Here is a 245,996-nt window from a genome sequence, read left to right as displayed (position 1 = left end):
GAAGAAGAGGCAGAAGGAAAAAAGTTAATTTTAGTACTTTTTGTGATACAATGTTACATTTTATATCCAAACAACATTTTGTGCATCAACTCCCATGTGATTCCCCCCTCCCGACCGAGCGAGGTGATGCAGTGGTTAAACACTGGACTCACATTCGGGAGGACGACGGTTCAATCCCGCGTCCGGCCATCCTGATTTAGGTTTTCCGTGATTTCCCTAAATTGCTCCAGGCAAATGCCAGGATGGTTCCTTTCAAAGGGCACGGCCGACTTCCTTCCCTGTCCTTCATTAATCCGAAGACCTCGCTGTCTGGTCTCCTTCCCCAAAACAACCCAACCCAACCCAACCCAACCCCCCCCCCCCCCCCCTCTCTCTCTCTCTCTCTCTCTCTGTGTGCAGAAATAAGAAATAAATATTCTGTTCCGTCATGTGTGCTTGATTTTCTATACTTACCTCTGATACTCCTCACCTACAAATTCCTCATAACTGGTGAATGGTGTTATGTCTGTCTTTATGTAAAAATGTGTTTTGTACAAGTAAAAACTTAACCCGTGTCAACACGAATGTACGGCATGGCAAAACTTACCTATAGCTAAAAGTCAACATATTAAACAAAATACAGTAAAAACTTGAATTAACAAACACACTTTTAATGAATATTTCTGTCAATCCCCGAAAAATTCTCATAAGAACCATGTTATTCACCCCACATTTAATGAACTTCACTTTGAGAAGAAGTCCGCTTTTAAGGAATAAACACAAAATATTTTGCAAATTTTAATAACGGTTTTCTAATGTGTTCAAATGAGTTTCTAATTTCTTTTCATTTCACATAGCATAGGTTGTCATTTTTGTTGTGTGACACAGTAAATGATAACTGATTCAAGCGGTCAAAACATCCAAAGATTGTAGGCAGTGACTAATATTTCTGAATGTGCAGCATTCCAGGACACTGTTGTTGTGATGACGATGTCCTGGGTTCCAAGTCTGACACTGGTACAAATGTAATGCTTATGAATGGATATAGCTAGGAGCTGGTGGTGAGAATGATGAATAAGAATAACAGGAGGAGGGTGTTGCATCAAGTTTCACTGCTGCTGAACAAAAAATTTATACTATCAAGAATTTATTTTACTTCTTTTGATGTAGATGAATCAATTCTAACTATGGTCAACCAGCTGTAGTGACAGCTTTCACTACAATATACTGGAAGGACAAAAGAAACAAGACTAACTAATTTTTTTTAAAAAAAAGGATACGTACAGTGAAAAGTGTAACAATTATATATTTCTGCGTTTTAAATTTGTAGCACAGGATACTGGTAATTTTTTAATTAAATGACACTTATATCACCTAAACGTGCTTGAATTATGATTCTGGGTCAGTCCTTCCATGTATTCTGGCAAAACCCCCATTTAAGGAAAAAAATATTTGGGTCCCCAGAGATTCGTTAAATAGGAGTTTTACTGTAATGGTAAGAGCAAAGATTTTAGAAACAGCATACACAAAAAACAGTCAACACTGCTATGAAATTTCAACACATACTTGACTGTTATACTTTTAGTTCAAGTATTGAGTACATTGTTGGTTACAGGCTATTCATCATAAGCCTTCATTTTCCAAATATTTGTTAAGAAAGTTTTGCTTAGTCATCAGCTGAAAGGAGTCTTACAACCCATCAATTTTTGTTCAAAGAGTAGCACCCAACTAAGAAATTCCACTCAGTATTATGACTAAAAGAGACTAAATTTAAAATTTTACACCTCAATATATCAAGTTTGGAAAGTATGAGATGAGGTACCGATGGAAGTAAGGCTGCGAGGTTAGGTCATGAGTTTTGCTTGGTTAGCTTAGTCAGTAGAGTACTTCCCTGTGAAAGGTGACAGTCCTGAGTTTGAGTCTCAGTCCAGCACACAGTTTTAATCTGCCAGGAAGTTTGTTGATAGATCAAATGTTCATATTATGTTTTACCAGGATATAAATAAGAAATCCAAGTACAAACCCCAGTCATGTGATGATGCGGTCCCATACTCCAATGAGTGTAGGAGACAATGCAGGAGACCCGTACTGCTGGACTAGGCCAGGTCCTAGCGGAGGTAGTTTGCCATTGCCTTTCTCTGACCGTAATGGGGATGAATGATGATGATGATGATGATGATGACACAACAGCACCCAGTCATGTAAACAATTTAAATGTGGAGCTTGCAGTATTACAATGTTCAAATGTGTGTGAATTCGTAAGGGACCAATTGCTGAGGTTATCAGTCACTAGACTTACACACTACTTACACTAACTTATGCTAACAACACACACACACACACACACACACACACACACACACACACACACACACACACCCATGCCCGAGTGAGGACTCTAACCTCTGGCTCAAAACTACCAAAAAATGAGTGCAATTTTTTTTTTTTACATAACTATCAGCACAATCTGGCTTTCTCCCTTAACTTTAAATAAGGGAATTAAAGTAGCAGTAAGTACCAGGCTATTATTTTGTAGATATGTATAGCGAACAATAAAATATTTTTGTGCGTTTTTATTAAACATTATATATACTGAAGAACTTCATTTAACAGATTTCCTGTGAGCAGTAAACGTGGTTCTTTACATGTTAACTGACAAATAAATACAGATTGAAAGCAATAAACCCTGTACATTGCTCATCAAAGTAGAAATGCAAGTATAAAAAATTCAAAAATAAGTTTTTGTAAGAGATCTCACTATACATGTTTAAAAGACACGTTCGCCACAGTCTGATTAATAGCTGTGTTACACTTCACAAAATGTATTCTGATGTAATAAATTAACACACATCAATAGGAACTCATTCCAAATTAAAACGTGTCAGAAAGCATTTGTAACACAAAGATCCACTTCACAGGTCGCTTAAATCTACCAAATCTTCATCACCTTCAACGTTTACATTATCAATGGTGGATGTATTTTGCTTCATTTTCACTTCAGTATCTGATCCATCATCTTCCACATCTTCAGGCAATGGGAAATGGAGCTTTGACCAAGATCCTGGGCCTCCTTTGTACAACTTTATTTCACATTTTGTAGGCATCATACTAACAGAACTCCTGGACACATTGACTACCTGAAATGTTAATTTATCTTGTTAAAGCATGGACAAGTGTTTGGTACCATTAACAGGCACAACAAAAAAAAGGTCTAATGCTTGAAGTTAAGATGATGATGAAGCATGGACAAATCAGTAGTTTCTAAGTAGTTCCAAGTAAGATGCAATAATGGAGAATTAAGATTAACAGAAACTTCTGCTTAAGTTGCCTTTCATATGCATATGACGCCACACTACCCACGAAGAATGGAGATTACATCTACATCTACATCTACATGACTACTCTGCAATTCACATTTAAGTGCTTGGCAGAGGGTTCATCGAACCACAATCATACTATCTCTCTACTATTCCACTCCCGAACAGCGAGCGGGAAAAACGAACACCTAAACCTTTCTGTTCGAGCTCTGATTTCTCTTATTTTATTTTCATGATCATTCCTACCTATGTAGGTTGGGCTCAACAAAATATTTTCGCATTCGGAAGAGAAAGTTGGTGACTGAAATTTCGTAAAAAGGTCTCGCCGCGACGAAAAACGTCTATGCTGTAATGACTTCCATCCCAACTCGTGTATCATATCTGCCACACTCTCTCCCCTATAACGCGATAATACAAAACGAGCTGCCCTTCTTTGCACCCTCTCGATGTCCTCCGTCAATCCCACCTGGTAAGGATCCCACACCGCGCAGCAATATTCTAACAGAGGACGAACGAGTGTAGTGTAAGCTGTCTCTTTAGTGGACTTGTTGCATCTTCTAAGTGTCCTGCCAATGAAACGCAACCTTTGGCTCGCCTTCCCGACAATATTATCTATGTGGTCCTTCCAACAGAAGTTGTTTGTAATTTTAACACCCAGGTACTTAGTTGAATTGGCAGCCTTGAGAATTGTACTATTTATCGAGTAATCGAATTCCAACGGATTTCTTTTGGAACTCATGTGGATCATCTCACACTTTTCGTTATTTAGCGTCAACTGCCACCTGACACACCATACAGCAATCTTTTCTAAATCGCTTTGCAGCTGATACTGGTCTTCGGATGACCTTACTAGACGGTAAATTACAGCATCATCTGCGAACAACCTAAGAGAACTGCTCAGATTGTCACCCAGGTCATTTATATAGATCAGGAACAGTAGAGGTCCCAGGACGCTTCCCTGGGGAACACCTGATATCACTTCAGTTTTACTCGATGATTTGCCGTCTATTACTACGAACTGCGACCTTCCTGACAGGAAATCACGAATCCAGTCGCACAACTGAGACGATACCCCATAGCTCCGCAGCTTGATTAGAAGTCGCTTGTGAGGAACGGTGTCAAAAGCTTTCCGGAAATCTAGAAATACGGAATCAACTTGAGATCCCCTGTCGATAGCGGCCATTACTTTGTGCGAATAAAGAGCTAAGGGAAATATATTTATTGACTAATATATGTGAAGAGTACAATTTGATGAACTCAGAAAAAAGACAAAATCAATGGCTTTTAAAAGGAACATCCTGTAAAGGCGAAAACTGTGATTAACAATAAAACAGGTCAAACATTTTAACTATTTGTGTGTGGAGACAGACTACAATATGAGAGTTGACACTGTTAAGATTATTGATGTTCTACATGGTCCTTCAGTGTTTCACAGTAGTTGTATTGTTTCTGCATTGATTGTGGTTGATATTTAAGTTGGTGAAGCGTGGGAAACTATCACTATTGTTTGTGTTGATTCTGCATTATTTTCACTAGCCCCTAGTTTGGAAAGTTTTAAACCCCAAGATCTGACTAAAAATCAAACTTCTATGGCCACACAATATGAAGTTTCGACAAGGACTGATACTTCAGATGACTTTTTTTCACTGTTAAATCTACGTGTGTTCATATTTGTCACGTTTGTTTTTCTTAGAGATTGTGGAATTTCAAACATATTCAAATTTGTTGCTGATGTGACTGCATATAATATTATTTAATCAGTCTCTGGCGGCTGAAGCCAGACTACAAGCAGCAGCACATGATGGGAGAGGCAAACGGGTGGGGGTAAGGAGGGGGCTGGGGTGGGGGGTGAGAGGGATAGCAGGGTAGGTGTAGGGGACAGTAAAGTGCTGTTAGTGGAACAGATCAGGGACGAGGTGGAAAGAGGGTAGGGCAGCTAGGTGCAGTCAAGAGGTTAGACGGAGGGTGGGAGGGGACAGGAAGGATGGTGGAAAAGGAGATAAGTAAAAATGACTGGGTGTGTTGGTGGTATAGTGGGTGGTGCAGTGCTGGAATGGGAACAGGGAAGGGGCTAGATGGGTAAGGTCAATGACTAATGAAGGTTAATGCCAGGAAGATTACGGGGAAGTAGGATATATTGCAGGAGAGTTTCACCAGTACCATTAAGAAAAGCTGGTATTGTTGGGAAGGACCCAGATGGCAAAGGCTGTGAAGCAGTCAAGGCATAAGGCTGTGAAGCAGGCATTGAAATGAACAATGTCCACTTCTGTTGGAACCCTCCGTCCAATAGGCACTGCTCGTGCACGGTTGTTTACATCTTTGGGCGGGTTTAGTGACACCTCTGAACAGTCAAAGGGCCTGTGTCTGTGATACAATATCCACAGTCAATGTCTACCTTCAGAAGTTGTCGGAACTGGGGTGGTGCGAAACTTTTTTTGATGTGTGTAGTTCATACCAAGATACTATTTGCTGAAATTTTCTTTATTTTTGTGTTACAATAAAAATGACACTCATTAAAGACTGAAACCACATGTTCACTGCTAACTAAATGAGGGTAGGAACATAGAATGAGAACCCATGTTATCAATTTTGATCTAAATAACTGCTAGGCTTTTTGGCTAGATTCCAGATAGCGTTTTATAGAGTTGTCTAGCATACATGCACAGAACAGTATCACGTTTAACAACAGTTTGAACGAAAACCTTTGGGGCTTATTTTAGTGTTCAACAACAGTTAACAACAATCACTACAACAAACAATATTGAACCAATAGCAAATATAATACAAAGTAATAATGGACTTTCACACAATTAAGTTTAAAATATGCACTCACCCCTTTCAATTCAATATCTAAATCAAATGCATTATCTTCTTCTGGAAAATATAAATGGATTCTAAGACGGATTGGATTTAGCTCTACTGTAGACATCTTTGGATCATATTTCTTTGCAAATATGGATACAACAACATAATTCGAAGTTTGATGCCAATCATATCGACATTTAACTTTTTTGTTGTTGCTTTTCTGTAACATAAAAAGATAAAACTGTAATAAGTAAACTGTAATTCTCTTCAGCTTCATACTCAAGCACTAAACAAATGTTTGTAATCATTGTACACATTGTCATGAAGTTCCAATAACTTTATATTTGTGTGTACTATCAGACAACAACTATAACAACTGCATGAAATAGCACAGGTTGCTACTCACCACACTGAGGAGGCATTGAAGGGTAGACATGTACACCAAAAGAAGACTATTAGATATTATTGGCTGTCTGATAAAGTAATTCTTCAGATGCGCGCGCGCACGTGCGCTCTCTCACACACACACACACACACACACACACACACACACACACACACACACACACACACACACACACGTAGTCACTGTTGCCTCAGGGCACTAAGGCCTGGCTGCATTTTCTGTTATCTGAACTAGCGAGATGAGAACAGTATACAAGATGCTACAATACTTAAAAATGCAGCTTTTAAAGACAGAATGAATCTTTCATTCTGCAGTGGTGCATGAACTGTTTTAAAATTTCTAGCAGATTAGACCTCAACCTAAAAACTGCGCCTTTCGCAGGCAATGCTGTTACCATATGACCACTGCCCATCACAAGCAGGGTTCCAGGTTCAAGATCCAACCTGGCACACAGTTTTGATCTAGCAAAGCATTCCAGATTCTGAAGAGTATGAACAGTGTAAATTTCAGTACGAGGTGCAATCCAAAATTTGCGGGACTGGTGTTGCCATCTGTTGAAAACCTTACCTTTGGACTAACGGTTACCATCACCCTCAAAGTAGTTCCCATCTAACGCAAGCACCGGTCCCAGCACTTCTGCCACAGGTCAAATGTTTTCTGGAAATCCTGTGTTTATCACCGCCAGCGATGCACCTTGAAGCCTCTCTAGAGTGTCAAACCGATGGCCTTTCAACTTAAGTTTCAGTTTTGGGCGTAGCGCTAAGTTGCAAGGTGCCAAATCTAGCGAGTACAGTGGGTGGGGTACGACCGCCATGTCGTTTTTTACCAAAAAGGCCCTGGTGAGCAAGGACGTGTGACAGGGCGCGTTGTCGTGATGCAGCAGCCAGTTCCCTTGACGCCAAAGTTTGGGCCGTCGTTACCGCATGTTTTCACGGAGCCGTTGCAAAACATCACAGTAGTACGTGGAATTCACTGTTTGGTTGGGTGGTACGAATTCTTTGTGCACAATTCCCTTGGTATCAAAGAAAACGATGATCATGCTCTTTAATTGTCTTGCTTTTTTGGGTCTTGGGAGGGCCCAAGCGCTTCCACTGGAACGACTGTTGCTTTGTCTCTTGGTCATAACCGTATATACAGCTCTCATCGCCAGTGATAACCCATTACAATAAGGGTGGATCATCAGATGGGGTCTGACACACTGTTCTGTTCGCGGATCCATCATAAAATCGCCACACGCCAAACACAAAGTATTACAGAAATCACTGTGGACATGCAACACGCCCTCCCAGTTGAATGCCACTCTGCAGCTGACTTATCAGATATGCAGCTCTTGCCACCTAGTGGTGCAAAGATCAACTACTATTACTTTCCAGATGGCAGCACCAAACCTGAAAATTTTGGATTCTACCTCATATGTGGATGTGCACTGGGGAAAAAAAAAAAACTTTCTATAATCTCCCATTTGAAATTGCCTACTTCAACTTCTTACAAAGCACATCAGCATAAAATACACTGGTTACTGGTGACCCCTTTTCCAGGTAACGTTTCAGAATTAGCTTGTCAAAATCTCTGTAGTAGACATCACTTTCCTAGAACTGGCTGGACTCCTGAATTTCTTTTTGGCTGGAAATTTAGGGTGTTTCTAATCCATGTTATGGTGTCTGTTCTCTGATACAAAGTGATGAACCCATATTTCATTTCCAATAATATTTGTTTGAAAAGTGTTATTTTTGTTAGCACAATGGTCCAGTGATACCAACAGATTTCCAAATGATTGCTCGTGCTCTGCACTGTGTTGTTTTGCGAGTCATCTTACAAACAGTTTATAAAAGTTGATCCTGCTACTGATGTTTCATATGCCAAAACATGACTTGAAACACAGGTGGTTTGCCACTTCACCAATCTACTAAAGAGACTGCCCACACAATGCTTGTCTGCTCTCGTTTGGAGTACTGCTTTGCATTGTGGAATCCTTACCAGATAGGATCAACAGAGCACATTTAGAAAGTTAAAAGAAGGTCAGTATGCCTTGTATTATTGAGAAATAAGGGAGTGAGTATCATGGGCATGATAAAGAATTTAGGGTGGAAATCATTAAAACAAATGTGCTTTTTGTTGTAGCAGGATCTTCTCATGAAAACTTCCATCACCAACTTTCTCCTCTGAATCCAAAAATATATTGTTGACACTGACCTACATAGGAAAACATGATCATCATCATAAAATATGGGAAATCAGTGCTCACACAGAAAGATATGGGTGTTCATGTTTTCCACACGCTGTTCAAGAATAAATAATAGAAAATTAGTGTGAAGGTGGTTACTCAGTTGGTTATCTACTCTGACAACGTCTCTGTGCCATTACCAACTTAACCATATGCCTCCCGATGACTGGATGCCTATGCTTTCAGAAAATACAATTTTCATTTTATCACTTTTTTGACTCCTGTAGAGGATGCACCGCATACTGCACTCCCACCCCCACCCCCCTCCCGCCTATTTACACATTTCCCTGTATCATCTCTGCAGCACTCTTATTCTGATAGTCTGCCTGGGGGATATTGTCCATGTTACTGTTGGTGCTTATACAGCAGTTCACATTTTGATTTTTGGGCAAATGTTCAGTGTTTTCAGTGTTACCAAAATCTAAAAAACTTAAGTGGCAGTTGTTTTGCTTTCATTCTTTTTAGATCATAAATTTTAGCAGTATAGTTTTGCTTCTCCTGAAGTGCTACGCTCACTTAATTTAACCTCTTATTGCTGTATGCCCATGTCAGTCACAGATGGCTTGGGTCAGTACAGCCATTCTTATTATTAAAGAGAACAGCATAGTGGTTAAAGGATAGGGACCGTGTTGCTTTTGTGTGGATGCTAGATAAATTGGTGGCTGCCTAGAAACAGCTAGAAGCTACATTGGCCACAGTCAACAGTATTTATGCTGCTATTCTTGGCTGGATCTTGATAGTTCCACCTACAGTGAAAGTTGTGGTAAGTCTGACGCCTCTGAAATCCTTGACAACACTGTGCCTGCTGCTATGAGTAACTTGGTCAGTTCATTGTCTCCAGAGAGTGAATGGAGGGCTGTGTTGGTTTTACAAATCTTGAAGAGAATGGCAAATAGGTAAGGCTTGCACTACACAACAGAAACAGTTATCTGGGCAGCACAATTCTCTAAGGCTCACTGATGGTTTACTTGTTGTAACCTAAGAAATGAGTAATATAGTCACATTACTCACACATATCATTAATCCTTGCACATCAGAAAGAGACAATAATGATTTTGTGGTATTATTTAAAGTGCCTGTGGTAGGATTACATAATTATTCTCACTTATTAATGCCAATTATATCCAAATGACACGGGAAACAGAAACCTAGCTGAAACCAGGTTTGAATACAAGAAAATCTTAAATGCCAACTGGAAAAATTTGCAAGAATACATCAGGTGTTAATAGAAGAGAGGTATTTATTGCCATAAAAACAGTAAAATATCTATTAACTTAAATAAGTACAGCTGTGTTCAATTCAAAAGTTGGTTTGAACATCACAGTATATAACTAGTCATGGTCCTGTTCAAGGTTGTATCCATTTGTCTGCCTCCATCTTTCGAAACTGACTAACCCAGTCAGTTCTGGAGCTGTATAGCAGACAGCTTCATGGAAAAGTTGGGTAATACTACAGGTAAATTTTCTGATCATGCTCGCCCGCTACAGAAAAAGAGAATGAATTGGTTAAAAAGTCTGCCAGGGACAAAGATTTGTGGAAAATTGTTCTGAGCATCTTTTATGAAAATTACTTTTAGAAGAAAATTACTTTTGGAAGAATCCTAAGGAAATGCAATCCGACAACAAAGGAAGTAGGTTACAGTACGCTTGTTCGCCCACTACTTGAATACTGCTCAGCAGTGTGGGATCCGCACCAGATAGGGTTGATAGAAGAGATAGAGAAGATCCAACGGAGAGCAGCGCGCTTCGTTACAGGATCATTTAGTAATCGCGAAAGCGTTACGGAGATGATAGATAAACTCCAGTGGAAGACTGCAGGAGAGACGCTCAGTAGCTCGGTACGGGCTTTTGTTAAAGTTTCGAGAACATACCTTCACTGAAGAGTTAAGCAGTATATTGCTCCATCCTACGTATATCTCGCGAAGAGACCATGAGGATAAAATCAGAGAGATTAGAGCCCACACAGAAGCATGCCGACAGTCCTCCTTTCCACGTACAATACGAGACTGGAATAGAAGGGAGAACCGATAGAGGTACTCGGGGTGCCCTCCGGCACACGCCATCGGGTGGCTTGCGGAGTATGGATGTAGATGTAGAAGGTATTTTGAATACTGACCCCTGAAAGCAAGGTTTTAGATAGGCTAGTGACGACTGCAACTGATCTTTTCAATTCAGTCCTTGTAGTACACGCAGTCACTGACCATAAGACTGTTGTAGCATCAGTAACTATAGGAGCTTAAATGGATGCTAAAAAAGACTTAGGAAAATATTTTTACTTATCAAGTGTGTCAGGAAACAGATTGAAGATTACCTGAGGAGATAACATCAAACGGTAATCTTTTGGTGCAAATATGAAGGGTGAAACTGTTATGTAACACACTACTATCAACTCATCACTGGAAGCAGTAAACTTGTAAGATATCTGGGAGTAGCAATCCAGAGACTTAAATTACAATGAGAACAGAAAACTAGTTGTACAAAAAACAGATACTAGTCAGAGATTTGTTGGAAAAATCCTAAAAAAATGTAATTCACTGATGAACAAGGTATCTTAAAAAAAAAAAATTGTTCACCTGATTCATCAGCCTGGGATCCTTGCCACATTGGCTTAATACAAAAGATGAGTAGATCTGAATAAGTGTGGCGTATTGCGTCAAGCGTTCAGATAGTAAGCAAGAGAGCATTATAGAGAAGCCCATCAAATTTCCTTTCATGTTAATAAGAGAGGTTTCGGCATCACACCCAGGTTTTCTGTCAAAATTCCCAAGATTGAACCATCAAGGAAGATTAATATAACATATTACTTGCTCTCACACATGACACAGTCTGTGTACACATTGTAAGGTCTATATTAGAACTACAAACAGAAGTATGAATACATATCTGAAGAAAAATAAAGGTCTTTCCTGACTCGGGAAAACAGAAAAATCAGCGGCAGCACAACACACTCTTCAGTAAGGAAACCACGAAATAAAGTTTTCCAAACAAAATATTTTATCCACAACAACTAACTACTATCCAAGGCTACACACAGAAAAGCCATCAAAATATATAAATATGGGGATAATTTCAACAGAAAAGAAGAAGCCATGATGCTCAGTGATATATGAACAGTGACTGCAGAATCCATAGATATGTTTTATCCTTGATATACAGTTCGATATCTAATTTTTATCTCTGATGAGGATTATCTCCGTCGATCACATGTAAACTCCTACCACGTCCCTCTTTTTAATAGCGTTTATGTTGCTCTATGATGTCCAACCTGTCAATCGGTGTGATATAGTAGAACCAAGAGCACATCTGAAGATGTACAAAATGCCAAGAAGAAAAGAGTTTTATGGACCACGACCAAGAAAATTCAAAAGCACCTAAGACAGCCAGTCTTGAAAGCCTTCATTGTATAAAACACAGAATTCTAGGACAAGAGAATCAAAAATAGAAGTTAAACAATTACAGGGAACAAAATGTAGATTCAAGGACACTATACGTGTTCTCTTTCTTTTTAATGACATTAAATGTATCTTTCGACCTCAGAATCCTAGTGACTTGTACTTCCTTTAACTCATTTATGCTTTACTTTTTTATTTTCTTCTTTGGATTTTCACATTCTGAGCCAATATTCACAGTGAAACAACATCCCATAGTGTATCTGCCGGCCTTAAAATGATCTATTCAGTAATTTCATTCTTCCTATTTCATATGACAAAAACAGGTCATATTATTTAACAAATAAAAATTCCAATGTGATCAAAATAAAAAGTTTACAATCATCGTACACAAGCCTTGAAATATGGCAGTGAGACCAGTACTTCTAGAGAAAAAACCGAGAGTTGGTCCTTGAGCAATAGCGATACGAGTGGTTAGAATTACTGTAAAATATAGGAAAACAAACAAATGGATCATGTAACATATTGGGATGGTAGATGTAATTATAAATGGAGGTAGATACAATGCACAGCTGTACAAAAGGATGGTAAAGGAAGTTATTTGCTGAGAAACAAGAAGACAAAGCATCCTACTGGAAGATGAGTAAATGCCATTAAAAACAAGCAGGAGTAACATGATGTTTACTGCTGAAGAGTTTTAATACATGGAATAATTGGGGAGGGAGGGGGGAGGATTACCTTTATCTGGTTTGGATGTCAAGAGTATATGATGATAATTTATACATAAAGTGTCACAGAAGGGATGCAATACTAAACAATAAATTGTTGTGCAAAACTTAAAGACAAAAGTAACTTTCACATAATGTCTCACTGCCAAATAACATAGCTTAATGAAACTTGGACTATACATAGAAAGAGCTGCTACAGTGTAGTACAGAAGGTACCTTAAAGAACTTGTAATGAGATGAACACAAATGACACTTGTATTCAAAGACAATAATTACATTGAACTCACCATGATTTATGATGGTCTCCAGGACATTACAAAAGGCGAGACATGGTTCTTAATAGGGCGTCTCATCACCACACACAGCAATGCACACTCTGCAATCTGCTTCCACGCTCGTCACAACTTTGGTAGGGAGTTCTTGTGGTAGGGCAATCCATTCCTCCACCAGTGTGGTTGGCAACTGATTGATGGTCATTGGTGCACATAGCTGTGTTACAATATGTCTCCCCAACACAGCTGACAGGTGCTCAATAGGACTGAAGTTGGGAGAATGGGCAGGTCAGTCCATTTGACAAATATTCTCTTGTTCCGAGAGATCCTCAACCTACAATATTTGATGCAGTCGTGCACTGACATCATAAAATTGAAGTCAGGGCTGAATTCACCCCTGAAAAGACACACATGGGGAAGTATTACGGAGTCACAGTAACGGTTACCAATGAGTGTAGTGTGTTAGAAGTTTTGGAGATCAATATGTCCACATGACATTATGCCTCTCCATACCATAACACTTGAACCACCAAAATGATCATGTTTGACTACGTTCCTGGGTGCATTGTGTGTTCCCATCTCTCACTGTATGAGGATACACCCACAGTCACTAGTGAGATTGAATCTGCTCTCATCCAATAAGACTACGCGGCCCCCCATGGTTCAGAACGCTCCTCATGAAACTATGCTGTGAGCAATACCAAACTCCTGGGGTACACTCATACTTTGACTTCTCCCAGTTTCCCTACTATTCTTCCCCATGTAAAGTAATCCAAATCTTGTCTCCAGGCCATGTTGTAATGAAGAATCCCACCACAGTGTACAATAACTGCTCACTGACGCATACTGTCTTTTTCCCTTTCCTTCAACTGTCTCATGTTGTGGGGGCAGCCCCATTTGGCGCTACAGCCAAGCTAACCTGATGCCGTGTGACATCCGGCTTTCTGTGCATTAATGGGAGACTTCTGGTAACACGCTCCTGCACTTTCATTCATGTCCACTGATTAGTTAATGTTATGTTGCTTCAGCGTTAAGTTTTACAGGGCACATACAAGGTATAATATGAAATACATCCAGAACGCAAATTCCATTTCTATTTCTTTCCATGGCAGTGGTTCAATCGTCATTCAGTGCAAGCGTGGAGATGCTTTCAGACAAAGAGAATGAGATGACACAATTCTGAGTTCTCTGTGTGTTGTTTATGCTGTACAGTGCTTGTTCAGAATGGCAAACTTACCTAAAAATCCTGCCCCTTGTAAGATTAGATTTGCAATTAATTTTCTGAATGCAAAGAACCACTAAAACGGGCAACGTTTGTTGACAGATCTGCAAAGCTTATGGGTCTGACAGTTCAACGATGGACATGATCAAGTGCATAGTGATGAACAAAATGGGCATCCACGTTTGGTTAATGAAGAACTGATTTATGAAATTGAAGAATTCATGAAGAAAAACTGTAAGTTTACAGCATCCAGTCTTTCTAAGAATTTTCCAAAAATTTTAGGATCACTATTTAACAAAATTGTTTCTGAAAAACTGAATTTTTGGAAACTATGTGCTTGCTGGATGCCAACACCTCTTACACAGCAACACAAAAACAGCATCTGGACAGTGCACTTGAATTTTAGATAAATTACAACAAAGATGGTGGTGATTTTCTGACCAAAACAGTGACCAGAGATAAGATTTGTGTCGCTTGTGTCCCCCAGTCAAAACGACAACTGATGGAATGGAGATGCAGTGTGCCCTTAGCAAAGGCTAGAGCCAAGCAAATCCTGACAACTCAAAAAGTCATACGGTCTGTCTTTTGGGATGAACATGGCATTCAGTGCAAATGTTTACTGTGAGATGTTCATACACTGCTTTGCGCAATAATGAATAAACACCACAGAAAGTTCACAAATGGTAATGTTTTAAATCACTGCATGCTCGATCTCACACTGCAAACAAGGTAAGAAAACTATTAGATGTGGTTCACACTGAGATGATACAATATGTGATATGGCATGATGCAATAAAGGTCGTGCCACACGACACATCTCGGTGCAGGTGCGACACTCGTGTTGCCACTGGCATGATACAATATGCAATACAATATAACATGAAACACGACTTGCTACGTGACAAGCAACAAGACAGCACGAATCACATTTCTGTTTCAGTTTCAATCATGAGCTCTTCTGAAGAGAACATTATTGTGACTTATCATCATTTAAAGCTCAAAAAAGTGAAAAAGAAAAGAAAGTACTGGGTGCAGCTCATGAGCTCTCCCAATACAAAACACAAATTCTACAGAATGAGTCTGCACAGTTTATACTTTCTACACATCTACTATCAGCTAATCTGCAAAGTACGAGATAAATATTTGGCTAGCATTTTCTACTGATGAGCTACTCATTACAATAAGGTAAACTGCTACAAGTGTTTGAGCGGCATTATGAGTGTCACTATGAAAATTTTATTTTTAGTGAGGCCACCAAATGTGGTACTTCATTCAATGTGATACATATACAAATAATGGCCCCAAATTAAGATAGGACAGTTTTTCTACAACTGCTAAAATCCACAATGTAGCACACGACTCAGTTTGAGGAATATTCAGAAGAAACAATGCTGGATCTGAAGAGAGATCAGTCACCATCTAAAGTGAAGCAGTGACTGACCTCTGCATAGGGGCAGATAATTTATTTGAAAAAAATGGAAGGATGCCATGATGATCTGAAAAATGCTGACATTTCCTTCTAGGCTTCATCCAGCTGCTCATTCAGAAGTAACAAGAATTCTGCTTTCAGAGCTCATGTACGACTGTCACAAAGTCTCCTGATACCGGCTAACACTTAAAAAAACATCTGATTAGCAATTTCAGCTGATGAGCACCCGTGTCTTTTCCTTTCAATAAGCTTTTTCATTTCCAGCTTCGGCTAGTACTGGCAGCATATGAAAAAGAGAAACACGAGGCAACTCTTTGACCATGAATATTAGCAGACTAAGCATGACATAATTTTCTTGACACCAACATCTCTACAGCCGTACCACAGGACCACTGGCAAAACAGTGATGGTGTCGTTTTGTGCTTATCATTGTACAAAGCATTTCGTGAAGGGCAGTAACATTAAATTTTTCATTTAAGTTTATTAGTTTAATCTAGTGGCATTTCATGAAAACTGATAAACTATTCTTTGTATCACCTTTATAACCAAACAGACGTTGTCATTTAAATCATCGGTTTAAAGTGATGTGTGTGTTTCCAGGTGCACTTTACAATCTCAAATATTTCTTGGAAAATTAAATCACAATGGGGCTTTTTTTTCCCTTCCCTATACATTCCCTAAGCACGAAGGATGCAGGCAGCTATGGGCACACACACATTGACACAAAAAAAATTTTAAGCCAACTGCACACACTTGCATCTGTTCAAAACTTTTCACCAAAAATTAATTTGACAGAGCAAATAATGGAGGGTATTGGTTTTGCAGCAGTCCTGTACCAACTAAATTAAATATTCTTTTTCTGAGGACCTTCAGGTGAAGCTTCATAAACCTATGACTAACAGAGATTCATTAGACAAAAGATTTGCTGAAACTTCTCATGATTCTTGTAAGCTCGGATATTTTTAAGGGAAGATTGGAAAGTGACGCACAATAATTTTAGTACAAAAGAAGAAGTAGAAGAGAAAAATGTGTTGGGCGGCCAGGAGTTTCTCCATGGGACCAAACAGATGAAAATCCAATGGTACAGGGTCCAGTATGCACAGTGGACACTGGAAAGCTTCCCACCAAAATTTCACTGGCCCTTGTGGTTGCCTGTCATGTTCTTAGGCAACCAGTCAGCACTAACTTTACGAAATTTCAACATGTCATGATTAATATTGTACATTGTACCATTGGAAATGTCAAACTGCAGCAATAAGGTTTACACTTGCTAGCACCAGTCATCCAAAATTGCTGCCTTAATGGCTCCAACATTCTGAAGGGTTGCAGCTGTTACCAGTGGCAAATCACTAAGGTTAACATAGTCCTCTTAGAAGAATACCCACCACCTGGAGACATTGCTACGCTCCATACAGAAGTCCCTATACACACCACTCACATCCCTGTGAATTTCACTCAGTTTATGTCCTTTGGCCTACAAACATCCGACTACACTTCACTGCTCTTTTCACTTTAACGACAGTAACAAGTGCTTCGTAGTTCAGGCTTCTCTCCCTAGAGCAGCAATAGCTGTAAAAACGTAACTGCAGCAATGTAGTTTTTTAAGTAATATTGTTGAATGAAATGATAATTAAATGGACACCCTAGCTGCAAAGAGGCGTTGATATACTTCATTGGGAGCATGTTGAAAAAAATGTGTGCACCCAGGGACTCGAACCCGGGATCTCCTGCTTACACAGCAGATACTCCACCCATCTGAGCCACCGAGGGCACAGAGGATAGTGCGCCTTCAGGGACTTATCCCTTGCACGGTCCCCATGAGACCCACATTCTCAACATGTACACACCATTACATTCGTAGTGCGCCTAGTAGATGTTTGCTCATCATACTCATTACTCATGGCAGGTTGATCTACCAAGTCCCGTAAGAGTTTTGGCATAGCGTGTGCGTTCGCACAAGAGGGTCAATGGCCAGGAAGTCATATTTTAATTATATATGAAGGTAGTATCTGTTCCCGAAACAACAGTTACCGTTGATTACCATGCAACTTTCGCTGGAATGAAATGATAATGAAATGGACACCCTAGGTGCAAAGAGGTGTTGATATACTTCATTGGGGGCTTGTTGAAAAAATGTGTGCCCCGACCGGGACTCGAATCCGGGATCTCTTGCTCACATGGCAGACGCTCTACCGATCTGAGCCACCGAGGACACAGAGGATAGTGCGCCTGCAGGGACTTGTCCCTTGCACGCTCCCCGTGGGACCCACATTCTCAACATGTTCACACCACTACATTCGTAGTGCGCCTAACAGATGTAGTGGTGTGCAAGGGATAAGTCGCTGCAGGCACACTATCCTCAGTGCCCTCGGTGGCTCAGATGGACAGAGCGTCTGCCATATAAGCAGGAGATCCCGGGTTCGAGTCCTGGTAGGGGCACACATTTTTTCAACATGTCCCCAATGAAGTATATCAATACCTCTTTGCAGTTAGGGTGTCCATTTAATTATCATTTCATTCTAGCGAAAGCTACATGGTCATCAACGGTAACTCTTCTTTCGGGAACAGATACTACCTTCATATATAATATTGTTGAAATATGTTTTAGGCTAGGAGTAGAAATCCTGTGACAATGGAAACTCCAGGTTGGAATATCAACAGTGTTAGGAAAAGGGTAGATTTCCACTCACTGTAAATATGAACTGCTGAGTGCAGTCAGAAACAATAAAACAATAAAGATACTGTTAATAGAACATTCTTTTCTTTGTGCCTGTCTGCAACTCAATGGGTCATCTTTACAGGAGTAGCAATCTATCCTTTTACTAACACTGAGGAAAATCTTTCATATACATTTTTGTTTAGTGGACTGGTGCAGCAGATAAATAGTTTGCTTTGTTTTCACTTCCAATTCTTAGATTTTGAAGTGAATGCTGCAACAACAAATTGTTTTAGATACATAGGAGGTTTCACTATAAAATTCTTTGCATTTTGTGGCAGAAAAAACAGCTGAATTGATTACATGCAATGAGAACAAGTATATTTACATTTATGTTTCTTTGTTTATGGCAATCTGTATCGCGATGGAATATAAATATTTTTTAGGAATTTATTATGAACATTTTCTCTGAGCAAGACGTTATTCATATATATATATATATATATATATATATATATATATATATATATATATATATATATATATATATATATATATTAAAAATAAAGATTCCAAGACTTACCAAGCGGGAAAGCGCCGGCAGACAGGCACATGAACAAAACACACAAACACACACACAGAATTACAAGCTTTCGCAACTGGCAGTTGCTTCGTCAGGAAGGAAGGAAGGAGAGGGAAAAATGAAAGGGTGTGGGTTTTAAGGGAGAGGGTAAGGAGTCATTCCAATCCCGGGAGCGGAAAGACTTCCCTTAGGGGAAAAAAAAGGACAGGTATACACTCGCACACACACACACACATATCCATCCACACATACACAGACACAAGCTTGGGCTTGTGTCTGTGTATGTGCGGATGGATATGTGTGTGTGTGTGTGCGAGTGTATACCTGTCCTTTTTTTTCCCCTAAGGGAAGTCTTTCCGCTCCCGGGATTGGAATGACTCCTTACCCTCTCCCTTAAAACCCACACCCTTTCATTTTTCCCTCTCCTTCCTTCCTTCCTGACGAAGCAACTGCCAGTTGCGAAAGCTTGTAATTCTGTGTGTGTGTTTGTGTGTTTTGTTCATGTGCCTGTCTGCCGGCGCTTTCCCGCTTGGTAAGTCTTGGAATCTTTATTTTTAATATATTTTTCCCATGTGGAAGTTTCTTTCTGTTTTATTTACATCGTCATATATATATATATATATATATATATATATATATATATATATATATATATATATATATATATATATATATATTTTATACCGAGAACAATAGGTATCCTTAATGGAGTATGCATCTCAAAATTAGTGATACAGAAATATTCACAGAAAATATATTGTTGGCTTCTTTATTAAAGAAATAAGATCTAGCTGAACATCGAATGTGCTTCAGCAGTTCGCAATGCTCATTAAGAAGTAACTGCTGTAAAACTAAATTTCTACGATTTACCACTAGTATATTCTGATATAAACTAGCTCGTAATTGATGTTTAAGGTCCAAAGTGGCAGCACTGTTAGATCAAGTAGTGTCTGCAGGCAGCCGCCACAGTACGGTACACGATACAGATTTCTATAGTACCTCTTAGCATGTCACAAATCTGTTTTTAATATTAATGAGAGCAAGAGAAGCATTAATTTTTTTGAGTTTTTGAAACATATTTTCTCATTCATAAACAGTTTCAAACATATCATGCCACAACTCAAACTATTATTCCCCCCCGCCAACCTGTCAACTGCATGAGTCCAGGTAGATGCCATTTTCCTTGACGTCCAGAAGGCATTCAATATAGTTACACACTGCTCCCTAATGAACAAAATAAAAGCATACACAATATCAGACCAACTGTGTGATTGGATTAAAAAGTTTCTAGAAAGTGAACATAGCATGTCATTCTGAATGGAGAAGAGTTATAGGGATGTTATTTGTCACAATATATAAGGAGAGTCGGAAGGAAAGGTACGTAGTTTTGACAGATGATAGTATTAGTGATTCTGAACACAAAACTTCAGACGGACACATGCCTTATTCGGATTAATTTTCAAGATAGAACATATTTAATATAATTTTTGTCCATATTTCTTGAACAACTCGAAAACCGCAACCTCCAGCAAAAATGTATCACAGTAGAAAAGTAAAGTACATCAAATTTACTATGAGAAAGGTTTGAGTGATTTCATCTTTAGGACTAATAGTGTCTCAGTAGAAAAGTAGATGCAATTAAGTTTCCTACGAAAAAGGTTCGATTGATTTCTTCTTGAGGACTAGTAGTGTGGGCAAATAGAGCACAAGCATACTGAAAATCTCATGTGATGCACACATATTGTAGCTTAGGTAGTTTTTATATGCCAATCTGAGGTAGTTTCTCCACTTGATAGACCACAAATGTTCTGCATCAAATTGTTCATCTCTACTTCCTCTACATTACTGCAGCAATCTGTAAGCAACGGCAATGTTTGAATAACACAGGAAACAATGTACACTAAACAGGTTCTATCTTTGAAACCATTCAGAACAGGGCATATGTCCACAGAAGTTTTTTGTTCAGAATTACTAATAACATCACCCCTTAAATCACGTAACTTTCCTTCTAACTCACCCCCTCTATAAATGACTTAGATAACGTCATAACTTCCACGAGGCTTTTCGTGGACGGTACTGTTGCATACGGAGAAGCTGTGGTGCTAGAAAATTGTAGCAAAATGCAGGGAGACCAGTTGAGGACCAATGCTTGGTGCAGGGAGTGGCAATTGATCCATGTCATATATAAATGTAACGTACTGTGAATGCATAGATTGCCAGGCCCCTTATTGTATGATTACACAGCTGCAGAACAATCAATGGAAGCAGTTTCTTCCATAAAATATCTAAGGATGTGCATGTAGATTGATTTGAAAGGGAAAATTAGTCATGAGTAAAGCAGATTCTCAACTGACATTCATTGGAAGTACCCTCAGAAAATGTAGTTCTCAAGACTTTTCTCGTGCTCTTTGAAAGTTGCTTTCCTTTAGAACGTTCAAAACAGGGTACTAGCACAAACAGGCAGCCTGGGTGGCTGACTAGAGGGATAAGAATATCTTGTAGAACAGAGTGGCAATTATATCAAAACGTTAGAAACAGCAGCCTATTACAAACAGTATTGTAAGGTGCTTAAAAATGTTATTAGGAAGGCAAAAAAAAATATATGTGGTATGCAGATAGAATAGCTAAGTCTCAGGATAAAATTAAAACCATATGGTCATAAAATAGAAAGAAACATCCACATGGGAAAAATATATTAAAAACAAAGATTCCAAGACTTACCAAGCGGGAAAGCGCCGGTAGACAGACACAATAAAATAACACACGAACACACACACAAAATTTCTAGCTTTCGCAACCAACGGTTGCTTCTTCAGGAAAGAGGGAAGGAGAGGGAAAGACGAAAGGATGTGGGTTTTAATGGATAGGGTAAGGAGTCATTCCAATCCTGGGAGCGGAAAGACTTACCTTAGGGGGGAAAAGGATAGGTATATACATCCAAATGTGTAATTGTAATCCCTAAGAATTTAGTTGAATTTACAGCCTTCAGATTTGTGTGACTTATCGTGTAATCGAAATTTAGTGGATTTCTCTTAGTACTCATGTGAATAACTTCACACTTTACTTTATTCAGGGTCAATTGCCACTTTTCGCACTACACAATATCTTATCTAAATCATTTTGCTATTTGTTTTGGTCATCTGATGACTTTACAAGACAGTAAATGACAGCATAATCTACAAATAATCTAAGATAGCTACTCAGATTGTCTCCTATGTCGTTAACATAGATCAGTTACAATAGAGGGCCTTAACACTTCCTTGGGGAACAACGGATATTACTTCGTTTTACTCGATGACTTCCTGTTTATTACTACAAACTGTAACCTTTCTGACAGAGTAATAGACTAATTACAAGAATAGTATTTCTTATCCAACATTACACACTACTAAGATATACATGTGGGGAAAAAAGTCATTGGTTTCTAGACATATCAAGCAGTTCAAGCTTTATAAGGTGCTTCCTGACTAATGACCAAAACCAATCGAGTGCTGCATGGTTGATGGTGTCATGCTTAACGTTACCAGTTCTCATGACACTCATGCTCAGTCTTTCATATACACAGTCTCCCTCCCCAATGTATCCTCTGCTACCCCACAATGGCTTGACTCTTACTTACTAGATGGGATACAATATTTCACTTTCTACAGCTTCTATTATCTGCAACTGATCAGTGGTTAAGGCCCTGGAATTGCATTTGGGACAACCAGGGTTCAAATTCCTGTTTGGCCAGTCATAAATTAAGACAAATGAAGGGAACTGTTCCTTAGAATCAGACACAGCCATATTACTTGCTGTTCTTATTTGCCTATCTCTAATTACTAGGATGTCAATGGGACATAAAACATGAATCTTTCTCCTAAAAAAGGTACACCAGGGACCTCTTTCATGATATATTAGTGATACACTAACACAGGAACCAAAATCCATTATTTTTTACTGTGGAGGACTGTTTGATATAAGGTTTTCATTTTAGTGCTGTTCAGCAGGTGTACTTACCATTATTAACACACAATGGCAAACTTTAAACCGTGCCATAGTGCAACTTACTTAATAGCTCGCATTACCTGGGCTTTAGTCCATGCATGTGATCCTGTTGTGCAACCTTCCTGCTCCAGAAATGTATTGAAATCCGTTGTGCGGCGTTTACAACAGGACCAATATTTTAGACCTTCATGAAAAACTGGTTGACCTGGATGAAAACTGCACCTTGTGTCAGAGCTGTCTTGTCCCTGATACACCTAAAGAAAACAGAAAAAAACTGTCAACCATTATTATGCCTAAGAATTTGGAGCATTTATTTACAGGATACAAACATCCAGAGAGGTTGCTGAATGCAAAATGAAAAGCAATGAAGAACTGTGGATCACATCTGAGAAATTTAATGTAAATGGATATTGATGTTTTGTGAGTGTATGTAATTAGTATAGATACAGCCTCATGCATACAGTTTTTGAGAGAAAATCATGGAATACTATCTTAAAAATAAAGGCAACAAATTTTTCACATTTTTAAAAATCTGTATTCAATATCTTTTAAACTGAATGAGATCTAATTACTGTCACTGGCAAGTTATCTCAGGTGTTCAAAGCAACAACAGTGTTGAAGCTGCCTAATTTCCATGCCAACTACAGTTGTCTTTTTAACTGGAGTGTTGTACTATGAAAAGGATAAATTGCTACCCACCACATAGTGAAGATGTTGAGTCAGAGACAAGCACAACAAAGAGATGCATAAGCTTTTGGCAAAAGACTTCTCAATTAGACAACATTTTACACACATTCAGGCAAACGTAACTCACACATGATTGGGTGCTGAGGCCAGACTGCGAGCAACAGCGTATGATGGGAGAAGCAATCTAGTGGTGGGGGATAGGAGGAAGATGGGATGGAAAGGGAGAGGCACAGCAGGGTAGTGGCAAGGCGCAGTCAAGTGTTGCTTGTGGGAGCATACAGGGACGAGGTGGGGAGAGGGTAGGGCAGTTAAATGCAGTCAGGAGGTTATACAGAGAGCGGGGAATTGGGAAGGAGGAGGGAAAGGACAGAAGTAAAATGACTGTGGGTGTGTTCATACGACAGAAGACTGCGTGGAGCTGGAATGGGAACAGGGAAGGGGATAGGTGGGTCAAGGACAGTGGCTAACAAAAGTTGATGCCAGGAGGGTTAAAGGAATGTAGGATACATTGCCAGGAGAGTTCCCACCTAAACAATTCAGAAATGATGGTGTTTGTAGAAGTGATAGAGATGGCACAGGCTGTGAAGCAGTCACTGAAATGAAAAACGTTGTGTTGGGCATCCTGCTCAGCAGCTAGGTGATCCAGCTGTTTCTTAGTCACAGTTTGTCAGTGGACATACATGCAAATAGACAGCTTGTGATGGTGGTGGGAGGATGTATGGGAGAGATCTTGCACCTATGTCTATAACAACAGGCAATGGGTTGGGAGCAGGAGTCAAGCAGGGATGGTCGAAGATATTGTGTGGATTTGGTATGCGGCATAACACCACTGTGGGAGGGATGATAAGGATAGGGAGTAGGACATACCTCATTTCAGGGCATGACGAGAGGTAGTTGATTCTCAGGAGGAGAATGTGATTCAGTTGCTCCTGAGTGATACTGAGTCGCGAGGGGAATGGCCATCTGTGGCTGGATGGTGGGACTTCTGGAAGAGGTGGGTGACTGGAGGTCTGTTTCTGCACAGTTGGGAGACTAAATACAATCTGTGAAGGCCTCAGAGAGGCCCTTGGTCTATTTTGAGAGAGTCTATTCATCACTACAGATCTGACAGCCGCAGGTGGCTAGGTTACATGGAAGGGACTTTTTGGTATTGAATGGATGGCACCTATTGAAGTGGAGGTCGACATCGAAGAAGGTGGCATATTGGGTTGGAGGACGACCAGGTGAAACAAATGATGATGTTCAGATTAACTGGAGGAATGTGAATCGGGTGGCCTCACCCTTGATCCATATCATGATGACGTCGCCAATGAATCTGAACCAGGCAAAGGGTTTGGGATTCTCGGTGGTTAGAAAGGATTTGTCAACAAAACCCATGAATAGATTGGCATAGGATGGTGCCATTTGGGTTTTCATAGCTGTACTCATGATTGTTTGTAAATAATGCCTTTAAAGGGAGAAGTAATAATGGTTGAGGATATGAATGGTCATGGTGACCAGGAACGAGGTTGTAGGCTTGGAAACCATAGGGCGTTGGGAAAGTTGGTGTTCAAAAGCGGCAAGGCCATGGGCATTAGGGAAGTTAGTGTAAAGAGAGGTGACATCAGTAACAATGAGCAAGGCATTGCGTGGTAAAGGAACAGAAACTATGGAGAGTCGATGGAGGAAGTGGTTGGTATCTTTTATATACGAGTGTACTTTACAGGAAATAGGTTGAAGGTGTTGGTCTGCAAGAGCAGGGATTCTCTCAGTGTTGCACAGTAACCGGCCACAATGGGGCATCCTGGGTGGTTGAGATTATGGACTTCAGGAAGGTTGTAGAAGGTAGGAGTGTGGGGAGTGGTAGGGGCGAGGAAAGATATAGACACCAGGAAGAGGTTCTGGGTGAGCCTAAGGACTTGAGAAGAGACTGGAGGTCCTGCTGAATTTCTGGAATGGGGTTACTATGGCAGAGTTTGTAGGTGGACAAATCTGACAGCTGGTGGCGGACTCTTTCTGCCAGGTAATCCTTGTGGTTCAAAACCACAGTGGTGGAGCCTTATTCAGCAAGTAGGATTATAAGGTCAGGATCAGTTTTTAGATGGTGGATTGCAGTTCTTTATGAGGATGTATGGTTAGACTGCATGTTGAGGGATTTGGGGAAAGATGGTAAGGCAAGGTTTGAGGTTAAGAAATTCCATAAAGTAGGGTGTGATTTGGGGGCAGTGGGGATGGATCACAGTTCGGTGGAGAAGAAAAATGAGTCCACCAGGATTCTACATTGGTTTTTGATTGAGTATGTTTGGTAGGGTTGCTGGTGAAAAGGGTTTCCACTATGGGTGACAGGGAGGAGGGGAGAGATTGCTACATGTTCTTGTGACACAGGAAGGTATGGAAAATAATGTGTGAAAATACGTGAGAGTAACACAGGAAAAGTGATCAATTTGAAGGTCTACGATTAATTACATCCCTCGGAAGTAATGTGGGACATGAGATGCTGCACCAACAATCAGTGTGGTCATGTAGCTGTTTGTTGTGACGGACGAGACGATTGATATAGTGTAGCTCGTAAGTCAAAGCATGTGGTGTCGTTTGGAATGCAACACTCATTCTACCAATCCCTCCCCACCCGTCACTCTTTCTCCTCTTTTATTCCGGTTTACACATACTAACCTCACCTAATCTAGTCACATCTGCTGTCTCCCTTCTTCATACATATCTGCGTACCAATCTGTAAACCACATTACAGACTTGTTTGTTTATTTTTATCTTTGATCTCATTGTGTTTTCACATCGATTTCAGTTCGTTTGTGTCTTTCACTAGCAGCCTACTGCCTTAAGTTTCCTCTGTTTTCCGCCCCCTTTGTAGACCTCCCCATGTATTATGGCATTTTTGGCAATTTTTTTCACGTATAGTTCTACATTATTTACATATTTTTGTATATTTTTATCCTTCACCATAGATCCTTGCTCCTTCCATTTGTGCCAATACAGAAAAGTTTCCTTATCCTTCGCCAGAACCCAATCCCCCGTACTGTTCCTGTGTTGTTGTCTGGCTCATGGAATCCCCCCCCAAATGGACTCACCATTAAATTAACTATCTCATGCTGAGATCTCTCCTTCCACAATGACCTCCATCTGTTCAGATTACTCCAATCCTTAATGCTCAACAACACTGTCCTGCAAAACCACGTAAATCAGGCCCAAACCTCCATGCAATACCTCCTCTCCATCCATAAAATTCTCCGGCTGTGCAATCCTGAACAGCTGTATCCCATCTCACTCAATGAAACTCTTGCCTCCCAGAAACTAGAGCTGCACGCACAATGTCATCTCCAAAAACTATCCCACCTGTTCATCTCCTACTCCCACCTTGGATTACCCCTATCCACCACCCCTACAACAGCCTCCAAACCGCCCCCACATTCTTCCAAGGCTGGCAAACACTGTCTCACAGACCTTCTACATTTTCTCCGCCCTCACAAACATCCTCCCTCTACCATACAGAATCAAGAACCTTAACAGACCCCAAACACAGTTATGAACTTTTCTCCAAAATCCTTACTCCCACAGAACTATCAGTGCTTTCCAAAGGTCTTATCTTTTGCCCCATTCACAAATTCAATCATGCTGGACTTGTTAAAAGGCCTTCTGTCCTCTCGGTCCTTACAGTGTAAACTCTTTTTCACCACCAACCCTACCAAACGCACTCAAACAAAGATCAACATTGAACCCTGCCTGGCTCAGTCCACTCCTCCATCCAAATGTGATCCACCTTCACTGTCCCCAAATCACACCATGTTAACTTTACAGAATTTCTTAACCTCAAACCTTACCTCACTATCGCTCGTCAAATCCCTCAACATGCAAACTAACCATACATCCACATAAAGAACTGCAATCCACCACCTAAAAATTGACGCTGACCTTATAATAATACTACTTGCTGACAAAGGCTCCACCACTGTGGTTTTGAACCACAAGGATTACCTGGCAGAAAGAGTCCGCCACCAGCTGTCAGATTTGTCCACCTACAAACTCTGCCATAGTAACCCCATTCCAGAAATTCAGCAGGATCTCCAGTCTCTTTTCAGATCCTTAGGCCCATCCAGAACCTCTTCTTGGCACCTATCTCTCTCCTCACTCCTACTGCTCCCCACACTCTTACGTGCTTCCTAAAGTCCATAAACCCAAGCACCCAGAATGCCCCATTGTGGCCTGTTACTGCATTCCCACCAAGAGAATATCTGCTCTTGCAGACCAACATCTTCAACCTATTACCTGTGACCTAACCTGCTATATAAAAGATACCTCCTTTATAAAAGCTATCTTCCTAAATGTTGACCTCCACCTCAAAGATTGCTACATAAGTACCTCTGTCCACATCAAACCTATCAACCACCAGACATACCTCCCTTTCGACAGCTGCAATCCATTTTATATTAAGAAATACCTTCCATATAGCTTAACCACCCATGGCCACCTTATCTTTAGTGACAAGTAATCCCTCTTGGAATACACCAAGGGTCTCACTGAGGCCTTCACAGACCATAATTAGGCCTTGTCTCTCCAGTCACTCACTACCTCCTAAAGTTCCACCATCTGGCCACAGAGGGGCATTCCCCTCATGACTCAATACCACCCTGGAGCAATTGAATTACACTCTCCTCCCAGGTATCTAACTACCTATTGTCATGCCACGAAATGAGGTATGTCCTACCCCCTATACTTCACATCTCTCCCACAGCGGTATTCCACTGCTCACCAAACCTACATAATGCCTTCATTCCAACCAAACCCTGCTCCCAACCCCTTGGCTCATAGCTCATGTCCTTGTAATAGACCTAGGTGCAAGAACTGCCCCATACATCTTCCCACTATTACTCACTTCAGTCTTGTCATGAGTATGTCCTATCCCATCAAAGGCACGGCTACATGTGAAACCATCAAAGGCAGGGCTACCTGTGAAAACAGGCATGTGATCTACAAGCTAAATTGCAACCACTCTGTTCTACATGGGCATGACAGTCAATATGCTGTCTGTCTGCATGAACGGCCACCGACAAACAGTGACCAAGAAACAGCTGGACCACCCACTTGCTGACCACACTGCCAAACACGAAGTTCTTCATTTCAATACCTGCTTCACAGCTTGTGCCATCTGGATCTTTCTTGCAATATATACTACATTACTGTAACCCTCCAGGCCTCAACCTTAGTTAGTGACTGTCCTTCACCCACCTATCCCCTTCCTGGTTGGTTGGTTGGTTTGTGGGATTGAAGGGACCAGACTGCTATGGTCATCAGTCCCTTTTTCCAAAAGCTTCAAACATCCACGCAGAATAAAAACGAACAATGGAGATGACAAGAGACGACACAGGACCCATGAAAGACTCAGACACAGACCAGACAAAAGGAATTAAAATCACACAGAGTGTGACAGTGGTTGGCCGACCATATAGACAAAAACAGTCTAAAATTGTAGGCCAAAGGCCAGACTCAACACAAAAAAACCACTAACACTGAGATTGAGTGATAAAAGCCTCCTTCCCGAATAAAATGCAAAACTAAGCCTGCCATACCAGTGTCATATATTGAAAGGGCGGGGAGCGTATCAGGCAGTGCAAACGTCTGCCTGAGCACAGTTAAAAGGGGACGGGCCAACAAAATGTGGGCAACCGTCAAAGCCGACCCGCAGCGACATAGAGGCGGGTCCTCACGCCGCAGTAAACAGTTGTGTGTCAAGCGGGTGTGGCCAATGCAGAGCCGGCAAAGGTCAATGGAGTCCCTGCGAGTGGCTTGCATGGATGACCATGACCACCACACATTCGTCGACTCCTTGATAGGACGGAGTTTGTTTGGTGTGGTCAGGTTGTGCCATTCAAATCTCAAAAACTTTGCAGCGTAAGATTGCTCGCAAATCAGTCTCCGGGAGGTCAATGTCCAGAGACGGTTTACTGGTGGCCCGTTTGGTCAGGCAGTCAACATGTTCATTGCTCGGTATCCCAACATGGCCTGGTGTCCAAATGAAGGTCACTGAGTGTCCACTCCTGTAGAGGCCATAAAGAGACTCCTGGATTAACAATACCTAGAGATGCCTAGGGAAACACTGGTCAAGGGCTTGCAGGCTGCATAAAGAGTCACTACAAATGACGTATGACTCACCAGAGCAGGAGCGGATATGTTCAAGAGCGTGATAGATTGCAACCAGCTCTGCAGTGAATACACTGCAGCCAACCAACAAGGAGCATTGTTCTGTATCGTCAACGGGAGCGTAAGCAAAGCCAACAAGACCGTCAACCAGGGAGCCATCAGTGTAGATGTCTGAGCCCCCAAACTCGCCAAGAACAGAGAAAAAGTTCTGGCGATGGACCTCAGGTGGGACTGAGCCTTTGGGGCCAAGCAATAGGTCCAGCCGAAGTTGCGGCCAAGGTATTGTCCATGAAAGGGTATGGAAACAAGTCTGCAAGAAAGGTGGTAGGGAGGAAGTGTCAAGATCATGAAGAAGTGACTGGACACAGAGAGCTAAGGAATTTCCAATTCTGGGCCACTGTTGCGGGAGATGGACCGCCGTGGTGGGGAAAAGAAGACGGTAATTTGGGTGGTGAGGTGAACTATGGACATTTGCGGCATAGTTTGCGAGCATAGTTGCCGCCGGAGCCACAATGGAGGAACGTCCACTTCTACAAGGAGACTGTTCACAGGATTAGAGCGATAGGCTCCCGAAGGGAGGCGAACTCCACAGTGGTGGATAGGGTCTAGTACATGCAGTACAGAAAGGGCAGCTGAACCATACACCACGCCTCCGTAATCAACACAGGACTGCACAATCACTTGGTACAGCCGCAGTAGTGTACAACGATCCGCACCCCATTCGGTGTGTCTCAGGCACCGAAGGAGATTGAGATGCCGCCAGCACTTGTCTTTAAGCTGACGAATATGGGGAAGCCAACTTAAGCAGGCCTCGAAGACCAGTCCCAGGAAGCAGTAAGTCTCCACTTCGTCTAGTAGTTGGTCATCAAGGTAAAGTTCGGGATGGGGGTGGACGGTACGGCAGCGACAGAACTACATCACACAAGTTTTGGCGGCCGAAAACCGGAAGGTGTGGTGAGAGTGCATGACTCGCCTTCCATATAGCTCCCTGCAGACGGCGTTCAGCTACAACAGTAGAAGAGGAGCAGAAAGAAATACAAAAATCATCAGCATAGAGGAGGAGAGAGATTGACGATCCTTCTGAGAGCGCAAGACCATTGATGGCAATTAGAAAGAGTGGGACACTCAGGACAGAGCCTTGTGGGACCCCATTCTCTTGTGTATGGGGAGCGCTATGGGAAGCACTAACATGAACTCTGAAAGCGCAGTAGGATAAAAAGTTCTGTGTAAAAATCAGGAGTGATCCCCAAAGATCCCACTCATGAAGAGTAGCGAGAATGTGGTGTCGCCAAGTCATATTGTAGGCCTTCGTGAGATCGAAAAAGATGGCGATGAGGTGTTGTCGCCAGGAAAAGGCTGACTGAGTGGCAGACTCCAGGTCAATGGTGGAGCGTTCTTGGAGAAAACTGCTCTGGGACGGAGCCAGAAGGTCCCCGAGACTCAAGGAGCCAACTCAACTGTCGGCTCACCATGCATTGGAGCAACTTGCAAAGAATGTTGGTGAGGTTAATAGTGTGGTAGCTGTCTACCTCCAGTGGGTTTTTGCCAGGTTTCATAACAGTGATTACGATGCTTTCCCATCATTGTGACGGAAACTCACCCTCAACCCAGATACGGTTGTAAAGGCCAAGGAGGTGGCGCTGGCTATCCACTGAGAGGTGTTTGAGCATCTGACAGTGGATGCGATCGGGCCTGGGAGCTGTATCAGGACAAACGGCTAGGACACTTTGGAATTCCCACTCATTGAATGGAACATTGTACAATTCAGGGTTGTGTGTGTGAAAGGAAAGGCTTCAACATTCCAAATGCTCTTTCAAGGAGCAAAAGGCCAGTGGGTAATTCACAGAATCGGAACTCTGTGCAAAATGCTCTGCTAAGTGGTTTGCAATGGTGTCGGATTCAGTACAGACTGCTCCATTCAGTGAAAGCGCAGGGACACTGATGGGCGTCCGATAGCATTAGAGTCGCCTAATCTTGGCCCAAACCTGCGATGGAGAGGTACGGAGGCCAATGGTGGAGAGATGCCTTTCCCAGCACTCCTGTTTGTGTTGGCGAATGATGCGGCGGGCCAGTGCATGGAGCCATTTAAAGGCGATGAGGTGTTCTAATGAGGGACGCTGCTTGTGACGCTGGAGCGCCCGCCTGCGATCTTTAATCACTCCAGCGATCTCAGGTGACCACCGAGGCACAGTCCTCCACCGAGGGGACCCAGAAGAACAGGGAATGGCAGATTCTGCGGCACTAACAATGCCGGTGGTGCCCGAGGGAACCACCGCACCAATGACGTCATTGGAAAGAGGCACAATAGTGGCAATGGAGGAGAACAGTCGCAATCAGCCTTATTCATAGCCCATCTGCAGGGGCGCCCAGAAGAGAGATGCTGTGGCAGTGACAGAAAGATCGGAAAGTAGTCAATACCGTACAAGTCGTCGTGCACACTCCATTGAATAGACGTTAAAGAGGCTAGGGCTGCAGATCGAAAAGTCGATGGCCGAGTACGTGCCATGCGCCACACTGAAACGTGTGAAAGCACCATCATTTAAAAGAGAAAGGTTGAGCTGGGCCAATTCATGCTCAATGGCACTGCCTCGGCCTGTTGTCACTGGTCCTCCCCACCGGTTCCTATAATAACCCCGGTAGCCACAGAGGGCGGGGGTTCACATCACCGGAAACGAAGTTTCTTGAAGAGCGATGCAGAAGAAAGGGTGAAGGATGAGAAGGTGTCGGAGATCAGCAAGATGGTGGAAAAAACTGCTGCAGTTCCACTGGAGGATGACATTATGCATGGTCGAGAAAGGGATGAAGGTACTAGGGAGGCATATTACGCCTCCTCGTCAGCTGCTGCCACCGATTGAGTCCCTGTGAAAGTGCTAGCCACTGCGTCTGAGGGATCGCCGAGATCCAGGTCCTCAGTGGACGCCAGTATCTCCACCTCATCCTCAGACACAGAGCTTGAAGGTTGCGGTGGGGTGGGTACCACTGCCAGTTCCTTGGTCTTAGAGGTCTTCTCCTTGGATTTCTCATGCAGCTCCCTGTGTTTCACTGGCCGGGAGGGCTTCACCGATTTAGTCTCCGGGACAGAGGAGGATTGTGAAGCCCTACGACCAGCTGCTTGTGGGCACTTATGCCACTGTCGGGTGTCGTCCTTCCTGCTCGTGGAAACCTGGGAAGGAAGGGACCTAAGGGAACCCTTGTGAGCGAGAGGAGCCGAAGAAGTTGGATGCTTCTCCGGCTTAGAAGCGGGGACAGACATCCCCGATGGGTGCAGGGTGCTGCTCCTGAGGTAGGTGGCGCAGGAGCAACAGGGGGGGATAGTACAGTTCAGCGATCGGACTGGAAGTCGCGGAACAGATGGGGCTAACACAGTTGTCGTTGCAGCAGCTTATGAGGAAGTCATCCGCACAGAACATAGTCATTCATATTACCTCTTAGCCTCAGTATAGGTCAGTCGGTCCAGGGTCTTATATTCCATGATTTTGCTCTCTTTCTGTAAGATCCTGCAGTCTGGCGAGCAATGTGAATGATGCTCTCTGCAGTTGACAAAGATGGGAGGCGGGGCACATGGAGTATTGGGATGTGATGGGTGTCCGCAATCTTGACATGTGAGGCTGGAAGTACAGCGGGAAGACATATGGCCAAACTTCCAGCACTTACAGCAACGCATCGGGGGAGGGATATAGGGCTTGAAAATCATAGCGGCAGACCATCACCTTGACCTTCTCTGGTAATGTATCACCCTCAAAGGCCAATATGAAGGCACCGGTACCAACCTGATTATCCTTTGGACCCCGTTGAACGCAGCAGACGAAATGAACACCTCAACGCTATAAATTGGCACACAGCTCGTCATCAGACTGCAACAGTAGGTCCCTATGGAAAATAATACCCTGGACCATATTTATACTCTTATGTGGTGTGATGGTAACGTTAACATCCCCCAACTTGTCACAAGCAAGTAACCTTCGTGACTAGGCACAGGATGCCGTTTCTATCAAAACTGACCCAGTGCGCATTTTGGACAAGCCCTCCACCTCCCCAAACTTGTCCTCTAAATGCTCTACGAAGAACTGAGGCTTTGTTGACATGAATAACTCCTCATCAGCTCTCGTACAAACTAGGAACCGGGGCGAATAAGTGTCACTGCCATCCTGAGCCTTACGCCCCTCCCAAGGTGTGGCCAGGGAGCGGAATGTTTTGGGATCGTATTTCTGAGCGTTAAATTGAGCCCGAGAACGCTTGGAGACTGCTGGCGGCTGGCCACCAGCACGCTTCATTGCGGGTCATCTGCCCTGATGCCACCCACTCCGACCAAGGGCCCTCCCCACGGGCGCCATTCAGCCTCAGCATGGGCCACCTGGCAGGATGGCCATTTGCCGGGAGTCCCAATACCCCAGGGAGATAGGCATCTACTCCTTGGCATACATGGGGAGTTAACAGCGCAGGCATCAGCAGAGCGTTCCCCGTGTTGTCAGGGGGCTACAATCAACAGAGTACAATAGCGGCCCCACCACAACGGGCTGGCTACTGTGCTGGATATTAGGTGCAAAGATGTCCAAGGTCGTCGTCTCTGCAAAAAGCAACACTGCACAGTGCATAGTGGCGATCGCACCCAGGAACGTATCCTCTCCCGAGAGATGGAAAACGAGCGGAACAGCATTGCGACGACGAGAAAGCCGGCTAAATGTCTCAATGCACGACGGATACAATGCACCATGTAAGGCGCCCTTCCTCAATTGGCTCGCACTTCGGAAGAATTTGGAAAAAAAAGATGGAGGTCAAACCCGAGAGGGGACCATCACATAAGGCCGAAACTTTTGAGACTCCTTTTAGTCGCCTCTTATGACAGGTAGGAATACCGTGGGCCTATTCTTACCCCTGAACCCGCAGGGGATCCCTTCCTGTTCCCACTCCAGCACTACACAGCCTTCTATTACACCAACATATCCAAAGTCTTTCTCCTTCTCTCTTTTTCGGCTTCCAACACCCCTTCGCTCCATATAAACTCCAGATTGCATCTAGCTGCCCTCCCCTCCCCCCACTGCTTCCCTACCAGCACTACCCTACAAACCCTTCCCCTCCCCACCCCAGCCTCCTCCTTACCCCCACATCGTCCAGACTGCTTTTTCCATCATGTACTGTTGCTCGCAGTCTGGCATTGGCAGCCAGAGACAATGGTCATGTGTTTGGGGGTGAGTTGCATTTGCACTTTGTGTGTGTGTGTGTGTGTGTGTGTGTGTGTGTGTGTGTTGTCTAATTGAAAATGCCTTCTGGCCAAAAGCTTACTTGTTTAAAATGCCTATCTGTAACTCAGCATCCAGCATCTCCGCTATATGGTGAGTAGCAATCTATCGTTTCCCTAATACTGTCAATATTCCATCCTGGATTTTCCATTATCTGGAGTGATCATTTCATATGACGCTTTGATACTTTCTCATGCTTTGATAGTTTCTCTTTGTTGGTAAGTTTCGTGTTTCGAAATAAAAGTCACAAGATGTTTGGACCAGAGATCATGATGTGTTCTTCATACCACCTTTTTGATAACTCAATCACACAGGTGGAGTGCACCACAGTACATCCCAACATTTTGAAGTACTGAAATGGAGTACAATTTTATGCAGATAAAGCTGCTTCCGTCTACACAGCTCTCAAACAGCAAAGAAAAGCATGCCTTCAATGGCGAATGAACAAATGAACCTGTATTGTGACTTAATGCAACAAACATGAACCCTCATAAGATTCATTTTCTTGTCTATATAAATTTGGCAATTTACAGGTACTCAGTACACACAACTGAGGCAGTTTAGAGTATGGTCCTGTTTGTAATGCATCTCATCAGATCAGAAATTCAACTGGAAACTTCTCAACCTCAAAAATCATGCCTTCAAACAATTTGTTGTACTGAAGCATTCAATCTGGATTGCCATTGTTCATATGTTACTGTGTACACGATTAGGTTAGTATAAAAAACTTCCTGGAAGATTAAAACTGTGTGCCCGGCCAAGACTCGAACTCGGGACCTTTGCCTTTGGCTAAGCCATGTCTCCGCAATATCCTTTCTTTCAGGAGTGCTAGTTCTGCAAGGTTCGCAGGAGAACTTCTGTAAAGTTTGGAAGGTAGGAGATGAAATACTGGCAGAAGTAAAGCTGTGAGTACCGGGCGTGAGTCGTGCTTCGGTAGCTCAGATGGTAGAGCACTTGCCCGCGAAGGCAAAGGTCTCGAGTTCGAGTCTCTGTCAGTCACACAGTTTTAATCTGCCAGGAAGTTTCATATCAGCGCACACTCCGCTGCAGAGTGAAAATCTCATTCTTCAGCTTAGTATACTTTCACAGATTTATAGGATGATAATCTGATGTGTAACAACATGGCATCATTGACCTAGAAACTATTTACTGTTAACAGTTCGACAGATATTTGTGTGTGTCAAGAACAGTGTCGTGACTTTTCAGTTTTTCCCAAATATGAGTAATTGTTAGATGTATTTCATTCTGTCATTTTCATGCCATTAAACGTGACACCCCACCCCCATACTTCCAGATGTCAGTCTCTAACTGCTCGAAGAAAAACCTACTGTTTGCAGCACACATGTAAGTCAATTTACCTTTACCACCCATTAAGAAGTAGACAGTTTTACCGATCACATACATAACATTTTTGCAAACTAATTGGGAAACAGAATACATGTGAAGTGGAGACTGAGGCTCCTCATGGTAGTTGACACACCTCTGTGTCACTCAGTGTACACACACACACAAAATTTGCTAATTGATAGCAAAATCAAAGTTTATTTTTAATGTCACTTAAAGGTTTATTAGTGAGTATGAATCTTACCTAAACTACCAAAACTTATGCTAGAAGTCTTACCTTTTTGCATCCATGATTCTGGCATGGAGTCCCAATAGGCACACCTGCGGATGACTCGACTACTTCATCATTTACAGTCACTACTTTCGAACAAACCTGCTGTTCTAAAGCTGGTGATACTTGTGGTGCCATTAAGACCTATTGGAGAAAAAGTTTTCGACTGTGAGTGCCAGTATGTAGTAGAATGTAATTTGATAAAATTGGAAGATATAAAAACAACAATCATTTGCAGTAAGGTTTTTTTTTTCAGCCACTCAAGCATAGAAGAGTTACTAACTAGCAGCTAAGCATCATCATCATCAGGAACAACAGCTGGTTGGGTCTGTTTACCACATAAACCTTTCCATTTCCCTTCATCCACCATCACTCTGTTTCATTTCTCTCCTCTCTTCAAAATATTCTTCTCCTCTCCACAAAATATTCTTCTCCTCTCCTCAAAATATTCTTCTCCTCTCCTCAAAATATTCTTCTCCTCTCCTTTTAGCCAACTGTCTTCTTGGTTTCTGATATTGATCGTCATCTAATTATTTACGAGATCTGCTTATAATCAGAATTCATACAACAGGAACTTCAGCAATCATTCAATAAAGACAATGCAGAGGAGAGATTTCTGTGTTGCAAGCTCATTCTTAAAACATCATTAAATAATGTGGGCAGTGCTCTGCAGCATTCTTTTTCAGTAGGAGGTAAGACTTTTTATGGAAAACTGCAGATTTTCAAACTCAAGTTTCTATCTTTGCTCTTAGTTAGGACCTACAATTCAATGCAGGAATATTTTAGAAATATTTAATAGTGTTATTTGTTCATACATCAATATTTAAGCCCAGCTCGAATGTAGCCCAAGGATGGGACAATGTAGTTGACTGAGATGATGTAGTTGTGCTTGTGTATCCTTTTTTAATCAAAACTAAAGTAACAAAATTAGTAGCCTCTGAAGGAGGACACTATCCAAAAGCTCAGCAACATTTTCAACCTTGTTTGAGTATCCCTCAGGCAATTAATGAATCAACAATATTGATGGCAGTTACATTCACTCCCTCCACTATTAATACTTTAGGCTTACTTTATTGCATCACAGAAATTGTATAACACTGAAATTAATTGAAACGTGGTAAAAATCTGTCTACATATGCAGGATTCAAATGTGTAACCCAACAATTCTGATTTGAATTTTCTGTTGTTTTTCCATACTATTCCAAGGGAATAGCAGTCATCTTCCACATTCTTCCCTATTATGTAGCTCAGCAGAACGTTCTTTTTAAGCTGAACGATTATGATTTTTCCTTTGAAAGTGTGCTGGATTTGTGATAGTAATAACAAATTCCATGAACAGGCATCACTGACACATCATCCATTTGACATCCACTGCTGGATAGATGTCTTCCCTCAACGTTTCCATGCATTAAGTTCTTCAGAAATACACATTCAATATGCAATCTGCACTATCTATTGAACATAAGTATCTAAATAATTTATTTACATTCTACCAGAACTTGCTACTATATTAATACCAAGGTAAGTTCCTGTTTTTTTTCTTCAATTGCTAATTATTTTTAAATGGTTTCCTTATAATATTTTACTTTCCATTTTCATAGTTGAAGTGGACATGACTTGTTTCTTGAAGACTGTAAGAATAAACTGGCCTAAGTCTTATCCAAGATAGTGTTTCACAGTGTATACAAAACTATGAAATACCATGGGGAAGAAATAACCCAAAGCTTATCTGAGTGTTCATCATGTAATAACGAGTATGATAAGGGTCAGTCAGATATTTTGAGTGGAACTCAGTCTGGTCCTTCGTCACATTTACATCACAGCAGGACCAAATCTAATCTACGCTTACGAATTTCAACAATGTGCCACCATTAAAAAGAGAGATGGAAGGGCTTACAATACAGTTTTCTGGGCACTAATTAGTCACTGTCATCCTATACAAGAGAAATTAAAGTATTTCCATACAACAAGTTTTGCAATTGTTTCAGTGCAAATAAGATACTGTATATGAAAACTGAGAAACCAATAAAAAAAATTTAAAATTTTTTTTAAAAAAAAAGAACCAGCAGCGTCTTACCAAAGGTGTGTCAAAAGAAGGTCTTTCAAGGACAGGTGGTGCGACTGCTTTTGGAGCATTGTATACCACTACTTCATCAGCTTTGCTTTTGTCTACAATTGGCTTTTCAGGTTCAGGAGGTTTTACATTGTTATGGAAAGATCTTGTGCAGCCCTGTAACAGACAGTTCAGTATAAACACACAAATTTTGCAATAATTGCTACAACACAAGGGTATAAGCTAAATAAATAGTAGTTGAAAAATAAAAATAAGACAAACAGAGTAGCATTTGAGGTGGAAGGGGAACGCACAGCTACCAACCACTAGAACAGGAGCAACAGAAGAAAGACCACATAGTGATTTTTTAAAAAGAGGATGACTATTACAAACATCATATTGCAGATATTTCAGAGATTTGAGATTTATCCACTAGCAGGAAGAGTGATGAATGAAATAGGGAAAACTAATGCATAAATTTGTACGAAGATGTTGGATGAGGAGACACGCAAAAAGAAGTCAGAAATAATATACTACTTCTGATATTCGAAACATGGTTCAGTAGCAACACTGAGAGTTGAATCTCGGCAAATGAAATGGTGTTATTGCTGGTTCCTTTACTGATAAAATCTGTAAATCTTACACCTATAATCCTTTTTTCCCCTCTTCTATTTGATAAGGCATTTTTTAAAATAAAAACAAAAACAACATTCCACAATTTTTAATTTCCAAGCATCTGTCCCCTTTCTCCCCACCCCTACAAATAATCTGCTTAGTGGCTGGTACATTGACTCATTTCTCTTGTCCCAAATATTGTCACCATTCACATAAAGTACAAGTTTCACTTGGGGAGAAAAATCAACTATGTAATTCTCAAAGCATCCCAGCATCTGCCTTGAGCCATTTAGGAAACCATACAAAACCCGAAATTGCATGACAGGGCACAAATTCAAACAGCTGGCCTCCTGAATGCGAGTCCAATCTTTTACCACATTGCCATTTCACTCAGCCCCGACTACTTTTCAACTGAATTCTGAATTACAGGTCTTTCAAAAATAATGTTATTATATCCCTGAACACTGATACAGAAAACACAGACATTTAAATTTAGCACACCAGTGCAATTTTTTAATATTCCTGTCACACTTTGGATTGAAAATAACACAACAACAATGAGATTAATTCTATGGCATTACAATTTCTCCTCATTCTTTTTCTTCATCTTCTGCTGTAGCAGCTTTTCTCATTATGACACAATGTTGTCTTACAACCTGAATGCTCCGCTACCTGACTGATCTTTCACCTACAAACCATGCCACAATGACCCCATTCCAGATATGCGGCAGGATCTACAATCTCTTCTCAAATCTTTAGGCCCACCCAGAACCTCTTCCAGAGTCCCTCTCTCTCCTCAGTCCACCACTCCCCACACTCCTACTTTTTAAATGCTTCCATAAATCCAACCACCCAGGATGCCCCATGGTGGCTAGTTACTGTGTTCCCGTTGAAGGAATCTCTGCTCTCGTACACCAACACCTTTAGCCTATTACCTGCAACTTACTCTCGTATATAAAAGATACCACCCATTTCCTCCATCGACTCTCCACAGTTCCTGTTCCTTTACCACATGTGCCCTGCTCATAACTATTGATCCCACCTTCCTTTACACTAACATCCCTAATGCCCATGGCCATGTTGCAACTGAACACTACCTTTCCCAGTGCCCGAAGGATTCCGAACCTACAACCCCCTTCCTAGTCCCACTGACCAACTATATTCTCACCCTCAATTACTTCTCCTGGGAAGGCGTCACCTACCAACAAATCCGGGGCAGGCTTGTGGGCACCCGCATGGCACCATCCTATGCCAACCTATTCATGGGCCATCTAGAGGAAGCCTTTCTAAGGTTCCCCCCCCCCCCCCCCCCCCCTCCCCAGAATCCCAGACCTCTCTTCATTGATGACATCTTCATGATCTGGACTGAGGGTGAGGACACCCTTTCTACATTCCTGCACATCCTCAACACTTTCTTACCCATTGCTTCATCTGGTCCTCTACAACCCAACAAGCCACATTCCTCAACTTTGACCTCCACCTCAAAGATAGTTACACCAATACCACCAACCAATCACCAGCAATACCTCCACTTCAACAGGCGCCATTCATTCCATACTGCCTAATCACCTGTGGCCATCACACCTGTAGTTACAAACAGTCCCTAATCACCCACTCAACTTCCTAAAAAAATAAAAAAAGTCTCCTGTGCCTTATCTCCCCAGTCGCCCATCACCTCACAAAGTCCCACCCTCCAGCCATAGAGCAGCATTCCCCTCTTGGCTCAATACCACCCATTACTGGGGCAACTGCATCACATTCTCCACCAGGATTTCGACTACTACTCATCATGTACTGAAATGAGGAATGTCCTACCCACTGTGTTTCCCATCCCTCCCACATTGGTATTCTATCACCCACCACACGTACACAATATCCTTGCCCATCGCTACAAAACCCCTGCTCCCAAACACTTGCCTCATATCCCGACAACAGACCTAGACACAAAACCTGTCCCATACATCCTCCCACCTTATCTACTCCAGTCCGGTCACAAACATCACCTACCCCATCAAAGGCAGTGCTACCTGTGAAACCAGTCACATGATTTACAAGATAAGCTGCAACCACTGTGCTGCAGTCTATGTAGACATGACAATCAACAAGCTGTCTGTCTACATGAATGACCACCAACAAACTGTGGCAAAGAAACAACTGGACCACCCTGTTGCTGAGCACACTGCCCAACAAGACCTTCATTTCAATGACTGCTTCAAAGCCTGTGCCAGCTGGAGCCTTCCCATCAACACCAGCTTTTCTGAATTGTGTAGGTGGGAACTCTCCCTGCATTATATCCCACATTCCAGTAACCCTCCTGGCTTCAGCCTTGTTAGTTATTGTCCTTAACCACTTAGCCCCTTCCCTGTTCCGATTCCAGCACTACACAGTCTTCAATTCCACCAATGCACCCAGTCTTTTTACTTCTCTCCTTTTTCCTCTACTCTCCCCCTCCCTGCCCCCCCCCCCCCCCAAATCTCTCCCCCGGCATTCGTCTAGATCCCGATTGCACCCAGCAGCCGTACCTTCTCTCCACGTCGTCCCTGCACACTCCCAGTACCAGCACTTCACACCGTCACCCACCCCTAGCCTGCTACACCTCCCCCTCCCCACCCCAGCCTACTCCATACCACCATCCAATTGCCTTTCCCAAGATCCGCTGCTGCTCGCAGTCTGGCTTCAGCTGCCAGAGATTGTGGTCGTGTGTGTTAGTTGTGTTTGCATTGGTGTTTGTATGTGTATCTGTGTGTGTGATTTGTCTATTATAATGAAGGCCTGTTTGGTCAAAAGCTTCATTTGACAGTGTTTTTGTCATACCTATCTGCGATTCAGCATCTCTGCTGTAAGGTTAGCAGCAACTACACTTTTCATGATACTGTCATTATCCCATCATGGATTTTCCACTGCTTGACAGCAACTTTGGTCAACAGCATCCAATTGTAACAAATTAACATCTTTTATGTTCCGGCAAATAGAAAAACTGAGTAGTTTTCCATTCATCATGCAGTCTCTGTTAACATCTTTCTGTATTTTAATATTCTGTTTATTGAGTGCAAGGAGTAAATACAGTCATTTAATAATATCTGAAAGCAGGACATACATACAACCATTACGGTTGCATATACATCCTGTAATTAAATAGTGTATGGTTGCTGGATGACATCTAATCAAATGTTTAAAATATCTGAAAGTTTAATAATGTGAAAACCATTTGTTGTTGACGTGGTGCATATGTTTCACAGGGGACACACAAGGTTGATAAAATTACTGACTGTGCAACAAATGACATTTCAGTAGACAAAACGTAACAATTGTTTATGAAACAAAACACTACCTTCCACTGCAAATGCTTTCTTAAAATAAAAAGCCATCAATACAAAGATTAGACTGAACAGCTCAGTACTTCACTAGGCACTGTCCTCTTACAACTGCTTATGTTGTAGCCTTCCTTCTCTGTCTGAACTGACTGACCCAGCAAATTGTGGGGGGCAGGAACTTAAGTTCATGGATTCTGAACAAAGAATAATATGGAAGGAAAATATACTGACACTTTCTGATTTACCTCTGTTCATGCCACATGGCAAAACAGCGTCATGTTATGGATCAAAGCCAACATCTGGTATTTGTAGGTTCAACTGACCTTTTGACTCTTCACAGGTGATTCCTCACATCCATTAATTACTAAAAATCCAGTGTTATCTTGGCTGTGGGGACTTTCTACAGTTTATTTACTGAGCTCTGTAATTTTGACTCCAAGACTTATTTTGGTCACTTAATATGGTATAGCAATTTATTAATCCAGCAATCATTTTTTGATGCAGTATTAGTTGGAGGCAAATTCAATCTGACAAGCACAAATGGATTCACTGCAGATGCTACAGCCATGTCAGTATAGATACAGGGACTAGCAACAATGATATCATAGCAATCAAGTTAATAAATCAATCAAGAAAGCTATGAGAATATTTCCGATCAGACAGACCATGAATTGACATCATTTGGTTACACCTGGATTGGCATAAGAGAATTATTGGCACAGTTTCAACTGATAGTAAATCTGGAGAAGTATGAGCCAATTTCATGGATTAAAGATGTAATAGTCCCACCTTGTTTTAACAATGAAATTCAAAACATGCTGAGGAAGCAAACCCTGTTGCACTCTCGTTTAAAAGGAGAACATGCAAATGACATTAGGCAAAAATTAGTAGAAATTCGCGCGTCTTTAAAATGATGGGCATGTGAAGCTTACAACAGCTGCCACTGTCATATCTTAGCAAAAGACCTTGCCAAGAATCAGAGAAAATTCTGGTCCTTCATAAAATTGCTGATCTACAGCTTCTATCCAGTCATTCATTGACCTGTCTGGTACGGCAGTAGAAGATGGCTAAAGTAAAGCCGAAGTTTTAAATTTCACATTTCAGAAATATTTCCTGCAGGAGAATCGTTCAATCGTACCATGATTTGACTCCCGTATGGAGGACACAGTAGTAAGCATCCCTGGCATGATACTGAAAGAGTTTAAAGTGGATAAGATGCCAGGTCCTGATGGAATCTCAATTCGGTTTTACAAAGAGTACTCCACAGCGTCAGCCCCTTGCTTAGCTCACATTTATGTTGTGTGGCAAAAGGCCACACAACTGGAAAAATGTGCAGGTGACTCCCATATACAAGAAGAATAAAAGAATGGACCCACAAAATTACAGACTAACATCCTTAGCATCAATTTGCTGCAGAATCCTTTCATGTAGTCTCTGTTCAAATACAATAAATTTCCTTGACACAGAAAATCTTCCGTCCACAAATCAGCAGTTTTAGAAAGCATCGCCCGTGTGTTCTCAGCTTGTCTTTTTCTCATATGCTATCCCAAAAACTATGGATGAATGGCAACAGGCAGATTATACACTCCTGGAAATTGAAATAAGAACACCGTGAATTCATTGTCCCAGGAAGGGGAAACTTTATTGACACATTCCTGGGGTCAGATACATCACATGATCACACTGACAGAACCACAGGCACATAGACACAGGCAACAGAGCATGCACAATGTCGGCAGTAGTACATTGTATATCCAAGTTTCGCAGCAATGCAGGCTGCTATTCTCCCATGGAGACGATCGTAGAGATGCTGGATGTAGTCCTGTGGAACGGCTTGCCATGCCATTTCCACCTGGCGCCTCAGTTGGACCAGCGTTCGTGCTGGACGTGCAGACCACGTGAGACGACGCTTCATCCAGTCCCAAACATGCTCAATGGGGGACAGATCCGGAGATCTTGGTGGCCAGGGTAGTTGACTTACAACTTCTAGAGCACGTTGGGTGGCACGGGATACATGCGGACGTGCATTGTCTGTTGGAACAGCAAGTTCCCTTGCCGGTCTAGGAATGGTAGAACGATGGGTTCGATGACAGTTTGGATGTACCGTGCACTATTCAGTGTCCCCTCGACGATCACCAGAGGTGTACGGCCAGTGCAGGAGATCGCTCCCCACACCATGATGCCGGGTGTTGGCCCTGTGTGCCTCGGTCGTATGCAGTCCTGATTGTGGCGCTCACCTGCACGGCGCCAAACACGCATACGACCATCATTGGCACTCAGGCAGAAGCGACTCTCATCGCTGAAGACGACATGTCTCCATTCGTCCCTCCATTCACGCCTGTCGCGAAACCACTGGAGGCGGGCTGCACGATGTTGGGGCGTGAGCGGAAGACGGCCTAACAGTGTGCGGGACCGTAGCCCAGCTTCATGGAGATGGTTGCGAATGGTCCTCGCCGATACCCCAGGAGCAACAGTGTCCCTAATTTGCTGGGAAGTGGCGATGCGGTCCCCTACGGCACTGCGTAGGATCCTACGGTCTTGGCGTCCATCCGTGCATCGCTGCGGTCCGGTCCCAGGTCGACGGGCATGTGCACCTTCCGCCGACCACTGGCGACAACATCGATGTACTGTGGAGACCTCACGCCCCACGTGTCGAGCAATTCGGTGGAACGTCCACCCGGCCTCCCGCATGCCCACTATACGCCCTCGCTCAAAGTCCATCAACTGCACATACGATTCACGTCCACGCTGTCGCGGCATGCTACCAGTGTTAAAGACTGCGATGGAGCTCCGTATGCCACGAAAAACTGGCTGACACTGACGGCGTCGGTGCACAAATGCTCCACAGCTAGCGCCATTCGACGGCCAACACTGCGGTTCCTGGTGTGTCCGCTGTGCCGTGCGTGTGATCATTGCTTGTACAGCCCTCTCGCAGTGTCCGGAGCAAGTATGGTGGGTCTGACACACCGGTGTCAATGTGTTCTTTTTTCCATTTCCAGGAGTGTATATTAATACATTTCCACAGAGCAATTGACATGGTGCCACACTGCTGACTGTTAACATAGGTGCAAGCATATGGAATAGTTTCTCAGATATGTGAGTGGCTAGAAGACGTCTTACATAACAGAATCCTGTATGTTGTCCTTGATGGCAAGTCTTCATCAGAAACAAAGGGTATCATCAGGTGTGTCCCAGGGAAGTGTGATAGGATTGTTGTTATTTGCTATATACATAAATAATTTGGTGGATAGGATGGACAGCAATCTGCAATTGTTTGCTGATGATTCTGAGATGTATGGGGAGGTGCCAGCATTGAGTAACTGTCACAGCAGACAAGATCACTTAGATACAATTTCTAGCTGTTGTGACGAATTACAGCTATCCCCAAATGAAGAAAAATGTAAGTTAATGCACAAGATTTGGAAAAACAAACCCACAATGTTCAAATACAGCATTAGTAGTGCACTGCTTGATAGTCATTTTGATTACATGTCTAGGCACAATGTTGCAAAGTGCTGTGAAATGGAATGGGCACGTAAGGATTGTAGCAAGGAAAGTGAGTTGTTGGCTTTGGTTCATTGGCAGAATTTTGAGAAAAAGTGGTTCATCAGTAAAGGAGACCACATACAGGATGCTAGTGCGACCTATTCTTGATTACTGCTCGAGCGGTTGGGATCTACAACATGTCAGATTAAAAGAAGACATCGCAGCAATTCAGAGACGGGCTGCAATATTCATTACCGGTAGGTTCGAATGACACACAAATGTTACAGAGATGCTTTCGGAACTCAAATGGGAATCCATGGAGGCAAGGCAATGTTCTTTTCAAGGAGCACTATTGAGAAAATTCAGAGAACCGACATTTGAGGCTGGCTGTAGAACGATTCTATTGCTGGCAACATACATTTTGCATGAGGGCCACAAAGATAAGATTACAGAGAATAGGGCTCATACGGAAGCATATAGATAGTCGTTTTTGCCACGCTCAACCTGCGAGTGAAACAGGAAAGGAAATGACTAGAAGTCATGGCCTGAGGAGTATGTATGTAGATGTGCATGCAGGCATAATCTCAAGATTGTAGATCTTTTGAAATGATAGATCTTAGTCATCACATTCGAACTCGGTTCACAGTAATGCCTGGTAGACAGAGACGCCGTTTTTCTTGAGGGCCCATAATGATCAACATGAAAGCTTCAGTGGTTGCCATTGATGTTCAACTGAACATTGCAGAAGGGACACTGTTATCTCTCCAGTGAGGTTGACAGAATAGGAGTACTTTTTTCCAGTGTAGCAATGACACTGTGCCATTGTCTAGTTTTAAAACCCAGGAGGTGCCTGCTATGGAAACCCACTCTGAAGCAGCTGCTGGTTGCAATCAGATGTACAGTTTACCGAAAGACTGACACATGCAAATCAGCAGCCATTCTAGTATTTATATGTTCTGGACATGTCAGCAGAGGTGTTCAGTGAATGAGCTCATAGAATCTGATTGTATTTTCCAATTCTACACACCAGGATTGTGAGTGCAGCTATGATACATGCTCGTTTACAAATCTGCAGGTGACGGTAAGTGACACGTGTGTTCTTGTTACCTTGTCTATGACCACATAGGCTTGGTCGTGGGTAAAGCAGGTGGTACACTACAGTTTATTGGTAGAATACTGGTGAAGTGCAATCAGTCTACAAAGAATATTGTTTAAAAATCACTCATGCAACCCATTCTAGGATATTGCTCAATGTGTGGGACCTGTACCAAATAGGTCTAACAGGGGATATTGAAAGTATACAGAAAAGGACAGTATGAATGGTCACATGTTTGTTTGTTTGGTTGGTTGAGGGAGGAGACCAAACAGTGAGGTCATCAGTCTCATCGGATTAGGGAAGGAAGTCGGCCGTGCCCTTTCAAAGGAACCATCCCAGCATTTGCGTGGAGCAATTTAGGAAAATCACGGAAAACCTAAATCAGGATGGCCGGACGTGGGATTAAACCGTTGTCCTCCCAAATGCGAGTCCAGTGTGCTAGCCACTGCGCTGTTTGTTTGGCCTGTGGGAGTATGTTACTGTGATGCTGAAGAAACTGAAATTGAAGACTATCGGAGAGATGTAAACGGTGACTCTAACCTATGTATCACACAGGGCACAGAGGACAAGATTAAAATAATTACAACATGCATAGACGCATTCAATCAATCATTCTTCCTGCACTCCATACATGAATGGAATGGGAAGAAACCCTAATAACTGTTTCAATGGGATGTATCCTTTGCCATGCACTTTGTGGCAGTTTGCAGAGTATGGTTGTAGATGTACAAATTAGATATAGAAACCTCTCTCATGGCTCATTGTTTATGTGTATATCTCCTCTTGATTGGTTTCCTCTAACTACTCCATTTATTTTTCACGAAAGGCTGGATGAACTCATCCTATTATTTACTTCTGTAATTCACGTATGAATTTTCTGTGTATAGGTTGATGGGGTCATTTGCAGTCCAAAATTGTGGATACTTGGCTATTCTCATATTGTGAAGATTTTTTTAAAATCCTGTAGCAAGATACTGACTTGAAACCAATTCACAGTATTACTTTTGTAGCCCTTCCCCTGTCCCTAAACAATCTTCAATCTCGCTCCAACTGAAACACCTTTTTCATTTGTGATATGATACTAATGTTCATGGTTACAGGATGTTTTTGAGTTTGGATCCAATTCAGCTGAGAAATAACAGGAAGAGATAGCCGAGGTGCAAGCACATTTTGAATCAGTGGTACTCCACCTTTTCTCTTAAATAATCTTGAAATGAAAAGCGACAAATCCCTCCAAGGTGTCACAACCTAGATCTTCGCACACATTTACCACTGCTGAACAGGCACTACACAATAAGTAGTCGAAATCCTGGCCGAAGACACAGTTAAGCTGTTCCAATGTGGGGTGACAATGGACCATGATGGGATGGCACCGGATATTCACATTTGGGATGTAATAACTGTATGCGGAGACTGATCTTCAGCACACTGGACACGGGAATGCTCATCACTACAAGTGTATCATCCACAGACAGTCAGTCTATATGGGAGGGACTGTAAATTTGGAAGGGATGGCAACTACCATAATGCAGGCATTGTTGATAGTTAGTGGGCTTGATATCAATGGAGATTCACACTGAGGATGAGGGAGATGAAGGTAAACATTTAGAATGACAAAATGAATAGGAGGGAAGACTTTGAGGCTGTGATGGAATGAGGGTCGAATGTTTTTAGCCCAGGATTCGGATCAAGTAGACGTCATCAATGAACCTGAGCAGGCAGTGGGTTAGAGATTTTGGGTGGCCAGAAAGGTTTTGGGCCATACCACCAAAAGTGAAACCCTGATTATTGAACATAAATTTGTTGTAGGAGAATTAAAAACTGTATAGACCTACACTGCATAAAATACACACCTGCACACTGTAATGACTTTGTAGCTGTCACCCCTCCTAGATATCTGCTAATACGACAACACACACTGGAACAATAGCTTCAAAAGACAAGTTTTCTGTGGTATGTTGTGATTACATTTCTGTATTTGTGTTTTTATAAATTCTTTAGTACTTTTATTACTAATTTGCAAAATTTAGTTGTTGTTCTCTAATACAAAAATACCTTTTAATGTAATCAAAAAATGTATGTTTTATTGTCCTATTATGTCACACTAAAACATAAAATTTATATTTTAGAAAGACTAATGATATCTTCCATTTATATATGTTTTACAAGTAAGAAATACTAGGGAAAATTTTGTCATGTGCAAATAACCACCAATTTCATTTCCAAATTAAAATAATGCTTTGGAATACACCATGCAGGACAGGGAATATTTCAGGCTAGTGATCAGCACTGCAATATTTCCTATCCAGCAACCACAATATAGGAGAGTGACGTCAAATGAACAGAGGCAAGCCATTAGCCAATGCATTAAGTAGTTCTGGAAAAATAGGAAGAAAAAAGATTGATCACAGTCTTATGTTCTAAGTGGTGTGAAATTGGTCACATTCTACACTAAAAAAATGAAAATCACCAACTTTAAACATTAAATTCAAAATTACTTAACCCATTCTGTCACAGCTTAAAAGACTAGTCTGAAGACACCCTGAAAAAGATTAATTATGCCTTACCTTGTCCTTCAAGGTTCTATTTTAGTAAACTTAAATACACACACACACACACCTCATTGTACTGGCTGGACACACAATGCTGGGATTGCATTTTAGCAGGTGGACTGGGGTGGAGGTTGTGTCAGGTGAGGTGGGTTGAGGGACAGAGAGGCGAGAAACCACAGGAGGGGTTGGGGTGGGTATATTATGGCCCGGAGGAAGGTAGCAGGTGTGCAGGCTCGACATGTGACACACTTACTAGAACCAGTGATGTGTCACACACAATGAACATGACACGCAGGTGTGAGGTGGGAGGGATGACAGGACAAAGAAAGGGGAAACTGTTGGGTGGATGGTGTAGAGTTAGGTTAGTGGAGACTGAGGTCAGGAAACTTACAGGATCAAAGGATCTGCAAACTTCAGAAAAGCTGTTGCAAGAGGGAAGGATCCACATGGCATGGGTTGTAAGGCAGTTCTGCAGTATGTTGGATAGTCAACTAGGTTCTTGGTTACAGTTTGATGGTGGCCACTCATTCTGGTGAACAGCTGGTAGGTGATCATGCCCATGTAAAATGCTGTGAAGCGATTGTATCACAGTGCTGCTTTCATAGGTGGCTCTACCTCTAGTGGGATATCATGAGCCTTTCACAGGAGTGGAGTACAATGGCAAGGGGTTGGGAGAACAAGTGGCACAGGGATGGGCCAGGATGAGGTACAGGTTGGATAGGCAATGAAATACCACTTTAGAAGAGCTGGGCAGGACCTTGGGTAGCATGTCCCTCATTTTCAGGCATAATGATGTATAGTCGGAGCCCTGGAAAAGGATATGGTTCAGTTACTCCAATCTGGGGTGATACTCAGTGATGAGAGGAGTGTTGATTTGCAGGTGATTCTTGGGGATGGAGGGAGAATAAGGGATGTGTGAACATATGGCACTGAAAATCTGTTTGACAACTAAATTGGAAGGGGGCGGTTGGTTGGTTTAAGAGGGAGGGTGGTTGGTTTAAGGGGGGGACCAAACTGCAGGGTCATCGGTCCCTTGTTCCTATAAAACATGTCCACAAGGGGTAGAATAAAACAAAAGACACGTACAGCACAATACCGAGAGTGAGAGAGGGTGAAAAAAAACACAAGAAAAGGCATCAAACACTAAAACGAACAAAAGATGACAAGGAAACAACACAGATACCCAAGAAACAATTAGAAAAGAGTAAAACAAGAAAGTGGTTGACCGACAACAAGAGTAAAAAGGCGAAGTCAGCCACTCTGCAACACATTAAAACTTCCACTCTAAAAGCACTAGGGTGGAGGACACAGACAGACAAAGGACATGTACTAAAACTCAGATCAAATGATAAAACCCACCCTCATGAATAAAACGTAAAACTGAAGCCTCTGTTGAAGCATTGTCACCCACAACCAAAGGTAGGGTGCTGGGAAAGTTAAAAGTTCACCGCAGAGCGGCTAAGCTGGGCAGTCCAGCAAGACGTGGACGATCGTCATTTGGGAGCCACAGCAACACTGAGGTGGGTCCTCGCAACAGAGGTGTCTGAGCAGAGTCGACTAAGGAAAACTGATTCCCTGCAAGAAGCCTGCAGGGAAGACTTCCACACATTCACTTCCACTGTTATGCCACTCCACCTCCGAAAGCCGAGAAACCTTGCGGTGTAAGACGGAACACAAGTCAGTTTCGGAGAGGCCCATCTCCAGAAGCGGTTTCTGCGTAGCCCTGTTTGACCTGCCCGTCAGCAAGTTCATTGCCTGGGATGTCGACGTGTCCTGGGGTCCAGACAAACACTACGGAACAACTGGAACGGTCCACGGCATAGATGGACTCCTGGATGGTTGCTACCAGGATGGCGAGGGTAGCACTGGCCGATAGCTTGTAACTTGCTCAGGGAGTCAGTACAGAGGAGAAGCGACTCGCCAGAGCATGAACGGATGTACTCAAGTGCACAAGATAGGGCCACCAGCTCTGCAGTAAATACACTGCAGCCATCGGGTAAGGAATGCTGTTCAATATGGCCGCTGTGAACATAGGCGAATCCAACGTGACCGTCAGCCATTAAGCCTTTGGTGTAAACCACTTCAGAGCACCGGAACACTTCAAGAATCGAGAGGAAGTGACAGCGGAGAGCCGCAGGGTTAACGGGATCCTTAGGGCCACGCAAAAGGCCCAGGTGAAGCTTCAGCTTACAACTACACCATGGAGGTGTACGTGAATGGACCTCGAGAAGAGGTGGTGAAAGCAAAAACCCCAGTTCAGACAGAAGTGATCGCACACAAATCATTAGCATTCATTACCCCTGACTTTGGCCGTCTTTGCGGGAGGTGAACCGCCTTGGGTGGGAAAAGATGACGGTAATTAGGATGTTCAGGAGAGCTATGAATGCGTGCAACATAACCGGTGGGCAGTTGTGCACATCTGATCTTCAATGGAGTGACTCCACCAGTACGCTGGTCATTGGACTCATCCTAAAAGCTCCTGTCACTAGTCAAACTCTGGGGGGTCGAGCAATCGCAATGCTGAGGGCGCAACAAAATCATAAATCACACTTCCATAGTCAAGGCAGGATTGAACAAGGGTTCTATAGAGAAGTAGCAGCGTGGATCGATCTGCACCCTAGTTGGTGTTGCTCAGGCAGCAGAGGGCATTGAGGTGCTGCCAGCACTTCCGCTTAAGCTGAAGGAGGTGAGGAAGCCAAGTCAAACAAGTGTCAAAAAACAGACCTAAGAATCAATATGTCTCCACGACAGTTAGTGGATTGTCATTAAGGTGATGTGCTGGTTCCAGATGAACTGTACTACACTGACAGACATACATGACACACGTCTTCACCGCTGAAAACTGGAAGCCTTGGGATAGAGCCCACGACTGCGCCTTGTGGCTGGCTCCCTGTAGGTGCCGCTCAGTAACACCAGTACTGGTGGAGCAGTATGAAATGCAGAAGTCGTCTGCATAAAAAGAGGGTGAGGCAGAATTGATTGTTGTAGTCATTGCTCAATCATCACATTGATGTTACTATGTGGGGGAGATTCACCGGTTGCAGAAGTGGTGAAAGTTTCCCAGGCCGCCTTGTTTAACGCCCGTCTGGGCAGGCGTCCGCGGGCACGATGCCGGGGCAGTGACAGGAAGATGGGGAAATGGTTACTACCAAACAGGTCGTCATGTGCTCTCTAGTGGACAGATGGGAGAAGTCCTGGACTGCAAAGTGATAAATCAATGGCCGAGTAACTGCCATGACCCACACTGAAGTTTGTGGCGGCCCCAGTGTTTAAGAGGCAGAGGTCGAACTGAGACAGTAAAGTTTCATCACTCTGCCTGGGCCAGTAAGCATAGTGCCACACCACAAGGGGTTATGAGCATTAAAATCCCCTGAAAGTAGGAAGGGTTTAGGGAGTTGAGTAATCAGTGCAGTCAATGCATTCTCAGGTACTGCGCCATCTGGAGGAAGATATACATTGTAGTTATTTCCTGCAGCATCCTTAACCTAACAGCAACAACTTCAAGAGGGGTTTGAAAGAGCACCATATCACTACAGACTGAATTTAGGACATGAACGCAAACTTCGCCTGACACTCGATTACAGTTGCTACGGTTTCTGTAATATCCCTTATAGCCGTGGAGGGCAGGGGTCTTCATTTCCGAGAACCAGGCTTCCTTGAGGGCAATGTTGAAAGCAGGTATAAAGCTTAACAGTTGCCGTAACTCAGCCAGGCGGTGGAAAAAAAACTCTGCAATTCCACTGGAGTATGACGTCTTCAAGAGACTGGGAAGGCATGGAACATTCAATGAGGCAGTTTACATCTCAGGGTCACCTGCTGCCACCGACTTTTTGCCTGAGTAGTCTATATCCATTGTGTCTGAGGGTCTGGCGTTATCTAGGTCCTCAGCGGACGCCAGACCTCATCCTCAGACGCAGAGCTTGTAGGTAGCGGTGGTGTGGGTGCCACTGCAATTTCCTTGTTCTTAGGGGTCTTTTTATTCGATTTCTTGCACTGTTCCTTGGGTTTCTCTAGCTGGGAGGGCTTCTTTGATTCAGTCTGAGGAGGACCATGAAGCCCTACAACCAGCTACCTGTGGCTGTGTCAGCCACTAGTGGATGTCCACTTTGCCACTGGTAGGAACCTGGGAAGGGAGTGACCCAAGAGACCCCCTTCCTAGCGAGATGAGCCAAAGACGACTTACGCCTCTCCACCTTAGAAGAGGGGACTGATGTCCCCGATGGTTGTGGGTGTGCTGTTCCTGAAGTAGGTCGTGCGGGAGCAAAAGGAAAGGAATTGACCCCCACCATCAAGGGGGCAGGTGTAGTCTTACGGCTCAGAGCTGACTGGAATTGGTGCAACAGATGGGGCTGTAACAGCAGTTATAGCGGTGGCATAAGATGTTGTCATGCGCATGGGATGGAGCCTTTCAAATTTCCTTTTAGCTTCAGTGTAGCTCAGGCTCTCCAGGGTCTTATATTCCATTATTTTCCTTTCCATCTGCAGAATTCTACAGTACGGCGAGCAAGGGGAATGGTACTCCCTGCCATTGACACAGATGGGAGGCGGGGCACATGGAGTATTGGGATGGGGTGGACGACCACAATCTAAACATATGAGGCTGGAAGTACTGCGGGAAGACATATGGCCGAACTTCCAGCACTTAAAGCACCACATTGGGGGAGGGATATATGGCTTGTCATCATAGCAGTAGACCATCACCTTCACCTTCTCAGGTAATGTGTCATCCTCAAAAGTCAAGATGAAGGCCACAGTGGCAACCTGATTATCCCTCGGACCCTGGTGGATGCGCCAGACGAAACAGACACCTCGTCGCTCTAAGATGGCGCGCAGCTCGTTAATGGACTGTAAAAGAAGATAATACCCTGGACCATATTTATGCTCTTATGGGGTGTGATAGTAACAAAAACATCCTCCAGCTTGTCACAAGCGAGTAATGCCCGTGACTGCGCAGAGGAGGCTGTTTTTATCAAGACTGACCCAGACTGAATTTTGGTCAAGCCCTCTACCTCCCCAAACTTGACCTTTAAATGCTCTACAAAGAACTGAGGCTTCATGGACAAAAAAGATTCCCCATCAGCTCGCGTGCATACTAGGTACTGGAGAGAATAAGATTTGCTGCCATCCTTAGCCTGGCGTCGCTCCCATGGTGCAGCCAGGGAGGGTAACAATTTGGGGTCGCACTTCTGTGCATTGAATTGAGCCTGTGAACGCTTAGAGACTGCTGGTGTTTGATGACCAGCAAGGGATGATGTACTATGCTTGAATATGTGTCATCCACCTTGATGCCACCCACTCCGACCAAGGGACCTCTCCATGGGCGCCACCCAGACGCACTAAAGGCCACCTGGTAGGATGGCCTTTGCCGGGAGTCCCAATGTCCCAGGGGGAGGGCATCTAACCCTTGGCACATGTGGGAAGTTAATGGCACAGGCATCAGTAGAGTGATCCCTGTGTGGTCAGGGAGCTACAACAAATAGGGTACATGGCGGCCCCACCACAATGGACTGACTACCGCGCAGGATACGATGTGCAAACAAGTCCATGGTCTTCGTTGGCGCAGAAAGCAAAAGTGCGTAGTGCATGGTGGAAAACGCACCCAAGAAGGTGTCCTCACCAAAGAGATGGAGAATGAGTGGGACTGCAATGCAACAACAACGAGAAAGTGGGCTAAAGATCTCAATGCACGATGGACACTATGCACCATGTAAGGCACCCTTCCCCAACTGGCTCGCTCTTCGGGAAAATTTAGAACATGGAGGTCAAACCCTACAGGGGACCATCACTTAAAGACTTAAAAATGAGAGACTCCTCTTACAACAGGAAGGAATACCTCGAGCTTAATCTAACCCCCGAACCCAGAGGGGTGGGGAGGTGGGAGGTGGGGAGGGGGGGTGTGTACAGGCTGCCTGTGATGCTCTTTGCGAGATTTTTAGCATACTGGACAAGGAAATTCTTGCTACTGCAGATGTGCCTGCCACAGATGAACAAGCTATAAGGGAGCAATATTTTTGCACAGAAGGGGTGACAGCTGCCAAAAGACAGGTACTGTTTGTCATCAGGGTTTAATATTGACAGAGATGCTGATGGAGCCAACAGAGATGTGGATGTCGACATCCAGGAAGGTTGCACGTTGGGTGGCTAAGCACCAGGTGATTGGTTGGTTTGAGGGGGTTAAAGGGACCAGACTACTACGGTCATCGGTCCCTTTTTCAAAATACTAAAATCACCCACAGAGGATAAAAACGATCAACAGACGATAAGACAGACGACACAGAACAAGAGAAACATAGACAAAGACCAGACAAGACGAACTAAAATCACACAGAGTGTGACGGTGGTTGGCCGACCATACAAACAAAAGGGGAAAAGCCAACCACCGAGAAACACATGAAAAAAAATCAGACAAATCGTAGGCCATAGGACAGAATCAACACAAAAACACACACTTACATTAAGCGATAAAATGCCCCTGCCCGAATAAAACGCAGAACTATGTCCGCTATGGAAGAGTCGTCAGATAAAAGCGCAGAGAGCGTATCAGGCAGCGCAAAAGTCTGCCTGAACACAGTTAAAAGGGCGCACTCCAACAGAATATGGACCACCATCAAGGACGCCCCACAACGACAAAGAGGGGGATCCTCACGACACAGTAAATAACTGTGCGTGAGTCGGGTGTGGCCAATGCGGAGCCGACAAAGGACGACTGATTCCCTGTGGTTGGCTCGCATGGATGACCGCCACACAGTAGTCGTCTCCTTGATACGGCGGAGTTTTTTTGGCACGGGCAGGTTGCACCAATCAGTGTCCCATAAATCAAAAACTTTGCGGCGTAATAGTGCCCGCAAATCAGTCGCCGGGAGGCCAATCTCCAGAGATGGTGCACTAGTAGCCTCTTTCGCCAGGCGGTCAACAGTTTCATTTCCCAGTATCCCAACATGGCCCGGGGTCCAAACGAAGACCACAGATCTGCCCCAACGGGCAAGAGCATGCAGGGACTCCTGGATAGCCATCACCAGACGAGGGAAACACTGGTCGAGAGCTCGTAAACCGCTCAGGGAATCGCTACAGATAACGAAGGACTCACCTGAGCAGGAGCGGATATACTCTAGGGCACGAAAGATGGCGACCAGCTCAGCAGTGTAACCACTGCAGCCAGCCGGCAACGAACGTTGTTCAGAATGGTCCCCTAGAGTTAGTGCATAACCGACACGACCAGCAACCATCGAACCGTCGGTACAGACAACGCTAGAGCCGTGATACGTGGCCAGGATGGAATAAAAGCGGCGTCGGAAGGGCACCGGAGGGACTGAGTCCTTCAGGCCCTATGCCAAGTCGAGCCGAAGGCAAGGGCGAGGCACACACCATGGGGGTGTATGCACAGGGGCCCGGAAAGGAGGTGGTACAGGGAAACACTCAAGCCCGTAGATAAGCTGTTTGACGCATACGGCGATCGGACAACCCAACCGGGGCAGACGTTCTGGCAGACGGACGACTGACTGCGGGAACAGGACACGATAATTTGGATGCCCGGGCGAGCTAAAAACATGGGCTGAATAAGCAGCCAGTAATTGTTGGCGTCGTAACCGCACTGGAGGGACACCTGCCTCCACAAGTATGTTGTCCACAGGGCTGGTCCGAAAGGCACCAGTGGCAAGGCGTATCCCGCTGTGGAGGATTGGGTCCAGCAGCCACAACGCAGATGGGGATGCTGAGCCATAAGCCAGACTCCCATAGTCCAGACGGGACTGGACTAACGCCTGGTAAAGCCGTAGGAGAGTAGATCGGTCGGCGCCCCACCCGGTGTGGCTCAGGCATCGCATAGCGTTTAGATGCCACCAACACGCCTGTTTAAGCTGTCGAATATGAGGCAGCCAAGTCAATCGGGCAATAAAAAACACCCCCAAAAACCTATGGGACTCCACCACTGAAAGAAGCTCGCCGTCAAGATAAAGCCGCGGCTCCGGGTGAACAGTGCGTCGCCGGCAGAAATGCATAACGCAGGTCTTGGCTGCCGAAAACTGAAAACCATGCGCTACAGCCCAAGACTGTGCCTTGCGGATTGCGCCCTGTAGCTGACGTTCAGCAGCTGCAATGCCAATAGAGCTGTAGTAAAGGCAGAAGTCGGCGCCGGCTCACCATCCGTTCAAGCAACTTGCAAAGAACGTTGGTGAGGCTAATGGGACGGTGGCTGTCCACCTCCAAAGGGTTCTTCCCCAGTTTCAGAATAGGGACAAAAAGACTTTCCCGCCATTGCGACGGAAACTCACCCTCGACCCAAATGCGGTTGTAAAGGTCGAGGAGGCGTCGCTGGCAGTCCACTGCAAGGTGTTTCAGCATCTGAGTGTGGATGCTATCTGGCCCAGGAGCGGTATCAGGACAAGCGGCGAGGGCACTGCGGAATTCCCACTTACTGAATGGAACATTGTACAATTCAGGATGGTGGGTGCGAAAAGAAAGACTCCGACGTTCTATCAGCTCTTTAATGGAGCGGAAGCCCAAGGGGTAGTTGGCAGAAGCGGAATTCAGAGCAAAGTGCTCTGCCAAGCGGTTTGCAATGACGTCGGAGTCAGTACAAACTGCTCCATTCAGTGAGAGCGCAGGGACACTGACAGGGGTCCGATAGCCATAGAGGCAGCGAATCTTGGCCCAGACCTGGGATGGAGTGACATGGAGGCCAATGGTGGACACATACCGCTCCCAGCACTCCTGCTTGCATTGGAGGATAATGCGGCGGGCTCGCGCACGCAGCCGTTTGAAGGCGATAAGGTGTTCGATTAAGGGATGTCGCTTGTAACGCTGGAGCGCCCGCCGGTGAGCTTTAATCGCTTCAGTGATCTCAGGCGACCACCAAGGCACAGTTCGCCGCCGAGGGGACCCAGAAGAAAGGGGAATGGCAAATTGGGCGGCAGTAACGATGCCGGTGGTGACCGATTGAACCACTGCATCAATGTCGTCATTAGAGAGAGGCTCAATAGCGGCAGTGGAGGAGAACAAGTCCCAGTCATCCTTATTCAGAGCCCATCTGCTAGGGCGCCCAGAAGACTGACGCTGTGGTAGTGATAGAAAAATCGGAAAGTGGTCACTACCACAAAGGTCTTCATGCACTCTCCATTGGACAGGCGGTAAGAGGCTAGGGCTACAGATCGAAAGGTCAATGGCGGAGTATGTGCCATGCGCCACACTGAAGTGTGTGAAGGCACCATCATTTAATATCGAGAGATCGAGCTGCGCCAATAAATGGGCCTCGACCTATTGCCACCGACCCACCCCACAGATGGTTATGTTCGTTAAAGTCGCCCAGTAACAAGAAAGGTGGCGGCAATTGGGCTATCAGAGCAGCCAGGACATGCTGTGCGACATCACCATCCGGTGGAAGGTAAAGACTGCTGATGGTAACAGCCCGTGGCGTCCACACACAAACAGCGACAGCCTCTAAAGGTGTTTGGAGAGGTACAGACTCGCTGTGAAGAGAGTTCAGGACATAGATGGAGACGCCACCAGACACCCTTTCATAAGCTGCCCGGTTCTTATAAGAACCCCGGGAGCCACGGAGGGCGGGGTTCGCATTGCCGGAAACCAAGTTTCCTGCAGAGCAATGCAGAGGAAAGGGTGTAGGCTGATAAGTTGGCGGAGCTCAGCTAGATGGTGGAAGAAACCGCTGCAGTTCCACTGGAGGATGGTGTTGTCCATGGCTGAGAAAGGCATGACGGGACTGGGAAGGAAGATTATGCCGCTGGGTCACCTGCTGCCACCGCGAGTTCCTTGGGCTGAGAGCTCTTCTTGGGTTTCTCACACCGTTCCTTGGGTCGCACTGACTGGGAGGGCTTCACCGATTCAGTCTCCGGGACGGAGGAGGATCGTGAAGCCCTACGACCAGCTGATTGCGGGTACTTACGCCACTGTCGGTCGTCAGCCTTCTCGCTGGCAGAAACCTGGGAAGGGAGGGACCCAAGGGACCCCTTGCGAGCGTGAGAAGCCGAAGAAGTTGGACACTTCTCCGGCTTAGAAGTGGGGACGGACGTCCCCGATGGGTGGGATGGTGTTGCTCCTGAGGTAGGTGGCACAGGAGCAACCCGGTGGGTAGAGCCCCCCACTGGCGAGGGGGCAGGAGGAGTTGTACTACTCGTCGATCCGGCCACAATTTGAGAAACAGACGGGGCTAGCACAGGTGTTGTAGCAGCAGCGTAGGAAGGTGTCAGTCTCACAGGATGGAGTCGGTCGTATTTCCTTTTGGCCTCGGTATAGGTTAGTCGGTCCAGGGTCTTGTATTCCATGATTTTACGCTCTTTCTGGAAAATGCGGCAGTCTGGCGAGCAAGGTGAATGGTGCTCCCCGCAGCTGACACAGATGGGAGGCGGGGCACATGGAGAATTGGGATGTGATGGGCGTCCACAATCTCGAAATGTGAGGCAGGAAGTGCAGCGAGAAGACATATGGCCTAACTTCCAGCACTTAAAGCATCGCATCGGGGGAGGGATATAGGGCTTAACATCACATCGGTAGACCATCACCTTGACCTTTTCCGGTAAGGTATCCCCTTCGAAGGCCAAGATGAAGGCACCGGTAGCAATCTGATTTTCCTTCGGACCCCGATGAACGCGCCGGACGAAATGTACATCTCGACGCTCTAAATTGGCGCGCAGCTCTTCATCAGACTGCAAAAGAAAATCCCAATGGTAAATAACTCCCTGGACCATATTTAAACTCTTATGGGGTGTGATCGTAACGGCAACATCCCCCAACTTGTCACAAGCGAGTAACCGTCGTGACTGGGCAGAGGATGCCGTTTGTATCAGGACTGACCCAGAGCGCATTTTTGACAAGCCCTCCACCTCCCCAAACTTGTCCTCTAAATGCTCGATGAAGAACTGAGGCTTTGTGGAGAGAAAAGACTCCCCATCAGCCCTCGTACAAACTAAGAAGCGGGGCGAATAACTGCTACTGCCATCCTGAGACTTACGTTCCTCCCACGGTGTGGCCAGAGAGGGGAACGTTTTTGGATCGTACTTCTGAGCGTTAAACTGAGCCCAAGAACGCTTAGAGACTGCTGGCGGCTGGCCACCTGAGAGAGACGATGTACCATGCTTCATTGCGGGTCATCCGCCCTGATGCCACTTACTCCGACAAAGCGCCCTCCCCACGGGCACCACCCAGCCACGGCAAGAGCCACCTGGCAGGATGGCCGTTGCTGGGAGTCCCGATACCCCAGGAGGATAGGCATCTACTCCTTGGCATACGTGGGGAGTTAACGGCGCAGGCATCAGTAGAGCGATTCCTGTGTTGTCACGGGGCTACAACCTACAGGGTACATGGTAGCCCCACCACAACGGACTGGCTACCGTGCTGGATGTTAGGTAACATGTGGTCCATGGTCGCCGTTGGTGCAGAAAGAGGCACTGCACAGTGCAAGGTATAATCTGCACGCAGAAACGAAGTCATGCCCAAGAGATGGAGAGCGGACAGGACTGCAATTCAACGGTGTATAAGCTGGCGAAAAGTCTTATCGTAAGATGGACACAATGCACTAAGGAAGGCGCCCTTCCCCAATCGGCAAGCTCTTCGGAAAATTTTGAGGGATGGAGGAATACCGCGGGCCTATTCGAACCCCCGAACCCGCAGGGGGATAGCACCGGGTGAAGCGGATTGGAGAGAAGGTGTTGAAATTGTGGAGGAATGAGGTTAGGCCATCTTGGCCATTAGCCCAGATCATTAAGACATCAGCAATGAGCCTCAAACAGACAAGGGGGTTTGGGGTTTACTGAGACTACAAAGGCTTCCTCTAGGTGGCCTATAAACGAATTGGCATAGGATGGTATCATGTGGGTATCCACGGCTGTTCCGCAGATTTGTTTGTATACCTTTCCCTCAAAGGAGCTGTAGTTGTGATAATTCATGAAACTCTTAAAGGATCAAGGTGTGGGTTTCTGAACCAGAAGGACACTGGGAGAGGTGATGTCTGATAGTGGCAAAGCCATGGGCATGATGGATGTTGGTGCATAAGTAATTGTTTGAATTCAGCACAAGAAGGACAAATGATTTTCACTACCTTTCACTCAGCCTCTTTGTGGCACAGAAAGGAACGGGGTATTCAGGCATAAAAAAACTTTGGCCAGTTACACAGTCTGTAGATAATGTTACGTGATTACAATTGATTGAAGACTTCTTTTATGCAATTCCAGACAAATATAACTGAGTTACAGGTACCAGAAGTAGAGATCATTGGGCATACATTGGATGAAGCATGAAGCCCTAAGTGTGAAATTCCTTGCCACACCATAGATAACAAACTGAAATGGCTCTAGCATGAGGATAAGTCAACCAAAAAGGTAAGTTTTGTCTGATTCGCACTTAAAAATCTCTCTCTGTACCTTACAACTGAGTTAAATCTGACTCATGGGACAAAAAACAAAAATTAATTGTTACTTTCATTGGGCAAAATTAACCTTACTGGAAAAAATTATTCAAAGCTGAACATTAAGGCTCTATACTAGACCCAACTGTAAGTGAATGATTTACCAGCTCCCCACACATTTCATTTACACACAATAATTTGTTGAAAATCAGAGTTCCTGAATTAGTCATCAGTAATCTCAGACACTCAGATACTTTGTTTCAGTTAAATGGGTCAAATCTGAATACATATAAAATTCACACGATGCATTTCATAATAAGCCCACATGTAACCAGATCAAGATCATTCACAACAACTGAGAAACCGAAGAAACTGGCTACACAAAAAACATGCACATGCACGCACATTCATCCACTCCCTACAGTGTAGCATAGTGCAACTAGCTCTGCTTTGGATCTAATATTAGGCACAGTTTTCTTTTTTGCAGAAACTTGGTTAACATGGGGTGGATACTAAAGTAACAGAAGAGGACATCATTCTGAATATGTGTACTGTATTCTCTCATCCCTATTATTATAGTCAATGGTGTTCTTTTGACTCAATGCAATAATTATTTGAGGAAAATCATTTTATTCATACCTATGACATATGAAACAAAGAAAAATTCCTGCTTCCTACCCACGGGATCAAATGGTTTGCCCAGACTCCTTAGTACAAGGGAACACATGTTTATAATAAAATGGGTTCATATGCATTAAGTTAAATCCCCCGAAAACAAAATTTATACACACACATATAGAAGTGCTCTTATTCAATCGACGATTTCATGCAAGGCAAATTGGTAATGTGAGCTGAATAACACTTGGTACATTCCCTCTATGTAGATATAATGATCAATAGAAACATCATTTTAGTGTTATATTATTTTTCATTAATGTAATTTTTTATATTAGTAATTTTTTATATTTACTTACTTATTTATTTACCTTTATCCATCCAAGTATAATCTCCCAATGACATGGGGTTTGTCAAGATAATACAATGTCAATCAATAGGGCAAAATATATCACACAGCATACAAAAAATCCTTTAAGAGAATAGGACAGGTAGCCTATGGGGATAGGGCAAGTGGTCGGCCAAGGCCTCGAATAAGAAACCATCCCAGCATTTGCCTTATCATAGAAAACCCAAGTCGGGGTGCCCAGACAGTGCAACTCCGTCCTCCCGAAAATGAGGTCAGTGTCCTAACAGCTGCACTTCCTCATTCGGTAATTCTCTATTGTATTATGTTCCTTCATAAAAGCAAATTTCTGACACGACTCTTGGACAAAACTGAAAGTTCTGATTCCAGTCATCTGCTTTCACCCACAGTGTCTTCAAGGTTACAGACATACCAGTGATACAATTTGGTGACCAGGTTGTCACTCATTACACCAGTAAACAACATGGAAACCCAGAGCCACAAATTTCACTTGACCTATATTTAACTCATATGAATCCCTGAATACCATGAACTCTCACACAATTACAAAACCAAATACCCCACATTTCACTTTCCCTATTAGGCAGTGAAAACAAAGCTGCAGCACCAAAAACCAATAAACATAAATCGTCAAATCTATTATCCAAACCTCCACTTATTCTATCTAAAACAGTGTCCACAGTAGAACAAACCAAAGCTCATTCCCATAACTAATCAAATATGTAAACCAACCAACAATGGTAAACCAATATCCACAATATCTATCAATTGCAATCAAATGCAATTAACAAACATAAACAAGAAAAACCCTAAAATTGATCAAAAATTGCACCTCCACCCAACTTTGATAACCACAAACAATTAGAAACAAAACAAAACTGCCCACACTCAGTCCAAATTCCTGTAAGCATGATCCACATAACTTAAGGCAGGAGGGTTACCTTCATAGTCTCAGATGTTATTGATTTTAGAATACGTTAAAATTCAGGAGTAAGTAAGAAAAGCACTTTTTTTTGTTTTCTCCAAAAAAATTCCTGCCCCCGGGGTACAGGCCTCCAAAGATGACACTGCGAACACTATTTTGAAGATGCGAGTTTTGGAAACATTTTTAAAACGCTGTATCTGTGGAATTGTTCTACATATTTTATTGATTTTATATTTTTTTATTTGAAAGATAACTGCTTTATGATTACAAAGAAATTCTCCATTTGCACTTATCTGTCAAAGTTCTTTTACTATAGCATTCTGAACTGTTTTAAGTAATTTATGGAAAAAATTTTCTTTTTCAAAATCGTCAATCTATAAATTTTGATTTTTTTTCTGTTTATTAGTACCATACAGTTCTACTTCCCTGAAAAGGAGAGTTTCCACTTTTAAGTCGGACAGATTTTTTTTTTTTTTTTAGACGTCTTCACTGAAGATGTTTCTTACTAATTTCTTTGTTACAATGCTTATTTCTATTGTCTTGGTTGCAGTTATTTCTTATCTCTTTCTTTGTTGCAGTTCTTTCTTTTCATTTTCATTGTTGCAGATATTTCTTGCACTTTGTTGTAGTTTCTTGTCAGTTTCTTTGTCTTGGTTGTTCATTGCAGGTTTCTTTATCGTAGCTGTTCAGTGCTAATTTGTTTACCGAAGAGGTTTCTAAGAACTCTGAGACCATTCAGTGAATTCTGTATTTTCATGAGGGATTTGCCAGTTGACATAGTTGCAGTGTATTTCGTGAAAAGGACTGTTTGAAATGTTTTCTGGCTGGGGCCACAGGAGGGTGAAGTGCGCCGGCTATTTGCATAACCTTAAAAGAGTGATATATAACACAAACAAAAAAAACAGACTTTGTGCATGTTGGGAGAAAGTGTTCTTATACGAAGACTCTGTTTCAAAGATCTAGAAGATAACTAGGACTGTTTCTTTAATACTGCAAGTCATGTACTCCTCTCTTTTCACAACTTTTTGACCTCAACTGTTACAGTTATACTGTCATTTTTGTTGGCACTCTGGTAAGAACAGTCCCATTTATCTTGCAGATAAAATGACTCCACTATTCGAACTTGAGCTGCTCCTACAGGATGACAATAATAGGGTTCTGGTCTTCTAAAGACTCCTTTTACAGACCTCACATCTCTTGATTTGCCTACCATGTACTTTGATACTGATGGAACGTGGTTCAAAATTGTTTTCTTTGAAAATGTCTCTGAAATAATAGTTAAAACTTGCACCTTCACACTGTAGGATGCACAATATTCAACAGCTGAATAGGTGTTTGTGAAAAATTCCAGGTAAGAGATGCAAGAGAGCTTTGGTTCATTTGCTTCTGAAGATGGGACTACTACTTTGAAGAGAGTGGTCAGTTCTGCTGTCTGTCCACCGATTCTTAACAGGACTAACACCTACCTCTGTAGTTGACAGATTCAGGGTATTTAATACTTCCTCTATTGATGCAAAAGCTGCACCATCTGCTCCATTGGAGGTTTCACCTTGTTCAGATAATTGGAGGTTTCACCTTGTTCAGATAGTATCATTGTTGTTATTCTGTCAAAGCATTTAGAACACAAAAAGTTGTCACTTTGGAATAGTCTTCAAATGAGAAACACACTGCAACTGTGTCAACTGGCAAATTCCTCACAAAAACACAGAACTCACTGAATGGTCTCAAATTTCTTAGAAGCCTCTTCAGTAAACAAATTAGTACTGAACAACTACAATACAGAAACCTGCAATGAACAACCACAACAAAGTGTAAGAAATAACTACAACAAAGACAATAGAAATAAACATTGTAACAAAGAAATTAGCATGGAACAACTTCAGTGAAGACATACATTACCCTAGAAAGTAAAAAAAAAGTAGTATTTTTTAAAATATAAAACTTGTTCAACTTAAAAGTGGAAGCTCTCCTTTACAGAGAGTATAGTACTACATGATACTAATCAACAGAAAAAAATCTAACTTTTCTGGATCGGCATCTTAAAAAAATAAATAAATAAAAATCTGCAAAGATTCAGAGGGTGACAGTAAAAGAAATTTGACAGATATGTCCAAATGGAGGACACCGTTGCAATCATAAAGCAACTACCTTTCAAATAAAAAAACTCTTAACAGCATATCTAGAAGTGTTACAGATATACAGCATTTCAAAAAAAAAAAAAAAATCCGAAATAGCATCTTCAAAATGGTGTTCACAGTGCCATCTTTGGAGGCCTGTATCTCGTGGCATGAATCTTTTTGAAGAAAACAAAAATATATGACTTTATTACTTACTCCTGAATTTTAACAAATGCTAAATTCAATAACATCCGAGACTATGAAGGTAACCCCCTTGCCTAAAGTGATACGGATTATGTCTTTAATTTCTGGCCGTAATTAGAGGAAAAAGAGAAGTTTGTGAGAAGATCATCACGTTTAGCCACAGGGTCATTTAGTAAGAATGAAAGTGTACAGAGATGATCAACCAACTCCAGTGGCAGATGCTGCAAGAGAGGCGTTCTGCATCATGGTGTGGTTTATTGTTAAAGTTCCATGAGTGTAAGTTCTTAGAAGAGTCAACATATCTTACAAAAACATTATTAGAATAAAATAAGAGACAGTGAAGCCCACACACAAGATTTCCAGCAATCCTTCTTCCCATAAACATTTGTGACTGGAACAGGAAAAGGGAAGGGAAATGCGCGGGGGGGGGGGGGGGGTGACAGTGGTACCACACGAAGTACACTCTACCACATACTGCAAAGAAGCTTGTGGAGTGTAGATGTAAGAAACATACAGCCCTAGTAATTCCAAACACAAACACAAATTCATCAGCCACAATATGCAAAATCAAAGTAGCTCACTAGGAAACCAACAGAAGCTCTTCCAATAACACATACTCAACACAGAACATCAAATAACTACCTAAGTAACATAGCTAACAAATAATTTCTGAACATAATCACTACAAACATGACCTGACTCAAAAACATCATGCCACCATGACTTCACACAACCCTACACAGTTATGTCTGGGACAAAGCAGACAAATGAAATCGCCTAATTTCGGTTGACCCTACTCTTGAATGCAAACCAAATGGTTTAAAAATGTAGACCATGGGATGAGTACAATGGAGCTCACAGTTCTAACTTCATTGTACTACAGATTGGACTGCTAGCATGCATTCTCTTAATACTGCTCTATTGAAATGATCTTGAGCAATGTAGGTGAATTTGAAAAAGTATCTATTCTAAAGAAGTGTGCAGTACGAACACCACACAGAAAGTTGGTAACTGTACATCCTACAAAAGCCACTGCCTCGGAATTCATTCAACTTACATACAAATACATTTATTACACAATGGCATTCCTGAACAATAAGAAGTGTGGGTTTAAGGTGAAACATGAACTTCACAATGACAATACTAGAAGTAAAAATAATTCTATAAGGACTACATGACTTTGTCTAGAATTCATACCAGAGTTTCATAGTATATTAAAAAAGAACTTGAAATTTGTAAATCAATAACAACTTCGCGTTCAATGTGACATTCATTGATGCATTCACACTTTGTGTCATAAATCCCACAACAAATAAGTGTCTTCAGGGAAATGGAACGAGATGAAGGCAGCCTTTGTACAGTATATTAAAAATAATTTATGCTGCTTATAGATTGTATTCAATGCAAGAATTAGTCAAACACAAAATATATTTGGTAAAACAGGCTACACTGTGTTACTGAGAAATGTAGTTGTGGTAAAATTAAAAGCAACATTGGTTCATGCTATAGTCAAATGGTTACAATGGCTCTGACCACTATGGGACTTAACATCTGAGGTATCGGTACCCTAGACTTAGAACTACTTAAGCCTAACTAACCTAAGGACATCACACACATCAATGCCCGAGGCAGGATTCAAACCTGGGACCACAGCGGTCACGTGGTTCCAGACTGAAGCGCCTAGAACCGCTCGGCCACTCCGGCCAGCACTAATGCTATAGTGAGATGGTGAAAATGAATGGGTTGTGTAGGACTGACTGTATCATATAACACTTGCATAGCTTCAGAAAAATGGGAGGCCAATCAGTTACTCTATGTATGGAAGACCAAGAATGGACTGCTGCACCCACGAAGAAGCAATGATGCAGATAAAGAATGGTTCAAAAGAGGGATTAAAATTCAGGATGAAAAGCTATTAATAGGTAAAGGCGCACAATTACGGTGTTAGCATGTCTATGCTTACACTGTAATTGCACTTTAAGCTTGATAAGAATCACTGATGGCATTGCTAATCCTCTGTGAAAGTGAGGAAAAATTGCAGGGCTTGTTGAATGTAATGAAGTGTCTAATGAGTCCATACTATGGATATAGAGAAAACCGAAGAAAGACAAAAATAATGAGTAGTAGTAGAACTGATATTAATGATGAACTTATCAAAATTGGTGACAAAAGAATACATGAAGTGAAGGAACTCTGTTACCATAAAAGCAACGCAACACACAACAGATGAAGCAAGGATGGACACAAAAAGCAAGACTAGTGCGTTCTGGGCAAAAAGAAGGCTACTAGTACCAAACACAAGGGCTAATCAGAGGAAGAAATTTCTGTAAATGTATTTTTGGAGTGTAGCATTGTACAGATGTAAAACTCTAAGTTAAAACCAGAAAAGTAATAAATCTGTGTGTGTGAGATGGGATGGTACAGGATGATGTTGAAAATTAAGTGGACTGAGAAGAAATGAGAAGGTGCTCTACAGAATCAGTCAGGAGAGATACATACAGAAAACACTGTCAAGGTGGAAAGAATGATACATGGGTTACATGTTACATCATATTTGGGAGTACTGTACAGAGTAAAAACTGTAAGGGAACACACAGATTGAATATATTCCATAAATAATTGAGGACGTTGGGTACTACTCTCAAATGTACAGGTTGACACATGACAGGAGTTTGTGGTGGTAGTTGTATCTTTTATTCATTAAGGAAATGTTATGTGCATATACTAGATAATGCTACCACATAGTGCAGAAAACACACTGTAATAACAATAATTTCTTGATGGAATTTTCCACTCATAAACAGAATGCTCACAACAAGAATAACAACAGCTCACTCACTTTAATGTTCAGAAATTCGGTGAAGTCCGTGCATTTTTTATTACAGCATGACCAACCTTTATAGGCGTCGTGGAAGAAAGGTGGCCCTGGGTGAAACGTACAAGAATCTGCAACAGCCCAGAAACCTAGCATTACTACTGTTAATTTTTAATTTCATATGATTTGTTTGGAAGAACATTCTAGAATTAGTATTAAAAGGCCTTTTTAAATGTATCTGTAAGAACCTTCGGTATTTTTAGATGGATCAAACTTCTGCCCACAGCCCTTGTTGTAGCACTGTTGAAGATTTTCACTAGTCATAATTAAATCAGCATCAGCTGAATAACAGAGTCAAAACACCACAACAAAGTTCGAGTGACTCGCACACGCTTACAATTATTGACACCAAAGATAGCAATCCTGATAGCCATGTGCTCTGAAAGCTACTACATATTTTAGAACCAAGATCTCTGACTTTTAAGTGGACCCGGTATTGAGAGTACCTGGGTGTTTTAAACAGTATTCTGCGTGTACACATTCCCGAGCAATATGGTGTTGGGTGTTTACGAGTATTTGGTTGTTTGTATGATTTTGAGTGTAGGCAGTGCGTTAACAGAAGATTCGTGTCATACTTATGGCGGTGGAGATGTGTATCCCCAAGAAATTGGAAATACTGTAGACCATAAACTACAATGGACTAAAGCTGTCAGTAAGTTGGGAGTTATATTTCTTTGATGCAGCTGTTTGGTCCATTGTTGATCAAAATCTGCACGCCACTTAACAGTCTAAGAAAGTACCCTACAGTTCAGTCCAGTGATGCTGTGAGCACATTTTATTATAGATTCACTTTTTTATTGTTTTTTACGAAGCCACGTATTCAGTAAGTGCGACACTTGTTCTCAGTTGTTCAAGTTGGAAAGTTTTTAAGATTGTAAATAAAGTAACTAATTGTGTCTTGGAGTATTAAATATCCATTTAATTAGCAAGTGGCTAGTAGAAAATTAATTTAGAAGCGCGATGTAACTACTGCCAGTAAAATACCTGACGAGTCATTATTGTATATTGCAATTGCTAAAAGATGCCCAGAGTACCAGACAGATCTCCGCTTGGAATAAGTCACGTGATCAAAAGCGTCGTATACAGTCTCATTTTTGTATAGCACCAGTATTTAATTTCACTAGCTTTATGACTGCGCAGAATCGGCTTATAGTCGTCTCAAACAGTCTTAACTCCTGGACACAGTTTAAGACAGTTTCGGAATTGCACACTATTAGTAAAAGTACTAGTTGTCATTCACGAAAGGCAGGTGCTACAGGCGACAAATGAGTTACATTAAACTTATACGTCTGAAGGCTAAGTAAATATTCCAGTGTGCTAATGCTCACTTAATATACAGTACATAGTGAAAGCTTCATTACGGTATCAATACATGGCTGACTAATCCATTCTTACTGTGGTGCAAGTATCAAGGAGAGCCCTTACAGATATTCAGTGCTACTGCTGGTAGAACTTTGAGACTTCTTCAGATGACTCAGTTGGTAGTGTTTCTAGAGCAATGCAAGTATGTTGGTTGTTGTCTGTAACTGGCTCTGTTTTAATTGTTGACATTGCGTATGAAAAATAATCAAGCATGTTATTTTTGTAGAAATAAGTGGAGTTATTTTATGTTGATTGTGTGGTGAGTAGTGCCTGTAGATGTAAACTACAGTTGGTGCCATTTAATGGTAACACATTTCCCACAACAGTCTAACATTGTAAGAGAAAATGGAAGCAAATGGTATAACACACACAGACAAATATACTCACTAAGAGGAAGATAACTGTAATTTGTTGTCTTCATTAAGAATTTGAATTATGCTGCAAATATTTCTCATAAAGTGAAAATATTAAACCTGCCCAAAATACCAAAATTTGTCTAAAACTGTGTAACCTGTATGTGTCAGAGATACAATAAGCCCCAAGAATAAATCAGTACCATTGTGAAATGCTATTTCACAGGGGAAAAACTACAATGGTTGATTTGTGTACTTTATAACATCATCAATACAGACTGAATTGAATTTAAATAGATACAAAACTTTCCATATGCAGTGGAGGTCATTTTGAATTGAAATTGTATTACACTGGAATTATAAATTGCATATTGAACTTACTTTCTCAGACTATGCTCCATCACCAGATGCATCTGCACACATTTCGTAGATTATTCCAAGTTTACTGACCTTACTGATTATTTTCCAAACTCTGCTTAGGCTTTCCTGCTTATCTTGCTAACTAGCAACCACGGGAGACTCAAAACAATGGAAAATCCAGGATGGAATTTAATAATATAATGTAAAGGATAGTTGATGCTAACCGCATAGCAAAGGGGCTGAGTAGCAGAAAGGCACGACAGAAAGACTGTCAGAAAGATAGCTTTCGACTAACAGAGCCTTTGTGAAAAGTGGACAACATACACACATGCTAGTGTGGTTTCAGCTGCCACAGACTGTGGTCATATGAGTTTTGAGTTGCATTTGCTTGAGTATGCATGTATGTATGTTGTCTACCTTGGACAAATCCCTTGTCGGCTGAAAGCTGACAGACAGTCTTTTTGTTGTGCCTTTCTGCGACTTAGCATTTCTGCTATATAGCGAGTATCACTATTGTTTTCATTATATTGTTACAGCCATGAGAGGAAATATATGGTGGTTAGGCCATACTTTAGGAGAGTGTTGGTTACATTGATAGCCAGTTTCTGCATTCATTATAATGCCACTGTACTTGCCTCAACTTCTGTACCCTCCATACTTAAAATTTATCACATTTCTCATAACCACCTATTGCCGCTGCCTATTTTTCATTACTTAATGCCCAGTAGTTGTTGATTTTCAAAATTAGCAGAAATGTTCTCTTCTTCAGAAGAATCACCTTACTTTGAGAGTCTTTCTGGTAGCCTTTTTAACCTGAGTGAATATCTTCATCCATAATCTGCAAACCATGGCATGGGACACATCTCATACAAGTCATTAGAGCCGCTTCTTGTTTCATTCACATATGGATCCCGGGAAGAATGACTGCATGTCTCTGTGTATATGCTGTAATTAATCTAGTCTTGTCCTCACAATCCTTTATACTGTAATAGATCTAGTTTTGTCCTCACGATCTCTATGGGAGTGATATGCTGAGGGTTGATTCCTTGGGTTGTCATTTGAAGTCAGTTCATGAAACTTTATAAGTAAGCTTTCTTAGAGTAGTTTAGTGTCTGTCTTCAGGTGTTGCCCAGTTCAGTTTCTCCAGCATCACCAAGACACTCTCCCATGGATCGAACAAACCTATGACTATTTGTGCTGCCCTTCTTTGTACATGTTCAGCATATGCCATTTGATTTGGGTCTCACACACTGGATGTTTTGCATACAGTGTCCTTTATAGACTGATTACATTTCCACAGTATTCTACTCATAAACTGAAGTCTGCCGCCTGCTTTCTGTACAGCAGAGCCTATGTGATTTTCCATTTCATACCCTTCAGTGAGATACACCAAAGTATTTGTTTGAGTTGACATATTCCAGCTGTGGGTAGTTGATACTGAAGTTATAACATAAGTTCTTTACTTGCTGTAGCGCACAATTTTATATTTTTGAACACTCAAAGTGAATTGCCAAACTTTGCACCACTTTGAAATCTTATCAAGGTGTGGCTGAATATTTTTACTTCATTATAGACAATGACATCAGCTTTGAAAAGTCAGGTGTTACTTTTAATAGCTCGTGCAAGATCATTTTTGTACAACATGAACGGCAAGTGGACCAACACATGTCCTTGAGAGGACACACCTGAAGTCATCTCTACATCTTTTGATTACTCTCCATCCAAGGTAATGTGATATGTCCGCCTAAGAAAGAAATCCTCAGTCCAGTCCCAAATCTCACTTGATACCCCATATAATCACATTTTTGATAACAAGCATACATGGGGTGCTGAGTCAAATGGCTTGTGGAAGTCAAGAAATACTACATTTATCTGAGTGCCTAAATTCACGGCTTTCGGTATGTCAGATGAGAAAAGTGAAGTTGGGTTTCATATGATCGATGTTTCCAGAATCCATGCTAGATGATATGGAGAAGGTAATTCTGTTCAGGGCACCTCAGGATATAGACGAATGTTCGATAGGAGTTTTCTTCTTTGACCAGTGATGTAGGAAACATGCAACAAATGCCATAAGCAATATGGCAATTATAACATGATGTTATTGGACATATTTTTTCAAATGGGTTAAGCTACAGATCAGCCTGTCAATGGGGCTAAGCTGCAGACCATGTGTCATTATAACCATTGTTTTTATGCTTTTGCATTCATTGGCAACTAACAAAAAAAAACGACTATATGCATTAAGGAGGTGATGTGAACACAGACATTATCGTTATGTCATTGGCCAAAGCTGACGACTCGTATCAAACATTCCTCTTGACCTGGCGCCTTATTATATTTGGGCCCAGAATATGTTCTTAAGATTCTACAACAAATGGATGTCAAGGACATTGAGCGATAGTTTTGTGCATCCCTTCTGCTGCTCGTTTTGTAGGCGGATGTGATCTGTGCTTTCTTCCAACTGCTGGGCACAGCTTTTTATTTGAGGCATCTTCAGTGCATTGTGGTTAAATGAGGAGTAACACAGCTGCAAATTAAGTATAGATTCTGATAAGGATTTCATGAGGACCTGGAACTTTGTTCAGTTTTAACGTCAGATGTTTCTCACCTCATCTTCCTCCTCCTCCATGTGGGGAGCCCGTGCAACTCGACTGCCTAACCATGTAAACTGTTCTTGTCTACATACTCCCAACTTATCGGAGTGTCCAGTGTACACAAAGAAAAAATAATCCCAAGAAATAAAGGTCCTTGACTGTCTCTGCTACTTTGAGGCCCGGTCCCCCCTCCTCTTTACACCCATCTTGCTCCCTTCCTCCCCCTCCCCCGTTGACTCCTGTTGTTTCCCTTCAAGGGAAGAGAAGAAAGCTGCTTTTCTGGCTCCTGCTAGGGGTGGGGCTCCCTCTTGAACACAGCTCCCTGGTGTTCTCAAGGTAGGAAGCCTGCAACCTCGGGTCCGTTGAGGGACCCACGCTCATATGGCCCAAAAGCCACTCGCTGTCTGTCCAATCCAGACATCACTGTTACCTATTCCCTTACAAATAACACCCCTCCCCCCCTCTGAGGGAGAAGCAGCAACACCACAAGTCCAAGAGCAAAGCTTCCCTGGCATCCTGGGGGGCTTCGCCCCGTCCTCCTCACTCCAAATCAGACCCAATTGTTATGGATGTCACCCCATCCGCGTCGGTGACAACCACCGACCCGGTGCCATGACCTTCCCTCGCCTTCTTTATGTCTAACCTGGACTCTAGCCACATGATAATCCACTGGAATTGCAACACATATTAGCTAACCTACCAGGAATACACAATTTGTTCACTCATATTCTGCTTTCTGTGTTTCTCTTCAAGAAACCTATTTCTCTGATGACCACTCTCCAACGTTTCATGGTTATCAGGTGTTCTGTCAGAACCGTGACCTTCTCCTCCAGGGCTTCAATGCACGCCATGCCCTGTGGGAGAGTGCCACTTTGACAGGTAGGGGGCTTGTAATTGACCAAGTTATTACAGACTTTTATCTGTGTTTCCTCAATGATTTTTCTCCTAAACAATTCAGTGGCACTCAAGGAACGTTTTCTGCCATCGATCTCACGATCACTTCCCCTGGTGCAGTGGCTTCACTACACTGGTCACCCCATGATGTCTTTGTGACAGTGGCTGCTTTCTGGTGATTCTGTGGTTCCCCTGCCACTGACAGGCAAACAGGTCCCCCACGTTGAGCATTTGGCAGAGCCAGTTGACGTTCATATATGTCTGCTGTGTACTTCGACATGTCTCCGTGGATTGCTTTAATGTGGTTGTGCAAGATGTCGGACACTGTTCTTCATGCCGCTGGCACTGCTATCCACCAGTCCCCCTTGTTGTTGACTGTTACCATAGTGGACAAGGACGTAGCAGTTGCTATCCAGGACCACCAACAGGCGCTGCAACAATATAAACAACATTCTTCCCAGGCTAACCTTATTGATTTTAAGCCTCTCTGCCCGAAAGCTCGCTCTTGTTACGATGAGTTCCTGGGGATGTATGCATCTTCATTCCAGGATTGGTCCAAGCTCCGTAGCCTTCTGGGCCGCCATCGACAATCAGCGGTCCAGGATCTTATCACTCGGATGCCCAGACTTTGCCTGCCCCCTTGAACACCCGGAGGGGTCATTTTTATCCCTACCATTTAATTATTTTAAATAATAATAAATATTATTTCACAATTTTAAGCATTTATTATATTATAATATTTACAAGATTTATAGCCGTTTCGGATACAGAAGTGTGAATAAAAAGAACAGACACAAATTATATTATTTATTGGCATATAAACAAATTTCACTGAACCTGGTAACACCCAAACAAGTGTAAGCAAGTGACAGGCTTTTCTTTGTTCTAAATTCATAAAAAATTGAACTTTTCATGTGTACAGAAATACCCAGTGTGTAGTTCATCTGCAAGCTGCCGAATATGTCTTCTTTTGATTTTCTTCAAGTAACAGCCATAAATACTACATATGCATTTATTCCTGCTACGTCAAGGATATTGTAGAAGGAGTGCACTGGTCGTATTCTTGAGGAAGCCTCGACAATACTGCCTCGCCATCTTGTCTACTATGTCAACACCAAATTTTGTTTTGTTGTAATAATATACAGTTTGTGGAGTTTTCTTCTCATTTGCATTTATGGTAACACTAGGATGAAGGGAAGACATTACTACTTTAGTAGATTTTTTGCTTTTTTTTTTTCCTTGATAAATTGTTGAGGAAATACCATGTTTTAAAACTTTTGTGGAGTACAGAGGACTCTTCAAGGCTTCAGAGCATGTTGTATTTCTCTTCTTGCTCTGTTTACTGTTCCTACAATGGTGGTTGATTTTTCTTTCAATTTTTTGCCTAGTTTGAGGGGATTGAAGTAATTGTGTGTAATGATGTTTCTGCCTTTGCCCAGAAATGGTTCCATAAGACTCATCACTACATAATCTGAAATCCTTTCATCTTGGTATCATGCAGTATCCTTACCGAGATAAGAGAAACCATTGAGTATATACTTTATTTCAACATCTACAGCTAACCAGTATTTTTGCCTAGACTTGTCAGGCTTTGAAGCCATGAATTGTATGAACGGGCACCTAGTTTTACTTGGGAGGAGCTGCTCGTCTATTGTTATGTCATTCTGTAAGGGTCATTCCATGTCAAGTCATTCAGGCCATGACACCCATTATCTAGTTGTGAACTGAGATTTTATTTACTGCTTTTGTATCTAATATTATGACCTTTTACCAGTTTTTATTGCTTTATATACATTCTGTTGGTAGCAATTGCTGAAAGTTTGATGCAATGCGTTACTTCAAAACAAACTGTAAAAATTTGGAAATTGGATGCAGATTTTAAACAAAAAATGGGGTCATTGCACGTCAAAGGGACCAATATTGAAAAGTGTGCCCACTCAACCAACAGATCCTTTATGGCGCTTGAAGGGATCACAGCAAATTTTCTTATGTAGAGAGAATTTGTGGAGGTGCCTGTCTTTGCTTGTTTAACACACACACACACACACACACACACACACACAAAAAACACTTAAATCACAGTATTAATGACTATTGCTTCAGTGTAATAAAAGTTCTTGTTCTTCACTGGTAAGTTCATTCACAGAAATCAGTGCATTATCACATATATCTTGCAGATACTGTCCAGGAAAACATTGCCTAATTGTTCTTTCCATACTGCTTCAGTCATAAAACCAATATTTGCCATAAATAATTTAAAAGGTGATTGGTGTGACCTAAAAAGTAATTAAATAATGAAAAATCATTCTATCCCATTGTTGCTTTACAAAAGTATTTCACATTTTTATTGTAACATTAGGAGATTTACTTTTGTTTTGGAATGAATAGTTAAAAACTGCAAAAATTGAATTTTTAACCAATAATTCACCCTGAGTACAACTCAGTAAAACTCAGAGTGCATGTTCCGTGAAGACATGACTCAAAACAGAGGAACTGGATGATGCAATGCACGTAGTGGCAATAAAACATTGTTCTCAGATATGATTTGGTGCTAGGGAAATCCATTGTAGCCATCTTCAGCAATTTAGTGGTGACATGGTAGCCATGAATTAGCAACTTCAATATTTCTTTTACAATAACATTGTTTTACACACTTCTCATTATTTCTACAAACTGATTCTTTTTGTGTGACATAATGGAATATTTATAATAATATTGTAAATTTTTCAAAGATATCTATGAAGGGGCAATACCTTAAAAATTATAGTGTCCATGCATTGATTTTGTTTAAAAGAAATTGTGCATATTTTTTTCTGAGATGTAGATGATGGCTATTCACAACTGGAAGCACACTAAAATAATTCCAGCTTCCACTGCAGAAACTGTAGGAACTACTGCATTTTTAAATTATAGAGGAGCTTGTCTATGAAAGCCTGAATTCCTGAATCTATACAACTTCTTTTTATTATAAGTGAAAAAGTAATTGACCTGCAACATTTACATTTTGGAAATGTGAATGTATCTAGGTAAACTTCCACTACCCAAAATTTAGAGGATTTTCATGATGATGGGTGTCGTTTCCTAAAATTTCTGGATAATTTGACGTGGAATGACCCATAATCATACAGAGCGTGTAGACTTCTCGTCGAACCTCAGGAATCTCATAATCTCACAGAATCTATTTCTACTCGTGCTTTCCGCTCTCAATGGTAGGCCCCAGGAGTCTGACCATAAGCAGTGAAGGTCTGTACTTCGGAAATCATTCACACCACGAGCATGAATAATTGAAATAAATGCTTCTGTAGTCATTGACCAGCTGTCATTTTGTAGTACTCTGTGTGCCTTTGTTGTAGTACATTTCAAGATAGATTTGACTATATAATTGTCTATGAACAAGTACCAAGCACTCGATAAAAGTTCATCACTTACATTTCTTTTTAGATGTGGTGTAAGTCCAGGAGACTCTCTCAAAGTATTGTGACTAGGAAGATGCCCACCTTGTGAACTAGACACTGATTCTATACAGACTGTTCCATTAGGACCAACTTCTTTATGTCTTTGATCAGATGATGAAGTAAGCAGTCACTTGTTCTACATTGCAAGGTACAGGATTATCTCCTCTCCTGTTACATGATTCTTCTTGATCTATAGAGTACGAATAGTAGTAGTAGTAGTAATAATAATAATAATAATAATAATAATAATAATATGCTTACTTGACTGTAAGCTTCCATTATCTGTGCCCCATGCGGGTACGGGGGTCAGAATAGGCCCGCGGTATTCCTGCCTGTCGTAAGAGGCAACTAAAAGGAGTCTCAACCTTTTCGGCCTTATATGATGGTCCCCTTTCGGATTTGACCTCCATCTTTCTAAATTGTTCCGAAGAGCGAGCCAATTGGGGAAGGGCGCCTTACATGGTGCACTGTATCTGTCGTGCATTGAGACCTTTAGCCGGCTTTCTCGTCGTTGCAACGGTGTCCCGCTCGTTCTCCATCTCTTGGGCGAGGATACATCCCTGCGTGCAATTACCTCACTGCACTGTGCAGTGTTGCTTTTCGCTGTGACGACGACCTTATACATTTTTGCACCTAAGATCCAGCACGGTAGTCAGTTAGTTGTGGTGGGGCCGCCATGTACCCTGTTGGTTGTAGTCCCCTCACAACACAGGAATCGCTCTGCTGATGCTTGCGCCGTTTACTCCCCTTGTATGCCAAGGAGTAGATGCCCATCTCCCTGGGGCAGCAGGACTCCCGGCAATGGCCATCCTGCCAGGTGGCTCTTGCTGTGGCTGGGTGGCGCCCATGGGGAGGGCCCTCGGTCGGAGCAGGTGGCATCAGGGCGGATGTCCTGCAATGAAGCGCGGTACATCATCTCTTGCTGGTGGCCAGCCACCAGCAGTCTCTAAGCATTCAAGGGCTCATTTTAAAGCTAACGTTTATGACCCCAAATCGTTCCCATCCCTGGCCACACCATGGGAGGAACGAAAGGCAATGAATGATAGTGACATGTATTCGCCCAGGTATCTCGTCTGTACCAGAGCTGATGGGGAATCCTTTGTATCCATGAAGCCTCAGTTCTTTGTAGAGCATTTGGAGGACAAGTTTGGAGAGGTGGAGGGCTTGTCTAAAATGTGCTCTGGGTCAGTTTTGATAAAAACAGCATCCTCCGCCCAATCACGCAGGTTGCTTGCTTGTGACAAGTTGGTGGATGTTAACGTTACCATCACCCCACATAAGAGTTCAAATATGGTCCAGGGTGTTATTTTCCATAGGGTCCTACTTCTGCAGTCTGATGACGAGCTGCGCGCCAACTTAGAGCGTAGAGGTGTTCATTTCGACCGGCGGGTTCATCGGTGTCCGAGGAGTGCCATCATCTTGGCCTTCGAGGGTGATACATTACCGGAGAATTTCAAGGTGATGGTCTACAGTTGTGACGTCAAGCCCTATATCCCTCCCCCGATGCGGTGCTGTAAGTGCTGGAAGTTCGTCCATATGTCTTGCCGCTGTACTTCCAGCCTCACATGTCGAGATTGTAGACGCCCATCTCATCCTGATACTCCATGTGTTCTGCCTCCCATCTGTGTCAACTGTGGAGAGCCTCATTCACCTTGCTCGCCAGACTGCAGGATCTTACAGAAAGAACGCAAAATCATGGAATATAAGACCCTGGACCGACTGTCTTACACTGAGGCTAAGCAGAAATTTGAACGGCTACATCCCGTGCACATGATGTCGTCTTATGCCTCCACTGTCACTCCTGCTCCAGCTCCTTTAGCTGCTCCACAGACAGTTAGCTCTCAGCGTCAAGAGGACCTCACCTGCCCCCTTGACGATGGGGTCCCCTTCTCTTGCTCTTGCTCCCACACCATCTACCTCGGGAGCAGCACCCACTAAACCACCGGGGACACCAGTCCCCACTTCTAAGCCGGAGAAGCCTAAGTTTTCTTCGGCTTCTCTCGCTCGGAAGGGATCTCTTGGTCCGTTCCCAGGTTACTACCAGCGGCACAGCAGACGCCAACCAGTAGCTGAAGAAGCCACAGGTCGCTGGTCGTTGAGCTTCGCGATCATCTTCGGTTCCGGAGACTGACACCAATCAGCCCTCTCAACGACGGCAACCGAAGGAACAGCGAGAGAAAACGACCAAGGCACCTGCGGTGGCTCCTACTCAACCGCTACCTACAAGCTCTGCGTCTGAGGATGAGGTGGAGATTCTTGCGTCCGCTGAGGACCTCGATCTTGCCGGTCACTCAGACTCAATGGATAGAATTTGCACAGGTGCTCCATCAGAGGCAGCAGGTGACCCAGCATTTTAATCTGCCTTCTCAGTCCCGTCACGCCTTTCTTAGACATGGACAACTCCATCCTCCAGTGGAACTGCAGCGTTTTCTTCCACCATGTAGCTGAGCTCCGCCAACTTATCAGCCTACACCCTTTCCTCTGCATTGCTCTGCAGGAAACTTGGTTTCCGGCAATGCGAACCCCTGCCCTCCGTGGCTACTGGGGTTATTATAAGAACCGGGCCGCTTATGAAGGGGTGTCTGGTGGCGTCTGCATATATGTCCTGAACTCTCTTCACAGCGAGTCTGTACCTCTCCAAACTCCTTTAGAGGCTGTCGCTGTTCGGGTGTGGACGCCACAGGCTGTTACCGTCTGCAGTCATTACCTTCCACCGGATGGTGATGTTGCGCAGCATGTCCTGGCTGCTCTGACAGCCCAATTGCCGCCACCTTTCTTGTTACTGGGTGACTTTAACGCCCATAACCCTCTGTGGGGTGGGTCAGTGGCAACAGGTCGAGGCGCCATCGTTGAGCATTTATTGGCGCAGCTCGATCTTAAGTGATGGTGCCTTCACACACTTCAGTGTGGCGCATGGCACATACTCCTCCATTCACCTTTACATCTGTAGTCCTAGCCTCTTACCGTCTGTTCAATGGAGAGTGCATGACGACCTGTGTGGTAGTGACCACTTTCCGATCTTTCTGTCACTGCCACAGTGTCAATCTTCTGGGTGCCCTAGCAGATGGGCTCTGAATAAGGCTGACTGGGACTTGTTCTCTTCCACTGCCGCTATTGCGCCTCTTTCTAACAATGACATTGATGCAGTGGTTCAATCGGTCACCACCGACATCATTACTGCCGCCGAATCTGCCATTCACCGTTCTTCTGGGTCCCCTCGGTGGCAGACTGTGCCTTGGTGATCGCCTGAGATCGCTGAAGCGATTAATGCTCGCTGGCGAGCGCTCCAGCGTCACAAGCGCCATCCCTCCATAGAGCACCTTATCACCGTGGTACAACAACCGAGTTAGAAAACTGCTGCGGAAGCAAAGGGAACTTCACAGCAAACATAAACATAGCCAAAGCCTTGCACACAAACAAAAATTACGCGAAGCGAAATGTAGTGTGAGGAGGGCTATGCGAGAGGCTTTCAATGAATTCGAAAGTAACGTTCTATGTACTGACTTGGCAGAAAATCCTAAGAAATTTTGGTCCTATGTCAAAGCGGTAGGTGGATCAAAACAAAATGTCCAGACACTCTGTGACCAAAATGGTACTGAAACAGAGGATGACAGACTAAAGGCCGAATTACTAAATGTCTTCTTCCAAAGCTGTTTCACAGAGGAAGACTGCACTGTGCTTCCTTCTCTAGATTGTCGCACAGTTGACAAAATGGTAGATATCGAAGTAGACGACAGAGGGATAGAGAAACAATTAAAATCGCTCAAAAGAGGAAAGGCCGCTGGTCCTGATGGGATACCAGTTCGATTTTACACAGAGTACGCGAAGGAACTTGCCCCCCTTCTTGCAGCAGTGTACCGTAGGTCTCTAGAAGAGCGAAGCGTTCCAAAGGATTGGAAAAGGGCACAGGTCATCCCCGTTCTCAAGAAGGGACGTCGAACAGATGTGCAGAACTATAGACCTATATCTCTAACGTCGATCAGTTGTAGAATTTTGGAACACGTATTATGTTCGAGTATAATGTCTTTTCTGGAGACTAGAAATCTACTCTGTAGGAATCAGCATGGGTTTCGAAAAAGACGATCGTGTGAAACCCAGCTCGCGCTATTCGTCCACGAGACTCAGAGGGCCTTAGACACGGGTTCACAGGTAGATGCCGTGTTTCTTGACTTCCGCAAGGCGTTTGACACAGTTCCCCATAGTCGTTTAATGAACAAAGTAAGAGCATACGGACTATCAGATCAATTGTGTGATTGGATTGAGGAGTTCCTAGATAACAGAACGCAGCACGTCATTCTCAATGGAGAGAAGTCTTCCGAAGTAAGAGTGATTTCAGGTGTGCCGCAGGGGAGTGTCATAGGACCGTTGCTATTCACAATATACATAAATGACCTGGTGGATGACATCGGAAGTTCACTGAGGCTTTTTGCAGATGATGCTGTGGTGTATCGAGAGGTTGCAACAATGGAAAATTGTACTGAAATGCAGGAGGATCTGCAGCGAATTGACGCATGGTGCACGGAATGGCAATTGAATCTCAATGTAGCGAAGTGTAATGTGATGCGAATACATAGAAAGATAGGTCCCTTATCATTTAGCTACAAAATAGCAGGTCAGCAACTGGAAGCAGTTAATTCCATAAATTATCTGGGAGTACGCATTAGGAGTGATTTAAAATGGAATGATCATATAAAGTTGATCGTCGGTAAAGCAGATGCCAGACTGAGATTCATTGGAAGAATCCTAAGGAAATGCAATCCGACAACAAAGGAAGTAGGTTACAGTACGCTTGTTCGCCCAATGCTTGAATACTGCTCAGCAGTGTGGGATCCGCACCGGGTAGGGTTGATAGAAGAGATAGAGAAGATCCAACGGAGAGCAGCGCGCTTCGTTACAGGATCATTTAGTAATTGCGAAAGCGTTACGGAGATGATAGATAAACTCCAGTGGAAGACTCTGCAGGAGAGACGCTCAGTAGCTCGGTACGGGCTTTTGTTGAAGTTTCGAGAACATACCTTCACCGAAGAGTCAAGCAGTATATTGCTCCCTCCTACGTATATCTCGCGAAGAGACCATGAGGATAAAATCAGAGAGATTAGAGCCCACACAGAAGCATACCGACAATCCTTCTTTCCACGTACAATACGAGACTGGAATAGAAGGGAGAACCGATAGAGGTACTCAGGGTACCCTCCGCCACACACCGTCAGGTGGCTTGCGGAGTACGGATGTAGATGTAGATATAGATCATCTTCAAACGGCTGCACGCGCGAGCCCGCCGCATTATCCGCCAATGCAAGCAGGAGTGCTGGGAACGGTATGTGTCCACCATTGGCCTCCATGTCACTCCATCGCAGGTCTGGGCCAAGATTCGACGCCTCTATGGCTATCGGACCCCTGTCAGCATCCCTGCGCTCTCACTGAATGGAGCAGTTTGTACTGACTCCGACGTCATTGCAAACCGCTTGGCAGAGCACTTTGCCCTGAATTCCACTTCTGCCAACTACCCCTTGGGCTTCCGCTCCATTAAAGAGCAGATAGAATGTCAGAGTCTTTCTTTTCGCACCCACTATCCTGAATTGTACAATGTTCCATTCAGTGAATGGGAATTTCGCAGCGCCCTCGCCGCTTGTCCTGATACCGCTCCTGGGCCAGATAGCATCCACTCTCAGATGCTGAAACACCTTTCAGTGGCCTGCCAGCGACGCCTCCTCGACCTTTACAACCGCATTTGGGTCGAGGGTGAGTTTCCGTCGCAATGGCGGGAAATTCTTGTTGTCCCTATTCTGAAGCTGGGAAAGAACCTTTTAGAAGTGGACAGCTACCGTCCCATTAGCCTCACCAACGTTCTTTGCAAGTTGCTTGAACGGATGGTGAGCCGGCGCCGACTTCTACCTTTACTACAGCTCCATTGGCATTGCAGCTGCCGAACGTCGGCTACTGGCGCAATCCGCAAGGTGCAGTCTTGGGCTGTAGCGCATGGTTTTCAGTTTTCGGCAGCCAAGACCTGCATTATGCATTTGTGCCGGCGACGCACTGTTCACCCGGAGCCGCGGCTTTATCTAGATGGCAAGCTTCTTCCAGCGGTATAGTCACATAGGTTTCTGGGGGTGGTTTTTGATGCCCGGTTGACTTGGCTGTCTCATATTCGGCAGCTTAAACAGGCGTGTTGGCGGCATCTAAATGCTATGCGATGCCTGAGCCACACCGGGTGGGGCGCCGACCAATCTACTCTCCTTCGGCTTTACCAGGCATTAGTCCAGTCCCGTCTGGACTATGGGAGTCTGGCTTATGGCTCAGCATCCCCATCTGCGTTGCGGGTGCTGGACGCAATCCTCCACAGCGGGATACGACTTGCCACTGGTGCCTTCCGGACCAGCCCTGTGGACAGCATCCTAGTGGAGGCAGGTGTCCCTCCCCTGCGGTTACGACACCAACGTTTGCTGGCCGCTTATGCTGCCCACGTTTTTAGCTTGCCTGGGCATCCCAACTATCGTCTCCTGTTCCCGCACTCAGTCGTCCATCTGCCAGAACGTCGGCATCGGTCAGGTTGTACGATTGCGGTCCGAGTCAAAGAGCTTCTTTCCGGGCTTAGGGTTCTCACTGTTGCACCACCTTTCTGGGCCACATTGCGTACACCCCCATGGTGTGTTCCTCGCCCTTGCCTTCGGCTCGACTTGGCACAGGACCCTAAGGACTCAGTCCCTCCAGAGGCCTTCCGACGCCGCTTTTATTCCATCCTGGCCACGTATCAGGGCTGTGGCGTTGTCTACACCGACGGTTCGATGGTTGCTGGTCTTGTCGGTTATGCACTAACTCTAGGGGACCATTCTGAACAACGTTCATTGCCGGCTGGCTGCAGTGTTTATACTGCTGAGCTGGTCGCCATCTTTCGTGCCCTAGAGTATATCCGCTCCTGCTCAGGTGAGTCCTTCGTTGTCTGTAGCGATTCCCTGAGCGGTTTACGAGCTCTCGACCAGTGTTTCCCTCGTTCTCGTCTGGTGATGGCTATCCAGGAGTCCCTGCATACTCCTGCGCGTTGCGGCCGCTCTGTGGTCTTCGTGTGGACCCCAGGCCATGTTGGTATACCCGGCAATGAGAATGTTGACCGCCTGGCGAAAGAGGCCACCAGTATACCATCTCTGGACATTGGGCTCCCGGAGACAGATTTGCGAGCATTCCTACGCAGCAAAATTCTGGACCTTTGGGACACTGAATGGCGCACCCTGCCTTCACGAAACAAACTTCGGGCCATCAAGGAGGCTACCGGTATGTGGCGCTCCTCCTTGCGGACCTCTCGCAAGGAGTCTGTTGTCCTCTGCCAGCTGCGCATTGGGCACACATGGCTGACGCACGGCCACCTATTGCGACGTGAGGACCCACCTTTATGCCGCTGCGGCTTCGTTTTGACAGTGGTCCACATTTTATTGGAGTGCCCACTTTTAGCTGTGCTCAGGCAGTCATCTGCACTGCCTGACACACTCCCTGCGCTTTTAACAGATGACTCTGCTATGGCTGACTTAGTTTTACGTTTTATTCGGTCAGGGGGTTTCTGTTTCGTTTTATTGTATTGTGTTGATTCTGGCTATTGGCCTACGATTTTAAACTGAGTTTTTAATGTGTTCTCGGTGGTTGGCTTTTCCTTTTTTATCCCTATGGTTGGCCAACCACCGCCACACTCTGTGTGGTTTTACTTTGTTTTGTCTGTTCTTTGTGTGAGTATTTCTTGTCCTGTGTCGTCTGCCGTCTTTCCTGTTGTTCGTTTTCCTTCTCTTTAGGAGGTTTAAGTTTTTTTTTTTTTTTTTTTGGAAAAAGGGACCGATGACTAGCAGTCTGGTCCCTTTAACCACCCACAAACCAACCAATCCATTATCTGTATCTGAAGAATCAGAATCATTAGTATTAGATGATTCATCTTCTCCCAGTGTCTGCGGAAAAATTCTTTCTCTGAATCATCAAAAAAAAAGTTTGCCGCCACCTGAACTCTGTAACTCTGCAAGAAAAATACTCTTTCTGATTCATTTCAATCTTCATCCATAATCACCTTTGAAAAACTGCTTCTTACAAGGAATGAAGAACAGTGGCGAACCGAGCCCATTGTCATTTCATACGGCAATAATATGAACTAAAGTAAATCATTGCAATACAGAGTAAAGTAGCTGAGGCTTGAGAACGCACAAGATGAATGTATGACATAACTATAAGCAAAATCATAGCTTTTTTCTCAAGGGGTCAATATGACTCCTCTGGGCATTAAAGATAAAACTGGAAAAAGTGATGATCAATTAGGCGAAATGCGCTGTTTTTTAATATAATGAAAGGACATGCCAAATAAATAAATGTCACAAAAGTAAATGTCATTCTTCAAACCACAGTTTGCACTTAAAGAGTAATTTTGACCCCTCTGGCCATTAGAGTGTTATCCTACAGGAAGCTCTGTGTACTGATCCATCAGTCCTTGCAGAACACCTTGTGACAAACTTTGTGACAGCATCAGCACCATCTTACTATCCAACTACGTACATACCTGGCAGAAACAAGTTGAAGAAAACCCCATCTGTTTCAAACCCCTCCAAGCTGAAGCCTATAATGAACCCTTCACTGAATGGGAATGCTTGCAGGCTCTCACCTCTTCACATGACTCGACTCCAGGCCTGGATTCCATCAAAAACCAGATGATCCAACTCTTGGATGAGCTTTTGGTCACAGCTTTCATCAGTAAGAGGGACACACACACACAAAACACACCCCACACTCACGACTGCCAACTCCAGCATCTCAGGCCGGAAACCAACTATCACATGGGATACAAGCAGCAATGTGAAGGTGGCGGGGAAGGGGGAGGTATAGTAGTGTATTGGTGGAAAAGAGATGATTACTGTCTGGTGGAGTGTGCAGGGACTGCACTGCCAACAGGGAACTATCAGAAGGTTGTGGGGCAGGGAGGAGGTGAAAAAAGGAAAGAGCCAGGAAAAGAAGGGCAGATGCATTGGAAGAGTGCTGCAAATAAACATGATGGAAGATGAGAGTGGGGTGGAGATGATAGGACAGCAGGGGTGGAAACCGTTGGGTGGAGGGTGTGGGGACAGTATGTTACCACAGGTTGAGGCGGGGGTGATAGGAAAGCAGGGGTGGAAACCATTGAGTGGAGGGTGTGGGGACAGAATGTTACCATAGGTTGAGGCCGGGATGATTAAGGAAGTGGAGAATGTGTTGTAAGGATAATTCCCATCTGCATAGTTCAGAAAAGCTGGTGGTAGAGGAATGGACCCAGATGGCTCAGGTAGTGAAGCAGCAATTGAAATCAAGTGTGTTATGTTCAGCTGTATGTTGTGACACAGGGTGGTCTACTTTGCTCTTGGCCACAGTTTGGCAGTGGTCGTTCATCCTGGTGGTCAACTAGCCGGTAGTCAAGCCAGTATAAAAGGCTGTGCAGTGATTGCAGCAGAGCTGGTAAATGACATGGCTGCTTTCACAGGTAGCCCGGCCCCTGATAGGATTTGATCCTTGTGGTAAGGGATTGGGATTGGGAGTGTCATAAGGATGGACTAGGATGTTGTGGAGGTTGGGTGGGTGATGGGACACCACTTTAGGAAGGGTGGGAAGTATCTCAGTAGAATGTCCCTCATTTCGGGGCATGATAGATAATGAAAGCCCTGGCAAAGGGTGTCGTTGATTTGTTCCATTCCAGGGTGGTACTGGGTGATGAAGAGGACATTCCTTTATGGCTGGTTTTTGGGGGTGGTGGGATGATTGGGAGTGTGAGGGGTTGCAACAGTAACATGAATACTTTGTTAGTGTTTTGGATCAGTTGGATGCTTTGGCACTAAGAATATCAAGAAAACTGAAGTGTGAATTATTGAGAATCCTTCCTGTTTAGCACCCTCTTGACTTCTGCCTCATCCCACATCAAACAGATTCTGCAGCTGGAGTCCAGAAAAGTTATAGCAGCCATAGATGGATGTTCTGTGGACCTTCCACAGTCACACTTTAGCAATGAAATCTAAAAATCGTTGAATAAAATGCACTGCCCCAAGAGAAATAAATTGTTTTTAAGCTAAAGAAACTGATTCTTTATCCACTACAACAAAAACTTTATACCTCTGAACTCATTTAGACAATTGTTTACCCACAGATTCACCACAGTAAGTGCTTACAAGAATAGCTTAAGTCAGGCTTACATGTGCATAAAATGTCCATGTTTCCTTTCAACAACCTTTAAATCAATCGCACAGTGTAGTGCATAAATTAAATCAAATGTGTTAAAAATCTCAATATTTCAAACTCACTCATTCTGCTTTCATTGCCAGCTGCACTTCTATCACATCACTCAGTTTAGATAGAATAAGGAACTATAGACAAGGGTGATTCAACCAAAGGTAATGACATTTTTTTCTGGTGTATGTGTTAACGGTGGTGACACTATAATCAGAACTGATAAACAGGAATAACTGGAAGTGTGTGAGAGCTGTATATATTTCAGTGAATACAAACAACTCTTACTAGCCAATACCAATAATATTATGAAAAGTAAAGTTGCTACTCACCGTATAACGAAGATACTGATTCGCAGATAGGCACAACAACAAAAATGTCAGGTAAGTAAGCTTTCAGCCAGAAATGCCTTCATCAGACGTAGAGCATACACTCAAACAAAAAACACAACTCACACACACAATGACAACGGTCTCTGGCTGCCCAGGCCAGAGTCGCGTGTGTGTGTGTGTGTGTGTGTGTGTGTGTGTGTGTGTGGTGTTTAATTCTGATGAAAGCCTTTTTAGACAAAAGCTTCATTGTTTGACAGCATTTTTGTTGTGCCTATCTGCAACTCAGCATCTCCACTATATGGTGAGTAGCCACTATCCTTTTCATAATAGTGTCGTAATTCCATGTTGGATTTTCCATTGATTGACATTCAGAAAGTAAGTGTACTAGATTTTTATATTTTCAGAAAAAGTGTACCCGGGTAGGGAGCAGAGGAATTTACAGGATACTGTTGCTGCACTTGTTGGCTATCTTTCCGCATAATCGCCATCCTGTTCAATGCATGTGTTGAGCCGTGGCACAAGCTTCTTTACGCCCTCCTCGAACTACTCCCCAGCCAGCTCCTTGCCCCACTTCAGGACCTCTTCCTGTGCCTGCTCATCGGTTGAAAATTTTAATTCTACTCCTGTGTGTCTTCGGGGAAGTGAAAAAGATGATAATCTGAAGGTGCCAAGTCAGAGGAATATGGGGAGCGCCTTGATGGCTGAGGCAGTGTAAGTATGGGCATTGCCATGCAGCAAGAACATACCTGTCATCCGCATTCTCTTCCTTTTGTTTTGAATACTCCTTTCGAGTTGGTCTCTCTCTCTCTCTCTCTCTCTCTCTCTCTCTCTCTCTCTCTGGTTTTTTTTTTTTTTTTTTTTTTTTTTTTTTTTTTTTTTTTTTTTTTTTTTTGCGTAATGGTCTACCAAGGGCAGAAATTTGACCAAAATTATGCCTTTTTGGCCCCAAAACACTGAGGCCACAATTTTTTTTGTTAAAAATTGTGATTTTGAATTTTTTGTCTGATGGGGAATTGGTGTGACACCACTGAGACGAATGTATTTTTGTCTCTGGCGTGTAATGAAACTCCCATGTTTCATCTAGTCACAGTAGAGCTCAGAAAATCCTCACCTTCCAATTAAAGTTGCTCAAGAACTCAGGCGGGACACTACTGACTTGATTATTCTTGTGCTGCTCTGTCAGCTGTTTTGTGACCCATCTCGTGCAGTCTCTGATATCCCAGCATTCCTGTCAGTATCTCGTATAATCGAATTCTGGAGAGTTGTGGAAACATTGGAGAAATTTCATCCAGAGTCAATTGGTCATCCTCACAAACAGTTTCCTCGATTTTTTTTTTCTGCCAACTCATCCGTCAAAATGTAAGGTCTTCCACTCCTCTGTTCATCGTGAACATTTGTTCTGCTGCAGCTAAATTCCCTACAATACTTAAACACACACCCTCATTATAAACCATTTTTGTTTGTAAAAAACTTTCAATAGATGTTAAGCTTTCTGCAAGTAGGAAGATTACAGGATGTGGCTGACACTCAGCAGGATTTACGTACGGGTCCCTGTGATGCTTGCTCTGGTCAGGGAATCCCCCTCTACCACTTAGTGTTTTTTTTTTTTAAATAAAAAAACAGCCTATTATGGTCACAGTACAATGATTTTTCTTAATATTTCCTGTATTTTGGGAAAGCCAAAGAGCAATAATCAATAATTAATTAATGGTAGTAACTTTTCTGTACATGCAGACATGCATGTTGATTGAAAAAGATGTTCTTATCTGACAGTGTCATAATAATTATGTAAGGAAATGGCTGTAGGTGGGAGGATTACGTATACAATCACATGCGAAACAACACAGATTCTTCAGTCAAGTTTTCTAGGCTATGACCCAACAGCGGGAGAGGAGAATACGAATGGCACAGGAAATAACTGTCTGCAATGTATATCTTCCTCCAGATGGTGCAGTACCCCTAAATGTATTAGCTGCACTGATTGATCAATTCTCTAAACCTTTCCTACTTTTGAGAGATTTTAATGCCCATAACCCCTTGTCGGGTGACACCGTTCTTACTGGCAGAGGCAGAGATGTCGAAACTTTATTGTCTCAGTTCGACATCTGCCTTTTAAGTACTGGAGCCGCCACACATTTCAGTGTGGCTCAAGATAGTTACTCGGCCATTGATTTATCAACTTGCAGCCCAGGACTTCTCCTATCTATCATCCACTGGAGAGTATATGACGCCCTGTGTGGTAGTGACCACTGCCCCGGCGTCAGGCCCACAGACACCTGCATAGATGGACTTTAAATAAGGTGGTCTGGGAAACTTTAACCTCTGATGTCACCATTGACTCTCCCCCACATGGTAACATCGATGTGATGGTTGAGCAGGTGACAACTGCAATCATTCCTGTGACAGAAAACGCGATCCCTCACTTTTTATGGTGCCCCCAGCAAAAGAAAGTCGCTTGGTGGTTGCCGGAAGTCGCTGAGGCAATTACAGAGCGTCGGCTAGCTCTACAGCAACATAAGCGGCAGCCTTCCCTAGAGCATCTGATAGCCTTTAAGCAGCTCCGTACCTGTGTACACCAGCCTATAAAGCGATGGAGTATTGTGAGAGGTACATGTCGACCATTGGGTGCCATACGTCACCTTCCCAAGTCTTGGCAAAGATTAATGTCTTTTAGGGTACCAGACCCCAACAGGTGTCCCTTTGCGTTAACATCAATGACATGCTATGTTCCCACGCAAACACAATTGCCGAGCACTATGTTCGAGCCATTGCATCAGAGAACTACCCCCCAGCCTTTCGCATCCTCAAATGGCAGATGGAAAGAAAAGTACTCTCATTCACTACCCACCACAGTAAACCCTATAATGCCCCATTTACGGAGTGGGAGCTCCTCAGTGCACTTGCACATTGCCCAACACAACCCTGGACAGGATTGAATCCACAGTCACCTCAAACACGGTAAAATCCTGCTTGATGTGGGTAGCTATCCGCCCATCAGCCTCACCAACATTCTTTGTAAGCTGCTTGAACATATGGTGTGTTGGCGGTTGGGTTGGGTCTGGGAGTCAACGTGGCCTACTGGCTCCATTTCAGGGTGGTTTCCACCTGGGGCACTCTGCCAACTCCTTGTTGCCATCATTTTTTATCTACACAAAACGTATGACACCACCTGGCTACATCATATCCTTGCCACATTATATGGGTGGGGTCTCCAAGGCCTGCTCTCTATTTTTATCCAAAATTTCCTGTCACTCTGTACTTTCCGTGTCCAAGTTGGTGCCTCCCATAGTTCCCCCATATCCAGGAGAATGGGGTCCTGCAAAGCTCTGTTATTTATTTATTTATTTACACGTCAAGTACTGTAGGACCAAATTGAGGAGCAAATCTCCAAGTTCATGGAACTTGTCAGTACATGAAATTACAACATAAAAGTAATAACAGATAAAAATAAATATTTATGAACCCAAAAAAGTCACTCCATAAGTTTAAGTAAACGCAATCAACAATACCATAAGAATTAGCATAATTTTTCAAGGAACTCCTCGACAGAATAGGAGTGACCCATGAGGAAACTCTTCAGTTTCGATTTGAAAGTGCATGGATTACTGCTAAGATTCTTGAATTTGAGTGGTAGGTTATTGAAAATGGATGCAGCAGTGTACTGCACACCTTCTTGCACAAGAGTTAAGTAAGTCCGATTCAAATGCAGGTTTTATGTCTGCCGAGTATTAACCGAGTAAAAGCTGCTTATTCTTGGGAATAAGCTAATATTGTCAACAAGAAATGACAGCAAGGAATATATATATTGAGAGACCAATGTCCAAATACCCAGACTCGTGAACAGGGATCAACAAGAGGTTCGTGAACTTACACCACTTATTGTCTGATCGCCCGTTTCTGAGCCAAAAATATCCTTTTAGAATGGGAAGAGTTACCCCAAAATATAATACCATGACGTAAGCAAATGAAAAGTAGACTAATTTTTGTGTCGAAAAATCACTCACATCAGATACCATTCGAATAGTAAAAGTGGCAGCATTGAGTCTTTGAACAAGATCCTGAAGGTGGGCTTTCCATGAGAGTTTAATATCCATCTGAACACCTAGTAATTTGAACAGTTCAGTTTCAGTAATCATAGGTCCTTCCCGTGAAATTAAAACATCAGGTTTTGTTGAATTGTGTGTTAGAAACTGTAATAACTGAGTCTTACTGTGATTTAGCGTTAGTTTATTTTCTACAAGCCATGAACTTAGGACATGTACTGCACTATTTGAAACTGAGCCAGTATTGCACACAACATCCTTTACTACTAAACTAATGTCATCAGTAGACTGAAATATTTTAGAGTTACCCATAATGCTAGAGGGCACATCATTTATGTAAATAAGGAACAGGTGTGGTCATTATGAATAATGACCTTTTGCTGCCTGTTGCTAAAGTGAGGTGAACCATTTGTGAGCTACTCCCCGTATTCCATAATGGTCCAAGTTTTGGAGCAATATTTTGCGATCAACACAATCAAATGCCTTAGTTAAATCAAAAAATATACCAAGCATTCGAAACTTTTTGTTTAGCCCATCCAGTACCTCACAGAGGAAAGAGAATATAGCACTTTCAATTGTTAAACAACTTCTAAAGCTGAACTGTGCATTTGATAGCAAATTTTGTGATATGAAATGATCAATTATCCTTAAATACACAGCCTTTTCAATAACATTTGGAAACACTGATGGCATGGAAATATGTCTAAAATTATCTACATTATCCCTTTCTCCCTTTTTTATAAAGTGGCTTTACTACTGTGTTCTGCTAAACCCCCCATTATAACCATGAGAGTCCTTAGTCTTCAGTGATTTAATTATTGACTCAATCTTCCTCTTGTCTGTATCACAGAGGAATATTTCAGACATCAATATCAAAAAGGCATTTGCCAAGAAAGTTATATGCTTTCCTATAGAAACTAAATTTTTATTAGTGGCCATTAACAGTCTAGCAGCAGCTGTAGGGCCATCCGTCTCACCCTCTCTGTATGCAGATGACTTCTGCATTTCGTACTGCTCCACCAGTACTGGTGTTGCTGAGCAGCGCCTACAGGGAGCCATCCACAAGGCACAGTGATGGGTTCTTTCTCACGGCTTCCAGTTTCCAGCCACTAAGTTGTGTGTCATGTACTTCTGTCAGTATCGTACCATTCATCCGGAACCAGAACTTTACATTCATGATGATCCACTCACTGTCGTGGGGACATATTGATTCTTAGGACTGGTTTTCAATGCCCAATTGACTTGGCTACCTCACCTTCATCAGCTTAAGTGGAAGTACTGGCAGCACCTCAATGCCCTCCGCTGCATGAGCAACACCAACTGGGGTGCAGATTGCTCTATGCCGCTGCAGCTCTACAAAGCCCTTGTTCAATCCTGCCTTGACTATGGGAGTGTGGTTTATGGTTCGGCGGCACCCTCAGAGTTGCATGTACTCAACCCAGTGCACCACTGTGGCGTTAGCCTAGTGACGGGAGCTTTTAGAATGAGTATGGTGACCGGTGGCCCGGAGGAGGCTGGAGTTCCTCCATTGAAGGTTAGGCATGCACAGCTGCTCGCCAGTTACGTTACACACATTCGTAGTTCTCCTGAACATCCAAATTACCGTTTCCTTTTTCCACCCGCAGCAATTCATCTCCCGCATTGGCGTCCCAGGTGAGGGCTAACAATTGCAGTTCATGTGCGATCCGTTCTGTCTGAACTGGAGTCCTTCCCTTTACCATTTCCCATCCAGGTCCATCTGCATACACCTCTATGGTGTACACCTAGGCCGCAGATCGTCTGAACCTTTCGCATGACCCTAAGGACTCAGTTACTCCTGCCGCTCTCTGCTGTCACTTCCTTTCAATTCTTAATGTGTTCCGGGGCTGTGAAGTGGTTTACACTGACGGCTCAATGGCTGATCGTTGTGTTGGCTTCACCTACGACAACAGGGGCCATTTTGAACAGCATTTCTTGCCCGATGGCTGCAGTGTATTCACTGCAGAGCTGGTGGCCATCTCCCGTGCACTTCAGTGTATCAGTTCATGCCCCGGGGAATCGTTTCTTCTGTGTACTAACTCCTTGAGCAGACTACAAGCTATCCACCTGTGCTACCCTCGCCATCCTTTGGTAGCGTCCATCCAGGAGTCCACCTATGCTCTGGACCAGTCCTGTCGTACAGTGGTGTTTGTGTGGTCCCTAGGACAATTCGCCATCCCTGCCGATAGGCAGGCGAAACAGGCTACGTGGGAACTGCTTCTGGAGATGAGCATCTCTGAACCTGAACTGCGTTCTGACTTACGCCATAGGGTTTTTCAGCATTGGGAGACAGAATGGCATAACAGTACACACAACAAACTGTATGTCATTAAGGAGACTTTGAATGCGTGGAAGTCTTCCATGTGGGCCTTCTCGCAGTTCCCCTTAGATTAGGCAAGTCTCCATCCAAACCACATAGCGATAATTGTAGAAGACGCAGAAGTGTTGCTGTAAGATACAACAAAAGGCACCCAAAGGAGATAGTATTAATTCCTGGTGGTTAAATGTCGAAGTTTTCACAACAAAGTGGCAGAGTTTGAAGCATGACTAAGAAGCAATGAAGCATACAACACCAGATACAGAATGCTGGTTAAAACCCAAAATTGTCAGTATAGATTTTTAAGGAAATTTAGGCATATATGAAAAGGATATTGCCACAGTAGACAAGAAACTCCTAAGACAGAAATCGTTGAATGCGAGATTTATTGCAAAAAACAATATCTGGGGTGAGGTGTTGTAATGGGATTCATTTACTGACCACCATTCACCCCAAAAACTTTAGAGAAAACTTTAAGTTTGCTAGTATGTGAGTTCCCCAATTGTGCAGCAATCTTCAGAGGAGATTTTAATCACCCAACAACCTACTGGAATAATTACAGTTTTGTTAGTAGTGAATCCTGCAAAACATTACTAAATGCATTCTCTGGAAACTACATACAACAGATAGTTCAGATTACTGCATATGATAGAAATATATCTGATTTAATGACAACAGGCTTGACCACTTTGAGGATGTCCACATTGACACTGGTATCAGTGAACATGAGGTAGTTGCAACATTGATTACCAAGCAACGAAGAGCAACTAAAAAGAAGAAGAAAGATTTATACATTCAGTATGAATTTTTAGCTCAGAACAGCATCATGCAGAGGAACTAGGGCTCACATTCAAAAGATATGTACATAGTACAATAGTTAATGGTGAGGGACCCAGCAGTCACTGCAAAGAAACCTGAAGAAACAGAGACTACTGCATATGCACAGAAATGTTTGTAACTTTAGCTGCTACATGTATGGTGGTGCTAGTGCCTTCCATTATACACATTAACACACTGACGAGCAGTGTGGCCCTGCGCAGCAAGGCGGTTGAAGGGATATTGTCCGCTGCTTCCTGGTATGAAGTGATTGTCTTCGCCATGGGCTTCCATTGTTACTAGTTGGAACTTTTTACCTTTTCCTGTTTTCTTAGTTTGCTCTTTTCATGGACATAACTGCACTTCTAACGTATCAGTTTTTTGACCAGTCAGTTTGAGCTATGGTGCCCTGCATCTTGTGGGTAACTATTTTATTTTGAGACCAGTAAGTCTCCCTCCTTCCCACATCAGGCCTTCAATGTTTTACTGATGTGAGAGTATTCTGTACTGCTTGTCACAGAGTACATGTTATTAAGATAGGCAACTGTTTTTGTACCATAATGTCAGTTGCACATTTCCAATCTTGTAAATGTACACCTGTAGGTGCAATTTGACATCATGAAACTAATTGTGTTCCTGTAAAACTTTGTGTACAGCTGAAAACAGGTTATTTCAGAAACATGGACAACTTCAGCAGCAGCTGCCCTCAACAGAAACTATCTGTACTGCATAGTAGGTGTGAAAGCGCCCGTGCAGGGATAATAAATCGACAGACAGACACACACACACACACAGAGAGAGAGAGAGAGAGAGAGAGAGAGAGAGAGAGAGAGAATAATAGGTCTCTGCAAGGGGACTGGTCAAGGGTGCCAACCCAGAAAATACGAGGCAGTCTCCAACCACAACCCTGCTGCCCCTGTCTCGAGGAGTAGAGCAAAACCACTCTCACGTAGAAAACTGAGGACCAGTTAACCATCTGTGAATCATCTGTTAATATTAAAGACTAGAAACGTGGAAGGCTACACTTAGTATGAAAGGCCAAAAGAAGGGGACATTCAACCAATATAGGGGATACCATCAGTCTGGGTCTGCAGTCACACTGTGGGGCTGGCTCCTTAAGCAAGAGAAAACAATGGGCAAGCCTAGTATGACTGATGCATAGCTGGCATAAGACGGTGGACTCCTTCCAAGAGGAGCAGAAGGAAAAGTGTTGAGCAGAAGTGCACCAAGGGTCATTCCACTTTTGGTCAAAGAGAGACATGATGCGTATCTGCATGTCTGCACCTGAACTCGTGAAAGGGAACGGCGGACAAGTATCTGCCCCTCTACCCAAACGGTCAGCCAGTTCATTCACTGGTACGTCCAAATGACTTGGGTCCCAGAGAAAGACAATGGGGCAGGTGGCACAGCCAAGGGGAGAGAGGAGGTCATGGATATCAGAGACAAAAAGGTGACACGAGTAGCATCCATCTGTAGTCTGTAGTCTGTGCATATTAAAACAACAAAATGGAGGGCGCTGTTAAGGCAACTTGCCAGTGAATGGCTTGGAAAACAGTAAGAATTTTCATAAAGTTTATGAGGGTCTAACTACATAATGTGAACTCTGAGTACAAAGAAATTTTAGGACAATGAAAGTGTTTTAAGGATGAAGATTTTGGTGTAAGAATAATCAGAATAGCTATGATATAAACTTTATTATAAAACATTTATGTCGGTCAGTAATTTAAAATTTTCCCTCCCAGTCTATGTTTAAAGTCTCTAGACTTATTAAGTACTTTTCTTAGATGCTTAAAACTTTGTGCACACTTTTATGACATTGTTATCGAAAAAAAGACTACAATCAAATGATTTCAATCAATAGTTTTATACTGTTGTTGTTGTCTTCAGTCCTGAGACTGGTTTGATGCAGCTCTCCATGCTACTCTATCCTGTGCAAGCTGCTTCATCTCCCAGTACCTACTGCAACCTACATCCTTCTGAATCTGCTTAGTGTACTCATCTCTCGGTCTCCCTCTACGATTTTTACCCTCCACGCTGCCCTCCAATGCTAAATTTGTGATCCCTTGATGCCTCAAAACATGTCCTACCAACCGATCCCTTCTTCTAGTCAAGTTGTGCCACAAACTTCTCTTCTCCCCAATCCTATTCAATACCTCCTCATTAGTTACGTGATCTATCCACCTTATCTTCAGTATTCTTCTGTAGCACCATTTTCGAAAGCTTCTATTCTCTTCTTGTCCAAACTAGTTATCGTCCATGTTTCACTTCCATACATGGCTACACTCCAAACAAATACTTTCAGAAACGACTTCCTGATACATAAATCTATATTCGATGTTAACAAATTTCTCTTCTTCAGAAACGCTTTCCTTACCATTGACAGTCTACATTTTATATCCTCTGTACTTCGACCATCATCAGTTATTTTACTTCCTAAATAGCAAAACTCCTTTACTACTTTAAGTGTCTCATTTCCTAATCTAATTCCCTCACCATCACCCGATTTAATTTGACTACATTCCATTATCCTCGTTTTGCTTGTGTTAATGTTCATCTTATATCCTCCTTTCAAGACACTGTCCATTCCGTTCAACTGCTCTTCCAAGTCCTTTGCTGTCTCTGACAGAATTACAATGTCATCGGCGAACCTCAAAGTTTTTACTTCGTCTCCATGAATTTTAATACCTACTCCAAATTTTTCTTTTGTTTCCTTTACTGCTTGCTCAATATACAGATTGAATAACATCGGGGAGAGGCAACAACCCTGTCTCACTCCTTTCCCAACCACTGCTTCCCTTTCATGCCCCTCGACTCTTATGACTGCCATCTGGTTTCTGTACAAATTATAAATAGCCTTTCGCTCCCTGTATTTTACCCCTGCCACCTTTAGAATTTGAAAAAGGGTATTCCAGTCAACATTGTCAAAAGCTTTCTCTAAGTCTACAAATGCTAGAGACGTAGGTTTGGCTTTTCTTAATCTTTCTTCTAAGACAAGTCGTAAGGTCAGTATTGCCTCACGTGTTCCAACATTTTGACGGAATCCAAACTGATCCTCCCCGAGGTCTGCATCTACCAGTTTCTCCATTCGTCTGTAAAGAATTCGCGTTAGTATTTTGCAGCCGTGGCTTATTAAACTGATAGTTCGGTAATTTTCACATCTGTCAGCACCTGCTTTCTTTGGGATTGGAATTATTATATTCTTCTTGAAGTCTGAGGGTATTTCGCCTGTCTCATACATCTTGCTCACCAGCTGGTAGAGTTTTGTCAGGACTGGTTGTCCCAAGGCCGTCAGTAGTTCTAATGGAATGTTGTCTACTCCGGGGGCCTTGTTTCGACTCAGGTCTTTCAGTGCTCTGTCAAACTCTTCACGCAGTATCGTATCTCCCATTTCGTCTTCATCTACATCCTCTTCCATTTCCATAATATTGTCCTCAAGTTCATCGCCCTTGTATAAACCTTCTATATACTCCTTCCACCTTTCTGCCTTCCCTTCTTTGCTTAGAACTGGGCTGCCATCTGAGCTCTTGATATTCATACACGTGGTTGTCTTCTCTCCAAAGGTCTCTTTAATTTTCCTGTAGGCAGTATCTATCTTACCCCTAGTGAGATAAGCTTCTACATCCTTACATTTGTCCTCTAGCCATCCCTGTTTAGCCATTTTGCACTTCCTGTCGATCTCATTTTTGAGACGTTTGTATTCCTTTTTGCCTGCTTCATTTACTGCATTTTTATATTTTCTCCTTTCATCAATTAAATTCAATATTTCTTCTGTTACCCAAGGATTTCTAGCAGCCCTCGTCTTTGTACCTACTTTATCCTCTGCTGCCTTCACTACTACATCCCTCAGAGCTACCCATTCTTCTTCTACTGTATTTCTTTCCCCTATTCCTGTCAATTGTTCCCTTATGCTCTCTCTGAAACTCTGTACAACCTCTGGTTCTTTCAGTTTATCCAGGTCCCATCTCCTTAATTTCCCACATTTTTGCAGTTTCTTCAGTTTTAATCTACAGGTCATAACCAATAGATTGTGGTCAGAGTTCACATCTGCCCCTGGAAATGTCTTACAACTTAAAACCTGGCTCCTAAATCTCTGTCTTACCATTATATAATCTATCTGATACCTTTTAGTATCTCCAGGGTTCTTCCACGTATACAACCTTCTTTCATGATTCTTAAACCAAGTGTTAGCTATGACTAAGTTGTGCTCTGTACAAAATTCTACTAGGCGGCTTCCTCTTTCATTTCTTAGCCCTAATCCATATTCACCTACTATGTTTCCTTCTCTCCCTTTTCCTACACTCGAATTCCAGTCACCCATTACTATTAAATTTTCGTCTCCCTTCACTATCTGAATAATTTCTTTTATTTCATCGTACATTTCTTCAATTTCTTCATCATCTGCAGAGCTAGTTGGCATATAAAGTTGTACTACTGTAGTAGGTGTGGGCTTCGTATCTATCTTGGCCACAATAATGCGTTCACTATGCTGTTTGTAGTAGCTTACCCGCATTCCTATTTTCCTATTCATTATTAAACCTACTCCTGCATTACCCCTATTTGATTTTGTGTTTATAACCCTGTAGTCACCTGACCAGAAGTCTTGTTCCTCCTGCCACCGAACTTCACTAATTCCCACTATATCTAACTTTAACCTATCCATTTCCCTTTTTAAATTTTCTAACCTACCTGCCCGATTAAGGGATCTGACATTCCACGCTCCGATCCGTAGAACGCCAGTTTTCTTTCTCCTGATAACGACATCCTCCTGAGTAGTCCCCGCCCGGAGATCCGAATGGGGGACTATTTTACCTCCGGAATATTTTACCCAAGAGGATGCCATCATCATTTAATCATACAGTAAAGCTGCATGTCCTCGGGAAAAATTACGGCTGTAGTTTCCCCTTGCTTTCAGCCATTCGCAGTACCAGCACAGCAAGGCCGTTTTGGTTAATGTTGCAAGGCCAGATCAGTCAATCATCCAGACTGTTGCCCCTGCAACTACTGAAAAGGCTGCTGCCCCTCTTCAGGAACCACACGTTTGTCTGGCCTCTCAACAGATACCCCTCCGTTGTGGTTGCACCTACGGTACGGCCATCTGTATCGCTGAGGCACGCAAGCCTCCCCACCAACGGCAAGGTCCATGGTTCATGGGGGGAGGAGTTTTATACTATAAATACCTAAATTAGACAATCAAAATTAAGCTATTTTTTTAATAATTAATAAGGGTATATTTTTCCTCCTGGTGATTTAAGCTGGTGTATGCAGTCTACTTTTCTCCAAATGGTAACTTAAAATACCACAAAAAATTTCAGACCTCTAGCTCAAATAGTTTTATTTATTTATTTTCATAAAATAAACATGTCAGAAAATTTGATTCTTGGGAAATTCAGTTTAAAGGTACATTTAATCTGTTACTCACTTCTGTTGTTCTTAAAACTCTCCAGTTGCCTAATGTTCTTGGTTTGTGTGTTCCTCATCTTCTCTCTTGCTTTTATTGCTCCTCTTTGCTATTTTGGCCTCTTTAGTTGCCTCAAGAACCCATTTTTCGCCTTTGGCCACTCTCAAGGAATAAATTGCCATCAGTGCTTGTTGCATATTGAAACCAAGATGTTGTTGTTGTTGTTGTTGTTGTTGTTGTGGTCTTCAGTCCTGAGACTGGTTTGATGCAGCTCTCCATGCTACTCTATCCTGTGCAAGCTTCTTCATTCCCAGTACCTACTGCAACCTACATCCTTCTGAATCTGCTTAGTGTATTCATCTCTTGGTCTCCCTCTACGATTTTTACCCTCCACGCTGCCCTCCGATACCAAATTGGTGATCCCTTGATACCTCAGAACATGTCCTACCAACCGATCCCTTCTTCTGGTCAAGTTGTGCCACAAACTCCTCCCCAATTCTATTCAATACCTCCTCATTAGTTATGTGATCTACCCACCTAATCTTCAGCATTCTTCTGTAGCACCACATTTCAAAAGCTTCTATTCTCTTCTTGTCCAAACTATTTATCGTCCATGTTTCACTTCCATACATGGCTACATTCAATACAAATACGTTCAGAAACGACTTCCTGATACTTAAATCTATACTCGATGTTAACAAATTTCTCTTCTTAAGAAACGCATTCCTTACCATTGCCAGTCTACATTTTATATCCTCTCTACTTCGACAATCATCAGTTATTTTGCTCCCCAAATAGGAAAACTCCTTTACTAATTTAAGTGTCTCATTTCCTAATCTAATTCCCTCAGCATCACCCGACTTAATTTGCCTACATTCCATTATCCTCGTTTTGCTTTTGTTGATGTTCATCTTATATCCTCCTTTCTGCTTTAACCATTAACAAAGTTTACACCTCCAGTGGGAGGATCCACCACTCTGTGAAGTTTGTGGTGCACCGCTGTTGGTTAGCATGTTTTGACTCGGAGATCTGCTCACCTCGCTCACTGACACCGACACCAGTGTAACACCCGTGTTGAAATTTTGTGAACTGTTGGGTGTCTTCCTTAGTCAGCATGCTCTGAACAGATACCCCTCCCAAAGTGAATGCCATGTTGACAGTTCATAAGGCCACAAGTGACCATGCTGTCGAGTGCCCAATATCCAACATCATCATCATCGTCATCATCTACTTTAGGATTGTAATGCTGCAATCATAAGCTTCCCCATGCATGTACCCAATACTGGTTTCCAGTCACACCATTGGTAAATCCTAGAATGTGAAAGGCATCTGAAACCACTCAAGTTGTTTACCAATTGATATGCCAAGAGAAAAAGTGACCCTTTTAATGACACATTTCACCCTTCCAGGACATCGCCAGAAAAATTTTAATATACTGCGAAATTTGCATTCATCAATTCTGTAGGGACCATTATATGTACAAAGGGTAGTAGGAAAGTTTTGCAATACAACGCAACAGTAAGTTGCAGGAGATTGTTTGTTCCTGTATTCTGAGAATACTTCATACTTGCATTGTAGCCACTGTGCCATGTTTGTGGATGCAGTCTTTCACTAGGGAGTTAGTTTGAAGTGCTTGCTATGGCACCGTGGTCAAATTGGGGCAGTTTTGCAGTACAACCTGGGGCATGGTTTAAATGTAGACCAAAGCTTTGAAGAAATGGCTCTTGCACTTGGTGATGTATGTCCACATTGTACAACTATATTCAGGTGGTACAGAGAATTTCAAAGAGGAAATTTCACACTGGAGGACACTGAGAGGGCGAGAAGGCCATGTTCATCAGTTCTGGAGGAAAACAGTGATGCTGTGAGGAAAATACTAGACAAAGACAGGTGAGTGACCTATAAGCAGATAGAGGATACCCTAGGACTAAATGCACCAGTAATTTGTTTGATTCTGCTTGATTATTTGCAAGTAAAGAAACTTTGTCATTTCTGGGTGCCGCATAGACTCACAGGAGAGCAGATGACACGATGTGCGACTTGGTGCAGGGATGTGTTAAAGAAGTTTTGTAAGGGACCGTCTCAGTACGTGAATAAAATTGTGACAGGTGATGAGACTTGGCTGTACTATTATTGTGTGCCGTAGAGTCAAAACAAAGTTTGGGCCTTTGAAGCTGATGACACATTCTTAGCTGTCAGAAAATCCCGATGAGTAAAGATGAAAGTGATAGCTATTCTTTTCAAATTCAGTGGAATTGTGGAGCTTGTTGTTTTGAACACAGAGAAGACAGTAGCAGCTAAGTGGTACACTGAACAGTGCCTTCCTGAACTCATCCAGTCTGTTAAGAACTTATGAGCGAAGTCAAGAATGGACGCTTGCTTTCTCCACCACAATAATGCGGCAGCGCCAGCTCACCGCACCAAAGCATGCACCAAATATTTGCTGCGTACAGGACTGAAAAGTCTTGAGCAGCCTCCTTGTAGTCCAGGTTTCTCCTTTTCAAGTGATGAGGATCCCGTGAGGGCTTGTGACAACAGGTGTGCCTTACTCCCTACAGAAAGTTGGGAGAACTGGTTTAGGGATTGGTTTCAGAGGGCGAGGTGTATTCAGTGTGGCGGAAATTCCTTTAAAAAAATTAAATGAATGCCCCTGTACTGCAAAACTTTCCTATTACCCTTTTTACCTTACGCACACCAGAGACAGTCAGATTTAGAAGTTCATATACAATAAAAGACTATACACTTCCAGTATCTAGGACTAGTACATTCTACCTAAAGTCATCCTGTTGCCGGTTCTACGAATTGTGCCTCCTGATAGTAAGTACTGGCCAGCCCTTCTGTCTCTCTGTGACTTCAACAACTGTACATAAGATTATTTCATGATCTGTGAAATTAGCCCCCAATTCTTGGTGTCTTGTCTTCTTGTTCAGAACTATGCGTCATATACCAGAGTTAAAGATTAACAGTGCGAAATTTCATATCGTTTTTATTCCATCCTAGATTTTCCAGTGCTGAAGTAAAATTTGTACTGAATGATAAAACTGGACCAATAACCAAATAAAAACAAAAGAGTCAACAGACTTTTGACAAAACAGAGGATCCACTCCTTTCTTGTTTGATGTTCAGAAATCAGTAGGTTTCTGTGTCAGAATCAGTACATTATGGAATTCCCTAACAATGTAATTAATAATTCCAGAAAATTTCAGGCAAACTGCCAGTTGTTCGCAACTTGCTGTCATATTTAGCAGTATTTAAGTATTGCCCTTCATATGTCCAGAAGACTCTGCTCTGAAATATCGTGGCAATAAATTGAAAACATCCAGCAGTTTGCCCAAAATTTTATGAAACAGTCTGTACACCGGGAAAGTTTCAAATCTTACATGTAATTACTTACTTATGCCCCAATGTGCTTTCAAAGTGAACGTTGTTAATATTTTATTTCAGTTTCCAAACCTGCACCTGAGTGGGAAGGAACAGCAGTGATAAATGGAGAATTTAAAGCATTAAAACTTTCTGACTTTAAGGGGAAGTACCTTGTATTTTTCTTTTACCCATTAGACTTGTAAGTACAACAAAATTTTATTTTGAATTGTATGTAGAAGGTAAGGAATAACCATTCAGTGACACAATTTTGTCTTTGCAGTACATTTGTATGTCCTACAGAAATCTTAGCATTCAATGACAATATTGAGGAGTTTCGAAAATTAAATGCAGAGGTTGTAGCCTGCTCGGTGGATTCCCCATACACACATCTTGCTTGGATGAACCTTCCTAGAAAAGAAGGTGGTTTAGGAAAACTGAAAATACCATTACTGTCAGATTTGACTCACAAGATTGCAAGAGACTATGGCGTGTACCTGGAAGATTTAGGGCATGCTTTAAGGTACTATTTTCTTTTGTACACTATAGTTTTGCTCTAGTATAAATGTGCATGTTTAGTTAAGTAATCATGAATGAAGATCAATGAAGTATGTCGGTAGCATAAGACTGCAATCAGTTGAATATATGTAGGTTAATATATTATTTGGGTTCAACAGTCTCTTTTCTCTCTCTGTAACAAAGATGAATAACTGAAATGAAATCTAAAGTATGAGAGCAGATGAGGGGAAATAATCAATCATTTGGGGAGTCATAGTCAATAACAACACTGATCACTTGTGTTAGAACTGACTAAATTTGGATGATAATGTTCGTATTGGGGGGAAATGTACTACAGTAGTGCAGAAGGTAGCGGACGTTGCTAATAGAAATGAAGAGCAATAAAATAACCAGTTGCAGAAATGACAGAAAAATAGAGATTAAACTGTATCATCAGTAATTGGCAGAAGCCAGTTCTCTGTTTGAGACCTAACATCCCTGTTACGGTCTGAGCTGTTATTGTTAGAAAGATATTTTCAGATGTTTTTGATGTAGGGGCACCTACCCATTATCATACATGTGTAGGTGGCTTGATAATTGCTGTAAATGTGCCGTTATAGTTTCAGTGGATGAAATTGACATTGTTATTAGGGATGAGGCATATAGAATGTAGAAAGTACAAGCTCTCACAAGGATGTTGGATAGATGGTGGACATACCAAGTGTGCAATGTGATCTTGTGCTTTGTCTCATTTATGGAATTTTGTGTGGGATGGAATGAGCAACAAGGATCATGCTGACATGTGCTGGGAAACAGCGGTGAGGATTATTTATTTTGTCCTTATGACAATGGCATATGGAGGACTATACACATGTTCTTGTTGATATTTAGTCATGGTTTGTGTTGTCTTTAAAGCTTCCTTTCATCTTTATACAGATTTTTTTATTCGTGTTTTGTTTAAATTTCATAAATTGTAAGTATTCAAATTCTGTATGAGGAGTTCTGCTCCAATATTAACTGAAAGTTGGGAATATTTTTAACTCTTTTACTCCCTCTTATTTTAAGGGGCCTGTTCATTGTTGATCCTAAAGGAATTCTCAGGCAAATAACGATGAATGATCTCCCAGTGGGACGAAGTGTAGAGGAAGCCCTTAGACTGGTTCAAGCATTCCAGTATACAGACAAACATGGAGAGGTTTGTCCAGCTGGCTGGAAACCTGGAGGAGACACGGTAACATTACTCCTCTACTGTTGCATAAGCTTGTTATTTGTGAAGCTTTGAAGTTATTTTTTTATTCCTCTGTTGCAGATTGTGCCAGATCCTGTACAAAAGGCAAAGTTCTTTAACAAACAGTATAAGACTGACTTTTAAATACAGCTAAAAGGTTCCATTGAAGGATGCATAAGTTGCTTGGAACTGTTAGATTTAAGATGATATAATTGAGATAAAGAGATAAGATAAATGCCTTCACTATCTTATCTTTTGACAAGTTAAACATTTCACATAATTGAAAATTTTGTAATTCGGAATCTTATTCCAATAAATAACATCACATGACATGACAAGACTGAGTGACAATTTGGTTTATCTCTTAAGAATTTTTAGTATTGATTTTGGCTACTGCTCATGTCTTTGCCATAACAGTAATGAGACACTGCAGTTATACATAGTCTGATCATTCTTTATTATCAAAGGGATGGGAAAATGAATAGACGCAACAAACAAATTTGGATATGAAATTTAATTGTGGAAATAAGTAACTGGTTAGTTTTGTTTTTCTAGTATTGTTTATTAAATGTTCCATATTTTATATTAGTTAATTTTTCCACCTAGTGGATTGACATAGATATGGTATTATACCAGGTGACTAAGTTAAAAAGGTGCTGTGCAGTTTTTATCTGTACTCTTTATGTATTACATACAAACAAGTTGTGTGTGTACTTGTGTATATGTGAAATATTGTTCATTTTCATTATCTGTACATTGTAACCATGACATTACTGACTTGCTGCAAAGAAAAGTCCTCATTCAATCATCTCAATTTCCCTCCAAAAATAAATAAAAGAATTATTAAGAGTTCCTTGTGTGTGTGTGTGTGTGTCTCCCTCTCTCTCTCTCTCTCTGTGTGTGTGTTCATAATTCCTCAATGCAGAATAAGTTGTTATTGTTTCTTTTGCAGAAAATATAAATGTTAAAAACACAGATGTGACATTTTTTATCATGTCACACAAGACTGAGGCAGTATTTATTATATTTACTGTCGTTACTGGAATAGGGTATCACTCATTTTCAAGGTGGTAAATGTTACATTACCAGAACTTACTTTAGAATAAGATTACTTCATAATGTTAAAATTCTAGAGCCGCGTTCTCCATAACTTAGTGTCAATCATAAGTCAAAGAAATATTTTCACTCTGTTACGTGCGCGTGGTTTCAGTGGTAAACATATCATGAGAACATTTTAGTCTATTACTACTCTGCATCAGCTTTGGCTTGCATGTTTAGTAAACTGAATATTATCCTAGGTGGCTTCTTTACTGGTAAATCCATTGTCTTATTGTTCAGCTTATTATGAGCCTGAAGATTTAAAAAATGGACAGGTGAATTCAAGTCAAGAAACAGAATTTTACTCGAGTTATTCATGCATTTATCGTTATGTAAAGTGATTTTATTCTCTAACAGTATAGAATGGTGTGCTTGTTGAGCAGATATTCACAATCCCATTTCATCAAGTCAGAAATAGTTGTTTCTCATTTCTCAAAACTGTGGAAAGTGTAAGTTACAAAGTATGGTCTGCATTACGGAAAAGAATACTGTCTTATAATATTTTGATATTAGGGGAATTGTATTTAATGGAGCATACAGTTTTCCAGTGATAACTATGTGACCAACATAGGTGCTCGAAAGTAGGAATCTATTTTCTCTTTATGGAGAATGAAGAAATTTCTTTATAATGAGATAGGAACCTGAATAAATCTGCTGAGTTTGAAACTATCTGTTATTTGAAGTAGTTTGTGATGTGGTGCTATAGTGTTGCCACATTGGCTATCATCCGGGCTTCCGTTAATCCTTTTGGGACGGAGTGCGTTACCCAAAGTCAAGCAATTTGGCAGCGGCATGCGGGTTCCATATCTTTTAGGTTTCTTTCATTGCTTATAAAATCTATAGTTTTTGACTTATCTGTGTAATTTTTTTTGTAAATGAAGCTTAAAACCTGACCTTTACTGGCATACTATTTTCATTATTCTATATTGTGCACTTTTTGACTTGGCAGTGGTGTTAAAATAGAAAAAATGAATTTTTATTGTTTTTAAAGTTGAGAGGTGATGCATTGAATTAGACATACTGAAATTAGTTGTATCTTATTCTTTAAAGTCTTAGCTTCAAAACGACATATAAAATACAATTTTATCTCTTATGGGATGTCCGTGGGAAGAAAAATAAAAAGTTCATTTTGAGAGATGAAAAATCTGATTTATGTCAGTAAACTACAAAATTTCATAAAATTTGCTTCAAACAAACTTTACAACTTTAGCATATCGATTTTTTGATAGGCAACCATATTTTACAAGTCCTTTCGGTACTTTGCTACTTTGTGATACCTGCTTTGCACTCAGGAACATGAAGAGAAGTTTTGGACGGACAAGTTTTGCAAAAAAAAATGGGGGGGGGGGGGCGTTTTCACCCTCCTGGCAAATAGCGATCACTTTAAAAGACACAAAAATAGCATGGTACAGGCTGTCCATCCCGTGTAGGTCACCGAGCTCAGAGCGTGACCTCTTCCTCGATGGAGTCGGTTGAGCCCTGACGTCACCCACAAGCTCCTTGAGGAGACTCTTCCGAAACTGCAGATGACTCTTTGGTGTCTCTCCTCTTTTCTTTCCTATGATGACATAAAGCAAGTAAGCGTTGATGATCCTCACCTGAAATTAGCCAGAACAATTACTCTTTTGTCAAAATAAAACATTTTGAAGTAGGCCAAGGACTATTGGAAAAGTGAATGTCGTGCCTCGACTAACAAGAAGAAAATTTTCCTCCACCATTTGAGGGATTTTGTGGCAAAGTGGTACAAAGCACAGTAGTGACTGGCTCTGTTTACGGCTCCCATATTTGCTGTGTAGTCACAAATCATTGATGGCTTCTGACGCGACAACAGGCCACGTATACAGGCCTCGCGTCCCGAAAGGGTTAAGACTCGGATAACAGGGAACAGACGCCTAACAGGTGTGGAATGTGTTTTCTTAACCATGGCTGTTGATAGTTACTTGAGTTTGTAAATGTCAGACTCCATACATAGACCGCACTACTTAAATACTGCAAGTGAACTGACACTTTGTTGTGGTGGACAACATAACACTCCAAGTGGGGAAATAAATGCCTAAGTGTTGACATTGAACAAATGTAGTTTGTCAAACAGTGTCATTAGTTACGCAGCATTTACACTCGTAAGAATATCTTGGTATGGATATTTCCAAGTTGACCCATAAAGTTTCTTTTGAGTTTTACATATCTGTGTGAATCTTAACCTAAATCTGTTCATATGGGTTAGATGAAGAATGACATACTGTTTTGCATGTCTAATCTGACAATGTTAATAAATATACCTTATATTATTCTAAAAGCTTTCGGCAGATGGAGGTAGTGGCTGAATGAATGGTCAAACTGATTTTTAATTTACTTACGTTCATGGCTGATAACACTTTCAGGCTCCCACCCTGTTTCCGGTATATTGGTTACTGCAGCAGCAAAAGTACATAGTTAAAGAATGATAAAGGTAATACAGAAAGGTACACGCTTGCCAGACACAAATCGAAAACAGTAAAAATGCTGTCTTTCAGAAGTGTTCCGCAGAAGAGTTTAAAGCTGACGAAACCATTATTCAGAAACTTAAAAGTCATGGGAGATACAATAGGTCAGGAGTAGAGGCAAGTTAACAATAGTGCCAATACAACAGTCTCTTATGTGATGTTTAAATCTTTCCCGGCGTGCTGATTGTTCCATAAAAACACGGAAGAACTGCCGGATATCAGTAACGCCCTGCCACGATATTTCGGCGCCATCTTCAGGTGAGTGCCACTGTAGTAGTACTGGCGAGTACGCTCTGAGCTCCGCTATTTAAAGCTGTACTGAGGTGACATTGCACATGCGCTGCTCAGCGCGCACGTTCGTAACGGCTCCGTGCGCTGCGCCTCGCGCCCTCCACGGTGAAAGCCTGGCGTATCAATATCAGGTCAATTTCTATCTTTATGCAGATAACTATGTCGACTACAAAGTTTCTCTATAACAGGATTCCAAGCAGAGTTCAGCTGATAACCGTTATATCGATTGATATTGAGACGCGGCAAGGCAGGAGTAGGCAAAATGCAACAAGGAATAACAATATTAATGTGCTAATAGTAAACTGCAGGAGCGTCTATAGAAAGGTCCCAAAACTGCTCTCATTAATAAACGGTCACAACGCCCATATAGTACTAGGAACAGAAAGTTGGCTGAAACCAGACGTAAACAGTAATGAAATCCTAAACTCTGATTGGAATGTATACCGCAGAGATAGGCTGGACAGTGAAGGGGGAGGCGTGTTTATAGCGATAAGAAGTGCAATAGTATCGAAGGAAATTGACGGAGATTCGAATTGTGAAATGATTTGGGTGAAGGTCACGGTTAAAGCAGGCTCAGACCAGGTAATTGGATGTCTCTATAGGCCCCCGGGCTCAGCAGCTGTTGTGGCTCAGCACCTGAAGAATAATTTGGAAAATATTTCGAGTAGATTTCCCCACCATGTTATAGTTCTGGGTGGAGATTTTAATTTGCCGGATATAGACTGGGAGACTCAAACGTTCATAACGGGTGGCAGGGACAAAGAATCCAGTGAAATATTTTTAAGTGCTTTATCTGAAAACTACCTTGAGCAGTTAAACAGAAAACCGACTCGTGGCGATAATATAATAGACCTTCTGGTGACAAACAGACCCAAACTATTTGAACCAGTTAATGCAGAATAGGGAATCAGCGATCATAAAGCGGTTACTGCATCGATGATTTCAGCCGTAAATAGAAATATTAAAAAAGGTAGGAAGATTTTTCTGTTTAGCAAAAGTGGCAAAAAGCAGATTACAGAGTACCTGACGGCTCAACACAAAAGTTTTGTCTCAAGTGCAGATAGTGTTGAGGATCAGTGGACAAAGTTCAAAACCATGGTACAATATGCGTTAGATGAGTATGTGCCCAGCAAGATCGTAAGAGATGGGAAAGAGCCACCGTGGTACAACAACCGAGTTAGAAAACTGCTGCGGAAGCAAAGGGAACTTCACAGCAAACATAAACATAGCCAAAGCCTTGCAGACAAACAAAAATTACGCGAAGTGAAACGTAGTGTGAGGAGGGCTATGAGCGAGAGGCTTTCAATGAATTCGAAAGTAAAGTTCTATGTACTGACTTGGCAGAAAATCCTAAGAAATTTTGGTCCTATGTCAAAGCGGTAGGTGGATCAAAACAAAATGTCCAGACACTCTGTGACCAAAATGGTACTGAAACAGAGGATGACAGACTAAAGGCCGAAATACTAAATGTCTTCTTCCAAAGCTGTTTCACAGAGGAAGACTGCACTGTGCTTCCTTCTCTAGATTGTCGCACAGTTGACAAAATGGTAGATATCGAAGTAGACGACAGAGGGATAGAGAAACAATTAAAATCGCTCAAAAGAGAAAAGGCCGCTGGTCCTGGTGGGATACCAGTTCGATTTTACACAGAGTACGCGAAGGAACTTGCCCCCTTCTTGCAGCGGTGTACCATAGGTCTCTAGAAGAGCGAAGCGTTCCAAAGGATTGGAAAAGGGCACAGGTCATCCCCGTTCTCAAGAAGGGACGTCGAACAGATGTGCAGAACTATAGACCTATATCTCTAACGTCGATCAGTTGTAGAATTTTGGAACACGTATTATGTTAGAGTATAATGTCTTTTCTGGAGACTAGAAATCTACTCTGTAGGAATCAGCATGGGTTTCGAAAAAGACGATCGTGTGAAACCCAGCTCGCGCTATTCGTCCACGAGACTCAGAGGGCATTAGACACGGGTTCACAGGTAGATGCCGTGTTTCTTGACTTCCGCAAGGCGTTTGACACAGTTCCCCACAGTCGTTTAATGAACAAAGTAAGAGCATACGGACTATCAGATCAATTGTGTGATTGGATTGAGGAGTTCCTAGATAACAGAATGCAGCACGTCATTCTCAATGGAGAGAAGTCTTCCGAAGTAAGAGTGATTTCAGGTGTGCCGCAGGGGAGTGTCATAGGACCGTTGCTATTCACAATATACATAAATAACCTGGTGGATGACATCGGGAGTTCACGGAGGCTTTTTGCAGATGATGCTGTGGTGTATCGAGAGGTTGCAACAATGGAAAATTGTACTGAAATGCAGGAGGATCTGCAGCGAATTGACGCATGGTGCACGGAATGGCAATTGAATCTCAATCTAGCGAAGTGTAATGTGATGCGAATACATAGAAAGATAGGTCCCTTATCATTTAGCTACAAAATAGCAGGTCAGCAACTGGAAGCAGTTAATTCCATAAATTATCTGGGAGTACGCATTAGGAGTGATTCAAAATGGAATGATCATATAAAGTTGATCGTCGGTAAAGCAGATGCCAGACAGATTCATTGGAAGAATCCTAAGGAAATGCAATCCGACAACAAAGGAAGTAGGTTACAGTACGCTTGTTCGCCCAATGCTTGAATACTGCTCAGCAGTGTGGGATCCGCATCAGGTAGGGTTGATAGAAGAGATAGAGAAGATCCAACGGAGAGCAGCGCGCTTCGTTACAGGATCATTTAGTAATTGCGAAAGCGTTACGGAGATGATAGATAAACTCCAGTGGAAGACTCTGCAGGAGAGATGCTCAGTAGCTCGGTACGGGCTTTTGTTTCGAGAATATACCTTCACCGAAGAGTCAGGCAGTATATTGCTCCCTCCTACGTATATCTCGTGAAGAGACCATGAGGATAAAATCAGAGAGATTAGAGCCCACACAGAAGCATACCGACAATCCTTCTTTCCACGTACAATACGAGACTGGAATAGAAGGGAGAACCGATAGAGGTACTCAGGGTACCCTCCGCCACACACCGTCAGGTGGCTTGCGGAGTACGGATGTAGATGTAGATGTAGATGATGAGAGTCTCGTCAGACAATCTTATTTGCACAGATTCATTGATAATCAAGCTCAAAAAGTTTGATGTATGGGCCAAAATTTTTGTGTTGTAATTTAGACCATTCCATGAATTACCACGACACAAAAATTTTGGCCCATACATCAAACTTTTTGAGCTCGATTATCAATGAATCTGTGGAAATAAGATTGTCTGACAACAAGACTCTCGTCAGTCGAGATAACGGTTATCAGCTAAACTCTGCTTGGAATCCTGTTATAGAGAAACTTCGTAGTCGACGTAGTTATCTGCATAAAGATGGAAATTCACCTGATATTGTTACGCCAGGCTTTCACCGTGGAGGGCGCGAGGCGCAGCACATGGAGCCATTATGAACGCACACGCTGAGCAGCGCATGCGCAATGTCACCTAAGTACGGCTTTAAATAGCAGAGCTCAGCGCGTACTTGCCAGTACTACTACAGTGGCATTCACCTGAAGACGGCCAGAAGACTCTGCGCCGAAATATCGTGGCAAGACGTTACTGATATCTGGCAGTTCTCCCATGTTTTTATGGAACAGGATATGAATTTCTTTACGCAAGAGAATATTCAAAAAATATCCTAATTCTCAAGTTCATCTAAAGACGGAACTGCCCCAAGAGTTATATTTCTCAATACTGGACCACAGAATTTGAATAATCAAGTCACATTTGCAATATTTCCCACACAGAGATAAATTATGACAGTCAATGTTTTTGGAACTGTTGATATCAACTGGTGTTTTTCGAAGAGGTAGAAATCGGTCATAAGACTGCACTTTGAAATGCCACATAGTTCCATGTAGTGGAAGCAGTTTGGGGACATGGCTTCTACAGAGTGCAGCTCTTGGGTTCTGTTCATTTTGCCTGAAGCCGCCCCTCATTTCACGGCACATCCTCAGACATCCCCATGCCTCCCATCATCCCCCAAGAATCAACTACAGCTTGTACAAAGGAAGACAAGGTGTATGTATCTCTCTACATAATTCAATGGAACAGTTATTTGTCATCCTCTGCAGGTTCATGGGTTAGAATACGCCCGCCGTATTCCTGCCTGTCGTAAGAGGCGACCAAAAAGGAGTCTCAAATTTTTCGGCCTTATGTGATGGTCCCCTGTTGGGTTTGACCTCCATCTCTCAAAATTTTCCGAAGAGTGAGCCGATTGCGGAAGGGTGCCTTACTTGGTGCATTGTGTCCATCTTGCGATCAGACCTTTTGCCAGCTTATCCGCTGTTGAATTGAAGTCCTGCTCGCTCCCCATCTCTTGTGCCTGACTACGTTTCTGCGTGCAGATTACACCTTGCTCTGTAGATTGCCTCTTTCTGCACCGACGGCGACCATGGACAACATGTCACCTAACATCCAGCACGGTAGCCAGTCTGTTGTGGTGGGGCCGTCATGTACCCTGTTGGTTGTAGTCCTCTGACAACACAGGGATCGCTCTACTGATGCCTGCGCCGTTAACTCCCCACGTATGGCAAGGAGTAGATGCCTATCCTCCTGGGGTATCGGGACTCCCAGCAACGGCCATCTTGCCAGGTGGCTCTTGCCGTGGCTGGGTGCCGCTCGTGGGGAGGGCCCTTGGTCGGAGTAGGTGCCATCAGGGCGGATGACCCGCAATGAAGCTTGTACATCGTCTCTCGCTGGTGGCCAGCCGCCAGCAGTCTCTAAGCGTTCTCGGGCTCAGTTTAACGCTCAGAAGTACGATCCGAAAACGTTCCCCTCCCTGGCCACACCGTGGGAGGAACGTAAGTCTCAGGATGGCAGTAGCAGTTATTTGCCCCGATTCTCAGTTTGTACGAGAGCTGATGGGGAGTCTTTTCACTAAGTCTCAGTTCTTCGTCGAGTATTTAGAGGACAAGTTTGGGGAGGTGGAGGGCTTGTCAAAAATGCACTCTGGGTCAGTCCTGATACAAACGGCATCCTCTGCCCAGTCACGACGGTTACTCGCTTGTGACAAGTTGGGGGATGTTGCCGTTACAATCACACCCCATAAGAGTTTAAATATGGTCCAGGGCGTTATTTACCATAGGGATATTCCTTTGCAGTCTGATGACGAGCTGCGCGCCAATTTAGAGCGCCGAGGTGTACATTTTGTCTGGCGCGTTCATCGGGGTCCGAAGGAAAATCGCATTGCTACCGGTGCCTACATCTTGGCCTTCGAAGGGGATACATTACCGGAAAAGGTCAAGATGATGATCTACCGATGTGTCGTTAAGCCTTATATCCCTCCCCCGATGCGTTGCTTTAAGTGCTGGAAGTTCGGCCATGTCTTCTCACTGCACTTCCAGCCTCACATGCCGAGATTGCGGACTCCCATCACATCCATGTGCCCCGCCTCCCATCTGTGTCAACTGCGGGGAGCACCATTCACCTTGCTCGCCAGTCTGCCCAATCTTCCAGAAAGAGCATAAAATCATGGACTACAAGACCCTGAACCGACTGACCTATACTGAGGCCAAAAGGAAATACGACCGACTCCATCCTGTGAGAATGACATCTTCCTACGCTGCTGCTACAACACCTGTGCTAGCCGTGCCCATTTCTCGAATTGCAGCCGGATCGACAAGTAGTACAACTCCTCCTGCCCCCTCGCCAGTGGGGGGCTCTACCCACCGGGTTGCTCCTGCGCCACCTACCTCAGGAGCAACACCATCCCACCCATCGGGAATGTCCGTCCCCACTTCTAAGCCGGAGAAGTGTCCAACTTCTTTGGCTTCTCATGCTCGCAAGGGGTCCCTTGGGTCCCTCCTTTCTCAGGTTTCCACCAGCGGGAAGGCTGACTACCGACAGTGGCGTAAGTGCCCACAATCAGCTGGTCGTAGGGCTTCACGATCCTCCTCTGTTCCGGAGACTGAATTGGTGAAGCCCTCCCAGCCAGTGCGACCCATGGAACGGCGTGAGAAACCCAAGAAGAAGAGCTCTAAGCCAAAGGAACACGCGGTGGCAGCCATCTCAGCGCACCCTGCCAGCTCTGCGTCTGAGGACGAGGTGGAGATTCTGGCATTCTCACCGGTCCCTCAGACGCCACGGAAAGCACTAGCCAAGGTGCTCAATCGGAGGCAGCAGGTGACCCAGCGGTATAATCTTCCTTCCCAGTCCCGTCATGCCTTTCTCAGCCATGGACACCACCATCCTCCAGTGGAACTGCAGCGGTTTAATCCACCATCTAGCTGAGCTTCGCCAACTTATCAGCCTTCACCCTTTCCTCTGCATTGCTCTGCAGGAAACTTGGTTGCCGGCAATGCGAACCCCCGCCCTCCGTGGCTATCGGGGTTATTTTAAGAACCGGGCAGCTTATGAAAGGATGTCTGTTGGCGTCTGCATATATGTCCTGATCTCTCTTCACAGTGAGTTTGTCCCTCTACAAACACCTTTAGAGGCTGTTGCTGTTCGGGTGTGGACGCCACAGGCTGTTACCGTCTGCAGTCTTTACCTTCCACCGGATGGTGATGTCGCGCAGCATGTCCTGGCTGCTCTGACAGCCCAATTGCCACCACCTTTCTTGTTACTGGGCGACTTTTAACGCCCATAACCCTCTGTGGGGTGGGTTAGTGGCAACAGGTCGAGGCGACACCGTTGAGCATTTATTGGCGCAGCTCGATCTCTCGATATTAAATGATGGTGCCTTCACACACTTCAGTGTGGCGCATGGCACGTACTCCGCCATTGACCTTTCGATTTGTAGCCCTAGCCTCTTACCGTCTGTCCAATGGAGAGTGCATGACGACCTGTGTGGTAGCGACCACTTTCCGATCTTTCTGTCACTGCCACAGCATCAGTCTTCAGGGCGCCCTAGCAGATGGGCTCTGAATAAGGCTGACTGGGTCTTGTTCTCCACTGCCACTATTGAGCCTCTCTCTAACGATGACATTGATGCAGTGGTTCAATCGGTCACCACCGGCATCGTTACTGCTGCCGAATCTGCCATTCTCCGTTATTTTGGGTCCCCTCGGCGGCGGACTGTGCCTTGGTCGCCTGCGATCGCTGAAGCGATTAAAGCTTGCCGGCGGGCGCTCCAGCGTCACAAGCGCCATCCCTCCATAGAGCACCTTATCAACTTCAAACGGCTGCGTGCACGAGCCCGCCTCCTTATTTGCCAAAGCAAGCTGGAGTGATGACCCACGGCCACTTATTGTGCCGTGTGGACCCCCCCCCCTCTATGCCACTACGGCTTGGAATTGACAGTGGTCCACATTTAGTTGGACTGTCCATTTTTATCGGTGCTCAGGCAGACGTTTGGGCTGCCTGACATGCTCTCTGCTCTTTTATTAGATGACGCTGCCATGGTGGACTTGGCTTTGTGTTTTATTCGGGCAGGGTTTTTTTATCATTTAATCTGAGTGTTTGTTTTTTTAGTGTTGATTCTGGCTTTTAGCCTCTGATTTTAAACTGAGTTTTAATGTGTTCTTGGTGGTTGGCTTTTCCTCTTTTTTTTTCCCTATGGTTGGCCAACCACCGTCACACTGTGTGTTTTAATTTGTTTTTCTGGTCTCTGTCAGAGTATTTATTGTCCTGTTTCGTCTGCTGTCTTTCCTGTTGTTCGTTTTTTATGCTCTTTGCGTGGTTTTAGTTTTTTTTTTTTTTTGAAAAAGGGACCGATGACCATAGTAGTCTGGTCCCTTTAATCCCACAAACCAACCAGTTATTTGGCACAGTGTCCATTGAGGCCATGACCTTTTCTCTTTTTCTCCTTGTCTTCTAACCACCATCAAAGGCTGCCGCCAACGAATGAGGAGCCCCACCAGCAGCTGAAAATGCACATTTGCCATCTTGCATTGTGGAAGTGACGGTTTAAAAGCATTCTTCCATCAGCAAATATTGTAATATCTCCCACAGTGGGACATCCTGTCACTTATTTACTACTAAACATGATGGAAAAAACTTCGTCATCATTAAAGTTTGGAAATGGGACGTGCTGTCATAAAAACGCCATGTCACAATTCATATCTCCCCACTAAAACTTTATTTTCCAGAATCAGTCAAAGCTGTGTACTCCACATCAACTGCTTTATCTTAAAGGTACCTTCCACTTTACCTTGTCTTTTTATATGCATGATACATCACTGTGTAACTGACTATTTTTCTTATCAAACTCTTAACATGTCTGCAATTTTGTGACGAGGTGACAAAAGTCATGGGATAGCAATATGCACATACACAGGTGGCAGTAATATCGCGTACACTAGACATAAAAGGGCGTGCATTGGCAGAGCTTTCATATTTACTCAGGTGATTCATGTGAAAAGGTTTTTGATGTGATTATGGCTGCACAATGGGAATTAATTAGTTAGTTAGTTATATTACTTGTTCCATGGATCATGAACACAATTCTTTCGTAATGATGTGGAACGTGTCAAAGTACACAAGATTCATTTATTCCAAATAATCATTGTTAGTCTTATATACGGTACAATTGTTAATGCTTACTGTATTTCTTTGGCCTATGTCTTAAAATTCATCTATGGAGTAGGAGGAGTTGTCATTCAGGAATTCCCTTAACTTACTTTTGAATGCCGATTGGTTGTCTGTCAGACTTTTGATATTGTTTGGCAATTGACCAAAAATCTTTGTGGCAGTATAATTCACCCCCTTTTGTGCCAATGTCAAATTCAATGAACGGTAGTAAAGGTCACCCTGTCTCCTAGTATTGTAGCTCTGGACTGTGCTATTAATTCTGAAGTGATCTGGGTTACTAACAACAAATTTCATTAGGCTGTATATATATTGTGAAGCTACTGGCAATATCCCTAATTCTTTAAATAATTGTCTACAAGATGATCTTGGATGAGCCCCAGACATTATTCTGATAACGTTTTTGTGTAATAAATACCTTCTTTCTTAGTGATGAATTGCCCCAAAAGATGATTCCGTAAGAAAGCAACGAATGAAAATATGCTTGGGAAGATAACTTACTGATGTGCTTGTCTCCAAAATTTGCAATGACACTAATAGCATAGGTAGCTGAGCTCAATCGTTTCAGTAGATTGTCAATGTGTGTCTTCCAGTTTAAATTCTAATCAATACAGACACCCAGAAATTTTGAACAATCTGCTTTAGCTAAAGATTTTCCCCCCACACTCTATATTTATTTCCGGTGTTATGCCTTTCCCTGTACTGAACTGTGTGTACAGTGTTTTTTCAAAGTTCAATGAAAGTCCATATGCGGAAAACCACCTAATAACTCTTTGAAAAACATTATTTGCATTTTCCTCAGCTGATTCTTGCTTTTTAGGCTTGATTACAATACTTGTGTCGTCTGCAAAGACAACCAAGTTTGCATCTTCATGAATATAATCAGGCAAGTCATTAACATATATTAAAAACAATAAAGGCCCCGAGACAGAACCCTGTGGTACCCGATTCTTGATACATCCCCAGTCTGAATAATCTTATGCCCTTTGTGTGCTATGTGGGTTTACTGTTTCAACCTTCTGCATTCTACCAGTTAAATATGAAGTGAACCATCTGTGTACTGAACCATTCATTCCATAGTACTTTAGCTTATCTAAGAGGATTTCATGATCCACACAATCAAAAGCCTTAGAGAGATCACAGAAAATCCCAGTTGGTGATGTTCTACTATCCAGAGCATTTAAAATTTGATCAGACTTTGAATGTGGAATGATAGTTGGAGTTATATGTAAGGGACATTCAGTTTTGGATGAACATATCCACTACGGCAATGCAGTGAAATCTGGTATTAATGGGCTATAGTAGCAGACGACCAGCGTGAGTGCCTGTACTAACAGCACAACAGTGCTCGCAGCGCCTCTCCTAGGCTCATGACCATGTCAGTTGGACTCTAGATGACTGGAAAGTTGTGGTCCAGTCAGATGTGTCCCAATTTCAATTGGTTAGATCTGATGGTAAAGTTACGGTGTGACGCAGACTCCACAAAGCCTTGGTCCCAAGTTCTCAACAAGGCGCTGTCAAGCTGGTGATGGCTCCATAATGGCATGGGTCCAGTTGAACCAATCACTGACTGGAAAATGTTGTGTTCAGCTACTTATGATGATGATGATGATTGGTTTTTGGGCTCTCAACTGCGCAGTTATCAGCGCCCGTAAAAATTCCCAACCTTTTCTCAGTCCAATCTCGGCACGTGCAAGAATGACAATGAAATGACAAGGACAACACAAAACACCCAGTCATCTCGAGGCAGGTGAAAATCCCTGATCCCGCCAGGAATTGAACCCGGGACCCCGTGCTTGGGAAGCACGAATGTGACCGTGAGACCATGAGCTGCGGACTTCAGCTACTTAGAGACCAATGCCTTTCGCAGGCAAATGCTCTACTGACTGAGCTATCCAAGCACAACTCATGACCCGTCCTCACAGCTTTACTTCCACCAGTACCTCATCTCCTACCTTCCAAACTTCTCAGAAACTCTCCTGTGAACATTGCAGTACTAGCACTCCTGAAAGAAAGGATATTGTGGAGACATGGCATAGTCATAGCATGGGGGGTGTTTCCAGAATGAAATTTTCACTCTGTAGCAGAGTGTGCACAGGTGACGGATTAAAACTGTGTGCCGGACCGAGATGCGAGTTCTGGAATTTAGCCTTTTGCGTGCAAATGTTCTCAGTCTGGTACATAGTTTTAATCTGCCAGCAAGTTTCATATCAGCGCACGCTCCCCTGCAAAGTGAAAATTTCATTCTACTGGGAGACCATTTGCAGCCATTCATGAATTTATTGTTTCCCAAGCAACGATGGAGTTTTTATGTATGACAGTGCATCATGCCATTACAATTTTGTCTTAGCCAAAAGGCCGAGACTGGCCACAATTGTTTGAAGAACATTCTGGGCAATTCAAGCAAATGATTTGGCCACCCAGATCGCCTGACGTGAATCCCTTCTAACATTTATGGGACATAAACAAGAGATCATTTCACGTATAAAATCCTCCATTGGTAACACTTTTGCAATTATGGATGGCTATAGAGGCAGTGGCTCAATATTTCTTTTATGCTAGAGATAAGCACTGCTACTTCACTGTAACTCACTGAATGCTTAAGAATATGCTAGTTACATTCCTTCTTTGTGCACCCAAGGAGCTACATGATGATCTGTAAATTCAGCACGCTTTTATTGCAAATCTCGGAAATTTATAAAATCAAACATGCACAGATAGGTTCTGTCTTTATTTGACACTAACCAGGTAAGTCTCTCTACATTTAACCAGGTAAGTCTCGTTACATTGTAATACTTTGGAGAACCTTGTATGAATGGAAACATCAATTATTTGCTTCTACGTAACCTTCTGTGAGCAGAAACTTCTTAATTACTTTTCCATTTAAGTTACCAATGTCCCTTAACAAATCTATTTCTCCCAATTCAGTTCAGGTAATTCCTTCTGTGTATTCACTTGACCTAGGCATAAGCCATCTCCTCCATGGGTCGATGTACTCTTCAAGCTACAACATGTTTATTACATGTGGTCCACTGCATCACAAACACACACTAATGTGCGAAGCAGCCTACCCTTCTCCCTTATTATGAAGACACTGTTTCTTAATCTATCAAACATTCCTGGTCACTACACACTTAGGTTCTAACACTACTCTAATTTTGCATTCATAATTATTTTTGTTTGGTGTCGCAGTGCTGATATTGCATATAGTTTATTTTTGTATTAGCATATTGCAGACCACTGATCATTTTAGTAGTGTATGGTAAAGTCTGTAACATCTACAGGGAATCATATAACTTTCTTGGCAAATGCCTTTCCACGATTGATGTAGGAAATAATTCTCTGTGATACAGACAAGGGCGAGATTGAGTCATTAATTAAATCACTGAAGACTAAGGACTCTCATGGATATGATGGGGTGCCTAGCAGAATATTAAAGTACTGTGCTGTGCATGTTAGCCCTGTATTTATCCATATTTGTAATTTGTCCTTTAGGGATAGTCAGTTTCCTGAATGATTAAGGTACTCAGTAGAAAAGCCGCTCTATAGAAAGGGAGAAAAGGATAATTTAAACAATTTTAGACCTATTTCTAATGTCATCAGTGTTTGCTAAAGTTATTGAAAAGGCTGTGTATGTAAGGATAATTGGTCACTTTATATCTCACGATTTGTTATCAAATGTATAGTTCGGCTTTAGAAGTCGTTTAATAACTGAAAATGCTGTATTTTCTTTTATCTGTTAGGTACTGGATCAGTTAACAACAGGTTTCGAATGCTAGGCATATGTTTTTATTTAACTAAGGCGTTTGATTGTGTTGATCACAAAATATTGCTCCAGAAGTTGGACCGTTATGGAATACAGGTAGTAGCTCACAATTAGTTCACCTGTCACTTTAGCAACAGACAGCAAAAGGTTATTATTCACAATGTTGAGAATGGCTGTGATGTGGGGTCTGAGTGGGGTAGAGTCAAGTGGGGGGTGCCCCAGGGATCAGTGTCGGGGCCACTCCTGTTCCTTATTTATATAAATAATATGCCCTCTAGTATTACGAGTAACTCTAAAATATTTCTGTTTGCTGATTACACTAGCTTGGTAGTAAAGGATGTTGCGTGCAAATAGTGGACCGAGCAAGGTGGCGCAGTGGCTAGCACACTGGACTTGCATTCGGGAGGACAATGGCTCAATTCCGCGTCCGGCCATCCTGATTTAAGTTTTGAAAGGGCATGGCCGACTTCCTTCCCTAATCCGATGACCTCGCTGTCTGGTCTCCTCCCGCAAACAGGCCAACCCCAACTCAAATAGTGGAGTTCATGACCTATGTTCGTGGCTTGTAGAAAATAAACTAACGCTAAATCACAATAAAACTCAGTGTTTACAGTTTGTAACACACAATTCAACAAAACCTGATGTTTTAATTTCACGGAAAGGGCATATGATTACTGAAACTGAACTGTTCAAATTTCTAGGTGTTCAGATAGATAGTAAACTCTCATAAAAAGCCCACCTTCAGGATCTTGTTCAAAGACTCAATGCTGCCACTTTTACTATTCGAATGGTATCTGACGTGAGTGATTTTTCGACACAAAAATTAGTCTACTTTTCATTTGCTTACGTCATGGTATTATATTTTGGGGTAACTCTTCCCATTCTAAAAGGATATTTTTGGTTCAGAAATGGGCTGTTTGGGCAATAAGTTGTGTAAATTCATGAACCTCTTGTGGTCCCCTGTTCACGAGTCCGGGTATTTTGACATTGGCCTCTCAATATATATATATACTCCTTCTGCTCATTTCTTGTTAACACTATTACCTTGTTCCCAAGAAATAAAACCTATATTTGGATCGGACTTCCTTAACTCTTGTGCAGAAAGGCAAGCGTATACTGCTGCATCCATTTTCATTAAGCTACCGCTTGACTTCTAAAATCTTAGCAGTAATCCATGTGCTTTCAAATCGAAACTGGAGAGTTTCCACATGGGTCACTCTTTCTGTCTGCCGAGGAGTTCCGTGAAAAATTAAGCTAATTCTTGTTGTATTGTTGATTTGCTCCTCAGTTTGGTCCTACAGAACTTGATGTATAAATAAATAAATAAATAAAAATCTTCATTACTACATGCTAATTTAAAATATTGTAGCCCTTATTTTAAGTTATCTCAGCACAAATGTTTTCTTTTTAAAACTTAACGGAATACACAATTACAAAGTTACGGTCCTCACTTACATGTTAGCATATTACAACCTTCTTTTGGGCATGGTTTCGCTTCCTCTACCCCTCGTTTATTTGATAACGCTAACATCTTTTTAAAACAGTTGTGTAATTCATAGTACGTAAAAAATGCTATCTGTATCTAATACATATTATACTGCTTTTGAAATATTTCATCTTTGTCATAAGGACTACCGTACTTAACTGATAGTAGCTAATCTCCGCCATAAAAGAGATAAGAAACCCAGGCACTAATTATATGCGGGAAAGAAACGGTAGAAAATGCCACATAAAAACAGATGACAGCCTCTTTTTGATATATTAAGAAAGTGTTCCAAATAAATTTCTATGTTCTATAGTTTTTGTGTGTGCCTACGCACTGCTATTAAATCTATATAAAAGAACAAGTGTTCATTATGTTCCAATATGTTTTTGAACAGTCATATCATTTTCCATTTTAATTAATCTAAAATATTGCAGTGAGAAATAAAGTCAGTTGAAAGACAATAGCAAAGGGAAGAAACTGCTTCAAGGAAAGCTTGGTAAACCCAATGTACTTCAAACAACTAAACCTGCTTAGAGTGCAGGTTCCCCTGGGAACTTTATTTTCTTTGCCATATTGATATTGTATTAAACCTTTTCCTTGCCATATGCCTACTTTTGATAATATGTTACAGCATCAGGATCATATAATTAAACTACTCATAATAATTATACATTCATAGTGTTTCATCAGCATCCAGCAATAAATCAGCACTCCCCCTCCAGAGATTGTCTCCAAATTGCTTAATCTAACAGCTGAAGGCACTGCACGTTTTGTTATTCACGTTGTTCAAAAAGTCTCTGCTTTAGCTCCAACCAACCATTAAACAAATAGGTAATAAGGCTATAGAGCCGCAGGTAAGTTAAGAAAAATAAATAAAATTTTAAAAATAAAGCCCTAGGCCTTCACTAGTTTTATGACTGGTTTATGAGGTTCATTGTCTCTGGTGTCACATCAAACCAAGTGTGAGTATACTCCCGATTCAGTAAGTTGTTGATTCAGCTCACAAAAGCTACAAACTTTCCAATCGACAGTTCTTGCAGCCCACCCCCGTCACAATTACAAACTTGGACAAGACCATTTGTACCCAAACAGGAAGGTATTTGATTTACTATTATGGAGAACATTTTTGTGCAGTAGCAGATGTATGAAGAATTTGAACAATTTACATTGGTGATCTGCAGTCTTGACCAACGTGCTTCTTCGGTGGTGTTAGACATTAATTTACAACTCCCCTCCACAGCGAGCCTACAGCACCCCCAAGATGGCGTTAAGGTCTCACTGCAAAAAACCAACAGACGAGCAACTAACTCAACTATTAACTGACTAAGAGAGAACATCGTTTACAGGTAGTATGCAAAAACCAGTTATAGCTTTTGGCCACTGATGCATTGTGTACACTGATGGTGTTAACCCCCTCAGCATTTGCTAAACGCTGAAGATCGTACACTGAACTATTGAAACTGGTAGCCATACAATAAATGACACCATAAGGACAGCAGTAGTGTTTCATTTTATTATATAAGTGAACAGCCAAAGTCCCCCAGACCTCTAATCACAAGGATGGACTTGTAAAAATGTTGTCACACTTCACCAAACATTCTGAGCTGTCTGTTTCGTTTCAGGTGCTGCAACTTGTCAGCTCCATCAAGGCGTTTGAAAAGATTTTATCGTTATCTGATCCACTTGGTTAGGAAAGCAGGACAATTTCTGCAAAAGGAACCCATCCTTTCAAACTTACATAGTAGTTAATCACATTCAATTTTTATTCTGTAGACCTTTGAACACTGAACACAGGTCTGTCTATGGTATCCGATAAATTGTACAAGAGTATTTTTTGGTAGATTGTGTGTTTAAGAGGGTGTCAATATGTTAGTGACTCTTAATGATGTCAAATTGTGGGAGGACGTGTTAGGATATGATAAAGATGGAAAATGCTGGAAGATATGGAAGACATTTTAAACACATAACAAGTGACACATTGCCTCAACAACATTGAAGCCATCCTTAATTGGCAAGATGTATACCAAATCTGACGTTGGAGTGGGTGCTAAACAGAGCACTGCCTCTAGGAATTCACTGCAAAGACTGGAACTCATACAGGAAAGACCCGAACTCACACTTATCTGAAGTCCTGACTTCAACAAGGAATCCAGTGGATGCTGTGGAAATGACAGACAAAGTGAAGTCTACCATTATGACCTCGTACTTAGACAACATTCCTGTCACCGAGACTGCACGAACAGGATTGTACATTGGTGAACAATAATCTGGAAGTTAACCCTACAAGAAGAGAAGCAAAATAGGCAGAATATCAAGCAATCTTTGCTGTTCAGCAAATGAAAGAATTGTACTGCAAGCTATTCTGTGTGGAGGTGGAAGGTACAGGTGTGTGTCCCAGAGTTCATAAAATCCACACTAGTTTCCATCAACCAATCCAGGGGGCACTCTAAGGAAGAGGTATGGTGGGTATACAAGGACAGTGCTGAAGATGCTTGATGTACTCGATACTCGCTTCCCTCAGTGCAGTTTGGCAGGTAGCGAAGACCAAGATTCGGTTCGTAATAGTTATGGTTTACAGGAAGCAAAAGGGAGAACTGAGAATGTGCCAGAAAATGCACTGACTCAAAAAAATAAATAAATAAAATCCAGTAGCAAGTAGGAATATTTCAACTGTTCAAGTCACTAGGCCCTGACAAACTTTCCAACTCTACTGCAACAAGCAGGAGAGGGACTAATTAGATTCCTATGCAGACTAGAGTCAGCCTAGCTGCAGAAGTCATTCCCAATGCTTGGAGTACAGGAAAGGACATTTTCATTAGGTAGCCACAGAGAATTGATCATACCAATGGTAAGGATATGAAACTGGTTAGTCTGTCCTCCTCCCCCCTCCTGAAGACATTAGAAAAACTGGTTAATGTGCATGTTAAAGAAGGTTGCTCTACATGTAAAACTACACCAGTTTCTATAGAAAGTGGAAAAAGCACCACAATTTCAGTAAATTATTCTCTGCATCTTCTTGGACACTGAAGAGGCTTTTGGCAATAAAATTGTGGGAAATGGGTACCAGCAGAATGATAGAATAGTGACAGAGCATAGAGATAAGATTTCCACATTATTTATTAGTAAGCACATAAGCGTAACACATGTAAGCATTATAAGCGCACAGATTATTCTCACGGTGCAGCGATCCTCATTTACAAAATCAGAGATGTTAAATTGCCACAAAGGACACCCCCACCACCATAGTGCTGAGCACGTGAGGAGAGGCTGCAGCAAGGCATCGTCTCTCTGCAGTGGAGTAGGCGGCTGTGTGATGGAAGACACGTTGCAGTCAGTGGGGGCATAGGGCATGCCCAGAGTGCAACATCAGCTAACAGAATGCCAGCAGTGGCATTGCAGATAAGGAAGTAGTCTTTAATTGTTGCTTGCTCAGTGGCAGCATTTGAAGATAGCGGCATGTTGGCAGCGTTGCCTTGGATTATTGCTTCCACGTGCAGTGTTTGCAGGCCTGGAGATGGTATAAACTGGGGTGGTGATTGTGAGTGTATCGTCTATTCAAAACTAGGAGGGGAGTCCTTCTGTGTTGTCTTTTGGTGGAACAGGAGTGGTGTACACAAAACTGTGTGACGCCTATCCATGTAGGTAGCAATAATCACAAGGTAATTGATTGATATATCACCAAGCAGAAAACTGAAGATTCACACAAACTTGGAAATTGACAAACGGGTGCGTAGGAGGGTACGCAGTGTCTGTTGTGACAGTCCACACTTTTTAATCTGGCTCACCAACACTGTTTGTTTTCCAGCAATTACAATATTGAAAGTGTCTGTATTGCATTTCAACACTCAGTATGGTCCTGTAAATGGTAGCTGTAGGACTGATTTCACGGTGTCTGTACATAGCATCACATAAGAACCTGTGGCCCAGTCTTTATGAATAAAAATTCGTTGTGTCACTTGATGCAAGTGGGTGGTACATGGATTTTGTACATATGTGCACATGCATGCGACTAACTCTGGTAAGTCTTTGGGACCATTTCATGCCCTACGTATTCAGTAGTAGAGTGAGGGGCTCACTGTACAGCGTTTTGGCAAGTGACATGTCGAAGATCATGTGTATGTGCCATGCGAATGCCCAGGAGAACCCACAGAAGGGCCTCCTCCCACCCACCCCCACCCCCACCCCCATGATTCTGAGTGGCCTCTGAGAGCAGCTTTCATTGTCTGAAGCCACCGTTCTACAAGGTCTTGGACTGAGATTGATAGGTGATTGTGTGGTACTGGTGGCATCTGCATAGGTAGCATAAATGATTGAATAGTTGGAATTCAAACTGGCGAACGTGGTCCGACATTGAGGAGGCAAGGCAGAGCCGAATCAGGCAATTAAAATGTTGACGAAAAGGTTTTGCTACTGTCCCTGCTGATATCAGAAATGGATGTGGAATCCACCCATCATGTCACACTACCATTGACAGAAAGTAACAGTAAACGTGGGATTTGAGAGGCCGACCTGCGATGTCAATAAAGGACATGCTGAAACCACCTCTTTGGAATTGGGAATTTATGAGGGGGGGGGGGGGGGGTTGTCTGTGTGTGGCAGCCAGTTTGTGCCTTTTGGGGTAAAATGCAAGTCCAGGTCCACAGTGTCACAAATTGTTTTCAATGTTAGGCCAGACAAACCATTCTGTGATGAGGTGTACAGTAGGGCACACCCAGATGTGCAATGTTGTGGAGAAGGTCAAAAATTTTCATGTGATATCGTTTAGAAAGACTGGTTGGACATCACACCAGGTAGTGTGCATTGTTGCAATTTGAGTCCGGTGTCTGGTTTGCTAAACAAGCTGTGGAGATAGGCACCTGTCACATGTGCATATGATATTCTGTCAAAAGTCCAAGTGGACGGAGGTAGCTGTGATGCGGTAAAAAATGTACGCCACAATATTATCGGCACCTTTGATGTATCACACATTGTTAGTGAACTGTGCTATAAAAACAAGGTGGCGGAATCTTCTGGGTGCAGAATCCACTGACAGCCAAATTTTTATCCCGTGGAAATCGTGCAAGTTCAGAAGGGATAGCTGTCAATAATTGTAGGGGGCATTGAGTTAGTGGTAGTTGTCACATAGGCGTTAAGTACTGTACTTTTTAGGAACTAGTTTAATTGGGAACACTCAAGCACTGTCTGATGGCCTGGCTATAAGCAATCACCATCCGAACAGGCCTTAAAGACCCAACAGTACCAACCGGCCACCATATCACCCTCAGCTCTTAGGCGTCATCAGATGCAACTGCGGAGGGGCAGCTGTTGTCAGTTTTTGTGACTGGGATGACCTGACTATGACAGTCCACAAAAGTTCATCCACAGCAACTGTAGCCACTGTAAGTTTATAGGGAGCTAGACGAGGGGAGCAGTCACAGACAGGGGGACCCGGTGTGGTTGTGATATGTTGGACTGTACCATCACACACAGCACAGATTGTATGTTAGCATGGTTCCCTTTGATGATCCACAGAGCGTTTTATGTCGTCGTGTTGCTCTTTGACGGTGTTCACCTTGATCTACACTTCCTGATAATAAATTATGAGATGTAAAATCTCTTCCCTGTGCTTGGACCTCTTCCTCCTGGCCTTGTCGTCAAGAGGAGGTAATTTTAACTAGACTCCGGATAGGGCACTGTCTTTTTAGCCATCAACATCTTTTAAGTGGTGATCCTTCCCCACTTTGTCCCCACAGCTCTTAACTGTGGACGGTGAGACACCTTTTACTTCAGTGCCCATATTTTAATCCACTACACGCTAATTTATAGTTGTCGCGTGATATCTCTTCTCTTTTAGCAGATGACACGCACTCAGCCGATCACATCCTTGAGTTTATCAGTGTCAGTGAGATGACATCGGTCATCTGAAGCCCTTTTTTGGGAAATACAACCTCCCTCCCCCCCTTCAATAGTAGTTTTCTAAGATTTCCTTCCATTTTTAGTTTCCCTCCTTGAGTTTCTCTCCCGTTGCTGCTGATTTAACATTCGGTTTTTTACCCTTCCCTAAGCTACAAAAGGGGCACTTATGACTGTAGCCGTTTTGACCTCGAAAACCATAATGAAAAAGAAGAAGAAGATTGTCTGTGGCCCAATGGAGGAGCATGGAAGAAGTCCAGGGTTGCAACATGATTCAACGCCACTGTTAACATCACATGGCATTGTCCCAGGAGCGCACTTGAGTGGGGGTTGACTTTTCAGTGAGCTGAGATATGCTGGCAGTAGTGGCGCCACAGTAGTGATTGGTGTCAAGATGACAAAGGTCAATGAGCTGCTGTTGAGTTGTGCATGTAGTGATGTGGTGGCATGCACAAATCATCTCCATAATTGTTCATCAGGGAGACATGACCTCTTCGTCATGATATAATGTTCAGTACCCAGCTGCCTTTAAATGTAGCTAATTGAAAAGTGCTTCACTTTTTAGCTTCAGGTCGAGCAGTGGCAGTGTGACTAAGGGTGTTACAATGCTGGCAGGTAGTGTATTGCTGACCACACCACAAACTGAATGCTGGCCATCCCATTGTAATAGAAGGACACAATTTAAATCTGGCGGTAGTTGGTCGTGCTGGAAGATGTCAGCTCCCAAGACTGGTTCAACTGTATACCACAAGGAATGTCCAAGGTATTTGTGTATCTGTGCAAGGTCGAGTGTGACATGTGCATTCCAGCAACTGCGATTACAGTGTCATTGGCCATGGGCAGTTGCAGCAGCGACAATGTAGCAGGCGTAAGAGAAGGTGTTAGATTGTTCTCATCAGGCCCAGTATCAACAAGGAAATGCAAGTGCAGGCTTTGTCATGGACGATTAGTCAGAGACCATCTGCTTGTTGGAAATGCTGCATTGGTGCTGTTTTGTTGTGGTGCGCAGAGGGAACTTGTTAATGAAAACTGGCCTGGTGCACCTACATCAGGTTGCCGTACTAGTTTGGGTAGGTGCAGGGCTGTCTGCCAGAACCATGAAAGACACTCGGAATGGTAGAGGCAGGGGGCACGGCCCAGTTCTGGCTGGTCTGTCCATTGTTGAGCAGTCTGCAGCTGTGCGGAATATCATGGCAGCTCAGCCAGTATTGTGCAAAAAAGCTTTCAGTACAGATGTACTGGGCGCCAACTGCAGCATAGTGCTGTTTGTTGTTGATTAGAATGCTGTGTTGTGATAATGCCTGCATTTTGTCAGCGAGTTAAAGTTTAAACTCCAGTGGTGCCGCCTCATATGCTAGCATAGATGTTTGTCTATTCTCTGGCAGTTTTAGAAACGAAAATATCCATAGCATGCAGTCAGGCAGGAGTGTTGGGTCAATTAGAACTCACAAGCAGTGCCAGATCAAAGATGGCATGCTGTTGTCCAAAGTAGTCTCGTTGATGGCGAGATGAAGGTGCTGCATAGTTATGCGTGTTAGTCGTCGTAGCAGTAGTGTCTTGGCAGTTTTATATCTGTGAGAGGCTGGAACGTCCAAATGCAAGTCCCTGATAAGGTCCGCACTGTCCCTAAGCTGGTTAAGAAGAGTGGTGAACTTCTCGTCATCCCCGTCTTGCCACTGCCTGGCAACAAACACTCACTGAGGGCAAACAACATTGCGGGAGAATCCATGTGGAATGACAGTAGTTTCGGACGTTGGTAGATAGTCTGATTGCCATCAGTGGTTTGTTTGTAAGGCATCATTGCGAGGTGTAAGTGGCACATCGCAGAAGCCTCAGTATGTGAGATGGGCAGGAAATGCGGCTTGATCAAGGGTGGTGCATGATAAGGTGGGCTATATCATGGTGCGGGTGGCATCAGCATCATGCAGCGATTTGTCTAGAATTTGGGACACAAGCATACCGACAATCCTTCTTTCCATGAACAAAATGAGACTGGAATATAAGGGACAACCGATAGAGGTACTCAGGGTACCCTCCGCCACACACCGTCAGGTGGCTTGCGGAGTATGGATGTAGATGTAGATGTAGATGTAGATAAAGATAAAGATAAAGCATGTCTGGGATTCGCTAAAGAGATGGGCTGCATCACATCAATTTCCACCAACCACACTCCAAGACTTGTGAGGAGCTCTGCAGGAAGATTGAACATTATCAACATGAGGTTCATGACTTTATTCACAGCATACCCCAACGTTTCAGGCCTGTATTGATGCTAGAGGTGGTCACACTGCATCCTGAACACATTAGCCAATTTTTGGAATGTGTGGGGAAATCTGGGAAGTTGGAAAAAACGAGGAAATTTTTGTTTAGCATTATGCATGTTACAGATGGTCATGTTCTATATTCTTTACATTGTTTGTACTTTACTATCACCTGTTTATAGTGTTTTGTGGCAAAAGAAAAACAAACTTGCAAAATTTTTGTTTGTTCCTTTAATTTTGGTCACTAGGGTATTTGTAAGACTGGCGTGGAACTGGTTTTTACTCATCAACTGGATGCTTTCACACGTGTGTGTTGTGTGTGTGTGTGTGTGTGTGTGTGTGTGTGTGTGTGTGTGTGTGTGTGTGTGTGTGTGTGTGTGCATCTCCCACATGCTCTGTCCTACGTGCTTCACTGTGTCTTTACATTTACGTGATTGAGAGTGACATGCGCAGAATTGTTTGCGCAATGTAAAATGATTCTTTTATCGAACTGTCGATGCTAACTGGTACATCCAGAAACTGTTAAATCCACATGTGGATGTAATCGTAGAAAATTATGAACTATACGGATATTTTCAGCAAGATAGAGCAACAAACAGCAGACACCACCTTTCCTTGACAACCTTGTCACAAGTATATTAGGTGACCAGTCAGGAGACAACAATCAGCAGAGTCAATGCAATGTCCTAGGAACCTGTGACCCTTGATCTTACTCACTGTGATTTTTACCTGTGGAGCTAATTGATGGATCAGGTGTACTTAAATAATCTTTACACACTGGAAGAGCTACTGCAGAACATTGAAAATGCTATTGCTGTCATCACTCAGGCAGAGCTGCTGCAACTGTCTCACAGTTTGATAAATGAGCACAGCACTTCATTGCTGTCAAATGTCCTTCATAAGGTCTTCACCACTATTAAATTATCATTCAGAATGAATGGCACCACAGTAAAAACATTAAAATTCTACTGCTGAGCAAACTTAATAGCTGTGACTCTTGCTTCACTATTCAGGTCATTTCTGTTCAGTTTCTTAGAACAAGTTTGATTCTGATCACCTGTGGTGCAAAGTCTTTCCCTGACATGCTTGGCTCTCATCAGTCATTTCAATAAGTTTCTATTACCACTACTTTGGAGATTATGAACCCACTGGTTAAATCCAGTAGCTCCTTACTCTTACATTTAACCGGAAATTTACTGTCCAACATCTACAGTTCCTTCTTCAACAGTATTACAACACATTACACAAGTCAGTGATATAGTAAGAAAACAGCCTGAATACTCACTTCAAGGGATTGCACTTTTCACATTTAATTTATGCAGATTGTAGCATAAAAATCGATTGTTTTGCAATTACAACATGAAATCTTACTGGAGGATTGGTGTGAAGAAAAAATGGTAATTTCCAAGAATGATTGCTTATCGAGGTCACAGGGTCCAAACGATACATATCGAACGTGCGATCCTGGTGGTGGGCATTATGATCAGTTATTTGTCATAGTAGTTTTTATCTGTTTTCCGTCGTTCCCTTAGTTGATCTAAATTACATACTTCCGCAAATTATTTGTGAGTTGGTAGGGAGACTCAGACGATTTACAGTATGTCAGTAGTGAGTGGGATGTCTGGTGTTCCTGATGTTTCTTCGGCAGATTCTCTCACGTGGAAAAATCTAATTGCATGCTCATCCAGAGTGGAACTTGTTTGACTTTTTGTCGCAAATATGGAGTACTACCGGATGGGGAAAGGACTGTGTAGGCTGTGGTGGTGCGAAGTGTGTAAAACTTCATAAGAAGAGTTTCGATGCTGAAACACCATTACAATTTCATTGTGGACTGTGGAAAATGAGTAACTATCAGGAGGAATACATGGTTCGACTCTTCCAAATTATCCATCCAGACCAGTAATTCTTCTGTCTTGCTGGATTCGAGACTACGCCTTGCAAGCAACAACATCGGAATCTGACTTACCTGCTAATACAGTGTGTGACTATTTCGGGTTTTAGAGAGAAGTGTATTACGTGGTACTGTCAAACAACAGTGTACCAATTGATGGATCAAGTGAAGTTGTTGAAGTGGACAAATCTCACTTAGCAGGAAGGAAGAACCAGAGAGGAGGACCTCCAAAGAGTGAAGTCGATCATATTTGGGTATTCGGTGGAATAGAACGAGAGTCCCGGAAGTGTTTCGTTGTCAGAGTATTGTCCAGAGACAAGGTCACTTTAGTGCATCTGATGAAGCACTTCATACTGCCTGGTAGTAAAATCCTTACATACGGGTTTCAGTCCTACAAGACACTCAAAGCAGAAGGATTCGACCACAAGTTCGTCAACTACTCTGTAGAGTTGGTGTCTTTGGATGACCCCAGTGTCCACATGTAGAACATCAAGCAGCTATGTGAATCTGTAAAGCCTGCCATTAAAAGAGAAGGGCATTCAAAACAGAAAGACAAACTTACTTGTTCCAGTACCTCTACTTCCACAGCTTGCATTTGCAGGGAAAAGTTAACGCATTTAACACTCTATCCATATTCTTGCATGATATTGACAGGTTACAGCAAAAAGGGAATTGTTCTTGTATCATACACATCACATGGACTTTCACATGACAACAACACCGACGACTAGTAAGGTAAGTCATCTCCTTTGTAATTACACGTACTTTTGTAATACTCTTCTTTTGTCGTTGCTGTAGTGACCACCGTAAACATACTCATAATGCCCACAACCACTGTCGCATGATTGATTTAGGATCGTACGTCCAATATGTATCTTGTTGACCCCATGACTTTGATAGGAATTGTTCTTGGAAATTAAAAAAAAAAGAAGAAAAAGGCATTGATCATTGTGAGAATAACTGGAAAGAATAAAAATAGTGGACAAACTTTTACAAGCTATATGCAAAAGGAACATTAAACTAGTCCTGGTTACGTTCATTTAAATTAATTCAACAGCCAAACCAAATGAGGTGGTGCAATAGTAAAACAATGAATTACTCAGGAGGTAGGCAGTTCAAATTCCCCTATCCCACTCTCCAGCTTTGAAGGTAAAATGCCAGGATGGTTCCTCTGAAAGGGCACAACCTAGTCCTATCCCTGGTCTATGCTTCTGCTCTAATTACCTCATTGTCAACAGGATGGGCAATAGTAGAATCATAAGCATTATTTACAGTAGTAGGAGAAACAATGTTGCATTTCTCCAAATATCTGAGTATTAATCCTTTCGCGTGTGCTAGGGCCAAGCATCCTGCCTGCCTGACAAGCGAAATAAGTTGAACATATAGCGTACCTAGTCGAGCGGCCACTGTCTGCTAGTCGCAGATTGAAGAGCACATAGAACCACTCTACAATAACACTCTTTGTAAAATTAGTACCACACTACAGAGTAACAGTGGTTGCAGATTCTGACAACCACAAAACAGAACTTCAACACTAATCCCAGCTTTCTGTTATAAGTTAATTCTCAGCTGAGAAAAAGCTGAGGTGTATACATGGACAAGGAAAAAAAAAATTTTCCGGGTTTTTCCCGGTTAAAAATACACTTTATTCCGGGTGATTTAAGTGGCATTGTACTTTCCCTCGGAACGGTAGAACATATCAACCCTTTGAATGGTTTTGGTTTTATACACAGGTGTAGAATTTCCCGGCACCTTAGAAAATGAAACTCATGGGAAAAAAACACATTTTGAAAAGATCTTTGATGTGCAGTAACATGTAAGCTGCATACTTTGATACTATGAAAGTTATAAATTTCAATTCCACCAAACACCGCATGTTACCTTCCAAAGCATTGAAATCAAGCTTGCGATGCGCTTTTGTAAGCCAGTCATAGCTCATGTCACGTGATCTCGCCAGCTGATGACAGCGGATATTCAGAGCATAGGCCACATGATGTAGTCAGCCAATAGCACCATCTTTTAAGTAGTTTGAACACACAAACAGCAAAAGTTAATGGTTTAAATTAATATACATTGTGTTGCTACAAGAAAAGCACAGTTTTCACATATAATACTGATCTCTAAGATTAATACACTGCAAAGCAAAGCTTTCACATATAATGATCTTTTTTGCGCGTGTTACACTTTAACATATATCACACAAGTGCGCCAGTAAAATTTTTAATAACGACATAAACATCTGGTCTTCTGGGCTCGAAATTCTTCTAAATGGCTCATCATCAAAGAGTTATTTTTTAAATGAGATTAAGAAATTCGTCGTACATTCTCGCGCATAGTTCATTTTGCTTAAAAGGAAGTATACTTCGTTAGTGACGCTTTCAAAACTGCCATTCCAAATATTTTCCAGTGACCTGTTAGCAATAGTTTCGTTTCAGCAGTTGCCAGAGAGCGCCAGAGGATACTCCAAGGGCATCGGAATTTTGTGAACCATTCTAAAACGCATTCTTGTATGTCCAGATTCCCAATGAAATAGGCGTCGAACTGATTTTAAGTTTTTCAGTGTGGTTTTTTGCATGTAAATTCTCTTGGAGTGCCAGTGCTGTATTATCTCATGTTTGGTTCTTTATTGTGGCATAATGCCATACATACTAGAAGATGAAAAAGTGCACTTGAAATGCAGCGAACAGTTGAAACTAGCCAATAGTGTGAAATTAAACCCTTCGTTTCAAATAAATTGACTGCTTCAGTGGAAAAGATTAATAAAAGTCAAATTTCTTTAGCAAACTGACAAAAATAGCTTCAGTGTTCTACAAGGCGATTAATGCTTGACTGCCCGCCCCAGGTAGCTAAGTAGTGAGCACGACAGAATGTCAATCCTAAGGGCCCGGGTTCGATTCACGGCTCAGTCGGAGATTCTCTGTACGCAGGGACAGGGTTTTGTGATTGTCCTAATCATCATCATTTCATCCCCATCGTCGCACAAGTCGCCGAAGTGCTGTCAAATTGAAAGACTTGCACCAGGTGAACGGTCTACCCGACGGGAGGCCCTTGTCACACGACATTACATTTTTAATGCTTGACTATCAGAAAGGTGGAAATGAAATAAAATCTGAAACTAATAACGTATATTAATCTTACATAATTACGTTAAAGTATTTTAATTCACTTGACGGCTCCCAGCCACAGAAATCCGTTATGTTTTTATTTGAAGTGAGAGCAATAAACTGAGAGAAAACAGCAAAATCACTAATTGTAAACACGGGTCACATGGACACTACCACATCCCCATTATAACTCAGACTGCTCTGCACATCAGTCCCAGATCTATGATATTGGCAAACTGGGGCAATACTAGATAGTGGCGGCCCCCCTCCCACCCTCGAGCATTTGAGGTGGGACGTTAAAAATGTACAAAATTCGAGTTTCCAAATATATGTTTGTTATGTAGCGTACATCTTTCTGAAGATTCTGATACATAAAGCTACATTTTCGAGGAAATGTACAACATGTTATTTGGTTTTAAAAGTGCAAAAAGCAGTGACAGTGGAAATTAAAATGTCCTGTGATGCCTCTCCTGCTCCTAGTCCACCTGTTTGACCTCCTGCCCCTCTTTTTTTTTTATATATATATAAAAAAAATTAAAAAAACAACTCTCAATTAATACTGACTGGGTGGGATTATTTGTAACTGGGAGAACAAGAACTCTTAAGAAAATTTGCACTCTTTATTGCCTATTAGCTAATACCTTGCTGATTTGTGTAACATAAAATTAAATATAGAATACATAAAACCAGTAAAGACGAGAGAGACGCAAGACAGTACACATTTCTTCAATTTTTAGGTCCTAGTATTTTTTCTCTCTATATATCTTGCTACAACTTTACATGGACAGCTTGCCTTTCCGCGAAAGAATTATAACCTCAACAAAGTTCGTCAACAAGTTTAGCTATATGAAAAATCGAAATGTCGTCGTCTAACTGTGCTAATAATTAAAAAGCTGTTAATACAAATAGTACAATAGTACCCAAGACTGGTGCGGTTTCTCAATCTGATTACGTGTTTTGTCACACTTGTCTGCTAGATAAAACAAAATAGGCCTTTCTAATATTGCAGCAACTGTAACACATACTAAATAAGCGAGACTGTCATGGTCATTTTTATAACACACCAGAATATAATTCACGAAGTACCAATATGAAATGCGTATTTGGCTTACTACAAGCATTTCATGCATACACTCCAGGTTCTCAAGCATGAGATCCAAAAGTGGTAGATTGAAATTTTTGTATAAATTTGGAATCGTCATATTCTTCCTTAATTTGTGTGATGTCCCCGTTTATTCTCCTCCCTTGTTCCAAGAATCAATCTTGTCATAACTAATTCTGTAACTTCTTGGCACTGTCAAAACTTATTCTCCAGTCGACTTCACAAACCCTGCCAGAATCACCGGTTTAGTTATCCCGCGATTATTCTCTGGTTAGGCGTTATTACTTGTATGCACAATGCGTTTTCCACACTACTGCCAGAATAGAGCTTAAGCGGCTGCTAGCCGGGGACTGTACAACTGTCTCCTACTAGTGTAGCGACCTGGCCAAAAATTTTCTGTCAACGTTTCACTGACTTAGGTACAAAGAGAAGGTAGTACGAAATCTTTCTTACCTGTTAATCGTTTATTTCCACTCTGGTAGTCTGAATCTATGGATTTTGCTAGTAATTATAACAATGCTGATCATCCACAAACTCTGTCAACCACATAGACAAACAGCGATTGGCATTCATCCATTTGGTTTTATTCCACTCAGCTCGTATAGCCCCACCTCCCTTTGTGGGCAGGAAAGTTTATTTCTAGATGCGACGAGAATTCCCCTGGCAGAGACATCAAGTAAACTATGCACGCATTCAAAAATAAACTTAGAATCATTCAGAAATCAATTTAGAATGTGTTCAAAAATATTTAAAAACCAACAGGGATGCGTTTAAAATCATATGAATAATCAATAGACCAATGTGCGCTGGGTGCTAGGCACTTTGTGAAACAAGATTTTTTGCCCTCCAGGATTTGAATTATTAAATACTGTACATATATGCGACCTGTCAGTAACACGGACATTTCCACTACGCACTGATTCTATATTCTCGACCTGTGTCTGCAGACCAGCCAATTCCTTTACGACTGACCACATGGTTTTAATTCTATCCTGAGACTTAGCTATTCTATCTGCATACCACATACTTTTTGCCTTCCTAATAACATTTTTAAGCACTTTACAATACTGTTTGTAATGGGCTGCTGCATTTAGATTTTGACTGTTTCTAACGTTTTGATACAATTGCCACTTTGTTCTACAAGATATTCTTATCCTTCTAGTCAGCCACCCAGGCTGCCTGTTTGTGCTAGTACCCTGTTTTGAACGTTCTAACAGAAAGAAACTTTCAAAGAGCACAAGAAAAGTCTTGAGGAAAGCATTATATTTATCGTCTACTGTATCAGCACTGTAAACATCTTGCCACTCTTGTTCCTTGATAAGGTTTACAAAGATCTCTACAGTAACTGGATCAGCTTTCCTAAACAGTTGATAACTATATTTAACATGTGTTGCAGCACAAAAATCTTTTAGAGTTAAAATTTGTGCATCATGATCTGAAAGGCCGTTCACCTTTTTCCTAACAGAATGCCCTTCTAGTAACGAGGAATGAACAAAAATGTTATCTATGGTTGTTCTACTGTTCCCTTGCACTCTTGTTGAAAAGATATTCTCTAGAGACTTGTCTCCACTGCCTGCCGCTGGTTCTGTTTGAAGCAGCTTGACACTAGCCTTCTGTTTGGGTTTTCAATTTATTTTATGCCAAGTTAGTACTACACTAGCAAGTTGCTCCATTTTCCTGGCTGAATTCTTGTCTGATACTACTCCCTCTCACATGTAATTTTACTGCTTGCAAATGCATATTGTGCATTTGTCCAACCAAGAGGAGGACTTGAGATCCGTGGCTTCTGATGCTCCCTCTAAGGCTAAAGCAGATGAATTATTGGTCACGATGTCTGTGCAAAGAAAGCTAAGTGCCTTAAAATGGGACGTAATGTCCCAAGAGGGTGAGGGGAGTGGCCCAGTAGATAATCATCCAGGGGAAACTCGCAGTCCTGTTAACCGAAATACAAGTAATGAGGTAGCATGTTTTGCCAAACTTCCCAATCCGTTTCTTAGTGCGATTATGGGCATAGATCACCTTCCCATGGATACCGTAAACCACTTTGTGAAATTTTTGTGCTTCTCTCCAAACTTAGAAAGACAAGCCATGGTATTTAAGGTTATTTGGGACATGGGTTTCAAATCATTTACCCTGTGTGTAAGGGTTCTTTAGCATGAACGGAGAGCGCTGTCCTGGCCCGTACAGATAATAAGCATGAGCTACGCTCCAGTATCATTAAGCAAATACTTTCTGCTAGGGTCAGGAAAGATTTAATTAACAAATTTCTGTTTTGCATACAGAAGGTTGGGAGACCCATTACTGATTACATGTGGAAATTGCGTACTACCACCCTCGTGTTCACCAAAAAACCATTCGGATGCAGTAGTAGCTACCATTATGCACGGCATCAATCCAGAGGTTTACTCCCAGGCTTTGTTTTTGGAAAGGCTGCTCCCAGGCTTTTGTTTTTAGAAAGGCCTACCACATATCAGTATTTAGAGAATCTGTTTTCTGTCATTGGGGCTGCGCAAGCTGAAGCTAGACGTGAGCATGTTAGGGAAGCTGGGCGTCCTCCGGGCCATAGGACTATTGTTACTAATAACGTCACTCACAGTAAGGGACGGTATTCCCATTGGATGAGCCCACGCATTTTGCACGCTCTTGTTACTGAAAATCTAAATCAGCGCAAAAAAATCCGGCACCAGGGTACAAACAGACGCCTAGGCGCACACTAATTTTCGTGTTTCTTATCACCTAAGTGCGGCTAGGTTGTATCCCCCACCCCCCCCTTATGCTTGTGAGAGTATTAATCACAAACCTTTGTGCGGTCTTCTTTACTCTAGTGGCTCGGTGTCTTTCTTGAGCTACAACTGGTACCTCAGACATCAGACTATTTGTACACAGTAATGGCCCGTGATTACCAGATGGCGTTTGGTTAGCAGGCAGCATCTTGTGAACTGTGGCTCGTGCATTTGTTGCGGGGCAGGCGATTTTTCCTCGCCCCCCTATAGTAGTGGTTATTAAAGGTCTAAGTGTTGATTTCCTGCTAGGCTGTGATTTTATTACTACGACCGGACTTATCTTGGACTATGGTCAAGTTGACATCCTCCATAAGATTTGCCTTTTGTCAGTGCGCTCACATGTCATGTATTCATTTGGTGGCAGCTGCATACGGGAAGTACATTTACAACCATCTGTCAGTTAAGGAGGCTTAGCAACTGTGTGTGATGTTGCAGCAATTTCCTCATGTACTTACTGATAAATTAAATTTGATGATCAGAGTTGAATATCAGATCCAAATGACAGATCGCATTCCTTTTAGGCAATCTCCCTACCGCCTGGCACCACTGAAAATGGAGGTATTGCACCAGGAGTTAGAGGGAAATGTTGGCTCAAGGCATTATCTGATGATGATGATCATCATCATCTAAGACTGATTATGCCTTTCAGCGTTCAGTCTGGAGCATAGTCCCCTTATAAAAGTCCTCCTACTCCATGCTAACATTGGTGCCTCTTCTGATGTTAAGCCTATTACTTCAAAATCAGGTACCTTCTCTTCGTCTGCCCTGACTCCTCCTACCCTCTACTGCTGAACCCATGAGTCTCTTGGGTAACCTTGCTTCTCCCATGCGTGTAACATGACCCCACCATCTAAGCCTGTTCGCCCTGACTGCTACATCTATAGAGTTCATTCCCAGTTTTTCTTTGATTTCCTCATTGTGGACACCCTCCTGCCATTGTTCCCACCTACTAGTACCTGCAATCATCCTAGTTACTTTCACATCCGTAACCTCAACCTTATTGATAAGGTAACCTGAATCCACCCAGCTTTCGCTCCCATACAACAAAGTTGGTCGAAAGATTGAGCGGTGCACAGATAACTTAGTCTTGGTACTGACTTCCTTATTGCAGAAGAGAGTAGATTGTAGCTGAGCACTCACTGCATTAGCTTTGCTACACCTCGCTTCCACTTCCACCTAACAGAAATTTTCTGGTGAAAAGTGTAATGCAGGAAGAGTTAGACCTGTTGTTGATTATTGTCTTAAATAGCAAGGCGATACTTGAATTGCCTCCTGTCCTTCCGCACCTTTTTACACAGTTTGCTGGAGTCCATTATTTCGTTGTACTCTACCTTAACCAAGCCTATTATCAAATTCTCTTGTCAGAGGAATTGGAAACTGATGGCATTTGTTACGGATTGGGACTTGTATTAATTTAACCAAGTTCATTTCATGTTGTCCACTGGAGCAGTGGTCCTTTCATGTTTGCTCAGTTCTGTTTTAGTTGATATCCAATTCCAATTTGTTTATAATTACTTGGATGACATTATCATTTACAGCAAGATTTTTGCTGACCATCTGGAGCACCTCCGCCAGGTGCTGCTAGGTTGGAGGCAGGCGGACCTAACTGTGAATCCCTCTAAAGTTAATTTAGTGTTGTCCGAGATCTCTTTTTTGACTTAACTTCGGCTGATGAAGTTTACGTAGACCATCGCAGACATGGGCTACTGACAATTTTTGTCGTCCTACATCCAAAAAGGGAATAGCTCAGTTTATCATGATAATTTTTTTTTTTTTTTTTTTTTTTTTGGCGAGTTCATTTCAGAGTTTGCCTAATTGATGGCTCCACTGAACTTGGTGTGCAAGGCAGGAAAAAGTTCAAATGGACCAAAAGTCTAGCCTTTAATATCGTAAGGCACAAAGCTGCCTTTAATACCGTAAGGCACGAAGCTCATCAAGCTGTACTGGCATCCTTAATGTGCGCCCACTCTGTACATTCACCACTGTCCAATTTGTGGGAAATAACAATACTTGCATCCTGATCACATCCATTCCTCAGGTTTTTCAGCATTATTGGCAGAGGATGAAAGCAAACATTAGGGCCCATAAAAGGAAAGCAACACATTACAACTGTGGATGCTGGAATGCCAGTTTCAGTGTAGGCGAGATGGCGTATGTTTGCAACCTCAGAGGTTGTGACAAAGGGGGCAAGGTCTTCAGTAAGTTAATGCCACGTTTTGTGGGTCTGTGGCACATCCTGGAGGTCCCCAATCTGGTCAAGCTGCGAGTGAAGGACGAGGCATCCGACCATGTGTGAAGGGTACACAAGTCAATTTAAACATGCTAATATCGCCTGATTTGCTTTTGTTTCCCTTACTGACATCCCTCTCCATGAGTTCAGTTTAACTAGACGAGGCTGAGCCATGTTCTGAGTTTGACAGCTCGGGCCCGGAGAATTGAGCAGGGTGTTTGCTGATTAGACGTCTTTGGTTTTCTCTCTGGAGGAAGAGGGCTGTGCAAAAAGGAAGAGGGCAGTTATGGTGGATGACGTGTCCACTAGAATATAAGGGCTTCCTGCAGATTACTTTGTCAGCATTGCCAGCTCAGCAGTCATGACCCCCTCTGGATGAGATGACTGGAATGCCTTCACCAGGGGTTTTTGCCAGGCACTGAGTCAATGCATTCTTCATGTTCTTAGGCTGAGGGAAGAGCCTGGTTCTGCTTCCTTATGTTTATTGTGAGTGACATCTGTATGTTCTCAGAGACCCGTCTCCACTGCCTGCTGTTGGTTCTGTTTGAAGTAGCTTGGTGCTGGCCTTCTGCTTGGTTTTTCAATTTATATTGAGATACGAGCCCACACCTACTACAGTAGTACAAGTTCATATGCCAACTAGCTCTGCAGATGAGGAAGAAATGGAAGAAATTGAAGAAATGTATGATGAAATAAAAGAAATTATTCAGACAGTGAAGGGAAACGAAAATTTGATAGTCATGGGTGACTGGAATTCGGTAGTAGGAAAAGGGAGAGAAAGAAACGTTGTAGGTGAATATGGATTGGGGCTAAGAAATGAAAGAGGAAGCCGCCTGGTAGAATTTTGCACAGAGCACAACTTAATCATAGCTAACACTTGGTTCAAGAATCATAAAAGAAGGCTATATACATGGAAGAAGCCTGGAGATACTGACAGGTTTCAGATAGATTATATAATGGTAAGACAGAGATTTAGGAACCAAGTTTTAAATTGTAAAACATATCCAGGACCACAATCTATTGGTTATGACCTGTAGATTAAAACTGCAAAAAGGTGTGAATTTAAGGAGATGGGACCTGGATAAACTGAAAGAACCAGAGGTTGTACAGAGTTTCAGGGAGAGCATAAGGGAACAATTGACAGGAATTGGAGAAAGAAATACAGTAGAAGAAGAATGGGTAGCTTTGAGGGATGAAGTAGTGAAGGCAGCAGAGGATCAAGTAGGTAAAAAGACGAGGGCAAGTAGAAATCCTTGCGTAACAGAAGAAATATTGAATTTAATTGATGAAAAGAGAAAATATAAAAATGCAGTCAATGAAGCAGGCAAAAAGGAATAAAATGTCTCAAAAATGAGATCAACAGGAAGTGCAAAATGGCTAAGCAGGGATGGCTAGAGGACAAATGTAAGGATGTAGAGGCTTATCTATCTAGGGGTAAGATAGATACTGCCTACAGGAAAATTAAAGAGACCTTTGGAGAGAAGAGACCCACGTGTATGAATATCAAGAGCTCAGATGGCAGCCCAGTTCTAAGCAAAGAAGGGAAGGCAGAAAGGTGGAAGGAGTATATAGAAGGTTTATACAAGGGCGATGAACTTGAGGACAATATTATGGAAATGGAAGAGGATGTAGATGAAGATGAAATGGGAGATACGATACTGCGTGAAGAGTTTGACAGAGCACAGAAAGACCTGAGTCGAAACAAGGCCCCCAGAGTAGACAAAATTCCATTGGAACTACTGACGGCCTTGGGAGAGCCAATCCTGACAAAACTCTACCATCTGGTGAGCAAGATGTATGAGACAGGCGAAATACCATCAGACTTCAAGAAGAATATAATAATTCCAATCCCAAAGAAAGCAGGTGTTGACAGATGTGAAAATTACCGAACTATCAGTTTAAAAAGTCACAGCTGCAAAATACTAACGCGAATTCTTTACAGACGAATGGAAAAACTGGTAGAAGCCGACCTCGGGGAAGATCAGTTTGGATTCCGTAGAAATATTGGAACACGTGAGGCAATACTGACCCTACGACTTATCTTAGAAGCTAGATTAAGGAAGGGCAAACCTACGTTTCTAGCATTTGTAGACTTAGAGAAAGCTTTTGACAATGTTGACTGGAATACTCTCTTTCAAATTCTGAAGGTGGCAGGGGTAAAATACAGGGAGCGAAAGGCTATTTACAATTTGTACAGAAACCAGATGGCAGCTATAAGAGTCGAGGGACATGAAAGGGAAGCAGTGGTTAGGAAGGGAGTGAGACAGGGTTGTAATCTCTCCCCGATGTTATTCAATATGTATATTGAGCAAGCAGTGAAGGAAACAAAAGAAAAATTTGGAGTAGGTATTAAAATCCATGGAGAAGAAATAAAAACTTTGAGGTTTGCCGATGACATTGTAATTCTGTCAGAGACAGAAAAGGACTTGGAAGAGAAGTTAAACGGAATGGATAGGGTCTTGAAAGGAGGATATAAGATGAACATCAACAAAAGCAAAACGAGGATGATGGAATGTAGTCGAATTAAGTCGGGTGATGCTGAGGGAATTAGATTAGGAAATGAGACACTTAAAGTAGTAAAGGAGTTTTGCTATTTGGGGAGCAAAATAACTGATGATGGTCGAAGTAGAGAGGATATAAAATGTAGACTGGCAATGGCAAGGAAAGCGTTTCTGAAGAAGAGAAATTTGTTAACATCGAATATAGATTTATGTAACAGGAAGTCGTTTCTGAAAGTATTTGTATGGAGTGTAGCCATGTATGGAAGTGAAACATGGGCGATAAATAGTTTGGACAAGAAGAGAATAGAAGCTTTCGAAATGTGGTGCTACAGAAGAATGCTGAAGATTAGATGGGTAGATCACATAACTAATGAGGAAGTATTGAATAGGATTGGGGAGAAGAGAAGTTTGTGGCACAACTTGACCAGAAGAAGGGACATTTTGGTAGGACATGTTCTGAGGCATCAAGGGATCACCAATTTAGTATCGGAGGGCAGTGTGGAGGGTAAAAATCGTAGAGGGAGATCAAGAGATGAATACACTAAGCAGATTCAGAAGGATGTAGGTTGCAGTAGGTACTGGGAGATGAAGAAGCTTGCACAGGATAGAGTAGCATGGAGAGTTGCATCAAACCAGTCTCAGGACTGAAGACCACAACAACAACATTGCGCTGAATTTTCGTTTAATGTAATTTTGAAAGGTCTTTCAGCATGTTCTCGACTCTCCAATGAGGAAATTGGCTTACATTCTGAGTAAGTGTTTTTAAATTTTTTGTTGTTGTTCAATTTAAAGTGGAGACTTATTTTGGTGATTTAATTTTAGGGCTTACACGCCTGTGCCTAATTCTAAGTCACATCTTGGCCTTTAGAAAGAGAGAGCCATTTTATTTAGTGGCACTAACTTGTTTCTTGCAGCTAGTTGGCTTTTTCATTCCCCTTGGATACTACAACAGCTTCTACAAAAAAAAGTAGAATTTTTTATATGATACTTGCCTCTGTTAAATATTATGTAAACTGTGCTACAAACAATTCCATGAGAACAACTGTAAAGTTCATAAGAACCTGCAATTTTATCATTAAGCTAATAACAGGCAATTGGTACATCTTATGCTGTGGATCTAGTTTAAGGCTGCTTCTGTCATCATTAAGATTGTGCTGATACTGGTTCTGCATTTAAGATACTAGTAATTTTGATCCTTTACCAGTAGTAATTCTGGTTAAAAGAGAGTCTGAACCTGTTAACTTTAACCAGCACCATAAATCAAGATTCAGTGGCACTATATTGAAATATTTGTTATTGGATTACTTTTACAGTCGGGGCAAAAGCTTTAGTTTTAATTAAGATGTTCACTACTTAAGAGAGATTTTTGTATATGTTGTAGTCCACTGCCTTTCCCTTTCTAGGGGGTGGTGGCAGGTCTCGATGAGTAATGACTATGGGTGTGGCATCTGTTGTGCCATCTCCAGGTTCGTGCCCTGACCTTATGTGGGGCTGCCCTATTACTTTATTCTGATTTTCAGGTTATAGTGTGCCTCAGAATGACTTTCAATGTAAATTATTAACATTTAATGGTTTGATGAGTTTTAATTTTTTTTAAAAAGGACATTAAAGAATATCTAAATTGTTTTACTTTTGGTGTTCAATATTTAATGATTTTGTAAGGATGAAACCTCAAGTTTAATTTTTTTAGTTGAACCTTCCATTGCTGTTGGTTAAAAAACTGTTTTAAAGAGTACTTGGTAAGAAATGATGTTCAATAGTTTTTCCCTATCCTTTCTCTAGGACGTGATGGTTTGTGTCGCTCTAAGATACTGTCTCTTGTTGCCTTTGTCCGTCAGTTCATTAGGATGATTATTACCTTTCAGGTTATATATGTTTTTTTATTTGCCTTGTGTACGTTAAGAAATCAAATTGTATCTAATATAGCGAATCTTAATAAGAAAGGAACCAGGAGCCATGACGTTACAAAGAGCAGGCAATGACGATTGGCAGCAATGCTGGAATCCGGACAACAGTGAGTCGCCATTCTATTGTGCATTTTCATCTTCTCCAGTGCCCAGGTGTGCAAGAATGCCCTCAACCGCCAGACCTTCTGCCTGCTGGGCATACGTGTATGCCTGTAGCCTTTAGCAGAAGGGTTAACAGTGGTCATTAAATGTACATATCTGATGAAAAAAGAACACCCTGACTCCAAATACTGTTTTATATTTTTTGCGATATTTTTATTACCTATTTCTAAAAATTTCTGTCATCGTACGTGGATGCTCCATAAGAAGCATTCGTTTATACATTTCTCTTATTAAATTATTAACATCTTCAATCAATGTCTTTAGTTACAAAATCTGCCATTAATAAAATATATTTTTAAGAAATGTTGAACACTTTATTTATGGCTAAGTAAACTCTAAGTTCTCTCAACAGCTGATGTATTTTAAGCACAGCATATCAAGGTGTGTTATAGTTAGAAGAGTCTTAATACTGAAGCTAAATAAATACATCATTTGATTCATTCCTTTCCATCAAATGAAATAATTCAATTATAGGACAGCCAGAAATTTTCAAAATGTTAAGATATAATAATGGCACATTCTCACACTGTAAGAAAAGATAAATTACATTTATATCTTTTCAGCTAAGGACAACGCAGTACTGCAGTGAATAGTAGTCATGATTATATAGTATAGTCGCTTCTAAATAATATATTGTAATAACTATTACAAAAGGTATTTATACAAGGTAGGGAAGTCCAACATAAAATAGTTGCATAAAAGTCTGAGAAAACTATACCTAGCAGGTAGCTAAAGACTGACAGACACACAAAGGTAGAAGACAACAGAATTTCCAGAGAGTGTCTCTCCAGCTGATGAAAGCAAAAAGGATATACAAGAAGAGAAAGAAACTGTCACTTACATGAATTTGTGTTTCTACCGTGTGTATGTCAATTAACTATCTGCTATATAGATGCCTTTTCTATCTTCAAACTAGTTTAACCATGATAAATAGAATGGTTTTATTAAATATACAATTTCTGCACCACACAAATAACTAGAGAGTAAAAAGCAGAGCATTAACACACAATCAGTTTCTGCATCTTATGTTACTGTATAAGCTTCTTCCTTATCTTAGGGCTTGACAGAGTGATGAGCTGGACCCGCCTAGGTGTACGTCTGTTCTGATCATTGCCTGGAGTTAAATTGCATGGGGTAGTAGCAGGGGGTGGTGGAGAATGAGCCTGAAGTGCTTCTGTTTTCCCATCTTCTAGCTGCTCTTTCTTCTTGTGTGTGACACTTTTTTCAGCTGTACCATCACCACTTTTTTCAGTTCGTTCATTGTCCACAACACACATTTTCTCTGTCGAACTTCCAGATTCATTTTTTACTTCATGTATTACTGCACTCTCAACTGAGCTGCATGCCCTATCATTTTTACTGGAAGCACTTTGGTCAGTGTCACTTTGTGAAGCATCTTTATTTTCTTTCTCTGAAATGGTGTTTATTTGGTTAGTGTCAACCTCCATGCAACTGGATTCCACTTCCTTACCTTGAACTATGCCCTGTCTCAAAGTACTGGATTCCTTTGTTCTATTACAGAGCACACTCTCATCAGCACTTACATTACTCTCTCCGTGTGCGTCACAAAGAAGTTCAGAATTACTGGAACTGTTTTCTTTTGACACAGTTTTACACTCAGCCTTCAATGTTTTTGAACTATCACCCGATTGACACTCGACACTCTTACCATCAGCACTTCTATTTGACGTCGCTGTGGTACCTTGCCTTCTTTCTGTAGGCTCCTCTATTTTACAACTTTCTTTTCCTTTCTGAACACTTGAAAGCAAACTACTGTTCTCACCAATCTTTTCAGTTGCACTATTCTGTTTATCAGTAACATCACAGTCACTACTTTTTGCTTCACTTGGTCGATAAACTTCACCAAGCTCCCCAGGTGAAAATGTTATAACAGAACAATAACCATCAGTGCTTGATACAACGAGAATTTGACCGTCTTCTGACCTAAAGCATAAAAAATAAAAATGTGAGTATAAGGAAAGACTGACTAAATTTGTTTTATGTTATTTAGCAGAACATTTCAAACATTTTTTCAAAGGATACTATATGCAGACATGACAATGTACTTTGAGAGTATTCATTGTAGGAAGATAGTTCTTTCTGTTTAATGTATTAATAGTTAGTTATACTTCAAACTTTGATATCTTACCATGATACATCTGTAAGTCTTGTATAATGTATATTGGAAATGAGAGCAAATGGTTCAGCCTGCTGCGTATCATAAAGCATCACAGAACTCTGTGTTGCAACTGCTATTACTATCCTGTACGGGAGTGCAAAAACAGAATCTCCTTCATGAAGCTGAAATAACACAGGGCAGCATCTGACTGCAATAGTGTACTGGTCAGGTGAAGGCAAGTATAACACTGGCCTGTAAAGAAGATAAAATATGTAAGCCTTCACAAAAATAAAGAAAATATTACAACAGAAACTACATGACTAAACAAGATCAATGAAATTAAGAACATATGCTCAAGAAATATTACCCCTCCCTTTTGCATGGTCTCTTTTACAAGAACATTTACTGAACTGCAGTTTAAGAGACCATACAGAAGCTAATGCATCCCAGAAGCTAATGTAAAGTTGCCATCAACCCGTGATGTTGGTGTGAAAACCACAGTGCTTTACTGCACATGGTCTTTGCTTACCTCCCTACAACATTTGGACTGAGTTACGCAACTAGTTCTAGGAGGTCCTACAATTTAATGTAGATTCCAAAATGTAATGCAATACAGTACATACACAAATCGTTAACAGAGAGGAAAGAAACAATAATGACAGAAATTATCATAGGACTGGCTGTGCACTCAACTCTGACATTTCGATTTGTAAGCTGCTGATTTACTTTGCTAAAGTCCTGGAACTTGTCCCATTGTAATAAATAATGTTGTAGTGAAAATCTTTATTTATATTTAACATAATAAGACTAAAAAATTACAAAAATGAGAAGTTTTTTTGTATATTTTCAATATTCTTCTGAGACCTATCTAACAAACGTCTTATATGTCAAATTCCAGTTGGCTTTATGGGAACTTTGATAATACTGATAGATTTAATCCCGAGTTCACACATAATAGTGATGACACAGGCAGTAAGTTACTTAACAATGAACTAGCGTGAGTTGGACAATTCTGCACAAATTACAATTTCAGTTTCAGACAAAAGCTTGAAGGGACATTAACTCTGCAGAGTTGCTGTACATGCAGTTCAATGTAAAGTGGCAAACTCCAAAACCTGCTTCAAGACCATTATCACCTGGATTCTCCTCCCAACAATGGCATTTCTGAACTGCACAGATGAGAAACCTCCCTGGAACATTCCTTCTCTCCCTCAATCTCTCTCAGTTTAAACGCCATTAGTCCCTGTCTTACACCGCATCTGTCCCTGCTTGCTCCTGTTACGTAGCATTTCACCTGAATGCCACCCCACACAACCTAATATTACCTTGTGTTGTTCTACTCCAGCTTTGAACACTGCAACACAGTACCTCATATTTTTAACCTTTCATCTTCACATTTTTTTTATAATAATTTTAGATTATAAATGCACATGTTCTGTCAATTTATTGTCAATATAATTATTTGAAATTTTTTAATGTAAATTTATTGTAAATAAAAAATATTGTTTTAAAGAAATTTAGTAGACACATTGGCAAAAATCAGGATTTATGCTATGTAAAACAACAGTTTCTGTTCAGAGATAAGCTTCGCATGGCACTAACATCTTTGGTACGTGGGAGTGCAGACAAAGGAGTTTGAAGTTGACGGTGAGAAAAACCAGACATGGGTAATGGCGAAAGCACATGGAAACCTCAAGTCTATGAACTTTGTGGTAATAAAATGTTGGGCAAGGAATTATAGAAATTATGAGCAATAGTATGTCAATGGTCCTGCCACAATGGTAACACTGGTTCCCGTCAGATCACTGAAGTTAAGTGCTGTCAGGATGCACTAGCACTTTGATGGGTGACCATCCGGTCCGCCAAGTGCTGTTGGCACGTGGGGTACATTCAGCCCTTGTGAGGCAAACTGAGGAGCTACTCGATTGAGAAGTAGTGGCTCCAGTCTTGTTAACGGACATATATGGCCAGGAGAGCAGTGTGCTGACCACACGCCCCTCCATAACAGCATCCAGTGAAGCCTTTGGGCTGAGGATGACACGGCAGCCACTCTGTATCTTTGGGCCTTCCTGGGCTGTTCAGGAGGAGTTTAGTTTAGTTTATGAGCAATAGTACGGGCCACAGTACAATAATTATTATTTGAGAAAGTTTCAAGAGTATTAAATGTGTTTCTGTTGTACTCACGATATTAATAAAGCATGTGTAATTGTTTTCCATGATATTAGAGTTTCATTCAGTACACTTCCTGAACGAAGATCTACAGCTTCAAATTTTGTCACTGTTAATATTTATCCCTCGTAATCACTACTGACAGTAGTACCCCATTCCCATCATTGTAATAATGTGGTGTCACCTAAATGAAAAAAAAAAAAAAAAAAAAAAAACTTGCAGTTTAGCAAGATGCCGAGCTGCAGATAGGCACAGAATTGTGTGAGTCCGTTTGCTGTGCTTATCTGCAACTCAGCATCTCCACTATCTGGTGAACGGCAGCTTTCCTCCTCATCATACTGTTACATTCCATCCTGGATTTTCCACTGCTTGATAGCTGCAGTTTAGATTTATGAAAGAGGCAGACAGCAAATCTTGAATTTTGATACACCAGTGAAAAGTTTACAATTTAACTGACAATGGTGATTAGCTTTTGCAAGTTTAACTACTTTCGTTACCTTTTAGGCAAAACAATTTATTTGTCTGGCAAAATAATTGTAGATAATTTATTTCAACAGTGTCATGTAAATTTATGTTTTTTTGTACGTTGTCTGATTCTTGGCTTTTGTACATTCGGAACTGCCTGTTTCTACTGCTACTAATTATGACTTATTAAATGAAACACGATAAATGAATACTGAATGAGTTTTTTTTTTTTTTTTGGAAAGAAATGGTTAGTAACACTTACAAACAGTGAGCATTATAGTGAAGTGACATTTCCCTATCATTATTTTTACTTTGAACAAAATTTGTGCACTGCAGGATATTTTGAAGACTAATTAGAGTCATAACATGGACTTCATAAAAACTGAAGCTCATTTGGGCGGAATTTACACTATTTCATCACTGAAAAGTGATTTAACATATTTGTTATTGAACACAAAGTCTGTATATGAATTACTGACCATATTGGCATTTTATTAATTTCAGACTTTTGCCAGCATCAAATTTCTTAAAAGAAATCTGTAAAGAGTGCTGATGGGTTGGGTCGTAAAACAGGGGGGGGGGGGGGGGGGGGGGGCAGGATTGCAGATCAGCTGGTGAACGGGGTGGGGGAGGGGGGGGGGGTAGCACCTATGTGCTTGTCAAAAACTTAGTGCTTCTGCTATTCGGTGAGTGGTCTCCTTTAATCCAAAGTCTTTCACTTAATATATTACAAACGTAACATGGATATGCCCATGAAATACCATTAGGAGCATTCTGATACAAATATCAATGTCAAATGATTTGAGAGACTGGTTGAACCTGGAGGGAACTAAGCCAATTTCACATTTGATAATGTTACTTTCGGGTGGCAGGTTGCATTGCTTAGGAAAAGCAGAACTTGATTATATCCTATTTTCATTTTGGCAATGAAAGAGCTCAGATATTCTTTCGTAAGACCATTCACCATCCACGCCTTTTTATTGCTTCGCCATGTGACTGAAAGCTTACTGTTGACTATCTTTTTGAAACAACATGGTTTTTGCCACCTTTCCCATTACCAGAGGCTTCTCCATTTCACCTATGTAGCAGCACAGTGAATCTTTCCTTGAAAATTTTTCTGCTGGTGAACTTTTCACTTCAAATTGCTCACGATTTTGAAGGCAGCGCGCAATAACAGTCCTGTTTCATCGGCATTGAACACTCCTTTTGGGTGATAATTCGCAATTAAGTTGGGACAGTATTGTCTTCCATTCTCTTGCTACAATTTCCTGCACATCCTTAGCTTCTCCACACCCTTCATTCCACATGACTGTGTGTGTAGCTTTGAACCTGTCCAGCCATCCTGCGAATGCCTTAAAACTCTATAATTCCAAGCTCTTTCATGACTTTCAGAGACTCATTCAGCAACATGGATCTAGATAAAGGTAAGTTTCTTGCCTGTGCACTTATGAAGAATCCACACAATTTAATTTTTTTTTTTTTCATTTCTGGTCTTCTTCGCCTTTCTTTTCATCTGCCTGTTACCTTTCATCCATTCGTCCCAAATCTTATCCTTGTTTCTTGAAGTCTCACACATTTGTGTTTTACCGCATTTGAAATGCAACATAATTTCGCGCACAGATAGTTTGTGTTTCTCACTTGCCTTGATTACATTAATCTTTTCGTTAAGTGTTAACGACACATATCATTCATTTAACATCAAGTTAATGACCTTGCTGGGTAAAACCATTATTTAACGGAACAATACCCATCTCTTTTACTGGGCACATTGCAGCAGACCTTTGGTAGATGCGCAACAATGTTCCTGTAAGTGCCGGCGTGCATTAATAATGAGGAAACTGAGAAAGCTGACAGAGTGCTGACGAACGAACCGTTTCCTGAGCCTAACTTTTACATTGTTGCGGAGAGCAGCATGGTTTTAGATCCACACCTGCAGCACCACACTGGGCTGGATCTATTTTCTTGGTTTTGCACCAATTAACAGAGGCATTAAAAGTAACATTCTTGTAGAGTCATGAATAACTAATGAGCCATAATATAGTACTACTGTATGGGCTCTTTTCCGCATTATACAATGAATTAGCATATAATGGTGCACTGAAAGCATCAGGACTGAAATACTTGTACGGTTTGGGCAGACTTCCGAATTATACACGTGCTGATTTGATCAAGTTTTACTGTATTTACATAAAATCGAATATTATAGTGTATACTGTTGTAAAACTAATACAAAAGTATCAGAACCTCCGAGAAAATGTGAATGTTAGTAAAAAAAAAAATGTTTGATCCAGTGAGACGTAATCCAGGAACACATCACCTGATATCTAATAATTCTATGAGCACTCATCATTGCACTATAACTGACCGTGATTGATTTACCACCATATTTTGCCTCTTACCACCTGTTAAAAGCTTTAATCATAGGTATGTTATTACCTGACATTTAATTATAACAAATTGTACCACGTACAGTGAATTTTTGGTGGATTCTCAATGTGCAATTGCCACAACACAGCAAATTTTCATAATAAGCAAGTTACATTAAGTCTTTAGCTGCCAATATGACATTTCACATCTTTCTATTACAACACATCACACAATTAACAACGGGGTTTTGAGAGATCCTCAATTTAGTGGTGTTTAAAAAGCACATACAATCACAAGTGATTTCAACTGAAAACCTATATGGCATCTTGGGACTCTGTAGCAAAGAGAGATGGCACGCCTGTCGTACAAGTTGCTTTCTTCCATCTCACTGGCCTACCTTTAAATGCAGATCAAGAATATCTGACATGCTAGATATTGCTCAGCACGTTCAGAAACACTCCACAAAGTGCTTTTTCCATACTATGGGATCAGAAACTCTGCACATTAAATGCTTGAATGCATGGTCTATGTGCCAACACCTTAAAGAAAAATACATAGAGTTCTCCAACATCCGCCATGCCACAAAACCAAAGTAAGTAATAAAGCAATTATTATCAAGTTTCAAGAACATAAAATCTGATACTATAACATCAGTGGTGAGAGTGGGTTAGCTTCTTTTTTAACTAGCATATGATGTCATAAGAATTTCTTTGGAGAAACCCTGGCAGTGGCATTATGTTCCATTGACAGTTTGTGTGAATCTCCTCATAAGAAATAAATCACGGAATATTTTGACATTCCACGACATCCAGTGAGAAATGGCCTTCCACTGATAAAGACTGTCTCCAATTTGACACAATCACACTCTTCACTTATTGCATTAAAGATAGTTTGCTACTTTCATAATCAGTATGAATCTGGTATAGGGCTGTGAGAAAGTTGAATGCCTGCTGGAACAAATGGATCTCCATGGGCGATAGAGGGTAATGTCTTTGCAGTGAATACACTGGCCGACAGTGTCCCTTGAAGCCGGCATAAATATCATTGCACCTCAAGCGCTCAGTCAGTCGTGTACTTAGTCTGATAGCATTCGTTGCTACCTCCACTCTACTACTGACTACTCTTCTATGACTTCGTTTTGGTATTGGTTTTCCTCTTCGGTCTCCATCTGGATTGTGGCTTGTACTTGACCTGTTGACAGTGCAGCCGTGCTCTCGTTGTGCCGGTCCGCCATTCAGCCAGCCCAGTTACACTACTTCAGTGTGGGTTTGAATCCCATCCACAGGCAGTCTTCCCGCCTTGTGTCATCACTGTTTCTCTCCGTGTTTCTGATGTGTGCACCGGTATCTGGACACTAGCAGACGTTGCAATGCAAGCCAACCCAGCCTGGATCTCATCGAATGAAACATCAAAATATTTCCAGCATTCACACAAACCATAAATAGATTCGAACAGAATGGGACAAAAGTGAACATCACTGTCAATCATTCTTGGGCAAAAGTTTTGCAACTGATGTTACAACAGTGGATTTTTGTTTATTCCTAATCTTTGTTTTATTGTTTGATTTGTTTTGTTTTCAAGACAAGCAGTGAAGGTTTGAACATTTGGATGTATTCCTCCAAATTTTCTACAAAATAAAAAAAGTGAAATATCTTAAAGAAAAAGCCTACACTTCTTATGATTATGAATATAAAAAGATGAAATACTTCTTTAACAAGACTCATTATATTGAATGAGAAAAATAGAGTTTTCTCATTATTTGGTATTTGGAAAGAAAGCAGGACAAAAGTATAAAGGCTCTACGTATAGCTTACTTGAAATTTTATGTCTATGTGGATGGGTATATTTTCTCAAGCAAATACACTCAATGCTTGAATTGTTTGGAATCCCCTGTTCCTATTTGTTTTTAGCTGTGTGGAAAATTTAGCATATGACCTTTGTTAAAAACATTTGTTAAGAATTTTACTTTGGCAATTAATAGACTTTATCACTGCCAGTTCCTTAATGCTAACCCTATATTCCAACTTTTTGTAAGAGTGACAGTATCTCATAACATTTAATATTTGGCTAAGTGACATTACTTTAAATCCATTGGTGTGTATTGTGAATTGACCTTTATGTGCAAACAGCATGAAGGTCTGTCCACACCTAATGTGACGAGAAAGATCCATCAATGTGGTCAGTTTCCCAGTATCATCACAATCAGATAAACATGTACACAAGTGTAGGGTCCATTTACTCAGGAAGCAAACTTGCCAACATCATCAAAGCCTATTTTTTCCCCATTAGTCTAGACTCATATAATCTACCATTATGTCTAAAACACCACTTCTTTAGAGGGGCAATTCAATGTATTTTCTACAAACCAGTGTTTGAAATTGTGGTGGATAAGAAAACATGTCACATAATTCTTGACAGACTGTCATTCTGATAGCTAATCTCAGAGCTGGATAACACCTTTGTTAAAATTTCTATTTCTGCACTACAATCCCCTGTTTTGTCTATATTTTTATGTGAAGACAGTTAATGAGTTATATATTATGCTCTATTCAAATGTTTCTTTTTTTTCCTATTAGTCTAACCATGTAACATCTTGTAAATAAAATAGAAAGAAACTTCCACATGGGAAAAATATATTAAAAACAAAGATTCCAAGACTTACCAAGCGGCAAAGTGCCGGCAGACAGGCACAATGAACAAAACACACACACACAGAATTACTAGCTTTTGCAACCGATGGTTGCTTCTTCAGGAAGGAGAGGGAAAGGCGAAAGGATGTGGGTTTTAAGGGAGAGGGTAAGGAGTCATTCCAATCCCGGGAGCGGAAAGACTTCCCTTAGGGGGAAAAAAGGACACGTGTGTGTGTGTGTGTGTGTGTGTGTGTGTGTACACCTGTCCTTTTTTCCCCCTAAGGGAAGTCTTTCCACTCCCAGGATTGGAACGACTCCTTACCCTCTCCCTTAAAAACCACATCCTTTCGTCTTTCCCTCTCCTTCCTGAAGAAGCAACCATCGGTTGCGAAAGCTAGTAATTCTGTGTGTGTGTTTGTGTGTTTTGTTCATTGTGCCTGTCTGCCGGCACTTTCCCGCTTGGTAAGTCTTGGAATCTTTGTTTTTAATACATGTAACATCTTGGGATTATAAAAATACGAGGCCTTAATTTTCTGTCTAAAATGTGATCAGATAAACTTTTTATTCTCTCTTTCTATGAATTTCTTCCATTGCTTTAATCATTTTGGATACAATAGGAGTGTGTCCTATTTGTAGCTAGCAACTAGGACAAAAAATCTATTGCATTCTGAAAACACTTTTTAAAAAGACATCACACTGAAATTTTATTAGATCTTCAGCAACTCTGCCGATTGCTAGGCCCAGAGCTACTATCTATGGTATTTAATGTACGAAAGAGGATCTGTAGGTTGATTGCACCTGGGATCTCAGGTAACATTAACTGTGATAATTAGAAAGGCGCAACATTACCAACAGGTCCCCATGTCATCTGCAACCTTAAGGTGTGACTGGATGTGTGGATGTGGATACAGAGGGGGATGTGACCAGCACACTGCTCTCCCAGCTGTTGTCAATTTCCGTGACTGATGTCACTCCTCCTCAATAAAGTAGCTCCTCAATTGGCCTCACAAGGGCTGAGTGCACTCCGCTTGCCAACAGCACTCAACAGACTCGGACAGTGAAACATCCAAGTGCTGGCAAGCCTGAAAATGCTTAACTTTGGTGATCTGATGGGAACCAGTGTTACCACTACGGCAAGGCTGTCTGTCGAGGTTTGAAAAATGGTAAGGTAGAAAAAATCATCTTGTGTTATCATCAGTTTCATCTGAAGTCATCTATCCCTCATTACACAATGTATAAAGAAGTACTACGTACTGTTTTTTTTTTTTTTTTTTTTTTTTTTTTTTTTATCAGTGAGGCTGCACACAAACTTTTAAATGGAAAATTACTCAACAACCTCATTGTTGTTACTATATGTCAACAACCCATTCAATTCAAATTATTAAAAGCAAACTACACATTAACCTGAAACTTTGTTCTGCAGAGTAATAAGAATTTTACTTTTATGCATAATGTCACAAACTGAACTGTGATGCCAGTTTAAAAATTTACCATTTATATACCAGGCCTTTCAGTTAGCGAATTATTAAAACACAACTGGTAATGTAGCAGGGAGAGTGGTTCCTGGCCAAAGCTGAAAAGTGCAGATAAAGCAGTAACTGGTGTTTGTATGTCTCTTGAAACTGGTTTCAAAGTTTCTCACCTTGTCTACTCTACAGTAGAATATTAACCGAAATCCACAGCACAATTTACAGATGTACACTTACTTCCAAATAGTTCTAAAGCTGCAGTTCTTATGTGACTACATTTAATAAGCAGGATTACTACTTTTGTGTACAAAATGGTAAAAAAGAAATTAAACCATGTAAATTTTTAGATTAAAAAAAAATGAAAGATTTACCTGTTAAGTGAGCACCTTGTAAAAATGTAAGTAGCATTGAAATGTTTATCGGTGTCTGGTATTTCAACAAAACCAGAAGGAACTATCAAAAGTTCTCCATCAGGTGAAAAGCACAGCCTCCGGAAGAAAGATTTCAAAGTGTCATCATGAAAAAGTCGAACTGTCTTTCCCTCGAGTTCAGATCCGTCTGGAGCAGGCAGAATTGCCTTGTTTATATGGTACATTACTTTCTTTGAGTTCAAGTTGTATATCCTACATGATCTGCAGACAAAAGGACAGCAACTGTAGCATGAACACAATTATACAATCACTTTCATATTAATGGAGCCATGAACAAAACTGAACACTAAATGAAAAAAAGTGAGGCAACAGAAAGATAAAGAACTAAAAAACAAAGCTATTACTAATTACATTGTTTAGTATTTTAAGCACACCTGAGTGATCCCCAGGTGTGCTCTTAAAAATTACAAGATTCCAGCAGTATGTGGGAACATTGCGACAACAAAGAACATCACTGGCGATTGAGTGAGATCACATGTGAGCGATCTTGGACTGTCACTTCGCTTAATGACTTCCGAGTGTGCAGACCTATTGTGCCTAGTAAAACTAAAAGGTGTGCTCACTAAGATTCTGGTCGTGTTATTATACATCCTAAATCTCATCCATAGTGAAGCACCACATTGGAGACCCAATGTGATATGAACACACAATTCTCTGATGGCTTGTTGAGATGGGACTTGAAAACACTGCTCAAACATGGCAGTGCTTTACTGATGGCATACACTTCAAGTTTCTGTTCTGTTATACTTGCAACTTTGAGCATGCAACACTGACCTCATGGGACCAATTCCCTTTTCTGACGGCTATTTCTACATCCTCTCACTGATTGACCACATCACTCATTGGGTAAAAACAGTACTGCTTAAAGATACAAGAGCTGAGTCCACTGCCAAAGCCTTTGGTGACACATGCATTTCGTGCATCAGTTGTCCCATGTCTATAACAACCAACCAAGGTGAGCAGTCTGAATCTGCCCTCTTCCTGTAACTTCCATGGTAGGCACCCGTCAATTTCAAATGCCAGCCTATCACTCACAGAGTGACGGACTCATCGAACAGTGGCACTGCGTCTTAAAGGCAGCTCTCATGTGCCACGGAGGATTTTGGACAGAGGCATTACCACAAGCACTACTGGGGGCACATATGGACTACAAATGCAACCTTGGAGCTTTACTCACTGTACTTTTGTATGAAGTACTACTTAGCCTGTGTACTTTCTGTTCCAACAACATTTGACTATGTCTCCAGATATCTGCCGGACCTGGTATCAAGAGTTAAATGACATCATTCACCCCTGCATACGTCCCCCTATTCTGCACTTGGTGCCTGAAGGTTCTAACAAATTGTAAATCTATGATGGATGCGCAATCATGAATGGCTGACATATCCTGGAGTTAAGCCTTTGTATAAGACAGGAGATAAAGAAATATTAGCAAACTTACATCCAATTTCGCTTTTGCCTGCATTCTCAAAAATTTTAGTGAAGATATTCTACAGTTGTCACCTTAACCATCTGGCCACAAATGAAATTTTATCCAAGTCACAATTCTGATTTCTGGCAGGTTCCGGGATTCATTAGACAATAAATTACAGGCTACTGGTATATTTCATGATCTGTCAAAGGCATTTGACTATCAGTCATAACATCATTTTAAGTAAATTATAATACTGCAGTGTAACAGGAAATGCTGCAAACTGGTTCAAATCCCAATATCTGACAGAAAGCAAAGGATGTCAATAGGAAAGAGACGTGTATTAAGATATCAGGCATCATCCAACAGGGAACCAATAACATGTGTTGTTACCTAAGGTTTCATTTTAGGGCCATTACTTTGTTCATGTACATATCAACGACCTTTCATCAATAACATTATGAGATGCCAAGTTTGTTTCATTTCCACATTATGCAAACATTGAAATAAATAGTTAAGATCAGCTAACGAAATTTTCGTTGACACTAATAAATGGTTTCTACCCAATCACTAAACCTTGGGAAAAAAAACTCTATGCACAAAAGAATTTGTAAAAGATTCTCTGCCAGTATATGCCTAAAATATGACGACAAGCAGGTTGAAGAAATTGACAGCGTTAAAATTCTCTCAGCTCGATAACAAATTTAATTGGGAAGAGCATACTGCAGAAGTGCCTAAACAAATCTTTATTTGCTATGTGAATGTTGTCAGACATAGGTGATCTAAAAATAAAAAAGCTAATATACTATGCTTACTTTCATTCCATAATGCCACAAAGGATTATTTTCTGGAGTAACTCATCAAGCCAAGCTACAGCTTTCCAATCCCAAAAAACGCGCAATATAAATTATTTGTGGTGTAAACTCAAGAACATCTTGCAGAGAGGTGTTTAAGAACTTTCTTTCGAATACATTTATTCCTCAATGCAATTTATCGTTAAAATATTTCTTTTTTTTCCCAAACCAACAACTTAGTTCATGGAATCAATACTAGAAATAAGACTACCTTTCATAAAGATTTAAAGTTACTTATTTAGATTCAGAAAGGTCTCCACTATTTAGCAATACAAATTTTCAATAACATGCCAGCAGCCATAAAAAGTTTAACAATAAAGTTCAGTTTGAGAAGAGTCTACAGCATTTGTTAGTGGCCAGCTTCTCTGACTCCACTAATTAATTTCTTAATAGAACCAACTGATCCGTTTACATTATAATAATCACATAATGTGAATATTGCATACAGTCTGACATCTGTACCAAATTTGTGCGGTAATAGAATCATTTTAAATAAGTGCTGTAAAATATTTTAATTTTATTTGATGATGCATGGCTACAATAGCCTAAGAATTATCAAATGTACTTACGCGTATTGTACATTTAATATTTGGTGACAAGTTTTATATCCTTTTAAATGTAAATATGCTTAATTGTTGGGTTATTTTTTTTTTTAAAAAAAAACCTATTCCACATCCACAAAGACAATTTCATTTGGCATCTGTAGACGATACATTAGCATATCTGTTCTTATTTTGTAAAAATTTATCATGTATTCTTGTTTTCTGACATGTTCCACATTCCAAAGGATCTTCTTACTAGGGATCAATTGGAACCAAAATTACATCTAATCTAATCACACAATACAAACAGCCTCGCAACCCCCATACTTGGGTACCCCACAAGGTACTCCGACAGGAAAACTGTACCTACGAAATATTATGATGGACCCTCCCCCCCCCCCCCCCCCCTCTAAACCAACCAACCAACGTATGATGATATGGGAAACCAGTGACAGCGTCCATTAATTGTCTTAAGCTGCCATGGATCCAGCAACAAGCTTTACTTGATAATGTTCCCTCCCAAGCTTTCCTCTACCTCTGGACACCCTCCCACTGCCAGTGACGAACCCCAGCGTTTGAGTTCCCCCTTAATGTCCATGAATTTCTCCTGGAAGACCAAGTTCATCATTAACGACGTCTTCATTGGGGGACAGAAATCTAGGCCGTAGACAGCTCTACTGCCTATCACTTCAAGAAAACAGTTAAGATACCACAAAATGTTGATACCGCCACTCATCTGCCACTTCTGTACAGGTGGTACCCTTGCCATCACGGCTCCACACCTGCACCCTCCCAATCATCCATCTTCACCGACACCATCCGGTCTTTGTGAATTCTCTGCCACCTCTCCAACCTCTGACACTACCACTCATACATTTTGGCAACCCCTACTGTGTGGCGGCGCACTTTCACAACTAGCAACTGTACGCCGACCCTGCAGGTAATGTGCCTGCTGGATCCATACAGCACCCGGACGACCTCTCCATCTACACTTTGCCTCATTGCTCCCACCCTCCATGCATCTCCCCTCACAGTACTGCTCACTATGGAGGGGAGGTGCGGGGGCCTCTGTGGGAACTCCGTAACAACGAAGAATGTCACTGACGGTCAAACTTGCGAAATTACAGACCAATATCCTTAACGTCGGTTTGCTGCAGAATTCTTGAACATATTGTCATTTTAAGTATAATAATTTTCCTTGAGACTGGAAAGCTTCTGTCCACAAATCACCATGAATTTAGAAATCATTGTATGTGCAAAATTCAGTTTGCCATTTTCTCGCAATATCCTGTGAACCATGTACGAAGTGCAACAGGTGCTCTCTCAGATTTCCGGAAATCATTTGACATGGTGTCCCACTGCAGACTGTTAATGAAGGTCTGAGCTTATGGAATAGGGTCCCAAACTTGCGAGTGGCTCAAAGGCTTCTTTTTTAAAAGAACCCAGTATGTTGATCTGATGGACACTGCGAGCAGTAATCTGGCTGTTTGCCAATGACACTATGGTGCACAGGAAGGTTATCACTGAGTGACTGTAGGAGGATACAAGGTGACTTACACAAAATTTCTAGTTCATGTGATGAATGGCAGCTTGCATTAAATGTAAAAAAGTAAATTAATGCACATGAACAGGAAAAACAATTCTGTAATGTTCAAATAAAGCATCTGTAGTGTGCTATTTTGAAAGTTAAGTCAAATATCTATGCATAATATTAGAAAGCTATTTGAAATGGATTGAGCATGCACGGACATTAGAACGGACGGCAAAGGCTTGACTGATTTATTGGTAGAATTTTAAGAGGGTAGCTCATCTAGAATGGCGATCACACGCAGACCACTAGTGCAACCCATTACCGAGTACTTCTGGAGTGTTTGGAATATCAACCATGTTTAATTAAAGGAAAGGATAACAGAGGCTAACAAAACTTTTATTGAAAAACTTGTTTTACTTTGATAGCTGATATTTATAGATTTTTATGAGCTGAATCCAAATCTAGCCTTAGTTTTTTTGTATCACCCATAAGTTTCAAGTAATATGCTTTTTATTTTATATCATATGCGACATGGTAAAAGGGGAAATTAATGAAATGCTTTCTTACAACATAACCATTAATGAAAATAAATATAATTAAATGGACACCCTAGCTGCAAGCAGGCGTTGATATACTTCATTGGGGACATGTTTAAAATCTTTGCCCCGACCGGGACTCGAACCTGGGATCTCCTGCTTACATGGCGGACGCTCTATCCGTCTGAGCCACCGAAGGCACAGATAATAGTGCGCCTGCAGGGACTTATCCCTTGCACGCTCCCCGTGGGAGACACATTCCCAACATGTCCACACCACTACATTTGCAGTGTGCCTAATAGAGGTTTGCCCGTCATACTCATTACTCGTGGAAGATTAATCTACCAAGTCCCGTACGAAATTGGGCATAGCGTGTGCGTTCGCACAAGAAGGTCAATGGCCGGAAAGCCATATTTTAACTATATATGACAGTGTGAAAGCACACTCTATGCCTGAACTCGTACGGACTTGGTAGATTAATCTGCCACGAGTAATGAGTATGACAGGCAAACATCTATTAGGCGCACTACGAATGTAGTGGTGTGGACATGTTGGGAATGTGCGTCTCACGGGGAGCGTGCAAGGGATAAGTCCCTGCAGGCGCACTATTCTCTGTGCCCTCGGTGGCTCAGATGGATAGAGGGTCTGTCATGTAAGCAGGAAATCCCAGGTCCAAGTCCCGGTTGGGGCACACATTTTCAACATGTCCCCAATGAAGTATTTCAACACCTGGCTGCAGCAAAGCTGCATGGTCATCTACGGTAACTGTTCTTTCAGGAACAGATACTACTGTCATATACAATTAATGAAATGCTTTCTTACAACATAAACATGGTTTGTATTTATAGTAAACTACTTAAAACAATGGCATGAGTTTGAGAGTTTCACTTTTCAGCTGAAATTTGTTTGTATTTTCTTTTTCTTTTTTCTTTGAAGCTTCTTGTGTAGGTTTTTCTTTGATGAGTTGCTTGCTGAACTTCTCGGTGAAATGCTCAACAGTAGTCCCCATCATACTGGTGTTCCAGCGGCCTTGGTAGTGTTTTTCATCACTTTAATGTCCTGGTGAAAATGCTCTCCTTGCTCCTCACTAAAATCTCCCATATTGGTTGGTTGGTTTGTGGGGGTTAAAGGGACCAGACTGCTACGGTCATCGGTCCCTTTTTTTCCAAATACTAAAAACACCCACAGAGGATAAAAACGATCAACAGACGACACAGAACAAGAGAAACATAGACAAAGACCAGGCAAGACGAATAATCACATAGAGTGTGACGGTGGTTGGCCGACCATACAAACAAAAGGGGAAAAGCCAACCACCGAGAAACACATGAAAAAAAAAAATCAGACAAATCATAGGCCAGAATCAACACAAAAACGCACACTTACATTAAGCGATAAAATCCCCCTGCTCGAATAAAACGCAGAACTATGTCCACTATGGAAGAGTCGTCAGATAAAAGCACAGAGAGCGTATCAGGCAGCGCAAAAGTCCGCCTGAGCAAAGTTAAAAGGGCGCACTCCAACAGAATATGGACCACCGTCAAGGACGCCCCACAACGACAAAGAGGTGGATCCTCACGACACAGTAAATAACTGTGCGCGAGTCGGGTGTGGCCAATGCGGAGCCGACAAAGGATGACTGAGTCCCTGCGGTTGGCTCGCATGGATGACCGCAACACAGTAGTCGTCTCCTTGATACGGCGGAGTTTGTTTGGCACGGGCAGGTTGCGCCAATCAGTGTCCCATAAATCGAAATCTTTGCGGCGTAATAGTGCCTGCAAATCAGTCGCCGGGAGGCCAATCTCCAGAGATGGTGCACTAGTGGCCTCTTTCGCCAGGCGGTCAACAGTTTCATTTCCGAGTATCCCAACATGGCCCGGGGTCCAAACGAAGACCACAGATCTGCCGCAACGGGCAAGAGTATGCAGGGACTCCTGGATAGCCATCACCAGACGAGAACGAGGGAAACACTGGTCGAGAGCTCGTAAACCGCTCAGGGAATCGCTACAGATAACGAAGGACTCACCTGAGCAGGAGCGGATATACTCTAGGGCACGAAAGATGGCGACCAGCTCAGCAGTGAAAACACTGCAGCCAGCCGGCAACGAACGTTGTACAGAATGGTCCCCTAGAGTTAGTGCATAACCGACACGACCAGCAACCATTGAACCATCGGTATAGACAACGCCAGAGCCCTGGTACATGGCCAGGATGGAGTAAAAGCGGCATCGGAAGGCCACTGGAGAGACTGAGTCCTTCGGGCCCTGTGCCAAGTCAAGCCGAAGGCAAGGGCGAGGCACACACCATGGGGGTGTACGCAGAGGGGCCCAGAAAGGAGGTGGTACAGGGAAACACTCAAGCCCGTAGAGAAGCTGTTTGACGCGTACGGCGATCGGACAACCCGACCGGGGCCGACGTTCTGGCAGACGGACGACTGACTGCGGGAACAGGACACGATAATTTGGATGCCCGGGCGAGCTAAAAACATGGGCACAATAAGCAGCCAGTAATTGTTGGCGTCGTAACCGCAGTGGAGGGACACTTGCCTCCACAAGTATGCTGTCCACAGGGCTGGTCCGGAAGGCACCAGTGGCAAGGCGTATCCCGCTGTGAAGAATTGGGTCCAGCAGCCACAACGCAGATGGGGATGCTGAGCCATAAGCCAGACTCCCATAGTCCAGACGGGACTGGATCAACGCCTGGTAAAGCCGTAGGAGAGTAGATCGGTCGGCGCCCCACCCAGTGTGGCTCAGGCATCGCATAGCGTTTAGATGCCGCCAACACGCCTGTTTAAGCTGCCGAATATGAGGCAGCCAAGTCAACCGGGCATAAAAAACCACCCCCAAAAACCTATGGGACTCCACCGCTGGAAGAAGCTCGCCGTCAAGAAAGCCGCGGCTCCGGGTGAACAGTGCGTCGCCGGCAAAATGCATAACGCAGGTCTTGGCTGCCGAAAACTGAAAACCATGCGCTACAGCCCAAGACTGCGCCTTGCGGATTGCGCCCTGTAGCTGACGTTCAGCAGCTGCAATGCCAATAGAGCTGTAGTAAAGGCAGAAGTCGTCAGCATACAGCGAAGCGGAGACAGAATTTCCCACGGCCGCAGCGAACCCGTTAATGGCTATTAAAAACAGACAGACACTTAGAACAGAACCCTGTGGCACATCGTTCTCCTGGACTTGGAAGGAACTATATGAGGCCACGACGTGCAAGTGGAAGGTACGATACAACAGAAAATTGCGGATATTGATAGGCAGAGGGCCCCGAAGGCCCCATCCATGAAGCATAGAAAGGATGAGATGACGCCATGTCGTATCATACGTCTTCCACATGTCGAAAAAGACAGCGACCAGATGCTGACGGTGGGCAAAGGCAGTACGGATGGCCGACTTCAGGCTCACCAGATTGTCGGCGGCGGAGCGGCCTTTACGGAACCCACCCTGAGACGGAGCCAGAAGGCCCCGAGACTCCAGTACCCAATTCAAACCCGGCTCACCATCCGTTCAAGCAACTTGCAAAGAACGTTGGTGAGGCTAATGGGATGGTAGCTGTCCACCTCCAAAGGGTTCTTCCCCGGTTTCAGAATGGGGACAACAAGACTTTCCTGTCATTGCGACGGAAACTCACCCTCGACCCAAATGCGGTTGTAAAGGTCGAGGAGGCGTCGCTGGCAGTCCACTGAAAGGTGTTTCAGCATCTGAGAGCGGATGCTATCTGGGCCAGGAGCGGTATCAGGACAAGCGGCGAGGGCACTGCGGAATTCCCACTCACTAAATGGAACATTGTACAATTCAGGATGGTGGGTGCGAAAAGAAAGACTCCGACGTTCTATCAGCTCTTTAATGGAGCGGAAGCCCAAGGGGTAGTTGGCAGAAGCGGAATTCAGAGCAAAGTGCTCTGCCAAACGGTTTGCAATGACGTCGGAGTCAGTACAAACTGCTCCATTCAGTGACAGCGCAGGGACGCTGACAGGGGTCCGATAGCCATAGAGGCAGCGAATCTTGGCCCAGACCTGCGATGGAGTGACATGGAGGCCAGTCAGCCTTATTCAGAGCCCATCTGCTAGGGCACCCAGAAGACTGACGCTGTGGTAGTGACAGAAAAATCGGAAAGTGGTCACTACCACAAAGGTCGTCATGCACTCTCCATTGGACAGACGGTAAGAGGCTAGGGCTACAAATCGAAAGGTCAATGGCGGAGTATGTGCCATGCGCCACACTGAAGTGTGTGAAGGCACCATCATTTAATATCAAGAGATGGAGCTGCGCCAATAAATGCTCAACGATGGCGCCTCGACCTGTTGCCACCGACCCACTCCACAGATGGTTATGTTCGTTAAAGTCGCCCAGTAACAAGAAAGGTGGCGGCAATTGGGCTATCAGAGCAGCCAGGACATGCTGTGCGACATCACCATCCGGTGGAAGGTAAAGACTGCAGACGGTAACAGCCTGTGGCGTCCACATCCGAACAGCGACAGCCTCTAAAGGAGTTTGGAGAGGTACAGACTCGCTGTGAAGAGAGTTCAGGACATATATGCAGACGCCACCAGACACCCTTTCATAAGCTGCCCGGTTCTTATAATAACCCCGGTAGCCACGGAGGGCGGGGCACTGCAGAGGAAAGGGTGAAGGCTGATAAGTTGGCGGAGCTCAGCTAGATGGTGGAAGAAACCGCTGCAGTTCCACTGGAGGATGGTGTGGCCCTAATAGCTGAGAAAGGCGTGATGGGACTGGGAAGGGAGATTACGCTGCTGTGTCACCTGCTGCCTCCGATTTAGCACCTGTGATAGTGCTTTCGATGGCGTCTGATGGACCGGCGAGATCGAGGTCCTCAGCAGACGCCAGAATCTCCACAGCATCCTCAGACGCAGAGCTGGAAGGTTGCGGTGGGATGGCTGCCACCCCGAGTTCCTTGGGCTGAGAGCTCTTCTTGGGTTTCTCACGCCGTTCCTTGGGTCGCACTGACTGGGAGGGCTTCACCGATTCAGTCTCCGGGACGGAGGAGGATCGTGAAGCCCTACGACCAGCTGATTGCAGGCACTTACGCCACTGTCGGTCGTCAGCCTTCTCGCTGGCGGAAACCTGGGAAGGGAGGGATCCAAGGGACCCCTTGCGAGCGTGAGAAGCCGAAGAAGTTGGACACTTCTCCGGCTTAGAAGTGGGGACGGACGTCCCCGATGGGTGGGATGGTGTTGCTCCTGAGGTAGGTGGCGCAGGAGGAGTTGTACTACTTGTCGATCCGGCCACAATTTGAGAAACAGACGGGGCTAGCACAGGTGTTGTTGCAGCAGCGTAGGAAGATGTCATTCTCACAGGATGGAGTCGGTCGTATTTCCTTTTGGCCTCAGTATAGGTTAGTCGGTCCAGGGTCTTTTATTCCATGATTTTACGCTCTTTCTGGAAAATTCGGCAGTCTGGCGAGCAAGGTGAATGGTGCTCCCCGCAGTTGACACAGATGGGAGGCGGGGCACATGGAGTATTGGGATGTGATGGGCATCCGCAATCTCGACATGTGAGGCTGGAAGTGCAGCGAGAAGACATATGGCCGAACTTCCAGCACTTAAAGCACCGCATCGGGGGAGGGATATAGGGCTTAACATCACATCGGTAGACCATCACCTTGACCTTTTCCGGTAAGGTATCCCCTTCGAAGGCCAAGATGAAGGCACCGGTAGCAATCTGATTTTCCTTCGGACCCCGATGAACGCGCCGGACGAAATGTACATCTCGACGCTCTAAATTGGCGCGCAGCTCTTCATCAGACTACAAAAGAAAATCCCAATGGTAAATAACTCCCTGGACCATATTTAAACTCTTATGGGGTGTGATCGTAACGGCAACATCCCCCAACTTGTCACAAGCGAGTAACCGTCGTGACTGGGCAGAGGATGCCGTTTGTATCAGGACTGACCCAGAGCGCATTTTTGACAAGCCCTCCACCTCCCCAAACTTGTCCTCTAAATGCTCGATGAAGAACTGAGGCTTTGTGGAGAGAAAAGACTCCCCATCAGCCCTCGTACAAACTAAGAAGCGGGGCGAATAACTGCTACTGCCATCCTGAGACTTACGTTCCTCCCACGGTGTGGCCAGAGAGGGGAACGTTTTTGGATCGTACTTCTGAGCGTTAAACTGAGCCCAAGAACGCTTAGAGACTGCTGGCGGCTGGCCACCTGAGAGAGACGATGTACCACGCTTCATTGCGGGTCATCCGCCCTGATGCCACCTACTCCAACCAAGGGCCCTCCCCACGGGCGCCACCCAGCCACGGCAAGAGCCATCTGGCAGGATGGCCGTTGCCGGGAGTCCCGATACCCCAGGAGGATAGGCATCTACTCCTTGGCATACGTGGGGAGTTAACGGCGCAGGCATCAGTAGAGCGATCCCTGTGTTGTCAGGGGGCTACAACCAACAGGGTACATGGCGGCCCCACCACAACGGACTGGCTACCGTGCTGGTTGTTAGGTAACATGTGGTCCACAGTCGCCGTCGGTGCAGAAAGAGGCACTGCACAGTGCAAGGTGTTATCTGCACGCAGAAGAAGAGTCATGACCAAGAGATGGAGAGCGGACAGGACTGCAGTTCAACGATGTATAAGCTGGCGGAAGGTCTGATCGCAAGATGGACACAATGCACCAAGTAAGGCGCCCTTCCGCAATCGGCTCGCTCTTCGGAAAATTTTGAGAGATGCGGAGGTCAAACCCAACAGGGGACCATCATATAAGCTCAAAAAGTTTGAGACTCCTTTTAGTCGCCTCTTACGACAGGCAGGAATACCGCGGGACTATTCTAACCCCCGAACCCGCAGGGAGGATATCCCACATTGTCCGGGAAGTAGTCAAGGTGACTTATCAAAAAGTGAATTTTCAGGGTCATTAAACATCGTAAAGTTTTAAACTTCTTTAAAATTGTAGCTATAATAGAAACATATTCTGGGTCTTTTTCATGGCCTAAGAACTTTGTAACGACTTGCTTGACTGATACCTATGCTTCTTTTGTCATTTAAGGTCAGTGTGGATTCAAAGTTAACGTCAAACATCAATTTTCTAACGTCAGGTCTGAAAAAGACACCTCCTTTTAGAGTAGCTTCTGAAAGGTGTGGAAACTTTTAGGCAAAGTCTTTACAAACTGTTTCATTAGGCCTAACTTTATATGTAGAGGCGGTAGGAGTATGTTTTTTGGATCTACAAGGTTTTTGCGTAGAACGTTCTTCTCACCAGGTTTTAAAGACTCCCTCACAGGGCAGTTCTTTCTCCCTCCATATGCCAGGAACAGCAAATCTATAGGCTTTTTTCATCTTTTTGCAGAATTTTCTCAGATCTTCAACACACACATAACATACCTTACGCGGCATCCAAGATTTATCTTTATCACCAAGTTTAGATCCAAAGTATGATAGATAAACATTTTTCACGAAGTCTGTAATGTTTCTTTGGTGTTTTTTAATCACAAATTCACCACAAATATAACAAAAACGGTCAGCAGAGTTTTTACAACCACGATTAGACATTGTACTGAGCTAATGTACAGAAACAGGAAAGTGAGGTTGACAGTAAACAAAACAATATGTTAACACAAATACAGAATCGACCTGTTTTCTTGCCAGCAAATGTTTTTCAGCAGTGCTACCAACGTCATCTACATTCATTTCACCTCGTTTTTAAATTATTTTAAATATATAAAAGCTATTAAATTCTTTAAAAAATCTTAATACAATAAATTTAACTGTAAACTGTGAAGAAACTTTGTGTGATACAGTTTAAGTATCATATTTGGATTTCCCACCCTAAAAACATAAGAATAAGTTATTTTCAGCCTGTAATTTGATGCCACCACTGTACATTTCGCATAAGAACTGTGAAGATAAGAGAAATTAGCACTTTTACTCAGACACAGACACTCGTTTTTCCTTTGCTTCATTTGGAAGAGGAACAGGAAATGGAATGACTAATGGTGGTGCAACGTACCCTCTGCCATGTATTATGCAACGGCTAGTGGAGTATGTATGCAGATGTAAAAGTGTATGTAGATGCAAATGTAGATGCAGATACTTGTTGTCAAAGTTCCAGCTGACTACATCTGATGACGAGGTTGACTGGTTGGTTGGGGTAAGGGAATAAACAATGAGGTCCTCTGTATCTGAGACATGGGTTTGTCCACCCAGAAGGACTACTAATGTCAGAGTTGAAAAACAATATACGGTGACTTGAAAGTAAATGGCGAAGAATTGGTAAGTGGCTTAGAAAAGACAAGTGGTCCCCTGGGCTTGGCCTCAACAAGAGAAAGCTCTTGCACATCTGACCCTGTCTAAGGGCAAAGACAGCTACAGAGTAAAGAATGGCTTTTAGTAAAGAGATCTGGAACATCAAAAGTAAAAAAGCTACAAAAGTAATGGACATCAGTTAGACCACCAATAATAAAACAATATGAAAGTAATATTAAGGGCCACACATGCGCATCAGCTGGGGCTCTGCAGGCAAAGGGGGCAGGCCCTCCCACAGCTGCCCCATTCCCAATCTATCATAGGGCAAAGCATTAGAGAGGAGATTAGCACTCTCTAATCAACAGTGTGCTACTCCTAAAATGGGAAAAAGATTGCAGCAGAAAAAGAGAGAAACCACCTAAGATCAATCAAAACAGAGGAAAGAAGGGATGGCAGAGGCAGTAGGCACAGGAGGCAGAGTCCAGGGTCCCCTGACCCAGCATGTAACAGGAGATCCCTGCAACCCCGAAGGTAATTTAAAAAGTTACTTCTCTCTTTGATAGTGTGGAGTTCATTAGAGGGTGCAGTAGCTCACCGGATGACAAATCACTCATTGAGCAGAGGCCTTAGTTGCACCTGTAAATCTGTTCCAACAAAGATGGTTTCAAAAGTTCTTTGAATCACCACGAAAGGTCACCACTTGCGCAATGAGTTGTTCATGTGATATTCATTGGACTGTTGCCTGTAAACACATGCCACGTCAGTGCTCTCAGAAGAGAGTTGTGGCAGTGACATGGCTCTGTTGTTGCTCCCGCGTAGTGATTTGCGAAGATGGGAGTTGGGGGGGGGGGGGGGGGGGGTAACGAGATCCAAGCAGTATTACGTACTTTGTAAAGAAAGGTATGAAAGAAAAGCACATTCATGCCAATTTCCAGAATACACTGGGGACTCTGCTCCTTCATATTCATCTGCTGCCAAGTGGACAAATGACTTTAAATTTGGTCGGGGATCACCGATTGATAATGTGTGAAATTGCTCACGCTTGCCAGATGTCATCTACAATGGTATATCGCTTTTTAACTGAAGAATCAGAAATGAAATAATTATCTCCAAGATGCTTTGTGACCACAGATGAAACTTAGGTGAGAAACAAAACAACAATCAAAACAGTGGAAACATCATGATTCTCCGCCAGCAAAGAAAGCAAAGACAATTTCTTCAGCGGGAAAGGTAGTGGCATCAATGTTCTGGTTTTGTTTTGCTTTAGGGTGCAAAAAACAACTGGGGTCATACACACCCAAGTCAAAACTATAGAACACGAAGACAGAGGTAAGTCAAAAAACGACTGTGTGTCAGTCCCGATTGACATAATAGAAGACAGCTGAAGACAGGCACTTGGAAAAAGGGCTAAAAATGACACCATACAAGAGATCCGAAACTAAAAATTAAATGGCCTTCACCACATTGCTTTGGCAGATAAAAAGTAAAATGCCATCGACAGCCCGCACGTCATTTGCTAAAGTAACCGATAATTCAGATGGCAAACCCAAGTAGGAACCTAAGCAAATAAAAAAAAATGGGCAATCGCTCATGAAGTGGCAGACAGTTAAAACTTGGGCGCCATGTGTACAAAGTGGTGGGGTAGTGCCACTTATGAAATGACGATGGCTAAAAAGGCAGTGGCCAATATGCTGCCTTCTTAAAATGACCTCCTCCTGGTCAGAGGACTGTGAGGAGGTCCTGGGTGAGGCGTAATAAGCCGGTGCTTATTCCTGTGAAGCAAGGACCATAGGCGATGCACAGGAACGCCACCTCCTGACAGACGGCAGCACAGAGATCATCAAAGGGAATATAGGAACTTGTGTGCTGAGGTACGAGGACTGCAGCCTTGGCAGCAGTCTCGTTTCCTGGCAGACCGACATAACTGGGAACATACAGAAACATCACACTGGCTCCACCAAGAGTGAGCAAGTGACAGTTTTCCTGGACTCGCTGCACTAAGGAATGGGTGGTGTACAGCGCACATAGACTTAAGGGCGCTAAGTCAGACTGAGCAGAGGACAGAATAGAAAAGGCCGTGTCGCCGGATGTGCTTTGTGTACTGATACTGGGTGAATAGCTCGGTTGTAAATACTGAGCAGTGTGCCGGAAGCCCATATTGAAAGACACAGGTGCCAATGACGAAGGCACAACCAATCCCACGGTCAGTCCAAGAGCCATAAGTGTATACAAAGGTACTACGCAAAGTTCCATGCAAAGGTTGTGAAACTGAAGGGGATAGACCCGAGGCTGGACTAGTGTCCTTAGGACGCGAATGAAGGCCAAGGTTAACACGGACCGCTTCACGAAGTCAAGGAAAGATGCAGATAGTGTGAAGTTATCCTGCCGTAGCTAGTGTCAAAAGTGGACTCCAGGAGGTAACAGAAGAGGAACGCGTCCCATAGTGGTGATCAAAAGAATCGCCAAAGGAGGCGGCATAGGCTAGGTTGCCACGATGGCAGACAAACGGCAAGCATACCTGTTGAGAAGAATGTCACAGTGGTACGACAGCGGTAGTTCAGCAGCTTCAGCATACACTCTCAATTCGGCTAACGTAATAGGCGCCTGTGGCCAAACGGATGCCACGTTGGTCAATAGTGTTGAGATGGCATAAGATGAATCGATGTGCAGACGAGAAACAAAGCATTCATAGTCAAGTTTTGAATGGACAAAGGACTGGTACAAATGGAGGAGGGTGGTTCCATTGGCATCCCAGGAAGTACCATTGAGGATACGTAGGACACTGAGGAACCGCATACAGCAGGTTGCCAGCTAAGACACATGGGAGGAGGATGAGCCCCAGGAATTTTGTAGTTTCAATTAATGGAAGGGCAACAGAACCAAGATGTAAAAATTGTGGGAGAAACCAACTGCGTCCCCAGAAATTCATAAAGACGGTTCCGTCAGTGGAAAAACAGAAGCCACTGTCACTGCTGCAGGAGTAAAGACGAGCACAACATCACTGAAGACACTGTTCAGTGAGACAGGTCTGTGAAGCACTACAAGAGATGGCAAAATCGTCAACAAAAAGGGAACCAGAGATGCCCGATGGGAGACAGGCCATTACAGGGTTTAGAGCGATAGCAAAGAGGACGACGCTCAGGAAGTAACCCTGAGGCACACTGACTATACCATCTTGACTGATGGTCACTCAGTGATGGTATACTCAGTGATAAAACAAAGCAGTAGGCTTTTACCACAAATATTGACCCTTAGACAATGTGTCTAATAGTGTATTTCAAGTACGACAGTATGCCATCTTAGGCACTGTATAACATTGAAACACTTGATAATGGCACTTTGAAGCCAAAATCATATTCGTGTAAATGTAACACTGCAAATAAAAAACAGTCTAATAGTGGTACTGACTTTAAAGAAATTTAGATTTATCGTTTAACCTAAATTTCACGGATTTCTTTTAGTTGTCCACATAATTTTGCAACTGGATTTTATCTTCTGATGACATTACTAGACAATAAATGACATCGTCAACTGCAAACAATAATAATAATTTTAAAAAAGCTGCTCATATTGTCTGCTAAACCATTTACATGAATTAGGAACTGCAAAGGCCCTATACCACTTCCTTGGGGGGAAAACCACATACACTTTTGTTTTACTCTACGACTTTCCCTCAATTACTATGAAGTGTGACCATTCTGACAGGAAATCAAGAATTCAGTGACACACAATTTGATTGGAAGTTGCTCGTGAGGAACAGTGTCAAAAGCCTTTGGGAAATCTAGAAATACAGAATCAATGTGAGATCTCCTGTCAACAGCACTCATTACTTCGTGTGAATAAAGAGCCTGTTGTACTTCAGAAGAATAATAGGTTCTGAACCTGTACTGACTGAGTCAGTAGATTTTTATATTCAAGGTAATTTATAATGTTTGAACCTGGCTTCAATTCCCACTACAGCCAGGTTTTTCTCCTTGGTGAGTGTGCAAACCGTAGGCCCCTCCATATTACATCCTACGATGCCATTCGCAGAGGATGCCACAGTGGTCAGTCGGGCCCCGCTGGCTAGTATAGGGCCAAAACACAGAACTTTAACTTTTTTTTTACTTCTTTGGTGAGGAATTTATAAAAAAAACGTGTTTAGTATCTCTGCTTTGGTAACATTGTCATTCATAATATTCCCATTGGTATTGCAAAGTGAATACTGATTGTATCCTGGTAGTAGAGTTCTTTACATGCAACCAGAATCTCTTTGGATTTTCTGCCAGATTTTGAGACAGAGTTTTGTTGTGGAAGCTATTAATGATTCCCACACTACATTGAGAGCGTCTGAAAAGTATTACCAAACAGGGAGATTTCACTTTATTTTAAATTTAGCATATTTCTTTATTGCTTCTGCCACATTGTTCTGAGCCGTTTTGTATATATCAGAGAAGAATTCCACCTCTTATTAATTTATTTGGTATAAGTCTCTTAATTCCCATCAATATTATTTCTCTAAATTTAAGCCACATCTAGTCTACACTTATACACTTTGGAAGGAGGGAAGACTGTCTCTTAGAAGTACGGCAAGCGAATTTTTATCAAGTACATATACTTCGCATTTGTTTTTGGTGGCTTTGGATGCTACAGTATTCAGGTTCACTACAACAAAATTGTGGTCACTAAATCCTGTACCCATCATGATGCTCCCTGTTTGCTCACATTATATGTTGCTAAGAGGTAAGTATTTTTTTCACAGTCATTTAAACTTCAAGTGGGCTCATGAACTAAGTGCTCAATAATTTTCAGAGAAAACATTTAGTATAATTTTGGATGATTTTTATGCCTACTTTAAATGCACATTTTCGCCAACATATCCAAGGCAGATTGAAGTCACTGTATGAGGAGGGTACCTACTTGAAATGATACTTAAGCTTCCTTTGAATCTTTCAGTAACTGTGTCATTCGGGTCAGGGAGTCGATAAAAGGAACCAATTATTAATTTATTCTGATGTCAAGTATAAATTCTTCTCATACTAACTCACAGGAACTCTCCCCTTCAATCTTACTGCAAGATAAATTACTAACAGCTAAAAACACACCACCAGGAACTGTATAAGTGGCAACAGATTTTAGAATTACGTGCAAAGTTTTATCAGACAAAGAGGCAGTTTAGACTAAGGTATACAGGAATAACGAACTTGGCATATAAGTGAATACCAGAAGAGATAAGTTATGAGAAGGAATGAAGATTACAATATGTAAACCAGATTACTGGGAAAGTTGAGTGAAGAAGTTCTGGAGGATGACGACAAACCACGATGCCTAGTGTAATAACCATTTCCTCCCTTCCCTTTGCCATCTTAATTACTACTACTCAGACTGTATCTCATTAACATATTTAAGAGTAAGAGGTTAGGATATATTAATTTGCTATTCCTTACCTGTCACTGCACATTGTTGCAACAAATTTATTTTTTGGATCCCAAGATACTCCTTGAACAAATCCAGTATGTTCTTTCAGTAACTTCAGTGATTTACCTGCAATAACGCAAATAATTGCAATGTGAAGATACTGTGAATAAAATGCATATTGCTGTGTTCTGGTGTTAAAAAATAAATTAACTAAAAATTATTTGAAATGTTTTTATTTTTTGGCAAGTTCTTACTGATCTATTAAAACAAGATTACAATCCGTTATATTACATTCTGGCATAAGCCCTCAGATCCTCTGGGGAGGGGTAATTGTAGACCACATTGAAAGGAGCAACAGAATGCACAGATAAGTGTGAACCACCCTTGTGGATTATTAAAAGGATAGCAACTTGCAATGTGCGAGGTCTCTTACAGACAGTAAAGCTTGCTACTGTAAAGACAGAAATGGACCTTAATGTTTTAGACATACCTGGACTCAACATGACACACTGGGCTGGATGTGGTCACTTTGTGTCACATGCAAAGAATGAAGTACATTTTTATCAAAGTGAGAATGTGAATAGAAATTAACATCACTATAGTGATTCGTAACAGCCTTAGTAATTCTGTCATTTGATGTGAGCACATTTGTGATAAAATAATCTCCATTAAATTAATGCTTCTCATTGCAACAGCAACATCATTCATGTTTAAACTCCCACTGCAGCTTCACCAGACAGAGAAATCTATGAATTTAATGAGCTGCTAGACCATACATCAGAAAGACATCTAAAACAGAAATGTTGGTCATTCAGCGCGATTTCAGTGTGAAGATAGGTGACACTGTCGACAATGGATACACGAGACGTGGTTGGACTTTATGAGTTGGGCATAAGAAACAAAAGTAGGGAGCAGTCACTGGAATTTTGTGTGAACAACTTATCTGTAATACCCCATACCAACATGATCTAAGGGTAAGGTTAGAAATATGATCGATTTTATTTTGTTCCAACATTATCTACAGATATGGTTAGAAATAAGACTGATTTCATTTTGGTAAGACAATGTCTTCGTACTTTGCCCTCGGATACCAGGTCTTATTCTAGTGCAGACTGTGGTAGTGGGCAAAGTATGCTATCCATAACAATGCGATAAAAGTGAAATTGATGGAGAATGAGAGAATAAGACAAAGAAGATTAGGGTTTAATGCTCTGTCGATATAAATTTCCTTAAGGGCGGAGCACAAGCTCCGACTGTTTCAATGATGGGGAGGGAAATAACTGTGTGCATCCAAAACAACCACCCCAGCTTTTGCCTGTTTTGGGAAATCACGGAAAATCTAAATGAGTATGTTCGGACACACATTTGAACGGTCATCTTCCAGAAAACAAGTCCAATGTGCAAACCATTTGGTCAACTCAATCTGTGAGAATAAGACAGGTTTGAATTACAAATAAAAATACTATCAAAGAGTATGGAGAAAGAGTAAGACCCACACTCCAGAAAATAATAGTGGCAGAAGCAATCCACCAAAACTGTAACAAAATGAAGAAGTGAATCAGTTCATTTTTTCCTGAACTTGTTACTAAGATCCCTCAAGCAAAGCAATGCTGGATTTCACGCTCTACCCTGCTACTGACTGAAGATAGGTACACACTAAAGAAACTTAGCATACAAACTGATCAAGATGAAGAAGCATGTGAAGTACTTCGCCACAAAATACACTGCAAATGCCCCGGTGACAAGATTGCACCTCACCAGTTTTTATAACAACCAGTATTTGTTATGAAACAGACCAGCATCAGAAGCTTCATCAAATTCATGATATCTTCAAGAAGATAAACAGCTTACCCTAGAGTTCAAACCACACATGTGGATGACAGGATATGTATATGGCTATGTTGCTTGTGACAAAGAAGCAACAGGAAGGCAGAAAAAACACTGTGAAATCCTCTACACCGAAGGAAATATAGCTTCGACAAAGAGAAAATTTGCATGGAATCTACCATGGAACCTGATATTCTATTTGGCGAAATTAAGGATGCCCCAAGCAATTTAAAAATAGTGCCCCAGGTATAGGTTGTATCTTCAGAGAAATGCAAACTGTGATGGGAGAAGAAGAGGTGCATGCTTCACATTTAATATGTAATACATTGTGGAAAACTGGTGAATTGCCTAAAGACTGGACTACATCTGCTCAAATTCCTTTTCAATGAAAAGGGGTCGGTTCAGGACTGCTCCAGTTATTGAACTATAGATTAATATCTTATGTTAGCAAAATCCTGTACATTATGAATCAACACCTAAACAAATTCCTCGAATCTTGGTTTTCTGCAAAACATGCAGATTTGACAGGTAAAGATACTCGGGGGTAATCATCAATTTGAGGCAGATTATCAAAAAATATCTTCAGTTCTGTGCCCGTCATTTGTTTCCCATATTATAAAGGCCTTTGATTGGGTCACGAGGGACAAGTTGGGGCAAGTGTGGTTCCTAAACACCTAATATCACTACTGAAATCTCTTTGCAACCGTGGTACTGCAACCATAATGATGGATGGTGAATATGAGAGTTTTTCAATGTGACAAACTGAGTTGGACAAAATGGTGTTTCTTTCACCTCAGATCTACAACATCTACACAAAGTACATCGTCATGGACACTCTGGATGGCTGTAATGGTGGAATTTCAATGTATGGCCGAAAAATCAACAATTTACGCTTTGCTGATGATGCTACCCTCACTGAAAGTAGCAAGAAAGAGCTTATTGATCTGTCCTCCAGATTGAAGACTTACTTTAAAGTTCAGTCTAAAGATAAATGTATAAATGTAAAGATGAAGCTACGGGTTATAAATCAACTAAGTTTGGATTTGATCTAATTTATGGCTTGCTTAAAGATCTGGAGGCAGTAAATGACTTTGTATAACTACGACAGGTTATTAATGACACACGAAAGTGTGATAAACGAAATGAATAACTGCCTTTGGCCAACCCGTAACTGGTGAATTCATTAAGATCTGGCAGAACTGGACAATATCCAAAACACCAAAGTTGCATTCGGTGAAATCAGTGATGTTCCCCCGAGTTCTTTTACAGTCGAGAGATCTTTATCGTGAAAGCTAGTGATGAGAGCTTAACTGATATCTTGGAGATGCGATGTTGGTGAAAGATACTATGCATCCAAGGGCAGAGAAATATGAAACAATGCTTCCATTATAGAGGAACTTGGCACCACAAGAAATTTATCCTCTGTCAGTCAAAGATACTTCCAGTTCCTTGGACGCATTTTGAGAAGAGGAAAGAATACTTTGGGAAATACTATCTTGAAAAGTAAAATCAGAGGCAGAAGACAACAAGGGAGAGCAGCAAGTAGATGACCGAATCAAGGATTAGTGGCCTACCTCTTCATGTTATATTAAAAGGAGCTCAACATCACTGTTGATTGAGACGTTTAATTGCAGAATCAGTTACTGAAAACGAGGTCATGACACTTGGCAATGAGAAAAATACTAATGATGATCCTTTTGAAGAAAAGGTGTGTGCACGCACCAGCATCCGTTTGAACTTCCTGCTTCGAAGGAAGTGTTTCAAAGCCTAATCAAACATTTTTTATGTTCTTTTCTGCCAATTACCACTTTATCTGTAATGCAAATGGTGGCCAGTGCTCCCTATCATTGTACAATTAATGGTTTTTTTCCAATAATAATTATAATAAAACAGCCAGCCACTTGTGGGGCATACATCAGCCTCTCACACTTTTTCTCATCTACCTTCTGAGCTTTCCTTTGAATGTCCAAGAATTTCTTTCACCTTGACAATACAAACTTTTCCTCTGTATCTCTTGCTTGCTATGAATCTTTGTAAATATTCTCCTAAGAATCTTCCAGTCTCCAGCACGGCATGAATAGTCTCCTAGCAAATAAAAGCTATGGCCAGGAATGGAACTGGAACCTTGCCTTTTGCAGGCAATGCTTCTACAGTTGCTTCATCTGGAAAGAGGGAAGGAGAGGGAAAGACGAAAGGATGTGGGTTTTAATGGAGAGGGTACGGAGTCATGCCAATCCCGGGAGCGGAAAGACTTACCTTAGGGGGAAAAAAGGACAGGTATACACACACGCACATGAGGATGGGTGTGTGTGTGTGTGTGTGTGTGTGTGTGTGTGTGTGTGTGTGTGTGTGTGTGTGTGTGTGTACAAGAAGACATTTGTAAAGGCAAAGAGTTTGGGCAGAGATGTCAGTTGAAGCGGAAGTACAGAGGCAAAGATGTTGTTGAAAGACAGGTGAGGTATGAGCGGCGTCAACTTGAAATTAGTGGAGATTGAGGCCTGGCGGATAACGAGAAGAGAGGATATACTGTAGGGCAAGTTCCCATCTCCGGAGTTCTGACAGGTTGGTGTTTGTGGGAAGTATCCAGATAACCTGGACGGTGTAACACTGTGCCAAAATGTGCTGGCCGAACACCAAGGCATGTTTAGCCACAGGGTGATCCTCATTACCAACAAACACTGTCTGCCTGTGTCCATTCATGCGAATGGACAGTTTGTTGTTGGTCATTCCCACATAGAAAGCTTCACAGTGTAGGCAGGTCAGTTGGTAAATCACATGGGTGCTTTAACACGTGGCTCTTCCTTTGATCATTTACACTTTCCAGGTTACAGGACTGGAGTATGTGGTGGGAGGGTGCATGGGACAGGTTTTACACCGGGGGCGGTTACAAGGGTAAGAGCCAGAGGGTAGGGAAGGTGGTTTGGGTATTTCATAGGGATGAACTAAGAGGTTACGAAGGTCAGGTGGACGGCAGAAAGACACTCTTGGTGGAGTGGGGAGGATTCCATGAAGGATGGATCTCACTTCAGGGCAGTATTTGAGGAAGTCTTATACTGCTGGAGAGCCACATTCAGAGTCTGATCCAGTCCCGGAAAGTATCCTGTCACAAGTGGGGCACTTTTGGGGTTCTTCTGTGGGAGGTTCTGGGTTTGACGGGATGAGGAAGTGGCTCTGGTTATTTGCTTCTGTACCAGGTCAGGAGGGTAGTTGCGGGATGCGAATGCTGTTTTCAGGTTGTTGGTGTAATGGTTCAGGGATTCCGGACTGGAGCAGATTCGTTTGCCACGAAGACCTAAGCTGTAGCGAAGGGATCGTTTGATATGGAATGGGTGGCAGCTGTCATAATTGAGGTACTGTTGCTTGTTGGTGGGTTTGATGTGGACAGACGTGTGAAGCTGGCCATTGGACAGATGGAGGTCAACGTCAAGGAAAGTGGCATGGGATTTGAATGAGGACCAGGTGAATCTGATGGAACCAAAGGAGCTGAGGTTGGAGAGGAAATTCTGGAGTTGTTCTTAACCGTGAGTCCAGATCATGAAGATGTCATCAATAAATCTGTACCAAACTTTGGGTTGGCAGGCCTGGGTAACCAAGAAGGCTTCCTCTAAGCGACCCATTAACAGGTTGGCATACGAGGGGGCCATCCTGGTACCCATGGCTGTTCCCTTTAATTGTTGGTATGTCTGGCCTTCGAAAGTGAAGAAGTTGTGGGTTAGGATGAAGCTCGCTAAGGTAATGAGGAAAGAGGTTTTTTAGGTAGGGTGGCAGGTGATCGGCGTGAAAGGAAGTGCTCCATCACAGCAAGGTGCTGCACATGAAGAATATATGTGTATAAGGAAGTGACATCAATGGTCACAAGGATGGTTTCCAGGGTAACAGATTGGGTAAGGACTCCAGGCGTTCGATAAAGTGGTTGGTGTCTTTGATGAAGGACGGGAGACTGCATGTAATGGGTTGAAGGTGTTTATCTATGTAGGCAGAGATACGTTCTGTGGGTGCTTGGTAACCAGCTACAATGAGGCGGCCGGGGTTGATTGGGTTTGTGAATTTTAGGAAAAAGATAGTAGGTAGGGGTGCGGGGTGTTGGTGGGGTCAGGAGGTTGATGGAGTCAGGTGAAAGGTTTTGCAGGGGGCCTAAGGTTCTGAGGAATCGAAGCTCTGCCTGAACATCAGGAATGTGGTTACCTTGACAAACTTTGTATGAAGTAGTGTCTGAAAGCTGACGCAGTCCCTCAGCCACATACTCCCGACGATCAAGTACCATGGTAGTGGTATCATTGTCCGCCGGAAGAATGACGATGGATCGGTCAGCCTTCAGATCACGGATAGCCTAGGCTTCAGCAGTGGTGATGTTGGGAGTAGGATTAAGGTTTTTAAGAAGGATTGTGAGGCAAGGCTGGAAGTCAGAAATTCCTGCCCTGGAAGGTTTGGAGAGGGTGATGTTGAGGAAGAGGATGTGGGTCCCACTGTGACGGAGGACGGAACTGTTCCAGGCAGGGTTCTATTTGGATAGACTGTGTGTGCGTGTGTGTCTGCGTGTGCGAGCGATTTTATACCTGTCGTTTTCCCCCCCTAAGGTAAGTCTTTCCGCTCCCGGGATTGGCAGGACTCCTTATCCTCTCCCTTAAAACCCACATCCTTTCGTCTTTCCCTCTCCTTCCCTCTTTCCTGATGAAGCAACTGTTGGTTGCGAAAGCTTGAATTTTGTGTGTATGTTTGTGTGTCTATCAACCTGCCAGCGCTTTCGTTTGGTAAGTCACATCATCTTTGTTTGTAGATATATTTTTCCCACGTGGAATGTTTCCCTCTATTATATATGAAATTGCTCCAGTATGTTATTATAAATATAGTAAATATCAAGATGACACGCCAAAGGAATCATGCGCAAACAATTATTTTCTCGGAATCAATACTCTATCAAAATGAAGACAGTAACGCACATATATGAAACACAAATTGTGATAAAGTACAATCCATAAGCAATAGTGTACAAAAATGTAGTTCACATTATCATAGTGGTATTATGAATTATTTACATTACATTTGTAATGAAACGGCAATGAAAAGTTATTAGATCTCGCCCCACTATTCTCCAACTAAATTGTTAATGTTCCCATGTGGATGCAAGAAGTTGACCTTTACTTCATCTGTTTCTTCACATGGTTGTAAGACATATGCAAGCCGCCAATGACAGTCATACATTCAGGCAGCAAATCCATGTATATTTGTTAACAGCATTTCATTCACCACAACAATCACTGACTCTTTTCTACTCACTAAAGAAGCAGAATATGTCTTTGTCTTTTCTAAACCTTTGGTAACGCAATGAAGCTTATGGGTAGCTGGAATTGTCCTTGTATTTTTGAAAAGTTGTTTCAGCTAGGCCTATCTTCATCATGATGGGAAACTGATGTATAATGGAAGACACATGAAAGAATATTTTCCTTGCACCACTCAAACAATTGTCGTGATTTCAAAATATGATTTTCGTAAGGTCGCTTGAGGCTGGCAAGTCTTGCTAATCTCTTTACAGTCCCTGCTACCACATCACAAGGTCCTTCACCAAGCACTGTAGCAAAACAATGCCATTCTGCTGTAACATCAAAATCTTCTTGGTGGTAGGACAGTAAGCATGGTGAGCATGGTGCCACCCCACAAGGAGTTATGGGCATTAAAATCTCCCAAAAGTAGGCAAGGCTTAGGGAGTTGATCAATCAGCACAGCTAATACATTCAGGGGTACTGCACCATCTGGAGGAAGATCTACATAACAGACAGTTATTTCCTGCACAGCCATTCTGACAGCCACAGCTTCAAGAGGAGTTTGAAGGGGCGCAGTTTCACTACTACTGACTGAGTTTAGGACATAAATGCAAACTCTACCTGACAATTATAGTCACTACGGTTCCTGTAATATCCCTTACAGCCGTGGAGTGAGGGGTCTGCATTGCCAGGAACCAGGTTTCCTGGAGGTCAATCCAGAAAGCAGGTGTAAAGCTTATTCCACTGGAGGATGATGTCACCATGAGACTGTGAAGGCATGGAACATTCAATGAGGCAGTTTACGCTGCAGGGTCACCTGCTGCCACCGACTTATTGCCAGAGCAGTCTACATCCATTGTGTCTGAGGGTCCGGCGAGACCTAGGCTTCAGCGGACGCCAGAATCTACGCGTCATCTGCAGCCGCAGAGCTTGAAGGTAGCAGTCATGTGTGTGCCATCGCAATTCAATTCCCTTGGTCTTGGGGATCTTCTTCTTGGATTTCTCTCGTTGCTCCTTGGGATTCCCTGACTGGGAGGACTTCACTGAGTCAATCTCCGGGACTGAGGATGAGTGTGAAGCCCTAGGACTAGCTGCTTTTGGGTTCTTCAGCCACTGGCGGGTGTTATCTTTCCCACTAGCAGAAACCTGGGGATGGAGTGACAGAAGGGACCTCTTCCTAGTGCGAGGAGCCGAAGGAGACTTACAAATCTCACAAGCGAAACTGATTTGTAGTTATTCTGAATTCTTATTTTTCTCCGTAACTACTTGAGACAGTTGGAACTGTCGCAAATTCATCAGAGAAAAGGTTTGGCACCACACAAAGAGTTATTTGCTCTGTTTTGCGAGATCTGTCTTATAACTCATTAACAGATTTCTTTCTGGATTTTTCAGAAGTCAAGTCATTCTGAGTACTATTTCCACTAAGTGTTGCTTAAAGAAAACTAATATATTTTTAACAGTGGACTTACTTCTTTTTTTTCTGACTAATTACTCTTTGCATCTAAGACATTTTCATAACTGGAGACTACAGACAATTGATTTATTCCAGCACAGATTTAACACTATGAGGGTAATCCCAAAAGTAAGGTCTCTTTTTTTAATAAGTACATAGAACTGTTTATTTCTGCAATGGTTTACATCAGTTTACAGCTTGAACATTTAGCTATTTTTCGACATAATCGCCATTTCTGTCGATACATTTTTGTAGATGCTATGGCCGTTTTTGTATGCCCATGTCATACCAGCTTGCCGTAATGCTGTTTAGAAAGTTATGAACCTCTTTTTTCACCTCGTCGTTGTAGCCAACAGTACTGTGAGACTCTGAAAAAACTCAAGTGGGCAATTCAGAACCGGAGAAGAGGAATGTTGAGCAAGGGCGTATACATTCTCCATGACAACACCCTGCCACGCTACGCTCGGCCACACAACACTCGGCAAACTGTCACTCTCCTGCAACAGTTCTAGTGGAACATAATAACTCACCCACCCTATAGTCCTGACTTGGCACCCGGTGCCTATTACCTGTTCCCTAGGTTAAAGGAACATTTGGCCAGAAAGCAATTCAGCTCCGACGACGAGATGAAAGAAGAGGTTCATAACTTTCTTAACAGCATGGTATCGAGCTGGTATGGCATGGGCATACAAAAACTGCCACGGCGTCAACAAAAATGCATCGACAGATATGGTGATTATGTCGAAAAATAGCTAAATTTTCAAACTGTAAACTGAGGTAAACCAATGTAGAAATAAACAGGTCTATGTACTTATAAAAAAATAGGAGACCTTACTTTTGGTATTAGCCTCATACATTAGTGTGGCAGGTGCATTTCTATGTGGTAAGTAAAGAAACAATCCAGAGCTCTCATTGCATCAAGGAATTCCTATTCACAACAACTCTAGGATCAAAAGGTGGAAGTAAAGAAATGCTGGGCACTTTCTTCCTGCTGCAATACATTTCAATAATTTGTAATGTGATCTTGGTTTTGACCGCAGTTTCGAAGAATTGTATACTGGGGGACAAAGCATACATAGAAAAATAGCAACTGATTTATACAGTTTCACTGATGTGCATCATATGGAAGCAGATTCTTTAATACCATTACCAGGATCATACATCTTGCAAGACAATCAGTGTTTGGCAGAGAACAGTTGTGTATTTCTCCTTCTATCAATGTCAAGCTGTGAGATCAAAGTCTGCAGCTGTCAATTTTATTAAAAACATTTCTTAAATGGAGTGTGAGTAAAACATCTACCTATGAATACAGTTTTGCCTCGTGGATTTGCATTTGGAAGACAAGCAGCACAGACTGCAGACTTGTGTCACCTATACCTACTGCTTTATAGACAATCTATAGTGCATGACAGTGTGAGTTACTGTCATCTGTTAGGTCATTTATATAAAAAGTGAACAGTGATGGTCCTGTAACACACCCTTGGGGTACACCTGTAGCTATTTTTACAACTAAGGATTTCTCTCCATTAAGATCGACAAGCTGTGTTCTGTTGCCTATGAACTCTTCAATCAAATCACAGTGTTGGTCCAATATTCCAAACATACTATTTTTTTTAATTAGGCTACAATGCAGAATAGTATTAAAGCTCGTCCAAAAGTAAATGAATATGGCATCAATTTGGGTGACCGTAATTACTGCCTTTCAAGTCTATTCGACAAACAGAGGTAACACAATTTTTGTTTTCATAATCCATTTAGATTACTGCAGAGGAGATTTCCACTATCCACAGAGGTCATATGTGAGATGTACAGGTTAAAAAAATACATCACATAAATCTACGCAGTATCAGATGCAATGGCATGCAACTAATACCTTTTTGTACATCCCAAATAATTGCTGAATTATCCACTGATCCTGAAATTAGTGAGGCTGAATCCATCGACCAACTGAGATCGTATATATCTTCAAGGTGGCCTCTCAGTGTTTTTAAAGATATCCATTGCTCTCTGTTGCCTTCGTTTTCACTGGAAGGGAGCTCTGGTGCATCCTGATCAGTCTTCTGCTTCCAGATTATAATTACTGCCTCTGAAGGGAAAAAGAAAATAATTAAACATTTCTGCAAATCACTCTGAGAAACTTAAAAAAAAAAAGTAGAAATTTTCTAGCCCTAAGTCGCACATTAGCAATACATATTTTTTGAATTCCTGACTGAAATACAAAAAATAGGAAGAGTAACATGGAGGACCATTTACCTTACCACACACACACACACACACACACACACACACACACACTTTTGTGCTGATACTTATTGCATAGGGACAGAGGTGGAGGAAGTGACTGGTAGTAGCTAAGAGTGTGGAAGATATGTGGGGATGTGGGGAAAATTGGTGGACAGGGGGGGGACTGGTTAAGGAAGTATGAGCAGGCAGGAGAAGGAAAGACTAATAATCACAGAATCAGTGGCAAAAAGCAGACCAGTTCAATTAACATCCATACAGCATTGGGAGTAAGGCATGAAGGATGTTTGGGGGTGGCATAGTGAAAGAGTAGCCATAGTTTGAAAATGGCCATTCATGCAGGTAAACAGTATGTCAGCTGTCAGACCCATGTGGTAATTATTGATAGAGGTTTGACTATTGAGAGTCTGGCTCAACTGCTATGAAGCTCAGTGTTATCATTTTTGACTCAGTCTGTTTTTCTCTCACCATTGTGATCATTAGTGAATTATGACTTTAATCAATGTATCGTAATAAATACATATTGTTACATATAGTGGTTGTGTATCATTATATTTACCAAATACAGAGCCTTGTTCCCACATTGGTGACCTTGATTCTCTCTCTCTCTCTCTCTCTCTCTCTCTCTCTCTCTCTCGCCCCCCCCCCCCCCCCGAAATATGTGTTGTGCATTACTAGTTTTGCGCCAAGACCTGTAAACAATTTATCGCTTACCATGCAGTGACTGACTACATGTTTCCAGCCCTACACTGAACTTTGACTCAAGTGCAAACTCTGCCCTCTTACTTCCCAGATTCGTGTGCGCACGTACACTCACTTCATAATGGAGCTCCAGCACCTGACCTTGCCTGGCCGACGGTGCCATCATGGTGGGAATCACATGTACTCATGACACTATGTCCTGAACTACACGTATTTCCAGGCTCATTCAGCCTATACGGAACATGTGCCACATGATCTGAAGCACGAAGCCACATAAGCTTGCCCCATCGCCACCTCCGTCTTCACTGCCTCAGCAGCCTGCGACTTTTGTTTATCCACAAGCAATGTAATGTTCCATGTGCTTGTCTGAATAGTTTCTTGCAAACTTTCCAAAACACGGCCCAGCGACCATAGTTACACCATCTGTGCCGATCAGGTTACCTTTCGCACCAGCTGCACCATGTGTGATGTGTGACCAGTGCCCGTCTGTCCCCCCCCCTCCCCCTCACACAGACTTCTGGTGATGCAACGCATCATCTGCCTACATCATCTGCTCTTCTGCACAACAATCCAGCCACCAATGGTGTCCCTCAACTAACTACTTTTTCACCATCTAGGTAATACCCTACCCTGTTCCATTGCAGCACATTCCTGCAGACAGATTCCCCAAAATTCCACAACATGGTTGTCTTGGTGGGCAACCTTTATAACATGGAATAATAAACACTAACACTAGTTTCACATGTCTCAACCTGACAACAAAATGTAAATACGTCACCATGAAGTCTCATAATTGAGCACCTGTCGCGCCCCTGTTGGAGGCGACATATCACATCATCCACGAGGTATAACTTCAAGACAGAACACCTTCACAGTTGTGGAGGCACCTTCAAGTGTAAGGTGGTTCCTCTGTTGCTCCCCCCCCCCCCCCCCCCCTCGCCCAAACCCCTACTGCCTCATGGCTGACCTGAAATGCTGTTTGTCAGATGGATCAACTACATCACAACCCACTCTGCGTCCAGCATACCCACTACGCTGGTGCCACATGACCCTCGCCGCATTGCCGATGGTCTGGCATATCTCCCTCTTGCACCTTCCCAAACTCAACACGCAACGGCTCGCGGCAATGCTAAAGGCCACATTAACTCACATCAGTTATCTAACATGGCAACTCCTCCCATTAGCAGACACTATGTGTCCGACTCCACGAGCAAGCTCATGTTACTGGTTGACACTGAGGCTGATACCAGTGTACATTCCCCCTCCTGCACTCCTTCGAGTCTTCCCCCTATGGTGCTAGTTCTTCACACTACCAACAGCTCTGGCATCACTGTCCATGATGGCACTGACCTCCAGCTCCAGCTTACACCTGAGCTGCAATTCCCTTGGACCTTCCATGCAGCAGATGTGGATGGCTTGGTCCTCGGGTTCAATTTCCTTAAGGGTTGCAGTCTCTCTCCCAAAATGCATTTGGCCGCCTTATCCCACCACACAACCAGGACATGCAGTCTCAATTGCCTGCCCCTTCACCCCTCCTCCAACCCCTTCACCCCCGGTTCAGTGTGACCTGCTTTCTCACAATACCTCCCACTTGACACCAAACTTTGTCAACTAGCTGACATTGCAACTCAGCACTAACAACAATATCCTGCATCAGCTGATTATCAATGCATCAGTCAGCCTGGTGTGTGCTCTTCGCATGGTCAATGACCTCAGCACTTCACATCACAGATTCTGCCTTCATCAGGGGGCTAATACAGTTGCCACCAATTAAATGTCTCTTTTGCACGCCGTTGTTCTATCTAGGCCTTGGACGGACAAACGTGCCTGCAGACCGGTTTCCCAGACATTCAAAATCTGCAACAAGACACTAAATTTACACTGATAGTGAAATCCCACTGTCTTCCTGGCTCTTCATGTCCACTGCTGTTTGATACCCTTATGGGTACTCTCCATCCCCCGATTCCAGGCTCCCAACGACATACAGTTTTTTAGGCCATTCGTGGCCAGGCCCACCCAGAAGTAAAGGCTACCACACGTCTCATAACAGAACATTTCATCTGGCCTGCAGTAAAAAACAGTCACACCTGGACGTGCATGTGCTTACCTTGCAGTGGAGCTAGGTTTGTTGTCATGTTCAACTAGATTTAGGACAATTCGAAATATAGAAAGGATGGTTCCGTCACGTTCACCTCGACCTCGTGGGTCATCTTCCCGCTTCCGAAGATTTTAGGTATATACTATCAGGCACTCAGTATGCCAGCAGAAGTGTGGAGGCTGTTCCCTCTCAGACATTTCTGCCAATTTGGTTGCAAAGGCCTTTGTCACTATGTGGCTCTCCCACTTCAGTTGCTTCTTTTTTTTATCTTTACTGACTAATGGAGACTATTCGAGTCACATCTCTTTACCAGGTTAAGTGCCCAGTATGGTGTCAACAAATTCCATATGACCGTATACCACACCTAGAGCTATGGACTGGCTGAGTGTTGGCACCACACAAAGTGGCTCTCATGTGTCACTCTCAGGCTCCTGGTCAGAGGCCCTTCTGTAGGTGTTACTCGACATCTGCATAGCCTTTAAAGATAACTTATACCCTTCCTTAGCGGATATCTTATATGGTGAGGCTCTGATACTCTCTGCCAAGTTTGTCGAAGACTTCAAGCTTCCCTCCCCTACAAAGTTCCCCGCAATAGGTGAGTGCGTCTGTTCGCACATTGCCAACAACCGCACTCCGCCGCTACATGTTCACACTGTTCCTTATGTGTTCGTACACTAAGATCTAGAACACAGTGATTATGTTATACTCCGAGATGACACGATGGGGTAGCATTACAAAATCCTTACTCCAGCCAGCAAAGGATGCTTCAGCACACAAGTACGACAAGCCATTTGCCTCAATGGGAAACAACAGATTCTGTCGCTCAACCAAGTTAAACCTGTTTTGACCCTTGACGAGGAACCTTCGACAATATCTAATTCTGAGATCACCCACGGGCTTCCTCCACATGCACCGATCAAATGTCTTCAGAGTTCACCTGCTCCTGTGCATCCACTGACATCAGTGCTCTGTGTAATGACTCCCTGCCAGACAATGTGTGATCTCCAATAACATAGTCACCTAACTCTTCTCCCAGTGTTGCCCTCTTCACAGTGTACATCTCTCATTTTGCAAGGAGGATTTCTCTTTCCAACTCTGAGGTGGCACCCTCTCTGTTCTCCATACTCCTCCACCTATGCTCGATGATTCAGCAACTGCCCACACCACTTTTCCATTCCTTTCAGCTTCTGGATGACACTGACAAAGGCAACATTGCAGCTTCCATCAACAACATTAACCTCTCTATCACCGACCCCCTCATTGTGCACCCTCCCTCAATGGCATGGGACCCAATAATCTCTTTCTGGGCTGATGCTTGCATTGTCCTCATTGGCCACTGGACTATGTGATCTCCAGGATCTGTGACTTAAGACCACCTCAAGCCTCCAGTTGTGTCTCCTTCATGGTCCTGCCACAACACAACCTAACCTATCTACCACAGCACTGGCCCTTTCCTGCTCCGTGCTCCACAACAAGAGGGGGGTGGGGGTTGATAATAGGGTGGCCCCCTCTGTGACAATTATCGACAGCAATTCAAATACTGAGTCTGCTAAACTGTTGCAAAGCTCAGTTATATCATCTTTGTTTCAGTCTGTTTCCTCTCGTCTCTGTGATCATTAACAAATTACGACTGTCTCAGTGTGTCATAATAAATACATCTCGTTATATAAAGTGGTGACGTATCACTATATTCACCAAGTAGGACCCAGTTCTCAAACCCACAAAGAATACTGCACAGTAATTGCAGTATCACTTGGTCCTGCAAACGTGCGTGACTACCTTTGATCGTATGGGACATATCTCTGAGTGGACTGTAGTGCCAGATGGATGGATGGTCAATACGTGAATGTTTTTGAATCGGTAGTAGCCTACATCTTATTTTAAATGTCGAGAGTGTCTGCTCCATCCATTTATTCTCTAAAATGGGTAGAACAAGTAACACTTCAGCTGTTACGATTACTATGGTAGAAAATGAATGTTAAAAGTGAAGAATTCTGATGACAACACAGAGTCTAGCGTTGCACACAAAGGACACTTCTTGGTAGCAGCTATATTTTAGCAGGAGGGAACTTACCGTCATCTCCAGAGGCGAGAAGTTCACCAGTTGGTGAAAATCTGACAACATTTACCGCTCTCTGGTGCCGCTGTAAGTCAGATGCAAACTCTATCTCAGCTAATCCAGATTCCTTCTTGTGTATGTACCAAATCTATGTACACAAAATCAAAAAAATGTATGTAAGATGCTAAAATAGTTTGGGATCAATAAACTAGAGAAAAGGACAATCAAAGATATTTACAGTGACTGAATATTTATGATTTTTGCAACCTTTCCTAAAACATCAACCATTATGCATGAAATTAAGCTTGAATACTAACTAATTAATGAGTCATTAAGATAAAATATTAAGTAACTCCAGTGTGAATTTAAAGCTACAACCAAAGTTGTTTGTTTAATTTCAAACCAGAAAAATTTATATCACTATTGCTTCTACAAGGTAAATTACATTAACGGAAAAAGACTACTTAAAGTTCTCAGCTGCAGCTTTTAAATTGAACTGTAACTGAGCATCTCTGTTTAAAGAGGAAACTAAGGATACATTTTCACCAATTGGAATCAGGATAGATGCCAATAAGAACCTGAAACTGCTTATTAGGCACAAGATTTTAACTGTGTGCAAACTGCACAGCATAGTCACCAAAAGAAATAAAATTAATGAATGTGTTTCTTTGGATGTTCAGCTTATAAAAACTGTCAGTATTGTAAGGTGCTTAAAAATGTTATTAGGAAGGCAAAGAGTACATTGCGCACAAATAGAATAGCGAATTCACAGGATAAAATTAAAACCATATGGTCAGTTGTGAAGAAAGTGTCCGGTCAGCAGCACAAGGTTGACAATATAAAGTCAGTTCGTAGAAATATATTTCTGTTACTGATAAATCAGATATATGTACAATATTTAACAATCATTTTCTGAGCATTGCTGGTGAATTAAATAAAAATTTAGTTTCTACAGGGAATCATATAACTCTCTTGGCAAATGCCTTTCCGAGATTGGTGTCTGAAATACTCCTCTGTGATACTGACAATGGGATGATTGAATCAATAATTAAATGATGAATAATTAAATGATGAATATGAAGGAGTTTCTCGCAAAACATTAAAGTACTGTGCTGCACATGTTAGCCCTGTATTTAGCCATATTTGTAATTTTTCCTTTAGGAATTGTCGGTTTCCTGAATGATTAAAGTACTCTGCAGTAAAGCCACTTTAAAAAATGGGAGAAAGGGATAATGTAGATAATTTTAGACATTTCTATGCCATCTGTGTTTGCTAAAGTTATTGAAAAGGCTGTATATGAGTAAGGATAATAGATCAGTTTATATCACACGATTTGCTATCAAATGTACAGTTTGGCTTTAGAAATCATTTAACAACTGAAAATGCTACATTCTCTTTTCTCTGTGACATACTGGATGGGTTAAACAAAAGGTTTCAAATGCTAGGCATATTTTTTGATTTAACTAAGGCGTTTGATTGTGTTGATTGCAAAATATTGCTCCAGAAGTTGGACCATTTCTTAATACGGGGAGTAGCTCACAATTTGTTCACCTCTTACTTTAGCAACATACAGCAAATGGTCATTATTCACAGTGTCAGGAATGACTGATTTGGGGTCTGAGTGCGGTACAGTCAAATGATGAGTGTCCCAAGGAACCTGACATGTAAATAAAAATACAATACGAGATTAACAACAACAACAAATCCACTCTGCAGTAGCCATGAAGAAACTACGCCTCCAATCAGAATATCCCTGCTGAATTTAATAACAACAGCATATCAAAGTGACTGCTAGGCAATTCTCAGCAATACCTGCAACAGACACCATAGTCCCCAACTTTTGAAAGTGCCATTTTTCCTATGAAAGCGATATTGTCCCAGACAATTAGCACCAGACACCTGAAGCCTAGTGACTGTGTTCAGGCACCACAATACTTCGGTACTCAGCAATGAATGACTTACGAGCAAGTCTATGCACTATGGTTTGACACAGAGCATAAAGAAATTTAACATACCAGTCTTCATTTATCTTTTACAGCTGTCAAGACACTTAAAATCTAGTTATGAACTTCAGTAATAAACATTTGTTCTATTCACAACACTGAACAGTGGAAAGCAGCCTCTCAAACAGTGTAGTAAGACCACAAAAGCACCTCAAGTAAAACTATATGCAGAAAACTAAGAATAGTACAGTAATCACAGGATAAAATCATTACCATATGCAAATAAAAAAACTGCCATTTTAACTTTGGGCAAGTAATGAACAGAATACTAATTATGGAAATACACAACATGCCAAAACAACTTGTCTGCTTTGACCCAACAATGCCATCAAAATATTTCACATTAAGTTTTTCTTTAAGATATGTCCACACAATGCCTTTTTCCTTCTGTGCAATTGCAGATACATAGTAATAAAAGGGCATGCACAGACATTTTGCGGAAAGGACAAATGTACACATGGGCATTCTCGTGGTCACATGTTGCCTCATTGGGCAAGCAGTCTGCTGTGAAGCCCCTTCTTAGATTGGGAGGCTGTACTGCAATTATCACGATGAAAATGTTACAAAAACAATGCACAAGAGACTTCAGGTAAAATAGTATCTGAAGAACAGAGATTCAAGAAATACGAAGTGACAACAATACTTTGTAATCGCATAGACTTCCGCAGCCAGAATCAGTCAACGTAAAAGTTTTCTGGGTATGGTACTGTGTCATAATGTATAAAACTACTGCTGCTGGGTCAGAAGAAGGTCGTTGCCACCGTGGGCGAAACATTGGTATTTCTCCAGGAGCAGTAGTTCTATACATTATGACATGGTACCACACCCAGAAAACTTTTATATCACAATACTTTGTTTGTAAATTTCAGGGGCTCACAGCAAGGTTTTAGATTTTCTGTTCAGTTCATAAATTTTTATTCAAATGAGTGTTGGAAGTGGCATTCCAAATGGCTTTTCTTTGTGTGTAATCATCTATAAATTTAAGCATGCTTCCTTGGGTGTCAACAGACACTATTGCACATAAACCACTTCCCAGCCTAACCTGAACACACTAATCAACTAAAAACATTAGCCCCAGCTGCCTGTCGTCTGCATAAAAGTACAAAGATTCCCACCAAAGGAAGTAGTGCACATACCTAATTTCCAGGAAATTACGCAAGCACAAATGTGCATATGTACTTGCACTATTGGAAATTTATGCACATGTGCAAATTTGAAAACAAACACAGCATGGTATGGTCGCATCTTTAGCAGAAAAAAAAGTGTGCACTATACTGCAATGAAAATTTTTGGTTACTTACTCAGTGATACTAAATGCCTGCCAAAGAGCAAAGAAAAATTTGAAAACAAAGTGAAAAAGTTTCCCCTTGATAACTAATTTCATAGAAGAATTTCTATTGCTGCAATGTACAAATGGGGGTGTGTAGGAATTATCAACTCACATCTATAATTTTTTTAAAGAAAAAAGAAACAGTGATGTGAATATAAAATGAATAATTCCACATCATTACAAGCCATCACACAAATTATCTATGGAAGATGAAGCCACTTTCACCACAAGTAAGATTTTGTCTTCACATTTAACGTCACTCAAAACAAAACATACACCCCAAGCTTCACTACAGAACATATCAGCGCGTTGCTTACAACATTCAAAAAATATCTGTTCTATCTCTATTTGCACATTCACATCACACACAGATCATTATGCCACAGTTTTATACCAAAACCCTGTAGGCCTATTGTTAGATTCAGCCTATCTAGATTATTCACTGGTAAATTCTATTCAGTGGAAGCAAAGCAAAGGACAGATACCAGTATGACAGCAGCAACCACCAATCTCCAAACTAAAAATGTCAAAAATTATAAGAGCAAATGCAATACCTATCTTGGTGGCCATACACTGTAAGATACTCCAAAGGCTGAAAATAATAGGGCTTCAGCACTTTAATTCTCTACTAATAAAGAATTTCAAAAACCATCAAAGCAAAATGAAAATTTGAATAAACAGAAGACTATCAGGCGGAGTGACAGCACAGATGAGCATCTAACACGTCGAAGACAAACTGAACAATGAAAAATTCAACTAAAAGTACTAAGGGGGAGGGGGGTAATAAATAGACCGCCATGCTAAATTACACGTCATTTAAAATAAATGTGAGTAGTTGAACTGATGAAAGTCCAAAGAAAACGTCAATTGCATGGGACATTATTAAAGATACATTAATCAGTGAACACTGTTCTACAACCACATACATACTCCAAAAGCCACCATATGATGTTAGGCAGAGTGTATCTTTTACCACTACTAGCCATTCCTTTCCTATCCCACTTGCAACTGGAGCAAGTCTATATGCCTTCATATGAAACCAAATCTCTCCTACCTTGTCTTCCTGGTCCTCAATTTTTTGTTGGCAGCGACTGAATCATTCGGCAGTTAACCACAAATGCCTGTTCACTATATTTTCTCAATGACGTTTCACAAGGGAGGGGGTCAATGTCTTCCTTCCAGGGTTTCCCTTTTGAGTTCACAAAGCACCTCTCTAATATTTGTGTGTTCATCCAACCTGCCATTAACCACCAAGTCTGAAATACTTAAGAATATCTTACTTTAATCTGACCAAGAGAGAATCCGAAACACTATCAGTAGCCTATAAAAGAATGAGTCACAGTATTGTTCTATTCAAGATATCCATTATATATGAGCTTCATTGCGTGTTAGCTTCATGACCCACGGATCACATTCACGTTAAACATCGCAATACAGGATACACCAAGTGAACAGATGGTTGCAGACAATAAAATATATTTACTTGGCTATATGCTAGCCATTTGAAGGTTTGTAACTGACACAAATTATATTCAAGCATTCATTTATGGTACAGGAGGTGATTTTAAAGAGAGAAAACCTTAAATTTGTAAACACTTCTACTGCTCCAGTTTTATGACTATATTTCGCCCCCTTCTGTGCCAAGATTTAATATGTGCTAGAGGAAGTGAATGTGAGTTTCTTCTCTTAGCATTTTATTTATGTGACTTAACATCCTATTGTTACCAAGGCCATCAGAGACCAGGCACACACTGTAATTGGGCAATAATGAGAAAAGAAATTTGCCAGGTCCTTTTTCAAGAATGCATCCCAGAAGTCTTCTAATTTGATTTAAGTAAACCACAGAAAACCTATATCAATATGGCAGGAATCCCATTCTCCCAACAGCGTAGTCAGAGTCATAACTGCTGCACCATTTCCCTTAATATCATTAAGCTCCATTTATTAAGCAGCTAAGAGATTGCAAAATATTTGAACTGTGCCTTCATTAATCACATATGTACATCATTCAAATAGAAGATGTCGCATTCCTTACATAAAATGGATAAAAGTTTTATAACAACAACCATCCGAGTTCCTCTAACTCCTAAATTTATGAAGAAATTGTCCGTAAGAAAACCAATACATATAGCGACCCAAAAACAGAGACAAAAACAAAATTCGCAAGTCTTATTTTTGTTCCCAAATTTCAAAATTTTCTCCTACAACTTCCATCCCGAGGGTGGAAGGAAGGGCTGCTTCGGGCATTTTACTATTTATCTTAATAATTATACAAATTTTAACTGACACTTACAGAACTTCAAACTGTTTTTATTAAGAAAACTGTGTTCTCAGGCACTAGGCAATACGAAAAAGAGGGCTAACAACTACGCTACGACACGATTAAAAAAAATGTCGGCACAAAATGACATGATTAAATAATCGTGGCTTTGATATCGTACGAAAGAACTCTGAAACAAAGAGTGCCAGGGCTATCATAAAATTTACTAACCACAACATGCGAATCCGTGCCGCCGGAGGCAAGCCTGTAAGGTCCCTCGTCGTTGTTACGTCCTGGCTGAATATCAATACTAAGAACTGGATCTCTATTATGCCACGATATTTCGGGGATTGTACACTTCATTCTGCCTGTAAACAAAGTGGAGGGTGACAGCAAGTGCTCCCAAAACACGAACTGGGACGTAAAGTCCACCGGAATTACACTCACATAAAACAATCTGATCACTAGAAGTTATTGTACATACACATAAGTACAAAATTATATTACACTAATGACATTTCGCGAGACACATGACATACAATGAACGCGACATTCACCCCTAGCGTCTTTTTTCGCGCTAAAACTCAACCAGAGATGTTTACGCAAAAACTACCAACTTCATTGGATTCCAACAAATATAGGGTAAAGTACCCATTTTAGCGATGCAACACTACCAGTGTAAATTCACAGTTGCAAAGTGCCTATTTTCTCTGAATAAAAACATAATCTATATCATGTACGGAAATTAATCACTGCAGTCACCGACTGAAACTGGACGTCAACGGAACGGAACGGAATGAGTGGCAGTCGAAATCACCATCGAATGATGACGAAACACAACACAACGTCGCATCGCATATAGCCTAGTTTTTTGGTATTATGTGCAGCCTTCTACCGAACGGTAGAAGTGCGATTATGGGATGCTGTTACGTAGTATGCCGTATTGTGTTAATTATCTTGTGGATGTCTTTGTGCAGGTGAACAATATCTTACTAGCACAGTCTAACGTACTCTGTGTATCGCTATTATTGTTAATGGAATATGTTCTGTGACTTGTGTTTCAAGTGGCTTCTCCTCCATCCCCGTAAAAAAAAGTATTAGCCCCAATCTATGGAGATCACTGGCCCCAACGAAAGTCCACATAAAGGGATGCCATACCTACCAAACTACTTAGTCAGGATAATATCTCATCCCCTTTGCTCAGTTATTAATAGAGAACTTGAAGAACGGAGCTTGCTGGATACCCTTAAGTACACAGAGGTAAAAAGCTTTTGGTTAGAAAATGCCCAAGAAAAGAAATCGGGAAATACCGCGAAATCTCCATTCTTCCAACTTTTTTTCAAAAATATTTGTGCAAGCGGTGTAATGCCAATTGAAAAATTCTATAAAAAATCAATCATAATTTCAAATGATCAATATAGCACTCAAAAAGATGGCTTTCAAAAAGTCAAAAGTACAATAGAGGCCATTAATGGGATTGTGATAAAAATCAGTAACGCTTTAGATAAATCGAGTTAAGTTGCAGTATTAATCTGTGACCTCAGAAGAGAGACAATAAAAAATCTGATTCTTATGGGCCCAATAAACATTTTTATTAACTGAGGTACGTTTTATTTTCTTCACTTCAGCCAAGTCTCTGAAGAGAGTTCGATTTCACCAAATGCTACTTTATTTGGAAAGCGAAAAAGTAAAAGGCAGTTCGAACGAAGTTTTTCAGTATCCAGAAATGTGAGGGTTCTTTTCAATTCTGGAAATATCAGATAGAAATTATCTTTGAAGCTGAAAAATTACTCCACATTGCTGACGGAAGTAAAGTAAGCAAAGGCAAATTGAAGGCACAGATGCACATAACTTGTGGGATGAGTTTAATGTAAAAACAATGTTATTTATTTCGTTTGGTATTATATTTGACACACTGCAAACTATTACGTCATGTGCTCCAGCAAATGGCACGTAGAACTGTTTTAGAATAATTCATAAACAGTGATTAGCAATAAATAAAATTGTACTGAAACAACAGTTTTTCAATTATAAAATTTCATACTGAGGCATATAAACCCCTCTTATATACAAAAAGTATTAGATTGCCAGAGAGCTCCTCTGAAAACGATCTCAATACATCTGCTGTACTGCGCCATGGGAGGTGAAGATAGCAAAACGAAAGACAGAAGTGTTAAATTACAAGCTCAAGGTATGTGAGTGGCTTAAAGACTTCTTAAATTATAGGACCTAGTGTGTTGTCCTCGACAGCGACTGTTCATCAGAGATAAGGGTATCTTCAGGAGTGCCCCAAGGAAATGTGATAGGACCACTGTTATTCTCCAAATACATAAATGATTTGGCAGACAGGGTGGGCAACAATCTGCAGTTGTCTGCTGATGATGCTGTGGTATACATTAAGGTGTCAAAATTGAGTGACTGAAGGAAGATACAGATGACTTAGACAAAATTTCCAGTTTGTGTGATGAATGGCAGCTAGCCCTAAATGTGGAAAAATTTAAGTTAATTTGGATGAGTAGGAAGATCAAATCTGTAATTTTCGGATACGGTATTACTAGTGTCCTGCTCGACACAGTCAAGTCATTTAAATATCTGGGCATAGCGTTAAAAAGTGATTTGAGATGAAACGAGAGTGTGAGAACTGTGGTAGGGAACTCGAATGGTCGACTTCAGTTTATTGGGAGAATTTTAGGAAAAAGTGGTTCACCTGTAAAGGAGACCACATATAGAATGCTGGTAAGACCTATTCTTGAGTACTGCTCGAGTGTTTGGGACACTTACCAGGGCCAGCCGGTGTGGCCGTGCGGTTCTAGGCGGTTCAGTCTGCAACCGCGTGACCGCTGCGGTAGCAGGTTCGAATCCTGCCTCGGACATGGGGGTGTGTGATGTCCTTAGGTTAGTTAGGTTTAAGTACTTCTATGTTCTAGGGGACTGATGACCACAGATGTTAAGTCACATAGTGCTGAGAGCCATTTGCACCATTTGAACTTACCAGGTCGGATTAAAGGCAGACATCGAAGCAGGTCTGAGGCAGGCTGCTAGATTTGTTACTGGTAGGTTCGAACAACTTGTAAGTGTTACGGAGACGGTTCAGGAATTCTACTGCCATCAACATACATTACACGTAAGGACCACGAAGGTAAGATACGAGAAATTAAGGCTCATATGGAGGCATACAGATAGTCTTTTATCCCTCGCTCTGTGTAAGACTGGTACAGGAGGGGAAATGACAAGTAGCATTACAGGACACTGTCCGCCATGCACTTTATGGCGGCTTGAGGAGTGAAGTATCTATGCAGATGTAGATATATATGTACATGTCAGTGCTTTTAGTTATATGATGAATACATTCAATATATCTGCTTCTGCTGTCTCCAGTTGTTTTCAAAAGTTGGGAATTGGGTCGTTTAGTTATTAAACTAGACACATTCTGGAAACATCCCCCAGGCTGCGGCTAAGCCATGTCTCCGCAATATCCTTTCTTTCAGGAGTGCTAGTTCTGCAAGGTTCGCAGGAGAGCTTCTGTAAAGTTTGGAAGGTAGGAGACGAGGTACCAGTAGAAGTAAAGCTGTGAGGTCTACAACCTCAGTTAGTTCCTATTGTTGTGGAATTCTGCTGCGGCCCCCATTTCGTTTTCAGCAAGTCCAGTGCAGGATCCCATGCTCTACTGAATTGGTACCCAGTGTCACGGTTAATAAGGTTTCCTGTCAACTTTTTCTCCAAGGCTCTCTTATAACACTTTCCCAGTATCTGGGGGTCTGTGCTAGATCCCTCATTTCATCATAGTTCGTGGAATGATTGATTCCAGAGAGCGCTTAGCAATGGATGATTTAGTTGTCTGTCTTAGTTGAGTATGCATCTGTTCTATCCTTGCATCTGAGGTCTAATGTCCTAGTTGGTTATCCAATGTATGACATGCCACATTGGCAAGGTATATTACAAATTTCTGGTTCTCAGAGTCCTGGGTCGTCTTTCACATTTGCCAGTATCTCTCTTATTTTGGTCGGTGGACACGCTGTGAGTTGGTTCAAATGGCTCTGAGCACTATGGGACTTAACATCTATGGTCATCAGTCCCCTAGAACTTAGAACTACTTAAACCTAACTAACCTAAGGACATCACACAACACCCAGTCATTACGAAGCAGGGAAAATTCCCGCCGGGAATCGAACCCGGGAGCCCGGGCGCGGGAAGCGAGAACGCTGTAAGTATCCTGTTTGTACGTTGGCTGCGCTATAAATTCTGTTAATATCGCGGACAGTGCTCTGCGGTCTCGGCAAGAGATTCTGTGGTTGGACAGACTAGCAGTTAGTGAGTGGATGGAGAAGTGTAAGGACATGTTTTTTTCTTAGTGTAGACTGTGTTGGTAGAAGATACATTATAAAGTGAGACGCAAGGAAAAGTAAAATGAGGATGGATGTTGTTGGTAATGTTTGGGTTGTGGAATCATTGACAGCTATATAATTTTTGGAACTAGTTGTCACATGAATAAGGTAAAATTTTCTAAATACATTATTTGCCCTCCAACAAAATATCTCTATTGCTAACGATATGCCTCCTTGTAGTTAGAGTCTATAGTAGTTAGAATCTTTTTATTTAGCTGGCTGTAGTTGCAGCTTACTGTAGTTGCTGTAGTTCATGTTATGAAGATTTTCTGTGAGGTAAGTGACTCATAAAATAAAAAAAATGGGGTTTGTCGTTGAAATGAGTTTAGGCAATTAACAGAGTTGGAGGTAGTTTCATATTTCTTTACTTTCATATTTTTTGGATTTTTATTATTGTTAGGATTTCTCGCAATTCATGGTCATTGTTTTGTGTTAATTATTGGAAGTCATGTTGTCTCTGTATAGCAGTCACGTTACGTTGGGCTTGTATATTGTGGGTAATAAATGAATAGGTTAAACTTCAGTTGCTCTGTCGGGGAAAATTCTATATGTCAGTGTTTAAATGATAAAAATAAGTAAAGACTTAGTTTCAACACATTTAATGTTGAGCTTCCTGAGAACCCTGTTGATTTTGGCAGAAATAGATCCCGCATAGACAGGTGCCCCTGAGTCTTTGTCTATCTTGCTCCTCTCCTAGGTTTTGTGGCAGAGTGGCTGTGCTTTCCGAAAGACAGGTGGTCCTTCAATAGTGTCTGTCCTGTGCACAGTATCTCTCTTAACGACATAGTAGCTATGGATTTGAGAAGCACTAACCACACTTAAGCGGGGGATCATGTCACCGAGTGAACCGTCACTAACCAGTAAGTATTCCGCTAATCCTGGAAGAATGTTGTTCTGCGAAGAGTTGGAGTCACCAGCGATGATTCCAGTTATTTAATGCACTTGCATATGATATGTACTGCTTGACTGCACCAGCGTTTCATGTCCTCAGTGCCTCTAGTATCCACCGTATCCAAGTCCAATCGAGTCTTGGTAAGTAACACATCCAAGTATTTCCTTATCGTCCTTGGCACAGTTTGCAGTATGCCCCTGAGATTGCAATCAGGGTACGAATCATGATTAACCTTGGCACCTGTGGAAATCTTCAGCGATGATAGCTGACATTCTGCCTCAGTCAGTTAGCTGCACTTGTCATGTAAAGTCACACACAATAACGAATCTTTGTCCTGTAATGCCAGGCAATCTCTTTTGCTGTCTACGCACAAGTGAGTCATCGTAGTCAGCTGCTCAGCTCTTGAGGATTTCAACTGCTGAATTTCACATACCAAAGGCCTTGAGGGCCCTGCTTGTTGTAGAACAACTGAGGCCAGAGGCCTGCTGGCCATACCTTGAATGAAATCGCCAGTCACTCTGTTGAGAAGTAGATCCTCTCTTATACCAGGGCACTAATGATGGAGGTGCAGGAAGCCAACCTGTAGTATATTTTTGTAAACGTCAGCTGACATAGAGGTCCATGTAAATGTTTTTCCTTGATCTAAGTCGATGTTGCGAGTAGCGGAACTGTAAGTCGTTATAGGTGAACTATTCATAGCCCTGAGCTGCGACAAGAGTCTTGAAGTGTAATGGAGGACAGCTTTTCTTGGGATTGTGCTTATCTCAGAACCTGAGTCAAACTACAAAATGTTAGTTGGTACTCGCCTCGAGAACACAGAGACGTCATTGTGGTTGGAAGCGTGAAGCTAATTAGTTTGATTTACGTAGATAGTAATCCCGCAACCTCTGACGCCTATTGCCTATTTAACATCGCAAAGTGCGTTTGGATGCTCAGGTGGAGAAGCGCATTGAGTTTAACAGTGCTAAAATACACATGGAATCTTCGCCAAGGTGCAGTCTGTCCATCACTGTTGGAACTCTGGGTAGGGTGCGATGCTGCCTGGTGCATCGTTTTCAGCTGATTGCAGTGCATCTCGGGAGTTGGGAGTCATTGGTCTGTGTGTATCGTGATATGCAGGATGCGTCTGGCCCTGTTGGGCTACTGAACACTGCGTCGTTGTGAAATATGGTTGCCGTGGAGATGGTTCGCGAGTGGCTTCTGGGTACCAAGAGCATCCATCTTGTAAGGAAAGGCAGATAATAATCAGCGTCCCTTCATCGAGATAACCACGGAAGAAATCAAGATCAGGGTATGCCTGAATTCTGCTTTGAAAGTAACAGTACAGAGTGTTTCAAAATGAATATACGGATTTTAAAGCTTGGTAGCGTATATTACATTCAACTTATAATTATAAATAACACACCAAATGAAAGAGCAACTCAAACAGATTTGTTTGGATACCCATGCACAGCTGGCCGCTGTGGCCGAGCGGTTCTAGGCCCTCCAGTCCGGGACTGCGCGGCTGCTACGCTCGCAGGTTCGAATCCTGCATCAGGCATCGATGTGTGTGATGTCTTTAGGTTAATTAGGTATACGTAGTTCTAAGTCTAGGGGACTGATGACCTCAGATTTTAAATCCCATAGTGCGGAGAGCCATACCCATGCACAAAGGGAAGAGTATGGAAAACCAAGAATGAATGAAAAACATCTTGAACGAGTGAAAGTCTATCAAGCGAAGCCCCAAGAAATCAGTTCGTCCTTGTCGTTCATTGTTGTTACAAGCTATAAAGCCTACACACTACGGTTTATGTGCCAGCTTCGCAAACGAAATTTTGCTGCATGAGATGAAGATTTTCTGGATCGCTTCGTCTTCAGTGGTGAATCGACATTTCACGTGAATGGAAATTTGAACACACTTAATGTGTGTATCTGGCGGTAAGTAAATCCCCACGAGATGGTACTGTTGCAACGAGACTCCTCTCGACTTTTTTGGTGAAGCAACTGTAACTGGTGTTTATCTGCAGAAAAATAGTGCCCTATCTCACTGGCATAACTCAGCACACGACAGGTTAAACGACGTTGTACCCGACCGTTAAATTGGCCGCAAGGTGCTGGATGACAGTGCTAGTTTTATATGATCTTCATGTTCACATACGGTCTCACCCTATGCGTTTTTGCCTTTGGTGGTTCATAAAGGATGATGTGTATATGACAGCACTACCAGGTGGTCTATCCAACTTCAGAAACAGCACTGTTGCAACAATTGCTAAAGACATAGTGATCAATGTTTTGGATAAACTCGCCTATCGACTCAATGTGTAACGATGGTGCTCACATGCAACACTTTTAAGAAAAACTGTTATAGTTGCTCTTTCACTTGATGTATTATTTATAATTGTAAGTTAAATGTAATAAATGCTACAAAGCCTTAAAACCCATATAAATATTCATTTTGAAACACCCTGTTCTTTAGATACACTTTTAAATGGGTGGCAGTAAATTAACTGAGATACTCATAAAAAGGGTTTTCACTGAGTTCCCACATACTGGGGCGAAAAATAAACACATAAAGAAACAATTCTTGACGTTCTTAAGCTACAGAAGAAACAACTTTCAGGTGAAAGCAATTATTCCCCATGGCTGGCGCTCGATTATATCACTGGCGATGGTGCACTCTCAGACAGAAGCGAGTACCACAAAAACCATTACTAAAAGAATTTACCAAAAGATTCAATCGCATAGATGCAAACAGCACTAAGGAGGCATTTAATTTCGTAACATGCAAGGAGGGTAAGAATTTTTTATGTTTGCTCCATGGGAGCTTCAACGTAATTTATTAGATAGACCAGCAGTTCCGGATGAACTCAGATTACTGTCCACTCTTGATGATCGTTCCACACATCTGGCCAACAAAGGGGAAAGTTAAAGACATGTTGTAAGTGATAGTGGGTTAGAAACCCTCTCACAAATACTTAAAGCATTTAGAGGGCGAGAGGTGTTTAATAAATATGCTTCTGCAATGCTCCGCACTGGCCATACGCATACGGAAGTCCTGCATCGAGAAGAACGTGGCCGGCACGAAAATAGGGCTTCAAGGTCTTACAGCATTGCCAGTTTTTTATAGTGATAATTTCAAATGTTAATAAAAATTGAAAATAAAATTGGGCAACTCTGTTTTTAGTCTAGAATATGATGGAATACTTTCCAAAAGATTATTCTCGCTGGCTGCTAGAAAAAAATGAAACCTAACGTTACAAGAAATTTTGGAGGAAAATTATTTTTTACTTCAACCTGTGGTAGTAAAGGAATCACTAATGTAATTGAACTGAAAAAAAATGAACATCCTCAAAGTTTACAGGTGCATATGCTGCATCTTTTATTTGGGAAACATAAAAGTATTCTGAGATAAAAAATAAAATATTATAGGAGTTGTGAAACTGTGCCGTCGCTAAGAGTTTTTCTCGAACGGCTCGCTTTAATATGACCGAGAATATTCCCTACTTCCCGAAAATATTTTACTGGCTGCTAATACACATCCATCGTCATTGCATCCATCACTCAAAACGCCAATATACGCTACGCAAAAGTAATTGTAATTTTACGGTATATTGATAATTTTACTTCAGGGACCGTCTGACAGCAACTGAAAGAAACACAATTTTAGTGCCATACGCATATCGCCTTTATTTTCTGCAAGGCATCTTCAGTGGCCTGGAATATGTACATATGTTTACTATTTAATTTTCATTTTGGTCACTGTACCAATAGGTTATAAACAGTTCTGGTCGTTAGTGTTTCCTATTAAGTAGTAATATTTTGAACTGTACTTACAGGCTGCGTGGACGATTTCTTACATATTAAGCTCCTGTTGCATTTTTGGTGTAGTTGTTCTTCTAAACGCCAATTTGCGGTTTTTTCCCCACATTTGACAGCACTGTGAACTTGACACTTGTTTCGATGCAATGTTTTGGTTTGTGTTGCAGGGTGTCAGATGTTATTGCTAGAGGCACCTGCTCTTCGCAAAGCGCGAAGTCGCAAAATTTTCACGAAATTTTACACATTTTGCTGAAAACGCGAAACTATTTACTTTTAAGCCAAATCACGAAATAATTGAAGAAACTTTGCAAAATCTCGTCATTTGAACTTAACATCGAAAATTCGATTGGAGTTATGGTAATACAGTCTGGATATAGATTGTACACAATTTCAATATGTATAATATATCGAGTATTCCAAAGACATTTTACAATGTTCTGCATGTTCTGGCGGTGTATTCAGTATTGCGTGTTGGAAATCGTTGTGGATCGCTGGTGCATTGAGTGTGGTATTTGGTGTTGTGTTGTCTTGCTACAGATGGTTAATATGGTAGTGACAGTTTTCGACCGAGAAAAGGAATTTTCGTCCGAAGGATTTTATGTTTTCGACTGAGGTCATCAGTCCCCTAGAACTTAGAACTACTTAAACCTAACTAACCTAGGGACATCACACACATCCATGCCCGAGGCAGGATTCGAACCTGCGGCCGTAGCAGTCGCGCGGTTCCGGACTGAAGCGCCTAGAACCGCACGGCCACAACGGCCGGCTAGAAAGATACTTATGTGCAAATGCTGCAATGTGCGTATTGAGTGGCAGAGGAAGGACACGTACCTGAAACACATTAATAACAGTTCTTCCCATAAGAAGAACAAGGAGAAGGCGCTAACAACTGCTGGTATAAAAAGACAAGCTACGCTCACGGAAGTCACTGCAGGGGCAAAACGAGCGAAAAATGATAAAGAAGAATACATTTTATCGACTACTCGAGGTTTCATTGAGGGTAACATTCTGATGGAAAAAGTTGATCATCCGAAGCTGAGAGAATGGATGAACAAATACATACCAGGTTTGTGTAAAGCTGTAGTGGAGGCTTTGTGGATCCCAGTCAGTAATGTTGATAGTAAGAGATCATTTTCTAGATACTGCAATATAATGTCTGACAGGGGAACAGCTCTGACTCCCAGTAATATGGAAGTCATGGTATCCTTGGCTTTCTCGGGCTGACTTGTGTGTTGTGTACATAGATTAGGACAGGATAAACATTTCCCAAACTTTCATGATTTATAATTTTTATGTTTTTTTCAATTTATGTAAAATAAAATATTTTTCACTGCAAATGTGCCATAAATGTATTTCCTGTACCTTTTGCTGATGAAAAGTGGAAATAAAATTTAACGAAATTATTGACGAAATGGAAAAACTAGCGAAAAATATACCGAAATAACTTTTTAAGAATGACGAAATCGGGCAAAAATTTTCACCACAAACAGGTGTCTCTAGTTATTGCCGAAGATCGAATATTATTGGCAACTATCGAGTGCAATTATTGAAGTATCTGTGATCTGTTTGTGTATGCATTTGTGTGTGTGTGTGTGTGTGTGTGTGTGTGTGTGTGTCCAGAAGGGGGAGGGGGGAAGATATTTTTTCCTGGTTGTGTGAGAGGGACGATTTTTTTATCTTATCATTTCTTACGGTCCATAAAGTAAAAATTATCAATATACCGTAATATTACATGCTACTCAGGAAGACAGGACTACAAAAGTAATTGTAGTTTGAAGCCGATACTTTCACTGAAGTCGAGCAAAATATTTGTTCGAAAGGTTTTGTGAAACCCAAGTTTTATCTAAATTTGCTGTAAGCCAATTATTCTGAGCGCGCAAAACGTGCTCGGTACACAAAAACCTCGTTCTTACTACTTTCTATGTTACAAATTTCGTCCATCATTACAGTTCCTGAATTAAAAACCAAGTGGGCGGAGAAGACAGTTCATTGAAGTGACTGGCCAGAATAGGCAATTTTATCACGGACATTAGCCTGTATTTCTCTAGTCATCGGATACTATCCTCTGTCATACTAAATTTATACAGTTCTACTTTCTAGCTTTTTGTAAAAGTCGTCAAATATCATAGATTTCTATGCTCTCCTCGGAGAATCAGAACAGGTGCTGGGACTGTTCTGATATTACTGCACTGTTTATTTATACAGTCGACACAGAAGCACCACAACGTTTTGTCATTTTATGAACTGCATTACCCTTACTATGAAACAGCCAGTAAATCCTTCTATGAAAAAAAGGAATTAAATTTCGATTGTAAAAGTAAACCGAATGCAGTAAGATTATATCCGAATGTAAACACATTCGATACAGATTTTTAGGAAAAATTGTTGTTAATTAATGTAGAATTGCAATCTTATTTTAATTGACAGTTGCTGTCGAGTAAACTAATCGCCATCACTTGTGATAAATTTATCAGACGTCTACTGCAAGGAAAAAACATTTGCAGTATGTCCTCTACAACTGAAATGAATGGACAAACATTTAAATCAAGTCAGCTTTTCATGTAGACGGCACTTACCTAAAGTGAAGGAATTCCTGGCGCCATGTCTTCAGATTCACTGTCGCTTGTTTCAGCTAGGTGTATCATCACAGATTCCACTATGGTGTCTCTTAAACACTGGTTCAAGAAACCAGTTTCTTGCAATGGTTCTGCGTGTTTTACGCATCTCTTCCAGTCCTGCTGAGTAACATTGTCAAGAGCTTCGTGTGTTAGCTTCTCGACATCAGAAAGTTTGAAAGTAATATTTCTTTTCGCTACTTCTCACTTTGCTTGGGCCCATAGAAATTCAATGGGATTATACTGGCAGTGATACGGTGGAAGACATACCACTTAATGTCCCATTTCGTTTGCCAGTTAATCTAATTCGTAAGTCTTTTAGACACCTACGGTTTCTTCCTTAGATAGGAGTTCAGCCTTCGTTTCATCGACTGAAAATGAAATATTCTTTCTCTTTAACCACTCCATAATAAGTGCCTGTGCCAATTTGAACGTGGCAGCTTTTCTGTCTGAATGGAATGGTAGCTGGCGTTATCCATCACGATAATTGACCCTTCTTCCAGCACAGACAACAGTCGAATAAAGCAATTCCTAAAAACATCTCCATTCATTTCTGAATGGTAATCGGATTGCCAAGAACTTTTCCCAACAAGTTTGGCCTCTGGTATGAAGCCTGTGGTTAATGAACCAGCGTGGGCGATGATTAATCGGCCACCTCTACCAGTAAATACTTTCAAACCACCGTTTGCTTTGTAGTCGTACCATGTACACTTGCTGGTGTGGTTCTGTGAAACCCAAGTTTCATCCAAGTACACTACAGGCCTGGTGTCTTCAGCACGCAAGAAGTGCATTGTACGCAAAAACTTGGCTCTTGCTGCTGCAATGTCTTTGCATTCCATTAATAATTTCCGTCCGTCATTACACTTCTTAAATCGGAAACCAAGGGAGCGGAGAAGACGAAGAACGGACTTCTAGTCTCTGAGCACGAGTAATTATTTTTTTCACGAAGGTCAGCCTTTATTTTTTAAGCCGTTAGATACTCTCCTCGCCGGCCGGTGTGGCCGAGCGGTTCTAGGCGCTTCAGTCTCGATCCGCGCCGAGGGCATGGATGTGTGTGATGTCCTTAGGTTAGTTAGGTTTAAGTAGTTCTAAGTTCTAGGGGACTGATGACCTCAGATGTTAAGTCATTTGAACCATTCGATATTCTCCTCTGTCGTAATATCCAAGTACAGTTCTAGGCACGAGCTCTTTGTTAAAATCGTCAAAGTCGGTTGACTTCCGTTCACTTTCGTATCCCTTTCTTGGAGAATCGAAACACTCATTCATGTCTGGAGATTCTGCCAATGATATAGATTTGCTAATACGGCCTACAGTTGAGTTGGAGACACCATAAGCTTTAGCAGTAAGTTTATGAATTTGCTCAAAATTTAAGTTATCCCTTGCTTCTTCATTGTCGACCAGATCATTAAAAAAACTTGAGTACATTCAATATGATAATTGTCGATTGTTTATGAATAACTTTCTGCGCTTTACGCACACCTAACGGTGGAGTACGGCAAGAAGGTCGTTGCTCCTCCATTGTTGTTCGCGACGGAACACACGTCAAAGCACCTGTCTATAGACAGTAAGATACTGGGATCACACGTGAATACTCGCTACAGCACGGTAACACTGAGCTTTCAGCTACTCTGACCTACTGCACCGCTAACAGTAATTATGTAATTAAAAACAAGAAAACGTACATTATTCATAAAAAATGATGATGAATTTTACAATTATGAGATGTATGCAATTAAAATTGAAGGAGAAAGAAAAGTGACTCATGCGAGACTTGAACCAGCGAACCACGTACTGCATTGAGTTTTCAAGCTATTACGCTACCGATTCTGCGATGCACAAGTGTGTATATGTGTTTCCACTGTTTCTAATACAGTCCCTCGGAAAACTTCGAAGCTGATTATGGCAACAAAGCCGAGAGGCGGGCGAATCACAGCCCGCAGCCCCTGCTGGCGGCAGGCCGTGACCTTGAGGACTCTTTATTTTCGTGCCGACCACTCTAGCATGAGGTGTGAGGCCGCAATCGAACCGCAACCCAATAAAACCCCCAGTAAGTGCACCAAGCCAACTCTGACATCATCACAGTAAAGCGCCTCTCACGTTGGGCGCAGATGCGGCTGAGATTGCAATGTGGCACATCAACACTTATTATCAAAAGTACAAACTTACAGGATACCAAGCGAAACTTATGACTTCTGGGTTTTTTGGGACTGGCACAGCATGGGAATGGAACAGCATGTTGTCTTGGCTGGAGAGCCATTGAGAGATGTAGAAGTTACGTTGGTGTGTCCCAGGGATATGTGTTGGGACTATTGCTGTTCATATCATATACTTATGACCTTGTAGACAATACTAATAGTAACGTCACACCGTTCGCAGAAAATGCCGAAAAATAGAATGCACAAATATTCAGTCAGATCATGATAAGATTTCAAAGTGCTTGCGACCGCTGACTATTTGGAGTACTTGAGTCAAGTGTACCTCTGGCGTCCTCGGCAACGATCTTCGACGGGGTGCATTGACTGTCCAGTATATGTCTTTCCACTGTGACAATTTGCTTTAATTATTCAAAAATGTAAAATTATGCACTTCACAAAAAGAAAAAAAATGTATCCTATGACCACAGTGTCAGAGTCACAGTTGAAATCATGCAAATACCTGGCCGTAACGCATTGTAGGGATATGAAATGCAACGATCACAGAGGCTCAGTCACAGGTAAAGCAATTGAACACTTCAGTTTATTGGCAGAATATTAATGCAATGGAAAAAGTCACAGAGGAAGAGGCAGCCACTGCCTTTGTACCGCACACATGCACACTATCAGGAAAAAAGGGCGCATATTGAAGAAGCACCGATTTTTGCTCGCCCAATAAAACACGAACATTATTGAGAAGATGATCTCGGTTTGTGGATGGCTGATGTATACCAGATTCCATGTCAATGTGGAAAGACATATACTGGACAGTCAGTGCACTCCGTCGAAGATCGTTGCCGAGGACGCCAGAGGCACACTCGACTCATGTACTCCAACAAGTCAGCGGTCGCAAAGCACTGTTTGTCCGAGAACCATGCGGTGGAGTACTTGGATCTTGACACAGACTTCCACATAGTGAGACATCGTCAACAGAGAGGCCATGGAAATTCGCACAAGGGACGATCTCATAGACCGAGATTGCGGCTATAATGTAAGCAAGGCTTGGGAACCAGCAGTGAGTTTAAGGAAACTCCAAGCAAACAAAACGACCTGACGACAAGGGCGGACGGAGATCCTGCATCAAAGCTACCACAGACGCCGAAGCTAGCGACTCGGCGACCGCCGACACCCAGCAGCGCGCGGACTGTAGAGGAAACGGCTCGCGGGGGGAGGGGATGTAAGTCGGCTGCAACCGAGAGAATTCAACCAAAACGAGAGGTCAACGCTTTCAGCACGAATCTCAGAAGCAGGAACAGCAGGCACTTCTTAACCTAGATAACCTACGGTTGATGCACGCGAGTCGCCTCTGTGTGTCTATCGGGAGTTCAGTTCACCAGCGCACCTGACGATGGCATGTCCGATCGTCGAAATACATTACTTGAGAGGTTTCATGAACCTACCTTACATCCTGAAGCTAGGACTATACCACAAAAAAATGGCTCTGAGCACTATCGGACTTAACTTCTGAGGTCATCAGTCCCCTAGAACTATTTAAACCTAACTAACCTAAGGACACTCCACACATCCATGCCCGAGGCAGGACTCGAACCTGCGACCGTAGCGGTCTCGCGGTTCCAGACTGAAGCGCCTAGAACTTCCCCGCCACTACATATTGCTCCTGTGTGCATCGAAGAGACAAGATCAGACTAATTATAATGAACAGAGAGGCGTTTAAGTTAAAACGTCCCCTTTGAACAATTATACATAACTGTGCTTAAACTGACACACAATATTTTTAGCGCAACGCAATCTGACTTCCAAAAATCCCTACGAAAGAATGGCCCTGACTAACATTAACCTATACGTTACACAAATCACTTACCTCACAAAAATCTTCGTTACTCAAGCTACTGCAATACAGCGAACGCCACTACTGCCAGCTAAATAAAAGATTCAAACTACTGAAGGCACTAACTACTGATAGGCATAGTTATCAAATGAAAGATTTTAATACAGAACAAACAATGTATTTACCTTAATAGTCGTAATATATATATCAGTTCATGACACCAATTCTTACAAATTTCAAAACTCCGCCATCTCTCTCCCCATGTCCATCACTGCTGGCGGCTCACCTCCAACTGCGCAACGCTACGCCCTGTTAGCATCCAGCTGCCGCTGCCCAACACTACGATGGCAGACAACACTGCAAACCAGCCACAGACTGCACACGGCACAGCCAGTGATTTTTATACAGAGCGCTACGTGGCGGCGGCGTTACCAATAACAAAAACCTAAACAGCCTACTTACATAGCCCCCATGCTCCCCACAAAAAAATTTACAAATTGTTTTGGGCAGTGGCCAATACAGATTTGAAACATTTTTTTCATAATTACAATGACAAAGAAATGAAATTCACACACTTATCGATACAATGTTGATCAAAAGCTAAAATTTTCTCACAGTCCATAAAGACAGTCCTGATCATTCATCAAAGTAAAATTGCAGTGTTTTTCTCAAAGTCTGAGTAGTAAAAGAAAATGCACACAGAAGTGCAGTCTTGAAGAAGTAGTGTTGTCCTTCCAACGGAAAGACAGTGCTGACTCTTGACATGCAGACAGGTAATGGGCCACAACAGAGCAAACCCACAGAAGAGTCAGTCGAAGTTTTAAAGAATATTGGTAGGTAGGTCATCACAGAGTAGACCCATTGTAGTCCTGGTAGAGATTACGGTATTGGTGGCCACCAGAGGTGCAGACCCACTGCAGTCCTTGTAGAAATAATGGTATTGGTGGGTCATCAAAGGTGTAGACCCAATGTAGTCCTTGTAGAGATGGCCAGCAGCCATCTGTTTGATTGTGCAGGCGCACAATCAGCATTGTAGAGTCTTGCGGATAATATAGCAAGACCCTAACGACCACTTGTGCACTCACAAAAATTGTTTTTGAAATGTCCTTAGAACGAGCAATGCTGTTATCCGGTCCCTTACTGAATTATTAACACATGTGCAAACACTATCAGTCCCTACTTCTCACATATTCTCCATATACTATGACCAACAGAAACGTGTGCAGTGAAATGTAATTTACAAGTTACTTAATTTGATGAACTGGTGTCAATTACAATTTTATAACATAAGAATACAATAACAAAGGTACAAAATACATCTTTAAAGAACATAACAATACAGATAACATTTGCAGTAGTACAGGCTTTACAAAAGAATCGAAATAGCACATACATCAGTGTTACAAAAATTATAGTACATACAAAAAAGATCAGAATAACTTTTGAAACATCAACTTCACACATGAGCATTAGAACAAAACAGAATAAATAATGTGTAAACATCTTTATGAAGTAAATAACACGTTATTAATGCAAATTATATTTGAGGATAACAGTATTCCTCATCATAGTGAATGTAGCTTAGTATTAGAAAGATTCTGCAACATAAGTCTTATCAGATAAACATATAAAGACCGGTAGAACATAAAAACACAAGGGTACACAAACACATAGTGGGATAACAGAAGGAAAGGACAGGGTTTGTTTTCAGTGTAACATTTGGTACTGCAGTCCAACCCAAAACTTCATTCTGTAGATCTTTCGTCATATCTCAACATTTGTTCCCACCAAAAATATCGTATCCAAGCATGCTTTCTGTATTTTGTTCACATCCTATTTCAAAAATAGTTTTTATCCACTGTACACTACCTTTTTTTGGCCAAATCATTTCTTATAGCTTCTCAATGCATTTCTTCCAATTCATCACAACTTGTTCTCTTTTTAGCCTACCCCATCTTAAGCTAACTTAAGCTACTGAGCTCAGATGCTAAACTAAGGGACGAGGTAATGCAGCACCACAAAACCATTAACATAAACAGCAATGACAAAAAAATGGCAATGTGCAAAGCAAGCTACAGTAAATCTAAATTACCAAGCAATGCAACATTACAACTGATATAAACCAATGTGCAGCAACACGAAAAATGAATCAGTAGTAAAACTAGCTTAACAGAGTAATACAAAGTGAAATTTAGTAGCACTATGCCTGGCAAACAGCAGCAGCAAATACAATAACTTATATCTAAACATGACAAAGCTCAAGCAGAAAAAATATTACACTAAAGACAACAATGCAGACAAGGGAAATGTATATTCACATCTTAATGTCTATATGAATAAAGTGGCGCACTACAAAAACTAATTCTAAAAAAAATTACCAAGTGCTGGAAAAGAAAATTATATATGGAGTTAGTGTTACTAGTCCCTTCTTATTGTTCTTTCCTTTCCAAGGGATCCTTTTTTTGAAGAATGTGGATCATAAAATTATTATTTAATAGATCTGTTGACAGAAAGTTTTCACGTTAGCAAATGCATATAATTTTATTTTATAAAACCAAATCTGCAACACAGCTGGAAAACAGATATCAAATGAAATAACCAACTATGTAAAGCAAAGCATAACAATATCATTCAATAGTCATGTGGCAGTTCATAAGTAGTAAAAAAATTTCTCATCTAGAAAGACAGTAGTCATAATCAGGTGTGTAGACATAAAATATTTCTCGTCATTTCATTACACATTTCAGTAAATATCATAAATTAAGAACACTACAGTGTAATCATGTTTTCAAGTTTGAGGGTGTCGTATTTACGATGCTTTCTACAAAGAAATGTCAATAGCGAGGATAATGGCCTCCCTTTTTTTTCACCTAATGGCTTTCTTTTGTCAGACGACTACCTCTCATCTGGGTGCCCAAAAAGCATTATGTCAAGGTCACTTACCTTTCTTACTGAAATATTTATGACACCAGTTTCTGCTACAGTGGCAGTCTCATATAAAAAATTTCACAGGTTGAGAATTTGCGTTACAAATGTGTAGAAAATAAAATCCTATAAATATAACAGTGTCCAAAAAATTTTCGTCGGCATTGTAATACATTCACGCATTTACATACATTTCATAAATCTTAAAGTTCGATTCTCGGTTTCCAACATCCATTTTCACAAACCAGAGTCCCTAACCACTACTCATTATTCCTTACCTTATTATACATATACATATTCGTAGACACTTCTTCAATATTTCATCATAATAAATACGTAGCATCATCAAATTACTCATATAGCATCAGCTTATTGATCATAAACATACCTCAGCAGCATAATACACATAGTCGTCGTAATAATAACATCATAACACCTCAGTCAACTCTCAAAATCGTCGTACCTTCCTCCAATAATTTCAAAACCTAAAAAATTCTCTGCTCATGTCAAAAGTGTCATCTGCCTCAAACGTACTTTAAAAATCATGATCCCATACCAAATACATCATTCAAAGCTCTCATAGTATCACAATGGTTCCGAAAAAATATGAAAATTTCACAAAGTACAGACAAAATACAATTTCATAAATGTGAAGTTATACAACTGTGTAATTACGTAAACATCTGTCACTGATGTAGTAAAATAAATATTTGTCTCTCTCAGTTAAATGATCAGGTAGCTGTGTAATTCTGTGTTAGAGAAATATGGTACCGATGTGTAAAGTTGTATAAGCAAATACCATATTAGCTAGGGCTCCCTGTGCTTGCCAAACACATGGTACACAAAGTAAGCGTGTACCCCCCTGAGGATTAATGTAATTATACCCTCAGGTGTTACAGATTACAGCAAGGGAATGAAATGTATCACGAAAAACTTTCTTTGTAATTCAACAATCTTGATAAATAAATGGTTTAAGTACCAAATTAATCACTCAAATGCGTGCCCTGTAGTGCTAAATGTGCGTTTTGGTGTAAGATAATTCTGTGGAACTGCCGTAGGTATCGCCCTCTGTAAGCAAAGTTCTGCTGAAGTCAATGTACTTACCTCATCATAAACGAAAGTGAAATGCTTTCCGTATAGATACCGTAGTTATTACGTACCTTACCGTGATCAAGAAAGTACTCTAATGTAACGTATTGTTGTGCTACGATAAAGGCTGCCTCATTGTAGCTATACCACAAAAGTTACTACTAAAACATGTTTTACTTTCCAGAATAATACAGAAAAAACTGTGCAGATATAAAACAGATACACCGCAAAAGCAACAATGTAAATCGTGTCACATATTAGTAGCGTCGTGATATAATCGTGTAGCTATCAGAGAAACCAAATGCTAAGTCATCTTTAATCTCACCGAATGTACTTAAATAGAGAATGTATTTTCAAGTAAACCAAAATGTTGCATTAAAATCTCATTAGCAGTACTGGTAAATGTTCTAAGTATGTAAGCCTTATAGTCGTTACATAATCGTGCAACTAACAAGCAAGAATGAACACACACAATAACAATGTGACGTCTGTTCACTATAACAATGCACTCGTAAATACTGTCTAAATAAGTTCTCTAAGCTCTAGACTGGATAGTTAATTCAAAACATTGTTGCATGTTAACAGATCCTAAGTCTGACAAAGTATACTAGTAACGAGAAGTGAACAGCTTTATGGCAAAGACAAAGTTAAAAAGCAGATTATCTTTCAATAAACGGTTTTACATGTGAAATGTGGTGTAAAACTTTACTCTTGCTAGTACGCAGAGTTGCAACTTCAACGCAATTATCATGTGGTATACGTCGGATTCTGTAAGGTCTATTGAAAACTAGAAAGAATTTGTGACTCAAGTGTTTCTTCTTATGTGACAATGAATGAGCTTTAATGAGAACTTTCTGACCAATATATAATTTCTTTGCATTTGCTTTACCGTGTAATTCTCTCCTTTTGTCTGCAGCAGAATTTATATTTTTAATAGCCAAATCAATTATGTCTTTGTGTCGAAGTTTACGTGTATTCGGAAAAGGTACAAGCTCTCTGATTCTGTTCGGTGGTTCTTTATTCTTCAGTGCAAGAATAGGTGGTAAAGCAGTGGAGTCATGAGGCATTTCATTCAGCACGTTTTGAAATAAGTGTAAATATCTGTCCGAATGCTGATGCTTTCTGTGACAATAAAGTGTGCAAAGCTTATTGATTTCTTTCATAATCCGTTCAGACGGGTTACAATGTGGTGAGTACAATGAAATAAAAACAGATTTGATTTTATGGTTACGAAGCATGCGTGACCAAACAGCATATCTGAATTGCGGTCCGTTATCTGAAATGACTTTACTAACGTGTCCAACTTTCACATAAGAAATTTTTAACAAAGGCGTTGGATACAGACCATCCAGTGGCTTTACATAACGGAGTGAAAGAAACAAATTTTGAAGTAAGTTCAACAGCGACTAGAACGTACGAAAATCCATTAGATGTTCTGACAAGCGGTCCCAAGAAATCAACAGCAGCAAATTCTTTTAATTTAGAAGGAATGATAGGAAACAATGGAGCACGATGCGAGACAGTAGAGGGTTTCGCCTTTTGAGAAAGTTTACAAATAGACAAGACTCTTCGAATTCTCTTTTCCATATTGTTAAAATAACAAGTCGTTCGAAGAATATGATAACATTTTCGTGGACCAAAACGTGTATAGCTGAATGTACCAAATGAGCTTATTAACGAAATCGTCTGGAATGCAAAGTACCCATAGCTTGTCATCAACAGTGCAGCGTTTGAACAGTATGTTGTTTGTAACCAGATAATAATGCCGAATCTGTGTGTGTGTCTTTTCATGCCATTTACTTTTGATGTATTTCCAAATCGGATCTTTATCTTGTTCATGAGCAATGTCCTTTAAAGATGTGGTGATGAAGTTTTCAAAGGTGACTTTCTGAATGTAAAGAATACTGAAATTTTTCTCGAGGTTGCTTTCTGTGTTACTTTTCTCAAGCCCAGCCGGTGCACGGGACAGTGCGTCCGCAACAATGTTCTCCTTGCCGGGAATGTAGACTATTGTGAAGTGGAATTCTTGCAGAAACAATGCCCAACGTTTTAACCTGTCATGATTTAATTTTGAAGACATAAGAAATTGTAATGCACGATGATCACTATATACTTTTACGTGCTTACCATAAAGAAAGAAATGGAATTTGTTAAATGCCCAAACGATAGCTAAAGCTTCTAATTCAGTAACGGAATAATTTTTTTCAGATTTTGTTAACACTCGGCTAGCAAAAGCAACGGTTTTTTGAACGGTAGTGTCATTTTCTATGTCTTCTTGAAATAAATGGGCACCAAGACCGACTTTAGAAGAATCCGTGCTAAGGCAGAAGTCTTGTGACAGATCTGGATGAGCTAGTATTGGCGCGTTAAGTAGCGATTCTTTCAAAGAATTGAATTCCAACTGTGCTTGTTCGTCCCAGTTCCAAATAGTATTTCTTCCAGTGAGAGAACAAAGTTTTGGTGTAACAGTATTTGCATATTTAGAAAACGACGGTAAAAGTTTACAAGACCTACAAAACTGCGGAATTGTTTTTTTGTGGATGGAACTGGAATGGCTCTGATTGCTTCTAACTTTTCAGGATCCGGCAGAATGCCTTCAGAAGAAATAATATGTCTTTAAAACTTCACCTTTGTCCTACCGAATTCAGACTTTTCCAAGTTAACTGTAATTCCAGATTCTGCAAAAATACGTAACACGCTGTTGAGGATGCGATTATGTTGTTCCCATGAGGCTTCTGCTATCAGAATATCGTCCACATATAAAGTGACGTGACGTTTTAAGAACTCATTTAATATGGAATTTAGCCTGCGAATGAATGCTGCCGAAGAAACGTTCAAGCCAAAAGGAAGTTTCCGAAACTGATAACAAACGCCGAAACAAAGGAAAGCTGTGTATTTTCTACATTCTGGATGAAGTTTGATCTGATAAAAGCTGGATCTGAGATCAATGGAAGACAACACTTTTACACCATTAAAATTTTGAAGAAGTTCTTCCAACGTTTGCGGCCTGTCTGTCTCAGCAATGATGATAGTATTGATTTGTCTCGAATCTAAGACAAGCCTGATCGACCCATTTTTCTTCTCAACAACATGTAATGGATTGTTGTATGAGCTTACTGCAGGCTCAATAATGCCCCCGTCAAGCATAGATTGTATTTCTGTTCTAACACGGTCCCTATAATGTGCTGGAATTACGTATGGTCTAACACAAAATTTAGTATGCTCACGAACACGAAATTGGTATTGAAATCCCTTGATTGTTCCTGTTTTGTGAGTAAAAACTGTGGAATGTGCTTGTAAAATCTCAAAAAGGTCCTGCCTATCAGTGTCATTACAATTATCAATTTTTTTGAATTTTATTCTGAATTAGCTCATTAGTTTCAAATATGCCGTCGATATCATCCTTGTCAGTACTTGCAGAGTGATTGTTAGTGTCTAGTTCCGTAGAAAATTCCGAACTGTTGTCTAACAGAAGGTAAAGCCGATTAATTTCCTCGTCATGGTTTGAGAGCCAATCTTCAAATTTCAAAGCTATTGACTTACCTTCTTTCTCTAAACTTATTTCAGCATCGTGAAAGTTTAAGATTGCTTTGTTTTCATTCAAAATCTCTACTCCCAGTATAATTTCCGTCCACAATAATGGAACAATAAGAAAGTTCATAGAGAAGCTGTGGCTTTGACAAAAGAATTCTAAGTTGGTTTGTTGGCGTACATCTACACTTTTTCCCATGACTGCACCTTATAATTTAATCTTGCTTAACGGAAGTGTGGGGCAATCCTTCGATTTGCTGCATTTGCTAAAAGCTGTTTCACTAATTACTGAAATGGGACTGCCTGAGTCAAGTACTGCCGTAAATATTACGTCATTTACAGTATTGTGAATCCGAGGATATGCAATGTTGTTATGTTTTACGTCGTGTTCCTGGAGTAAGATGTCCCTAATGTCTTCCATTTTTACGTAATTACTAGCTACGGCAGCTGCATCGTCAGTTTCATGCGTACGTTTTGTGGTGCCAGCGGTATGAGTCATTGCCTATTGTGTCTTTGTTGGCGCGCGTCGTTAATGGGATTTGGAGACCTAACTTCTACAAATTCACCTTGTCGAGAGGGCCCTGCTCTGTTTGAATCCCGCCAGTTCTGCTGCAATTCAGGTCTGTCGTTACGATCATATGGTGTGTCATCATGTCGGTAGATTGCATAGTTTCTTTCTTGTCGCTCACGTGGTGGAGAATTTCTCCCTGAGTCGTACCTGCGCGCTGGACCGTTGCGTCTTAAGTTATTCTGTCTCCCTTGATAATAATTATTTTGGTTTCCATATTGTCTGTTTTTCTGATTGTCTCTGTGATAGTCATTACCCGGGAGAGGTGATCTTTCCCTGTAATAATTACTACTCTTCCAACGGTTGTCATACGGGTAGTGTCTGTTTTGGTCACGATTTACGTTATACGAATAGCCTTGTCGTGTATTATTTCTGTCATCGCGGAATTGTGGCGGATGTGACATGTGATTGTTGTGCTTCTATTTTTGCGTCAGTGTCAATTTCCAGTTCTTGTAACAGTCCCTCAAAAGCTTCAATGTCGTCTTTGCAGCGTCCTGCCAAAATAATATGTCACAAATGTTCAGGTAATTTGATTAGGCAAATGCGGATGAGTTCTGAGGGGCTGTAAGGGTTTGACAAGTACTGATTCTTGTGCAACATGTATCCAAAATATTTCACTAGACTGGAGAATTCAGATGGTTCGAAATGTTTCATCATTATGATGCTATGCTATGTTTTACTCGGTCTTGTGTAGCTTGAGACCAATATGCTGAGAGGAAGGCATGATAAAATTCTCCTTCACTATGACAATCGTGAATGACTGATCGCATTCTTACAGCTGGTTCATTCTCCGAGTAACCACACATAAATTCTAATCTGTGCTCTAATGACCAGTTAGGAGGAAAACAATGAGAGAATTGATGGAGCCACGCTTGTGGATGAATTTCGTTGCCAGAATTCTTAAATGTTTTGAATTTACGTGCAGTAATGAACAGCTTATAGTCAAAATCATCGTGTCGGCGGGTAGCATATCGTCATTGTTACGTCGTGTCGGCACTTCCGTCTCAAAATTCGGTGCACCTTGCCAATTTCTTTCATAATTTGCGCAATGCCCTGTGTTATTATTTTGTGGCTTTTCCGTATTTCTAAGTCCCTCTTCCCGTGTTGGAGTGCGAGTGTCCTCTGAAATACGTAATTCTTGTATTACCTGTGTCAGCTGATCTTGCACTTCCCGGATTTCTCTTTGGTGTTGTGTATTAATTTGATTCTGATTTTGTTTGAATTTCCTAATTTGTTCGCACTCTTCTGTATCATTCAGATCATCATCTACCTTTGTAGATAAGTTAGTGAACTGATCTGAAAGTTCGGCTACTTTCTCCGATAGTGAACACATTTCCTCAGTGTGTTTTTCTCAGCCAAGTTTCAGAGTGTCTGTTTGTGTTGAAATCGAATCTACTGTGTCCTTTAAGTTTTCCTGAGTTCTTGCAAGTTGCGTAACCGAATCGGTGGATGCAACTGAGTCCATTTTAGCTTGCAAGGTGTCATGATTTTCACGAACAATAGTTTGCAATACTTTTATGGCTGCTTCATGATTCTGTAATGCATTTTCATGCCGCGAAAAAATAGGTTGAAAATGCTCACAAATTTGTGTTTTTACCTCATTACAGATTTTTTGGCATTTCGATTCAATGTTATGTAACTCAGTAGTTAAATCTTCAAGTTTTTGTTCAAGTGTGGTGTCTAACTTTTGAAGCTTTTGCTGTGTTTGTCTCTGATTTTGTTCCATTGTGTCTAACTTTTGAAGATTTTGTCCCATTTGTTTCTGATTTTGTTCAAGCGTTGTGTCTAACTTTTGTAGCCTTTGTCCCATTTGTTGCATTAACTGTAATAACAGGCACTGGTGTCTGAAACATGTTCCTCAGTGCTTTTCGGCAGTGACTTTGAACTGACAATATTCGCATTTTGAAAAGCAGAAAATGTGTCTTGATTTATTTGAGAAAACGGTGAGGACGCAAAATCTGAATCTACAGTATTTGCAAGATTGTGTCCTGTCATTTCGGAATCCTGAGGCGAGCTGTTGCCGACCGATCGATCGATAATGCTTCCCTGTTCACTAATTGTTTCACTGCCTGCACCATTATTTGCAGCCCGCTCCATTTCCCTATGCACTATTACCAAATTACTACTTTGAACATTAGTGAAATCATTACATGGTGGCGCTACCACACTGCTTTCGTCTTCACTGTCATTTCTCAGTTTACTTTGGAGCCTAGTATTACGTTTTTCACACGCCATTATTGTCACAATATCTCACACAACACAGAAAAACACAATTTGAAGAACAAAAATAAGAGAACACATTAACATAGCACTGAAAATAATATCTAGTTAATTGCAAGCGCAGCTGCGAAATACTTGGTGCAAACCTACATGCATGCCACAACTGTTTTACTGTACAACAATGAAAAACTACAACTACAGAGGAAATTCTCTCTACAATTGAGCGCTAGCAAATAAACAAAGGTTACACTAACTACACAAACTACAAGAAAATATCAGAAGATTCCAGTGAGTTATCCTCGGCTAAGGGTCGACAAATAAAACGTCCCCTTTGAACAATTATACATAACTGTGCTTAAACTGACACACAATATTTTTAGCGCAACGCAATCTGACTTCCAAAAATCCCTACGAAAGAATGGCCCTGACTAACATTAACCTATACGTTTCACAAATCACTTACCTTACAAAAATCTTCGTTACTCAAGCTACTGCAATACAGCGAGCGCCACTACTGCCAGCTAAATAAAAGATTCAACCTACTGAAGGCACTAACTACTGATAGGCATAGTTAGCAAATGAAAGATTTTAATAGAGAACAAACAATGTATTTACCTTAATAGTCATACTATACAGGGTGTTTCAAAAATGACCGGTATATTTGAAACGGCAATACAAACTAAACGAGCAGCGATAGAAATACACCGTTTGTTGCAATATGCTTGGGACAACAGTACATTTTCAGGCAGACAAACTTTCGAAATTACAGTAGTTACAATTGTCAACAACAGATGGCGCTGCGGTCTGGGAAAAACTATAGTACGATATTTTCCACATATCCACCATGCGTAGCAATAATATGGCGTAGTCTCTGAATGAAATTACCCGAAACGTTTGACAACGTGTCTGGCGGAATGGCTTCACATGCAGATGAGATGTACTGCTTCAGCTGTTCAATTGTTTCTGGATTCTGGCGGTACAACTGGACTTTCAAGTGTCCCCACAGAAAGAAGTCACAGGGGTTCATGTCTGGCGAATAGGGAGGCCAATCCACGCCTCCTCCTGTATGTTTCGGATAGCCCAAAGCAATCACACGATCATCGAAATATTCATTCAGGAAATTAAAGACGTCGGCCGTGCGATGTGGCCGGGCACCATCTTGCATAAACCACGAGGTGTTCGCTGTGTCGTCTAAGGCAGTTTGTACCGCCACAAATTCACGAAGAATGTGCAGATAGCGTGATGCAGTAATCGTTTCGGATCTGAAAAATGGGCCAGTGATTCCTTTGGAAGAAATGGCGGCCCAGACCAGTACTTTTTGAGGATGCAGGGACGATGGGACTGCAACATGGGGCTTTTCGGTTCCCCATATGCACCAGTTCTGTTTATTGACGAAGTCGTCCAGGTAAAACTAAGCTTCGTCAGTAAACCAAATGCTGCCCACATGCATATCGCCGTCATCAATCCTGTGCACTATATCGTTAGCGAATGTCTCTCTTGCAGCAATGGTAGCGGCGCTGAGGGGTTGCCGCGTTTGAATTTTGTATGGATAGAGGTGTAAACTCTGGCGCATGAGACGATACTTGGACGTTGGCGTCATTTGGACCGCAGCTGCAACACGGCGAACGGAAACCCGAGGCCGCTGTTGGATCACCTGCTGCACTAGCTGCGCGTTGCCCTCTGTGGTTGCCGTACGCGGTCGCCCTACCTTTCCAGCACGTTCATCCATCACGTTTCCCAGTCCGTTGAAATTTTTCAAACAGATCCTTTATTGTATCGCTTTTCGGTCCTTTGGTTACATTAAACCTCTGTTGAAAACTTAGTCTTGTTGCAACAACACTGTGTTCTAGGCGGTGGAATTCCAACACCAGAAAAATCCTCTGTTCTAAGGAATAAACCATGTTGTCCACAGCACACTTGCACGTTGTGAACAGCACACGCTTACAGCAGAAAGACGACATACAGAATGGCGCACCCACAGACTGCGTTGTCTTCTATATCTTTCACATCACTTGCAGCGCCATCTGTTGTTGAAAATTGTAACTACTGTAATTTCGAAAGTTTGTCCGCCTGAAAATGTACTGTTGTCCCAAGCATATTGCAACAAACGGTGTATTTCTATCGCTGCTCGTTTAGTTTTTATTGCCGTTTCAAATATACTGGTCATTTTTGAAACACCCTGTATATAGCAGTTCATGACATCCAGTCTTACAAATTTCAAAACTCCGCCATCTCTCTCCCCACGTCCACAACTGCTGGCGGCTCATCTCCAACTGCGCAACGCTACGCGCTGTTAGCATGCAGCTGCCGCTGCCCAACACTACAATGGCAGACAACAATGCAAACCAGCCACAGACTGCACACTGCACAGCCAGTGATTTTCATACAGAGCGCTACGTGGCGGCGGCGTTATCAATAAAAAAACCTAAACATCCTACTTACAAAGTAATCATTCTTCCCGTGCACCAAACGTGAACGGAACGGGAAGAATCCCTAACAGCTGGTACAATGGGAAGTACCGTCAGCCAGCAATTCACAGTGGTCTTCAGAGAATAGATGTAGATGTTGATGTAGGAACACTCTGAGGTTCCCCATAAAAATATACACTGACGAGCCAAAGAAATTGGTACACCCCCCTAATATCTTGTAGGGCCCCCGCGAGCATACAGAAGTGCCGCAAAACGACGTGGCACAGATTCGACTAATGTCTGAAGTAGTGCTGGAGGGAACTGACGCCATGAATCCTGCAGGTCTGTCCATAAATCAGTAAGAGTACGGAGAGGTGGCGATCTCTTCTGAACAGCACGTTGCAAAACATCCCATATATGCTCAACAATCAGGGGAGTTTGGTGGCCATTAGAAATGTTTAAAATCAGGAGACTCTTCCTGGAGCCACTCTGTAGCAATACCAGACATGTGGGGTGTCACATTGTCCTGCTTGCATTGCCCAAGTCCGTCAGAATGCACAATGGACATTAATGGATGCAGGTGATCAGGCAGGATGCTTACGTACGTGTAACCTGTCACAGTCGTATCTAGACATATCAGGGTCCCATCACTCCCACTGCACATGCCCCACACCATTACAGAGTCTCCACCATCTTGAAAAGTCCCCTGCTGACATGCAGTGTCCATGGATTCATGAGGGTCTCTCCATATCCATACACAGCCATCTGCTCAATACAATTTGAAATGAGACTCGTCCAACCAGGCAACAGGTTTCCAGTCATCAACAGTCGGAGTTGACGGGCCCAGGCGAGGAATGGCGCTTTGTGTCATGCAGTCATCAAGGGTACACGAGTGGGCCTTTGGCTCTGGAAGCACTTATCGATGATGTTTTGTTGAATGGTTCGTAGTTCGCATCCTGATACTTGTTGATGTCCCAGCATTGAAAACTGCAGCAATTTGCAAAAGGGTTACACTTCAGTCACGCTGAACGATTCTCTTCAGTCGCCGTCGGTCACTTTCTTGCATTATCTATTTCTGGCCGCAGTGATATCGGAGATTTGATGTTTTACCATACTTCTGACATTCACAGTGCACTCGTGGTATGGTCGTATGGTAAAATCCGCACTTCATTGCTACCTTGGAGATGCTGTGTCCCATCGCTCGTGCGCCGACTCTAACACCACGCTCGAATACACTTAAATCTTGATAACCTACGATTGTAGCAGCAGTAACCGGTCTAACAACTGCACCAGACACTTTTTGTCTTATATAGGCGTTGCCGACCGCAGTGCCGTCTTCTGCCTGTTTACATATCTCTGTATTTAAACACACTTGCCTATACCGGTAACTTTGGCACTTCAGTCTAAGACACCTGTAGTATGAACCAGTGTTGTTCCATCGATGGAAGAAAATTTTGTTAGACAAATATTAAAGGGCCGCAAATTTTTGTATGCATCAAAGTGGCGAAAGGGACTGATTACATCTCAGTCAGACAGAGGTGATTCAACAATAATAATGTCTTGTGGCTCCATGGCCTGATGCAAGTCTTTCTACTGAACGCGCCGGCCGGTGTGCCGAGCGGTGCTAGGCGCTTCAGTCTAAAACCGCACGATCGCTAGGGTCGCAGGTTCGAATCCTGCCTCGGGCATGGATGTGTGATGTCCTTAGGTTAGTTAGGTTTAAGTAGTTCTAAGTCTAGGGTACTGATAACCTGAGATGTGAAGTCCCATAGTGCTTAGAGCCCCCTCCCTTCTACTGAACGCTACTTTGGACACTTGTGTATCCCTAATCAACCACAGTTATCGAACTAGTGAAAGGGGATATATGGTTCAATGTGGAATCCTAACCGCCTGTTGTTCCTGGCGACTCCTCATATCGCTGAAAGGTAGAGGCTACTTCCATATGAAGTGTAGTTTTTATTTCATGTTAAATGTCTTATGTACTGGGTGGTTGTAATAAAAGTACACCTACTCACAGAGCTCCAATTATGGCAGTGAAACTTGGCAGATGTTCTAACACATTAATGTAGAACCAATTTACGTTGGAAAAAAATTAGTTCAAATTTTGGCCACGTGATGCAAAGTGCATTGATACAAGAAAAATGTATAGAAATGCTTTAATGTTTAATGGATTTTATTCTGTTCACCATAAGAATAAACCTGATGTAAACATTACGCCATGTATTCTTCCACGTTATCTTGAATCTCATTGGATATCATTTCACGTGGAGCGGAAGCTAAGTTGTGACCAGTATAATCAAGTCTTAAGGGTACGTTTTACGCTTTGTTACACGCACATAGACTGAGCGATAAAGTGCGAGACAACAGCTTTTACCAGAGCATTGAATTTGGGCAGCACTGGCCAACCAGCTGTCCAACTAGCGTGCAATGAATTGAGCAGTTGCAGTTCAGACGTAAAAGGGGCGAGAATAAAACAATATAACTTCGAATGTCATTTAATTTTTAAAGAGAATGAAATAATATTCGCCAAAACTCCAACACCATCGCGTAGTACTTACGTGACCGGACGGAAAGCATAAAATGCTTTCGTTCTCACCTGACATAGTGTTCTAATTACAAACAAGAGTGATGAAAATTCATAACCTAAACACAGGGTAATTCTTCTGAGCGAGCTGTGCTTGATGCAAAAGCATACTGCAGGCATTTCACCCTACTGTTGAATACTGAAGCCACTGTTGGTATTAATTACAGTCAGTCGTCTGGTAATATCTTAGCTTCTTCCTTATCCGAATAATAAATTTCAGTCACTGAACCACGAAGCCAAACAGGCGACGCATTTTCTCCTCTTTTTATGACTTGTCATTCTATATCCTCCAACTTCCGGCAGTGGCATGTGAAAAAGGTGGCTCCAGATCAGTTCTGTTGGGTCCACATCGTAATGGTCCAGTGCCAAATGTAACAGAGCAGCATTTGTGTGATACTCGATACTGTGAAAATGATTGTTTTTCATGAAACTTCCTGGCAGACTAAAACAGTGTGCAGCATACGCTCCGTAGCAACGTGAAAATATCATTCTGATTGTTTTTCATGTTTCTGCAAAACGTACCTACATCTGTGGTATAAAACAATGGACAGAGTCCAAATAAAGAGTATTTCATTTTTTATTTTTGTCTTACAAAATTAAATTATGTTTTCTTAATTTAAGCGTCCTTTATTAACAGTCTTTCATAAAATATCGATAACTGAGAATTTATATTTGAAATGAAAACAGAAATTTCGCGTACAATACGTAATTAAAAACAAAAAGACGTACATTATTCTTAAAAAATTATGATGAATTTTACAATTATGAGATGTATGCAACTAAAATTGAACGAGGAAGAAAAGCGACTCATGCGAGATTTGCATTGAGTTTTCAAGGTATTACGCTACCGATTCTCCGATGCACAAGTGTGTTTACGTGTTTCAAGTATTTCTAATACAGTCCCTTGGAAAACTTCAAACCCGATTATCTCAGTAAATTTATGACCAATATTAAGAACAAAATATTTTTCGGCACTTTTTAACCGTGTTCCCCTCGCGTGTTTCACTACGGAGCAGAAAGCAGTCAGCCATTTTCATACTGTGTATCAGCAGCGTGACAGTCAGAGTGCAAAAGTGCAGAGGCTTTAACAGTACACGACTTAAAAATAAAAACTACATAGCTAAACTGTGTCTGAGAGAGACGTTGAAGGGTCTTAATGCATTTGAATACCTTAAAGTTCATTTAGTGTAACTTAGTAACACGAGATCTAATAAATATGTAGGTCCTACTTCCTGGAGCCTAAGAACACCAGTGTATGTGTGCTACAGCTTCTGACCAATCATCGCGTTTGTGTTTGTTTACATCTGGTTTATTCTTCAAATGTGTGTGAATTCCTAAGAGACCAAACTACTGAGGTCATCGGTCGCTAGACTTTCACACTGATTAAACTAATTTATGCTAAGAACAACACACTTCCATGCCTGAGGGAGGACTCGAAGCTCCGGTGGGAAAGGTCGCGCAACCCGTGACATGGCGCCTAAGACAGCGCGGCCACTTCGGGCTGCTGTTTATTCTTATGATGAACGGTGTACAGGTACAGGATGCGGACAGAAAAGATAAAACAAGTGGAAAAGGTATAATGTTGACTTTATTACTAACTACCGCTTTGCACATGTTGTTCAACATGACCACCAGAGATGTCAACAAGATCCGTACAGCCCCAGATTTGCAACTGGTGACCATAATTGGAACTATTTTTATTCCAGTATAAATTGGTAGCGCATTAATGCATTAGGATATATACCAAGTTTCGCTGCCATACGATTATTACAGCCCACACTGGACTTCTATGCGTAGCTGCACATTAATTTCAACCACCCAGTATAAAAATAAGTTTACAAAATTAATATCTAAACAATGCTGTGGGCGATTTATACACAATAAGCGTCTATGGATAGGTCTTAATGAGCAGCATCTGACAATTATAGTAGATGTTTCAGGACCAATGTTCATTTTGAATTACAGATCAGAATGTTCTTTCTGCATGTAAAAGCCAGAATTTTTGCATAAAGAAGATGTGGAACATTGGAAGTACTGGTAGCATTACTAATTGGCCATATTGAGAGATGAACTTAGTTTTAATTGTATATAATAATTTGAAAAATGAAAAGTTGTGTTTAGCTCTACAAAGTCATTATTTGTGAACAGACTATTTAAGTTAAAGAAATACTAAGAGCGTCACTAGAAAGCTGAGGAAATTTACTTGCAAATTCATGATAAATGTATGTAACATCAAATTTAAAGTTTTATGTACATTGAGAAAGTATGAAGTCTGGGCTCTTGACTAGGTGACCATGCTCATGTGGGGCTTTTTGATTAGAATTCGTTCAGCAGTCGGGCTTGAGGTCATTGAGTATGAGCACATATGTGTGGCACTGCTTATCTTTTTGAGTTTGTGAGACTTTTTCTTGACCATTGAGTAGTGGACTTGTGTACAGAACTAAATTTAGACTTGGGCTAAAGTAACATTGATTACTTTTCTATGATTTAACCGTTGGATGATGCCAAGGATATGAACAATCAGCTGAATGTCTACACTATCTATGGCAGCAAGAGTGAGGTTGAGTATTTAACACTCGAAGCTTGAGGGCCTACCTTTCAATAGAGGTGGGTTAAGTGGGCTGCAGTATACCATTCGGGATGGGGTGAGAAGGGTAGTGGACAGGATATTCCTCATCTAAGGGAATGACAAAAGGTAGTCAAAAATATCTCAGATAATATGATTCAGCTGCTCCAGTCCTGGGTGGTACCAAATCACAAGGAGAATGTTTCTTTGCGCCAGATGGTGGATATGTGGAAGGTAGTAAGTGACTGAAGAGACAAGCCATGGAAGACATGCTTCTGTAGAAGTCTGGGAGAGTAATTTTAGTCTGTGAAGACCTCAGTTAGACCATTGGTATATTTGGAGAGAGTCTACTCGTAGTAACAGATGCAACAACAATGGGTCGTTAGGCTGTATGGAGGGACTTTATGGTATGGAATGGGTGGCAGTCGTCGAAGTTGAAGTATTGCTGGTGTTTGGTAGGTTTGATATGGATAGAGGCACTGATGTAGCCATCTTGGATGTGTAGTTCTGCATCGAGGAAGGTGGCTTGCTGGGTTGAGGAGGACCAGATGAAGTGGATGGTGGGAAGTTATAAGAGGGTGTGGAGGAATGTAGATACAGTGTCTTCGCCCTAGGTCCAGATCATGACGATTCATCAATGAATCTGAATCAGGTGAGGGGTTTGGGATTCAGGGCGGTTAGGAAGGATTTCTTTAAGAGCCCTTAAATAGTATGCCATAGAAAGGTGCCATATGGGCATCCATTATAGTGTCTCAGATTTGGTTGTAAGTGATGCCTTCAAAGTAAGGTAACTATGAGTGAAGATATAATTGGTCATTATGACCAGGAACGAGGTTGTAGATATGCGGTCAGGTGTTGGGAAAGGTAGCATTCAATAGCGGCAAGGCCATGGGCATAATGGATGTTAGTGCAGGGTAAATTGGCAGCAATAGTGACAAGCAGGTTGCCTAGTAATAAAGGAACAGGAACTGTGGAGGGTTGATGTAGGATATGGTTGGCATCTTTTGCACAAGAGGGTAGGTAGTGGGTAATAAGTTGAAGTTATTGAACTACAGGAGCAGAGATTCTCTCAATGGGGCCACAGGGGTCACTGCTGAAAAGAGGATTCGCCAAGGTTGTTTTGAGCTGCAAGAAATACCTGACAGAAGAACTCTGCCAGCTGTCAGATTTGTCCACCTACAAAACCTGCCAAGTGACTCCATTCCAGAAATCCAGCAGGATCTCCAGTCTCTCCTCAAATCCTTGGGCCCATCCCAGAACCTCTCCCTGGAGTCTAACTTCCTCCTCGCCCCTATCACTCCCCACACTCCTAACTTCTACATGATTCCTAAAGTCCAAAATCCAACCACCTAGGATGCCTCATTTTGGTCGGTTACTGTGCCCCCACTGTGAGAATCGTTACTCTTATAGAATGACACCTTCAGCCTATTACATGCAACCTAATCTCCTATATAAGAGATACCAACCATAGTTCCTATTCCTTTGCCCCATGGTGTCCTACCTGTCACTCTTGATGCCACCATCTTTACACCAACATCCCTAATGCCCATGGCCTTACTGCTACGGTACACTTCCTTTACCAAAGTCTGACAGATTCCAAACCTAAAACTCCTTTTTAATCGCCATTACCGACTATGTCCTCACCAACAATTGTTTCTCCACTGAAGGCATTACCGACAAAAAAAAATCTAGGGTACAGTTTTGGGCACTTGCGTGGCATCATCCCAGTGGCAGATTAAAGAAATTTTATGGGGGGGGGGGGGGGTGCCTCGAAGAGAAAGAGAACCTGGGGGTGTTCTCCGGAAAACAAAGAAAAAGAGGTCTTTAAAAGATGCATTTCAAGCTTTTTGATACTTAAAAAACATATGAAAGACTCGGGAAAGACATGCTTCATTTTGGGGATACAGACGTCTAAAATATCTTCAGATGTCTGGCCTTTAAAGTTGTTACATAGGTATTTACATTTACATAATTGTTAACAGGAAAGTATCAAGTTACATAATCGTCTTGTTAACACAAATACTTTATTTTAAAAGAATATTAGTAAAGAAATAAATAAATCCATAGTTATTTTTAGATTTTCAATTTTTCAGCAGGTTAGAATGATACTAGTTCTGAAAAAAATAGTATGAGCAACAGTCTTTACAAACTTATATAAGAGATGTAGTACAATAATTTCGAATATAATATATTTCTGTATATTGAGTGATTTAAATTTTGGTAGAAGTTACATTAACAATTTTCTTATTGGCTCTCTAATTGTTAAGTACATACTTGGTCCATTTTATGCATATTAGCACCTGGTTTGTTGCTCTTGCAGTTCTTATAAAAGCGCAAAAACTAATATAATTTCATAATTATTAATTACTCTATCTTTTCTCATCAGCTGGCTTTACAATATCTAGACCTCAGGAAACATACATCTTCTCCTATTTCTACGCTTTGCAATAAATCTATCTATGATTTTTTCTTTGTTAATAAAAATGTCCCTATGTAAGTACAATACAGCAAGCCCTGTTAAGCAGTTTTGCCCACAACGATTTCTTAACCAAGTCTCAACCAATTTAAGTGTAGAGAAAGATCTTTCGGCTGTTGCAGTTGAGATAGGAAGACAAGAAAGGATCAACCTTGAAGATGTAATCAAGGGGAAAATATGTGTAGTATAAAACTGCAAACACTCAACTGCAGAGTTTGGTAGAAGTGTTTTCGTTGCATCTTCCCTTTTCCATTTTGTTACCCGCAACTTGACTTCTGCCCTCAAATTAGAGATGCTGTCACTTTGATCCTTTCCAAACAGTTTATAATACTTTCTAGCCACTGTTTCGGTATCACTAATCACTGACTCCGTAGACCTTGTTGCCAAAGAACAGACTTTTGGTAGAAGTGTGTTCAGATTGAAGAGAATTAGAACGTTTTTAGAGAATCTGCTTTCAAGATCGTTGCCAATTGTGTCGAGAATGGGGATGAAGACATTAACCCTAAAATAACTTTCTAGACTCAATGGGACTGCATTAGATCTGTTAATTTAGTGATATGTAATTGTGGGTGTTTGGATGGTTCTTCCAACAATATCTGCGATTCTCTTGGCTTCATCATAAAGGAGACTGAACTGCACTATCTAGCTTTGTTTTTAAGACTGATATAGTGTCGTTTACAGTATCAGTTGCTTCTGGAACATCAATAGTTTCTTTTTGGAAACATCTACTGAGAGGCAATATTTTAAAGAGCACGTCAGCAAGGCACACTAGAGTTAAGATAAATTCTCCATTACTCATAGCATATAAAATCGTTGTAGCTGTTACACTAGAAGTATCACTTGAAAAATGTGACCATTATAAAATTTCCTCAAGGTACAACACGATTTTTTCAATTTTTTAAGAAGCAACACTACAGATAACTGCCTTTCTACCCATCTTGTTTCATACATGGAGACAAGCTGACTGCCTGTATGCTTAACGAGTACAGCATTTGTTTTTGGAGAGGCTCTAAAAATGGACAACCTCCTTAACGATAGCAATTGAGTTTCTCACTTGTTGCACACCAGAACACTTAGAAATAGATAAATTCAAAGAATGGTTGAAACATGGGGGTCTTTCAGCATTAATACATTCTTTCTATATTGTCGCAACTGCTCCAACAATCTTGAAACTCATGACAGAGCAGCCATTGGTTCCAATACCACTAAATTAACTAGGGTCGAAATTAAGATGTCTTACAGTGTTTATCACAGTTTTACATAAATGTATTCCAGTCATTCTGGGATCTTTATCCTCTTCATCTGTTCTATCTTTGTCACATTCATTGAATCACAGCCATCTTCAAAACACTCAAGTTGATCATTTTCATAGACAGATGATGAAGAGAAATGCTCGTTTTTATTACTTTTGTTTCAGCTTTGAAGTTTTGTTTCCACAGATTTGTCTGTGGCTCCTGTCAATTGATGAAACCTATGAAATCTTCTCTGATCACATCTTTATAAACATATCTTTTAAAAAAATTGACATCTGAGTTTTGTGGCTGATGTCAGTTGTCTCATCAAACCCAATACTGTAGAATTTGTTTTCTTCGATTCTGTTTACTATCTGAGAAATAATTTCTTCGCCAGAGCATTCAATCAACCCACTTTGAACAATTTTACTTAAAAATGTGCATATTTTACTACCAGAGCTATACTGCACCTCTAATTCAATTTCCCCACATTCTTCGGTGCGAACTTTCATCAACTCTTTAAAAGTTGTCTTTATTTGATAGTCCGGGATCGTTGGAAAAAACAGAGCCATCGACTCGATGTTCTCTAAAAGGTATATTCTACCTTCCAAGAAATATGACGTTTTTTTAAAAGGAAATGACAACAGTTTTTGGGTTTCTTTCCATTCTCTTTAGTCAGTAAGTTTCAGTCGACCTATTTGGCTTTTGGTAAGAAACCAATAGGTCGTTGGCACGTTCTAAAGCTTGCTGATGATATACTGCTCTACTGTGATTTTCCAGGTCACCATCTTTACCTAATAACTTAGCAAATTTTGTCAGAGGTACAGTCACTAATGTGTTTAACTTCATTCCCACATGATACCCACTCTTAAGAGTAGGTGCAAAGAAGGGACACGCTTTGCAAAATAGACCTTCTTTGGATGGAGACAAGACTAACCATGCTTTATATTTATCTAAGTGCTCCTTTTTCAGAAACCTTCTTTCAGTCTTCTCACCCTTATTATGAGTAGAATGTGGATAACTGTATTCAGCATGAGGCCTCCAGTGGCTTTTGTAGCATGGTGGCAAGCATACTATCAGATGGTTTAGTCCCAATATGTAGACCGATGTCACTTTCGTAATGTACCCCTGAAACGGAAGTGTCATCTGCAGATAATGAAGTTGAAGTGCAGCTCATCTAATCACGTGGATCATTCGAAGTGGCAGGCATTGGCGGTGCTGAGTCCTCAATTTCATTATGCTCATCTGTTGCGGAACCTGAAAAGAATACATTGCACCAAAGTCATAAATGATGTGTATTTAACCCTCCTGCCTCACAAACTTACATGTCATACCACAGTTAGTACGCACAAGCAGCTGCTGGCATAAATGAATGCTTGGCTGCTCACTCTGCTAATAGAGTTTTGGCCCAGATGCGCATCAAAGGCTTAATACTATCTACATCTACATCCGTACTCCGCGAGTCACCGTGTGGTGTGTGGCAGGGGGTACTCTAGGGTAAATCACTGTTAAAACACCTCTGTGCGAGCTCTTAGTCTCTTACTTACCTAGTTTTGTCTTCACGGGATAGATACATAGGGGGGAAGGAGAATATGCAACGCTTCTTCCAAGATTTTGCGTCTAGAATTTTTAAAGATGGTTCTGGCGTGATGTACGTCTTTCTTCGGGTGTTTGCCAATTCTGACTTCTCAATATGTCACTAACGCTCTCTCGCCAGTCAAATAAGCCTTTTACCATTCGTGCTGGCCTTTGTGTTTGCTGTATGTCCCCAGTTAGTCCAGCCTGATAGGGGCGCCGCACATTTGCTCCATATTACTGGCGAAAAGTCTGTGAGTACGTTCTACTTCCCTTTTTGTATATCGGTGTGACTTGTGCCCCTTTCCATTCACTGGGGATAACTCCTTGTTCGAGAGACACGCGGTAAATTATGGTCAAGAACAGGGCTAATTCGGTCACAAATTCCGTGACAGTAATTCCGTCGGGCCTTGGATCTTTGTTGTGTTTTAGAGACTTAAGCTGTTTTTCGGCATTTTTAAAATCTATATCTTGCTATCTTTAATTCTGTACTGCGTAATTTTATATAAAACCTAAGGTTCACGCAGCATACCGCAAAAGAGTACACTGGCTGACTGGCGCCAAATTTTTGGCCGGCTTGACTGACTATAATCGACATTGCTTCTTCCGTTTGTTACCTACAGTAACAAAATAAATACTAAAACATAGCCAGAGTATTTATCTATTAATTAAAAACATTCCCATCAGTCGCATAAATGGCTACAAATTTGTGATAATTTTCTATAGAGTGCAATGATGGAATAAAGCTTTGTGTCAGACATCACATCTGACACAGAGCTTTACGCCATAATTCAGTAGATGTGGAAGTCCTCAAAGACCCTTCTGTTTCTGAATTTCTTGTTAGTTGACTGAAATAAGGGGGCTCATTTAGAAAATTTCGATGAAGCACAACTAAGTTGTGGTAATAACTGCTGTCTTGTAGCGGAACCAATTAACAGATTCGAATGTGTATTTACCATTTTAAAAATGTATATGTGCTGCATATAAAAAAGATATACTTGTGTTTAATTCCATTTGACACATATTTCACGTTCTACTGGTTGAAATAGGCTGAAGTTAAGCCACTGTTTAAGAAGAGAGATAAAGAAATAGCATAAAATTTCCGTCCAATTCCACTGTTGCCAGCATTCTCAAAAATTTTAGAAATACTAATGTACAGTCGGCTTTATAACCATTTCATCTCAAATAACAAACTGTCAAAGTCACAGTTTGGATTTCTAAAAGGTTCTGATATTGAGAAGGCTATCTACACTTACAGTGAAAATGTGCTTAATTCATTAGACAAAAAATTGCAGGCAACTGGTATATTTTGTAATCTGTCAAAGGCAATTGACTGTGTAAATCACAATATCATTTTAAGTAAATCAGAATATTATAGTGTAACTGGAAATTCTGCAAAATGGTTCAAATCTTATATCTCAGGCAGGAAACAAAGGGAGTTATTAGGAAAGAGACATGTATCAACCTATCAGACATCATCCAACTGGGAACTAATTACATGTGGGGCCCTTACTTTTTCTTGTGTATATCAATGACCTTTCATCAGTAACATTACCAGATGCCAAGTTCGTTTTGTTTGCCGATGATACAAACATTGCAATGAATAGCAAATCAAGTGTAGTCTTAGAAAGGTCAGCTAATAAAATATTTGTGGACATTAATCACTGGTTCCTAGCCAATTCCCTCTCACTAAACTTTGAAAAAACACACTACATGCAGTTCAGAACTTGTAAGGGGTGTCCCACGAGTATATGTCTAACATACGATGACAAGAAGATGGAAGAAGTGTACAGTGCTAAATTCTTGGGATTACAGCTACATAATAAATTCAACTGAGAGGAGCACACCACAGAGCTGCTGAAGCGTCTTAACAAATATCTATTTGCAATGCGAATTGTGTCAGACATAGGGGATATAAAAATGAAAAAGCTGGCATAATATGCTTACTTTCATTCCATAATGTCATATGGGATTATTTTTTTGGGGTAATTCATCAAGCCAAGCTAAAGTTTTCTGGGCACAAAAACGTGCAGTAAGAGTTATATGTGGTGTGAACTCAAGAACATCCTGCAGAAGCCTGTTTAGGGAACTAGGAACACTAACTACTGCTTCCCAATATATTTATTTCTTGATCAAATTTGTCATTAAAAATACATCACTTTTTCAAACCAACAGCTCAATTCATGGAATCAATACTAGAAATAAGAATAATCTTCACAAGGATTTAAAGTCACTTAGTCTTGTACAAAAAGGTGTGCATTATTCAGGAACACACATTTTACAATAACTTGCCAGCAACTATAAAAAGCTTAACAACCAATTAATTTCACTTTAAGAGAAGCCTAAAGGATTTATTGGTGGCCCACTCCTTCTACTCTATTGATTAATTTCTCAGTAAAACCAGCTGATATATATATATATATATATATATATATATATATATATATATATATATATATATATATATATATCTTCTGCACAGTTTCAGTGCAGTAATGTGTTCATTGTAAATAGTAGTTGTATTACATGTTTATTACCTTATAAATAAATAAAAAACTTTTTAATTTTAAATTCATTGCATTAGTATTTGTATAATGACTCTTTCATATAGCATTCATTAAAATATGACGATCATTCCACTTGGAACCTGTGGAATGGTACATTAGCTTATTTGTTTTAGTTGTAAATATTTGTCGTGTATTGTTGTTTTCCTGACATGTTCCACATCCTGGAGGACTCCTCACTATGGATCAATTGGAATGAAAGTAAATCTAATCTAATCTAATCTAATCATCAAAGTATCTTAGCTGTTAGTGGTCAAACATTTCGGTTTTATATCACAGTGCGCAGGAAATGAGCATGTTTTCGAATAAAATAAATTATCACATTTATGTGATATACTGTAATTAGGCCAAAGGTCACACATTGGATGATTTCACATGGAAGATGAGATTTAAACGTGTCGTGATAGATAAATTGTCATGATACTGACACAGTCTAACATACCAGTCGCGACACACACTGCTGTAAAAGTTGTTACCGTTTGACAGATGGACCGACACTAGAGTAAAATGCTTCTTCCAGAAGATATTCCTTCAATCTACTCTTAAATTTTGGCATTTCACTGGTAAGATTTTTATGTCAGATGGGAGTGCATTAAACATAAAGGTGTTTAATGCACTCCCGTCTGACATAAAAAAAACTTACCAGTGAAATGTCAAAATTGAAGAGTAAATTGAATGAATATCTTCTGGAAAAAGTGTTTTACTCTCTTAATCAATTCTTTAATGTAACATTGTAACTTAGATGTAATACTTCACTTGTAATATTTGCTATTGCCGCTTTGTAACTTAATACATGTCACACCACTATGGGAATTCGTGTTCAGGCAATGGGCACTATCAAATTCCTGCTAATGTATTTGTTTGTAATATGGAAAATTGTAATTTATTATTTTATCGTTTTATATCTCTTTCTTACCACAGAAAATGCTTAAGCCTGTAACTATTAATATACTTTGTTTCTTGTACACCAGTTGCAATTTACATTTGTTAGCATATACAAGTATGCTACTGTGTTAATTTATATTGTGACTCGTTCCATATCCATGCAATTCTTTTGTATACCAGATGTACGGAACATGAATAAATAAATAAACACTCACTGCTGCAAAATTTGTTACCATTTGACAGATGGAGCTGAAACGTCCCCTTTGAAAAATTATTACAAGACTGTGCTTAAACTGACATACAATATTTTTGGTGCAACACAATCTGACTTCCAAAAATCCCTACGATCTACGTTTCACAAATCACTTACCTCACAAAAATCTTTGTTACTCAAGCTACTGCAATACAGCGAACGCCACTACTGCCAGCTAAATAAAAGATTCAAACTACTGAAGGCACTGACTACTGATAGGCATAGTTATCAAATGAAAGATTTTAATACAGAACAAACAATGTATTTACCTTAATAGTCGTAATATATATATCAGTTCATGACACCAATTCTTACAAATTTCAAAACTCCGCCATCTCTCTCCCCATGTCCATCACTGCTGGCGGCTCACCTCCAACTGCGCAACGCTACGCCCTGTTAGCATCCAGCTGCCGCTGCCCAACACTACGATGGCAGACAACACTGCAAACCAGCCACAGACTGCACACGGCACAGCCAGTGATTTTTATACAGAGCGCTACGTGGCGGCGGCGTTACCAATAACAAAAACCTAAACAGCCTACTTACATAGCCCCCATGCTCCCCACAAAAAAATTTACAAATTGTTTTGGGCAGTGGCCAATACAGATTTGAAACATTTTTTTCATAATTACAATGACAAAGAAATGAAATTCACACACTTATCGATACAATGTTGATCAAAAGCTAAAATTTTCTCACAGTCCATAAAGACAGTCCTGATCATTCATCAAAGTAAAATTGAAGTGTTTTTCTCAAAGTCTGAGTAGTAAAGGAAAATGCACACGGAAGTAGTGGATTTCCATGCAGTCTTGAAGAAGTAGTGTTGTCCTTCCAACAGAAAGACAGTGCTGACTCTTGACATGCAGACAGGTAATGGGCCACAACAGAGCAAACCCACAGCAGAGTCAGTCGAAGATTTGAAGAATATTGGTAGGTAGGTCAACTCAGAGTAGACCCATTGTAGTCCTGGTAAAGATTACGGTATTGGTGGGCCACCAGAGGTGCAGACCCACTTCTGTCCTCGTAGAAATAATGGTATTGGTGAATCATCAAAGGTGTAGACCCACTTCAGTCCTTGTAGGTATAGCCAGCAGCCATCTGTTGCGACTGTGCAGGTGCACAGTCACCATTGAAGAGTCTTGCGGATAATATAGCAAGTCCATAACCACCACTTGTGCGCTCACAAAAATTGTTTTTGAAATGTCCTAAGAACCAGCAATGCTGTTATCCAGTCCCTTACTGAATTATTAACACATGTGCAAACACTATCAGTCCCTACTTCTCACATATTGTCCATATACTATGACCAACAGAAACGTGTGCAGTGAAATGTAATTTACAAGTTATTTAATTTGATGAACTGGTGTCAATTACAATTTTATAACATAAGAATACAATAACAAAGGTACAAAATACATCTTTAAAGAACATAACAATACAGATAACATTTGCAGTAGTACAGGCTTTACAAAAGAATCGAAATAGCACATACATCAGTGTTACAAAAATTATAAGTACATACAGTACATACATAAAAGATCAGAATAACTTTTGAAACATCAACTTCACACATGAGCATTAGAACAAAACAAAATAAATAATGTGTAAACATCTTTACGAAGTAAATAACATGTTATTGATGCAAATTATATTTGTGGATAACAGTATTCCTCATCATAGTGAATGTAGCTTAGTATTAGAAGAGAAAAAATTCTATGAAACAGTACACAGAGACAGGAAGAAAACAAATACACAAGGGTACACAAACATATAGTGGGATACACAAAAGGAAAGGACAAGGTTTGTTTTCAGGGTAACATTTGGTACTGCAGTTCAACCCAAAACTTCATTCTGTAGACCTTTCGTCGTATCTCAATATTTGTTTCCTCCAAAAAAAAATCCTATCCAAGCATGCTTTCTGTATTCTGTTCACATCCTCTTTCAAAAATAGTTTTTCTCCACTGTACACTACTTTTTTGGCCAAACAATTTTCTTATAGCTTCTCAATGCTTTTCTTCCAATTCATCAAAGTTAGATTCTTATATAGTCTACCCCCTCTTAAGCTAACTTAAATCTACTGAGCTCAGATGCTAAACTAAGGGACGAGGCAAAGCAGCAGCACAAAACAAATTAATACAAACAGCAATGTCCCAAAAAATGGAAATTGGTAAAGCAATTGCAATATTATAACTAATATAAGGCGCTGTGCAGCAAACAAGAAAAACAAATCCCTAGTAAAACTGGCTTTACAGAGTAATACAAAGTCAAATTCAGTAACATTACGCCTGGCACACAGCAGCAGCAAATGCAATAGCTTATAACTAAACATGACAAAGCTCAAGCAGAAAAAATATTACAGTAAAGACAACAATGCAGAAAAGGGAAATGTCTATTCACATATTAATATCTATGTCATTAAAGGGGTGCACCACAAAAACTAATGCTACAACAAATTACCAAGTACTTGAAAAGAAAATTATATATACAGTTACTGTTATTAGTCGCTTCTTATTGCTCTTTCCATTCCAAGAGCTCCTTTTTCGATGAATGTGGTTCATAAAATAATTATTTAATAGATCTGTTGACAGAAAGTGTTCACATTAGCAAATGCATTTAATTTATTTTATAAAACCAATGCTGCAACACAGCTGGAAACCAAATATCAAATGAAATAAGTAACTATCAAAGGCAAAGCATAAAAATATAATTCAATAGTCATCTGACATTTCATAAGTTAGTACAAATTCTCTGAACTCTCGTAGAAAGACGCTTGTCATTATCAGGTGTGCAGAAGTAAATAAGAATCTTTCCAAGTAATGAACGTGTCGTTTTTGCGATGCTTTCTACAATGGAAGTCAATAGCGAGGATAATGGCCTCCCTTTTTTTTCTTGTGCCTCTGAAAGGCACACACTAATGGCTTGTTTCCTGGTGGCTGTCGCCCAGCTGGGCGCCCACGACGCATTACGTGCAGGTGGTCACTTAACTCTCTTACCGCAATATTTACGACACCAGTTTCCGCTACAGTGGCAGTCTCACATAAAAAAAAATTCACAGGTCAAGAATTTGCGTTACAAATCTGTAGAAATAAAATCCTATAAATATAACAGTGTCCAAAAAATTTTCGCCAGCATAGTGATACATTCACGCATATCCACACATTTCATAACTCTTAAAGTACGATTCTTGGTTTCCAACCACCTTTTTCACAAACCAGAGTCCCTAACCACTACTTATTATTCCTTACTTTATTCTTCGACACTTCTTCAATATTTCATCATAACAGATATGTAGAATAATCAAATAACTCAAATAGCATGAGCTTATTGACCATAAACATACCACAACAGCATAATACACATAGTCATCGTAATAATAACATCATAACACCTCAGTCAACTCTCAAAATCGTCGTAGCTTCCTCTAATAATTTCAAAACCTAAAAGAAAATTCTCTGCTCATGTCAAAAGTGTCATCTACCTCAAACGTACTTTAAAAATCGTGATCCCACACCAAATACATCATTCAAAGCTCTCATAGTATAACAATGGTTCGGAAAAAATATGAACAATTCACAAAGGACAGATAAATACAATTTCATAAGTGTGATGTTATCCAACGGTGTAATTACGTAAACATCTGTCACTGATGTAGTAAAATAAATGTTTGTCTCTCTCAATTAAATGACCAGATAGCTGTGTAACTTATGTATTAGAGAAATATGGTACCGATGTGTAAAGTTGTATAAGTAAATACCATATTAGCTAGGGCTCCTTGAGCTTGCCAAACACATGGTACACAAAGTAAGCGTGTACCCCTCTGAGGATTAACGTAATTATATCCTCAGATGTTACAGATTACAGCAATGGAATGAAATGTATCACGGAAAACCTTTGTATCATTGTATTTCAAATATCTTTAAAAATAAATGTTTGAAGTACAAAATTAGTCACTCAAATACGTGTCCTGTAGCGCTAAATGTGCGTCTTGTAAGATAATTCTGTGGAAGTGTCGTAGTTATCGTCCTCCGAAAGCTAAGTTCTGCAGATGTCAATGTACTTACCTCATAATAAACAAAAGTTAAATGCTTTGCGTGTAGATATCGTAGTTACTACGCTTATTGCTGAGATGAAGTAAGTACTGTACTG

The 245,996-nt window shown here is 41.7% G+C and overlaps 3 protein-coding genes across 4 annotated transcripts; 1 reads left to right on the top strand and 2 right to left on the bottom strand.

The window, feature by feature from the left end:
- Positions 1-2,537: 2,537 nt before the first annotated feature.
- LOC126281943 (cysteine and histidine-rich domain-containing protein morgana) lies at positions 2,538-69,536 on the bottom strand. The gene is made up of 7 exons (XM_049981295.1): positions 69,433-69,536; positions 69,209-69,315; positions 38,748-38,900; positions 36,677-36,814; positions 23,077-23,250; positions 6,130-6,321; positions 2,538-3,116 (listed from the first exon to the last, which is right to left on the bottom strand). Exons 1-7 carry the CDS (start codon positions 69,506-69,508, stop codon positions 2,892-2,894), a joined length of 1,065 nt encoding a protein of 354 aa, XP_049837252.1. The 5' UTR covers positions 69,509-69,536; the 3' UTR covers positions 2,538-2,891.
- A 200-nt stretch (positions 69,537-69,736) lies between these two features.
- On the top strand, positions 69,737-107,339 carry LOC126281947 (peroxiredoxin-4). Its single transcript, XM_049981309.1, has 5 exons — positions 69,737-69,896; positions 104,846-104,963; positions 105,045-105,284; positions 106,325-106,490; positions 106,569-107,339. The coding sequence occupies exons 1-5, from the start codon at positions 69,737-69,739 to the stop codon at positions 106,629-106,631; spliced, it is 747 nt and encodes a 248-aa protein (XP_049837266.1). The 3' UTR covers positions 106,632-107,339.
- Positions 107,340-148,075: 40,736 nt separating this feature from the next.
- On the bottom strand, positions 148,076-199,904 carry LOC126281923 (chromatin assembly factor 1 subunit B-like). Of its 2 annotated transcripts, none has more exons than XM_049981265.1 (8): positions 199,751-199,904; positions 199,535-199,671; positions 193,726-193,858; positions 188,484-188,696; positions 178,099-178,195; positions 159,540-159,800; positions 150,099-150,320; positions 148,076-149,893 (listed from the first exon to the last, which is right to left on the bottom strand). In XM_049981265.1, exons 2-8 carry the CDS (start codon positions 199,664-199,666, stop codon positions 148,978-148,980), a joined length of 1,974 nt encoding a protein of 657 aa, XP_049837222.1. In that variant the 5' UTR covers positions 199,667-199,671; positions 199,751-199,904; the 3' UTR covers positions 148,076-148,977. The 2 variants fall into 2 exon arrangements, with proteins under 2 accessions (XP_049837222.1, XP_049837213.1); XM_049981256.1 differs by having other exon boundaries at positions 199,788-199,892.
- Positions 199,905-245,996: the final 46,092 nt, after the last annotated feature.

Source organism: Schistocerca gregaria, chromosome 1, assembly GCF_023897955.1.
Source record: "Schistocerca gregaria isolate iqSchGreg1 chromosome 1, iqSchGreg1.2, whole genome shotgun sequence".
NCBI classification, from domain to species: Eukaryota; Metazoa; Arthropoda; class Insecta; order Orthoptera; family Acrididae; genus Schistocerca; species Schistocerca gregaria.
This window is presented reverse-complemented; position numbering and strand designations above follow the sequence as displayed.

Excerpts from the sequence above, each read along its gene's own strand:
- LOC126281943 (XM_049981295.1), bottom strand. The coding sequence starts at position 69,508 with ATGACTAGTGAAAATCTTCAACAGTGCTACAACAAGGGCTGTGGGCAG. Across the intron at positions 38,901-69,208 it reads CCGAATTTCTGAACATTAAA|GGCTGCACAAGATCTTTCCA; the intron begins GTGAGTGAGCTG and ends TGTCTGTTACAG. Across the intron at positions 23,251-36,676 it reads AGAATCATGGATGCAAAAAG|GTGTATCAGGGACAAGACAG; the intron begins GTAAGACTTCTA and ends TGTTTTCTTTAG.
- LOC126281947 (XM_049981309.1), top strand. The coding sequence starts at position 69,737 with ATGGTGTTGGGTGTTTACGAGTATTTGGTTGTTTGTATGATTTTGAGT. Across the intron at positions 105,285-106,324 it reads GATTTAGGGCATGCTTTAAG|GGGCCTGTTCATTGTTGATC; the intron begins GTACTATTTTCT and ends TCTTATTTTAAG. Across the intron at positions 106,491-106,568 it reads GGAAACCTGGAGGAGACACG|ATTGTGCCAGATCCTGTACA; the intron begins GTAACATTACTC and ends CCTCTGTTGCAG.
- LOC126281923 (XM_049981256.1), bottom strand. Across the intron at positions 193,859-199,534 it reads GCACGGATTCGCATGTTGTG|ATTTGGTACATACACAAGAA; the intron begins GTTAGTAAATTT and ends TTGTGTACATAG. Across the intron at positions 159,801-178,098 it reads GCAACAATGTGCAGTGACAG|ATCATGTAGGATATACAACT; the intron begins GTAAGGAATAGC and ends TTTTGTCTGCAG.